The 223,577-nt window shown below is 43.0% G+C and overlaps 5 protein-coding genes and 2 long non-coding RNA genes across 14 annotated transcripts; 3 read left to right on the top strand and 4 right to left on the bottom strand.

Annotated features, from left to right (window-relative positions):
* Positions 1 to 38,971: 38,971 nt before the first annotated feature.
* LOC124056918 lies at positions 38,972 to 60,798 on the bottom strand. Its single transcript, XR_006843033.1, has 3 exons — positions 60,649 to 60,798; positions 59,220 to 59,307; positions 38,972 to 39,448 (listed from the first exon to the last, which is right to left on the bottom strand). It is a non-coding gene; the product is annotated as an uncharacterized LOC124056918 (long non-coding RNA).
* Positions 60,799 to 77,072: 16,274 nt separating this feature from the next.
* On the top strand, positions 77,073 to 109,110 carry klhdc8a (kelch domain containing 8A). Its single transcript, XM_046384861.1, has 9 exons — positions 77,073 to 77,626; positions 79,221 to 79,282; positions 94,534 to 94,953; positions 95,453 to 95,663; positions 98,869 to 99,033; positions 99,190 to 99,408; positions 106,279 to 106,380; positions 106,685 to 106,833; positions 108,976 to 109,110. Exons 3-9 carry the CDS (start codon positions 94,789 to 94,791, stop codon positions 109,027 to 109,029), a joined length of 1,065 nt encoding a protein of 354 aa, XP_046240817.1. The 5' UTR covers positions 77,073 to 77,626; positions 79,221 to 79,282; positions 94,534 to 94,788; the 3' UTR covers positions 109,030 to 109,110.
* On the bottom strand, positions 104,323 to 109,053 carry LOC124056917. 2 transcript variants are annotated; one of them, XR_006843032.1, is made up of 5 exons: positions 108,919 to 109,053; positions 106,664 to 106,809; positions 106,234 to 106,376; positions 105,270 to 105,428; positions 104,323 to 105,081 (listed from the first exon to the last, which is right to left on the bottom strand). It is a non-coding gene; the product is annotated as an uncharacterized LOC124056917 (long non-coding RNA). The 2 variants fall into 2 exon arrangements; XR_006843031.1 differs by having other exon boundaries at positions 104,323 to 105,428.
* Positions 109,111 to 119,779: 10,669 nt separating the features above from the next.
* Positions 119,780 to 143,599, top strand: slc41a1 (solute carrier family 41 member 1). 2 transcript variants are annotated; one of them, XM_046384860.1, is made up of 11 exons: positions 119,780 to 120,017; positions 121,586 to 122,705; positions 128,771 to 128,878; positions 133,384 to 133,455; positions 134,691 to 134,835; positions 135,372 to 135,518; positions 137,143 to 137,290; positions 137,471 to 137,550; positions 137,709 to 137,843; positions 138,046 to 138,222; positions 138,268 to 138,853. In XM_046384860.1, exons 2-11 carry the CDS (start codon positions 122,220 to 122,222, stop codon positions 138,318 to 138,320), a joined length of 1,551 nt encoding a protein of 516 aa, XP_046240816.1. In that variant the 5' UTR covers positions 119,780 to 120,017; positions 121,586 to 122,219; the 3' UTR covers positions 138,321 to 138,853. The 2 variants fall into 2 exon arrangements, with proteins under 2 accessions (XP_046240816.1, XP_046240815.1); XM_046384859.1 differs by lacking the exon at positions 138,268 to 138,853 and adding an exon at positions 139,341 to 143,599 and having other exon boundaries at positions 119,789 to 120,017; positions 138,046 to 138,194.
* Positions 143,600 to 144,082: 483 nt separating this feature from the next.
* si:ch211-112f3.4 (EF-hand and coiled-coil domain-containing protein 1) lies at positions 144,083 to 150,466 on the bottom strand. Of its 2 annotated transcripts, none has more exons than XM_046384858.1 (9): positions 149,145 to 150,466; positions 147,615 to 148,059; positions 147,385 to 147,519; positions 146,397 to 146,476; positions 145,992 to 146,127; positions 145,763 to 145,901; positions 144,948 to 145,064; positions 144,473 to 144,542; positions 144,083 to 144,376 (listed from the first exon to the last, which is right to left on the bottom strand). In XM_046384858.1, exons 1-9 carry the CDS (start codon positions 149,746 to 149,748, stop codon positions 144,207 to 144,209), a joined length of 1,896 nt encoding a protein of 631 aa, XP_046240814.1. In that variant the 5' UTR covers positions 149,749 to 150,466; the 3' UTR covers positions 144,083 to 144,206. The 2 variants fall into 2 exon arrangements, with proteins under 2 accessions (XP_046240814.1, XP_046240813.1); XM_046384857.1 differs by having other exon boundaries at positions 144,948 to 145,088; positions 149,145 to 150,463.
* A 7,166-nt stretch (positions 150,467 to 157,632) lies between these two features.
* On the top strand, positions 157,633 to 172,190 carry etnk2 (ethanolamine kinase 2). Its single transcript, XM_046384856.1, has 9 exons — positions 157,633 to 158,366; positions 161,599 to 161,736; positions 161,881 to 162,002; positions 162,603 to 162,743; positions 165,239 to 165,381; positions 165,671 to 165,754; positions 166,209 to 166,369; positions 166,466 to 166,539; positions 167,405 to 172,190. Exons 1-9 carry the CDS (start codon positions 158,220 to 158,222, stop codon positions 167,475 to 167,477), a joined length of 1,083 nt encoding a protein of 360 aa, XP_046240812.1. The 5' UTR covers positions 157,633 to 158,219; the 3' UTR covers positions 167,478 to 172,190.
* Positions 172,191 to 175,597: 3,407 nt separating this feature from the next.
* LOC124056909 (transcription factor SOX-13-like) lies at positions 175,598 to 213,045 on the bottom strand. 5 transcript variants are annotated; one of them, XM_046384853.1, is made up of 14 exons: positions 212,432 to 213,045; positions 190,957 to 191,167; positions 190,736 to 190,838; positions 188,977 to 189,063; positions 187,739 to 187,911; positions 187,340 to 187,408; positions 187,109 to 187,220; positions 185,367 to 185,437; positions 184,615 to 184,780; positions 183,032 to 183,144; positions 181,316 to 181,481; positions 180,672 to 180,842; positions 177,417 to 177,633; positions 175,598 to 176,822 (listed from the first exon to the last, which is right to left on the bottom strand). In XM_046384853.1, exons 2-14 carry the CDS (start codon positions 191,164 to 191,166, stop codon positions 176,534 to 176,536), a joined length of 1,947 nt encoding a protein of 648 aa, XP_046240809.1. In that variant the 5' UTR covers position 191,167; positions 212,432 to 213,045; the 3' UTR covers positions 175,598 to 176,533. The 5 variants fall into 5 exon arrangements, with proteins under 5 accessions (XP_046240809.1, XP_046240807.1, XP_046240811.1 ...); XM_046384851.1 differs by having other exon boundaries at positions 187,109 to 187,223; positions 212,432 to 213,044; XM_046384855.1 differs by having other exon boundaries at positions 181,376 to 181,481; positions 212,432 to 213,038.
* Between the last annotated feature and the right edge of the window lie 10,532 nt (positions 213,046 to 223,577).

The following is a 223,577-nucleotide window of genomic DNA, read 5'->3' as shown; positions in this document are numbered from 1 at the left end:
AAGAAACTGTTGCCTCAGTTGAAACTGACCTTTGATAGCTTTGGGATCCATTTAAAATTCTAATTAGCTCATTAATTCGTAGCTACAAGCCATGTCCAAAAACCAATTTGGAAAACTTGTTTGATCTGAGTAAAAATCTCAATCTAAACTAGGCAGTAATGTTTATGACGGGCAGTTTATCTGTGCTCCACTGCTACAGGGTCAGGCGGGTCTTTGATGGAGGCCAAGTGGAAGCCGCCGAGTCTTTCAGCAGCACAAATGACACACACAGTGCTTTAACATACACATCATCTAAACTGAAACAGGAATAGCTAAAGAGAAGGATTTGCAGATTTATGGTTGGCTAGCAGACATGCTGGTCTTGATCACAGTGGATTTTCACTTTTGCTGCAGTGTTCTTGAGTGGGGCTAAAATGTGACATAAAAAAGAAAAATGTCTGAGCAGTATGCATTTGGTGGTCACAAAAAAAGTCTATTATAAAGACAAACACCACGTTTGCATGAGAAAAGCAAACGCCAAGAGGCACAGCAGACGCTTGTCTATCAAGGAAATAATTTGACATTTTGGGAAATACATTTTCTCTCTGAGAGTTAGGTAAAAGTGTCCATACCAGAGTCAGTAGCAGCTTGCTTAGCTTAAGATGGAACAAAAAGGGGTGAACAAGTAGGTATGCAGGATTTAAGAGGCTCTGCTGGCTGAGATGGAATATAATTTTTATAATAATTATGCTTTCATTAGTGTCATCACCATGTGTAATAAAGAATCATTGTGTTTTCACCACCTCAGAATGCACTGCCATGTTTCTACAGTAGCCCAGAGAGAACAAACCAAATGCTGGATCTAGATAGAGACTTTTCACAGCCACACGAGGTGTGTTCAGCTGCTTGCTAGATGCCACTGAACCCTAAACTCTTGGACCTTTGGGTCTGAAACTCTGGAGAACCCAGTAAACAGCATTTACGGTACATCTTAGACTCATCTTAATAAGTCCTGAGTTCACAAATTCAATGCTGTACTGGTTAACAACAGCTCAAATCTCAGTATGTGTGCATGAGATGGAAAATAGCTGCCATGTCCTGACAGCTTTTATACTCACGGTCAGCCAAAACAAATGTGACACCGTACTCACACCACTGGGTGGCAGCCAGGATCCATCTATGCCAGCTGAGACCACTACATGACACTACATTCATTTAGCTGACACTTTTACCCAAAGCGATATACAATAAGTGCATTCAACCATGTGGACGCAAACCAAAAGCCACAAGAGTCATGGAAGCACATCAGCTTCATCAAATATGCTGCGACGCTTGAAATGCTGCATTTAGAAACAAAAGGAGATAGAGAGTTTTTTCCCTGTATTGATTTTATATGGAGCTGCAGTTCAACAGTTTGAACACTGAAGTGTGAGAAGAAAACAGATTGTGAAAACCTCATGCTGGCACCTCACTGTCTTGTTTGTTGAGAACGGGAGGTCTGAGAATTTCTTGGCATTTCTTCTGTGCCTCTCCAAAGCCAGTCAGGCTTTTAGAAGCAGAATAAGAAATGCAGAAGAAGCTGTTAAATGGAATCAGCAGAAGACTGTGGGTAGACTGGACAGCTCTACTGTACATGTACGTGTTGGACTGTTGAGACAGAGTAAGAAGTGCAATAGATTTCAATCCATTTGGATTAGGCCTTGGTTGGACTGTAATTAGCGCTGACATCATTCATTACATTTAGACTCCTGCAGCCAGCTCAAAGGGCTGCGGCTAAAGGAAGTCAAACCTGGCTCGACTTTCGCTTTAACACAATGCGACATCCTCTTGCAAGGTGCTGTGTCGATAGATCACCTTATAATGGATCCAACTTTGCACTGATCATACTGAATTGCTGGTCATTGAATAAATGTATCAATCCACGTCTATGGATCGTTGCACACCTGCCAAGCAGCCTACTGTTAATGCATGTTTTATCAATTGTCTCACAAAGCTGTCTGTGTCTCCTGCATACAGCCTGAATTGTCAAACAAAACCAGCACAGAGGATACTATAGCGAGGTAATCACTGTTTCTTCAGTGACTGATGGGAGTAGCGGAAGTCAGCAGTCAGCAAATCAACAGCATTTTTTTTTTGACTCAATCAAACATTAGATTGAGTAACTTTAGTAAAATGCTTGATTTCTAGGTGAGCAGAGGAAAGATAAGAGAGCTCATGTTGTTGTCTCAATTGTGTGGTGATCAGGCATTCTTATCAGCCCTGCAAGCTTCCTCATCCAAGCCGACACCTGCAGCCCAAGCACTCTGTGGTTCTCTGAAGAATAAAGTAACTGTTGGGCTGGGAACATCAAATAGCGACTCTTGCGTACAGCGCATATGAGGGAATCCATTTCTTCAAAATCCCCGCAGTCCTCCTCTAGACTCTGAATTTACTCCTCACGTCTTCCTCTTCAACTTCATCCAAGACAGACAACAAAGAGAAGCAATATATAGAATCTCTTCCTTATCTTTGCCCTCCGCTTCTGTTGTAGCATCTATCATCGACAATCACTCCAGGAACTAAAAAATATCTTGAATTTTCAGGTCTGACATTGAAACACGGAAATGTGCAGCGTCTGTGATGAAGACTTTCTACTTTTATTATATGCATATGATATATTAAAGTTGGCCAGAGCCACATCGTGTGGAAGGGGCACCAAAAAGATCCAAATGTGAACTTTAAAAACAAATTCAAACACGATCACGATTGCTTTGAACCAGCAGCTCTTGTAACAAAAAGCTGAAGCCGATTCAGCTGAAGGACAAAAGCAACCTGACGTCATGATGCGGTGGCCAATTAAACGAGCCAACTATCAGACTGTCTGGTCAACAGCGTCGTTGTTCAACACTAAATTTATTTATTATTAGCGTAAGATACGACCAGCACGTGTCAGGTGAAACAGACACTGTAATATCAGCCTCAGTTATGCACATGCTTTTCCACCAGCAGAGGAGCAGAAATTTTCTCAAGAGCTGGAAATCAGGTGCTTACCAGGCCGAGTTCACGGACCAAGAGATGATACTCACACTGCTGAGTGCCTCACAGCAGTGTGAGTATCATCACTCACATCACCACACGACCCTGTGCTAATCGTCCCCATGTCTGATTTGGTCTGAATGAGCCCTTCGCCACCGTAGAAATTGTGAGCTTAGATGAAAATTTGGATTTTTCCTGGTTATAATTAGAAGTTGGACCGGAGATTCTAGCAACACTCGTTCAGGCTTCCCTTTGAGTTGGAGTGCGTGTGTGAATAAAGTGGTGGTGTTCAACAGAAAAATACAGCAGCTTTGTGGTCATCGATTCGATCAATGCTGCACAGCCACAGAGAAAAACATGAGCACTTATTTCCATGAATATGGAGCAGATTGTTACTTTCGCTTGTCTTTACAGTTCGGCAGTCTTGGGAATTTAAAACTTTGATTTTATAACCCGCCCCCTCACCTCACAGTCTCTGACAAATGGGCGTACACACACGCACGCACGCACACACACAGTAAGACACACATGCGAGGAGCCCAGAGGGAAACAACAGGATGCTGCAGAACTCTGCATGTGCAACTGGAGCAGACACAGTTCACCCGACAGGATTTTCTCCAAATCCTTCAATTGAATTTCTCCCTCCTGCGAGGAGAAGATGCAGCTCCCTTTCCAGCCCAATATCCCAGAGCAAACACTTGTGTCAGCTGTTTCTGTTTGCCAATACATTACCACTATAAATATTTTAAAGGAAAAATGGGGTTTTCTTTTCAGTATCACTCATCACTTTGAGGAGGTGTTCAGAATGAATTCAAACACACTTCCTTTAGAGTATACGGATTGTTGTGATAAAGATATCTTTGTGAGATTATTCAATATTAAATGAGCGGGTGAATTATCGATCCAGAAATCACCCTCTCTATTCATTTTGTCTTATTCAAAAAGGCTTTGGAATATCACTATCAACTAGCCACAGATGGATGAAACAATAGGCTATTAATGGAATAATACATTTATCCACAACTGCACTTCACCTCTTGAAGACTTGTAGTTAATGCAGATGTTTACTTTAAGCATCTTCCAGAAGCCTCATTAAAAGCTGCCTTAAAGGGTAACTTCTGGATTTTTCAACCTGGACACTATTTTCCCACATTTGTACGTGTGACGAGTGACAAATTGAGACAACAGGTCGTGTAACTGCTCGGGTATTGAGTGGTTGTGCTTCAGCCGGCAGCCATGAAGCAGGCAGCAATGTAACTGTTTGGGGCAAATGCACTCTGGCAAAGTGCACCCATGCTAAGATTGTTATGATCAGAGAGACAAAGACGAATAAAAGTTTTGTTTTTTTGTTTTTTTGCTTTACCTTTCATTTGATCATCTCTCTCTCTTCTCTTCTCTCAAGGACAAGTTTTGCTCTGTCAGGTACATGAAAGTGCCTCAAGGAACAAGTTGTTTCAAAATGGAGGACCAAAATACAGACGGGAGACGAGGGGTAAAAAGAACAAAGGAAACTTTAACAAACTTATTCAAAAGGCAGGACAACATATATAACTAAAAGCATCAGGAAATCCAGGTAAAAAAAAAAAAGTCCAAGCAAAGAATAATACAAAAGAAAGCAAGGGAGAAACAACAGGAACAATCCAGAGGACAAATGAAGCAGGACCACAGGGAGTAACACTGAGACACTGGAGACACGCGGGATAAAGACGTCAGGTAACACAGATGAAGAGACACAGTGGAAGGACACAGCACAGCTAATGTAGACAAAGGAAAGGACACAGATGAACACAATCAGGGTGCGGCAGGCAACGAGGATTGGAGGGGAAACATACAAAAACAAGAGATGTAAAAATGACGATGAAACAAGAGGAGAAATGGTGACACAGCGGTGTACACAAAGTATCATCCCTGGACTGGACTCGTTATGTCGACATGCACTGAGGTGAAGAAGGTCCAACCCTTAGCACAGCACCCATGGGGACACTGCTGGTGTCCCGACCTTTGTGGCCTTGCAGCAGCTTCACCCTCCGCTGCCTGTTGAAATTTCATCATTAATTTTAAAGTAATAAAAAATACGAGTTTATTATTATTATTATTATTCAATTTGGCTCTCCTGTTTCTGTGCTTAACAACACACATAACTAATGAATGGACTAATTAACCTGCCAATAAAACGATCAAAGGGCCACAGTCGGTCTACGTGTCGCCAGTTTGAGAGTTTTGTGCTGAGCTTTGCTTTCTGTACTCCAACACAATAAACTTTTCATGGCAATCCTCTCCTAAACTCTCACTAGCATCACCAGCAGTGTCTTTCAAGCCTTCGCCCTTCAGACAAAAGGCAAAGAAAATAAAGTTTCATCCCTCTGTCTTCTCACTCATAATAACAATCTCACCCTGTCAGTGGTTAAAAACAAGCATTTTCAAAGAACAGCGTTGCAGCCTGTTTAGCAGCTGCCAGCTCACTCAATACTGGACCAATTTCAAAAATTATTGTCTCCAGTTGTCACCTACGAAAACATGGGAAAACATGGCCCAGGTTGAAAAATGCCCAAGTTACCCTTTAAAGCTTGCTTTTGTTTGGTTCTCATCTTGTCGGAGTAAAAATAAACTCACAGTAAACCCGCATTCTCGATTCTCACAAGTTTTTGTCTTTGTACAGTACTTCACATGCAGGGCCAGTGGGTAGAAATGATACAGTCACTGCAGCGGGGTTCACTTGCAGGACGGTAGCTTCCGCATGTGGAAGTGATAGCACACATAATGGTCTGTTTTGAATTGCCTGGGTGCTGCTCAGGAGAAAGAAGCGTGTTGTTATCTGTGATTCAACAGTAATGCTTACTTTCTGTGCCCTTCCATTGTACTTGATGTATCAGCCGTGTTACTGATGAGCAGAGCGTTGCAGCTGTTAAGACTGGTGTGCGCCGCGCACGTCCCTGCATTTCACTCGGCCGTGTTGACTTGACCTGATATAAATTGAGTGAACACAATTGATTTTGTGCATCTGCCTTTCAGCGGGGGGAGGTGGGGGAGGGGGGGGGGGTTGGTGAAAAGAGGAAGAGACAGCGGCACCTCTGTGCAGCAAAGAGGAGGAAAAAGAAATGTGTGTGACAGCGATAGAGACAGACAGATGGTGTTGCTACACAGGAGCCTGCCCTAATGTAGTTTAGTTCAGCCCTTATCTCCGCTAGCAGCATTTTGGCACAATTTAAACAGATAGAGGGAATAGTAAACACAGCTAAGCTTTAAAAGATTTACTATAAATTTCACAACACATTAGCGTCATTGACTTTGCCAAACAAACAGTGCCAAATTGAATATTTTTCTGAGATCTTATCACTTTTTTTTTAGCAATGGTAAATTAATCTGGGTATGACTGCAGTGCAACATTCAGTTTAAATCATTAGCCTTCTAACCATGCTGGCTGGAAAAGGTGGCTTTTCGAATGGCAATGTGAGTCAGATGGTTGGTCCACCAGTTCGGTCTAGACAGGAATATTTCTGATTGCTATTACTGAATGAATTGCCATGGAGTTTTGCACAGACACTGATGCTCCCCTACAGGGTGAAGTCTGAGAATCTTCACTGCATCATCATCAGGTTAGAATTTCAGCTTTTATCCAGTATTTTGGTTCATAACCATCAAAAACTAATGACATTCTCTTCACCTTCAGCTGTGCTTTGTATTTATTGCTAATTTGCAAATGTATGCATCCCAAGACAGCACGAGCAACTCTTGATGAGGGTTGGGAAAAGATCATGTTCTGTTTTAAAATATCTGGTTTTATCGTCACAGACACGGCTGGAAAATCTCCCAGTTTGTCACTCAAAATATCCACTTTTGGTGCCACAAAAACCGAATGTCTCAGCGGTTGCTAAAATGGCCCAGTTTGTTGGCTGGTTTAAATGGTCTGAGACAGTGATGTCTTACTTGGCAGTCTTCTCGTCACATCGCCGCCTTTCATGTGATATGTATGAAACATACAAAACACAATCAGGGCACAAACACATCTGTGGTTTGCATAAACATACAGTGTCAACATTTTACTCTGCTGACTGGCCACCAAAATGACAAACGGAAGGTTTTTCTGGACTGCCGCTGCAACAGAAAAGACGTCCTTTACAAATCTGAAAAATAATCCATTTTACAGTTTTATAATGTGACACTGCAGTGATTAAGGTTTGGTTACATGTGGGCACAAAAACTAGACAGTAACATGGGAACAGTAATAAAGAGTTGGATTCAGATGTGGGCTGATGCTGGCAGTTTTTCTTGGGAGGACAGTTTCCCCCCTGGGTTACACCGAATACACAATACAGGCAGAAGGAGTAGTTAAACTAGTCATTCAGGTATATCTCAAACAACCAACAGTCAAATTTGTTGTTCTGAATGAACACTAGGACCTATGAGGCTGGTGTAGATCCAAAGAGTTTTTCTTTCTCAGTTTTGTTTTGAGGGGTTGGGGATGTCTGCCAACTTCCCCGGGCAACCAACACACACATCTGCATTGGTGCCATGCCATTGTTCGGGCTGTGGAACAAATGGGCTTTCAGTCCAATGGGACATTTTTGGACTATTGGGGTTTCAGAATAATGGGCCGTGAGAGTGTTAAGAGCGAACCAAAACAGTAACGTTGCAGTTGGACAGCAAAACAATGATCTGAAACTCACCGCAGAGCTCCATAAAGCCGAGAGGAGCTGCGGATTCAGGAGATAATTCTCCATTGCTGCGGCCACATTTCCATTAGATATATCATTATTATTCTTATTCTTATTATAGAAATATTAATTCTTGTCACCTTAACAGCATTAAGGTATTTAACACTCTGCACATCTATAAATAATGAACCACACAAACAATTCAGCAGATCAGTCCAAAGGCAAACAATACCATTTGTGAAACGTATATGGCTGCTGGAGCTACTGATGCTGTTTCAGCTGACCTCGAAAGAGGATGAGGACTGTGTACAGTCAACATGACAACATGTCATTACCTTCCCCCTCTTTCACAGTTAACCTTTCCTGTATTTCTCCCCAGTCGGATTTATACACGCTCAGCACGTCAATTCAGCCTGCGATACAAAATGTCAAAACATATTGAACAAAATTCTGATGAAGCGAGGTCATCTTTTAACACCCACATTAAAGGGGATCATTTCCTGCAAGAAAATCGAGTGCTGCTGTAACGTCTATACAGATTGCTCCCGAATGTTTCTGGAGGCATAGTTTGCTATCAACAGCAGATATTTATAGCTGTCCGCCAACTCAATTTCCTTGCCTTCGATTACAGGGGGCGGTAATACTCGAAAACTTATTGCCTTGTCCTTAGTTTTTAAAATGTTCAAGTCAAAGAAGAATTCATCACAGCAAGACACAAAGTCATCACTAACACGGTTGCATCCACCCATCCACCCCTCCAGCTGCAAACGGCCCTAAGGAGGAACCCCACAGTCCACAAAATGACTTACACACATTTCAGTTTGTCATTTCAAGTCGTCAAATATGGCAACACACTTTTCTAATCCTTATATTTTATGGTCTTATTGACACTAAATTGCTCCGCGTGGTGTTGTTACCTCACAGGGCTTCAGTAACACCATCTGAGTCGATTCTAACATAGCACAGTATAACAGCAGAACTAATTATCAGACCGCAGCTTTATGATTTAGTCACAGTAAGTTAGTTACAATTTAGTGTCTAAACTTTCCACCCTGTTACACAAGCCGGTGTATTAATGCTCCTACGACATTAGAAGCTATTATATTAAGCTGCGCAAGTTCACACCAAACCCAACGACACCCTCTTTAAAGAAATCACAGGAAATCTACAGTGTTTTGACAGACAGTAGGAATGTGAGCACTGGGCTTGATAAAGGCAGTAATATTTAACAGTTTAAACAGGAGTTTTAGTTAATGAAATGCCATTTGAGGTAAGCATTCAGACCTCAGATGGCCCACACAGAGCCCTGCTGTAACGCCTCAACCCTCCTCAAACACCCCCCCAGCACAAAACCGGTTAAAGCTGGTTTTGGAAAGCTGGAATTTCAGCTTAATACCGAGGTAGTAATGAGTTTAGGTGCATGGTTAGATTCCAGTGACAGCTCATAACAACAACATGTTTGTTTCTTTGCAGCTCATCTGACAGCTTGGCTGGCACTCCAGCTCCTGCTGTCTCTCTGAGGGGAGGACGGGACAAAAATGATTATTCCTCATGGCACTGAGTAATTGGTTATATTCAGTGTTTCTTCGTACGCAAGAGGTTTCACATTTTATTTCAGTTTATGCATTGCACTTTAATAATGCTCGTGACACCTCACACAGTTTGACTGTTTATTAGATTTGCATCTCATGTTTGACAGGAGTTGATTTTGTGACAATACGTCAGTGCAGATAGACAGACTGCAGGATCTGACAGACTGCAGGATCTGACAACATGGGGGGAAAAAAGCTGAGCGACAAATCTATAACATCAATAACTAATTATGTAGTAATAAAGAGTTTTAATTTCAAAGAACAACAAAAATAAGAGAAGCATCAATCCTTTCATTTAGCTCAACTATTCCTTTAATCCAAACCACACTGCTTTCCTAACCTTACTGTTAACTGTGTACTGTCTGTTTTGGACTTAAGCCTAACCAAACTTGAACTGGGCCGGTTGGTGTCGGATCAGAAAAGGCTTTAACCGTAGCTGATTTATGATGAGTTTGGAGGAAATCCTGTCGATGGGAGTGTCAGATGTGTCAGCAGTTCCAAATGATGTTATTTTGGTTTTCATCAGGAGAACAAATTTCCAGTACATATTTGGCTGAGTGCATCTTTCCCAAAAAAAGATAATGACCAAAAAAAAAGAAAAAAAAAAAAGATAAAAGTAGTATCTCGGGATTGCCTCATTATTACCTCAGCACAATGTAAAAATGGGTGTATGTCACGCACCATTGGTTATTATTCTCCTATCATTTGCATCCGAGCTGATCACTTCGGACCAAAGTCTCATCCACTGGGTACAATAGTTTGAGGTGCCTCATAAGGCTGATGGGTTGGCTGGATGCACTGGTCTCCAGCAGAATCCATTAGGGTAACTGTGCCATTTAACAACATCCCTAAAAGCACCTAAAATAACAACATGATGCTCGCACTGCAGCAGGCCAGAGATGATACATTTCGTAATACCAGGCGGACAGATGAGATGCTAAATGGTCAGGAATTATTGTAAATGAACTACAAAACCGAATTTACATGTGAATTAGACTGGCTGGAGGCTATTAACATGTGGGTGATTCACACACACACGGGGACCGTTCGGGTCTTATCATTTTAGACGAGAAAACAAGTTCATAATTTAATTTCTGCTCATTGGATCTGATAGAGGACGTGTTTACTGTGGGACGTAAACACACTTCAAACACATGACACATCTTCTCTCACCTGAGGCACAAAGCCGCAATCATTATCAGGCGCTGCTCTCTGACAAGGACACTGTTTGAGTTCAACCGTGTCACGGACAACATGGAGCCTGTCTGATTATGATTAGGAAAGTAATCAGAGATAATTGCAGTTCTGTCAAACTATTCCTGCTGCACATCTCTCCTGGTCATGACTTTCAGGTAGAAAATTAATCGCAAAACATAAACCATGTATCCATTCAACCCGAGTTGTCTTATTAAACAGAGGCGATAATGACAGGAACTCAGCTGTGGTTTCTCCGAATGAATTACCAACATAAATCATGAAATGTGTTTATCATAAATTACATATATTTGATTTTTTTTTTTTGCTATGTTTTTCAGTGGGGTCTTTGATTGGCAGCCTGGCAGGCAGGCAGGCAGGCATACTGGGTGTTCATAAGATTGCTTTGTTGTATCAGACATCAGTGATTGCATACGTTGTTTCTGTGGATGTTGTTTTGAAGTTTAGTGTATAAGCATTACTGAATGAAGTGAAGTGAAGTGGCTGTAGGTAAACCCTGTTTGTGCAGAGTGAAATGAAAGGAGTTTTGTAGAAAAAAAAGACTTAATTGGATAAAGCACGCGAAAAATATTGAAATGTCCCTTTTCCTCTCTCATTCATTTACACATCTGACCCTGGTGTTGAACTTGGCTACTTGATTCCATTTGGTGAGATTAAGCTGCAGCAGAGCATATTGTTGTTGTCGTGTGAAAACATGCCCCTCTTCACACTGAGAAATTTCCCTCACCTTTTGCTCAGTTCAAAATTGTTCTGTAATAACATGCATTTTCATCAAGCTGACAAAAGCGTTAATGTTTTGAACACTATCTATACTGACTGTAAAAATCATAATTTGGAAAATGGAGGGAGGTCAGACCACCAGTGGCTTATGTGACTCTACAGTTGAAATTACTTGTCACCTGTTAGCAACATATCTCTGCACAGTGGTGGTGCTGGTGTACATTTTTATCTCACTCTATTTCCAGTAAAAACTGTGTGGTCTGTCAGGGCTGCAGACACGTCTGTAGAATTCAATATGTTTTGCGACAGATGGAGAGTTCGAGTTGCTTGACTTTTTTCTGGACAGATGGATTAATCACTGCCTATAGAGAGAGTTTTACCGGTTACATAGCGACAGTGTCAAGTGTTCCCTCACATACAGGAAAATATAAACATATTTTTTCTAGTGTTTAGTTTTCTTCTTTGCTAACTTGACACATTACAGAGACCTGACATCTAGCTACTGTGATGTGTTTCCAGTTATTAAAAGGAAAAGTAATTAATACAAATTGCACAATAACAATATTTATTTTACTTATTTACTTTACTTATTTTTGTACAAGACAACCAATCGGTTTGGTTTGATGCCCATACTGGTGGGGCCACATGGTCAAACAGGACTACAGCTTACAGCCAAGCTAGCAGCTCTGTGAGGCTGAGTTGAGCTCAGTGCTAGCATCAGCATGGTAACATACTCACAACGCCAATGCTAACATGCTGATGTTTAGCAGGTGAGGTTTACAGTTTATAAATTAATAAATTCCACAATCCCCAGTTCGATTTGTCGTGTTGCAAAAACTGATGATGACTGATGGGAATGTCATTAACATCCAAAATACTGGACAAATTCTGACTTGATGATGGCACTAGAGGAAAAACTGAGCTAAAGATCACCAAAGTGATAGCAATTACTCCTGAAGGGAACCTGGATGTCTGGATCAAATCTCAAGATATTTAATGTAAAACCACTATAGATGGTTGTATTGAGTTGTTGGGATTCAGTCAGAACCAGTCATGGATAACTTTCCAATAAGCGGAGACATGCAAAAGAAAAGAGGTTTCTCTCTGTCGTTTATTTAATTTTCATCCTTTTTCCTGTTTGCAGTTTAATTTTGCCATCTCTGAAAGTCAATGTTTGAGTGTCTTTGTCTTGCCTGAAAATGACACCAGTATCATTATTTCAAGATGGCTGACTCTGTCACTGTTATTCAGAATGGTCGCTCCACTGAGTTAAATTTCCCTGTTAAATAAAGCTATGATTTCATCCTTTGTTATGTTTTCATATGACAAGGTAACAGCACTGCAGCAAGGCTGGGAGTCCTGTTGGTCAAAGCACTGACAAACTAAGCAGCTTCGAGCAAAGTCCCAGGTGTCCACCCATACGCATCGGCCAAACACATGTATTTTCATTATTAACTCTCAGTTTTGTTTCAGTCCTCCTGACATACCTTTAATGTAATTCACAAACACACACTGTTCCCTATTATTGATTTTGAAGGCCACTGAACAACCACCGGCACCCGGAGGGGACTGGAGGTCATTAGGGATTATGTTGAACATTTGAACACATCACAGCTGCCTCTCAAACAGAGAGACTCTGGGTCTCATGCATTGCCTCATTAAGGCCTTCAAGAGGCTTCACTGAGACACTGAACTGACTTGTGGATTCATTCAGGAGAGACCAGTTCTCAACATGACTGAGACATCCAAGGGTACTACGAAAGATTGAGACACGCCCACAGGGTTTGACTTTGACAGGAGGGCACATTTCATTCGACTGATCAACCATTTATGAAACGCTTTATTGTTGTTAACCAACACGTTCTCATCCCAGCCCGTCACGTACTGACGCTCAACCTTGACCTCCACCTCTCCTGGGAGTTTCTCACGTTGATGACTTAGCATTGGAGGTACACACACACTTTACCGCTACAGCACCGCAGTATCCCCACAAACATTTTATTAGTGTCTCATGGCTGTCTTGTCTTGAGTTTATAGATCAGAATAGTAGGGATAGTATAGTAGGAGTATAGTAGCAGGATAGTAATTCTTGAAAGACTTTCTGTTTTCATTTGCTTCAGTGTAAATGATTTTCAACATTTGAAAGGTTTGCTCAGTTGGAAGGCAACGTAGTGACAAACACAACAGATGCAAAGGCCCAACAGAACATCGACTGGCTCGGCAAATCAACAACTTCTTACTGAGCAGATTCATTTTAGCACAATGGAATGTTTCAATCATTCCCGCCTTGCACAGAGTTGCTCCACTTTTTACTGAACAACAGCAGGGCCTTTGATTAAACACTGTAACTCAACAGACAACAAAAACTTGTGTAGAACAAAAGAGTTTGAGTTGTTAATTTGCATATAATTACTTCTGAAATGTTGAATCACTGAAAATCAATCAATCCAGAATCAGAAATGATATGCATCCCTACATGCTGCAGGAAGATATGAGGATGGAATGAAAGGGAGGAGGTGTGTTTGTTTGCTTGTGTGTGGGCGCACTCGTTTAAAAGCTCCCGGTTGGGCAGTGACGTGCTGGCTGGTAAGCATCGGCCTCCTGGCAGCAGCCTGCCAACATGCCTCTGTGGCAAAAAAAAACCAGCAGCAATGAAAACAAAAAGGTCCTTGGTGGAAGATAAACAGTCTGGCTGGTAAGCACTCCACAGTTCAACAGTAAAATCAGAAGAATGTTCAAAGTTAACATGTGTTTGCTTTGTTGTGTGAGTTGTTAGGACTCGACCAGATTGAAAGTCAAGAGGATGCGTGATAACGATATGACTTATGTTTTGTTTTACTGACTAGCCTGGTTGAAAGCTCCTGTTCCACCTCTGAGCTCACCCAACCAAACATCAGTTAGTCTGTCTGTCTGTCGGTTTGTCAGTCCACCATTTTGGCCCAGATTGAAATGTCTCAACAACAGCTGGATTGCCATGAAATTTTATACACTCGTTCATGATCCCCAGAGAATGAATCCTTGTGATTTTGGTGATCCTCTGAACGTTTTCCTGTGAATTTATCCAATGAGTTCATTTAACCTCCACATGATGTATTGCCACAAATTTCCCTAAATGATGATGATTGACTGGATTGATTGATCCCCTGCTTTTTCCTCTCACGCTATCATCAGGTCATAAATACAATTCATCCACTACTGTATGAACTGGAAATCTAAGAACTTTCCCATCAGCCTCAGGGTGTTGTGTTTGGCGATAAAACATCGACATGCTAACATTGTTATTGTGCGAATGTTGCCATTCCAACATTAGCATGTAGCCTAAAGCGCTGCTGTACCTCAACGCAGCCTCACGGTTGCCACGGCTGCACTACGCTCACGTTTACCTCGAAACGAACACGAACAGGCTGTTAAACAGTAATCACAGTCGCTTGTGTTTTTATATGCACAGGAAACTCAACACTATCAACAACATCAAATATCTTTTGTTAGATTTTATTTGGAACTATTTGTTTATCTGTCTTCTGCTCCACTGTAATTTTAACTGAGAGAATCCCCCTGAAATCCTCTCTTGGCAGACATGTGAGTAGCTGTGCTCCAGAACAGACAGACTGTACACTTGTTTAGTCGTCACAAACAACCCGGTGGCACCTTTTTTAGTCACTCGATTTGGACAAAAACAATACTTGAATTCTTAAGCTCCATTACACAGACTTCAGAGAACGTGTCACGGCACAACCATTAATAGAGATGTTCCAGACCATGTGCGTTTCAGAGCTGAAGTTTCTTTATGTCAGCGTGCATGTGTCCGTGGGATGATGATTGATGATTACGATGATAAAAGTAGTAATCACCCTGCCAGGGAACTGAAGGCACAGTGGCTGCTGTTTTTAAAATGTGGTACGTTCTTGTGTGTGTGGGTTCGCAAACAGATGACGTGTGTGTGTGTGTGTGTTTCTCATCAACACCCCCTCGCCCCAACTGTCTATCCATCAAGATGTTCTATGGCATCAGTGTGATTGTGTGTGCGTGTGGCCTTTGGGCCGCAGCGTGTTGCCTGTTACTACAGCAGAGCGAGTGTGTGAGAGGCTTGCGTACATGAGCTACCAAGCATGTGTGACATCTTAAATTAGACAACATTCCTGGCCGCAAAACCACTCAGCCCTGCCAAACACAACGCAGACAGCACCATTCATGTGTGGCAGACTATGATGACAAGACACACACACACACACATACAGACACACACTCGCACAGACATGGTGACTCATACATCTTAATTAGAAGCCATGCGGCAGCGTGTTAGCATTAGCGAGGAGAGGCGAGCCTGTCACTGCAGGCAAACGAGAGGGGGAACAGATACGTGCGCGGGTACACACATTTATGCATATGAAGCAAATGCATGACCTAAAGTCCAATTAATTCAATACCTGAGGAAGGCTCAGACATTTGTGTGTGTGTGTGTGTGTGTGCCCAGGAGGACGCACATGCTGTACTAAACTCTCTCATAAACACACCAGTATAAACTTTTGGAAAAAGCTAAACAGGAGTATGAAATAAAAGTGGGGAGAACCTGGGCTGTGTATGTGTATGTGTGTGTGTGTGTGTGTGTGTGTGTGTGTGGTTGTGTGAGGGGCCTCCGTGCTGTAAAGCCAGCGCTCATAACACAATGTGAAAACCCTACCAAAACCCTGTTGTTTGGTATGATAGTGTCACTGGTCAGTGGCATTTGGCGAAGTTCAGGAAACACACACATGCACATGCACACGCGCGCACACACACACACACACAAATGGTGGCATTTGTTCAGAGTCGTGCGGGGGTTTTGGGAAGGGGTGTTCACTGACGTTCCTGTTGCTACGGGGACAAAGTGACCTTAAACAGCCCGTAGTGAGAGAGGTACGGGGGAGTTTCCGGTGACTGATCATCTTACCTTAACGTCAAATGCAGACACAGGAGTACACACACACACACACACACACACACACACACACACACACACCAATGCTATTATTGATTAGCGAAAGTGTTAAACATCTGGTCCGTTTCCAGATTTCCAATATTCATCCTTGCCTTCATCCTCCTCCTAAATCCTGTTCTGCCCTTTTCTTCTCACACCTTTTCTGTCTTCTTCAACCTCCATCAATCTGTTGCTCATCCTCCTTCCACAGCATCGTCCATTTCTCATCCTGTCTTTCATCCCTCCTCCATGTTTCCTTATTTCCTTCCCTCCCTCAGTGTTTTTTCTTCTCACCACATAACCCTATCCCTTTTTCTCTCTCTTCATCTCCAGTGCTTCTTTCCCTCCATCCCTTCTTTGCACTCCATTCAGTCCATTTGTAAGCTGCCACTAGTCTTTGTTCCATAAATATGGCAGCGATTTTCATGCAAACAATACACATCTGTTGCCCCTAAACCCTGTGACATTGTAAACTTAGTTTGACCCCACAGCTGTCTGTCTCATCTTAAGATCTGATCTACAATTTTCCAGTGTGGGCCTAAAAGCTCTGCTCACAGTTTGTGAGGTTATAGTTGCTTCTAAATTATGATCTTATCGCCAAGTATCTGGGGTAATTTAATAGAGATGTTGAGCTTCATGCTTTTGGTGCCTTGGACTTGTCCTTACTTTGGCTCACCTGTTGATGAAGAGACTCTTGGGAATCACCGCCTTGTCTTTCAGTACAGGCTTACTGTGAGATTTAGGACTGATTTTAAGTTCAGTGCTAAGAGCTCTTGAAGACTTTCACTGTCTCCCAGTCATGAACAGATAATGCAATTAGATTACGGCTTGTTTTTGTTTTTGATTCTTTTTTATCAATTGCTTTCTCATTTTTGCATTGTATGCACATCAGACTAACTTCACATTTATTGTCTTTTCTTTTGATACCCAACTTCGGGTTTTTAATCGTGCAGTGTGGCCCAGTGAGCTCTCGCTTCACCTCTGAAACCTGTGATTTTGTGTATTTGTAGAGCAGCCGAAGCCATGAGGATAGGAGGAGTAATGGCTGTACAAAACAATAAAGGGTCTGGAAGACTGCCGAGAACCTCCGGTATAAATCATGCTACGGTGTTACAGAGTTTTCTCTGGAATAAACAGATGCTGATGCAAATAAAGATAGCGTAACACACCTACTGTTTACACTGTTGAAATGTTGATCCACTGGGCCATACAGCAGTCTGAGATACTCAGACAGGAGTCTCCTGCGTCTTCTGAAAACACTTTATACAAGTTTATACTACAATATTTTTCAGGCTGCCTTGTCCATGTGTCCATCTCCTCTTACTATCTCCACCAGCCCCTCTCTATCGACCATCCCTCCATCATTCTCTCCATATTCATCTCCTGTCTCTTCTTCGTTATTCCATCTCTTCTGTCGTTTCGTCACCCAGAGTTGACAGAGTTTCGTCACTTTTTCTTTTTTAGACCTATCCATTCATCCATTTTCTATACCGCTTATCCATCAGGGTCACGGGGGAACTGGAGCCTATCCCAGCTGACTATGGGGAGAGGCGGGGTACACCATGGACTGATCGCCAGTCAATCGCAGGGTCAACACGCAAAGACAAACACACTCTCACACTCACACCTAGGGGCAATGTAGAGGAACCGATCAACCTAATGTGCATGTTTTTGGTATTGTGGGAGGAGGCCGGAGTACCCGGAGAAAACCCACGCAGGCACAGGGAGAACATGCAAACTCCACATAGAAGGGCCCAGACCGGGATTCGAACCTGGAACCCTCTATGAGGCGACAGCGCTAACCACTGCACCACCGTGCCGCCTATTTAGACCTATCATCTCTGAATATTTTACCTCATCTCCGTCCCTTTCTGTCCTTCATCCTCCCTTTGCTCATCCTTTATCTGTCCCACCTTCTTCCTGAACTTTAACACCCCACCCACACCCACACACCACCCTGGCTATTCTTCCAACACCCACATTACTTCTCCACTCCCGCACCTCTCCTCCATCCCACCCCCTCTCTCTCCACGCTCCCGTTTCGTCCGCTGATGAGCCGAGATGCAGCCCCACTCATCAGATTGCCTGTCTCTTCTCCCTGCTTTCTTTAACACTTGTAGAAATGACCTGACACATCCAATCCCAGGTTATTACCCAGATGTGCCAACTCTCTCTCTCTCTGTCCGTCTCTTACACACACTTAAACATTTAGACCAAGAAAAAGCACATTCGCAGTGGCTGCTACACACACACACACACACACCCCTATTACAGGAGCCCAAATGAAAATGAATTATGCATCCTGCCAGGCCACTCGTAACAAGTACATGATACATCGCCCGTTTCCACACAATTGGGCACACAGAAACACATGCAAAATGGGGAAAGTGGTTGTGCTCAGAGACACACACTCATACACACACACACAGAAACACACAAAGAGGTGAAAAACAAAAGCAAGGATGTATTATTGATGCTAATCTCAAACGAGTACAAGCGCATCGTTCACAAACACACATGCTGCATCATGTTAAGCACACGAAACTCTTCACAGCTGAATGATGACACTGTCAGTCTCTCTCTCTCTCTCTCTCTCTCACACACACACACACAAGGCCATCATTGTTTTCAGAGCTCATGTTTACCACAATTTTGAATGAGGTGCCACCCACAACCAACTCCTCCTCCTCTTCCTCCTCCTCCTCTTCCTCCTCCTCCTCCCTCTGAGTCCATACCAAGGTCGTTGGCCTCCCTCCTGGCTTTAGCATTCTCCTCGTATCCCCCATAATCCTCACTCTTTAAGCCTGAGGTACAAATACATTCTATTCAACCCGCACCAAAGGGTCCACTAATACCCACCAGAGTGTGTATTTTGTGTATGTGTGTGCCAACGTGCTGCTGAGTAACGTGTGCTTATATACACCTCTGTGTGCGTGTGTGTGTTTGTGTGTGTGTGCGCACACCGACGTCTGTGCAGGGCTTTGTATTTAACACCCATCGGTGCTTAGTATTCTCTCCGCCACGCGTCCTTGCATCCCCATGCTTATTCTTTCGTGCTCTGTTCTCCCCTTTCAGATGAGAATACCAACGGCTGATGGAAAGAGGAGAGGAACAAGTGTTGGAAAGAGAACAGGGGAGACAGAAGGAGACAAGGAAGCGAGCAACAAAATGCAGGTGGATAAAGTTTATACAGCATGACTGATGTAACCTTGGCACTGTTGTGTGCATTTGTTAATAGACAGTTAAAGTGGATGCAGCTGTTTGTGAGCTGAAAAGGACATTGATAAGTTGGCCAGTGGATGCGGGTACCCAGTAAAGATTGTGTCTCGTCTAGTTTTCACATAAACCGATACGAAGTCTGGCTTACACCACAGCAAAGCAACACAAGTTCTACAAGGCGTAGTTCTGTCGCATGCTTGTGCTTTTAGCCTACAGTATGCTTGGTAATCACCAACGATTAGTTTTATCCCAACAGTGAGGAAATGGCAGCTTGTAGCACCACGAACAGCAGTTTACTCCAAACGAAATCTAATTTGGCGTGTTCTCAGGCTGCTGCTGAAATGTGTCCCCGCCAGATGGTGAGGCTTGCAAGTCATGGTGGGAGCAGACAGACAATGTCCTCAAAGCAAAAACAAAAAAAAGTACAGAAAGGAGTTTGACTAAAATCAATAAAGGTAATTCAAAATATGTGCAGCTCACAATAAATCATAGAACACTGCTGACATGCGTGTGAAGGTGTTCTGGTGCACAGCAAACAAGGCTGTGCGACAAATATGTCTGCTCACCATCCAGTGAGCTGAGATGAACTGGAACTGTTTCACAGCATCTAAGACTTTAAAGAAGATCAGATCGCATCGATGTGGAGCATTTCCACTCTAGATGGTGTCTAGAAGCTGGTGAAGTAGATCACTAGAACATCTCATGTTTTTTTGATGGTGGGGGACAAGTTGTGCCAGGCCTTGTCAGCAGCTGCAAAGGACAATTATACTTTTTTTTTTTCCTCAAATATAAAAGCAGGTTAAAAACGAAGGTCAGAGGAGGCCGGTGGTCTACAGGGTGAACATTTGTTGCTGCTGTAATGTGCGGTCCTGAGGTGCGTGGTCGTAGTTCTGTTTGTATTATTTTACAATTATCCATTCATCCATTTTCTATACCGCTTATCCGTCAGGGTCGCGGGGGAGCTGGAGCCTATCCCAGCTGACTACGGGCGAAAGGCGGGGTTCACCCTGGACTGGTCGCCAGTCAATCGCAGGGCCGACACACAAAGACAAACAACCACACACTCTCACACTTAGGGGCAATGTAGAGTAGCCAATCAACCTAATGTGCATGTTTTTGGTATTGTGGGAGGAAGCCGGAGTACCCGAAGAAAACCCACGCAGGCACAGGGAGAACATGCAAACTCCACATAGAAGAGCCCAGACCGGGATTCGAACCTGAAACCCTCTTGCTATGAGGGATGATGACAGTGCTAACCACTGCACCACCGTGCCGCCCTCTTTTACAATTAATGTGGTAATATTTCATTGTTTACACATGGTTTCTGTTTTAACCCTTAAATAAAAGGAACGCATCAGGTACGTGTGCAAAGAGCAAAAGAGAACCCAGAAGTGACTTATAACCACAATAATCATAAAGGAAAAGGGAACATAACACATCAACTGTGTGGATTACAGGAGCTTGTTAGTCCTATGTGTGCTGTGAGAAGGTGCATCTGCTTGTTTTTATGTGCGTGGATGTAAGGGCCCTTAGTGGATCTGTGCCCTGGGCCCATAGTCATGATAATCCACCTGTGATTTAAATTCAAGACCTTTATTTGTCCCCGAGGGGCATTTGGTTCCCCTGCAGAATACCGGCAATAAAGACAACACAACCCGGGGCGAGACACACAAGATAAAAAACACACATATTTAAGCACACATGATAAAAAAATAATAAAGGCAGACATAAAAGGTGAACACATGAAGTAAAAAAAGGTTACAGTATTATTGGAATAAAAAAACAATACGGGAGAAACGGGCAGGGTTGGAAATGTGCTGATGCTAGCTGTGTCTTACTTTAAAGTGTAGATCCACTTCGAAATAATTCTGCCAATGGGGGTCTCTTAATCAAAACACTGGAAACAAAAGACATAGTTTGATGATGCAGTGAACTCGCATGGGATCAGGGGAGTCGTCTTTGGTGTTAAACGCCACCATCTGATGTGATTCAGGAAGAAATGTTCACTGACGAGTAAATGTGTTATTCATGTTCACTGACTTCCTTCCCGTCTCTGACTCACAGCGACACCCAACCAAATAAAATGCACCGTTACCATGAACAAAACCATGTATTTCTCTGGGTTTGATCATTGTTGAAAACATTTGGGATAATCTAAGTGCAATCTATTTTTCTCTGGACATTTCAGTGCTGAAGAGTAGCACAGTATATCATTCGAGCTGGATGTGAGCTCATTTTAAAGACAAACATATTGTGAAGGGATCAGTGGAGCAGACAAAAAGTTAGAAAATTAAGGAAGTTTCACTAGTGTGAACATTTGTTGTTTATTAGTCACACATCCGAGGCTTCTGAGAAAAGGGATTTTACTTTTTAGAACTAATGCATCTAAAAGTGACAGAAGAAAATCCCAAACCAACTTTCCCAACAGCCTTAAAACCTTATAGGCCCTATTTTAATCATGACACAAGAGTGATGACCGGTTCAAAGCAGGAGGACTGGATGAAGTGGTGCACAGATTGGAGGGTGTGGTGTATAATAAAAACACCCTCAGCCAGTCACATCACTGTTGTGAAACAGCTGAGCCAATCACGGCTGCAACTTGATGACAACAGCTCAGCAAATGGAGAAACTGCTCCTCCAGGACATCGTGTTGTTGTCTGGACGGTGCAGAGCGGCAGGGTGTGAGCACACAGAGCCACAAATCTGCAGCCAGAGGCAGATGGTGTGTGTGGGCTTTAAATAACAAGCAAAGACTTTGGAGAAGCAGTTTTCTTTTTTATGAGTGCATCGATCTGATGCTATTTCAGTTTTAATTCTATAAATGGTCACATGTTAAATTTTGAAATGCGACACAGCGTTTTACACTGTAAGGCATTTCAAGAACAAAACAAAAATTGAAAAGAAAGTTGGAGAGGAGACTCTGATTGCACAGGATTGATGAGTTGCTGCAATCCCACGTCTCCCGCAGTTCTAACGAACCCATCTAATGTGTGTGGTTATTTTGTAGCAGCACGCTTTCATTTGCATGTGATTTAATGGCGCTAAACACAGTGGACGTTTGTGGGTAGTGACACAGCATTTCCACAGAGGCTCAGAGGCAGAAGATTTACCAGCATACCATCAACACTGTCCTGCTGCCTTCAGAGGTCAGCAGGAATTTAAGGAGCTGAAGCAGAAACCTTTAAAACAGTATAAATTGTGAACAGCTGATACATGCATTTATCTATAACACCCATAATACATGTGGTGGCTGAAGCATGTTTAATTAAATTAGTTAATTCACATGGGAAGGATTATTTTGTTATTTGCTCAAAGTATTTAGTTTTTTAAAAAAATTAAAATCAACAAAGTTTACAGATGAACAGACACGTTTCTGACACGTCTCGTCTAACTACAAGGCCTAAGACACAATTTCCACCAAACTAATTAAAAAAGTTTGCGCTGCCTCATTATAATGAACCTCCCACAGGTTTGTTCTCCTCCTCACACTTGTGTACCTCTGCTCTGCACCAAATACCACACAGATGGGCAAAGCCAATCTACCAAATTGTCTGAGTGCTGCCGTCATTGGTCGTTATAAACAGGGCCCAAAGTCTCTTTAATACCAGCTTTTCTTTCTTTTTCTCAGGCTCCTAATTTATACTCATACAATTCATTGCAAAGCTGCTGCTTTACGGTTAATGCATGGCTGACTATTGGTCCCTATTGGTCCCTCGATTACAATGCTGTGTTTCTTCTCATATTTGTACACATTAAATCACGGAAAAGTGGCGGTAAATGGATATAAATGTGAAATACGAAAAAAAGATGTCTTGTGAACATCTCTATGTTGCTCTTTTGGCTGTACAGGTTCCATACAATGCTGAAATACTTTGTATTTCACTACTGTATTTCACATAAAAAAAGCAAAGATCAGAGAGCCCTGAAAGTATCACGTGATAAACCCTGGCATTTAGAGGTTTAAGTGTGATTCCTTTGGGCTGGTGCATAAACAACCAGACCCAGAAAAGAAGGTGTCTCGGTCAGCTTCCGAGCAGGCGCTAGCAGAGTTAGTTTGTGATAGCAACTGTGAACGTTTCATCATCAGTCATCAGCTAAGATGTGTGTTGGGCTCGTGTCTTACTTTGTCTGTGTTTTAGCTGCTCCTCGCTACACGCCCGAAATGAAACAACAGTAACTGTAATCCTGCAGTGTTATGGTTAGAGGAGCCTCTTTCACCTGTATGTCACTATTTCTGACATACAAAAACTGACTAACCACTCAGTGTCACTTGTCACTCCATATAATTTTATGCTTACAGCTATTGGCTTAAAAAAGTCAGAATGAGCACAAAACTGACCATAGCAATGGGCACCCTGTCAACTGATCTTTGATTGAGGGCCCAGGCCCTCAGGCTGGTCTGCCACTGATCTGGTGGGTCCACACTGGATTACGATGATTAACGCCATCAAGTCTCCAAACAAGCTCACACATTTAATTCTCATTCTCCACACTTGAACACAGACCAGGAACGATGCACAGTTGGCCTAATTCACCCATGGCACAAGGCAGCCTCGTACAGCATCCACAGCCACTGCGTCCACTCTGCACACAGAAATGTGTGTGTGGAAGTGTAGAAGTCATCTCATTACATACTGCAGGACAGAAACCTGAGTGGTTCAGGGAACCATGAGCAGATCGGGAGCCCTGCAGAGTACCCGGGATTAGAGATATTTATAGTTTCAGGACCCAGAGTGAGCTGTGCTAACATGGTCCAGATTGTCTTGCGGCACCTCTGGAGTTTGGTTGCCAATGTACCAAACACTCCCTAAAAGTACATCAAAGTGTTAAACTCATTTGTTTAAACATATTGCGATAACAGTTCACACTGATCCCCAACTGCAGTATTTACCACTACCAGATGTGAATGTTGGTGTAGTGTGTGTGTGTGTGTGTGTGTATGTGGAGGTGGTTACAGCCTTTATGAAGCATGTTATGAGCCACGTAAGTGGTTGGACGGATGGCTCGGAGTTGATTGATGCTGGCTGGAGCGTCTCTAATGCTGTCTGGCTTGTAGCATACAGAATGTGACATTGGTTCGGTCTGAAGAATATTGATCTAGAATGGTTCTTGCAGAGCGTAGATATGGAGGGCTGTATTGATGTTCACCATGGTTCTCATTTCAAGCTCATCACACCCCGCCTCTGTGTGTGTGTGTGTGTGTGTGTGTGTGTGTGTGTGTGTGTGTGCAGGGCTGCAGCAGTGCCGGAGGCTACTCAAGTGTGAAATCGTGTGACGGTTTCTCCATTGCGCTTCATTTAGCCACACATCGCCCATCTCTCATTCCTGACAAGTTGCTTAACTGCTCCAAAATGCAAGCGCCTCAGGGTGGGGTGGCGATGTAGCCCTGTCAGTGTACAATGAGGTGTGTGTGTGTGCGTGTGTTTGTGGGGGCTAAAGTGAGAGTCTAATAAAGCCAGCAGCTGCCATGGAAACCAGGGCAGAGGCTAACTCATCCTCTGTGTCTAGGGACCCGTCAGGGCCTTGGCCATGGTTCGAACGCATGCGTGCACACAGACACGCGCATACATAGCCGTTGACCAAAAGCATGGCAAATGACTCTTAGAGGGAGGCCTCTCATACACTCTTACACACAAACAGCAGACGAAGGGCCGTGAAATAATCTGTGGCACCACAAGGAACAGGGAATCAAGATGCTTGTTCAATAGCCACTGTGACGCTGTTTGCTCTCTCACACACACACACACACACACACACACACACAGTGTGCTGGAGTCAGGATAGCTTAAGACGCTCAATATCCAGCTGTAATCCTCTCCCCTCCCTTATCATTGTGTGAATGTGTGTGTGTGTAAAATAAGTTGATAAGAGTGGCAGCGTGCTCAGGTTGACACCATGACAGTAGCATTCTCCATTTGACAGGTTTATTGCATTTCTAATCTCTGTTTACATAAACCGTCAACATCACTCTCTCTCTCTCTCTGTCACACACACACACACCCTTATATACACATATATATGCATATAGTGTATGCATACACACACACACACACACACACACACCTCATCATCCCTCCCCTTCCAGTCGCTCAGACAATGAAAAGGGCAGGGGAAGCCAATCAAAATGATCTCTAATAAGAATATTACCCATCAGGCTGTGGGGCGGGGGCGGCTGGGTTGGACAGCTTGCCAAGCTTCATCTGACATTTATAAAATGAATAGCAGGCCGTACACTGAGGAAATAGCGGGCGTCTACGCATTATGTGATGCAGGTTCTCCCCCCTCCGGTCTCGCACTTGACGAATCTCATATCGGAGCCACGGACTGACACGCCAGCAGAGAATTAGACGATTGCAATTGAAATGTGTGTGATTGAAAGGATGATGTTGGCAGGGGCGACGCTGATCGCCACTCCGGGTGTCACTAGGGTGTCTCGAAACGAGGAAAGATGACAACATTTAGGGTGGGTGGCTGACTTGTTTCCTTGACTGGGCTTCGGATTCAGTTACGGCGGACGAGATGAGTCTTAAATGACCCCAGTGGGGTTATCGACTCGACGCGTCGGCAGAGTAAACAGACAAGATAAGGACAAGACAAATAGTGAGTTGAGAGGATGAAAAAATGCAGCTCTAAGATTACAGGCTAGTGATGAAACATGTTGCTACTTGTTCTCTTATCTCACACATAACACAATAAACACATTCGAATTGTTTTTTAGGACCCTTTAACTCCTTCCACCGTCGTCCATGGACAGAAACTGAAAGCTTTACTCGTGTTTGCACTGGAACAAGTGAAGCCTATTTGTATAGCTCTTACTAACTGGTAGAATCTCAGGGGGGCTTTGTAACGCCTACATGATGAAACAGTAAATGAAAATGGCACCCCACAGCCCTAAACACACAATTAGAACAAGGGAAACCACCCACCAAAGCCTTATTAAGAAAAGAAGAAGAAGAAACTTCAGGGCAGGATTTCACAGGGAGTCTGCCATCTGAATAGTACAAAGCGTAAGAGTGCAGAGAGTGGGCAAACATAGATTAGTGGTGAAATGAAACAGTCACAGAATAAATGTCAGTTCAGTCTTGATCATCACCATGGACAGCAACCAGTACAAGATGTGCCTGTTATTTTCTACTACTCTATAGGAGAGTGAGGCAGAAACATAATATCAGCTATGGCTTCAAGTAAAAAAGATCTCTCTTACCGTCTAAGAAGTTCATAATAATGTTCCCAGAGGCAGTATGTTTGAAGGGATATCACCTAACACCAGCAGTGACACAACAGGGCTGTAAGTCTCGCATGTCCTCCTTCTTTATGACTGAGCGACATTTTTTTTGTTCATAAAAGGTGCCCACAAATGGTGTGGAACAAACAACCACTCGTAACACTTTGGCAGCACTGACTGTGCTGATGAACAAATCTTATGAATGTGCACCTACACATGAACAGGTGGCACTCGTATGAGCAAACCTTACTGGGGAGGGGGGAGGGTGGTAAAATGTGAGAAGACTTTGAAGGTCCAGTGTGGAGGATTTAGTAGCTTCTAGCAGTGTGGCTGTAGACTGCAACCGACTGAACACCTGTTTGTCCATTCTGGGCTACTGTAGAAACATGGTGCACTCTGTGGAAGAGGACCCACTTCCGCTTTATTCCATATTCCATTTGTGACAACAGAATCTCCTCCTCAGATGGCCGAAGGAGGACGTGAAAACCGTGTCACGACAGTTTAGGTTAAAAACTTACGTAGTAAACCAAACATAAAGAAGCTAATAATGTGAGTCGAAGGACTGAAGCTGGTTAACTTAATCCAGGAATACATCACTTCCCGCCATGTCAGGCAGTGGAGGTGTAGGGGGACAAGTTCAGGAAGGGCAGCTCAGCTGAACAGGAAGCGGAGCACATTAAGAAATGGAAGCGGCCTGGCGTTTCTACACAGAGAGCAGACCCATCTCATCTGGGCAGGATGAGCCATGAGGCCTCATGACGTGACTGACAACAGGCATTTGCCTTTAACGGGTCTGACACATGTGACAGGAGAGGTGAGCTTTTTTTGATCCTGCACTTCCCTGAGATTACTGGACAAACCGTCAGTGTGGACGGGACTGGGATGTTGTTCACCTTGGATTGTATGTTGATGATGTTTCAGTAAATACTGGATACTGTAGCTCGCTGCACAACTCTTCTATTCATCATAGGCAGAGCCGCTGCTCCAGCAAACTAAATTAAAGCACTCATTATTATTTGCCAGGCTGTCTCCCCCCTTGGGAAACAGATATGACACTGGAACCACTGCCATCTTTACATTTGCACCTGTATGGACATTTTGTGGCTCCAAACAATCCTGCTGGCGTTGAGTTGCTTGGAGTGGAGCAGCTGTGGTTGTTTTTATTCACATCAGATGGCACAATTCTGGTACTTGTTTTATGAAACTGCACCTGTTGTCACAAGACAAAGAACGTTTTTTTGTGCTTTTAGTTGGCTGAGGCACACGCAGAGACGTCATGTGGACATTTTTTTGTATGTTAAGTTTTGCCTCCGTGCAGCTAAAACAAGTTTAACTGCTGCTTTATTTTAATATTTGAGTTATCTTAAATTGAACAATTAGTTCAGAGTCGTCTTCTTCTCTGAAGTCTTTTTTATGTGAAACCAACTGTTAACTGAACTCATGATCAATAATCTTAAGATATTAAGCTGCTTCAGTAGCTACAACTTTAATCAGGTGAACAAACATTAAAACACTTTTGATTTCCTTTTATATTTCTCAGTTTTTTTGTTTGTACTTAGAGGTGCTGTTGCTCCTTTGGGTGCTCCGCTATATAGACAAAAGTATTGGAACAGCTGACCATCACACCAACAGAGACTTTAATGACGTCTCATTCTAAACACACAGACAGCTTTGCAGCTCTAACAGCTTCCACTCTTCTGTGAAGGCTTTCCACAACATGTTGGAGTGTTTCTGTGGGAATTTGTGCCCATTCATGCAGTAGAGCATTTGTGAGGTCACACACTGATGTTGGACCAAAAGGCCTGGCTCACAATCTCCGTTCCAGTTCATCCCAAAGGTGTTGGATGGGGTTGAGGTCAGGGCTCTGTGTGGGCCAGTCAAGTTCTTCCACACCAAACTCATCCAACCATGTCTTTATGGAGCTTTGCTTTGTGCACTGGGGCACAGTCATGCTGGAATAGAAAAGGGCCTTCAACAAACTGTTGCCACAAAGTTGGAAGCATAGCATTGTCCAAAATGTCTTGGTGTGCTGAAGCGTTAAGATTTCCCTTCACTGGAAGTCAGGGAACAAACCCATGAAAAACAGTCTCATAAAGATGTGTCTGGATACTTTTGTCTATATAGCGTACTTTGTTCCTGCACTGGCACAGAAACAAAATGTGACACTGTGTTTTTTTTTTAAATGATATCTACATCTTATCTACATTGTATTAAAGCCACACAGAAAGTTTCCGTTATATGTTTTCTCCACATTATAACAATAAGCTCCTGAAAAGTAATATACAATACAATAATATAAGACAACACCTCCGTAATGATTTTTTTTGTCTTCATGAGTAAAATAAAGCGGACTGGGAGACAGTTGTAGAAGCTGAAACCTGACTTGGATTTGACTTTAATGACTCCTGACTGAAGGCTTGGAGTGTTGAAGCACTTCAAAATGAACTCATTTTCATTTCCTTCATTACATGTTCAGATTAAGTGAGGCCTCTGTGTGGGTAAAAGCAATTAGTGCAGCAGCACAGAACTCATGTCACGGTAAGTATGAACAACTTATCAGCTGCAATATTAAAACAAATAACAGTTTAGTTAGATTATAGCCTCAGTTTGCATTTGCCTACTGATCCAATTACTGCCATTAAATGTACAACAATAATACAAACCTTGAACTACTGAAACAGTATTATTTTTTCATTATATTCGTATACACTGAAGGTGTACTGGGATTGAGATTCACAAGTGACATTTTTAAATACAGGCCATCCCCAAAAAAGGTTGGCATTTAAAAGCTTTACATTTATTGTTTGACGTCAAGGGGCCTTAGTAATTATGTTGGGAGCTAACGAGGAAATCTGAGACGTGGTGACAAAAGTTTGTGTATGGAGGAGGTTGGTGTGGAAAGATGGGACACCACTGTTCAAATTATGTGTGAAAACAAAAACTAATGTTTAGAAATTTGAACTTTTGTACATAAGTTAACTTTGGTAATATTCGTGACTTACATCACATACATAACGTAACTTTTCTTACGCAGATAACATCCTTAATTTCACTCAAACAAAGTAGTTTTGGTGCCTAAACTTAACAGACCATCGACAATGTTTGACAACGAGTGTCCGGTCATATGAGTCATGTTGGGAGTCACTGGCAAGCGATCTACTCCCTCGTTGGGTATGGGGACGTGCTGTTTCAATAAGCTGACGGAGAAACATACAGCTGTGGACTCCGGATGCCACTACCGGATGTCACTGGGAGTCCAGTCTTTCTTTATCCACCTGAGCAGTAAAGGGAAACACTACGTCCAGTGTGGACACCCAGAAAGCTTCATCGAGACAAGGTGAACAGGTGAAGGTGATCACACAGAGGAACTCCAAGATTTCATTGTTGACGATATTGTAACAGTAGCTGCAGACATAAATGGAGTCAAAGTTTGCTGTTTGTCTCCCTCTGAACGCTACATTAATTTAGTGTCATGAAAGTTTCACTATGACTCATCCTGACCTTTCATAATGTCATTTTATGCAACTTCGATTTAGCGCCCACAGAATGCATCCTTCTCTTTTTGTGCTCTTTGGTGAAGGTCAGCGTGACCTTGACCTCCACCCCTCTTGAGACTTTCTTTCTTTACAAATTGCGTTGCGTTTTGCAGTTACTCTGATCATCTGATATTGACATGTCTGAGCTGGAGGTGCATTAAAGTCTGGCATGTCTCATCCAGACGCTGAAGGTACCCTTCTGCCAAAATGGCGGTATTTGACGCCCTTTGTGAGTGAAAGCAGGCTCGCATAGCATAAACTAGACGTTACTGGACAGAACGGTTAATGATACGAGGATGTCAGAAGGTTGTCACACTCACACACTCATGCATTCTGTTTTACATCTGCCCCTTCTTCAGCGATTGTGTTTTTGGGAAAGTGTGCGTCACATGATGAATGTGCACGTTGCAATACACAGTGCAGCCACTAAAGTGAGCACTTCACAGCCCGGGTCCATTGCTCGCCAAGGTCCAGACATATCCTCCCTCTGGAGTCTGGCCTTCATGTCAATGTCACAATGCCCGTTTAACTTGTGTTGAGCTAATGAAAACAGACAGTATTTCAGAAAAGTTTTGTTTTTTCTTTTCTTTTGAAAGAGTGTCAATCTGAATTTACAAGAATGAAGTCAATGTTGATGTTGCTCCTTGTTTCTGTTTAGGAAAACTCAATGACTCATGTTGGATCTATGAAAAAAGAACAGATTTGTCTAAATTCTGTTGCAGGCACCTTCTTAACTTCCTGAGAGGGAAGTTCTCAGGGAACCACTGAATCCTCGTCATACTTTTCTTTTTCTTTTCAAGCCAAAAAAGAAAAGAAAGTAAGAAAAAAAGTCCTAACGGCAGTTTGAATCCCAAAATAGAAACGGTGTGTGCGGTGTGCACCGTTTCAGCTACTTTACCACAAGCATGAGCTCACATGCTCGTACTCGTGCGTACAAACACACACACACACACTCACACGGAACAAAAGACGAAGAGGAGACACCTGCTCGCCTGATACACCCTCCTCCTCCTACTACTCCTCCTCCACCTCCTCCTCCTCCTCCTCCACCTCCTCTTCATCCTCTCTCCCTCTCTTCCATTAGGATTCAGTTCAGGGCTCGGCTTCGTCTCCGTGAGTAGGTTAGCCATGCGTGTCATGGTGAAATGCAGTGAATGATAATGAACTAACGTGTGTGTGTGTGTGTGTGGGTAAAAGGGAGGAGGTGGCGTGCTTGCTGAATCACACCCTCTATCCATCCCTCCATCCACCTATCTATCCATCCGTCTATTCCTCCTCCACCTCTTCCTCGTTGGTGGCGTGTCGGCTCGAAGGACGGCCCCCGTGCTCTGACACACTCACACACACACACGCAGACACACACCTCCGCGATGTGTCACTACTAATTCCACCTGCCTCTTCCCGTCATTCCCCGCTCGCTGTTCTATCTACCTACACTTGCTCTTTTCCCTCCCTGTCTTTTTTTTTTCATTCTCTCCACCCCTCCTTGTCCTCAACCTCCCCCTACGCTGTGTGTCACCGCTGCCGGGAAGAAAGAAAAATGGTCCGGCCGACGAAAGTGAGAAATCACAGAAAAGAGTCAAAGAGGAGCAGATAGTGAAAGCTGGAGTGTGTTTGGAGAGCAGCGATGCCTCCATCCACCATGAGCCGGACTCTTCTTTGATGGAATATCCTGGACGGCGGAGGGCAGAACGAGGGAGAAGAAGAAGAAGCAGAAGCAGAAGGAGGAGAAGAAAAAGTAGAGGAGAAGGACAGCTGGAAGAAGAACAGAAGGACTCAGAAGGCAGGACAGCCAGCGCTCGCCTCAGGAGGGTATGAAGACACAAAACAATGAGAACAAAAATCATATATGACACGCTTCTGCTGATCATTTCTCTAACAACTTCAGCTCCTCTGTCCCTTTTGGTATTTTTCATTTTGATTTCGATCTCCATCTCTCTCTCTCTTACAGTCTTACACTCTCCGGCTCGCTCGCTCTCTCTGTTGTGTCCTAAGGCTGTGTTTTGACTAATTGTGAAACTATTCTCCGGACTCGAGCCGAGAAGAGACTTTCTCTTCCCTCCATTTCTTTTTCATTCTAATTAACTCCCCCCTGTGCGGACCCTCAAAGAGCCCCTCTCTCTAACTCTGTCTCTCTCCACCTCGCTCTGTTTTTCCCCCCTCTCTCCATCTGTCTGCCTTTGAGAAGCAAATAATTGGATGTGGAGATTGGCTTTTCTGTGGCTGAGCCGGAGGATTGAGGCTGCACGGCGCTTCACACACGCACAAATACACACACAGACACACACGCACCTGGAGCTCAGGGTGTGTGTGTGTGTGTGTGTGAATGTGAGTGCTGGTGTAAGCTGGACACCAAGAAAAGAATCGAGTCATTTTGGTCTGGTTTTATTCTACACAAATTTCATGTAAAGACAAAAACCAGCAATGTGTTTCCAGCTGCTGGTTTAATTTTTAACAAAAGATAAATTATTTCCTTAACAGCTGGACACGTTACTCAAACAGGATTAAATCGGGGATTTACTGGGGACTATTTTCAGCTGCGAATGAATACACACAATACTCCAGTGAATTTTTACAGGATTTACAGGTGAAAGATTGACTCAGAACGAACTGTGAAGGAACACTGGAGTCATTGGTACTTAAATACTCCATCACTGCTGTATTATTTTTGGGATGTTTGAAAAAAAAATATTGTTGGTTTTAATCGAGTTTCATTTTTGATTCTAGCGCAGTGACCTGCTTCTTCTCTTTCTTGCGTCAATTTACGGACACAAACTTGTGGAAAATTCCTCGTTAATGCCTGACTTTTCACAGTGCAAAGCCGAGTGAAAAGAAACCCAAAGAAAGACACAGAGAAAGAGAGAGAGAGGGAGAGAGAGAGGGAGGGAGGGAGAGAGAGAGGGAGAGAGGGAGAGGGAGAGAGAGAGAGAGAGGGAGGGAGGGAGGGAGAGAGAGAGAGAATTTGGGAGCTTGAGAGGCTGAGAGACCTTTGAAGAGATTAGTGGCAGAGGTATTTCCCTGGAGAGAGAGGGAGAGAGACAGAGATGAAGAGGACGAAGAGGAGGCTCGAGGAGCTTCTGAGACAAGACGACATGAATTGTGTTGTAATGCTGCTGGTGAGCTGGCTGACTGAGTGGAGGACGGACACACACACACACACACACACACACACACACACACACACACACACACACACCGCCACTCACGAGAAATGTAAAGTTGCCCTCACTACACTTTCTGCTCTGGGTTGAGGCAGGGCGCCAAGTCTCAAGTGACGAACAGGAGACCCTCCAGAGCCTTTACACGCACACACACACACACACCTTAACACATTTTACACACTCAAGACACACACATTTGCACAAAACCACAAATGGAACAAGAGGGACTCTGCTTCAGTGGGACCCTTTTCACATTCTTTTTTCAGCCAGGTCTTTTTTTCTTCTGCTGTATACCATTATTCACCCTCTCTCTCCCTCTTTTTTTTCTCTCCCTCTCCTCTTCACCTTCCTGCCCAACCACACATCTCCCTCCTCCCTCTTTCTCTCTCTCTCTCTCCTCCTCTTCATTCTCCTCCTCCTCCTACTACTGCTGCTGCTGCTTAGCTCCATCCAGTCCGGTCTCATTGTCCTCGCACACACACCTCGCCGCCGAGTGTGTGAGCGTGTGCGCGCGCTCGTGTGTGTGTGTATGTGTCTCTGCGAGGACGGGGGTGCAGCCGGTCCTTTCCACACCACAGCGCGGCGGAGCGCCAGGTTCCACTCTGAGGTGAGTGAACGTCCACGTCCTTATCCGATAAACACACTTTTCTGTCTCTCTTTCACACATTTCCAACACTCTTTAAAGTGTGGGTTTGCTGTCAGACTTCACGTGTGGAGAAAGTGAGGATGGTGTAAAGCGAACGTGTGTGTGTGTCTGTGCGTGTGTGTTGTTTGCGTTAACAGGGGTGAAAGGTGCAGGAGGTGACATTTGAATGGCTGGAGGAATAGTTACAATATAATAGTTATGGAACTGAGATTGTGGCTCAGTCTTGTCCAGACTGCTGGTGTGATTGTGTGTGTGTGTGTGTGTGTGTGTGTGTGTTGATCCTGTGTATGTGTGCTTGTAGCCAGAGGGTGAGCTTGGCTAAGTCTGTACGTGCTCTGCTTATGAATTACTGACCACTGCTTGAGTCTTACTCCCTGCTAGTTCACACCGAGCGTGCAAACATTCGCTCTTTTAGTTCTTTTTCCCTCTCCGTTTCTTTTTCTATATCTTCCTCTTTTCTCATTCTGTCTGATCTGACTTCAGTGACTTAATTGGCATGTCTTCGCATTGGGAAACACACTGCCAAAGCTGTGCATGAAATGCAAATTCTCAAACAACCAGGCAACAGTTTATACGTTCAAATTATCTTCTGCTTCTCTCTCGGTCGCTCGCTCTCTCTCTCCCTCCTTCTCTCTCTCTCTCTCTCTCTCTCTCTCTCTCTCTCTCACACACACACACACACACACACACACACATATATATATATATATATACACACACATTCCATGGCAGATTTAAATATTTCCCGGCGGGGTTGGAGGGTGAACAGAAATAGATCAAATTCTAAATCAGGACGGAGAGCTCGACTCAGGCTGCCTTGACACCCTCCCTCCCTCCCTCCCTCCCTCCCTCCAGTTGCAGCCAGCAGATACAGCTACAGCAACACTTACGCTCAATAAATAAATAAATAAATATGTCAGTGATTAGCTTCAGATTTGCCACTTTGCAGCTAATAAAGAGTGAATATGTTGCGGCAGTATGAAACAGAAATACTGAAACGTTGCCAAATCCCACACACTTTGGCCTTGATGCTGGACATAGTAGGAGAGGACAAAGCAGCTTTCTGGAATTGGATATTTTTGTTGATTTGCTTTGTGCCACCTACAATAGTAAAAATAAACATAGGGGATATTAAAGCGCCTGATTTGCTTCAAAGAAACTTGACTTTCGAAAGATTTCCAGGGAGTTTAAGCTGCATGGATCTGCCTGTTCCGGCTCTTGGCTGCTACAGTAGCTGGCTGCGTTGGAGAAAAGCAGCTGGATTAAGCCTCTAAGTCTGGAGTTAAGATACAGATCTGCAGTCGATGAGTTCCATAGCTGCCTGTCTATCTGCCCACCTGTCTGTCTGCCTGCCGTGTCTGTATGTCAGCGCTGACTCCAGAGCAGTGATAGGATAGGTCACAGCCCACCAGTTCCCTCCACCTGTCCCAGAGAGAGAGAGAGAGAGAGACGGGAAGATGCGGAAGGGGTAAAGGACGAGGAGGAGGAGGAGGCGGAGGAGAGAGAACAGCAGGCTGAAGGAGTGTGTGAGTGTGTGTGTGTGTGTGTGTGTTCACATGTCAAAGTGTGAGTTTGTGGCGGCAGTGTGAGAGATAAAGCAGGATGGGGTTGGATGGGTGGGGGGTGGGATAAGATGTGCTGAAGGCTCGATAAGCAGCACCTGGCTTGAGAGAGAAAATAAAAGATAAGAATGCACAAAGGTGGATGTGAGTGAGTGTGTGTGTGTGCATGTGTTGTCGCAGAAGTGGGTGAAGCCTCCAGTATCTACCTACAGCCAGGACGGACGTCACACGGAGACCCACTCACCCCCCTCCCCTCCCCTCCCGTCACTAACTGCCCTCTTCCTCTCGCCTCTTTTTTATTTGACAATGAGCCGACAGCAAAGAACAAAAGAAGACATAATACATGCAAACCCTCCTCTCTCTGCAGTCAGGAAGGAGAGGAGGAGGAGGAGGAGGAGGAGGAAGAGATGGGAAACAGAGAGGGATGAGTAAGGCATAACATGTTAGCCGACTGCGGTTATCAAAATGTTTAAATATATATATATATCTATAAACTAATAAAGCTGCAGTGTGACAAAAGTCACACTGGTGTACTTTAGAAAAGACAGACAAATAAGTGGGTAAAGTTTGGGATGCAACACGACTGCAATCATCTACATTTTACACTCAGATGAAGATAAGCTGAGAAAAGAAAGGAGTTGAGTCTGTGCTCAACTGAACACTTAAAACCTCTCAAGCTCACATTTTCTGACAAACAACCTCTCGTTGTCGCTCAAATAATGACTTTCGTCTCTCGTAAGGAAAAACGTTCCTAAAGTGCCAAGAAAACTTCCAAGTGAGGAGGTTGGATGTTGGTTTGTTTTAACCATGACCAAGATCTAAACACAGCCTTAAAGTAAATTAGAGTTAACTCGTTTTGTAAATGTTATTTAAAAACTAAAACTGTAGAGTTCCTGCTAGTTGAATGCGCCAAAAAAGAAGCAGAAGGGAGAGTAATTATGTTTACATAAAGTCTTAAATGGGTAATTCATGGATGGTAAGCTTGTACAGCATCTGCAGGAACGCCTGGGTTGTCCCTTTGGCTTGGCTCACTTGTTCAGCCTACTGATAATTAAGGGTTGCTGTGTATAATACGCATTACAGACCCTCGCATGCACACATGCAGTGATCACACTCAGTATGTGCAATGATTTTAGCTGGAGTAATTAAAGCAGTGTTAGCTGTGAGTGAATAAAGCATCAATCCCTTTTCCCTTCATGTGAACTCTCCTCCTCCGTCCTCTCCGCTGTTTGTTTTATTTTTTTTCCTCCCTGTTCCATTCTCCTTTTCACCCTTTCATTATTTTAAATCATTCTCCTCTCATTCTTCTTCATCTCCTCTTTTTCTCGTGTTCTGCTGTTCCTTCTCATCCTCCTCCCTCTATTATCCTGATTCTTTCCTCTTCCTCTCTTTCCCTGCTTCTGTCCTTTCTCCCCCTCTCCTTCCTCCTGCCCCTGTTTTGCCTCCTTTATCATTGTCTCAATGCTCTTACTCTTCACGTCCTCCTCCTCCTCCCCTCTCACTTCATCCTCTCCTCCTCCTATTCTCTCTTCTCTCCATCATTCCCCAGAGGTGAGCCAGTGTGTGCAAGCTGTTGCAGCAAGGGCAGCGCTGGCGTAGATGGAGCTAGTCTAGCAGGGGTGAGACACACACTCTTTCTAGTACGTGCGCGTGCACACACACACACACACACACACAAACACACACGCTTTGTAGACGCTGCAGGTGCTGCATCAAGATAAATGAGCCGTCATTAGCCAATCAGGTCAGACGGTGGGAGGGCGATGGAATACCAAAGAGCGAGATCGGCTATTGGAGGTCAAGCCTCTGACAGGGGAGATGTGTATATTTATGTGTTTTTCTGTGCAGAGAGATTGAGAAAGAGGATTCCCTGATTAGATGTGAGCTCTTGTAAAGTTTTCTCCTCCTCCTCCTCCCCCTCCTCGCTGCATGAACTTCCTCTTCCCTTCCTTCCGCTGTTGCTGTTTTTTTTTTTCCCACCAGTGCCCCTCTGGGAAGCGGAGGAGCGCTGAAGATTGTTGTGCTGCTGTTTGATGGCCTAATTGGTATCTTCGTCCCGTTGTTTGTCTCTTCATCAGTGACCCGTCAGAGCGAAGGAGACAGAGGTTTAGGAGAAATTAAAAGCATTTCAGAAGTCTAGTTTCCAGTGTGGAATTTTTTGCAGGAGGACAAGGTTTTGGCTTTTCTTTCCCAAAGCACTTCTCCAGGGAAAAAGCTATGAAACCAATTAGAGAGAAAGTTAGACTGGCATATATTCTCATTACAGCCCCATAATCAATCAATGTGTGTGTGTGTGTGAGAAAGAGTATGTTTGCCCTCTTAACATTTACACTATGGCTAATGCAAATGGATTTAAGCGTAAGGTGCTCATATTCTCACAGCCAAGGTGCTGCTGGGAAGGAGGAAGGTAAATGATTAACCCCATGGAAAAAAACTATAATCTCTTTCATTCTCTCCCTCTCTCTATGAATGTGTGTGTGTGAGTGTGTGTGTGTGTGTGTGTGTGTGTGGGTGTGCGCGTCCGTCAGGGGCTTTCAGGATGGCCGCTGGCTTTCTTTGATCACTAATCCTTTTTCTGGCCTGACTTTCTGTCCCTCGTTCGTTTTTTCCTCTTCCCATCTCTGCGCTCTCCTCTCATCTCCTCTCCCGCGCTCGCCTCGCACGGCCCGTTGCCATGTCTGCATTGTGAGTAGCTTACAGGGGAATAACTAGGGCAGGGTGCTCTCTCTCTCTCTCTCTCTCTCTCTCTCTCTCTCTCTCTCTACTGTTTTTCTTTTTCCTTTTTTTGCTTGAGAGCTTACAAGTCTATTTTAATACAACACTCGTGGGTTATTGGTCGCTGTAATCGTTCCCTCGTTCTCTTTTGGGTGCTAATGTAGTCGAGTGGTTGAGTTGAGAAGTGTTAAAGCTTAAGTGAAGAGTTCATGCTTTTCCTGAAGCTCTATGACTACCTCACACATGTACAGAGAAGTCAGAAAAGTGAGCGAGATGAGAGTAAAAATAATGAAAAAGACAAGTTCCCGGTGAGTCTGAGCTGTCACTTAAACATACAAACACAGCACACACAGCTAACACTGAGAGCCAGCTGCTATAAATCTAATGTCGTCTGAACTTTTGGGGAAAAAAAACATCTTCTGACACAACTTCTGACACTGTAGTGATTCGTGGAAAGAATAGTCGAAGGCTTAACCCTTTCACAGACAAGCAAAGACAATCATACCCAGCGTACATGCACGGTGTTGGTGCATACTTTGCTAGCTATCTGGCTACACCTGTACAGTAAATACAGCGACTGCTTGGGGTGCAGGTACAAATAGTCGGCAGAAACACACCAGCAGAAAAACTGGTGGGTTTTACGTAAGGTAAAAACATGCTTCACGTTCAGACTGAACATACCGATAGCAGAAACGCTAAATTGCACTTGAAGCTAACATGAGACAGAATCAAGTTATCCAAATCAAAGAGCTGTTTTTCAACATTAGTCTCTTTTGTACAAATTCCTCCATTTATGTTTTCGTGGACTGTGTTTTTGCTAAGCTACAATGGAGGATTTACAGGAAATTAAGCGACTAACAGGGTGAAGATTAACTTCAGCTTGACTTCCAAAACAAAAGAAGGACTACAGATTTTGTCTGCATTCTGAGAAGAACCAGCATTACGATTCATTTCAGTGACCAACCAGTCTTTAAACCAGGAGCTTGTCCAGGCTGTTTTGACTAGAGCGAAGGCCGTCCCAAAAAAGAATTACTTTACCATTTCTCATGTCCTTTATTTACCAACACAACAGTATCTCACAGTCTCTGTCTCCTTCTCCCTCTTCCTCCCTCTCTCTCTCTCCGTTGCTCCAAGATCACTGTGACCTTTCTGTCCTCTTTTCTCTTGCTTTCTCCCTCGTTCGCCATTTGTTGTTTTCTTCTCTCAGTTTCAGGTCATCTTTCCAACCAGCTGAGGCGAGAAATCTCTCAGCTGCAGGACACACACAGAAACACACTCTCTCTCACACACAGCTCACAGTGCCTGGAAGGCTCCTGCCAATTGCCTTACAACGTTATTATTCACCACATTCATAACTTCACAGAGGAGCTCAACGGTTGGCCAGACAGTTAAGGTGCTAGCGAGATCTTGTAATCCCCTTGCTCTCTGCCCAGGCCTCGTTAAGCCTTATTCCCCACTGGGAACCTGGAGGTTATAATTAACGCACCTCTGGTAGACCTCGGGAGCTCCTTGCTGGCTCTCTGTAGTTCTGTTCTCGCTCCGTATGTGAGCAAAAGAGAAGCTTTTTGAAGCCAACTTTCTTAGTGTAGGTCAGATGCTGCGGCTGCATCCAAATACCACCGTTACTGTACCTTTGTTCTTCATGAAAAACATTAGTAGAGCAGACGTCACCTGAACAGATCCACAGTAAGCTTGAAACAAAGCAGAAGAATGAGAGAAAAAGAAGAACGGAAAAGTTTAACTAACCTCCTCATCTTTGAACACCTGTTCAATAACTACATTCAGAGGGCAGGACGTTCTGATTGTTGGTTGTGGAACATTTGAAAACAGTTTTACATCTGAAAGGTCTTGCATGTCCGAGGGCCTATAGGGGGCAGCTGATCGGGCCATGAACGCTCCTTGTACGCATCCACGACAAATCGACAAAGCTGAAGTATGGTACGACTCTTACTTTGTCATTTTACAGTAAATGCATTTTATAAAACATTAAGAAATCATAACATCACAGTTGCAGCAGTATTTTAGTCTAATTCTGAGTCACACTCAAGGTCAGACTTTTCACAAGTAAAGTGAATCACCCTTGCATCAGATATGTTTCACTTTCTCATCTGGTCGATTCTCGATCTTATTTCACTTCGCAAAGTTTCAAGCGAATCCCACTTTTATTCAGAGACATTAAAGTCAAAAGTCAAGATAAGTAGTCATAAGTCAAACTAATTATCAGACTCTACGCCTTAATAAGTACGTTATGTATCCCGTGTGACGAAATGAACATGTCAGTGTTGAGTAACGAGCCACTCTGGAAGGAGCGCGGATGTATCTAGGCGCAGGTGGAGTGGTGGTGTGAGACTGTGTGTGTGTGTGTGTGTGTGTGTGAGACTGTGTGTGTGTGTGTTGAGGGGACGAGCACAAAGCACTGGCCTGTAGAGAAGAGAGAAAGCTACTGTGTGTTACTGAGTCAATAGGCTCTTTGTTCTCTGGGACTGGGAGACACTTAGCCATGAGGACAGACTGAGACTCCAACACACCACAGTGTACCTGAACCTGCATGCGTGCGCACACACACACACACACACACACACACACACACACACACACACGCACTATTCAAATACCTGGGCCTGACAGGACGTCATTCAGTCTCTGTCCGCTGCTCCTGCTTTACCTTTTGTACCACCTTATCAGTTTGACTGACTTTGTCCTCTTCGCGCTTGACTTCTCTCTCTCTCTCTCTTTCTATATATAAATCCATCTTTTCCTCCCTCTTCATCACGTCTTTGTATTGGAACAACAGAAACCGTCCCTGTTTTTTTTGTTTTTTCTCAGCCCTCTCGGTTATCTAGACTCAGGGGTTGGTAGGTGGGAGTTTTTACCTGAGACCAGAACAGAGGGCATTTTGTGTTGGACGAGGGAGCGGTGGGACAGCGAGAAAGAGAGTTGGGAGGGTGGGAAGACCGGGGAGGTGGAGGTGGGGGGACAAGAATGCAACAGATACAGGCGAAAGCTTTGTGCAGGTACCAGAACGAAGTGCAGGAATCCAGGACACACACTGGTTTTAGTGTCCATGTGATGCTAAGGAAAGACTGTAACTCGGGCTTAAAGCCGGAAGATGAAGGAGAAAAGTGGAGACAAAAAAAAACAAAACAAAAAGGAAAAGGACGACCTGAGTGTTTGACTCGATCAGAAAAAGGGGGGCAGGGAAATGTTTGTATGTGGCAACACAGCGACGGAGTGAAGGGAACTCACTGAAGTGCAGGATTGCTGCCGATACAACAAACAGGAGATGTAAGTAGAATGAAATCTGTGGGCGTTTTTCTCATTGTTAAGATTGTTTCCTGCATTTGAAGTTCATTTTCTGTGAATTTTGTGTGCTGCAATGTGCCTTTTGAGTCTACTCTCTGCATATAATGATCTGGGAAAAAAAAAAAAAAAAAAAAAACCTGAACGTGAAAGCAAGTGCTTTGGGATTCAGAGCGTTCGAGGCCACTGCAGAGTAACACGTCTGGTTTATGTGCCAGTTTAGTGCTTGTTGTTGTTTGATGGGAAACATTTTGGACAGGAGGTTTCTCGGTGGTTACTTATACTCCATGAGTAGAAGTCAGGAACATGTTGTGTTTCTGCTTTGTGTGTGTGGGTGTGTGTGTGTCCGAAGGCAGGCACAGTATAAATAATGGATAAACGTCTAATAAGCTTTCTGTGTAACGTCTCTCGACTGTTGACTATTGGGATCAACATTAGGATTCTGTCACTCAAATGCACAGCTCTCGGCTTATCTATTGCTCTGTGAACACACACACACACACACACAAGTTTGAGAACACACACAAATACGGGCGTCCTCATACGTTTCGGCACACTCACACAAACACTGATCGCCTTATCTCGTCGTCCAAACAAGAAGATAACAAATAAACCACATTGTCTGTTTCCACAGAGGATCTCGATAAGACACAAATCAGCTTACTCACACACACACACACGGGCAAAAGCACACATGCATAAACATATGCAAGCGCATACAAGGAAGCGGCGTGAGTTTTCACATGGATGAGGTTAAACAGGATGACTGACATTAATCCCACCTGCTTCGAACGCTCTCCCTCAGAGTGTCCTCTTGCTTTATTCTCAAACCCTCCCTCTTTATCTCTCATTTCTTCTTATCTGTGCATGTCTTTCCAGCCCTCTGACTTTCCCATTCCCATGCCTGTTGCTCAAGCGGTCTCTCAAAAAGTAGTGATTCCCCTCCAGATTGTGAAGTAGCTCTTTGTTCACCACATGCAGAGAAAATATACGGAAATTATGTGGTTTTTAGCAATCGTACGGGTGCGTATGTGTGTTTTTGCCTTTTATATAAATAGGAATAGTTCAACATTTCAGAAATGATTCCCTTTCCTACCGACAGTCAGACCAAAAGACAGATATGTCTGTAGGAAAAATATGAAGTCAGCAGCAAGCTAGCCAAGCTCTGTTCAAAGATAAATAAATAAATAAAAATATTAACATCTCTCAAATTAACACATTTTATCTGTAATTCTGTGACACAGAGTCTTTAAGCACATTTCCCAAAATGTTCACCTTGGGCTTTGAGCCAAGACCTGGCAGACATGAGGCATCAGGAACAAAAATGAGCACTGGGCGGAAAAATTGATCACGCGTCATTTTAGAGGACAAACGACTTCATCACAGCTCCTTAGCTATGTATGTCAGGCAAACCGTGAAGGAAGCCTCTATGGTCCATAAAGTGCCAATGTGTCATCTGCCTTGTCCCTCAGTCAGGTCAAAGCCGGATTGTGAATAATCTTGAATAATCTGACATGAACGACGAAAACATTTTGTGGAGTTAGAGTTGTAGAGAGTTTCAATTTCAATTTCAATTCTAAATACAATTTTGATATTAGCCTTAAAAGTCCAATCAAGTGCAAATGCGATACATTAATAGGGTTGATGTATGGCCGGTTTTATCCTCTCACATACAGTTCTTATGTATTGGTGTTAACGTATTGACAGTATAGAAACTACTTGCTTCATTTAATGACTGTACACTCCCACGCACACATATATATTATAGCCCCAATGTAGCAGTGGAAACTCTCACCGAAGCCCATTACATTGCATTAACGGCAGGGGTTACAGCCTGACAACCAGAGTATTTAATAATCCATATTCATTGCTAATTTTCTTTTTCCTTGGCCGCGATCACCAAACAGAAATATAATCCTAGCTTGGATCGCACTGTGGTTGGTCCATCTTCAGAGCCACGCTGTACTCAGGCCTGTGGCTCTTCATTTATGTGTGTATTTGTGGATGCACGTGGGCTGCTTTGCCTACCTCTCCCCCTCTCTGTTAATGTTGACTCATCCATTTTCAGCCAGTTAATAATTCAGATGGTCTGCAGGCTGTGTTTTCATCTGTCTCATCTCTGTGAACGAAACCCGAGTAATCATTACACACTGCCACAACAAGACATGGACTCCAAGCATGGCTGGGGATGGAGAGCGAGCAGGTGGGGGCAGTTGGGCTGGGGTGAGGAGGAGGAAAGCGGGTGAGCATGAGCGAGCTGGGAGAGATCGAAGGACAGGAGGGGAGGAATTGGAGGATACACAGGAGACAAGAAGGATACACAGTGAAGAGAGGTGTCTCAGCACTGTTGTAAATCCTCTGCAGGGCCTTGTAAGCTGTCAGACAAGCTGAGGGTGTTAAAGGCATGAAGTGAAAGCACTGCACACACACACACACACAGTCACGGACACACACACATGAATCTCTGCGAGGAGAGAAAAGTTTACTCCTGCTACTGGCGTGACTGGCTCGCTGCTGTGTTTTATGGCTTTCTATTCCTATGTGATTTTCTCTAGCATGTCACATAGGGTCTAAAGCCATTGGGTACAGAGTGGGAGATCTGCAGACGAGGATTAGATGGATATATGGAATGACAGAGGAGGGATAAAAGAAGAGCACATGGAGGTTTACTAGCATACATGTGTGCGCACACACACACACACACACACACACACACACACATACATTGCATGGCCTGAGGCATTTTTGTCTCTCCTTGCAGGCAGCTCAGTCTGGCTCAGCTAATTGCCCCCATATGAGACAGGCTGAAGTGTGCATCAATCCCTAAAGCCACACACACACACACACACACACACACACACACACTTTGTTTTGTTCAGTGCCTGTTTTTGTCACCCACTCTCTCCCACTTGCATTGCGCACACACACACACACACACACACACACACACACACACACACACACACACACACACACACACACACACACACACACACACACACTCCAGCCGGGCCTGCTGGTGCTGCTGACTCAGGTTGGTATTTAATGAAGCTCTCAGTTTCACCTCGCGTCTCCTAATCTCAGTGCTCCTTTGTGATTGGCTGCTAGCTCGCTAGTGAAAAATGTTAACGTTGGGAATTTAGTGAGCATTAAGACTACTTGTGTGTGTGTGTGTGTGTGTGTGTGTGTGTGTGTGTCTGAGTGAGAGAGAGAGAGAGAGGGAAAATAATGTAAGCACAAACATGTATGTGAAGGAAAGTGTGAGAACGATAACAGTCGAGTTTTTCTTCTCGCTGAGTGACGGGGCTCAATAGACCACCATGCCAATCTTTACTGCAGTCTGTGTGTGTGTTGACTGACCTATTGACTGAACCTCAGCAACTTTTACTGCATTGAGTTTCTTGCTGAGAGCACAGCAAAAATGTGAAACAAACATCACCTTGAGCGTTATATCGACAGCCTTCTGCTGTACATGAACTGGACTACAGAGGTTTCCTGCTGTAGACCTGTGGTTGATATAGATGATGGTAAATCTCAGACGATTAACATCTGAAGCCTGGTGGTTTCATGTATGACAATACGGTCCTGAACATGTAGCCTTCAGGGTTGACAATGGCGATAACGCAGTGCTTTTACCCCATGTGGGTCCTCCAGGTCATGTTCACCTAGTGGTTCCTTTGAATTTCCATCACACCTGGACGAGACACTCCGACCTCACCTGCAGAGCTCCACAGGAGTAATAGTAAAGGTCTAGCATTTCAAAAGGAAAAGTCACATTATTTCTGACTGATGGAGCAATTCATGGCTTGTACATGAAGCTCTGAACTTTGATAAAAACTCAAGAGGTACAAGCTTGTATATAAAAGCATGATGAGAGAAGTCAAAGGAGCCAAGGAGCATTTCAACTGCAGTATGGTTGGCAAAAAAAATCATGGTTACTGCAAATAAACTATGGTTAAGCTAAAGATAGATTTAGGTAACTAAACTTTTTAGAAACTTAAAAACTGATGCCTAATGTCCCACAGTATTAAATGATCAGTGAGACTGTGTTTCAACAATGATGAACATTAATTAAAAGAAAAGCAATTTGCAATTTACAAAAACACTTTTAAACCTCCACATTTTTCATTAAACAGATCAGAAACACCACTGAGACTCACCCATCACGGCTAGCTGCTCAGATAGCTGTGCAATGCCAGCTAACAAGCAAGATAACTAGCTTCACAGTCAAGTACAACCAAAGATGAGTGCTCATCCCAGAGAGAAAAACCGAGAAAAATACAAATCAGTTCTAAAATCTAGAAAAAGAACCTGTACAAGCTAACTGGTTGTACAGCTTCAGCTAGCAGACTTCTTCAAAGTAGCTGTTCACAATCTGATTCGTGAAATCCTCACTTATGTGTACAGTCAGGTAAAATTTTCATTTTCTGTGTTCAAAAGTAGCCACCATAATAATCAGATTAGTTCTAGACATTGATGCTGGGAGGCGCTTTAGCTGAAAGCGTCCACCACACAGGATGAAATGGCAGCTACTTGTTCACTTGATAATATTTTTTGCTTTAAGTGAATCCTGCAGGCAAACTGTAAGTCAATCAAATTAAGCCAGACAAAAAAAAAAATATCATCATAGAGTTAAAAGTTCTAATCAGAAAACTCACTTTGCCTCAATATGCATAAAAGATTGAAATCCCCTCTCTTCTCTGATGCCAGATATCCATGAGCGTTCAAAAGACTTCCTGGGAGAAAATTCCTCACAAGCAGCGTGATCTCTTGGCAGATTGTCAGATGACAGTGAAACGTTTTAATGGCTCCGCTCTTCTCCCCCCTGTCTCCCCTCCCTCTCCCTCTGCAGGTTTACGTGGATGCGGTGCATCAGGTAGGCCATGCCCTTCACCTGTGCCTGCTTCTGTGGCCTGAACGGCTTCTGCCGCCGACGGAGGAAGAAGAAAAAGGAGCAAGTGGAGGAAGAGGAGGGTGAGGAGGTAGAACAATGGAGGGATCAGGAGACAGAGGTGTGAAAGCGGCGCTGTCAGCTGCGATCTCCTCACCTTCGCCGGGGTTTTATCCTTTAACAGCCTGAAATGTACAGCCTGGGTTACTGCAGCTCAGTACTGTCTGATGTGTGGGAATGCTATAACAGAGATGGTAAAAGGCCTCACCAAACACAGGCTTTTACTGAACATTCAGAATTGATTTGGCACTTTTTGAACCACTATCTTTAGGTTCCACTTACAGTATTTTCTACTTCTTAAATCGCCTAAACTGAAAAACAACATCAACAACAAATACGTCTTGAGCCATATTCCTTGAGATCAGTCAGACTGATGAAAATAGAGGCCTGTGAACCCTGAGCTCATCCCCATTACCCATCCCTGCAGCACTCTAATTTTCCCTTGGCAGCTGACTGAGAACTTTGCTTTTGCTGATGTGATTCCAAAAAACATTTCGTATCTGTTTGATTCATGTCTTGCCATAGCCGGTGTACTATATAAGGTGTGAAGAGACGTTGGGCCCTAGAAATCCATTATTTCTCTCAGTCACACCTCTCAGCGATGCCCGATCTCTCCCTGCTCCTCCTTAATCGCAGCTCCGCAGAGGCCGAATTGGAACCAAAGCTCTACGGAGCTCTGCACCTCCTCACCTATCTGCTTATGTCAGATCAACTTAGTGAAAACTTCAGCCAACTGAGAAAGTGTACAGTAATTTCCAAAGTCACCCATGGAGGGCTGGAGCTCATCTCAGTTTTCACGCTGAGCTGGGCCCAATCTAAAGCCGAGCAGCTGTCCAATCAGCAGCTTAGCTGGAGTGTGAAGATAGGAGTCAAGGGTCAGAATGAGCAACAGGGTTTGTGAGAAGTCCCTTCTCTGGTGCCGTAGCATCATTAATAGGCAGCCAAGTAATTACAAACGCGCAGAACACACACACACACACACACTGATGCAAACTCATCAATTAATGTCCTCCGGTGGGAGTGGAGTGTCTGTCCGTAAATGCCACCGAGGTGCGCTTCCAGCTGTCACCTGTGTGAGTGTATGACTCTGAAAGCATGTGTCTGAGTGCTTGTGTTTCTTCTTGGCTGCAACAATAGACTTTCAAACCTGAAACAAGTGGTTAAGATTGCTATTCAGCTGCTGTAGAACTGCCTTTTCAGAATGCACAAAGACAAAGACACACACACACACAGGTCTCATTAGCGTGTGTGATTATGCATGGCACGTCCAGTCAGGCAGTGGAGATGTAATTAACCTTTTCCAGCAGGAAACAGATGCCTGGATGTCACACACACAAACACACACAATGACATACGCACACAGACACACACACGTCTGCTGTCAGGGAAACAAAGCCAACGTCACGGTGTCACGGAAACAAAGCCCCAAAAGCGCCGCCTGGCACTCTGTGATAATCCCCTCACGCATATTTACATTCAGGGCTTAGAATGCGCCTCGGTGCCGCCATCTCCGCCCCCCCACCCCCTCCTCGCCGTGCTCCGCTCCCGCCTCCCGCCTCCGCCCGTGATGCATCCTCTCGCTCTTCTACCTTTTGGCCTTCCACCTGATTCACCCTTTTCCTTCCACTATCTCTTCGCTTCTTTTACATCTCATCCAAAACTTGCTTCTTCGCCGGATTCATCTGTTTATTATCAGTGGATAGTACATGGCCTTGCATGGCAGCTCCCATAGATTAGCCCCCACTCTCTCTCTCTCTCTCTCTCTCCTTCTCCGATTGTGAATATCAGGGATTTCTTCAGGCGGGCAAAAAGCTGCTTTACGACAGATTAATGGACAGCCCTGATTGTGTCTGTCGGTGTGTGTCTGTGCCTGCGTGGAATAGATTGTCTGTTTACTCATTCTCCCACTACAAGCGGTGAAATGAGACAAAGCTAAAGCCATTTCACAGTGTAGAGCACCTATTATGATTCACTGCGTTACGATGCAGGCCTAATGAGAAAGAAAGAGAGTGAGAAGAGGGGTTGGTGGAGGATAAGAGAGGAAGAGAGAAAAAGACGGTAATGAGAGTGAGAGTTGGATATGGAAGAAGGGGGCTAATGCTAGACAGAGCAGTCATGCTAATTGGCTACAGTGGATAACTTTCTGAGGCGGGGGATGAGTGTGTGTGTGTGTGTGTGTGTGTGTGTGTGTGTGTGTGTGTGTGTGTGTGTGGTGGTTGGGGGGGCAGAGAAAAGAACAGCCTGATCTGTCGGCGTTACACTCGTTTAACGCTCCCTCTATTTCACCTCTTTAATGAGAGGAATATTCGCTCCAGTAATTGCGAAAGACTTGAAATTGGTAACGATTTGTTGCTCACACACACACACACTTTGAGGTGGCAACTGAGGTGGGGTGCAGGGTGGGGGTGGAGGGGCTGCAGGAGAGGTGGGTGTGTGTTTTCCCACAAGCACCACAACCCAGTCCTTTATGGATCATGGCAATTTTCAGGGATTGTAACTCAAGGACAAACAGCTAAAAATAGAGGGGTGGTGCACGACTCCTGCAATGGCGGGGAGGGGATGTGGGAGGAGGTGTGTGTGTGTGGGTGGGAGTGTGGGTGGGTGGGGACAGTGAAAACGAGTCCTGTCGCATTAGATTTGGGTCAGAAACGAGGGAAGAGCCGGCGAAGCGGAGAGTGTTACAGACGGCGGGGAGATTCATCACTCGCTGCTCCCTGCACCTCTCGCCCATCTCCTTCAACATCTCACCGCCCTCCCCCCTTTTCTCCGGAAAAGATGGTAAACCACTGGAGAAGACAAAAGAGAAGGCAGAAAAAAGAGGGAGAAGCGAGTGTATAATATGGGAGAAGCACAGACCAAACTGCGGCGAGGTTAGATAATATTATATTAATATATGCCATTCTATTCAAGGCTCTTGCTGTATAATTTGTGCATATATAAATTCTTACTATAAAAGATCCCAGAAGGAAAAAAAATTCAAACGGTAGAGCCTTGGGACCGTTCCCGGTGTAAAAGAAATAGTGTGACATTTTCACAAAGACGTTGTTTTGCTTTCTTGTTGAGTCGATGAGCAGAGCGATAGAACTGTCCCACCTTCCTGTCTGAAAACCTCTGGCTTAGCACTAAGACTGGAAGCAGAGCATATTTCCCAAAATTATTTCTTGGATGAAGTTTTGCTTCACCCACTATATTATATAAAAGGGCTGAACTCCATAACCCTGTCAAAAAAAGGGCCTTGCTCGAGGAATTGAAACGTCTCACAATTTAGGTCTCTTGAGGAGTGAATCTCAGCTCGGGCAGATGGAAAGTCCTTTCAGACACCAATTTTTTCTGTTGACACTGCCACCAAGTGACCCTTTCTACAAATAAGAAGGAAAAAAAGCTATTAAGTAAGCTTTGAGTCAAAAAAAACATTGTTGGCCCAAGATTGGGTAATCAAACCTGGAGGTTGATATGTGTATTTCAGGGTCCTCCAGTTCAGGTCGTTTTACGCTGGTGCAGCCAAACTTAGAAAACAAAACAAAACAAAAAAAGTTAAATCAGCTCAGACAGCAGCGGCAAATAAGCAGACACACAAGTCTGCTTGCCCCTGCCTTCTACCTCAGCAGCTGGGATGCCATCAAGTTTCCACTGGAATCAACAGAGGTAATGGACTTAACTGCTTGCCATCTGAGAGCACGTATACAAGCAGTTAAACTCATGACTATGTCAGTACCTTTCTTAGGGGAATGGGAACCTTTACCCTGAAAGTGTTACTGCTGTACCATACAAGTCTTTTTTCCCCTCCAGCATCTCCTCCCATGCATCCGCCTGTCCTCCCTCCATTACTTTCTCTTTCCCTGAGCTCCGTTTTCCTAATGAAGAGGGAACTGATGGTCCCACCGTGGCTAATTGGGAGGACTGAGATGCTGAGCGGTGATAGACTGCTGATAGAGTCATGAGGGAAGCGACAACGCCGACCGCTTAGAGCTCCCACCAGCACTGGGAGAAGGAATGGGGAAAAGGGATGCAGGAAGAAGAGATAAAAAAAAAAACTAGCAGCGGAGGAGAGAGATATATAGCGTAATTGAGACTGTAATGGGTTTTGTCAGGAGCACCTGTCAGGGTCAAGTTAAAACAGTTTTGGTGAGAGAGCAGCAGAGGGATGAGAGGATGGGAGAGAAGAGAAGGGGCCAATTGGAGTCAGCATCCCGGTGAGGAGAGGCCCTCGTCCATGCCAACCTCACCCGATTGCCAATTTGTGCCAGTCTGCCGACATCAAACGCCAATACGAGCCGCAAGAAGACACACAAACGCAACTGATTGGAGAGTGCTAACCAGCTAAAAGCGCCCATACACATTCAATCACACACATGCACAAACTCATGCTGACAACCCACCTATGCTGGCTGATTGGACAGGTCTAGGCGGGTAACAAAGCGTCCACGGTGCAGGCCACAGCCGTGTGATTGTCGAGCCGTTAAATACCTAATTCTCCTTCACGTCTGGGTAAAAATAAGGTGCAGCGCTGATTAGACTGCAGCCTGCTGAGCCATCCTCAGGTCTCCGCCATGTTCATTACCAACCTTCACCCCCCTCAAATTTTTATCTCCATTCGTTTTCTCCCATCAACCCCAGATAGATACTCTGTTTGTGATGGAAAAACTGTTCTGACACCCTCGAGAGTTGGGGTCGATGCCTGAGGACTGATGAAATTAAGGCAATAAATTTATTTATAAATCTCTGTCAGAGCTGCACTGAGAAATTCTGTTAAGGCGGTGAGGTGATGAAGAGGTTCAGCTGTCATTGTGGGCACAAAGTTCTCACTCAGTGCTGTTTGGGATATTACGATTTTCTTTTTTTCAACTTCATAAAAAGAAAAAAAAAAAAAAAAATGTCTGCTGCCATCAAACATTTTGATGCCAGAATTTAATTTAGGCGAACAATAAAAACATTCAACATTTTCACCTTGGCTGATAGGAAAGATGTATTTTTACATGGTACATATTTTTACAAATATATCAGATGAGATATAAAAATTTGTTTGTTTTCATCTAGATGAGCAGAAGGACAATCAGCTGGATTTACTAGCGATATTAAACCATAATTCATGCTTATATTCACGCTCCACAGCGTGGCAGCTCCCATCGGGGACACTGAGGACATTCCCTTTGTATTAGGGAGTTTTATGATCGCTGGGGAAGATGACATTCCACACTTGTGGATATTTTACAGGCTGAATCAATACCTTAAAATATTACTGACCTGATTTTTTATTCTTATTCCAGTGCCGGAGCCATTTAGAAACCCACTGGATCATCTGCACCGTCCTTAAACTGAAAATATGGCTTTTGAGTGATTTAGTATTGGACTTCCATGAAGTTGGGACCTACAGTTCCTATAATGCAGCATTAGACAGCATTTTACTGTAGACAGTCCCTGACTCCAAACTATCTACTTCTTTCAAAACTCACACTTCCTGTTTGTAATGCAGTATTTTTGTGAAAAATAAAAATTTACAGCAAAAGCTCAAGCTGAGATACCAACCCCCACCCACCCGCCAACACCAACAGACCTTATAAAGACATTGCACAGCTGTTGTAGTGAAATCAATGAAGTGGCCCCTAAAATCCAAACAATTAAAAACATTTTGTGACTTTATTTTTTGTGTCGGATGACTTCTTTCTTTGGGACGGTGTCGGAGAAGTTTTGCTCGACAGTCTTCACTGTCAGAAAGTAACAGGGTTAATAAGAACTTTTTTAAAAAACAGCTGCAGAGTCAACAGCAACTCTGCCAGCAAAACAGTCAGGTCTGTTCTGAATGCAGAAAATCTCCCAGGGTCTTCTGTATTAGTGGGTTAACTTTTCCTGTAACTCTTAAAAACCTCTACAACACACACACACCCTCTGCTTCTCATATATTTAACTTAAAGTCTTGAAACAGAAAGGAACGATTACTGAGCTGCGTTTGCAACTGAACAGAGAAAAACTTTCCCAAACATGTCAGGTGTTGCACGTCACTGATGCCAGATCACCATCATCAGTGTGAGCGAAATCACCTTCTCTCAGCCCTTTCTCTTCATCCATCCACACACACACACACACACACACACGCACACACACACACTTCCACTGGAGCTGCTCGATAACAGAGCAGGTATTGAGCAGTGGCTGTGCTCTAAATGAGAGTTTGATTTCTCAGGGGGTGTTAGCCCTGTAACTATGGTGTTGAGTCACCATCAGAGACCTCTTCGCCAAATGCCCATTGATGAGGTGTGTGTGTGTGTGTGTGTGTGTGTGTGAGAGAGAGCCACGGACACGCGCTTTAAACACCTTTTGATTTAGTTGTGCTGAAGAACAATACTTTTCATTAGAGGCCGATAGCATTCATTAAAAGCAATTCAGCAGGGCCGCTAATGAGCTGATCTGCTCTACAACATGTCACTCTCTTTGATAAACAATGAAGCGTGGCCTCACATGAACACACACACAAAGAACAACACTTTGTCCCGGCTGCATCTTGAGTCAATTCTCCAAGCTTGTTTATCAGGACTCCAAATAAGTGAAAACCAGCTGGCTGAGGAAGCTCTGGCAGTGAGCCTCTCTGCTCAAACTGCAAACACCCTATGTGTCGTTTGAGCCTATTCATAACATTTGCTAAGCCGCTGATATTGTCTAAACCAATACAGAACCTGTGCCTTCATTCCAGTGTGCGGCCAAAGCCATTGAGCACATAGCAAACTGCTCTGCGCTCTCCAGATTCTGTCCATTAAAGCTGCTTCACACCAAGCATCCAGACTTTGAGAGTGTTTGACAGGATTTGTGTTTGTTGTTTTGTAGCATTTGCAAATTCTTTCACTTCCCCTGTTAGCCTCCTGCGTTTGCTGCCACCCAACAACACACACACACACACACACACACACACACAGCAGCCTGTTTGTTGGCACCTCAGTGCATGTACTGCTATCTCCTTTTCGGTTTAGTCCTTATATTATTCATATCGCTGGCGAGGCAGAGATGGAGAGAGAAAAACGGAGGAGGAGAAGGAGGGCCCTTTTGACAGAGTAGCATTGATGAACAGCTCGACATAGTGAGATACATAAACATGAGGTCAGAGAGTATCGCAGCGGGAGACGGGGAAGGAGAAAGGGGTAGAGAGAGTGTGTGAGAGTGAGAGCAGGGGAAAGACAGATAGGCTGCATCAGAAAGGTTGTCTCTCATTGACAAGCTCTCACTCTGTTCAGGAAGCCACCAATCAATGCCTTTGGCACGGCAGGGCATACACTCACACGCACACATCAACCTGCGAGTTATTCTGTGTGTGTGTGTGTGTGTGTGTGTGTGAGTGTGTGAGAGAGAGAGAGAGAGAGAGAGACAGAGAGAGAGATGGAGGAGAGGATGTGCTAGTGGTCTGTGTGCTGCAGAAGAGTGTGTGTTTGAAATGCAGAGCACGTCAGGAGTCCTAGGGAGCTCCTTTTGCAGCAAAGCCTCATTAAAGAGACACTTGCCTTAAAGCAAGGATATACTGCCAGACCCCACACACACACACACACACACACACACGCACACACGACACCGACACTAGAGATTCACTGAGGCTAACAGAACGTGATGCACACACAGAAGCGGCTTTGGACAAATCGAATAGAAATCTCTGTGAAGAAATAAGTGTGGAGCGAGTGCAGGAATAAATGTGGTGTAGTGAATGTCCTCTGCTCCAACCCCCCCATTTCCTCTCCTTGTTCTCCATATGAATAAAGTTTAATTTATCCACCAGCTGCCCCCCCCCACACTAATATTATATTCATGTATATTTGATTGTGTCAACTCTATGGAGATTGGCTATGCTGTATCTTGTGTGCCTTTTAAAAATGCATCTATGAATAAATAATATCTGTATCCGCTGATTGAAAAAGCCATATTGCCAGAAAGCCATGATGAAATGATAATGTAATATCTATCCCTGTGTTGAATAAAGCAAAGCACCCTTCTTTCTTTCTTTTTTTTTTTTTTTTTTTTAAATTCTCTCAACAAATGAAACCTAAATCTCTGCAACTGCACCTTACACTGCCTGATGACATTCTCTTGTACGGTTTGCACTGCTGCTCTGAGTGTGTTTTAATAAAGAGAAAGCCTCTTTCTATACATCCGAGTGCCGTGTGGTTGTTTGGAGATATTAATAAAGAGGAGCAAGCCGTTCCCCCAAGTGGCTCCCCTGCTAATTGACAGTGATAGCAGAGACTTGTCTCCTGGGCTGATGTTGGGAGCCTAATAAAGATGCATTACTACGAGGATGTGAGAATGATGCAGATCGTGTGTGTCGCCCACCCACCCCCCATCTCATCTTCTCCTCCTCCTCCTCCTCCTCCTCTCCCTACGCAAGCTGATTAAACTGATAAACTGCGCCAAAAAGAGGGAGAGAAAGGGAATGTAAATAATGAAAGAGAAGCGAGGAAAAGGAAAGGAAGAGCCAGAAGGGGAGGTGAGCGGGAAAACGACACAGCGTGGAGGTAAAGAAATCCCATTAGAAACAGCATAATTTCACAAGTTATTAATTGGCATGACATTTGAAGTTAAAAGCTCTGGCCTTCCTGTGACCCTGTGGTGTCACACTGTAAATAAAACACACACACACACACACACACGCACGCATACACTTGACGGGCAACCGCTGCCACTCGGCTTTGATACATTCTCATTAGCATAGCAACAGCGAGCTGACCATCCACAAGGGATACAGTAACCCAGGCAACTGGAGCTGGTCAGTCCAACCACGGGAACCAGAGGCACCCCACCCCCACCCCCAGTCTCCATCCTAATCTACTGACACTCTCACATGTCTGAAGAAACACACTGCAAACATTTACAGCCAGGGGTGGAAGCAGCGATTTGCAACAGTTACCGTAAGTGAGCAGTGAGCAGTGAGTCTTTATGCACAGCTCTAGTCATTTCGCTTAAATCCTGTTCTAGTTTGCTGAATTTTGAATAGCCTCTAATGTCTGCAGGCTGTCCACAAGAAAACAGAAAGTTATAAATTTACATGTGATTAGAGGAGGAAAATCCAAATAAAGGGGATAACTTTATTTCTTTATGCGCATTATTTTGTTATAAATACAGGCTGGGTATTGAACATCAATCAATACTTCAGAAAAGTGTAGAAAAGTTGGCACTGAATGCATTAAACAAAATGACCCGTGTTTACACAACCCTGCCAACAGACAACTTCATCAGCATTGGACACTTTTATATTCAATAAGCGTTTGTGTGTGTGTGTGTGTGTGTGTGTGTGTGTGTGTGTGTGTGCTGAAAGGTTGAAATTTTTGCTTCTGCAATCGAAGCATTTTGCAAGTCCAGTATGGCTAAGGTTATGTACAAAATACTTAAAGCACAAACAAAGTACTATTATTGGTGCCGCTGCATCAAAGACAGTCAGCTTTCTTGTATCCTCAGTGTCAAAACTACCAACAACGAAGCGCGAGTCATTTCATTCATTTAGCCCATAAAGGTGAAAGTAGACTGAAAGAAAATATTCCTGTAACTCGTGAAATTTTCCTCTCTTCCTTTTTTTTTTTTCTATGACCATCAGTAAATAATGTGCACCAGATTCTGTTCTGGTGTTTCTGAGCAACTTTCCCTCTCAATCTGCTTTGGATGAGCCGCTAACTGCTTTTCCTAAACAGATTTTTGCACCATTTTTGACTCTGTTCCTATTTTTATCCTCTTCTCAGGGGACATTTCATCCAAACAGCTCTTCAAATTGAATAGGACATTGTAGCCTAATAATCTCTCCACCACTGTTTATACCCATACACCTCAAATATAGACTCTGGCACTGGCAGATGGAACAGTGTCAATCTCTCTCCATCATTTGGCATGGAAACCTTGCAGAGTTTTTGAAATGCATATGGTGAATCCTGCACAGATGGATACCTCGCACTGGCAATTTTATTCCACCTGACAGTGTTTCCCACCTGCTTCTCACACACACACACACACACACACACTAGAGCAGTGGAGGCGGTAGTGCTGTAGTTAATTAGAATTTAACGCATCAAACTGCGTTTTTCCAGCATGTTGGTGTGTGTGTGGGGGTTAATTGAGTGGGTAGAATGACTAGCTGCATAGCTGTTTGTGTTAACTCAATACAGAAACATCGGCCATGTATGGCAGCTTCTAATAATAGAGACACGGACAGATTGGAAAATCCTCTGCACAAGCAGAATAAAAGTGCTTTAACTACATCTCTGGGTAAGCGAAGAGGCAGCGAGGGAGGAGGAGGAGGAAAAGTTGAGAAAAAGGAGGAAGAGGGACAAGAAGAGAGGGTTTGTGTTTTTACTCTCTGTTAGCTCTTTGTGGCTGTGAAAAGTGGTGCTGTTCAGTTGTGGATGGTGTTGCAGGGATGTAGCAGGCGTTTCAGTGCAGCGCTTGCCTCCGTGTTCTTTGTGTGCAGCATTGTGCAGACTCTCGGCAGGCCTCCCAAAGACACAACTCTTTAATGAGCATATCGATCAGTGTTTCTCACACCTTCATTTCCCCCACAGAGAGAAAGACAGGCAGGAAGGAGAAGAAAAGGAAAGGGAGGGGAAAAAAACGCTATGAAGAGTCGAAAGCTTTATAAAAGCTTTAGACTCACAAAGTGGGGCTTTTTTTCCGAAAAACCGCAGGGGAGTCGGCTTTGTGCCTGTAAAATTCAATTTACCTTTTCACAGATGGGCTATACTGCGGCTGGTATTGAGGTGTACAACTCATAAGCCGCACTGACTGTGTGTGCATGTGTGAGTCTCTACTCGTGCATGCACATCTGTGAATATGCATGCTTGTGTGCGCGTCCGTGCGTGTGTGTACTCAGGTGCTCATTTTGCCTGTGTGTGTATATGTGTATGTGTGCGTGTGCGCGTGTGTGTGTGTGTGTGTGAGCACAGTGTAACGCAGCAGTGTAAGCCACCCTGGTGTGAACCTGGGTTTTCTCTCAGAGCTCCGTCTCGCTCCAGTCGCTTCTCTGCATCACATTACTTCTCCACCTCCACCCACCCGGCACCACAGAGAGAGAAGAAAAACATCAAAGACAGCCAATGAGACCGTTGTAGCAACTTAAATCACTGAGATGTGACTTCTTTGTTGACTTGAAGGACAACAGTCAATACTGTGGGGTTTTCAAGGAGATGGGGCTGTTAACTCCACAAAAATCTGGGTCTCCTGAGTGCAGTCCTGCACTTTAGCAAACACCATGCTGAGTGATAATAATATGCTGTGTCAGCAGAACATCAGTCTCCCCACACACACACACACACACACACACACACACTTTGTATGCCACTGCAGTTCTTTCAAGTGACAGTCTGCAGCAACATTTCCTCACAAAATCAATCCGTCTTCACACCTGACAGGGTGGTGGGTTTAGGGGGAAGCAGCTGAAAACGCATGTGAACTACATCCTTGTTTCTGCTGGTACTCTGATGTAAATAAGTCCCTGGCATCAAGAAAGGGGACAGTTTCTGAGGGAACACAGACCAAGCAACCTGGTTGTAGCTTTGAATTTGGTGCCTTAAATGTAGAAAGGTGTTTGTGTGCAAGTGCAATCCGATACAATAACAGATGATGAAAAAATTATAAAAAGGTACACACACACACACACACACACACACACACACACGGGATGAAAAATCTCAGAAATTTTTGGGGTTAAAAAAAGCATTGTTTTGATCTGACAATTAGGATCAACACCCTGCAAATTTAAATCGCTTCCTTGTAAATGTTTTTGCTAAAGATTTTGTATACTTTTACCCTGTGCATTACAGTTAGATTACACGGTTTTGTCGGTATTATTTATATAGTATTTCCTGAGTATCTGTGGTACAACAATTTGAAAATAAACATTTGAAAATAAAAACGTGCTCACGTTTTTATATATCATAGAATATCATATTGCTTAGAAGTCTGTGTTAAATTCAGATATTTTCAGACCAGTTTTGAAAGCTAGTTTTGCTCAGTTTGCTCAGGTTGCACCAAAACAAAGTCACGGTTAGCGACAGCAGCTAATATCCGTGCTTACTCTCCGCTCACTCCGGGACAAACTTTTGAAATTCCTTACGTTAAACAAACATTTATTTGCAAGACTTTGGGTGGCTTAATTGCCCTGAAGTATGTTGTTTTGCCAGAAGTGAGTTTCACAATTGCCAGCACAGGCCTAAAGCATGCCAGCGCTGGTTATTATACATCATTCAATTCATTATTGACCTCCACAAAGTGAATTTATCTTCACATAGAACAGTTTTATTTGGTAGCTACCAACAAAGCTGCATTGACAGCCATATGACTGAAGCTTCAGCACATCATCTGTAAAATTCATGGGGCTGTCCGTGGTTCTGAAACGCACTATATGGACAGAAGTATTGGGACCTCTTTAATTCAGGTGGGAGAGGGGGCTGTTTTTCAGGGGTTGGGTGTGGCCAATGACTCTCAGTGAAAGGAATTTTGGACAATGTAATGCTTTCTACCTCACAGCAACAGCAACATGACTGCGCCCAAACACGAAAAAGCAAGATCCACAAAGACATAGCCAGACGAGTCCAGTGTGGAAGAAACCAATAGCTCCCCACAGAGCCCTGACCTCAACCCCACTGAGCACCCCCAGGACGAACCAGAACGGAGACCACAAGCAAGCTATCACTAAATACATCTGCTATATGATGTTTGTCTGTCATCTAGGCTCTAAAAATCAAATGGAAACAACCGACATAAACTATGTTTTAGCAGTTCATTCACAAGAAATGAATTGTATTTGTTACATACAGGAAATGACACGTAGTGCACATCACCGGAGCCAGTAGGCCTGTCGTCACCCTCAGTTTGGCCTTAGACGGAACCTCCACAGCAAAACCTGTGGAGGGAAAAAAAAAATGAATCAAATATGAAGCTTTGCAAAAACTGTAGAACAAAGAAGACACTACTGAACAGCCAGTAAGCATCAAACAATCCAACCGAGAAAGCGCACAGTCACTTTTAGAATGAGAGGTGTGCTGTGCGTCTCATCCTCCAGCCTCACTGACCTCATGTTCTCGTGTCTCCCACAGACTCCATCACTCCCTCATCTCAAGAGAGAAAGCTCTTACTGTCTGCTGGCCAGCCTACACCAGACTTCACTCTAACTAAATTAAACACAGCAAAGCTTAACCACACACTTAGTCATAGATGCAGAATGTAACCAATGCAGGGTAACAGTTTGGTTTTGGTTCAGGAGGAACGCGCCATGAAACCATCTCATTCCAGCCCTGTGACTTCATAATCTCCTTGACCCTTTTTGTCAAAGACTGGAGTGACTAAACATTCTGGGCAGAGGAAGTGATAAACGAACACTGATGCAGCTCTGTGTATAATGATACACTATATAGACAAAATATTGGGATGGGGCTGTTTCTCAGGGTTTGGACTCGGCCCTGGACTTCCAGTGAAGGGAAATCTTAATGCTTCAGCACACCAAGACATTTTGGACAATGCTATGCTTCCAACTCTGTGGCAACAGTTTGTTGAAGGCCCTTTTCTATTCCAGCATGACTGTGCCCCAGTGCACAAAGCAAAGCTCCATAAAGACATGGTTGGATGAGTTTGGTGTGGAAGAACTTGACTGGCCCACACAGAGTCCTGACCTCAACCCCATCCAAAACCTTTGGGATGAACTGGAACGGAGATTGTGAGCCAGGCCTTTTAGTCCAACCCTGCCCAACCTCACAAATGCTCTGCTGCATGAATGGGCAAAAATTCCAACAGAAACACTCCAACATGTTGTGGAAAGCCTTCACAGAAGAGTGGAAGCTGCTAGAGCTGCAAAGCTGTCTGTGTGTTTAGAATGAGACGTCATTAAAGTCCCTGTTGGTGTAAAAGTCAGGTGTCCCCATACTTTAGTCCATAGTATATAAGTACAGTATTAGATTCCAACATTGTGAACACAAATGCAGGCAGTGATGCCAACTAGCAGACATGTGCACAGTGACAAAAACACATGCCTTTACATGATGCATTTTTATCAAAATCAAAGATTGATAATTTTCCCCTTTGTTCTATTTTCACATCATCTCCAATCAACGACACTGGTGGAGCTGGTTTTAATCCAAACTCAATCCATATCAAAATCTTTTGCTTCTGGTATAAAGCCAGGACAGTATGAAAGACAGTGACACGAGGTTAAGTTGAACAACGATAATAACAAAAATAAAAAACTTACTCAAAATGGAGCAGGAGCAAACAAAAAGCAGCTAGGAATCCAAACAAGTCCAAACAAGGAATAATCCACAGACAAAGCAAACACAGGAAATGCAGAGACAGCAAGGAAGGACACAGACACAAACTGACCACACGTCCCAAGGAGAGCACAGGTATATATAGACAAAGGGGACGAGACACAATCAGGGCAGGGCAAGCAATCAAAAAAGGAGGGAAAACAGACAAAGACAGGAAATGAAAAGTTGAACAGGACACAAGGGGAGAAAAAAACTACAAAATAAAACAGGAAACTAAACAAACAGACGCTTCATCATAGAAAGTGGACACACAACCAGGAAGTCCAGGGTGAGATGATATCACAGGATGGATTCCATTTTATTCAGGCTGTTTTTCAGCTGAGGTTGAAAATCAGTAAGCAATGACAAACACTATTTAGTTAACTCTAACCGTCAGAGGACGACATACCAAACGGCTTGTCCGTCTCAGGTGTAAATAAAGTGCCAAAATTTCGATGATATTCCTGTGCACAAATCTTTTTTTTGTATTTTTGCAAAACTTTCCACATTCACAAACTCAGATATGTGCATGCAAGTTTGTTTTGTTTTTCACATGCACACAAAACATGATCTACAGCTGCAGGCTGTGAAATTCATCTGACAAGCTCACAGTATTAATAAAGCTTATTTGGCTCCATTTTATCCAGAAGGGGTGAAGAAAATGAGGAGGATGAAGGTGACAGAGAGAGGAAACAGATGTAGAGAAGGAGAGAAAACGTGACTGGGATTGCTCTGTCAGGTTTTATTATCCTGAAGAAACCTTTTGTATGTTTATGGTTTATGTTTGTGCATTTGTGCACATATGAGTCCTTGTGTGTGTGTGTGTGTGTGTGTGTGTGTGCTCCTCATGCAACGTTTTTAATGAAGGGGGAAAAAACTCTCTCCTCAGCATCCCAAAGTGTCTGCAAACTCAAATATGAAAAGTTCAAAAAGAGAAAATTGCACTCTGCCTGCTTCTCCGGCAGTAAAGACACACAGCAGCTCGGCGGCAGCCACAGAAGCTTCTCTGACATTTCAGAAGCAGAAATCAGAGAGAAGAAGGAGCTCAGTCGTGTAACAGAGCAAACGTCAGAGTTGAAAAGGAGTTACAAGAGCAGTGGGGAATCTGTTCCCTCTGTCTCTGTCAGTCTGCGTCTCTCCTTGGGTCTACCCGGCTGTCTTCTCCTCACACGTTGTGTCTACACCTGCAGTGCCCACAGACGCTTGAGTTTTGAAGCCTAACCGTATTTTTTTATTATTGTTACCACAATGGCAACTGCCTTTGTAGTTTCCTGCACATACATACAAATACACACTAAGATATTAGGGGTTAAAAAAAAAAAAACAACAACAACTCAGTGGAGAGTGTATTTTCAAAAAACAGTGTGTGTGTGTGTGTGTGTGTGTGTGTGTGTGTTGTAGGGATAACAGTCAGACAGGCTTTCTTTCCAGTCTTTTTTCTGTCTATTGGGGTTTTGGAATAATGGTGTCTGCGCCCTCCTGTCTGGCCTTCATGACCTTCTGAAAATTGTCTGGCCGTCGGTCACCGTGTGCCGATCTGTGCCGCTGTTCTCTGCCTCTTTCCTTTGTTTCTTTCTCCGCCCGGCCTGCACGTCTGTGCTCTCTCGTCACATTTGGTCAGCAGCAATTTAATCAACATTTGTGATGTGTAATAAATAACAAACGCAAGCATCTCGTTTTGAAGTTTCTGATCCGCACGCTCTGCTCGAATGTGAGCGAGCAAGCAAGATGGCTGACTCGTTAGCTACTACCATCAACAGCTCCTCCTCCTCGTGATTAATGCCGAATGTTATTCACAGTGTGGTGCATGAACCCACTGAAGGAGCTTGTTCGTTGTAAGTGCATGTGTTTTTGATGAATGGTGAACTGAATGTGTCATTTTGCAACTAATGACCATTTCACGCCACTCTGCGTTAAATGGAAAAGGCAGCTTTACCCACAAGGCATCACCGGATTACCAGGATCACACAGACACAATCACACTTTTTTCAGTCTCTTTATATTTTACTTTATATTTATTAAATGATCTCACCTAACAGTTCTGCCCTCCCTTTCCCACTGCAGCTTTGCTTTTCTACTTCCACAGACAAATTGATTCTTGGAAGTACGTGTGTTTGCAGCCGCAGCTCCTTGTTCAAACACATTTAACCCGTATTTGTTAAACAAAACATGCTTTTATTTCTCCGTAACTATTACACTGCTTTTTAAAAAGCCATTAATGCTTTAAGAAGCAGATTTGTCAATTTAAGTGAGACCGAAAGAACATTTGTTAACATATGGCCTTGTTGCCCTGCCATGTGGCCTTTGTGCTATCAGTAAAATATCCCTGCTGCAGTGGGTTTTAGATGATGCAGGTCACAGCTAAAAAGTATAATGGAATACATTAGAAGAGAGCTTTGGTGAACCTGAACAAGCCAGCCGGTGCACGGCCTGGCTGCTAAAACTTCATGAGCTGCAATTTTTGTAAGTTGCTGCTGTTGCTTCAACTCAAGGAACAGATTTTGTTTTTCTGTAAAGGACAAAGTAGGAAACGCTTTATGAACAGCTGTGCCTTGGAAATGGAGCAACACTGATGAAAAAGTAATTTTCTGAACAGCCTTAACTATTTCAAGGGTTGTCTTGGCAACAAAATACTTGGTTTAAGTTAGGGAAGTTTTAGGTGACAAATTTAGTGGCCAAAACCCAAATCTTCTGTGGTTTTTTGTTTTGTTTTGGGTTTTGTTTTTTTAAAATGTATCCTTGCACTGCAGAATAATGTACTCTACCATTTGGTATTTCCAAATTTCCCCGAGAGGGCAAATAATTTGATAGCCCATGTGTTTATTTTTGACCGAAATGCACATGAATCTGCCACAGGTTGTGTTTATGACTTGCAAACTGGGATGCTGGTGCAAACAAGGGGCACATTAAAGCAGCAAAACCCGTCCAGTAAATCACTCTCAGGCAACCTGAGATTTGTAAATGAGGACCACATAGAGGATAATTAAGTAAATATTGGAGGTATGGACCCACAGTGCAGCCATTTAGCTTCAAGGTGTTGGCACAAGGCATTTGGAGTATTTTTATTCACTCTTTGCCTTGAATGGGACTCCAAACTAATGGATTTGACCACCTCTGCTGTGTTGAAAGAAATGATGCCGCCAACACACAAATTTCATCTGTGTTTCATGTTAAAGATGATATCTTTATATTCATTTACCTCATCAGGAAAAAAACAGCCTCTTGGAAATCTGCTGAAATGGTGTAAATAACATCTTTCCTGACAAGCGCCCTCCTGCAGTGTTCATCATGAATAATGACTGTCCTCTGTCAGGCTGAAAAGGGCGACACTGCGGTCTGCGGTTTACATCACGTCTGTGACCACAAGTCAAAGTTGGTTTCTTTGAATTAGGGAGCAAATCTTTCCCTCACCTTAAATCTGTGTTAACTGATCTTTATGGAACAGTGAAAACAACCTCTCAACACAACAATATTGTCACACTGTGAGCCCATTAAAAAAAGCTGATAAGGTTAACTCTTTTGCAGTCTATTAGTAAAACATCCAGCAGATGTGATGTGGAGCAACATTAGCAGGAGGTTTTTCACTGAAAAACACTTGCTTTATCTAAAATCACGCATAAACTCTGAATAGCTGTGACTCGCCGTGACTAGCACTCACACGCTCGCAACCTCACAAACATGTGACCTTAACAGTTTCCAGCCTCATAGGTAGACTTGTGACAGACACAGAGATGTGGAGCAATGAAACTAAAAATCTGACACTCCTCTTGTTTACCATGTTATTATAAACCTCCAGATGCATCATAAATGGATCCTAACTGTTTATTCTTGTTCTTCCTCAGTGAAGGAAGGAGCTACAGCAGGTCCTTCATTCCTACTGCTGTTAGACTTTTCATAATTCAACGGTCCTCTTTCCCTCCCTTATGAGGACTTGTATATAGCTGTATACTGTGTTTACTGTACTTGTAAATTGTTAATTTAATAATTGCACACTTTTAGCTTTTTGCACTCGTTTTCTGTTCTTGTGAGCTGCCATGACAAAGTGAATTTCCCCACCGTGGGATCAATAGAGTTCATCTTATCATATCTTATCTTATGTGTGAACTGGAGTACAAGTGGTCTAGCAGACGATCCTCCGAGTGAGTGGAACCTTTCACACGTCCCTGTTTCCACCCAGCATCATCATCCTCAGACAAATGACGGATTTTGAAGACACCAGCGTTTGTCAACTTTTCAGCATCGATCAGCCCGCTGCACTGTGAAGCTCATGTGTGGCATAAGATGGCTCCGAGTGCAAAGTGTTACAAAAAAAACAATAAATAAACAAAAATCTTGATCCTGGTTAGCAGCGTGTCAAACCCTGTTCCTGCAACATGATTGGCTGTTCATCTTCTTCTTCTGCTTAATGGAGTGTAGCAACTTGCATTTAAGGTGCATTAGCAGCCCAGTCTTCCAGTGTAGGCTTTATGGGTGTTTACTACATCAAAAAACAATTATGTCCAACATTTATCAGCATTTTCTTTAAGTTTGTTTAATTTTCTATAATTATTTCAGCCTCCTATAGGATGAAAACTGCGGCTGCCAAAGGATGGGAACCTGTATAGCTGCTGGTCGCTGCTAAAAACACAGATGAGAGCAGTGAGACTGAGCGAAAAGGCTGCAGGCTGTAAAACCAAAACAATGAAGCTCCATGAAGCTGGTGCATTGCTAGGAGTGGCCGCTTTCACGTTACACATCTTCATTTCATCCATTGCTAATACAAAAATATTGATCATTGATATTGATCAAGTACGTTGTCTTCATCCTGCCGATAGATGTGACAGGTGAGCAAGACCTCCAGAGTCATTTGTATTACAGCAACATATTTTGTCATTTAGATAGCATGGCGTGTTGCTTATTTGGTTTTCATGATGATAGAGGTACAAAAACATACAGAGCAAAAGAAAATAAATTTAGAAAAAGGAGAGCTGCAGGATTTTGTTCAGACTTTCAGTCCAGTCACCTGTTCTGCAGGCATACTGGGAGTCTACGCACCTCCAGTCGGTGTTACTGATGGAGCAGGGACACCCAATGGTGGCTTGCAGTACTGCACCTGCCTCAGACACAGGCGTCTCAGTGATGCATTTGGGCTGATTTACATCTTCTGTGGCTCAGGTTGGATAAATACAACCAGTCTTGATGTAATCGACATGCTTTTATCAAACTTCTGATCGCTACTCTCTCTCTCTCACTCTGTGTGTGTGTGTGTGTGTGTGTGTGTCCATCTCTGTGTTTGAATGGCTGTCAAAGCCTGAGCCTCTTTGACTCAGAAGTCCGAGTCCAGCCCAGGCTGTCTCTGTTCTCTACAGGCTGTGTCAGCCGCTTGGGATTTTGGGCAGACAGTGTCGTTACGTAGATATCCAGACATCAGGAATGAGGGTGTTTCCCCTGGGAGATAAGGGAGCTTGATGGGTGACTGCATCGCAGCATGGCAGGGGCCGGTTTCCAGCCGTGGATAAGACGTTCTTCATTTATAAAGCTGAAGGTCAGAAAGTAAAGTTGTCTGGACTCACGCAGGGGGATTCAATCAGAACGTGACTGACATGCACAGATTTCAAGCTGTTTGTGCTTACTTTGTTTGGGTCTTTTAAATTTTTTTCCCATGTACTCTATGTGCACATTAAACAATATTATACATGGTAAGGTGACTTATTGATTGCAAACTACATTTCTTATTTACAAAAGCAGCATTTGTGGATTAACAACATGTCGGTCTGTTGTGGTTTTATGTGAAATATCTCAACATGATTCTTCATCTTTTCTATGGGAATGAATGTCGTGTCATAAAGCTTTGGAAGCTTGAAATCTAATTTTAAAATATGAATTTGCAATGGGGAAACAAATTATTTTGAAGGCTTGTATGTTTTTAATGGATGAAACATATTTGAAATAGATTTGTTTTGTATTTAAGTTGTCCTTTTCTGACACATTTTGTCATAATTTTTGTCCTGTGTGTTAGTTTGTTTTCCATTTTTGGAAGCTTTTAAATGATGATCTGAAAACTGGTAGAAATGTGTTGGTAAAACAGTTTTGAAACATTAAAAGTTGACTTTCAAATTACTACTTGCACTAATTATGCAAATCATATTAATCAAAACAGTCTAAACACACTGCTATGTTTCCATGAAGTCACGTGACTTATTTTAAGTCATATGCATAAAAAACATAAGCAAAGCAGTATATCATACTGTACAATGTATAAATATACATAGGTGCAGAAATTTGTCCCTGATAGCTTCATCTAAACACCAAATCCTCAGTAAGTCCTCAGCCTGGGGACAAGGCTGATCTCTGCATTTCGTATTCGCCGTTTTTCACAGCGCTGTGCCTGCTAGGTTTATTGGAATGTTTCACCACTCGTCACACTGTGGATTCACACTTCCAAGGACATAAAAAGACAGAGTTGGTAATGATACATCCCTTGTCTCACAGCAAGCAGACAGAAAGGAGATTTCACTGTCTTTCCTATTCTGATGCAACGTCTTATTCATTTCAAGCCTATTGCAGCCTTTGGAGCGTCTCCCTTCTTTTCTTTTTATTTCATACGCTCGACGGAAATTAACATCTGTCACGGACTGGGACAGGAATGGATTTTGTTTTTAGCAGCTGACTGTCTCATGTATAGGTGTGTTGTGACGTAGCACATCTTAAAGGCATTAAAATGGCAAAGCTCCTTATGGAAGTTGGTGTTACCGATAGAAAGAATTCCCTGGTGTTGCCCTCGTGTTTGATTCTGCTCTTGTATTTTTTTACTCTTTCATCCTCCTCTCTCTTGTACGTGGCGTGTACCCTCATCTCTGTTTGTTCTGATAACGAGCATGGAAGCACAAGCGGCCTGCCCATAGAGAGAGCGACAGACAGACAGACAGACAGACAGACGGACAGACACAGAGCAGGGAGAGCGAGTCGAGGAGCAGGGAGAGAACACTCACTGTTTTCATAGGAGACTCCTTGTGTTCCACTTTTGCCGTAATGGCCTATTTGTGTACGCAATTCTCGCTCCAGCACCTCGCCTGTGATGCCTGGTTTATTTTAAACAATGCAGGGTATGTTTCCCCAGATGTCATGCGTGCGTGTGTTTTAATGTGTGCGCCTGCATGTGTGTGTGTGTGTGTGTGTGTGTGTTTTTCCTACTATGTGAGAAGCCGACTCCTGCGCCTCATCTGTCAGCTCAGCGGGGTTGCTATGGGAACGACAGAGGACCAATAGAAATAATGAAGATGCTCTGAATTGTTGCGTGGTGACCTTGAAAAAGCAGGAGTAGCCTCGTCTGCAGGTGAGACGCACCAGGTGCAATGTTGTCCACTGTGTACACGGTCATAGGCTGTAGATGGTGGAAAGTTGCTTCTCGCCGCCTGCCAACCCATAATGCACTGCGAGTGTCTCTCTTGCCAGTCAAGTGACAGAGCTTAGGATTTCTCCCGAGATGAGTCGCGTCTTCTTTGTTGGGAGATGTTCAGTCATCTTCCAGGCCCCGTTTTACACACAGGAGTGCCACAGATCACTAGAGTGCTGGTATTAACGCTCAGCTTTTAATCAGAGGCTGATGGAGTGGCATGGAAGCCAGGTGGAGGCTCTTTCTGGGAAATAAGTGCCATTAACTGATCAAGTAAAGCAGCCGAAATTCACAACACCAGCAGCTGTGCTCCCTAATGGAGAGAAACTGCTAATAACTCCACGTCTGTGAGTGCTGTTGTGTAAAATGTGTGAAAAAGAGCTACAGCGATTAATGAGTTTCCGTCTGTGTGTGCGTGTGTTCAGGTTCGTGTTCATTTGTCTGTGTGTGTGCGTGTGTGTGTGTGTGCTCACAGAGGAAATGATCTACTTTGAGAGATTCCTGTTTGTTAATGTCAAACAACCACCATTTAACACTGATCCCAACTCCTCATTGTCTTGTTCAGATTGACCTCTGTGACCCCCCCCATGCTTTCATGTTGATGTGTGTGTGTGTGTGTGTGTGTGCATGCGCCTGCCACCTTCACACTAATCAACCACAGCACCGTTATTGATTGCGCTGCACTATGCTCACCTTTCCACTTGTTTACTTGTTTTAGTGATTAGCCTGGCCCCCAGCAAGCTGGAGCTCATCATGACTGCTTTCCAGTGGAAACGGGGGCAAGAGCTCCCGGATGGAGAGTCAGCAGAGAGGAGATGAAAAGAGAGGTGACGAGGGGATGAGGGAACAAGGAGGTGAGGAAATGAGATGCGAGAAGGAGGTGTGAAATCCTATGATGGGTTCTGCTCAGCATCCTGAGGATTACAGCGACATCCACATCCAGCAGTGCAGCAGAAGGGAGCGTTCCTGAAGTGCACACCAGCGCTTTTCAAAATGAAAAATGGAAAGTAAACAGATGCTGACTTTTTTAGAGATGATTGTGGCGCATGTAAGCATACAAAGGTTTGGTGGAATTTATGTCTTTGCTTGATGGATAAAAGACAGAATGTAATGGGAGAAATGGTACAAAAATGTTAGAAAATAATGTAATCAGTATTGGTTTCTGATGACATTTAAAATCCACTTGTACACAAGCAGAAAATGTCCAATTAAAGGATTGAAAGCTTAGTAACTTTGGATTTCTGTGGATGTAGATGCCTGCCGCACTCTGCCCCGTTGCTTGCTGAGGAGTAGTGGTCATATGGCCCAAACAGAGCGTTTTCAGGTGCTGCTCAAAAGCTAACAGGCAGATTAAAAAAAAAAAAAGAAAGTAAGATATGTAAACAGAATAATGCAGAGTAACTTTATGGTATCTCTCCTGTGTTATTTTGCAAATGCAAAAAATAGACAGCGTCAGCTTTTGTTTAAGAAAATGAACATTTTGACATTGTGTCTCCTGCTGTGGAGAACATTGTGTCAGTCGGTGCTGAGGAGGCCTGGAGATGGTATGCATTTTAGAGCTGTGCTGATATTCATCTATAATTTTATCTCCCTACATTATGGTCTAATTGTTTTAAAGCCCTTTCAATACCATCTGGTGGGTAATTTCGGTGAATACAAGTCATCGATGACCTTGGTTTGATCTTGTAATGAAATATTTAGAAGACAGAGAACATTCAGCTCACTTCTCTTAAATCCTTTTACTAGAACAACGTGTTTTTTAATAATCTCCACGTTTTTAAAATATGAAGAGCTCAGCTTCCAAAACGCTCTCTCTCATAGCCGTTTGCTTTGTGTTTAGCTCTTCACATGTGATTCATCGCTTCTTGTAGGCAGACAACAGATCAAACCCAACATCAGAAATTTGAATTGGACAAGCAGAGTGAATTTATAGAATCCCGTTCGGTAGTAATGGGACACTCCTCTCTGTTGTAGCACCTGTTTGAGAGGCCAGAGTTTTACATAACGATCTCGCCTCATCCAGCTTTAACAGAGACTGTGCTTTGCAGTGCCATAGTGAAACAACAGAGTCCGACTAGTACATTAATAGAACAATACTGAGAATAATCTATTGGTATTTCTGGTGTCGAACAGCAAGGGTAACAACATTTAACGGACTGGTTGACTAATCAACCACATCACTTATTAAACAGTGCATGTTAGAGTGGCACTGCAATTTAAAAAAGGAAGTAAATAATTAACTTCTTGTAAATTCCGATAAGACAGTGTTCTTCAGGACACTGCATAGCTCGGTCGGCTTTTAGCAAACAGGTCAGTAGACAACAACAGATGGTGACCAATCAGCAACACTACTTCAAGCTGTTTGAGTGTGGAGTGTACTTACAGATGGCTTCAGGGTTGATTGGGATGCATGATGTGGCACCTTGGTCATTTCAATGTAGTCATGATTATTTTTACATGCTGTGAGCATGCATGTACTCAACAAGGTCGCCTCTGATTGACACTCAGGGACAAACCCAAAGAGGTCGGTGCTGTACATGACCAGCTGCATGAATTACACCAGCTAAAGATCAGGTGAAGTCAGGCTTGCTCTTCAGCAAAACAGGCAGTGATGCACTGCTGAGATTCTCTATAATTCTAAGTTGTACTACTTTACAACGGTACAACAATTTACAGTTGAAGGTAAAGCCAGAGCTTATCATTGCATTGACATGTTACCATCCCAAGTTACAGCATTTTAGCAGGTAAAAAGCAAATCCTTTTCCTGAGATCTTGGGTGATAGCAGAGTGGTGAGATTACATCTTGTAGATTTACAGTGGTTTACCTCCTCTTGGCACCATAAAACCACAAATCACAAGTAAATAATAGGTACAGGTTTGATGGAGGATCACTAAGAAATGATGTTGTATTATTTAAACCTGCCGTCTTGTGGCAGAGCGAGTAATTATAAGTAATTATGATGCCATATAGACTCCGACATGCTCCTGTTTGCTGCTTTGGTTGAGCACAGTACACAGTACAAGAACCGTGCAAAAGTGTTTCAGCTTCAAATGAAGTGTTTTTCAGACAGCTAAGCAGCATCTGCCTCACACCTTCATGTCATAACATTTTTCCTTCTCTGTTCTGTAACATGCAAATTCAACATTAATGCCCTCTTTCACGCAACCTTTTGCAGAAGTGAGAAGATTATCAAGGTTTCCACCCTTTCAAACTCATTTTCATTCAGCTTGTTCAAAATTGTGCATTCTTATCCTCATGTGAACAATTATCCATCACACCTCTCTTTCTATGACCACAGGCTTCTCACCTTATCTATGAGCGTGGCCATTAGGAACAACTCGGCTAAACAACTGGGCATAGGAATTAGTTTGTTTAGGCATGACTTTGACTTTGGCCTTCACATCACTCCATGACTTGGTCACATAGAATTCCTAATGTAAACCTCAGAGAGAGGGATATAAAAGCTGTGTTTTAACCTGTTATTTATAGGCTCTCACAGGTCTTCATAGTCTAGCCAGGATGAGAACTTGGGCAGAACCAGCGGCAAAACCTTCATTTAAATCTAGCATTTAAATCCAGCATTCCAGAAATGGCACGACAAACATGGCCCTGCTGCTCTCTGCTTTGCTGTATGAGCTGTGTGCTGTGAAAATGCTGGATTAAACTTTGCTTTTGCTTTGGGCAAAGATCATCCCAGGCAGACTATACAACCTCACCAAAATACCACAGACGATGCACACTGCTGTTGGATAGCAGGTGAACAAACAAGGCTTGTACGTCTGCCCCAGGGTTTGTGCTGAGAAGTCTATGTGACCGAGCTGTGGAGTAATGTGCAGAGCACCAAGGTCACAAATGGTCTTATGGCCAGCACTTACAGTCATGGGGAGTGGCTGTAGCAGGACCAGCAAGGGGCGTGGAAGCATCAGTGTATTTTCAGATGGTAGAAGTGAAATATATTGCACCACAGCTGTTGACTTTGTGAGGACAGTCTCTTTTAAATTCTTTGTTTAGCCCAGCGGTGCCCAAACCTTTTCCCTTGGAGACCCAATTCTTGAAACTTAACGGTGGGCCATGGGCCATAGGAAACAACGGTTGCATTGTTAAAATGCAAAATGGTACTACGATCCCAAGTTCCCTTAATTCTTAATTGACTGACTTCCTGATTCTACTGAACTCACTCTGCTTACAACTGAAATCAGCCTAATAATTAGGAATCCGACATATTTAAGAAGTATTTTTAGATCACAAAAAAGAACAACATTAATAGTATAATATTTATACTGCAATCTTTAATAATTAATTTTATTTATTTGTTTTTGCCAGAAACATCTGGAGGCCAAATGGAACATCATGACTCCACTTTGGGTAGCCCTGGTTTAGATGTTACGTGATTTTCAAAAACATGATGACACAAGAAACTGAAGTGTAATTATCTATAAAACTGACCCATTATATACTCAAGCTACAGATTAAATGATATAGTTGTTATAGTTATAGTGGAGCCTAACAACGTGCTTATAGCTCACAATGTCTCATCAAAATCACTACGTATGACACCCGAAAGAGGTGCAAACATTGGTTCCTGTTTAATGGAGGACATCAGATCCCAGCCTGCCGTGTCTGTCAGTCCTCAGAGGGAATGTCAGAGCAGTCTCCACTGTCATATTACTTTCTCAAGTAAGATTGGAACAAAAGCTGTTTGACTCAAACTTGAAGGTCATAACTGAGGAATTTATTCATCGTTTCATCTCTGCCTGGGACAGAACAATTACTCCTGTATATTCTAATCTCGCTATGCATCCATGTACACTTCTGGCAAGCTTCAAAGGGTTCCTTTGAAAAACAACCCTCCCTCGCCCCCACCTCCACAACAAATTACCATACAAAAGTCTCCCAGCACACGACGCTACACTACACTGAATCTCTTCACAGACGAGGCTCCGCTGGATGATTGAAGTCGAGCTCTCCTGAATTTCTTCGGCTCGCCTCCGTGATCAAAGTGGATGAAGGCAGGCGGTTAGCAAGACGGGCCCAGAAGTGAAGCTCTGCCTGGGGCTCACTCTGTTCAGTGCATGGGAAAAGACTTCTCTGCCTTGTACCCTTCCCTCTGTAGAATATGCATTGTCTGGAGCTCACACATGGCATGCCTCCGCTCTCTCCAGCTTCACTTTCGCTGTTTGCTGAGCTGAGTAGAGCTGAACTTTTATTGCCGTTTTAATTTTGCCCACACCGACCGATTATATAGTGCATGCTTCTATAATAAATATCTGAAGTGACTACATAAGAGTTTAAAGAAGTGTTTAAAATGCAGAAAGTGTACACAGTAGTACACAGCACAGCACACAGTAGTCCCTCCTGACTTATGTAACTGTAAATGGTTGTTTACATTTTATAGCTTTATAACTATATTAATATCATGCAACTTTGTAAAACGTGGTTTTATGTTCTTACTTAAAGTCACGTGTGACCTTTACTAACCGCATTAATTTTTTTCTATTCTGCGGTGGTGCGAGTTGCACCACACTGGCAAAAGTATGTGGACACCTGAACATGCCAGTTCCAGGAGTCCAGGGCTCCTCCACAACAAGCTGTCAACCATTTCTTCAGTGCATGAGCACAATGTCATGTTGAACCAGGCAGGCCCAAACAGAAACTGCTATCACAAAACTGGAAAAGCACTATTTCCTGCTAAGATTTCCTTTAAACCTGCAGTGCCAAACTACAGTCTCCCCCTTCTGGCAGTGAGAGTAATTACATAAACACTGTTGACGAACTTATGACTCCACCACACTTCTGTTTGCTGTAGTCTACTGGGTTTGCCAAAGTTGCTCTCCTCTTCAGCTCTGGCAAAACCCATCTTTGATGAATGAAGTAAAATGCATCACTATCAGCACACCAGAGTCCAGAGAGGCTTAATCAGCAATTGTGTGAACTTGTTTGCCAACAACTGGAATGTAACAGATGTTGATTTATGTAAAAGTCTCCCACTGCGGGTCAAAAGGAATAATTAACTAATTCACTTTCATGTTGAGTTATATGAGAAGATCAGCACTGCTCTCATGTCATGGGTCATGTAGGGTCATGTAGCTCTCCTGACTCTCTCCAATGTAAGTACACCAGTTTTAGGGACGTTATATGACGTAATGTTAAGTGCCATTGAGGAAAGTAATGAGCCAGAATGTCTGACTTTCAGATATTTTGTGAGAGACCTAACCATCTGGGGTTTTGCATAACAACAAGATTCACAAGTTTTCATTTTTACTGGTGACTGTGCCCTGTTTAAGCCTGTTCGGAAAGACTAATGGATTTTTTATAGTGAACAGCTTCCTCTGTGTGCTTTGGAGCCTATAAATATGTGTTGGAGGTGCACAGTATATGGACTGTATGTTCACATGCTGATCTGATTGCATTATTTATACAAGAGGGTTGGTTATATGAGCTGGTCACACTCCTAAGCACTGAGCTGGTATACAAAATACTGTGCTGCAAAGTCACTTCCTTTGATTGCATTCCCAACATATGCCATTATTACAAGCAACCACCAGCCAAAAACACTAGTCATAAGGTCAGGTTTGATCTAGTAAAAGAGAGACCTGAAGATGGAAGTGTTGCTGCTGTTTCAGTACTTTAGTGTTCTGCTGACTGTCTCAGTGTCTGCTGAAGTGACAGCACTGGAGCCAGTGATCTGCTAGGGACAGATGGATCATTTGACAGGTAAGCTGACCAGTAGAGAATGTTGTCGGAAAACCGTGAATATTCCTCTAAGGTTTAGCAGCAGGTTTGCATGGTGTCCCTTGGTCCAATTACTACCCCTGTAGACCTGGTATGAAACAAACCCTGCAGTAACAGTTCCTGGCAAAGCTCGTCCACCTGTACCAGATACTATAAGCTGCAAGTTTTGCCAAGTAAAAAGTGCTGGCTGTAGACAGTTTCAGTCTCAGTTGAATTATAGATGTAGCAGTGGATTCCTTTTTCTCCAGACCAGAGTTCTGCTCCAGTGAAAACATCAGTGATAGAGAGTGACATGTCGACAAGCCAATTATGTGACTGGCCAGCTGTCATCGGCAACAATATCTCTACAGTCATCTCTGTCTCAGATTCTGAGACTTCAGAGGCCCTGAAAATCCAGTGACAGGAGGCCACACAGATTCAAGACTCTTAGAAAATAATAACGCAGTTGAAAAGGCATATTCAATGAGCCGCAAAGTACAGATGTGCATCAAGAGCAGCGGCACAACTGTGTGTGTTTCTGTGTGTGTCCAGAGCTGAAAGAGAGAGAATGATGGTGCTGTAATCAGGCTAGGTCCCAGGAGGGCAGACAGCAGTGCTGACAGCGAGTTGGTACCCATCTTCAGAGCGGGATTTCTGGGCCACAGTCCCTCTGTCTGGCTTTTAAAAATAGCGGGGGGGGGGGGGGGGGGGGGACAAGAGATGTGGAAGCACAGAGAGGAGGCAAAAAGAAAAAGAATGACCCAAACAGAGAAAATAAGAGGGGCTTGATTTTCTGGAGGCAATGACAGTAACACAAAAGCTGGACTGACTATCAGACCATGTCACACAGCCTAATTGACAAGGTGGAGATTCTGAACTTGGAATGATGCTGTATGGGGATGATTGTGGCTGTTACTTCTCTTCTGAAAGGCGGAAACGGTCGTAGGTCCTCAAGATCACAAGTTCATCACTGCAGTATAGCAAGGCTGGTTTTCTTGTGACAACAAATTTATCGTTATTTTTAGAAAATAAAACTCATTTTCTTAAGATATGAAGATAACGAACCCAGTATCATGAGAAAACAAAAGGTATTATAAATAATTATAAGTAATAAGATGAAACAATCTTATTACTTATAATCGTCGGTTCATCAGAGATCAGGTGAAACACATGTAGACAGTGTCCTGACAGTCTTTAACAATTACAGAAGCTGCTTTCAGTAACAATTAAGTTTCCATTAAAAATTCCACTCATTAATGAGACTGCAGCAAATAAGCAGCAAAATTAAAAGTTGCACTTGTCAAGTATACTTAACAGGATGAGGAAACTCTCCAGTGGATACAGAATTACCATTATTGATCAAACCTTTCAGCATGCCACATGATTTTGCCTAAATAATCCAAAATATTAACTAGATTAACTGCACCGATCCCCCAGAAGCAGAAATGATACGTGCGTCTCTCCATTAAAAGAGATACTGTGAGCATTCACTAAATTCAATGATTACTTAAATCCTGACATGCTAACAGGATCTGTGAGGATTTAGTGTTTATTAATATTCTGTGTTCTTCTATACATCCAAGAGGTTACACACATTCCAGGTTCATACTGCTAAATTGCTTGGTTCAAAGCAGCTGTCCTCCTGATAAATCCAGGGAGGAACTAATTCTGCTGCCATCACTTCAGCCTTATCATAGCAGTCAATGAAACCTCACAACCTGGATCATAAAGCAGTTCAGTACAACCACTGGGACCAAGCAAAGTAGGTCTCTGGCTCGATGCTGTCCGTGGTGCTGAACTGGACAACAGAGAGCCTCCATTCGTTCCAACAACAGCACTGTGGCTGCACTGGGTAAGTGGACGTTTTAGGCAAAGGCGCTTCCTGGTGGAGGGGGCACCAAAGTGACAGAATTGTTAAATACTGTAATTTTAGACGACAAGTCCACTTTAAAGACTTTACAACGCTAACGTCCACCACACTGTCAGACAATACCAGCTACCACTGGACTACAGGCCTGATGCTGTGAGGGGGTCCGCACTCTCTCAGGGGACACGTGAGGACTGATTCGCGTTGCTCGTGGTCCTTTAGTCCCGCTTTGACTTGCCAAAATGTCTGCTGTGAAAAAAAGACCATCAACAGACAACACAGAGGAGAAGTTAAATCATTAAATGATCATAATAAATAAAATATTGTAGTCTAGTGAACAGATGGAGCCCTTCTGTGTATCAGTGTGGGCCTAATGTCTAAGGCATCAAGTTGGGTGGCTGTGTGGTCTGAATAGTGGACAACTTGCTGCTTTGTCACCAGGACAGAAGTTAATAAAAACGATCTCATTCTCGACTCCATATAACCCCATGGATTCCTGTAATATATCAAATATTTATAGGCCTGCTGTAACCTGAAATCAACTTAAAGTCCTAAACACCCACTTCACGACATATCTCTCTCAGTTCAAACAGAATAGTGTCAGTGGGCTCCCCTTTACCAAATATAGGTTATCACAACACACAGACGCTCTCTCCCTCTCTCTCCGGATTGTACCATCGCAGGGATGAATTTTAACTTGTGCGATGAAAGCCGGAGATGAATACTTCATCTCTGACCCACATAATGGCGATATATCAGGCTCGGTAAGCGGAGCTCGGTCGTGTTACAGTCCGCTCCTCCGCTGTTCGCTCCCGGCGTGGCGGGAGCTGTTAGCGGCGCGCCTTCGCCTCGCCTCCCATCTTGCCTGGATCCGACTTCTGTCTCCATCTGGCTTCCAGGAAGGAAGACGAGAGGAAGGAGAAGGAGAAGCGGCACACACCGGGAGAGAGGGCGACGGAAACGGAAAAAGTGAGTAGTTCGAGAGGAGGGGAATTAATGGAAATGTAATGGCTCTTCCTGAGAGGCGCTTGAAGGGGCTTACGTGACTCGTGGCTCAGTTGGAAAGTGATGCTAGTACTTTAGCTAGCAGTATTTCGTTACTCGTTACATTTGGCTTCAGGAAACCTCGGGAAAGTTACTGCTGTCTGCTGTAAATGTACTGTAAAGCTACGTGGGTCGATGAGTTTAATGTAGGCAGACATTAAAACTATTTTTAAAGGAGGTTACACTTTAGTTTGCCTCGTTGCTGGATGTGGTTTTTTATGCAAATGTTGCCCCTGTAATTAGCTTGGTGTGCGTGTGACACTGATAATTAAAAGCCTCCATTACGAATAGATTCAACAATAACATGCAGTTGTCTTGATGGTATCATAGTGAGAGAGCACAGAGCCACGTTAATTTAAAAAAAACCATTGAGAGTGATGGGGTAAACACGAAGAATATTAGTGACCACAAAGTACCACTGAGTACCACAGAGCAGTAATGTAGTAGTAATAACACCGGGGCCTGTAGGTCAGTGCAGCTTGTCATTTTATTGGGAAGGTACATTAAGATAAAACTAAACACAGTCATGCAATAATTTGATAAATCTGTTTTAAGAGGCATTTCATGAAATTTGTCTTTTCTTATTGATATAAATTGAGTGGGCAAAATGTCAAACACTATTAGGATAACGTCATACAATCCCAACAGCAAATATCAGCCTCTATAAAGTTGAATCACTGCCTCTCTAACAATAAAAACTGAATATTATAACCTTCATTTAGTTGGGATTTATTGCAGGGCCGTTGTGTTAGACTGCATTAGATTGCATTAGTTGTCTGCCTCATAAACTGGCAACTGAGTTGACGTGCCTGTTTGGATATTGTTCAGTTGTTTACATCATTTGTCATAGTTCAATAGGTTCTTAAACTCCTTCCCCAGCCCATGAAATGATGATTGATGATGATGGATCTATTGTTACAGTCCTCATGACAACGAAGACAGTGAATATAAAGACCATCCAGGCTTTATCTGAAAGGTCACTTACTCAATATTCACCACACTCGTCTGTCTTCAGTCCAGGCACAGATGTACGGGGGGAAGAATGACATTTCTTTCTCTTCCTTTCTCCCTGAGGGAAACTGTCACTCTCCTCAACTTTCACACTTTTATCCAAAGTTGGAAATTCTCAGCTTGACTTACGATAGCATAACAGCATAAGGCAGACCTCTGTAGTCCAGTGCTGCCCGTCGGAAACGTCAGAGGAGACACACGGATCCCATCTTTGCTCAGTGTGAAATACTGTTTCAACTGTATGTATGAAAGATATTTGGTAACATTAGCTAATAGCAAATCTTCCTCTAATTCAATTTGAATTTGGTTAATTATTATTTTTTTTATGGTGGAATTGCAATTGAATTTCTAAAGCTCAAAATTAGGCATTAGTAATATTCTCTATGTATCTTACATGATGACATGCTCAATACATGTTTAATACTATGTTGATCAAAATGTCATGTATTTAACCTTTAAATCAGAAACTGTAAAATCTGCCTGCGGTGTCATCTTCTTGACTTCACAGGTAACTGAATTGTAGTGCTGAGAAAACATTCAAGGTTTCCTTCCTGGGATTCCAACCTGAAGGTACAGTAGCACTGTTGATTTTCTAGTTGAAGAGGCTCAAATCCTCCCTTCCCCCCCAACACACACACACACACACTCCTCGTCTTCACTTCCTGTCCTCATCCTTCCTTGTTTCAGCAAGCATTGATTAGTTCCGTACACACTCATAAATACATTTTGAGTCAATTACCGTGCATAGTATACAGCAGGTACCTTTAATCGACGCGGTTTGGTGCTGGCTTCAGTGATGTAAGTCTGCTTATTGGCTCTTAAGACAGACGGGATGGAGCTCCATCCTGTCACAGTTAGATGGATGTTAAAAACTGGTGCAACGTAGGGCTGTCACCAGTGTTCTGTTGGGATGATGGGCCATCTCCTCCTGACAAAGTGAGTGACATTTGGAAATTTTGAAATGGCAGCAGTGCACCAAAGTCTCAATGTGATTGACGAGTGGTGGCACAGATATTTCTTTTTAGTAGAAAAACTTGAAATGACATTCATTAATTGTGTACTTACTGAGCAAGGAGCACACCTTACATTAGTATAAAGTGAATGCTTTATATAATTGGCATATACTGAACTACACTGTGTAGAAAAGTATCCAGACACTCCTCTTAATGCTTCAGCATACCAAGACATTTTGGACAATGCTGTGCTTCCAACTTTGTGGCAACAGTTTGTTGAAGGCCCTTTTCTATTCCAGCATGACTGTGCCCCAGTGCACAAAGCAAAGCTCCATAAAGACATGGTTAGATGAGTTTGGTGTGGAAGAACTTGACTGGCCCACACAGAGTCCTGACCTCAACCCCATCCAACACCTTTGGGATGAACTGGAACGGAGACTGTGAGCCAGACCTTTTGGTCCAACCTCAGTGTCTGACCTCAAAAATGCTCTGCTGCATGAATGGGTGAAAATTCCCACAGAAACGCTCTAACATGTTGTGGAAAGCCTTCACAGAAAAGTGTAAGCTGTTGTATTTGCAAAACTGCCTGTGTGTTTAGAATGCGATGTCATTAAAATCCCCATTGGTGTGGTGGTCCGGTGTCCCAATACTTTTGTCTACATAGAGTCAGTATATTATTACTGTTCTAAGTGATAATAGGGTCTATGCGCTGTGGCATTCATAAGAGATATTGGTAAATTAGTCAGTAGCTTGAAAACAACATAAGGCTTATAACGGCTATGAGACTAAATATTCTTAAAGTATGTGTGATAATGTAATTTTAAATGTATTTATTCTTGGTTGGTCCTATGCAGATGATAATCAACGTGCACCTCAACTTGAGCTCAGTAGTTTTGAATGAGTTAGTACCAAACAACTGTAGACCCACCGTGATGCCATCCAGTGGTTTGTGGACAAGCGTTTTGAAAACACAAGTTTGGTTTCACGGCGGTCACGATCTTGTTTGATTTTCTGGAGCAGGAAGTGACCATATTTGGGTGAAAGGGTAGAACTGAGGAGGATATGATTGGATCTGAGAACACGAGGACACGCTGTGGTAGCCACTCTTCACTGAGTAGGTAGCCACGCCTGAAAGCTGTTCTGCTTTACCGTCTGTTGTACTCTAAATGGGCCCATAATTTATATCATGCTGTATTGAAGAAGACTTGAAACAAATGATTTACACCATAAAGTCATTTGGAAACTGTTTGGAAGTGAGAAGTGGGGCTCATTTTCCAATAAGCTTACATAGAATACTTCTCTTTGCAATGACTGGACTCGCCTCCTGCTGGACATTAGACAGAATTCTGAAACTCTTTTCAGACCCAGAAGCTCCCTCCATATTTTATACAGTGAGTGGTACAAATGTTTTGAAATTATGATACCGATATGTGTTATTTCTTTATAGCAGAAACTACTTCCTACTGAGAGCTAAAGTGAATGGTGAGACTCTGTGCAGCTAAAGAGCTCTGCCTGTGTTATGAATCCTTGCTTGCTCAGCATGTTCAAAAATAGGCTTGGCCAGATCAACAAAAACAATAACAAACTTTAATTACTTCAGGTCAGTCGGCTTAGTATGGATAGTCCTTTTACACAACACATTGCATGCTAAAAGTTTAAGTGTGCTGTACTGGAGCTAGTGATCTACGGGGAGATATAATGCTAGTGTTTATGTTCATACCAGACTGAAGGCGAGCAGCCTGGTTACTGTGTATGTGTAGAACAGGTAGATAAAAGCCAGCAGTATACACTGTCCAGACCCCCTGCTGTCTTATGATCCACACACAGAGGAAGTAAACACACACTTTATGTTTTTTTATAGCCACAGAACTTACTATATTAGGAAAAAACATCCTCTCCATGCACAAAACACTCACACTCTGAAAGTCAACCACTTAACTCTTAACATGGTGAAAGTACAGCTAACACACACGCACACACACACACACACACACGAAAGCATAGTGCAGTGAAAGAACCGTTTGGGAGTTAATACCATTTCTGCTGACAGTAGATAGGTCTTACCATTCTCTCTTTCTATCACATAGTAATTACTTATAAGGCCACAGGGATTATGATGTCCCCAACTCCCCTCTGTAATAGAGCTTGTGCTCCATATAACCCGTTAGCATTGCTACCCAGTCTCTATCACCCCTCTCATTAAGTTGTCCCTCCTTCTCATTATCTCCTCTATGTAATATCCTCCATCCATTAATGTAGCCCACTTCACCCACTCCTTTCTCTGCGCTCTCCTCCATCTTTCCTGCCTTCCCTCACACTTCTTCCTCCTCTGCTCTTTTCTCCACTCAAGCCCTCACAGCACTGCCACACTGGATCAGCTCACTCTTAATTTGACTCCTACACAGCAGTCAGTGAAAGGGAGCAGAACCACCATGCCCTGAATATGTTGCTTCAGGGACACAATACAGTACGGTGGAAATTGAATATGCATTGTCCTTATGTAACCAAGCATGTTCTTTGTTGCAGGCACGTCATGTCAGTGTATACGTCAAGCTTGGTTTTCTCAGCTCTGTGAATGTTTTCCTTTTCCTAAGTGCCTGTATCTATTTCCGTCCCGTCTCCATGGCTCCTGGCACAGCAACATGCAAAACGCAGCCATGTCTTCTGATTAGCTTCTCTGCAGCTTCAGTGGCTTCCAACTGTCGCATGAAAAAACTCATTAATATGTTTGTGCAAGAGCAAGAGTGTGTTGTGTAAGTGTATGTTTGTGTAGGAATATGCTACACTGTGAAGCACTGTGAAGCAGCAAGTATTGTGGTCATGTGAACAGGTGGTATGGGGAGTTGGTAAACCTTGCCGCTGAGGACATCCAGGGACTCAGTAACCTTTGACCGTGTCTCATGATGCTGTGAGCAGTTAGCAGTCACTTGTTCATGGACAGCTGATGTTTGTTTCTGGTGTTCATTCAGTTTCATGTCCAGGGTTTCTGTTGTATCACCAGTGTAGTGATCCTCTCTGGTGTTTGCACATGATGTGATGTTTATAGTGAGATTCAGCTCATTAGTTAGCTGTTCAGTCACAGCGTTAGTGTTTCAGATTACTCTCCCTTTTCTCACGGTGTTGTTTTGAGATGCAGCAGGCAGCTGTTTTCAGAGAAGAAGCTCTAAAAAACCCCACTATATGCTACCTGCTTGGCACCAAACAGCTGGCAGACATATAGAGACTTGCTGTTGAAACACAGTGGAGCATTTAGCAGCTGAAGAGCCAAATACCATCTTTCAGGAGTTGGTAGAGATCAAAAGCAGAGCTAAAAGAGTGATTAGTGGACTCAACATTTGCAAGATATGATCTTTTTCCTGTTCAGAGAACCAAATATTGACAGATACAGCAGCTGACGTGTATGATTCTAGCATTGTCCAGGTTTCTTATCACCTGCCTGTTCATGTGACTTCTGTGATTTTTCATCATCTCAGCCACTACGCACCAATAAATACTGTTCAGAAACCCGGATGAGGTGTTTACATGCTGTAGTATCCCGGATTCTATCAGAGCGCTCCAGGTAGAACATCCATGTTATCCACGTGCAGCCCTTGACCAGTGTACTCCAAAAACCAGATCTTAACAGGATACTAACACACATGCAGACACGCTGAGAGAGAAGAAAATTTTGATTTCAAAGTTGTATACATGTGATCTTTGCTTTAATGGCGTTTGATGACTTTATTTTCAATATATAAAAGGTTATACAGGATCTCTTTTCTGGCCAATGTGCTCAGTAAGTTTACTGTTAAACACATGTTTACAGGTAAACTTAATGTAATGGTGGCTTGTTTGCTTCCACTGTGATTTGCCTAAAGTCTGTGTAGCCTCCTGCTATCTGAGATACATAATACTTCCTGTTTTACATCACTCACAGCATGATGGGAGCCACAGCAAAAATTATCCCAAATGAAAAAAAATGAAAAGCAAAACAAGTGCCAGCACAGTATATTTGACATTACTGAAACACAAAATGTCCCCATCAACAGTTCTTATATCCGAGGAACACTTCTTCAAACAAAATTAAACCTGTGTCAAAATGAAAATAATAATATATGATTTGCCTAGCTAGAGACAGACCTGTGCTTTAAACCTGGAAATGGAGGGAGTGAAAACTGAGCAAAACACTCAAGGATTTTAAGGTTTAGCTTGGATGTGACACTTTTGGCAGGTGTGAAAGTGTAAAAAGTGAAAGCTTCCTACAGCCGTAAATTCACTTGGATTACACTTTTCTTTGTGTAACCTGATGGATGGTCAGAGCATTCATATACTGGGCAGATGAAGTGGCATGAAAACCAGAGGAGGAGGAGGAGGAGGAGGAAGAAACAGGTGCTCTATTCTCTCCTCTTAGACATGACGGCACACTTGAGTTTCTACGGCGACAGCATGCTCAATTTTACAGCATCTGTCAGCTCAGTGTTGACACACACACACACACACACACAAATAAAAAGCACAGCCAAGCCAGGCAGGAAACAGAGTGAGTTGTTTGCCGTTTAAAGGCAGATAAGAGAAACGCCAACTGCTCTACAACAGGCTCGGCCAACAATCAGCCACAACTGATTTAGTCTCAGCTCTCTCATTATAGGACCTGGAGCCTGTGCTGCCAGATTCAGCCTGCTAATTCACTTCATCAGTACAAATACAGACACTGGAACAGCTGGGCTGTAGCATTTTGCCATTTCAATCTTGTGTAAAATATGTAAATGACAGCATTCACAGCAAGGTGGCCAGACACGGAAGCAGAGCTAAGAGAAGCTGTGGTGACAGCAGCAGGTTTGTTTTCCTGCTTTAGGTTGTGGCTACATTATTACTATGCTGTATTGTTACTTCCTGCCCTAGCATCTCAGCCTGTTGAGGAAGATTTATTACAGATAGCACACAGTATGTTTATGTGTGCACAGTACTGATAAGATTAGCACAGAGAGCAGCCATTGGCTCCATTTGCTCTCTGGTGGCTGAGGGAAACCATCCGTCCCTCTGGCCTATTGATCCAGAGGTCAGCTCAGGCTCAGACTAGAGTCTTGGTTGAGTGATTCTCTGCAGCCCACAAACCTTCAGACTTTAGCTTCCTGCCCTGCTCTCTTAAGGCTGCACTTTCACTCAGCTCAGACTCAGAGGAGAGTCTTGGTTGAGTGAATCTCTGCAGCCCACAAACCTTCAGACTTTAGCTTTCTGCCTCTCTCTATTAAGGCAGCACATTCACCTAATCCTGTCCGGGCCATTAGATCAGTTGGAGCTGGGCAGCCAGGTAACACAGAGCTCTGTCTTATCTTGGAGGTGACCGGCGGCGGGATGTCTGCAGCTGCTGCTGGAAACAAGGCTGTGATTCAGTTGGCAGAGAGGAGCCGAGCTGTGGATCTGTCAGAAGAAGCTGAATGTGTTCGTGCAGGAATGTGCTGTACGTTCTCATGGGGAAGGAGAGCTCCCTGAGGTATTGCAGCTTAGAGGCCATGTAAATGTCCCGTTCAGTATACTGTGCTGGTTTGAAGCAAAGCAGAGAAGATGAGGCCTACTGTCGCGCAATCATGTTTTACTTTGGTTCCATCGTCAGCGTCCAGCTCTCTTTGCTGTTGAGTTTCTCCTCTGCACTTCCAAGACATCACCTGACAATGCGATGTCTTGAATGTTTCCTTTGCATTATCTTCACGTCAGTCTTGAGCTTCTCTTTTTCTTTGTGTTGTCTTTTCATGCATGGTAGCTCTCAAAGCCAGAAAAAGAAGTTTCTTTGGGGAAGCCTGAACTGAAACCAGATGTTTGGAATAATACTTAAGGTTTTTTTTTTTAAAAATAATTCTGTCTGAAGTGTTGGACTTGAACGACATGCGATGCCCGCTGGCTTCATCTGTCTGTTGTGCGTGTAAATGTTCCGTATTTATTCAGACATGACACATTTACAGAAAGGGTTGATGTTGGTGAGATATTTGGCAACTTGTGTGTGAGAGGGTGCAGAGAGACAGAACGTTGGTGTAAAAGCAGTGGAAAATAATTTTACAAAGGAGCACGAGTGTTTTCTGTTCACCCATCGACTGCCTCAGTGATCATTTTGTTCACTTGTGTTTCTGCTGAAGCCTTAAGTGGGTGTAAGGGACACTCCTGGTTTTCACAACAAACACACTAATAAATTTTATCAGGTTTGTCACTTATTAGTGAATTCTGCCTACTGAGTGATGTCAGACAGTGAACACACATGGAATAACAAGACGTGAAGTTACCATTTGCTCATATTCTGCATGTGAATGTTTTGCTGAATATTCATTCATACATTTACTCATCTAGCTTGATAAAAGACGGAATATGTAAGGTGGGAGAATGCTGGGCCATTATATACAAGAGTGACACTTTAAAGAAGAAATTGTTAGAAGGATAATTCATTTGGCATTTGGGGAGTAAGATATTTTATTTAGCTGCTGCATTCCTTTAGGTCAAACTGAAAGTCTGAAAGTTCAGCTTGTGCTGTGTTGAAAGGGAGAGGGAAATGTTTCTAACTCCAACTTGGAAACTTTGCTATCGTGACTTTCACTGTATGTATAAATGACCTTTACATAAAAATGTGCACATCCGAAAGCAGCTTTAATACATTAATACTGACTGCTTGGGTAGCTATTGTCATTGTCAGAGAAAATTTTCTCTGTGTCAGAGGTATGGTGGGAGGTATGGTCTCCACTATATTTAATTATTTATCAATATTTAGTATTTATTATTATTATTTCCATCATGAACTCTCAGTCAAGACCAATAAAGCTGCTCTTTCAGTACAAAGCTCTGTCTGTATTGCACTATCTGGTAGTACCTGATGCTCACATACATGTAATGTACCCTTATGTATGAGCATATGATCCAAGTCTTTGAATTTCTGATGTCATCCCACACTTCTCAGCTCACTTACATTTCCATTAGCTGTAACTGTCTGGTCTTTATTTTCTGTCCTCCCCGGAGTCTGCACTGACACTTTGTTCTACATTAGGAGAGCAGCACACTTATGAATCCACAGAACTGGTTTGAATAAATAAACTGGCTTGAATGTAAGGTCACGGGTTAAAGTCACAGGTTTAACTCCTGTAACTGGTCTGAAATCGTGTGTGAAGAACCAGTAAATACGCTGCAGGCACACAGCAGCTGACACAAAGAGGTCATATTATGAAGAGAAGTACTAGATTTTTCTGGGTGAATAAATGTTAATGTGAGTTATAAAACAGGAAGGTAAAGGTCAACAAGAATGCTGTGCTTTCAAGTTTCCTCGTGAGTCATTAATAACACCAAGCGGATCATGTTAGGAGAGTGGTTTAACACGCACACAAAGGCCAACCATTTACTGCAGACTGCCGTCAGAAACTGAGTTAGCTGATAATTAACCTGGTTGTCTTGGCTTTGACATTCAACAAGCTACGTATTCTACCTGTTCCTGTGCTTCAGCGTCAGCATGTCTCACCTTGCTGTGTAGTTTGAGAAAATTGCAGCAGGCTTTGACATTTCATTTTTAATCCTGCAACAACCAGCGTCTGACAAAGTTCTTGATTGCAGAATAACTGAAAACTGAAAACCAAGAAAGATTTTCAGAAAGTAGTTAGTGTATCTTACAAAGCTCTCCAGCTCTAAGACACTATGTACCGACAGAAAATGTGAATGTGGGAAGACCACATATAAATATTTCGATTCAAACTATGTTCAAATGTTTATAAAAAGCAACTTTATTTGTTATCAAGAAGTGAGGATACAAAAGCACACGTTTTCTCCCTGAGGTCTGATAGTGGAGGTGCAGCTGCTCCGCTTGCTCCTTCGCATTCATCAGGTACCATGAGCTGCCATTTTAGCCCGTGTGTGTGTGTATGTGTGTGTGCGAGTGTGCGTGTGTGTGTTCACCAGCGTCACATGTGTGTCTCTTATCCCCACTGTGCTATCTTTACACACCGGATCTATTTTTGACCGAACAGCTTGTGTTTCCGAAGTGTGAAATTCACTTGTGAATGTATATTTGCAGCATGTCTTTACTGGCAATTGACAACATCAACTTTTAATGATGGGCTTGATTTGCGGCAGACTTTGTCTTCACACATGCACAACAAAACTAAGTGGTCGAGAGAAGGAGAAACAGCCAAACTTCATTGATACGAAGGTGTTATTTTAGAGCTCTTTGTCCTCGCACTGAACCAAAGTCTGTTTTTATGAACTGATTTGACTTTGTGAAGAAAGTTATGATTGAGTGATCTTTCACTGAGCTCAGGTGTAATGAGTGCACATAAATTAGGTCAAAAAGTTTTTTGGAATTGAACCCCTGAAGCTGGTCTGTTGGAAACAGAGAACACGGCTCAGCATGGTGGTTTATAGTGCTCTAGTTTCTGAAGTAAAGCACAACGAAACAAATGGATGCCAAGAGTTATACAGGGCAAGCTAGCGAGGATAGCCAGTGACTCACATTACAGCAGTACAACAAACAGACTTAACATCAACTAGATACTGCAACGTCCTGATGTACTAAAGTAAAGTTTATGTTCTAGATGAAATTTATAGCAGCAATATTACAATTTACATGGTCACCGACTTTTGCACTGATAGCAGAAACAACACAAATGGTGAATTTCAAAAAGCGTTTTCAAAATAAAGGTCACGACACAGCATAAAGAAAAATGTTTCAGTGGAGGAACAGACAACAGGGAAAAAATCAGTCAAGAAACCTAGACAGTATGAAGTCATGATACACTATATAGTCAAAAGTATCAGGACGCGCCTCTTTATCATTGAATTCAGATGTGGTATGGGACTGTTTCTTAGGGTTGGGCTCGGCCCCTGACTTCCAGTGAAGGGAAGTCTTAATGCTTCACCATACCAAGACATTTTGGACAATGCTATGCTTCCAACGACTGGCCCACACAGAGCCCTGACCTCAACCCCATCCAACACCTTTGGGATGAACTGGAACGGAGATTGTGAGCCAGGCCTTTTGGTCCAACATCAGTGTGTGACCTCACAAATGCTCTACTGCTACTACTACTACTGGTGTCTGAATACTTTTGTCTACATAGTGTATTGACTGCATGGGTTGGTTTACTTGTTTCTTTACCAGGGCACCAAAGGGGAACTGTTCACCAGGTTTCTAGATCCACAAAACCAGTCACGTATCACCCTTATTGTTCATCACTGTATCTGAGCTGCGCTCACTGCGGAATCTCAACGGGCTGAACCTCAGTTGCATCACTGAACAGTGGGATGTAACAAAACACATTTATTTATATAAGAACATCTTAGATTATTTATTCAGAGGCCTGTAGTAGCAAACAAGAACTGCTGTGTTTTCACTTTCCCCGCGTCTATCTGGAGATTCTCTCATTCCTAAAGTTTAATGGATCTGTAGCTGGCCTGTGGTGAACTTTACCAGATAAAGCTTGTTTGAGCCAAAACAGTACTGATTGTATCTGAACCAAGGAGGTGGAACTGCTATTGGAGCTCTGGGGGACAAATTCAGCATTGTTAAAACCAGGCCAGTGTGAAAAGCTGTTAGTCTGATAAAACTCAGACACCTTCTTCGGCATTTTTATACACTTCCACACAAACACATCCAGATAAGTGCACACACATTTCCACGCAGGCATGCACTCACTAGCAAATTTTGGCAACTTTGTCAGTGCATCGAGGTCAGGTACAGACTGCAGCACAGATGCGCTATTTGAATACTGCAGACTAATTAAATACGAGTCAATAAATGATCCCTTGCTGGACTGCCTGCGCCCACAGAGAGAGAGAGAGGGCGCAGAGAGGATCAGCCGTAGACCAGAATAAAGCACACCAGGCGTTTTATCTGACCTCTAAATAATGAAAAATAGGTTACTGCACTAAAAACAACCTGGTGTAGGAGGTGCCTTTTCCCAAATCACAGCCCAACCTGTAAGACACACTTGAAAGGAGGATTAAAGGAGGCTTAAAGGGGGGGGGGGGGGGGGGGTGTTGTCTTTTTTAAAAATTCAAATCATACAGCAGGTGAAAGATGAGCTGCTGTATGTGAAGCTTTAATGTGGTGTTCAAAGTGGTAACCGGGATTACGGTCCTTTTCATCCTCAAATTTCAAACGGGGGTGTTGTGATGTCCACCAGGACACTTTATTTTTACACACTGGAGAGATTGTTTTGGATTTTGTATCTGATTTCTGTGACAAACAATAATTTATTTAAATAGTCCACGTTTAATTTGTACTGTATTAGTAATTTTGTGTTTCACCTTCACAAAGTTAGGGGGCCAAAAATGGGACATATAACAAAAAAAAGGATCCTACAGTTCCCATGATGCATTTCAGTAGTGTCTTTTCACCACTGATGTCTTTCAGACTCATTCCCAGTTTCCAATTCTGACGCCAGCTTCATGTTATGTATCTGTAGTCACTGAGCTTGTTGATCACACCTGCACGCTGTGTACCGAGCACCGCGAGCGTCCACCGATGATTGCGCCTCCTCACAGTTTGACAAAATGATAGACCCCAGACTGTGTTCAGACTGCATGCGCATCATGTCTTCCAGTTTCAGCGTACAGGACTGCCTTTCCGCGGTGCTGTGTGTGTTCACATCAGATATGTTCTTTCAGGCATCTTTTAAGTGCCTTCCACGTTGGTTGCTGTGGTAACGACCTAGATGTTTGTATGTATGCTAACCGGAGATGTGATTTTTCCAACGCAGAGTGAAAACAACACACCGTCATCTAGAGGGCCGTGTTACCTGTCAGCAATATGTTGCAGGGGTCCTGCCCTGAACACCTGAATAGTTCTCTGACTACACCACTACTACAGTTTTTTGTACAACCCACTTTAATCAGCACCATGACAAGATCATACTAGGTGGACAGCAGCAGGCTGTGGCGTACAGACTGGCAGGATTGGCGGTGGCAGGCAGAGCTTTGATGTTGCTGGACGGCAGCCACAGCAGCAACCACTCGCTGTCTGAAAGCACTTGGAATCACTTTGTATCAGCTGCTTCATTCATGCTTCACAATACCTGTATCAGGAACCGCCCATTATTACAGCAGTATGTACTGATTTGGCCTAAATGTACTTCGCAAGCAAGCAAAATCTGAAAGCCAAAAATACCCAGATGTCGTACTGATTCAGAAGGAATCTCAAGCAATTGCACAGCACTGGAATGGTCATGACAACTGGCAAAGAACAGAATGTTTTTCAGCAATTTTTGCATTTTTTGGTGTGGCCAAACACTACAAACTACAGACTTTACGTTGTTTTTAATTTTCGTGCTGCTTTAGTTCTGTCATTACATCTCTGATGGTTTTTACCGCAATTAGGCAGCTATTGACGAGGGGTGATGTCATGACCAAACCAGCATGGGCATTAAAAAAATAATCATCAGGCAGCAAGTTTAATGAAAAGCCACTCTGTTTCAAACATTACACTTCCAAAACAAATATCAGGTGAACTTGCTCTAGCTCACGTTACATGTGCAGTGAAGCTGTTGTGTTTTACACAATATGCAGACACGGATGTGAGGGTATGGTGGACAAAAGACTTCAATAAATAAAGGGAACAGAAGCAAACAAAAAGCAGCTGGGAATCCAGGCAAAACCAGTCCAAACAAAGAAAAATCCAGAGACAAAGCAAAAACATGGAATGCATCAACACAATGGAAGGACACAAACTGACCACACACTCCAAGGAGAGCACAGGTGTTTATATAGACAACGAGGACGAGACACATGTGAAAACAATCAGGGCGGGACAAGCAATCAAAAAAGGAGGGAAAACAGACAAAGACAGGAAATGAAAAGTTGAACAGGACACAAGGGGAGGAAAAAAACTACAGAATAAAACCGGAAACTAAATAAAGAGACACTTCATCCTTTCAATCTTGGTGAAAATCCAAGTCCACATTTAAAATGTCTTGTTTATAAGAGCAGGAGAAGATGCTAAACACTTAAGTTTGTTTACTCCTGCCTTCCAAAAGCTTAACACTTTCACACTGTGTACTGCTATGAATATGTCAAAAAATGTACAAAAGTGATGCAGCAGAACCAAAGATATTGTCTTTTTTTAAACTTATTTATTCCTGGCATTTTTCTTCCTTCTACATGGCATCACTTGAGGCAGTTTGTCAGACTTCATACAACCCCCCCTGGAGCCACAAAAGACTTGCACTTTGTACTCCCCTGCACCTGTAAACGGACTTTGATGTATAATATACTTGGCGGGATTCCCCTTTAACTCCAGTTGTGCATCACAAAACTAGACTTGGTTCTGATTGGCTGTCACTGCTTACCAGTTACTGAACCACATCCAATCCAGTGATTTTGTAAGCAGATTTACCTCCTCATTCTTTCAATTGAACTTTCAATTAAAATTTTCATCTATTTGGAAAATGTTTTTCATTATAAATTTGAAGAAACATCATGAAAAATTAATGAAATGAGACTATAAATGTGAGAGTTTATTCAGTCTCATTCCCTAATCTGAGTCTTTCCTCGGAAAGAGTAATGCTGGATTTCTTCCTGCCAGGTCTGATTAATAAGGGATTAACTCACATGGTTGTGCAGTTGGATCCAGTTTAGTCATCTCAAATATTCCAATTTGTTGTATCAAATGTTATTACTGGCTGGATTTGTGCCTTGGCTTCAGGTTAGCTTTTGCAATCTCGCTATTTGCATATTGATGTCTATTGAAGTCCACGGGCAGAGCAACCAATAGCCCGCGTTCAGACATTCATCCTCCACTACGATCTGTTTATCCTAAGTAATGTTTATTGTCATTCAGACTTGGGTGGAAAGTTGATAAGACATGATATGAAATTAACATGCACTTTTCTATGCTTCATTTAATAAATAAAGCTTTACATTTAGAGACAGTCTCTGCACTGAGGGAGGGTAAATATGCTACCTAATTAAAAGTTTCAAGTTGGAGGCACGCTGATTGTAAATGACTTCAGATGATGCTGGTGGGCTTACTGTTGATCTCAAGCTGTTCAAGCAGTTAATTAAAAAAAAAAAAAGACGATGTGGGGAACCAAATCGGTTACAGATTGCAATTAATGCACTCTTTGAGCCGGGCCGGGAGAGAACTACCCTGCCTCGTTAGCAAGTGCACGCCTGCCAGGGTCAGCCTATAGGAAGGCAGCCGCTTTTATTTGTTTTCCATCCTTTTTCATAAGCCGTTATTAACAGCAAACCAAGCGATAAGCAATCGTGTGCAAAAGAAATGAAAAGAAAAAAAAAACAAAAGCGGCACCCCACGGGAAAAAAAAAAAAAACCTAACTGTTGCTATGGCGACCTGTCCACACACAGCAAAATGGGGGAGATTTTATTTTGAAGGATAGTCCTCTCATTATCTTCTCCTTGTGTCCTTCGTTCCTCCGTCTGTGAGGTGATCAAAGGTATGGCAGGTAGATAAAGTGTGGCAGTAAAACAGAAGGAGACAGAGAGGCAGAAAAGGGGAAAAGGTGGAGGCTTTGCAGGAGAAACTGCTGGCAAACTGCGTTAAATCATGGTTGGGTAATTGAACATTAGTTACCTTTTCACTTAAACCTCCTCCTTGTGACCTCCTCAAAACACATCTGACTTTGACAGTCAGGACTGATGTTATTCCTCCCTGTTTGACATTTAAGGTTGTGATACAGGGTGCATTTAAGGTGATGTGGTCAGAATTAGATTTCGTGGGTTTATTCTGGATGCTTCCTCCCACGTAGATGACAGACTTCCTCCCTTGTTCCTCGCTGTAAACCATACGTAGGCAGGAGATGTGGGTTATACACATGAAACGAAAAGCTCCCGAGGGATGATACAGGAAGCGCCCGGCATTGCAACGACGAGGAAGGAAACTTAAACACGACAGAAGCGCCGTCGGTTCTGTTCCACTAGACGACAGCTGCTTCTCATCTGAGCACAGCGTGGAAGAGGAGGATGTTTGGGTTCGCACTTACACACAGGCAAAGTGATGTAGTGTTAAAGAGAAAGGTGGGGAAACTAGAACCAAGAGACAAGAGACTTTCAGAGATGAGAAGCATGGCACTTTGTCCCGCTGTGCTTGTGCATTATGAGAAAAGGCAGTATGTTCACTAAGCAGACAGCATTTTTTCTTTAAATCAGAACATGAGACCTTGCAGCTATAGGGCTGGATGATTCAATTCAGCAAGACACGTCTGTTTAAACAAACCTGGCCAAACAAACAATCTTTTGGTTACATAACAAGTGAATTCTCGCATGGAGTTGGTGTTTGTTGTCTAACATAGGAGGTTGGAAATGTCAGCTACTCGTTGTGTCACGTGTTGGACTTTAACTACGATGATGAAAGAGATTTTCCTCCTTGAATTTATGAATCATTACACCGTCGATTGAATGACACCTTTGTGTGAGTTTAGCTGGGTGTATTTCTTCAGATAGACTTCTCCTCTTTTTTTTTTAACAAGCAGCCAATTGATACTTTTGTGATTTGAGTTTAATTAAGACTGTATTGCTAAACCAGTGGGTAGCATCTCTTCTGCAAAATCACTTTAAGTGTGCACGTATTCCCATTCCTGCAGGCTCGTTGTTGCAAAAGAAATATTCACAGCCTTCACAGGGTTTGTCGCTGTGGCCTGAAGGACGTTTATCACGCATTGCAATGTTCCGAAATCGATTCAGACTCGGGACTTTCATTGCGCGTCTTCCTCTTTGCTTTCTCTCTTCGTCTTTCTTGTCAGTCTACAATTACTGTTCTTTATGCCTCCGCGGATGCATTATGTTTTCAGGTTTATCGTCCATCTGTGGCAAACTCACAAATGCGCACTGCTCTTCACTGAACAATACACTCATACTGTTCTGCTGTATGCTGGACTGCCTGATCCATTTTCATTTTATTCCTTCTGCAGGGCCCTGCTAGAGGCGGCGGAGAATCCCCAGGAGAGGCGAGTTCAGCCTGGCCTTTAACGGATCTGTCACTCCCACCGCTCAACTTCGCTTCACCTCTCCAATAACTAACCTCCCCCTCATCCTGGGGCCTTGGCTCCAGTCTCCCGGCTTTCCCACACCTCCACCTTCTCAGCTCCTCCTGATCAATCCTCCATTAAATCTTTCCTTACTCTGGCCCTCCTACCCCTCCGTCATCCCGTCAGCCTCGGTGAGCTATGGCGGTACCTTCAGCCCATGAGTTTCACTGGCAGAGTCTGGCACCGCTGCCCAGCGGCCGTGTCTACCACAGTCTGTCTGAGGTGGGGGGGCAGATGTACATGCTGGGAGGCTGCGACGCTGCAGGGAGGCCCTGCCCCGCCCTGGAGCTCTACTCTCCTGAGGTACCAAACAGATGCAGTGTGGACGCTTTCTGATGTTACATTGATGTTACATTTTTCTACCAAATACAACTAGAGAATTTTTATTTGATATACTTTCACACAGTCACACATACACTCATTTGATTTGTACCCATGAAATGTGAGATGTGTCCAATATACTGAATACAGCGAAAGGAGGAAATGAAGCTGAAATATTAGGTACATCATTTCTTGGCAAATCAACAGCAAAACTCTATCTGTAAAGGAGCTGCATGTTCCACTATTTAAATGTATTCCTGTTGAAACAGTGGCACAGATTCATGGGATATAAACTAGCTGTATATGTATGTAAATACCGGTGTGAGTCTGGTAATATAACTTGAACAATTTACATCTTTAGCAAAGATGAACTTCTTTGAATGAATCATGAAACGTAATCAGATATTTTGACAGCTGACCTGCTTCATCAGTTTGTGTGTAATGGCTTTGCCTGAATGCTGCTGCCTGGCCGTGTTTGCAGGGCGACCGGTGGATAAGCTTGCCCCCCATGCCCACCCCTCGTGCTGGTGCAGCTGTTGCAGTGCTGGGAAAACAAATCCTGGTGGTGGGAGGGGTTGGTGAGGACCAGAGCCCCTTGAAGGTGGTGGAGATGTATAACACAGAGGAAGGGAAGTGGAGGAAGAGGAGCGCATTGCGGGAGGCCCTGATGGGGGTATCCATCACTGTGAAAGGTACAAACTATATCATAAGAAGTTGTAACAAAAGTGTTAATACTGCAAAAAAAACTGCCCAAAACTTAGGTTTTATAAGTCCTAACTGCTCACGAATACTTATATAACATATAAGTCTCAAGTTTCACAATAGTCTGTTATGGTGGTATGTGCAAATCTGGCCAAAAATGTGTGGCTGGTTAAAAATAATTAGCTGTGTGGGCTGACTCACCTAAAAGCTTAACAGTATTTCTCATAAACATAAGAACTGTAAAATTACAGTTCACCACAGGAAAAAAATGTTCACAGAAAAAAATCATTTATCTACAGCCACAGACAGAAACCACAGGAGAAAGACTTGCTCAGTCATCCTCGTATAAGGAAATGTGTTCACTACGCAGAACGGTTAGTTACTTATTTAATCAGTCTCAATTTCACATGCCTAATCGTGAAATTTGTTATCGATCATGACAAAAGAGTTCATGAATGTGATTCCCAGCCAGAAGCACTTGCATCCCAAGGGATACTTCTGCCATTGCCAGAGGTGGCGTGGACAAATTGTAGAGTCGCTTAACTAAAAAGTAAATTCAAAATAAATGATTTGATTGAAACAAAATACACCCACGCATTGAGTCGACTATTACAAATAATTAAGGTACTTGGGTGAGTCTTAAATGTGCAAATAAAAGCGTGTAAAAACTGATTAGCAAGAGAACAGAGGCGGTGAAACACTTAGCTCAAAGTGATTGGTAAATAGTTGAAATAATTGGCTAAAAGTAACAAATAAACAGTTGAGAGAGACCACTAAAGGTGATGGATGAGTGGTTTCCCACTTTTGCCACTCAGTGTTTGTAGCACAAATGCAAACTTGATCAAACCAAACATTGACAGCTCAGTTGTATTAAAAAAATATCATAACATCCACTAGTTTATTCACTGTTGTATGATTAACATGTCTTCACTTAATAAATATTAAAATATATACATGATATATATTTTGATCAGTAAGTACGTATGAGTGAAGCGTAGAGGAGAAGTCCACAATGAACTTCATGTTTGAACACCTCGTGACATAACATTAAGTTGTCACATTTAAGTCAACCTTTAGTTAAAATGTTTTAATTCAGTTTGGCTAATACAGGCATTGGATATCAGTATCAGTAGTAACCAGACTGGAGTGCAGTCAGTGTTGTCCAGAGGCTCTTAGATTTCTTTTTAAACATGCGACACTGAGACACTTTGATCCGGCTGTTGTGTAGGCTGCACTTACGAATATCACCATTAAAATCACACTAGTGCTGAAACAGTTAGTCAGTTTATATGCCTGCGTGTCTTTAGAGACAAAAAATCATTCACAACAAACTGATTTGTAATCAACAGCTTGATTAGATAGTAATTACAATACATGCCGTGTTCAGGGCTTGCCATTAAGCTTTTTCTGTGGTAGTGAAAATGTTGACAGCATGTTGATGTTAGCTAACTCATTAACTCAGCACAGGTTAGCGTGGAGGCCAGGCTCACTCATTGAGTATTTTGTGGCCACAAACTGAAAACGTTTAGTGAAACAAACTTATTTCCTGTTAGGTGAAGCCAGCGTAGCTTGACAGCAAATTTGAGGCGTGTTGTCATGGGCAGCCGGCCAGTAACACTGACTTAACGTTAGCAGATGAACATGCCGAGTTCACATGAGGGCTCCTCTCAGGTTGGTTGTAATTGCCTCTTTATTTGTGGCCACAGTGCGTCTGTACGTCTCCCTTTTCTATTGGGTCATCCTTTATGCTGAATTACGAATAAAGTGCATCCATAGATCTATTCTTTTTAAGAAAAAACTAAACACTTTTTGCGTCAAAGGCATGATGTTGTTGTCATTAGCTGGCTGTTGGTTTGGGATGACACATCAACGACATTGTTTATTTGTTCATATAGACACAAAGCTGAGGGGATTTTTTGCATGATCTGAATGAATCTGAATGTCTCATAGCCCACAACTGTCTCTTCAACTCGTCTCTTTAATGACATCAGCGTGTTTTTTGTCACGGTTTTTGTTATTGAAGTCTTATTTTTAGCTCATCAACGTTGCTTCTTAGTCACGGAAAAAAGGTTGTCGACGATTATTTGTCACCACAGTTTTTGTTAACGTAATTAACACCAGTGAATAACTCTTTAAATAAAACTTGAATAAACTTTGATTTTTAACAAAAAAGATTTGGTTAAGTTTTCCCTTGTTTTGGCTCTGACACATTTTGGAACGAATCCAGCTTTCTATATAAATAAGCAGGCTGAGGCTGAGGCTGAAGATGAGCTTGTGTTCAGGCCAGCGGTGCATCCGTCAGTGTCTGCTGGTACACAGAGAAATGCTGTAAACACACACACTTATTGGCGGTGTATGGACTCCATCGTGCTGGCCTCTCCATCTCCCTGTCTTCAATCCTCAGCCCTTTGCTTACAGTTTCATCCCCAAACTCATCCCTAGCAGCTGAAAAAGAGACAAATAGTCTGACAAAATGATCGATAGGGCCAAATTAAAACAAATATTGCATTTTTAAATGAATAGCCAGTCACCGAATTGGCTAAATGATGCCATTTTTATTGATGTGTAAAATCATTACTTTCCAGATATTAGATAATGAACTTCAGGTAATGAGCTTTTCTCTTCCCTGAAATTAATATAAAGTGCTGGGGAAACTTTTTTTACCGTTTGTTATTGATGTGAGGCACTGAAGTAAGAATTTGAAGATGAAAACCTGAACAACGAATAAAGAAAAGCATTAAAAAAAATACAGCAGCTCCTTTTCTCTTCATTCTGACAGTTAAGGCTGCGTTTTCCCTTGTGTCAACACTCACCCACTTCCATTCTTATGCTAGCTGTGTCATGCCAAAGTGCCAGACGTGGATTCTTGGATTTCTATTCTGCTGCTGTACTCCCTGTCCTTTCCATATCTGTCACAGTCTCCTGCCTCGTCACAAACTTCTCATCCAACTCTCTAGCTTTGCAGATTTTTAGCACTGTATGAAGCAAAGTGGCAATGACTCGTTTCCATCAACTGGGATTGATCATTCATAAGCCGATTGTTGTTGAACAATTACTGCTTTACTAGTTTTAGCCACATTTTTGAGACGATTGTGATGTACAGATGTTTCTCAGACTGTTAAATCCATAAAATCAAATGATGAAAAATATTGCCTCAAGTGGAAACTGTGTGTGTGTGTGTGTGTGTGTGTGTAGATGGCCGGGCTCTGGCAGTCGGGGGAATGGGTGCTGACCTGCTCCCTCGTAGCATCCTGCAGCAGTACGACCTTCGAAAGGACTTGTGGGCGCTACTTCCTCCCATGCCGACCCCACGCTATGATGCCAACACACATCTCCTGGCCAACAAGCTCTACGTGGCAGGTACAAATGGACCAGTGCCTGTGTTGTTACGCTATATTAGTTTTGCTTTGTGTGGTGTTCAAAAACAGAAAACTTTATCACGACTATAGTCCACACTATATGTTTATGTACGATTATAATTGTTAGGCTCAGGATTATTTTCATACAATCTTTTAGGCGGTCGTCAGTGTAAGCGACCAGTGAAGGCCTTCGAGGTGTATGACGCAGAGACACGTTCTTGGACCACGCTACCCATGATGCCTTGTAAACGTTCGTATGGGGGCGTGATATGGGACACAAACGGGAGGCTGTGTCTGCTCGGTGGACTGAGGCAAGGAGGAGGACACCAGAGCTCCAAGTTTACCAAGAATGTCAACATTTTTGACACCAGCCAAGGTATGGAAGCACATTTTCCCTTAGTTATACTTATTTATCTGGGCTGAAAACTCTCATGGTCATGTACTTGGAGTTAAAGTTTTAACCTTGTCACTCCTCGTCTGTTGAGTTAAAACACATGCCTACACACAATGCCCGCTGTGTGTCAAAACGTTGTACAAACCCTCTGAGCTTAAGTTTCCAAAGATGCCAAATATGTCAGGATTAATTGCACTGAAATGTGCGTGAAACAGTCCAGCTGGATACTGCAGATACAGAAAATGCCATCTTGACTTTGAATACTTATTATGACACTTATCACGAGCAGGATGCAACCTCAGTGAAGATATAGAATGAGGGCAAAATATTAAGAGGGGTTCAGGACTTAGAAGTAACGTATACATAGTACATAATATAAATGCAGCTATTTATCCAAAGAAGGAGAATGCATGGCAAGACAATAGCTCTCATTCTCCTGCAGTGATTTTGGTACTTTTAACTCTTCATTGTGAGTCCGATGATGGTACTAAGCTACTGGGATGCTCTTTTTAGCAGACAAATTAATAGTTAGCTAGTAAAACGAGTCTCCCAGCTTCCAGTCTTTATGCTAAGCTTGACAAAACACCTCCTGACTTCAGCTCCCTATGATGTGAGATATGTGTCTCCAACTTATGCATAATAACTGTATAATAAGATATGTTGACCCGACATATCTGACATGTCTGCTGTGCTTTTCTAGAATCTTTGATTAAAAAGAATCTTTAATTCTGGACAAACTCAAGATGCCTGAGGCAGGACTTTTCTACCTGGAAATTGTTGTAAACAAACATTGTGATTGGTTCTGTTCCTTTCACAAATTAAACAGAATGAAATACCTGTCTGTCACATCCGAAAATGAAAAGTAATTATGTTAGAATTTGTTGTTTGGTATTTTATTTGTTGGTATGAGCAAATGTTCTCCTTTTTCTCTCACAGCATCCATCTTCATTCTGACTTAACTGTCATACGGAAGCATCCATTATCATCAGCCTCACCATTCCTCATCCCTCTCTTAATTCTGGGCACACTCTGTGTCCCATAACACAGCAAAATGACTTACGCCTCTATCCAGCAAAAACACCCGAGAGTAACAGGTGAGCAAATTGAAGAGGGACCGGAAGGAGAAATGGGAGTCCAAAAATCGATAAGTCATTTTCGACAGCTGGCTATATAGTCACACATCGGGACTGGTGGAATGAAAGCCAAATAAAGCAGAACACGGGAGTGATAATGTTAATGTATGATAATTGGGAGAAAGTTTGCCTTCTGTGTGAGCGATAGGGGAAGAAAGAATGAAAGAAAACACCATCCACGCACGCAAACACACGTGCTCGTGTGCATATGCTGATGCATATCCGCACGCTCATGCACACTCGTACTGGAAAGGCAGCCATAGAACGTTTTTCCAATCTAATTTTGTTGGAGATGAGATGGGAGATGAGCTGCGAAGGGAGGGCTGGAGATGAGGAGTGCTTTAAATTACAAGATCCAGAAACAGATTGCTTTATTATCCATCTGCAGCAATACGTATCTCTCCACGCACACACACACACGCGCGCGCGCGGTCACGCAATCTGCTGTCACACTGTGATATTCTATTACTGTTCTGTTCCATATCGCCAATATTAAGACACACGCCTGTTAGGTGCAAGCTGCAACAAGTACGACCGATAACACAAAGAGTGCAGTTGCGAAAGAAAATTAACACAGAGAATGAATAACCAAAAAGGGTCGGATCACCCAAATTACTACAGAAATATGTTCTCAGTTTCCTCTATTAGTATCCAGCCTTGCAGATAGTTCGGGGGTATCAGCGTCTGAAATTTCTGCCACGATACAATCAATGCTGTGAGCACCACAAACAGAATTCCATTCATCTTTGTTGTATTGTGGTGGAGGCAGAAGTCTTAGAGTATCTCAAAACTGGGATAAATAAATCCAGAACTATTTGCATCCTGTTTCCATCACAGTAACTTTTCCTGGAGTCTTACAGGGAACTGTTTTATATATGCATTATCATTTAACAAATCTGGTTCTGAATTCAGTTCCCGTACCAAAGTCTGCGTTTCAGATACTTTCTAATGTTTATCAGCAGAGAGAGACAGCATGTGACAGCGAAGGAGAGTATGAGCAAAGGATAAACATTGTGGTCTTGATCTTAGGAAAGTAAGATAAACAAACTTAATTTTCTATTTGATTCAGATTTGTTACATGCTAACTTAGTACTAACTGGCTGATGTTTCCTGAAAGAATATTTTTAGAGGAATATTGTCATGAAAAACTGATAATGGTCGTATAATAAAGTGATAAGAAATGGTAGGTAAGTCACTGCATTATTAACTCAGTATTCAGTTTTAGTTCTTTGATGAAGACCTGATGCCGCATGATAAATAACGTTGTATTTCCATCTTTACTACAAAGAGCCTTGCTGCCTTATCTTTAACTAATAATGAACTCTAGTGTCTTTGCACGGGTATATTAACTGCAAATAAAATCAGAAATGGAATTATTTTTCTTTTTAACTGTATCAGTAGCACCTCCAGTCCTCTGAGGCTGCAGAGAGACCCGACAACATCCACCCATGATAAGACAGGGGCAAAAATGACAAAAACAGGGGCAAAAACGTCCACAGATCTCCTGCGGCTGCTCATAAAGGTTCATTGCCGAGCGTTCTGTAATAACTGAAGGCAGCACAGATGCGTGTGTATTTTTATCAACTCTGTAGTCTCTCATCTGGAATGTGGAAATTACCTCCTTGACTACTAAGGCAGAAATGGTATCCATGTGTGAAAATTTAATCTCAATGCATTTGTTTTTTTAATCTGTTGTTCGACTAATTTGCTCTAACTTGATTGCTTTTCAAATGCTGTGAAATCTGAAACAGGAATATGCAAAGGACTCGTTTACTTCCTCATTTAGTCGCTGGATTTTCCAGCCATTTGGTTCCTTAGTACCTGAAATTGGACTTTGGGTGAAAAAGAAAAAAAACCTTTTCGTGATTTGGATGAACTGACCCTTTAAAGTATCTAATTCCATTGCTTTTCTGTGGCGATACTCAGCTAGAATCATGAATTGTTCTGCTTTTACTACATCCAACAAAGTAGCGCTTTCATCGGAAGCCTCTGTGAAGCATGCAGAGCTGAGACTGCAGTGACAAAAAGCACAACAGATGAAGTCCCTCTGTGGCCAACTAGTAACTAATGTATTCCATGTTGTCTGTATCTGATTTATGTCCTGCTCTGAGTGGTCAAAACAGCACAGACGACTACAGATGGAACGAAGCAGAGATGACAATAGAGCAAACGTGATCTTGTGTTGGATATGACTGTGGGCCAATATGTAATTATTAAAAATGCCACAACATAATGGTGAGACTCTGTCCAAAAGGATCATCTATGTGGTCAGCAGAGATTTCACACATGACAGACAGACAGAATCCATCAAAGGAACGAGAACCAATCACCATCCTTTTCTAGTTTTAATCAGGATGGAGAATTACAGAGGAGAGCTGTAGACGAAATTACTCCCACACAGACTACAAAGCCCAGTCTTCAGAGAATTGCCTCATCTCCCTCGTTCTATTGTCACTCTCTCTCTCTTTCTATCTGTCTGTATTCTCTCTCTCTCTCTCTCTGTATTTTCTCTCCGTCTCTTTATTCTCTTCTGCCGTCTCCCTCCAGAGTAGAATAATGCATGCCACTGTTCTCCATGTATCCTACAACGAAAATCTTGGCGCAAAGACTTGTGTAATCCCTCCAAAGCAAATAGGAATAAAGTCTGCAGTTGAAACTCCGTCTGAGAGAATTGGATGATAATTCTGTGGTGTGATGTGTAGATGCAGCTGCAATTTACAGAGGAAGATCCAGCCTGTGACACTATAAGCACTGTTTAAAAAAAACAATCAGAAGTGTTATAACATGCATTTTTCATCCATTTTTCATCCACGCACACACACACACGCACACACACCACCCATCGCTTGATAAATGGAAAAAGTAGTTGACATCACAGTATATTTCCAGCAGAGCTTCCTCTGGAAAAAAAAATGGTACCAGTCCACATGTCCTGGAAGATTGTTCCAGACAAATGGGAGAAACTTATTTGTGTTTAAAAATGATTCACAGACACCTTTGATGATGAGCAAAAGTGAATTTTGTACTCTCGTAAGTTTCACTGCAGGATCATTTGTGTTTATTCAGCTGAAACAGCCAGAACACCTTACCGTACATTAGCCGTAAGCTAGCGATCAACGTAGACTCTGAGGGTGTGTGTGTGTGTGTGTGTGTGTGTGGATGAACTCACCAGAGATGTGCTTGTTTCCCTCCAGTCTCTTCTTTGTCCCCTTTTCTCTCTGTGGGTTCATGAAGTAAAGTGCACTTCCCCTCCGGTCAGCAGTCAGAGAGGACGGAGGGAGAGACTCATTACAGCAGCTTATTACACTGTGGCTCGCTGCTGCAGACAGGCTGAGATATGAGAGTGAAGGTAAACCCACTTTTTAATGCCAAAAGTTCAAAAAATGTCATTCTGAACTCCTGCTTGTAAAGGGCTGCAGACCCAACCTGGAGCCCCACCGACAGGCGGATGTCCCTCGGGGTTCAGCTATTTGAAAGTTTCCAAATTTTACTAGATGCGATAGATAAAATTCTGATCACACAAAGAGTCTGTTTGGGGTTGTTCGTGATTGTCAACACTTTGCTCATTTGTTCTACTTCTAATGTACTGCTTGAACTGGTTTAGCAAGTCACCAGTTTTAAAGTAGCCAGAAAGAAGCTAAAAAGGAGTCGGCACACACACTTTCTGTTGGATTTATGGATAGCAGGTGCACTCTGACTCAGGGGTGTTAGCTCAGAGTTTTAAGGCAGTCTTGAAAGTGTAGTGAAGTGGAACCAGAAATTACAATTTTTGACCAGTTGGGTATTGTTTCAAACTTACTTTTGATTCCTTACTTCTTACTTTGAGGAGTATGAATATGTTTTAACACACAGCCCTTCACAAAAAAAATCAAGCATAACTGATGAAATTTATTCAGCATCTTGGGTTTGTGTTGCATAGCAGAGTGAAATATCTGACAGGAGGATTTTCCTCCGAGAGAACGGAGCAGAGTGGACAACCAGCTGCGATCTCCATCCTGTCCTCTTCTGTAATTTAACCAGGCCAGAGAGGAAAACACGGCTCTTCATTACGCTCTGCTGCAGCATGCAGGAAGCTTTGCCATCTGGATGCTTGTCTCTCTTTCATTCTCCCTGCCTCTGTTTGTTTGTTTCTCCCCACTTTGTTGTCTCTGCCTCTTGTTTAAGGAGAAAGATTGAAATTGAAAGAGAAGAGAGAGGGCGGAATAGCAGCGCGATAGGAAAGGGGGTGATAATGAAAAGAGAGTAAGGAGACAATGAGAGAGAAAATGAGGAAAAGAAGGCAGACAGAAGAAAGTACATTTGAAAATAAGTGTGAGGAAAGATAAAAGACAGATAAATCCAGAGAAAAACAGACTATAGTTAAAGATAAAGAGCAAGGCATTTTTTGGACTTTTTTGTCTTCCTTTCTGCTTCTCTGTCCTCCTCCTCCCTCGCTCCCTAATGAAGTTATCTTTCCTCCTCTGTCACCATTCTCTTCAGTCTGAGTTTCCTTCAGATAAACAAGCCATGGCAGCAGTAAAACCTACAAGCAAAAAAAAGAAAGAAAACTTCTGTAGAACCTGTCGGGCAAAAAGAAAGATTATTTCGATGGCTACGTTTTTATTTCCGTCACTTTCAAATACACGTTTTTATGATGTGGACTGTGTCAGCTTTGAATGTGAAGGAAATGTCACCTCTGCTCAGGTCACGTGTCTTCATTGTCAGCCTTACATGTCACGTTGCTGGGGAGATTCAGTTAAAACTGTCATGTCCTCCACACTTGCAGATGGACTTGTTCGCTCTTAGTGTGCACTGGGGTTCAGCTCCCAGCAGGGGGGTTTCCATCCTGGCAGTGCTGTTGGTGGGAGGATGTTGAGGGATCCTGTATGGCTGAGAGAGTGTTGAGATCTGAGGCTGTGAGAACAACTGTGTGTGTGTGTGTGTGTGTGTGTGTGTGTGTGTGTTGGTGTAATTCAGACCCGAAACAGCCTAAAACGGCTCCCTGTGCTGTTTTAACACAGGAGGTCCATTTGAAGTAATAGATTAATGCCATTAAAGGCTTATCAAACACCATTTTATTTTTTTTTATTTAATTTGTTTATATATATATATATATATATATATTATTTTGTGCGTGTGTGGGTTAGCGCATTCAGTTTATTGATTCATGTCGGGATGTTAAGAGATTTTCTGCAAATATAGCAACACGTGATCGTCAGAGGTCAGAAAGGCCATCATGCAGATCACTTCTGACTCTTTTGTTTACTTGCTACAGTACATTGGAAGCAATTCCAAAGCAATGGATGTCATATTTTCATTAAAGGTTTGTGAAATAATGTGCAAAAAGGCTGACAGCATCCCCACTTCCTCTTTGTCCAGCAGTAGCCTGACCCTAACTCCAACCTTCCTGTCCTCTCTCTTTCTCCGCTCGCAGTCTGTGTGTTTAACCCAGCAAGGACACCCTTGGTGTGTGTGTGTGTGTGTGTGTGTGAGTGTGTGTGAGTGTGTGTGCGTGCGTGCTTGCGAGCGTGCCCTACATGTCCCGGCTGAAGCTGGCTTGCGGGTGACCTGTTTGTGCAGGGCACAGACTGAAAACAAGCTCTGCAGCATCCCATCCAGCCAGCGAAGGCTGTAATGCGACTGACCCTCACACAGTGTGTGAGGTCAATGTAGACGTGTGAGCACACACACTCACCTGTTGGCTTCAGCTGTCGTTTCTTCTTCTTCTTCTTCTGTATAGGAACCTGGTTGAAGTCGGAGGAGACGGTGGCGATGAAAACAAAGAGAGCTGACTTTGCTGCTGCCTTCCTGCGTGGCCGGATGGTAGTAGCTGGAGGACTTGGTAAGAACAATAACACAGTAAACTAAAGTTGCTGCTTTCGTACCGCAATTTATATGGATTGAATTTTGCTACATAGTTCATGTCAGAAGAGTCGGATGGCTTAAAGCCTTAACGTGACTTAATGTATCTGACATCAAACTCAGGCTCATGATCAAAAGATGAAGAAAACCTGTTGCATGTTTTGTTTTATATATGGAATTCGTACTTGAGAAATACCGTGTATGCCAGTCAGTGCACAGGAGTGAAACATGGTGGACTGTCCACGGCCTTTGATATGTCTTACATCTCTGCGTGCGTCCTCCAGGTCATGAGCCCTCAGCCCTGGACACAGTGGAGGCCTTTCATCCTCAGAGAAAGAAGTGGGAGAGGTTGGCTCCCATGACCTTCCCCCGATGCTCCACTTCCTCCATCGTCATCAGGGACCGCCTCCTGGTGGTGGGAGGAGTCAACCAGGTACACTTAATGGGAAATTCTACCATAAATGTTCCACATTTGCACACTTAAATTCGGGACCTCGACAGCTGAAGGAGCAAGACATCTATCAGCAAGGCGTTCATCTACATCACAGTGACAGATGTTTTCATCTCGCTGTTAAAAGTATCAGGTGGTGTCCCACAGTTTGCCTGTTTGTTTATTTATGCCCTTGCCTGAGTGTGAGGTGCCCTCCACAGCTGTGACTGTGATTTTGTCTCGAGTGAGGAGCTGGGATTGCGTTTGGAGAAAAGAAAAAGGCCCTTGTGTGTGCGCCTGCCCACTCACTCTGTTCATTGGGATTCACACAGATCTGTCCCCGCCTTAAACACCGCGCGATGGTGTGGGACAAAACTGATCAACACTTTCATCTTCTGTAATAACAACCACAGTTACAAAAGAAATCTGTAATATTTACCAACTCAAGGTCGGTTTATTTCTCACACTGAAACACACGGTTGCACAACAAAATGCAAGCTGTATTCCGTGTCCTAACATGAAGAGGCCAGTATTGCATCACATCTGGACCTGAACTGGACCTGCTTGGTCCACAGTGAAGCAGCTAAATCAGAACCAGAATCACAATCTGTTACACCATGTAAACAAATGAAACAGCTTTCAGTGCTCAAGATTAGACTGGAGAATGAAGTCACTGCGATTCATTCGTTCATTCACGAATCAACCATTCATCATCCACGATATGAAGAAACTTAGACTGACTGACTGCATTCTGTGTTTTGGACCTTTTAACTTAAAACTTGTGCTGGCATGAGATCACTTACGTGTGATCTGAAAACTCATCAGGAGATTGATCATTTGCCAAGAAACTGCAGATGCTCAAACGTTCATGAATCATTCAAGAGCAATTAAAGGCGATTCAGTGACAAACTTTCAAAAACTAACATGTGGTGCTTTACACGTCCAAGCTGCATTCTCATTTGGTCATTTAAAGCCCCTGAAAACTTCACATCTTGAATTTATCTCTTTAATAAGCTAAATGCAAAATAAAAGAAAAAAAACAACAGCATGGCAACACCACATAACCTTCATCACATTTAGATTGAGTTCATCCAATATTGCCGGATCCCGATTGGTGCACAGTAGTTTGTGACATCATCGCTTGCAAACCGAGCCCAGTGAGGAGTGAGAAGACAGCAGGCAAAACACGTAAATGAGGAACAACTGAACAATTCTTTATTCACGCAGAATTAGACTCCATTTGTGGTGACGGCTGCCCAGGAGGTCAGGTGTGTGCAGGTAGACGGAGGAGTCCATCTTGTTCTGTCCGCTAACCCTGGCCACCTTGCTATAGTCTGACATTACTATCTAGACTGCTTACGTGCTTGCCAATAACTTACCTGAGATGAGCTGGGTCTCCCAGACACCCACAGCGTTGTGTTAATATAGAAAAAGAATTAAGAATAAAGACTAACTGATCCAAGTTTAATGCGTCAGTTAACTCCGGACTGATTCTGTTTAGGAATTCGTCCAGCCGTCTTTTGTTCGGGGAAAAGCCAACAACAATCCTTCCTCTCAGTGGTTGTGTCTCAGAGGAGGAGTTATTCGCAGTGTGTGTGTTGTCAGTGTGTTTGACGAAGGGGACATTTTGCCAATTTTAAAAAATGATAATAATAAACAAGAAGAAAGTTAATATGTGGCCATTAATGTTGATAATGTGGCAGGATACCGTAAACAGATCTGTGTGGGAAACGCTAACTTTGACAGAACTGACCTCCTGACTGATGCATGAATGTGTCACATACGCACAGAAAACAGCAGTCAGATTAATCAAATATAAAGCTGCAGTGCTGAACTTTGCTCGCCTGTAGGTGGCAACAAAATGAACAAAAAGAGAATGACTCAACAGCTGCACCTCGTGGACAATCTGCAGTCTGATAAAAATCACTGAGCCTTTTCTAAAAAGCTGCTTCATATCTAATAACAGACTTTGCATCCTCTAAATCAGGACACATAACATGATTATATCAAGGAACAGAAACACTCTGTCTAAATGATTTTATTTTTCAGTTAAACAGTTGGTATAAATTTCATGGAAATACTTCTGACCTTTAGCCACAAATACTTTCTTTATTTTTCCGTCTTCCTCTCTGTCTGTCTCTGCAGGTTCCCAGCTCGGCTCACGAGATCCTGTACGTAAAAGAGGAAGAGTATCTGTAGCCTGAAGTAAGAGCAGCACACCAGTGGTTCCACTTCCTCCCTCCCCTGTGCGACCCTCCTGGATCAGACTGTGGTGCAATATGCAGAGAGCTGGAGTCTGAGGGGAAGTCCCCGACTTTGTGATGTGATGTACCAGATAACACTGCCCCCTGCTGGGCTTTGACGACACCGAGACCCACTTGTAAGCACACACATGCACAATGGAGGAGCTGGCTCTTTCTCTGCGCCCACTTGTGTTTCTCGACAACTTCAGTATGTGACACTTCTGCGTTGTACGTTGTAGTGCATACATGGAGAAGAACTTTTGTAGGTTGTGTGTCTAGCGATGTAGACAGGACACATACAGGTGACTTATTTGATGCATTTCATGTTTGGTTTTATGTCTTTCTTCCTGTGTTGTGGTTGTTTGCAGCTTGCTAAGATGCAAGCACTTGTAGATCAAATGTAAATCAGATTTTAGTTTAACTTGAGTGCAATATTTGTGTGTTGTGTAATATCATCTAGCAAAAAAAAACAAGCAATCACTGGAAGGTGGGTAATGTTTGGTCAGCTGTACTGTAACTAAATTTGCACTAAAGCAATTAACAGAGTGAAAATCCAATTCTCCATCAATAATTTCTCGTGTAATGTAATGTAGTAATTACACTGAGAACGTTGTACCATCACTCTTCTCTGCTGTAACAGTGCACATTCGTGGGTATGACCGTAGATATGATTTAATGCTTATATGAAACGAAACTGTATTAAATGACAATATGGTGTTTGTTCAAGCAATTATCAGACTGCCGCTGTAGACAAAGAAATGGATCCAGTCTGACTCTGAGCGATTATTAACACATTATATTCACGCAGCAATACGAGCCCTCTTTTCGTCTGCGTTTCATTTGTGCAGTGTGTGCTGTGCCCTGTTGGTCCTCACTTAATCACACCTCACTCGCGTTGTGATGTCACAGGTGTGTTTTTTGAGTTTTTAATCTCCTGACTGCTGTTATGTTTTGCTGTCAAAGCCTCTGCTCAGCTCAGGCGTTTTGTGCAGCCGGCAGCTAAACTGTGAAATCCTGAAATTTCTCTTCTGAAGGTTTTATTTCATGCTGCAACATGATCAATCCCACGCTCATATTGAGGATGTGAGCAGTCTTTTTCGGTGGAATAAATTGGGTTTGTTGTTTGTTATGCACTTTTCTCCCACTAGATGGCAGTGATTCCACACCACAGCTTGCGAGGCCTTCACTGACTCATTACACAATCATAAATTCTGCACAGTGAGGTAGTATAAACTGACAGTATTTTATTACATATGCAGGCATGTCTGTCAATGATAAATAAGCCCTATTAAGATATTTATTGACACGGTTTCTTATGAGGGAAGTTAACTGACATTTGCCGCTGGAGTTTTATGTGTCATGTTGGGAAACAGGAAAGTGATGTCTAAGTTCAAACTCTGACGTTCAGAGAAAATGTGTTTCCTACCCACCCGCCGAGCAGCTTAATTATTTGCAAACTGGAAATCTGTCAGTAGGACAAAGATTTTATTTCCGAATTTGATATGTGGAATCTATTCCAGCGGTAGATATCTGGGAAATGCTTACAAACTCCAAGTTAATTGGCACTAAAAGGTCCTTCGCCATGAGAAGTGATTGATACGCCAGCGTTTTTATGCAACGTAATATAACATTAAGCGCTGCACTCACAGTGTTACAGCAAGCTTTGGAAATGCTAGGAAACGTTCGTCAGGTAATGCTTGTTCACTGCTTACTCTACAGCTCTGCTGATTTCTTGAGTGAGGCTTTCTCTGCAGTGCCCACTAAGGATCGAACGTTGCTTCATAAATGACTCATGCCCACACACACACTCACACACTCATTTTAGACATCGTCCAGTCTAAAATGGGTTGATTGCATTCAAGAGAGGCTGACTGCGTGTTTGTGACTGCGCTCTGAGGCCGCTATATTGCTCTCTGTGTTTTTTCCACATTAACTCGGTCAAAGTAATTGCCCTGGCAAAGCAGCAGAGAGACACAGTGGGGGGTTGGGGTGGGGGTGGGAGGGCAGTTATTAGCATGAACCAGTAACCCTCACTTAACCACTGAGATGATATGAGAGGAAACAGCACAGAACATGACTTTCATTATTGGACTACACAAAAAAATAAATTAATCTTTTATGTCTTTGTCTCCCCTGCAAAAAAAAAAAATGGCAGCTAAAAGTCAAGCTTATGGTCATATTTTTGTACCTGCTGTCACACTGCTGTCCTGTTTTCACCTGATACACAGACTGATGTTATTGGGTCACTCACAAGTAATTACTCTCACCGTCTATTATCACATAAGCTGTATCCTTTAAGGTGAACGATGTGACCTTAAAGGTTACCAGTCTGATGAATAATATCCAGCCAATGTATCGTATGAAGCCCAATATCGGTCGCGACTGTACATTACAAGGTCTGTCCATGAGACGGTTAGCGTAGCTTAGCAGAAGGACCAGAAACAGCTGGAAACAACTAGCTTGCCCCCCATTTTTGATGAGTCATGTTAGACGCACACAAGGAAACAGAAAGCAGCACAGAGGCCAGTGACAGTGTCAAGATTTTGCACATCTTTTGAGTCAGTCTGTCTTTCAGACTCAGCACGGGATAAATGATGTTGCTTTAAAGGAGTCAGATGGAAATCTGTTTACATGCTAACGTCCTTACCTTCAACAAGTGTCACAGAGGCTGTCTTTCACTGTGCTGAATACGCTAAATACTCGAGACTGCCTCGAGAGTCGGGACGAACGAGTGCCAGTCGTATCTGTTCCTACTGACTAAAGCCAGATGTCACTGGTTGTTTGTGGGTTTTTTGAATTAAGAATTATTTAATTAAGAATTAAGAATTAAGAATCAGTTTATTGGCAGTATATTTATTTTTACATACACACACTGAATTTGTCTTCTGCATTTGACCCATCAGCTGAAAACACATGCAACACCCTGCAAATTACATGCAGCGTGAAAGGCAATACGACTTGTCACCATGAGGTTTACAAGCAACCAGTGAGGTTTTGCCAAGAAATACAATAATATTCCAGCACCTAGAGCTTTTACATTTTGAGTCTTTTACTGATTAATTAGTGCTCTTTAGAGGTCTGGTTTCACCCTGGTTCCAGTCTAAGCTAACCATCTCGTGGAGAGCCTTCATATCTTCTCAAAATATTTAAAGTTCTATTAAAATGTAGTTATTATTGTAGATTATATAAGATAAAAGTTAGGTTGAGTACAAGTGTTTCAAAATTTCACTTAAGTACAATACTTGAGTAAATGTACTTTGTTCCGTTCCACATCTAACTGGCATATGAAGAGTTTGGCAGTATAAAGGATTTCTCCTAACTCTCTGGTTTGACAGACTGTCTCGCAGTTACTGATATTACTGACTCTTACAGTAATCTAATTTGAGTGTCCAAGTATCTGAAGCAATCGGACAAGAGGCTAAAACACGGGTATGGTCCTTTAAGACAAGGCAGGTCCCACCTCGCGCTCGTCTCTGACATAAAACAAAACTATTTTTGCCTCCCGTCTCCAGTTTTCCATCTCCCTCCGATGTGATGATGATGTCTGTTTTCCTTTAATGGGTGAACCATGCGCTGCCTGCGGGAGGTTACTCTTCACACACCCATACACACACCCACACACACGCACACACACCAGTATACATATGAGGAAAAGGCAGTTAATCGGTAAGGCCGTTGGTTATTCTCTAACGCCTTCCAAGTTGAGTTTTCTTCCATTTACAGCAAGTTCTCGATGTTGAAGCGTTTCTGTCTCAATAAGTAACTGTTTCAATCATCACTGCGGTTCTTCCACGTTTTTGTGAATGAATATTTCTGCCTGGAAGACCGGCTGGCTGTAAGTTGTACTTGCTCGTACAGCCATTTGGAAGGTCACACGGTCACATCACAGATCAGGACGTCCACTCTTCATCCCAGACAAGTGCTTTTCATTGTAATAGCAGTACATGGTGGTCAGATTACTATACAAGGTTAAAGTATGTAGTTTTGATTTAAATTTTTTAATTTTGTTTAAACATTTTTTTAATCTATAAGTGACCCTCCTGATGTGGGTAAACCTGTTCAGAGCTGAGGGATGAGACCAGATGAACTTGAGGTCAACTCTACGTGGCTGAATGTGGTAGCTTTAAAGGGTTTATTCCTCCTGTGACCTTCTTGACTCGCAAAATGATTTTTTAAATTGGAAGGTTGTGATTTGAATGGGATCAAAAATTATTGGTCTCTTACCATTAACTATCATGCATGAAGGTCCCTTCAGCTAATTTATTTAATGTATTTAATTAAGCAAATTATTTTATTTTTACTTCTTCTTCTGACTTCTGACTTCTGACTTCTGCTTCCTGTTGACTCTGTGTTTCAAAGCACAACAAGAAAGACCGAAAAGCTAACTGATACGATGGTGACGTAGTGACTGGATGTTGCTAGTGACAGCACTCTCACCGGGGGATGTAGTGACTCTCTGGAGAACGATAAGAAGGAGAACACTCAAACTGAGACTTGTCGCAGTTTCCTGTTTCTCCTCAGTGTGTGGAGGAGAGAGGCATGGAGGGGATGAGAGAGAGAGAGAGAGAGTGGGGGAGTGTGTTCGGTGGACAGCCATTCATCCTGAGCTGAGGGAAGGTTTCCAGCTCTCTCTCTCCGCCCCCCCCCCATGACATTCTTCTGGGCTCAAAGAAGCCTGGGACAGAAGTGGCCCAAAACTGGCACAGACCGCCTCGACGTTGCCAGGGACAGCCACTCTGCCGAGGCGTTGCTGGGGCCCAGCGCTGTTTTGTCTTCCGTTCTCACCTCACTTCCTGGTTTGGATCATTAACCACCAGAAGGACCCCATACTACACTGTACATCCACACGTAAGCAGACCTCAGGACAGGCTTACATATCTTCATTCATGAGTTAGTTATTTCTGACTGCACTCAGGGTTTTTTTTCTTTTCTCACTCTCACTCTCTCTCTCTCTCTCTCTCTCTCTCTCTCTCTCTCTCTCTCTCTCTCTCTCTCGTTCTAAAGCAAACATCCATGCAGTCTTGTCATCAGGTGGGTTTCTTAACCTAAAGGAAAGATTATTCATGTTATTCATATTGCCAAATGCGTGGGTTCATGTTGTTTCATGTCCTGCCTCTACAGATTAGGGTGTAAGTCATTCACCCATACCCACACACACACGCACACACACACACATGCACACACACACACACACACACACACACACACCCTAGGGAGCAAATGATCATTTCTGTCCAGTTTTATTATATCTGCGGAAGAAGACGATGAGAAACTTTCTTTTGCAGCAGTCTGACAAACACAGATTGATGTTAAATCTGTGACGCAGTGCTGGGATAAGTTATGCTGACTGTTATGACAGTCATGGTGACTGGTCAGGATGTGTGGCCATTCAAAATGTGTGTTAACACAATATTTAATCTAAAAAACAAAGTGGAGAGTCGTTTGTCATATTCAGTGCAGTTCTTTATGATAAGGGATTATGATTGAGTCACAAGCTGATCATTCAAAATCCATTGCATTTAAAAACCATCACATTTAAGTGAAAAATTCATGTCATAATGTTCATAACCGGCATACAGTGGTGAGCATCAGAGCTGAAAATGTCTCATCACAGAAACATCGAGCCACTGCTGGTTGTAAGACAGTTAATGCTGTAGGTGTTGTCCCAAAGTTTGTCTTGACGTGGGTGTGGTGGTGTCAGACCATAACAGGTTTTGTGAACTCATCAGGGCTGTGACTTACCGATGGGACCTTCCCGGTAAAAATCTGCAAAATGCCCCAAATTTCACCTTTCATCCGGGAAATCTAAAATCACACTAATCCCAATTAAAATACAACTTATTACAGATTACATCCTGTGTTCTTTTGCCACCCTTCAGACTGAGTTACTGGTCTGTAGGTGGCAGTTGTCCAAATGGTGTCCCAGGAAATATCTGAAAAACACTGAACTGCCCAGTTTTCATGCTTTGAACTGGAAATGAGCACTGTCTAAGGATTATTTAGCCGTTTTGGAAACTATTAAACCTCTAAGTTCACAGCCAGAGCCACAACAAAATGTCCACAGCATGAATCCATGGGTGCACGCAGGAGACTGAAAACTCTTATTAGATTACAGCGAAGCAGATTTTACATTCACCCAGCCTTACTTAGCTTATAGACACAAAACTAAGGGACATCTCAATTCCTTGAAATGCTGTATCATGTGTAGAGTGAATCCTCTTAGCCCCCGAATCCTCTTATGGGCAACCCGTGAGTTTCCACTCTCCCGGCCTGCGTTCCTGCAGGACACAGTCGATGTGCAACACCAAGCAACTGTAGCATCTGGAATCGCATCTACCGAAGTAGATCACACACAAATAAATGACATATACTATGGGAAATGCACCACAGGCAGACTTTTAATTAAGAAATATCCATAACATGTGTCTTTGAAATTTCAGCCACACCTATGTTTTTCCTGCTATGACAGGTCAACATGTCTGCTGTGAAAAAGGCCTGTGATATATTCTGAGGTGTCCCGATGTACTTTAGAAAATAATGGGCTGTTGCCTCCATTATAGACAGAGACATAGAATAGACAAGCTGTGTGAAGATGTGTTTTGTTTGCCACCTAACGAGTGTAACTCCAATATTTATTTGTTTCTAGCTGGTTTCCACTAACTGACTTCTGGGAAAAATACCCGACGCTTTACCTGCTAAATGCTCCACTGGCTAGTCACTTGTCCAATCTAAGCCCAAAGGTAGTCAAAAGAGGAACAAAACTGAGGAGAGCTGCAGAACTGGGTGATAAGTGTGGTTTCATTGTTACAGTATATGAATTAGTGCCGTTTTAAAAGATTTCATGCTGCACATATTGTATAGAGGTGAATGTAAGACCGCATCTGTGTTAGCTGCATATCCATTCAGCAACACTGCGCTGCTGGTGTTTGAAGACAAAGCTGCACTTGAATCATTACCAGTGAATGTATGTACGCTGTTGGTTAAATAGTACATTATGGCTGATATGCTGCCAAAAGCATATCCTGTCCAATCAATGAATGACAGACTTGTTCAGCTCAGATGTGTTCATTCATGTTTGTTCAATGATTGTGTGTGAGAAACAGACGGATTCAGACAGACAGAGAGACAGACAGACAGAGAGACACAGACAGATAAAGACATCTCTGCGTAGGTCTTTCATCCTCACCACTGGTATTAAACGCTGATCTTCACCTGGATGTTTGATTAGTGTGTCTTTAACCTGGTTTTTAAACCTTTAAAACACATTTACAATTCACCTAAATAATGCAAATATTTTGCTACTGATGATCAAATATTAATATTAAAATCTACAGCAGAACTTCAAACACCTTTTGAACGCTGACAGTTTAAACATTGTGCATTGGTTTGCGTTCGCTCGAATGACAGTTGAATTACAGCAGACTGTAAACGGGACGACAGTTTTGCCAGCAGCCATGAGAACTTTAGCTATTGGTGGAAAAACATACATTTAAAGTAAGAGGGCCCCTCGCGTCTTGTCTCACCTCTTGGGTTCCCAAAGAAAAAAAAAGTTGCTACTTCAACATCTTTGACCAGTTCAGAAAACAAAACTTAAGATTAATGTATTTTATGAACAGACAGAATGAAACTGTAAAGTGCAGTGTTGTTGATTTGTGTGTCAGTTGGAAGTCTTTGCTAGTTAAACCCACAAAAACCTCCTCAAATCTAGGACACGATCTCAAGCAGAGCTGTTCTGGTTTGCAGTCATCCTGGCTGATCAGACGGAAACCGAAAACCCTGCTTCTCAGAACACAAGTGAAGGCGTCTCAAAGAGATGAATTCCCTGTCAGACTGTCACGCTAACGTGTGGGAGTTAAATACCAAAAATTAAATATTCACTGATAAAAAAAGAAGTGGGGCATAAAAAATAAATGAATAACAAGCAGTTAGTTCAGCTGAAGGTGATAATTTATCACGTCCCAAGATTCAGTACAAAATTTGAATGATGGAGAGTTCAGCTTTTTGCTGAGACTTAGATGCCAGCCTGTTAGCTTAGCATAAAGATGGGAAAAAGCTAAGCTGGTTGTGTCCAAAGGCAACAAAATCTACATATGCACATGTTTACCATAAAGACGTAAGAGCTGGCTCTGATCGGCAAACTTTGCAAGAAGGCCAACACGCATGAGCAACACCTGCTCACTCACTGCATTAGCAGGATGCATCTCTCACTGTCTGAAAGTCCCTGAGTAAAACGCTGCACTCCACCCTTCGCCAGTAACACATCCTCTTCCAGACTTCTTACTCTCACTCCTGTTGTGCAGTGTGTGAATCAGAGGAACACGCAAAATCCTAAAAGCTTAATTGCAGTGTGAGAAATGTGGCCACACAGTGCCAGCAAGTCACAACTTCCTGTTCACCTACGAGTCTGGGCAAAAGCACCAGACGAAACTGCCCACAGACTGCAGTGTGCTGTGCTGTGACTGACTCTCATTCCCCTGTCATTACGGGACGTACACGCTGAGCCACCACGGCTTTGCCAGCACGCGGGATGGGTATGTGGATGGATCGTAGCCTCAGCTCTCCGAGTGATGCTGGGGCTGCTGATCCTGAGCCGGGCGGCTGTATAGCAACAGACAAACAGCACAACAAAGCTGCAGGTCCTCTGGGGACGTCGTTAGAACTGATGTTCTCCCAGGAACGTCATCAGGAGGCTGAGGCAGCGAACAGTTTGGCTTGTAAGATAACACAGAAAACACACACATGCTCAGCAGTCCCGTGACGCAAAACTGCCCCAGGACTCCTACAGTACATTATGTTATGCAAATATTACAGCTAATCAAGGAGCACACTGCCAGAGAAGTGACTTTAAGGCACCGCAGGAGATGGACAACAGCAGTTAACCTGTACAATGATAAATACCAACAGGTTGGAACAGCAAGACAACAAGTGTTGCACGATAAGAGAAATAAACATAGCCAAGGTCAAGATGTAGGGGCGAGGTGAAAGTAACGGGCGTTATAAGCTGCTGTGATTAATATCAATATATTTACAGCACGAAATGAGAGTAATGTCAGTAGCATCTTTCAGCCCAGTGTTTTTGTTTTATTGATCCCCAGCTTCATTTTTACGGTCCATTTTCACTGCTCTCCAAGGATAAAAGGTGGTGTTGCGTGCTGCAGCCTGGTCTCAGCAAATGGCGTGCACATAACACAACTGTTCTTCTCTTAAGTCATTTTATGTGTTATCGCAATGCATTTTTTCTTTGCTTTTCACATGTCACTTAACAACAACCACATGAAGCTTTTGTTATATCATTTTGGTATAAAGAGCAAGAAATTCCACACATGCATGAGGCTGGAGTGTGCGGTGGAGAGGTCAAACAAACCTGAGTTTGTGCCCCATGTGAAACGTAAACGCTGACTTATTTTAAGTTATGTTCCTAAGTTAACTTATGTAACGTGTTTAACTTACAGCATGCATGTAACATGAGTTACATCACTCATGTCAAAGATGATCCCTTTTCCAATGATGTCCTTGAAAGTGATTTTTTTATTCACCGTGTCTTGAGATCACCTTGTGTGCTGTTTTTTTTTTTTTTTTTTTTGGTACTAATCTGTGGTTAGCATTAGCTAATTAATGTATTTCTTCTCAAAAGAAAGATTCAATTTGTCAGGCTTCAAGATGTACAACTCAAGTGTGTAAATGGGAATTTGATAAATGATAAATAAAAGAACTCTTTAAGGTGTGTTTATAGCTTGCAATGCTGTCCCAGATTGGCTAAAAAGTCAACTAATGCAGGTTTAAATTTCTACTCCATGTTTACATAAACACTTTTGACTTGGTTTCTAATTTTTGCTTCAATTGTAACTTAAATTGTTCTGGTACCAACTGACAGTTCATATAGGCAAGTGATTATAATGTAATGATAATATATAGCTGGGGGACTCATCTCTCTCAGCAGTCAAACATGCCCCCGCATGTATATTTAAATAAAAAATTTGAAATAAAAAAATTGCTGTGATATGAGACCATCCGGACCATCACCAATCACTGATTACTGTCATGACATGAGACTTGCCCCCCACCCCCCACCCCATAGTTACGGCCTTGCTGTAAACCCACAGAGACACAAAAGAGTCCTCAGAGGATTAGAGGAATTAAAATAACATGAAAACAACAAAAAAAAGTAAAATTGTTTTGTATGTGTTTATCTCTTTAATGATTGAATATATTTTTATAGCTAAATTCCATTCAGAATCCCCGTTTCTCTCTTGTGTTTTTAGGACACTTTCAGGTAATCACAAATGTAAGTCATGTAACTCGTGTAAGACTTTATTTGTTCTCCATGTTGGTGGATCAGTGACTAAAACCCACCCCATCTCAGTTAGACTGTACTGGTCTGCGTGTGTACCCATTCATTCAGGAATCGGAGGCTATTGTTAAATAAAAACTTCTATCTCTGGCCCCGGGTAGTAAATTAGTAGGCTTGTGGAAGAGACTGGCACCACACGGGCACAGATTTCCACACACGTGGGGATAGAGGGCAGGACGTGCCTGTGCTGACTGGAGGGGAGGGGGGGTGGGGGGGGTCTGTATCGTTAGCTCGGAGTGTGGAGGGAGGGCCCGCCTTGTGGCTTCCTGGCCCCACGCACCGGACGGGTGTATTATAGATGTGCGTCCAAGCAGCCGGGCGGCGGGGGCCACTGGACGGGTGCAATGTGACGGGGTCGGGAGAGACTGGGACACAGCCTTAACCGCGCGGGGAGGGAGGGTTTAACCATTAACCGCCATTAACCATTAAGGCAGCTGTGCAGAGCCGGTACCGTACATAAGGCGTGCGCACCGGCTTCCACGCCTCAGCCTGAGCGCGTTACCAAGAGGTGGACGATACATCCAGCCAGCCGCTGTTACTGATCATCACTCCGGGTTGTGCGCTTCTCCTCTCCGGACCGCTGACACTTAAAGGTAACCACCGCCGTGCAGCTTTTTTATTGTGACTACCTGCTGGATTTTAGCTGCTGTTTCATAAGAGAGCCGGCTGTGAGAGTCATGTAACAGCCTTTTTTATCCAACGGAATGTGGCACTTGGCGACTCAAACTGCAGAGCCCCTGCTTCTGCTCTAGGTGTGTATGTGAGGCGATGGTGAGGAATGGAAAATTGTGGTGCATTTGCTTTCATTTTCAGAAGTTAAAATACTCGTGGTGATAGTGGCGGCGGTGGCGTGAACCCCAGCCGGGTGTTGGAACAGAAAGCCCCCCTGCCCTTGTTTAAATGAGCAGTAGAATAGAAAAGGAGGGCTAGTCTATTCAGTCCTGACCAGGGGAGCACTAATTTACGCCTTTGCCATGTTGGGTTCGGGTGGTATTGGTCCTGACTACTAAGCAGAGGATTGTTTCAGCGGGGAAAGCCAAAGTCTGTGTGCGGATGTCGCAAACATGCGAGGCGGAGGAGAGCTGCGTCAAAGCAGCAACAATTAGACAGCAAGCGCGTAGATTGGCCTGCAAAATAAAAGCACGCTGCTATTTAGTCGTGTAACAAACGTGGGCTCGTGCTGTGTGTTGTCAGGTAAGGTGCATGGAGAATTTAACACAGTATGACTGAACTGAGTTTAAATTTGATCGTGTAGCTGAGTCATTGCTCCCTTCATTACCAAAATGTGTTAGTATAAGATCAGGAGGTTTTGGTGGTGAACTGCTGTGTTTATTCAAATAGCTCATGAATGAAAACAAGGAGAGACATCTGCTGGACTCACCGCAAATCTTTCCGGGACCGTAAAATGATATTTTCCCACACCTGCTTCATTTGACAGTTCTGCTGATTAATTCCAATGCTGGTTAAAACGGAAAGAACCGTTTGGGTTTTATCCTTGTCACTTTGTATTTGAGAGTAAAGTTTTCCTCCACACGGAAGACGACGCGTGCTGTGCCGTCGCGTTAGTGCGGAGGGCGTTTACTTTGAAAGGCGTGACAGGGACGTTGTCTTCGCTTCGGGGTCGCTTTGACGCGTGTGATACTGCGTTTCCAGAGGATGTACGCAGCACCTAGAATATTTTTAGCCGCAGGGAGGAAATTTGGCGCTGGATGAAACGGTTTTTAAACTCACTGTTCGTCTCTCCTCACTTCTATCATTATGTCAGTGGAGATTTAAGTGTTTTTGCTTTGCTGTAATAGTCTTTTATGACTTTACGCAAAAAAATCAAGTATTTTCTGCAAAAGATGGAAGCTTGAACTTTGTCATAATTTTTAGCCCTGAAACGCTGCTGCCTGCTTGTTAGTTAGAGCTGAATGAAATGTAACTAATTTAGTTGTTTTCGTACTATTTCTTAGTAGCCTGGGTCCAGATTTTCCAATCCACCCACTCAGTTGACACTTCTGTCTGATATCAGAAGTTTTTACGTATGGATGCTATAATCAGAATTGCACTGTCAGGAAACTGTGTTGGTCTACTAGCGACTCATATTTGGAAATAAACCCTGCATGGGGCTGGAGTTTGTTTATTTTTATTAATAATCAATCACTTTTCTTTTTCCCAGGTGACTTTCCACACTGATGGGAGGGTACTTCTCTGCAGCTGGTAATTCAATCCTCATACTGCAGACCTTTAAATATCTCCCTTGAAAACCAGCCAGCAGCCACGTGGTGTAAGGTGAGACATTTCCAACCCAGCACACCAACCAGTGAGCCTGACCAGTCCGTGCTGCGATCTGCCCACTTCAGACCTCTGATTTTATTTTCTCTTTAGCTCACACAGAACTTTGAAGTGACTGCAGGGGATTTCTGTGGTGAGTCCCCAAGCCTCTTGTTTTCTCTTCTCTTCTGTTTTGAACCAGCATGCTTTCTTCTTTTTTTTGCTGGCCTACCCTGAGCACCTTGCAGTGAATGGAGAACATACTGGTTCTGCTCCCGAAGCACCGACAGGAACACGGGCTCTGCAGACACACGGCTGCATGTGCCTTGCTGCAAGTTCTTTCCTACAGAGCAGTTTTCTCCTGGTCTTTAATACCGACCCCCACTCCCTGCAAGCCTCTTTAATGGGATAAATCAATTGGACTGATCAGGTTCAAAACCAGATCAGGTGGCCCGTTCCATTCTTACTTCCCCAAAACTGTTAGGCCAAGGCAACCTGACCTTTTCTTGTCAAGCCCATTGTCTTCCAAAGGCTTCCGCATGGTACTTTGGTCGAAAGAACAAGATAAAGTCCCCGACATCGACATGTCCTCCGGGGCCATTGAGATGAAGAAAGAGGGAGGCCCACTGACTCCGGACTTCCTCAACTCCAACTGCTCCGTCCACCCAGTGATCCTCACCAAGGGCCCCGAGGAGGTGAGCCCGGGGACAGGGGGTGAGTTTGAGCTCACAGAGGTGACATCTTTCACGGAGAGGCCCAGTGAGACCGGGGAGGATGAAGAGAGGTCGGAGATTGTGGTGGCAATGGACTGCCGGGCCAATGCCAAAGGTCAGCGGGAGGAGGACGCTCTCCTGGAAAACGCAAGCCAGAGCAACGAGAGCGACGACACCAGCACCGACCAGAGCCCAGAACCACCTGCTCCCCTTAAAGAGACCTCCTTCTCCATTGGCCTGCAGGTGGTGTTTCCCTTCCTGCTGGCCGGGTTCGGGACAGTGGCGGCAGGAATGGTGCTAGACATTGTCCAGGTGAGTGACACAGTGCATGTATTTGTGAAACGTGTGGTTATTTGCACGTGTTCAACGCACCAAATGGGGTTTTGCTCCTGTAAAAGCCTAAAGAACATGTGTTTAAACACTATTAGAAAGTTTAATGTTTTGCATACTTTGGAAGACAGTGGCATATGGGCAACAAACCAAATCTGGAGAACAGTTTCGCAGACTACACATTAAAGCATTTTGTTACAATCCCTTGTGTGAAGTGTGAAACAGGAACTCATTTGAACACCCGTTACATTTCACGTAATGTTTCTGAACCAGTGCTCCAGACAGCCTGTGTGTTTGGAGTCACACTGTGGGATGGGCTTTCCCTTGGAGCATTTGAATGAACTGGCTTAGCATGCTCTGTTAGCCTTGGCATGTGTCATTGTACTGCTGGCCTGCCTGATAGCATGCCTTGGAGGATGGGCGTACGGGGCAGTGGTGACACTCCATGGGGGTGATTACATAACTTTTTACTCCTCTAAGGCCTGCAGCTTGTCCCCAGGGCTTGCACATACTGGTAAACCCTGTGCCTTCTAATGACTTGTCCATACCATTCTACTTGAAATCTGGCATACTTCTCCAGTAGATACTAGAATAGAAGGTGTTTATTTTAGTACAGTGTGTAGCCAGTGAAGCGCTGGTTCAACCCTGCCTCCTGAAAAAGAAAAAAGATGTAACTCCATTTATAATTACTCTTCTTCCTTGTTTTCTTGTGGACTCAGTGGAGTTGCTGTCTATATGTGCAGTGCAGAAATGCAGGCCAAAGTCATGACCTGCTGACAGGTCATATACTCCTTTAAAGTCAGCTTGTGATGCAGCTAAAGCTGGGGCTGTCATGCTGCCAGGAGAGCAGTCCGAGCACATTGTGTACACGCATACTGATGCCAACATGGTGCACTTCAGGAGCTCGACACGGAGGGGGGGTGGTGGTGGTAGAAGAGGCAGGGGAGTGAGTACACTTTCTCCGAGCACCTGAAATGGCAGCGCACTTCAGTCAGGCTAGAGTCGGACTGAAAACAAAAAACACAGACGGTGCGAAAGCCTCCATTACCGTGTGGTTAGGTATCCTCTCTAAACCAGGAATGCAGAAGTCTGAGGTCAAAAAGTTTTCATGCTGCCTCAACTTAGGCACCATGCTGCTGTGGTTTCTCCAGTTTCCAAAACACTCAGCGCACCATTCCTTTAGAGGTGAGGCTGGGAGAGAGGACACATAGAAGGAGAAGGTACAGGGCCTTAGCTCTCCCTTCTAGTCAGTTTCCTGTGTCTGCGTCAAACCTCGAAAAAATGCTTACAGTGAAATGTGAGGTGATGCTTGACTGTCACTGTTAAACAACTGTACCAGTGAGTTTGACTGAGCACCTAGCAGGTTGTCTCACAGCCTAATTCCCCGTCCATGACACCGTGAAATGCTAGCTCAGCTAATCCCTCCTGTCCTTGTAGCAAGGTAATTGTCTGACTCTTTCTCAGTCTCTCTCCAGTCTGGGCAGCCTGCAACAACCCTTTCTGAAATTAAGCTTGAAAACTGTAACGTGCGGGTGCTTTTAGTTGATCTGACTAAAAATGTTTCTCAAATATTATTCGGTTTCAATTCAATGTTACCAGCCCCCACATTGGAGAAACCACTCAGAGTGAGCTAAATTTTAATCAGCATTTAGGTTGTGTTCTTATTTAAACCAGTGCTAGGTGATATAGGATATTTTTCTTTCTTCCTGGTCATTTGTAAGTTGTGGAATGTAAAGAAGTAAAGCTGACTTTGGAAATGACACACTTAAAGTTGTGGAGTAGACTAAACTAAATAAGATGAAATGCGTCTGACTGGCCTGAGTTTAGAAGTTGCGGCTTGACATGGCTTTTTGCGACACTCTCTATAAGGCTTCTTTGAAATGTGACCTCTTTAATGTTGCTTACTTTGACTATGTACAGCACACACGCACACACATACGCAGAGCTTATGGCCTCATTCCCACTCGAGGTTGGCCCAGAAAGGACTGTTCAGGCTGGTATAGAGCCGTGAGACGTCTGCATAGTTTTGCTTAGTGACTTGGCAGCAAAGTGACCTGAAACCGTCAGTCTCTCAGAGCCAAGGCCAGAAGCATAGGGCTCTGAGGGTGAACAGCTCACTTGAACTAAAGGTTACACATGGTTTGTAAAGGTCATTTGGCGGTAATGTGTCAAAGACAAAATGGATAATTTGCGATGAGTGACACAGTTTCATATTCTAAAACCCGCACTTTCTTCCTCTGGGCAGTCGAACTACAAGCCCAGAATTCAGGAAAAAACCTGTTAGTGCAGTAAATTGCCATTCTCGTCTCTGTGTGTGTATGTCTGCCTCAGCGTCTAGCCATCTGTCCTGTCCTGTGGTGTCTGGAGACGTATGCAGCAAAATAAAGCAAAGAAGTGGGACAGCCTCAAAAACAAACAGTCTAAAAATACAGGCACCAGTAAACAGGAAATGGTAGTCAACACAATGGTTTGACACTGGCCAAGCTCTCGCTGCCCACCAGACACCATTTTGGTCCAACCACATCCACTTGCCTGGTTTTCAGTCTGTGAAACCCTCAAACTGAATCATCATTCCAGCAGCTGGCTTCCAAACCCCGGTCACTGGACAAAGTTGATGCTCAAATGTGTGCGTCATTAAAATTCCATTCCTTCCAGGATTGGTTTGAATGAAGATAACAAAAAATAAAAATAAATATTACATAAGGTCCCAAACCAAGTGTAAACTTTCAATGGTGCCCCACTGTTTGCACTTCCTATACTGCAGTGATCGACTGCTTGTTTTGAGACAAGACAAAGCCAAAGATGTTTAGTCCTGAAAATCATTAACAACATACCTTTTCACAGCTATAGACACCTGACAAAGTCCCTGGCTGGTGCTTGGTTAGGATCTGAGTGATAGAGATTGAAGGGATTAGTAGGTTAAAATGCTTGTGTGTTTCCCTGGTTAATCTGTCACTGTGTCCAGGATCCTCAGGAATCCTTGTTCTGGGTTGCTTATTTGCACTCCCTTCGGTCAGATAGTTCAGGCTTTATCCACTTTCATCTGGTCTTTGGACACCAAGAGTCTATGTCTTTCATGACAACAATGTGTCTGAAAACCCTTTAGCATCTGTGGCACACAACGAAACAACCCAATGTATACTTAATGTAAACGATAGCAGATCCTCATCTTCCAGGTTTAACTCCAGTATGCCTAATGATTTTGGCCACAGATGTGTTAATTTTACCTTGGTGTCATCTGTTTGCACATGCGGCTGGACACAAACCGTACCGTCGATGCTTCAGTACAGACAATGTGATAATGCCAGAGTGTCATTGACACTGCATGCCATCAGGTTCAACTTCCCACTCAGTACAGCAAGTACAGTGATCACAAATAAAATGGGGCCATGTTACTCAACTGGGCAACTTGACCCTTTTGGGGCTTACATACCAGAGCTCCTATAGGTCTGTACACAGAGGTACTGGGGTTGTCCAGTAGAGTTCCTAGAACCAAGGAGGTGGCCATGAGGAGGGAGGGCTTGTTTGGCTCAGAGCCAGTGTTCCATGGAGACAACAACATATATCACCACAGGGGAGGCAAAGAGGGAGATAGTTGAGTTAGACAGAAGTAGAGAGAGAGAGAGAGAGAGAGGGAAAAAGCTTGAAAACATGCGGCTGTGAAAGAAGAGAGGAGTGCTCACAGAGGTGCTCACAAGGCTGCTGGGTTGGCAGAAGGCAGTGAGCCAAGCTAAGGGACTGGCTGTTGGAAAGGAGCTCTGTTTGGCTCGATGACAGCAAGGGGACAGACAGAAGGAGTTTAACCCACAGTGGAGTTTTGGTGCCACGCCTTCTGATTCAAGAAAAACCGAACTGTACAACAACCCTTATCAGCTGTGTACATCTGGGTGCACAGTGCGAGCAAAATAGTGAAGCAGAAATGCAAGCTTGTTAGTGTGAGAAATGGGGGGCCAACAGCGCTTGTACGTAGCTCCAATGTCAGCTACTCCTCTGTTTTCCACCCTTGTCTATTTTCTCCTTTCCTCCTTTCTTTCCTGTGTCAGGCTCAGTGAATATCGATTCTGCTCTCGGGCAGACTGGACTGTAATTGCTGGAGGGCCTTTGGGGCTGGCTCCAAAGATAAGCACTTTTACTGGAGATAGATCGATGCCTCAGCCTCAGCGATAGCTTTGTTTCTGGCCACAGTGTACCACATAAACCTGCTATGACTGCATGAACTCTAATGGAGGCACAGAGAAGCACTTCACCACAGTGACAAGCTCAGGGACTCTCAGGGAACCTGCCTCTCAAGGGCTGGCCGGCAGCCAGGGAGGAGGTTATCGAGGGTCGGGCCTAATAACACCAACTATAAATTTCTCTACTAGGAACTTGATGCACAGCTCAGCAGACACGTTCTCTTGCACGTGCTGAACATGATTTGTAATTCTCTCAAGCAAGCCCACCACCTGCCTGAGTCTTCGTTTAGATTTAGCTGGCCTAGCACTTTGCTGACTTCGTTTCACACCGTGTCTTTGGTCCGGGTGATACTGTGTACAACAAAAAGTAGCTTTTTTTGTGCTAAGCTAGGCACCGAGCAGCACGCAGGACACACAGCAAAATTCAATGTTAATTTTCCAGTGTTGAGCAAAAGTGTTAAAATATAGAGTTAAAATCACAACGCTGGGAGTTAGTTAATGGAATCAATTGTGTAAGAGAGTTAGTATCATTGGGTGGTGTTATGGACTCAACTCATACAGTGTTATAACACCATGCCTCTCCTAACGCATCCTCATGGATTTTGCTAAGAAGAAGAGACGCCAACAAAAATAACCCCAAAACACTTCCTAGTCTTAGTTAAAGTTAATTTTTAACTCTAGATAGAGTTTTTTGTAACATAGGATGTGACTTATTATTAACACCTCAGGAAGTGTTAAATTAACTCTGCAAAGATTGGGACAAAATAAACACCAGAATAATGTTAGAACTGACTGTTCTCAGAGTTTAATTAAACTATAAAACTCGCTGTGTGTCAATTACTGTTGAAACACTCTGAGGCTTCAAATGACTTAGTAATATTGTCATGCTTTATTGCCACCACGGTACATGGTTTAATACTGGGTAAAATGTTATCGTGATGCCATCTTGCTAATTCGTTTGAGTTAATTCATTTACCTTTATATTGTGTTCATATTAGCCGAAACCAGTTTTGTAGAGGGGTTGTCACAAAAGCTACGGGAGGAGCAGTTAACTTAACGTTTTTCACAGCCATCAATCAGACATTCTTTATGTTGTTATTTTCTTATGGCTGACTGGACAAAATATGCAGTTCTGTCCCAACTCACCCATTTTTTTCTTTGCTGTTGTTACATGAGTGTAGCAAGGCAGCGAGCTGGCCAGGCAGGAAGATGATGTTCCCATTCTTAAAGCTTTGTTTGATTGTCTCTGAAACAGTCACTCGGTGTCTTGGCACAACACACTACTGGTACAACACTTGTCCTTTGAGTCACTGAACAAATCAAATGTGCTGGCAGCAAAAAACATAGGGTTTAGACACTAAACCCACACTAAAATAATACATGAAATAAATTTGACTTGCTTAAGTAATAGCAAAATGATTCCGGCCCTGCCCCAACCGGTAATTTGTAATGTACCATTGTGATAATAGTGAGATATGAGGGACACTCAGTTCTTTTTGGGTTTGAGCTGCAGTAGATGAAGAGTAAAGGTGAAAGAGGGGAATCACAGGGGAAGACTGGGAGTGAAAAGAGGAAGATAATAAATCATTTCAGCATGAAGTCCCAGTGACCTTGTTCTTGTAAAGGAGAGCAGAGAGCTCATATGATACAGAGTGTAAAGGGTCTGTACGGACAGACTCTCTGATCCATCATGGGGGATCTGGTTTCACCTCTGAATCAATGCTAAAGAACAAGGTCACAGAGACCTTCTACTCCCAACTATATGTAGGTGACATTGTACCATGCCCCTGTAGTTCTGACTTGTCCAGTTTCAGTACAGCAGTGTGTTTATGTTGATGTTGTGTTACTGATATTACATGGTGGTTGTTGCAGCACTGGACGGTGTTTACGGAGGTGTCGGAGGTGTTCATCCTGGTTCCAGCGCTGCTGGGGCTCAAAGGCAACCTGGAGATGACGCTGGCCTCTAGACTTTCCACAGCGGTAAGAAATTTGTTTGTTTGTGTGCATCTGTGTGTTGATGGTATTCATTTTATTCCAGATACTTTCTAGCAATTCGGAAGCACCATATTCACAGTATGCCCTATCAGAGGTGCCATCAGTTGCATCCCATTATTCTATTATAAAAATCATCTTGTCTGTAAAGTAGTCATGTCTTGAGATTTTTGGAGATAATTGTCTGACGCTACAGAGTTGTCTTATGTTAACTTGGAGAATTGTCTCAGTTCATTATGGTTGTGTAAAGTGTTTCCCTCTCAAGATTTACCCAATCTGCCTCATTGTCTGGCATCCCCCGTCAGACTCATGAAAGCTGATTGTTCTGGGAGTCAAAGGTCATATTGCCAAACTCTACCTGGATTTCGGACCAACTGATAGCAACATTCCTGTCTCATTCTTTGTTTTTATCATTTTCACTGACCCTGCCCAGCTTGTTTACCTGAACACACAGCAGGGTTTGCTGTTTATACATGAACTAAATGCATAAAACTTTTCAAACATCCACTGAGTTGCACAATATAATTTTAACAAAATGTATGCTACGCATATTAATTTGAATTATTGACAGTTAACTTTAGTTGCAACTAGTTTTAACTATTAACTAAAGCTGTCAGATAAATATAGTGAAGTGAAAAGTACAATATTTCCTTGTGAACTGTAGGGACATGGAAGCAGAAAGCAGCATGAAAAGGAAATACTCAATTGAAGTACGTTACTTGAGCAAAAGTACTTTCAATAACTGAGTTTCAGGTCTTATAATGGCTTTTGTGTTAAAATTGGCATATGGTACGTAATTATAGCTTGCTACGCTGCTGTCTATCCACATGCACACTTTAGACGGCTAAAATTTGTTTTGCTCATGACTTCAGCGTTGATGCTAAAGGTACATCTATTGTGTGTGGCTTATAGCTGCAATAAGCTCTTGGCTATAATGCCACTCTCTAAGCTAACATTGTTCATTGTATAGCCTGAGGGGTCAGTGCTACAGTATGGAGGCACAGAGAATTAGACCAGTATTTCTCTTAAGCACACCAATCTTCACATTCTTTCCACTGGACTGTGGGAAACATGACGGAGCTGATTAGCATAGTTAGCAGCAGCCCACCCAGCATGGGGAGCTCAGCTCAGTCACACTGCAAAAATAATCTATTTTAACACAACGTTTAGAATTCAAATACTTTTCAAGTCTTGAAAAGACAGAGAATGTAAGTAACTGTAACTGTAAGTTCACGTTTTCCTAGATTTATTTTGTAACATTTCTGCAGTAGGCTTACACGACAAGCTACAACAAAATCCACATTAGCCACCAATTTAAAACTCCTTACAGTATCAACTAGACTATAGTAAGTTGTACAGTTATTATGACCAACATGCGATTATTTGTTCATGAATACAAGCCAACATGGCCTGCCAGTAATACGTAGCTTTAACATGCACTTTATTGTCACCTAGACGACAATGTATGTAGCTCAGATTCAGCTTGTTTTTCACAATATAAGGCAAATCCTTGCTGTTGATGGATCAGTTTTATTTAATCATGTTGTGTCCATATTAATCCAGAGCGTAGGTGTGATTACTGTGTGGTAACATATCTCATATAAATTATGAAACCAGTTTATTTTACGTGGGATTTTTATCACAGTCTTTGTTTGAAGGAAATTCAATTTTAAGATTTATAAGCAGAATGACTTTTAATATTTTTATAATATTTTCTACACTGGTCTCATTTGTCAGTCTGCATAGTTTTTAGTTCAGCATAAAAGGATTCTTACATTCATCATCACAAAGTAGGCCAGAGTCCGGAGCTTGTCCTGAGACATTACTGTTAGGTCTTTGCTGGCTGGCCCCAGCAGGAGCACGTTTCTTTCCACGCCGCCGCTAATTATGAGCAGATTAAGACCACTGTAAGTTTCCTAATGCGCTTATTACTGAAAAAATAATGTAATCCCTCGTACTGGCTGGCTGTTGGAGTTTTCAGTTCACATGACCATTTTCCTTTTTGATTTTTTCTTTCCTTTGGTCTTTTTAACCTCTTTGTCTTTCAACGTTTCTCTAAAATGCAGCTTGTTCTTCTACTTTCTCATCATTGTGTGTCCAACTAAGCAGCTGTTGTCTCGGCTCTGTCTCATCCCATCTCATGTTATTGAGCCTAATTGATTGTAGATCTTTGGATGATGATATTTTGTGGATTACTGGCATTTGGCAGCACCTGCGTTGCAACTGTTTCCGAGTTGCAAAAGAATACGACACTAATAATCAGAGATTACAACCACTACGAAATTAAGTATTAGATGTTTCAACACACAGTCCATTCACAGACTGGGTTTGAGCCTTGTAATAACAGATTTTCACTGTAGTTGAAGTGTAAATGGTATTTGACTGAAAAACGTAGTGGTGCTTCTGAAACGCAGGGTATTTTAGCCTCTCATGCATGTTATGTCATCTATGAATCACTTCCACAGGATTCACCAAGCTCCATCTCCGTGATGATCCAAACACCACTAATCCAGCCACCCACACACACACACACACACACACACACACTAAGCTGAAGATTTGGCATCATCATCATCTCACATCATCACATGACACCAGACTATGTTTCTGCAAATATCTGAGCTTCATCTGTGTGCTGAATCGATTTGCATATTGTTGTTCTAAAAGGAAGTTTTGAGAGTTGCAAAAGCTTTTTCGGATCAAAGTTCTGTCTTAGTATGGGTCTCTTTTCATGTGGAGCTCATTGAATGTTTATTTCCATAATACTTCCAGTGCTATGCACAGATGTTTGGCTTTCTCTTATGTTTTTGTCTCAAAAGGTAACCTATACTATGCAGGATTTTCCTTAAAAAGCACATGAATAGAATCATCAAAATCAATCATCCCTTATTAACCCACTAGAAGTGTGTGACAGGTTTTATGGATTCCAAGCTTATCAAATAGTTGTATACATTTAATAATAATAATTTGATTTAATTATTATTTGTATTTATTTGTTTTGAGAGACAGAATACTCAAAGACAGTATAAAAACAGAGCCAGTTAGTCAGGCCAAACAGAAGCAACACCAGACTGAAGAAGGGTTAAAATGAAATTGAAACAAGGTGACAAAATGCAAAACACAAAACATCAATTTTGTAAACAAATCTAGAAAAAAAATAAAAAAATGTAAAAACCTAAACCTACCAAATAAACCTTGTGAGTAGGGTTTGTGAACGAAAGCATGGCTGGACACATCGATGCACAGGCTCACGCATGGTGGCAAGGAGTATGTGTGTGTGTGTGTATGTGTGTGTGTGTGTGTATGTACGTGTGTGTGTGCGTGGGGGGTGTAATCTAGCTCATACACAAGTTATAATGACGTATGGTCCTGCAAACATAATCGTCATGTCAGTCAGGCTTGCGAGTTTTCCCTGTCATGCTGCCAGATATCTTCGTCAGGAGGGGATGTTGCTAGATTGTGAGACATTTGAGAGAGGAAGAAGAAAAAAACCACACACACACACACACAGAAATAAACTAAAAGTGATAAAAGCCAGTCACTGAGACCGTCTGCACATGGGGGGATGGGGCGTAAATCCGCGGCCCTATAAAGAAAACGTTTGGTGTTCATTTGCTGTAATTTTGCCATTAAAGCTGCTTGAAACAAGCAGATCCGTTTTTGATTTTTATTTATAACTGAACACATAGGATTTATTGACTCAATACCACAATACATCGATTCTAAACAAGATCTTTGTACATCCGTTGGCATACACTGCGAGAATAATTACAGCTGATTATAACAGATGACTATGAGTAATAATAAGTTAGCCAGATATATTGTGAAGAGAAGAGGAAGCTCAGATCACAAAGTGTCCGTCACATTTTACAGAATGACTTCTTGTGACTTAGCTACTGTAATTAATTACGCACAGACAGTTTTAGCGACTTTTGGGATGCAGTTAAGTGGCTTAAATAATCAGGCTAAAGTGCTGTTTAGAGCCTGTTTAGAGCCTCATGCAAACTCCACTTCTTCCTTGTTTGTCTCACTTCTTAAACTGCTTTACTAAACCCAAACATGCAGCGGATGCTATCGGACACGCACTGTTATGTGTTTTGATGTGTCCAGATGTTTCCCTTCCTTCTGCATATGTAAACGTTAGAGGAGAAAAAAAGAAGAGGAGATCCTCTGTTTGAGCCCTGTGGATGAGCATTAGGATCATCGCTCTGGACACACAGTAGGCCACTGTAGCCACAGCCACTTGACACTTGAGACCATCATTGTGTGTGTGTGTGTGTGTGTGTGTGAACGAGGGGAGATGAGATAAGTGGAGTCGGCCGCAGGGTGGGGGATCAGATGAGAGTGTCTTTGTCTTGAGAACTGACGTCTGATTGTTCCAATGGGACCAAGAGGCAACAGCATGTACACTCGCTGTGCACCCCCACACACAGACACACATACACATGATAATGTGTTGACCTTGTGTGCTCTTCTCTCTCTCTCTCTTTCAGGCTAATATTGGTCAGATGGACACAGCCAAGGACATGTGGAAGATGATCATGGGGAACTTGGCCCTCATCCAGGTAAATGGAACACGTCTGTAGAGGACCATAAAGTGAGCAAACCAGATTACAGCGAGGAATCAGTTTAAGACAGGAAATCAGATAATGAATTTGTGTGCCGTTCAGGTTAATGGTCAGATTACTCTGAAACTCAGTTTCCATGTGGTGAAGCAGTAATCAGTTTCATCCTCTACATATCCTTTATCCAGGAGACAGACATCTTTTGTTTTTATTTCCAGTTTAAAGTGTGACTGTGCATTGACTGACTGATGCACAGCTACTAGCCGTGATGTTTACTTTCATTCAGCCACACTTTAAAAACCAGATTACAGTTTCACATGCCCAGGCATTCACATCTCTGTAACAGAAACTTTCCCAAATTTCTCTTTGTCCCTTCAATGAATCCCAGTTTCTGATTTACAGGACCTTCCAGGAACAATCTGGTTTCATAAGTGCACTGTGTGTACAGTAAATACAGCAACTGACCATGACAGGGCACACCATGAACACTTGCGTACTGTACGACGGAAACACGATGACACATGATGACACAAGGCATAAGTTTCCCTAACAGGTGCAGCAGTACCACTTAGGGAGCCACAGAGGTGTCAGCCAAGCATAGCAGGTGGGACTGGGAGTAGCACTGGCAGGGAGCTGCCAGAGATTGCATTAATGACAACATTCCACAAGTGGGAAATTACCTGCATGTAGAGACTGTACATAAACAAGTGCATATTGTTTATGTATATACAAACAAACAACCCCTCTTTCCATCTCTCACTGGCCTGTATATGTTTTCATATATTTTTTATAGATCTATTTTAAACATAAAACAATATCTTATTTCCCAAATCGAGCTTTTCATTTGTCTTCATTTGTCCTGTGAGTCAGTCACCTCTCCTGACGCTCTGCTGTTTGAACTGGCCTTGTGGTTATGTAATATGAAGTGAGTCCATAGTTCCAAGAACTCTTTAAAACCAGTGCTGGCCAGGTGCTGTTGCAACCTCCTGTACAGGGCCACGGTAGACTCCCACCGGATCATAAAGGTACTCCAGTTTGTATTAGAGATTCATCACTGACTCACTTTGGTATTTGGATCGGTTGTCGCACTGTGACGCTTTTTTCATGCCTGTAAGCTTCAGGGGTGTGCAGATTCTGACAGCTGCTTCGACGTAACAAGACCTACATCTGGAGGTCACATGTTAACTGCAATCGCTTCATGAATCATTTTAATGTGTGTGTGCGTGTGTGTTCAGGTCCAGGCCACAGTGGTAGGGTTCCTGGCCTCCATAGCAGCTGTGATCTTCGGCTGGATCCCAGAGGGACACTTCAGGCTGGGCCACGCCGTGCTGCTGTGCGCCTCCAGCGTGGCTACGGCCTTCATCGCCTCGCTGCTGCTAGGTATGAGCAGGATGTGAGGGAGGCAGTGATGCCATGTCTTTTCCAGTGACATTATCCAGCTGCACTGTCAGGTTGTGCTCAGAGCTAAATGCTAACATCAGAATGCTAATGTGAGGGTAATGTTTCTCCAGTCTAACATCAGGGTTTACTGTGTTAGCATTCTGGTTAGCACAAAACACAAAGCAGAACTGAGAACAAGTGAGCACATCGCCAAAAACATGAGAATTCATCCTCTGTGGTTTCATCATTTATTGTGTTTTAATTTTCTGTAATTGTTTTTAAATTTTTACAAATTTTTCTGAAACTACTTCAAATCAGAAAAGAAGATGGAAAGAATCTCAATCCATTTTCCAAGAAAACACTCAGGCTGCGCCCTTAAAGTCAACATGCTGTAGGCCTACTATCAATGTTTTTGCTTCCCACACTTGTTTGAAGTTAACAGCCAATAAGAGCGGAACATAAAGACGCTCAGCTGCATGTGACGGTGGCCACAGATGTCTTCCATGTTGTGACTTCCCTTGTTTAAAACCTGACAGGGCTCATCATGATTGGTGTGATCATCGCATCCAGGAAAGTCGGCATCAACCCTGACAACGTGGCCACGCCGATTGCTGCTAGCCTGGGAGACCTGATCACCCTGTCCCTGCTGGCAGGCGTCTCTACGGGACTGTACAAGGAACTGGGTAATAACCACACACACACACACACACACACACACACACACACACACACATGCTCACCGGTCGCAGATTAAATGTCATATGTTAAAGGTGCCTCTTGGTGCTTACATCAGTGCAAGATATCCCAGTTAATGTGATGCCTTTGGCCTTCACAGATCACTCAACATTTTGCGAAGGGAGGACATTTTTGTAGTTTTGTAGTGTTGTTTTCACTCGTTAGCTAATTGCATCCAGGTCAGTCATTACCGAGCTAGAACAGCAGGAAAAATAAAAACACATTTCTCCAATAAGCTGGTAGCAGTAGGTCCCAAACGAGTCCAAGAGTCCAACATGTTCTCATCCCAGGTGGTCAAATACAGTTTGTCTGCACAGCTCCACTCAAACCTGATCTCCACCCCTCTTGGGATTTTATCTCTCTGTAAACTACATCACGTTGTGTGGTTGCCTGTGTAGCAGTTGTTTGCATTGCACTTGCGTTAAAGCCTGGTGCGTCTTATGCAGATACACGAGGTTACGTTCTGTGTCTGGATGATGAGACACTGAGGGATGTGCTAACACGCTGTTCTTTGACGCCCTGGTAATGAGACTGGGCTCGAGAGACAGAATCATTTCCACAGAGGTACTATTAAAATGGTGGCATCATCAGGGTTGCTAAACAACTTCAAAAGCCTCTAATACCTAAACATGTGTGACATGTGACTCTGGCTATGCGTCTGGCTGCGAGCACGAATTGCGGATGAAAGCCGCCCACGCCTAATCTCGCTGCTTTGTAGGGTGAGAAACCCCACAGCTATTTGACTCTATAGTTAGCTCTGTGATCGTGTCTTCACCGCTGACAAACCGACTGCATAAACAGTCAAACATTGACACACGCAGGACGATTAACCCGCCCTCACCAGAGTGTGGAGTAATATAAGAACTCCTCCCGTCGTCTGAGAGTCTTTACACTTTAAACGGCTATATTGAGCTTGTTTTCTGGGTTATTTTGGCTCAAACACACAAAAACACAGCTGGTGTCTGGGCCTTGTGTGTGTAGGTGTTCTGTCTATATAAATGTTGTTTTTGTGGTGGATGTGTCCTGTAGTGTCAGTTTAGTAGCAACACTGCCTCCTAGTGACAACACCTGAGACTTATTTTCATTTTAAATATGCTTGTAGTCCTCACAGGCTCAGTGTATGTAATGTAATGTATGCCATTTGGAGCACAGTTACAGAAACTATGACTTTGTTCTTTCTTTGAAGGTTCCATTTCTATTAAGTCTGAGGTGCTTTTAATGACAGTTGTAACATTTATTAGGTTAATTGGTGGGACATTCATATTTTTTCTCTGCACTAGTGAGAACAAATATGAATGGGTGCTCAAAGTAAACCTGATTGGATTTGACAGGAACTGTTTGGCTCTGCAACAATAATCCTTGAAATGGCCTTTTCTGTTCTCACACCATGTTTCCACTTAGAGCTAGTGATTATTCTTTACACACATTTCGGGTAACACTACACTGTAGTATTATTAACGATATAACAAGACAGTAAGACCCTGCCTAAAGAATTCATCTGCAGATTTCTTTGTCAAACGTCCATCAGCGCGTCCTCGGTGTGTAAACTCACCTTCTCTTCTCACCGTGCAGAGTTCAATGACTACGCCAACCCGTTGGTGTGTGCGGTGTTCGTGGCGTTGTGCCCCATATGGGTGCTGATAGCCAGGAAGATCCCCTCCACCAGAGAGCTCCTCTACTCCGGCTGGGAGCCAGTCATCATCGCCATGGCCATCAGCAGGTACAGCACACACTGAGCGACTCAAGGATTTCATCTATTGACACAATTATTTTTGAGTTATTAGCTTTTGCATTTATGTTAATAGATTTCTTTTTCCACTCTCATTTTCTCTGTAATGATGACAAGTTGTGCAGTGACAAACAACATTAGTTCAGTTAACCCCTCTCGTCTGTCGTTTAGTGTTGGTGGCTTGATCCTCGACAAGACTGTCACTAACCCGAACTTCGCCGGCATGGCTGTCTTCACCCCGGTCATCAACGGTGAGGAGACATAAAACCTAAGACACAGATGAGTGAATGAGGAGCAGATAAATGAAAGTCACTTCAGTTCACGCACGTATTGACATCTGTTTTTTATCTGAGCTTCATCACTTTAATACTGAGCTTTGTTTTGTTCTGTTTGTGTGTGCTTGTATCAGGAGTGGGAGGTAACCTGGTCGCGGTTCAGGCCAGCCGAATCTCCACCTATCTGCACATGAACGGTCTACCCATGGGGGACCCCAACCCCACCCCCAGGAAGTGCCCCACGCCCTGCACCTCCTTCTTCGGCTCCTGTAGGTTGACGGGCGGCCGTGGAAAGTTCCACTGTTTCTCTCTTGGTTTTATCTCATGAAAACAGATCTTTCCGTGACGGCTTGTCATCGGGATTTGTTAGAGGTTCACCCTCGTCCTGCGTTTTGACTTTTAGTTCCAGTGTCCGTCCTAAAAGAGCGCAGCCTTTGACTGGTTTGAAAGCAGCTTCTCTTTCTCTCCCAGCTGTGAACTCTCGCTCGGCCCGTGTGCTCTTCCTCCTGGTTGCCCCGGGTCACCTCGTCTTCCTCTACACCATCAACTCCCTGAGGGGCGGGCACACCACCCTGACGCCCATCTTCATTACCTTTTACCTTGCTGCTGCACTACTACAGGTACTCTCAAGCACACACACACAAAACAGTGTTTGTACTTTACCTGCAGCTGAGCAGCACCAAATACCTGGAGAAGTAAAACTGGATACAGTGCATGTACAGTATCCACATGCAATTGTTTCATAACTTGCAGATTAAATGAGGCACACGCGTCTCCAAACAGCCTGAGTCAAACCAATTCAAGAGCACATTTTCTGTGCTGCCGTTGGAGCTGTGGTGAACAGTAAACTAAACCTAAACTCAACTGCTGAGAGGCAAATAGCTCTTCAGCAATAATGATGAAATACTTTATAATTAACAATTACAAATTAGTGGTGATTATGAATTAATAACAATAGTGAACATTTTCTCTAATACATGCAAGTATATTGTTGCACTAGGGAGCTAACTATTTTAATTTTGCCTGTTCATATTCATTATCAATAGTAATTTATTCATAAAGTCTTTTTCAAGTTTTTGCAAGTGAAGTTTATGACAGATTACAAAGCAGAAAGCATATGAAAACAAGAAAACTGATAAAACGTTAATACTGGAGTCATCCAGGGTGCACATGTAAAAAGAAAAAACATTTTGTGATGATCAGATGCTTTATGAATATGTACTATTCAAAATGTCCTGCTACCAAACACCTCATAAACATCCAGTAGATGACACAAAATAAAAACCGTGTGATCTTGTGTCATAGGCTGCAGTGAATGTTCACTGGATTCTCTAAAATACTGACCCACAATCTGCAGCCATGTTTGTGTAATGTGCACTGGATTCACCAACCAAAAAAAAAAAAAAACTACTTACAACCGTGATGACCTTACAACCCAAAAAAGTTGTGATGCTGCCTAAAAGCTAAATAGAACAGAACGTGATAATTTGAAAATGTTTTTGCCTTATGCTCAGTGTCTAAGCACTGCTGAGACATCTCACAGATCTTGTAGGTTTTATGGGAATTGGCTGAATATCCATTCACTGATGTCGCTGCAAGATTGCGAATTCTAGTCAGAATCGTAGGATTGATGCCCTCCACCAGGCAGTAAACCACTGAACTACGTTCAGAAGCAGGTTAGCCCAGTAGTCAGTCTTCCTGTAGTCGCTTTTTGAGAAGAAAGTGTCTGCAAATAAAAACAAAAGCCTCTGCTTCGTCTTCCTCAGGTGATGATCCTGCTCTACATGGCAGACTGGATGGTTCACTGGATGTGGGGCCGAGGCATGGACCCCGACAACTTCTCCATCCCATACCTGACCGCTCTGGGTGACCTGCTGGGGACCGGCTTCCTCGCCCTCTGCTTCCACATGCGCTTTTTCATCGGAGATAAAGACACTGACTTGGGCAACTGAATGCTTGAATTGGCACACACATTCACAGACAAACACACCAAACACGAAAAAACAAATCACATTCTGTACGCTTGCACCAACGGACTGAACATTATCACCGTATGCCTGAACATAAAGTGGACGTCGTCTACAATAAAAGGGCTAATCTCCTGTAGGGCTCCGACAGATGGCGTCGTGCACTTGTAGAGCAGTTACGTTTCATCTTCAGGACATCAGGACACTGACGCACCACAGCAGGAACGCAAGAATCCGGACAGTATCTGCGTTTCACCTTTAGAAACCACTGAATCACACATATCTGCACCTCCTCTGCACCATGATTGTTGGCAAATAATGACATGGTATGATATGAATGATATGAATCGATATCATGCGCAGGACCAGTCCTCATTATTTTCAATGGGGACGTTGGCCCTCCGGTTTGTAAGGATCAAATTCAAACACTTGAAACCAAGACAACAACAACCAACGGCAAAAAACCAACAGCAAAAGATAAAAGTATGTATGTACTACTATTTGCACATATATATATATATATATGTGCGTGTTATGTATATATATATATATGTTCAAACAAGCTGAGAATGCTTAATCACCAAGTGCTACGTCATGAACACAATGAATCTTATGTCAAATACAAATTTAAAGTGTGTCATTTCTGATTTAGTGCAGAGGGCCAGCTGTTCTCTCTGTTTTGGCCTTGGGAACATAGTGGGGGAGTTTTGGACGACAAACATAACAAACCAGATCCCTTTTGGTGTTGCTCTCATCGATGGATGGCTTAATTTGAACAGAATTTCAACAGGAGCAGGACTGTAATTCCTCTGCTTACTTCCCCTCAGTTCTGTGTTCGAGATTTCGTCACATCAGCTCTGAGGTCAGACCACAGTCCAGCAAACACTTCAGTCAGCCACTACCGGAGCGGATCTTCCCTTTTATTTTCTTGGCGTCTAATTAACGTCTGTTTAAATTTTTCATTTAGTGGGAATTGTGTGTTCATTCACACAATATTAGCCCATCTTATTCCATGGAGTTTACACTACTTTCTGGGCCAAATCTACTTAAAAACTGCCATCGTGCGATACCCTGAGGGAAATTCTTCTTTGTTTGAGTAAATACGCAGAAACAGTGGGAAACAGTATGTGGGACAATGGCAGCACAGATGTCAGTTAAGAATGTGTCCAAGCACCTGACTCACAAAAACACACACTTCACTGTTTGCTGCAGCTCACAGTGGGGGGAGTTTAGAGAGGTCTGATTTTACAGCGAGCCTTTCCAGGTGAGAATCGCACCAGCCCCCCCCCTCACCCACCCATCTGAAACCATCTGCCAACTCTCTACTGGAGCAGGCTAGTTGTTGTTGTTGCTGTGTTACCTGAGTCAGACTTACAGTAAGTGACAAGAGGCTCAACATGCTGCAGTGCACTGGGGACAACCTGCAGCGCTCATCCGACTGAACGGCGTTGTGGCACAGAGTGTGAAAGTGCGTTAAGTTGCTTTAGCCAGGATGTGCTCGGTTTCAGCTGGCGCAGTCTGACGTCAGATAAAGGTACTGATTACTGGTGTTTTGTAAGGATGTTTGATATCTGTAGCTCTTTCATTTGACAATTTTAACTGTTGGAGTCCTACATCAATTAAAGACAGACTAATGAAGTCATGTCACATCGGCTGCAGGAAGTCGTGGCAAACTTTTCCAGTATTTAACTGTAGGTATTTGGTTTTTATTTATTCTCCAGAAGATTAACTTAGTTCTTAGAGCTGATCAGGGGTCCAGTCTCAAAACAGAGACAGTCTCGGTCATACCAGCGTATAGAACATTTAATTTAAATCTAAACACTTCATTTGTGCCGCCTCTGTCAGCGTATGAACAGCTTACAGAAAAGGAACGATTTGCAGACAGTTGAAGTTGATGGCAGAAATCCATCTTTTAAATGAGCTGTATTGCCTTTAGTTCTCAAAGCTAGCAAGCTGGCTGTCAGGTAGGAAGTGTTGTTAGTTTGGAGAACTTGAATCCCCCTCCAGTAACTCTTTACTGAGTGAAATGATGTACAATCTTGAGAAACAAAATGCAGAGGGGAGCAGAAAGGCACAGTACCTCGAAGGTTGTTGTGAATGGGCACTGAGGAAGATGTCAGTATAGTTATTTTTTCCAGTTTCTGTGGAGATGTTTAGAGTTAAATTCTGGCACAACATGTTTTATTCCCCACTTGTCACACATTAAGGTGATAGAATAACTAATAATAATCTCTCTGGGAGGGGAGACCTTTTGAAAATGTTAAATCAAAGGGCAAAATTGTACTCACGTGTCAGTTTTCAACTTTAGTGTGTACACACACACACACACATACACAAGCTGTCTGCCAGACTTTGAGAATCAGCTGACCTGAGCTGACTCTTATTTTGAAGGCTCACAGGTGAGGAGGAGGAGGAGAATGCAAAAGGAAGCCACTAGCCATTTGAACAGACTGTACCAAGTACAGACGTTGGCCCAGAAGTAAAGCCCAGCGTCTTAGGAGAAACTTTCATGTGATACTCGACTTATCCCACGTTTATCACACTTCTGTGCTGTTTCCAAGGGGCCAGCAGAATGCATGTGCAGGGCACATAGTGTGAATGTGCAAAACTTGATTATTTTATCTTTTTCTTCCTGACTGAATGTGTTGATTAAAATTGTGATTTTTTTCTATTCCTTTCTGTAATCTTTTTAACTCTTCAAGAATATTGTTTTGTGTCATGAACTTTCATCAAACAAACAAACAAACAAACAACCACTGTAAAGATGAAGAAACTTCTCCACGCCACACAGTACTGTAATATGCAAAACAGACAGCAGGTGGCACCGCAGGGATTGTGTTAACTGTTCACCGTCTCAGTTCATCTCTCTGTGTCCTCTGGATTTAAACCCACACGTTTATCCGCAGTGATTTATTGTGTCTTCTTTTCTACAGTGTTTGACTTGTTGTAAAAGTTGCATCCTTCCATCTGTTCACTTTCAGACTGTATCCTCCACTCTCTTTACTGAGCAGGTTCCGGCGTTCTGCCTCTGTGTCAATGGAAAGTTGTGAATACTTCTATAAGGGGGCAAGTAATGCTTTGTCTATTTATTTTTAGAAACACACAAAGCAAATTGTACATATGATATTTATTCTATATATAAGGTTGTTTATTTTGTCATTTCATTTTGGCTCCGTTTCGTTGTCACCATGTTGATGTCATTTCTTCCTCTTTTATGCTTTTTTTTTTTCTTTGCAAAAGGCCAGTAGAGCTTTTTGGTGCATGCCGCGATAGTGGAGCGGCGAGCAGTGCCTAATGCCCGTCTTTACACACCTCACACATATGCGCACACACCCTGTCTCACGCAGGGAGAGCATACTTATAAGACATAGAATGGCCTTAACCTGTCAGAGCCAAGCTCAAGTCAGAGTAACCAATCAGGAGCAAGGTTTGCCACAGAGTAGCGTCTCTTTAATTAGCTTTGATTAATAAAAGATCTACAGTAAGTTGATTGTAATGTGTAATATGATAATGACTTTATATGATGCAGCAGTGCAGAGGGGGGCTGGTGGCATCGGTCACAAGCTTTTGGTCACATGATTGTGCAAAAATTAGGACTTGGAGGTGGGAAAACCTCAAGGCCGGTTGTATCGGGCATCTGAAAAGTCTGGAGTCAAGTAAGAGCTGAATCTGAACCAGGAAAGCAGAAAAAAACAACGTGACAAAATGCACAATGTTACTTGATTCCAGTGTGTAAAACAGCCGGCCTTCAAAACCCTTCACCAGTCTGCTGCCTTGTTAACCTCAGTGCTTCAAAGCGTTGAGCTCCTGGACTCACAGGAAACCACACTGATCCTCAGGCTGCCAGCGTCCACATCAAGATCAAGCCTTTGACTCAAACTTCCGCCTGTCCCAGTCAGCCCCGCCACCTCTGAGAAACTGATGCAAAAACATGCAGTCTTACAAGGGACTGAGATCTTTTGAATTTCTGTTAGTCCCTCCGTGAGTCTGGAGGAAGGTTTTCTCCCTGCAGGACTTTGTAAATTGCTGGAAATAAAGGACTATATTATTTCATACCATTCCTCATCTATGTGATGGTTTCTGTTTTTCAGCTTTTAACTGTAAATGTGTCAGTGAGCTAACAGGATCAGGCCGGTCTGCTCATCTGTTCTCGGTTTGTGTTGTTGTCTCTTAGCTGTAGCCTGGCCCCAGTTTCCACTCATCCCTTTTTAATCAGAACATTTTATAACAGCAAAATGAATGAAACCTTAAACTTTACTTTGCGTCTACAGCTGAGCATTCCTCACAGCTACACGTTTTCAGCCCTTGGCATAAGGTTAATAATATGTTAAAAGTTCTGCAGTGCGCTTGACACATTACTGAATCACGGCATTTCATTTCATTCTTTAAAATTAAAATTAATTGCAATGATAAGACAGTAAGTTGATCTGCAAACATGAGACGCTGCTGAGTCTGTTGCAGCCTTTGTGACTTCTGACCTTGACCCTCAACAGTGACGCTGAACACAAGATTCAGAGCTCTCTGACCTGATGAACGAAGGGTTTGGATTAACAATATTTAATTAGCGAAAATTAAATAGATACAAAATTCATGACAACGAGATTAAACAAATGAATAAAATTAAACTTTAAATACACTGAATCAGTTACCGCAGTAATAGCTTATTTAACAGGAGATGAGCAGAGGGTTGACGCTGCTGGTTTGACACCCTGAGGATGGAACCAGGAGTTTCTCTCTGCTCTCTCCGGCTTCATCTGCCCCTGCGTCTCCGAGCAGGTCCCTGGAGGACAGCCGGACGCACAGGGCGTCCGCCACCTGCAGGACCTGGGACGGACCTGGATGGGGTAATTGCAAAAGAGAATTTCAGCCATGAGCAACACTAACAAATGAACGAAATACGCAGACAAGTGGAAGACGCAGAACAGACCCACCATCTCCACTCCTGCTGCATACATCCAGAGTCTCCATCACAATCTTCCCCAGGGCCCTGCGGGACACGTTCTACAACGAGACGGATGTTTTACTCTTACTTTATGATGTTTCTTTTTCGTTAAAAACAAGCCAAAAAAGCAAAACAGCAATAACAAGAATCCCACAAATACAATGAATAATGATTGAATGAAACATTACATTAATAAACTGTAAAATGTGCTTCAAATAATCATTTGTAAGGTAATTTAAGGAACCATTAGCCTTAAACCTCAGCTCTTAATTAGACTATTAAATGTTATGACTTTCAAAAGTATTTAGAAGTCCATTCATTCCACAGATGCTGCTTAAAAATGCAACCACTGCCTCTTACACCTAAATACTGAGTAATAAACAAGTGTAACTGCAATACCACAAACACTAGATGGCAGTGAAGAGTGTGTTTGACTGCAGTGAGTGTGTGTCTTGTGTGTGAACCTTGTTGCGTAGCTGCAGCAGCAACGTAAGGGCGTCTGTGAGTTTGTCCTCCAGCAAAGACAGACGTGTCTTCTCTTTCTCCTCCTGTTTTGTCTTGTCCTCCTCTTCCACGGGCCTCTGGCAAACAGGAGAAGGGACAAACTAAAGTGAAAGACAGAAAGAAAGAAAAGTTTTCAGATGAGTCAACAGTAACAAGATTTCAAGATATTTTTATTGTAAAGTTGTGTTTCTGGAGCTTCTGTGGAACACTGGACGGCTTTACATGCAGGGAGTAAGCTGAAGGTATTTGCATGTTAACACATGCACTCTATAGACAAAAGTATCCAGACACATCTTTTAATGGGGCTGCTTTTCAGGGTGTTGGGCTCGGCCCCTGACTTCCAGTGAAGGAAATTCTTACTGCCTCAGCATAGCAAGATATTTTGGACAATGCTATGCTTCCAGCTTTGCAGTAACAGTTTGGGATGAACTGGAACTTTTGAGATTGTGAGCCAGGCCTTTTGGTCCAACATCAGTGTCTGACCTCATAAATGCTCTACTGCATGAATGAGTGAAAGCTCCCGCAGAAACACTCGGAAATCTTGTGGAAAGTCTTCACAGAACAGTGGAAGCTGAGACCTGAGAAGCTGTCCCAATACTTTTGTCCATATAGTATTTATGACGTAATAGTCTGACCCTTCCTTGTTTGACTTAATCACGTGAGCAAATAGTACAATTCCAGTATGTTTTCTGTTGACAAGAAAAATGTCTGCAATGGAGTTTAAAATGAGCAGAAGGAGGAAGGCCCTCATTATCATCATCTGTTTCTCTCCTACCTTTTCTTGGTCAGACCCTCTGCTTCCCTCTGACTGGTCCTGGTTTTGTCCCTTCCAGCTGCAGCACCCCCTGCTGATGAGGTTTTTATCATGCATGTGAGTCTGAGAGGGAAGCTGCTGGACCACATGGTCCTGACACCTGAAGAAAGACAAAGAGTGACATATCTGACCTTTGCAGCAGGCAAACGTGCACATGATGACAGTGTATGTGTGTTGGACATAAGCTAACCCTTTGCCACAGCCATGCAGTCGGCTGATGTGCTTCTTCACCTCCAGCAGGCTGTGCTGTCCTTCCTCTCTTATGCCCCTGTCCTCCTCCTCTTCATCAGAGGCAGCCCTGCCCTCCACTGCTCTCTGCAGACACTCTGCAAACAGGAGTCCGTGGTTAAGACTTTACACGAGCACACCAGTGTGGATTGGTATTTTGTTTTTATTCACTGGTTACTGAGCAATGTTCTGTGTGCCTTACAGACATATTGGCTCGACAGAGAAGGAAGATTTGTTTCACTTGTATGTTCCTGTTACGGCAAGTTAACTCTGTTGCAAAGCTGGAGCAAAGGTTGATGCAAAGTGTTGTTCACCACTGGAGGGAAAACTGATTGCACAGCAATTCATGAATTATCCAGTCACTCACCTGTCTTGCTGCAAGAGTCTTCTGCTTCAGTTGGGTAAATTTGGTGATGGGCGGGGTCAGGTATGCAGGTGCAGCGGGATCTGAGGGAGGCAAAGGTAGAAAACATCCAGTAACTTGAATATGCTGCCATCCAGTAGTCCCGTAACTGGGAAATTACAGTAATACAGCAGCAAACAGGATATAGAGGGCGCAAAGCATGCAAGGATAAGGGAAGGATGTGCATTCAGAAAGAATAAATACACAGGAAACAAGTACCTGCAGCTGTACACAATACAGAAAAGAAAAAGATTATTTACACTAGAGTCCCTCAAGTTATGATTAGTGGATGGATTAATTATTGCACAGATCTGTTTTATGACCCTATGAGATCCTCATAATTGGATGCTGAGTTCAATATTAAATTGAGGGAAATATCTGACTGTTTATCTGCTAAGTGGTCCAGTAGATTCAACTGCTAGTTGCTCACTTTGTCTGCTCCACATTTGGTGTTGTGTTGGAAGGATGCAGTGATTTCAGTACGTTTCAAACCGTAAGAACAGTGAGACTGCACCAAAACAGTAAAGTTGTGGGCTGTGAAACCAAAACAGTGAGCTGAAAGAGCTCGTAACATGCTGTAGATATAAGGTGACCCAAAGAGGTTCTAATCCTTTCACATAATGCATTATCATTTGACTCATTTCTGATATGAACAGCCATCAGAGCAGGTCTGATCTTCAATGCAGATAAAATGAATCTGAAGACATCCTGGTCACTGTGGAGGTTCAGAGAGAGAGTCTTTGTTAAACACTTATGCAGTGGTGTTTGTTGAACACCAACTCATCTACTTTATCCAGGACTCTGGTTCAGACTGAGTGTAACTTGAGCTGTTGGCTTTACTGCACTGAATTTCAAATCAACAGAGCACGGAGGCAAATGATGTGTAAATGGATGCACAAACGTGCCTGAGCACTTTCCTTCGCTCACTTGTGACCACACACACTGTTTATACCTGTACTGGTGTAGTTCAGTCTCCAGCTGGGTGATCCTGGACTGCAGCTGCGGCACAGACTGAGCCTGCTCCTGGATCATCCGAACTCTCTCAAGTCCCAAGCTCAGAGCCTCCCTGGCCTCCTCCGCCCGCCTCCTGTTGGAGATCATCCAAGATCATTGAACCGTGTTTCTAAAATCTAACCATTCTTTCATTTAGCCATCAATCAGTTCACTTTTGAAAACTCCAACCTGATGTGAGCGTTCTCCTTCCTCAGCGCAGACTCTACCCCCTGGAGCTTGCGCACTTCCTGGTATGCCCACCGCAGCTCCTCCTCCAGACGTTGGTTGAATCTGATGGCCTCCTCCAGCTGTCCATCACGTGAGGAGCGGATCAGCTTCAGCTCCCTCAGAAGGGGGTCTCTTATGTCCCGTTTCCTTGTCACCCTCCTCGCACTATCTCCTCCAGCGACACTGCAATGTCCTTTAATTCTGTGGGTTGGGACGAGTTTTCCGTCTATGAGGGTGATGGAAGACGTGGGTTGGGTTGAAACTGTGGAGCTGATCCCCGACGAGGAAGGGAGGCTGCGATTCTTCTCCCGTCTGAGCGCCACCTCGAGGGCAAGGCAGCGAGCATCGCTCCCCTGCAGCGCTGAGCGGAGGTCCTCCACCAGCTCCCTCAGAGCTGCTACCTCATCTGGAGAAGAAGAAGAGAGGCGGAGGAGAAACAGTTGAACTTATGTTGGAAGTGAAACTCAATCACTGCCCATTTCAGTAAATTATGACACGTTTTTTTTCTCAGTTAACCCTCAGTCCAAGTCACCACAGCAGTATCAGAGTTATAAAGTATTGCAGCTCAAAGGCAAATCATTTCTCTGTCCTCTGATACTGATGTCCTCAGCCTCAGCACCACTTCAGTACTTCAGAAATATGGCATGTATTTGACAACTGTAGTTACTTTACAAATTAAGAACTGGCAGAAGATGAGTACATAAAATCTGTGCAGCCTACAGTTAGAAATTAAACTACCTGTCAGTATATAACATAGTTAAAAGTATGATTATGGTTCAAGTTATAGTTCCCCAGGTTGGGAACAAACGGTCTAAACCCTAAATGAAGTACTATAAACTAGCTCTAGTGCATCGGTATCATCTCCATCACATTATTTATATATATGATAAGAATCATATCAGTCACATGGGGCATTTTTCTGTAGAATGAGTACTTTTACTCTCATACCTCTAGTACATTTGGCTGATAATATGTCTTTACTTTTGTTTCAATAGTATTTTGAATCCGGGATTTAGTGTATTTGTACATTGCTGTATGAGTAGATTTGCTTGAGTAAAAGGTCTGAGTACTTCTTCCACCGCTGAAGAAGAACAATGAAAGATTAGGGGCAATGAAAGATTGAGAAAACAGGTAGTGCAAAAGGTGATTATGAAATGTGATTATGATTGTGAAAGGAGACTATACGTTCCTAAAGATAAAACACTGAAAAAGGTTAAAGTTAGTCAGTGGTGCTTGACTTCCTCCTTCCCCAGCACCTCTCTTACTTCACTATCTGAGGACATTTATTACTGCTCTGTATTCAGCAAATAATGAGTAGATCTGGCAGCCAAAACACATATTATCACTGCGTACAGTTATATACAGTCAGAAGGTAACAATAGCCATCCATATTATAATTTCCTGTAATAAGCTTGGAATACTCTGCAAGCCCTCAACGATCACAGGATGCATCTGAAAAACACATGGAACAGAGACATTCCGGTACAGTACCTGAGTCGCGATCTTCTTGGGCTCGAACATTAACCGATCTGTGAACTGGTCCATTCTGATCTCTCGTCAGATCAAAACTCACACATTTTCTCCGCCTGACACGCGGCCACCGCAGCCTGATCTGTCGCTCCACGAGCTCCGTGTCCTCGGTGACGGGCAGGCGCCAGGCGCACTCCCCGGTGCCTCTACGCGCACTGCGCACACGGAAATACCCGCAGAGGCGCGAGTGGAAGTCTTTAAAGGACAGCTGGCAGGGCAGCCCGGAACATACATCCCTAAACTCCTCGTCGTCCTCCTCTTTCTTTCCATCTCCGCTTCTCCCTTTCATCACCTTCTTTCCTTTTTCTGCCCCGGTGAGTCCCAGCACGGCGCACAGAGCGCTGAAATCCTCCGCAGACATCGTGTCGTTGCGGTTGGAGTAGACCAGGTGGTGGAAGACCTCCTGTAAGTACTGGTCTATTCCAGTGGCCAGGACGACGATTTCGTTATCCACGCCGGGATCGGGACAGTGGTGGTGGGCCAGGGCGCTCCGGAGCCACTCGCTTTTACGCGCTGCTCTCGGCGAGCACTGGGCGCGCGGCTGGGCCAATGAGGTGCGCTCCATGACTGTACATAAACGAGGTTTATTCTCTGAATGTTACAAAATGAAAATAAGATTATCAAATTGGTATGGGTTCCGTGTGAAACCAAAATTCGACTAACACTTATTATGTATAACGCTGCGTAATTCCCTGGAAACCTCAGATTCCTTCGTGGCGCATCAGATCAAGATCTGATCCCCTCCGGTGAGGAAAAACCGTCCCACTGCACCGACTCCACCCTTTTCAGCGTGCACACACTGAGACACAATGTGTGTCTGTGACTGTGCCAGTAAGGTGCTTTTCGGCCGCTGTCAGTTAAGTGGGCTGGAAAATTAGTCCTTCGTAATCTTCGTTACAAAAGATGATCGCATTTCAAATATCGCCAAGGGACGTTTTTGAGATATTTGCAGAGTCTTGGTGCATTTTGCGGCACTTGTCATCGAGTGACATAACAAACCACAACAATCCAGAGTGAGCTGTACTGGGTTTCAGGTTGCACCTTTTGCGATTCTGACTCACCGCTTGTGTTTGAAGCAACAAGAAAGAAGTGAGTCCTAATAGGATGAGCGCAGTCGTCCTCCGTTCACCCTAACATCACACACACATACCTTCTCTTTGAGGTCAAAAGTGAGTTTGTTCCCTGGAAACGGCTACTCCCAGCGGAAATACCTTTCCCCACCCCGACCACTTGTCACACACCTGACAGCCAAAACAAAGACGGCGTCTTGGTTACACTCACCAAGACATGACGAGACATATCACACACGTTACACACGAACTGTCCTTCACTGCTCCCTTAACTAAAGCAGCACACACTGAAAACAATTCAGGACATCTGTCAACTGACAGAGAGTTAGACAACCATTTAACCATCGCTGCTTTCACCTTTTAAATTGTGAGAATCTGCTGCTTTTCATTAGACTGTCAGTTCAGTAGGGATTTTGGGGTACCTCTGGTACAAACGTGGAATCTGACCAAAAGAGATCTGCACTGAATGTAACTGTAGTCAAAACCCAGCAAGCACAAAAGGATTGGCACAATCATGTGTTCAGAAATGCTCTTTTAATTCCATTGTCTGCACTGGTATGCTGAAGAAGGCGGAGCTGAAATATTGATTTTACTCCGCAGCTGAACATGCAAACTTAAAAGAGCATAACTGGACGGGCGAGCTCTTTGTATTAGCTGACCCATAATACTGAGATATGTAAATGCACATGTACAAGAAGTAACTGAAGGATTAGCTATGAAAACACTCAGTTTCAGCTCCACACTATAACATCACTGCATGCAGGGGTGTAGTCACCGCTGAATGTCATGTCAGCCATCTGCTCTCCCAGCAGCACTTCTACAAGCTCACAGACTGACAAATTATATTTAATTTGCTCTGTCCATAAAAATGAGTATTTTTTTGTCATGTGCACTGACTTCCTGGAGTTGTGTCAACACCATGAGGTCAGCCAGCAGAGGGCCTGTTGTTTGTAGCTCTACAGGCCCGTCTTATCGTTCAGACACAAGTGGTATCAATGTTGTCATCTAAGCGAAAGAGAAAGTGCAGGCGTTCTTCCCAAAATGTCCAAGTAATTCTGTAAGAAAAAAAATCAAAAAGGATTTGATTTCTTCTTTTTCAACTGTTTTTTTTTTTTTTTTTATGGTAAACCAAACATTTCTCAGGACGTTGAGGAATTAGGAATCATGATGGCCGCATTCCTCCACATGACACCAACCAAGTTTTTAAGTAAAAAATAAGAAATATACACGGAGAAATGTAAGAATAGAATAATAAGAATATTAATAACTGAAAATACATCACCACCACTGGGATTTAAGACAATACTTTCTCACTGTGACGTCGTGGCTACCATATGAGTCATCTGAGATATTGTTTAGTCTTTACTTTGCTTCCCAGCACTGAATATGGTTGAAGTGCAGCACTGGCTGTGACTCACCTGAGGCTTTTACCTTTGAAAAGGTATGTGAATGGACTTTTTCGGTGAGCGCAACTGAAGGTTATAAAAATTGTGGAGCACATGTATGCTTTCAGTCACACACCAACTGTCCTGAAGACATACAAAGACACGTCTCCCCTGTGGCTGGACGTGTGGAGGCAGGCAGAGCTTAGTGGCAGCAGTCACTTCGGGTCCTCTGGCTGCATTTTGGAAACTACGTTTTTCCTCCCAGGCTGCCGAGGAACAATCTGTGATAACACAGTCAAGGTCAAGGTATGCACTACAGCCACAGCACTGCATTCATGTTATTTTTATTTAGCACATCAGTGTAGTGGTAAATAAAACCGCTGTGTATTCCTCAGTGTGCATCATAAGAAAACATTTGCCACATTTGTTAAAAATCATCTACAGTTAGTAGACTTATATGTTATATAAGTAGTATTATATATATATATATATATATATATATATATATACATATATATGTATATGATGTTCTCATGCATATAGATTTCAGAAAACTCTATTCTGCAAAGAAAAGTATAACTTTGGGTAATGTACTGTGCTGCATTACAAACCCACACACACATATACATTGCCCACCCACATGGAATAAGTACAAGCCCTTTGGTGCTCTTATTACAGTTAAACTGTCAGCTTTCACAGGAGCAGTCGAACCGGCAGCCGCACGTCTATTCCCAGCAGCAGCAAAAACACAGTTGTGGAGATAAATCATCACTTTAGACTTTTCATAAAGATCATTTAAGTTGCAGTATGTGAGACCCTCCCTCTGTCCTAACTGGTATTTCTTTGGAATTAAAGCTCATGTTCACCCATCAAGATGCATCACACAGCTTACAGAGATCACATAATAGGTGTTTTGGTGAGGATAAATGCTCACTTTATCTGTTCTTCCTATGTATGCATGTGTGTGTGTGTGTGTGTGTGTGTGTGTGTGTGTGTGTTTGTGTGGGGTAACTAGCAGTTAATGTGTGGCTCAGCACTACTTGAGCCTGCTGTCATGCCGCCTCCCTCAGTCCTCCAGCTGCTGCCTGTCCTGGTTGAAAAGACCTGATCTAAAAATGAAAGGATGGAAAGCAAGAAGAGAAGGCTGTAAATAAAGAGGGGTGGGGGTCTGGAGCTGTGTGTGTGTGTGTGTGTGCTCATGCATGCCTAGTTGTCCTGTTGTTCACCTTTGAGAGGAGGAGTGGTGCAGTATCAGCACTGACAGGAGTTGGGTTAAGGCTTTGTGCTGACTGCCATATGCTCCTCAGAGGGTCAACAAAAAAGACAACCACAGCCACACACTGCACCTCTTTGTAGCGGTGCCACTGACCGATATGCTGCGTCAGTCCACCGGGAGCCCGTCCTGGTCAAGCCCTGCAGGGACGCGATGGTCTCTAAACACCAGGTCACACAAGTTAACCTGTCTGCGTGCTTGGTTGTCGCCTCACGTCTTCATCTGCTGCATCTGTGATTGTTTACTGTCACAGGCTGCATGTTTCAGTTTTGAGCCACATGTCAGGGCCAGTGCGAGGCTTGCACATGTTCTCCTGTATATCTGTGTAGTATCATACACTATATAGACAAAAGTATTTGGACTTGACCATTACACTAACAGGGACTTTAATGACATCGCATTCTAAATACATAGACATTAATATGGAGTTGGTCCCCCATTTGCAGCTCTAACAGCTTCCACTCTTCTGTGAAGGCTTTCCACAACATGTTGGAGTGTTTCTGTGGGAATTTGTGCCCATTCATGCAGTAGAGCATTTGTGAGGTCACACACTGATGTTGGACCAAAAGGCCTGGCTCACAGTCTCTGTTCCAGTTCATCCCAAAGGTGTTGGATGGGGTTGAGGTCAGGACTCTGTGTGGGCCAGTCAAGTTCTTCCACATCAAACTCATCCAGCCATGTCTTTATGGAGCTTTGCTTTGTGCACTGGGGCACAGTCATGCTGGAATAGAAAAGGGCCTTCAACAAACTGTTGCCACAAAGTTGGAAGCATAGCATTTTCCAAAATGTCTTGGTATGCTGAAGCATTAAGATTTCCCTTCACTGGAAGTCAGGGGCCGAAACAGACACATACCACACCTGAACTTAATAATAAAGAGGTTTGTCCCAATGCTTTTGTCCATAAAGCATATGAGGCTGTGCAGTGACATTGAGCTGCAGATACTGTGTTGATGCCTAGAGCTTGATTAGTCTATTCGGATTTATCACTATGAGCGATCCTATTTACCTACAAGCGATCATTGTATCCATTATGTAAATACTGTTTCTAGCCACTTTAAATAACACAGTCTCAAAAAATGCAAGATAACCTAATTTGGCTAAACTACATTTCCTTAGAAATTTTAATTTGGGTTCAAAAGTTTAAGGCTAGACGACAGGCCTCCAGATCCCACTGGATCCAGATCCTCCTGATCTGCATGTTCAGTGTATTTTTGGAGTATTTTTGTGTTCCTGAGCATGTAATCCAGTTTTATGTTGTGACAGAACAAACAAGCTTTTGTCAGCAGTGCACTGAGTGCTTTGGTGACCTCACTACTTTGTGTGCTCAGGTGTGACTAAACTATCTGGAGTGGGACAATCACTGACCTAAATCTCTGACAAAACTCCAACTCTGAAACTACAAGGAGACTTTAAATAAGGCAGCCAACACAGGGGGAGCTGTTTTCAGAAAGCCGAGAGAGAAGAGGCAAGAAAGGGGAGAAGAATTAATGAAACGGTGTAATAGAAAAACACTGGAGGGCAGAGGCCTGTGAGTTTACACCATAACAAGTTTGGAGTAAACGTTGCAGACAACAGTGTGGGTTAAAAGTGAATTAAAAAGTGTTAAATAGTAGAGCAGATTTGAGTCTTTGATCAGTAGTGCTTAGTTACGCTGTTTTTAACACATCGGTGGGCTCACCACAATATCAGTCAGACAGTCAGGACATTACAGCAGGTAGTCTATCAGAGTCCTCATTCCAGCAACCTCTAAACTGTCCAGATGGTCAGACGTCTTTGAATGACCTTCCGTTCACTTATATTGTTGTAGATCATAAACCGGGTTCATTGTTCACCTCAGAGAACATCTGTCAACCTTGGAACCAATTCATGTCCTATGTGGGTTTGTGTAGGTCTAAATGTTATGAAGGTGTGTGTGTGTGTGTGTGAAAGTAAACACTCCCCACACAGAACGGTCCCTCTTCCCTAACACCCCGATTCATTCTAATCATGCAATCTGTGATAGATGAGGAGTGTGTCAACATGAGCCTTGACATGAGAAATTAGGTTAGACAAGACATACCCTCAGAGTTCATTCTTTCAATGGAGATGTGATTTATGATCTGTGTGTGTGTGTGTGTGTGTCACATCGTAAACAGCACTGCACAGTGTGACAATGTAAACATTTCCTCATTCCTGAGATATGGAAGGAGCAGTGGTCCACCTTTGAGCTGTCGCACCTGTGAACAAGGTCGTGGCTGAGATACATGCACGCACATTCACATTCGCCGACTCGCTGACACATCCACACCTACTGTACACACGCACACACACACACGCACACACACACGCACACACACACATGCACACAATCTGCATTCCTGAGAGCCAGTGAAGAGTCTGGATTAAGCGAGCAGATGAGGCATGTGGCTACAGGTAGAGCTCGGCTCTGAGCCGCAACATTCACACATCAGTGTTTGAGCATGAGTGCACCCACTGTGTCACGCCCCACTGTGTCACGCCCCACTGTGTCACATCCCACTGTGTCCTGTGAAGCTAAAAGTAGCCCGTAGTCTTTTGTAAGAATGCACAATGTTTAGTTGCCCACAGTTTTTGCATATTATGCTGCATTACTTGCTGTTTCATCTTCTTGTGGTTCCTGACACCCACAACACACACGTCAGTGCACACACTGACACAAACACACAACACATACACATGTTCACTCCTCTCCTTTTATTTAAAGCCTAACTATAAGGGACATACAGGAAGCTGTATGAAGTACGACAGAGCAAGATAACATAACTTAATATATAAGCTGCAAACACACACAACAAATAGATCAGACAGACAAATGTGATGCACGTAGCACAGATAACAGAGGCCATGGATCTGGTTCTGTGGGGACACAAAACGTGATGAACCCGACTGGGACATGCTTGTTGCTGCAATGGTTTGTGACTCATATAGTTTTCTGAAGTCATCTAATCGAGAGTGGTGTTAGAAAATGAGTTAAACATGTGTTTAACATTGTGATGGCTGATGGTTCAGATATTATTGCAGATACTAAACCTTTGCCTTTTGCTTATTACTAACCTGCCATTTCAAATATTCTGATGAAAAACACACAACGATGGCTGTGTTGTGAGTATTTGCGGCACATATGCTGTCTGCGTGTTTGTGTTTTGTCTATTTTCATGTGTTTTCCTGCAGTTGTAATGCACAGAATATTTCAGTTGGTAAAAACACATTTGAAAATTACGTTATTATATCGTCAATAAAAATGCCCACACCTCAAACAGACAGAAACATCCAGACATAGCAAAGTACTAATAAGGAAATATAACAGAGTCTATACTTTCATATACGCATGTCTACTCTCGCAACCAGAGAGCCAAGGAAGGTAAATGAACACTGCACTAATGGTCGGTATTGCGTGAATGCATAAGGACTCTTATGGGAGGATTAAACAAATTTTTCATCTGCATAGGCACAACCATGGCCGCCTGCTCCCAAACAGTAAACACCACAAGCGAAAATCCCCCAGACTTCCTGCAGACTTGTTTATGTGGTCTGGATTAGTGCGCACACACAAACACCACTGATGTGGACTGGTCGCCTCTTGCAATATACTCTAGACAAGATGCTTGAGCGGATTTAATGTGGCTGGACATCCGGCTGGTTGTTTATCTCATTTTTCACTGGCCGCTCGGTTCGAGAGCAGAGTCATGATGAGCATGGAAGCAACAGGATGACTTCAGACAACCACAGCGCTGACTGACAGCTCATTAGCTTGGAGTCCCAAATTCTTAGAAAGATCTTTTTTCTGCACAAAATTACATCCGGTGACTTTCCAGTCTGTCAAAATGTCTAATGCAAACTCATAAAAAATCAGACAGTGACACAGTATGTGTGCAGTGTGTTCAGAGCTATGCTGTTATGTTAAGCACTAACACACTCATGAGAAGTTATATGGGAATGTGTGAGTGGCTTTTTGATCAGACCATCTCTGCTACACACCAACTGACTGCCAGCAAAAGTGTCCAAAGAGGGCGACAGGTGAGACGTAACCTGAGACAGACAGACCGCCCCTGACAGACATGAAAACGTTTGAAAACTCCTCTCAGTCAGCAGCTACAAACAGCAGATATGACTTGTTGGTGATCCTTTAATTTAAAGTATCCTCTCCCCGTTCCTGAAACTTAGCAAAGACGTTTTTGTTGTTATGCTGCCACCATCTGGCTGAGGGTTGGTACTGCAATAGTGACAATATTGTGGCTTTAATTCGTCGCATTCATCTGGCTGGCTGGATGTTGTCCTTGCTGATGAAGATTTCCATAAGTATTTAGCTGCAATATTTAAACTATCATGCATCTTCATGGGCCAGTCTTGCAACTGACACTTTGACTTACACGTATGCATATAAAGCAGAGTTACATACACTGACCTATACTCTATTGTATATAGCTTTATTAAATCAGTTTAATCTGCACTTTTCTGTGTATACTCTCTGCACACATTGCACATAGCTTTTATTTTTATTTATTGTGTAGTTGTTTTTCTTTCTACTGTATTTTTGTTAAGTTTTTTTTATCCTCAGGAATTTCCCAGGAATGAACACATTTGATCTTATCTTTTCTTAGTAAGTCATAACTGTGCTGTACATCTCGTTTCCTCCCCAGCAGCTGTAAGGCACAGACTGGGCGTTGATCTCGTCCTCGAGGCTCACGTGACACCCTGCGGTTCTTCACATTAAATGAGAACAAAACTCCAAAAAAAAGACAGGAAGTAAACTTGTTCAGTAAATTACCGATTCGGTGAGTTTGCTACCGATACATTTGGCACATTTATTCTGATGTAGGTCACTTGTTTAACGCTCGGTCTTCTTTAAAAGAGATTTCCCAACCTGCATACTTTCTATGAAGTGCGTGTCAAGCGCCTTCTTCTTATTCGGCTGAACTCGGCCTCCATTCGGACACACTCGGAGTCAATGGGCGTGCTCGGTTGCGGTGCGTCTCTACCGGCGGTACAATCGGATGATCCCGGGCGGGCGGAGCCAAGTAGGAGGAAATGGTACAGTTGGCTGGTTGGCTGACGGCTCCCAAGAAAACCGGCGACGAGCATCCAGAGCCGGCAGTTTGACCGCACATCATCACTGCTTTCAGCTCTTCATTGCTTCAACTGCAATCGAGCAAGATAAATATCTCAAGCATAACACGAAAACACACCAGCGTTACGCGACTTATAAACCAAGCAACATTTGTATGCTGCAGTTTCGAGAAATATCTGAGAAGGGCTCTGAGATTAGCGTTACAAGTGAAGCGGCTGCAGAATGGAGACGCAGATACATGTGCCAGTTGGGTCGCCAGTAATTAGAAAAATTCCCATTTTCGTGGACGAACACAACGTGACGGAGGGGGCGATGAAGCTCATTAAAGAGCTGAGGCCGGCGTGGGACGCGAGCCATGTCAAGACGAAGGTAACGTTAGCCGCTAAGCTAACTGATCAGAGTATGCTAGGCTAGGTTAAGACAGCCATGTAGCATCACCAAGCATTACGAGCCAGGAGGAGGGCCGTGGAAACGTTAAGGTTACCTACTGGCTACGGTCATTTCTCTGAGCAAGTGACACACCTTTAGCCACTCGCTCTTCGCAGTCTAGGAATGAATAAGCCTTATGTTTAATGTGTATGTAGTCTTGATAGGAAAATGGAATAATAACAACGTTAATTAAGTTAGTCAGACGCTGTCAGACTCAAACGAAGCTAGCAAACTAAGGCCAGTAAATTAGTTACCTCAAAAGCTACTAGGGTAATATTCCTGTCACAAACAGATATGTGCAAAATACACATCATGTAGCCACACGTACAGCTACACGTCATCTCAGTCAGTGACGTGATGGCCAGTTTGATTGAGAAATGTGGTGATTGATAATTGCTCAAGGAAGCAGAGACACCTCATGAAGACTGTTTTATACTTTACTGATCAGTTACTGTTACTCAGCCTTGCCTCTTTGTTATGTCTCTTTTGTTTTCTTACCTTGTTTTGAATCTGGTGTGACTGATGTTTTGAATATGGTGTGACTGAATGTTAATGGTAGTAGGAACATCAGCTGTTGGGGTGGGGTCTGAGCACTGGATCGGCGCTGCTGCTTGGAGATCTTTCCGCTAGGGCATTTTTGATTTTTACTGACATGTGAAGGGGCATTGAAGTGAGTTCAAGCACTTTGCCCATATGTAGAACATTTCACTTGCTACACAATTCAAGGCTGACCACTCCTCTGCAGCTCAGCTGACAGAGAGAGGGGCAGACGGAGCGATAGCCCCACTGGTTGAGTGAGGTGTAACGTGAATGATGTGGAAATCACAGAGACAACATCTTACTTTCCGATTGTTTCATGGCAGTTCCATACAAAAGCAGATATGAATACACCCATGGATTTTGTGTGAACACAGTTGAAGTGCGTTTGTCATCCTTTCACCTGTGTGCCTCTGTGCAGCTTGTCTACCTGTAGCTCACACAGACCTGCATCTCTTGATGACAGTCAGAAACACAACTTTGTTGCTACCTTTAAACGGAGCCCCTGCTTTATGTGGTCTGCAGTCTGTTCACTTGAGCAAAGTCGGTTTAGGGCTTGACACTACTTGTTCTTTTTCGCTGTAACTAACTGGGAAACTGTAATGTTCCCATATGGTAGAGCAGCAACACTAAGCCAACTAGCATGACACAGAACAGCTGATACAGACCAACTGGAGCACAGGCAAAATGGTCTAGGTAAAACTTGTGTTTTTCTTTTTTGCATGTGCAAACACATGTACATAAATAGACTCTTTTTCACAGTGACTGTTTGGGTCACAGGGCATACTGAATCAGGGATGTCGCTTACTGAACTGAACATCCTCTACCAAATGGTTAGAGACCAATGCAACTACCCTTACGCATTTAGTGTGTTGTTGAGTGATCCATTTTAGAGACTCACCTTGTAAAGAAAGTAAGATGCATAATTGATTCCCCCTAAAAGGATCAAGTGACTGATGTGTCATCGGCAGTCCAAAGTCTTTGAAGTAGCTCTGACAGTGGACACGATAACACCAATTACTATTCTTACTCTCCACTGGCTCACTGAACACAGCTAATGCAACCAGGTGTTTGCATTTTACTGGCAAATCTTTCTAGATCTGATACCCCACCTATGCACAAATCTGCGGCCAAGTCCCTGACCGAGTGTTTACCTCAGTCTCCGCAGGCTAGACCAGCAGGGCTTTTCTCAGTAACCTCCACCCAAACACTGGTTGGGATCTCACGGAGTGGTACAGCAGCCCGACTGGCCAAGTGTACTCACGAAGTAGGTCATATCAGAAATGGAGTTAGGAGAGTGTCAGATTAATGTTTTTTTTTGTTTGTTTTTTTTTTAAAAGAAAAAACTTAAATTATTATTTGGTTCAGTCGCAGTGGGGTGTTCTCAAGCAGCAGGACCATTGTTTTGATGAACGATAACTGTGGGGAAGAGCAGCAGGGCAGCGTTGTTGACAGAAACACCTGATTAGCCCTGCCACCTGGACAGGAAGACTTTTACTGTAAATACACACTGTTCATTTCCAAACATCCCACACACCCGCTGAGTTCCTGCAAACAACAGAGTGAGCCAACAGCGAGAGCAACAGTCTCCGCTTACAACTTTCTCACGCTGAAGACTGCATTTATTCGTCTCTGCCAAAGAAAGGCCACCTCAGAGGTTGTCCAGTCAGACCACGGAACGTGCGCTCACTTGTGGAAAAAGCAAAAGTCAGGCAGTATATGGATGTTTACCTCTGTCTGGGTCCAAGCTTATCGCTGTCTGTCGATGTATTGATCGCTGGTCTTAGTGGTGTATTGTGTGGCGGGTGGAAGGGATCAGTCATGTGGTAGCAAAGGCGTGTATGCTTGTGTACGTACGGTCATAACAGGGATGCCTGCATGCCCATCTTTGTGGTCAACCATGTGTGGAATGCCAGATATGTATGAGTGAGCGTCTGGGACGGGGCAGATGTGTGTATGTTGTTATTGTGTTTGCTGCAGTGGGATGGACCAGCCCACCGGTTTCCAGTGGAGTGATGTTGGCCCACTCAGATATTTAAGGCCCATCCTCAGACACAGAAGGCCTTTTGCTCGCTCTGCACTTTAGAAGAGGTGTTTGACTAAATTTGTTGACTCATTAATGCAGCACCAACACCATCCTGCTGAAAAATCATCATACCTCATGCGAGAAACCCCAGTACAAACAGAGTTGCTTTTAAGTGCAAAATACTACTACTTCTCTCAAGTTTTGATGTGTGACAATTTTATCTGACAGTAAACACAGTGAGCAGCATCCTGCCATCTTGATCTGACCCCCGTAAACACAACTGAATGACTCTTAACATCTGCACAGTTTCCACTTTCACCTTTAGCCAGTTGCTCAGTATTGACCAGCTCTAACCATTTTTGGAGTGTGTCGTACCTTTAGTTTGGAAATATGACTGTACAGTACACGCACCTACTATAACAAGACTACACCATTAGAGCATCTATATATAGTTTATTCTTCATAGTAGTTTTTATGTAATTTAATATGTCAAGTAAGTTTTACAATAAAATCAAATTTGAAATTTTGTTATTCTGGTGCTGTATAGTCGGAAGTTGGGGGTATTCGTCTGTATTTCAGGTTGTATGATTTCTTTTCCTCCTCTTCCAGCTCTTCACTGATGGAACTACCAACAAGCTAGTGGGCTGCTACGTGGAGGACAGTCCGGATGATGTGGTCCTGGTCCGAGTATATGGGAACAAGACAGAGCTGATTGTGGACAGAGACAATGAGCTCAAAAGCTTTCAGGTAGTGTGAAAGCAAATGGCTCAAATGGGTTGTGCTCTCCTGTGAACGTTCAGGAAGTAAATTCCCAGTTAATCGATAAGTGCTTTAGAGTAGTTTCTCCCATCTAATTCCTATGAATTCTATACTATTGTGTCTTTCCTTTAGGTATTGCATGCCAATGGTTGCGCTCCTCGTCTCTATTGCACATTTCAGAATGGCATCTGTTATGAGTTCATGCAGGGGGACGCTCTTGGGACGCAGGACGTCAGAGATCCTTCCTTACTCAGGTAAGGACCCGGTAGAGTCATGGAACCACTAAGGATATGTACAGACTCGGCCCAGAGGTGGATGTATTCTAGGACTGTGCAAGGCAGCATTGAACTGTTGTGCCCAGAATCCTCTCAGGTTTCTACATTGTACAAATTCAGACAAACTACTTTACAATGCAGAGATGCCTGGACAACACACAGGAAAGAGGCAAATTAAGAGAACACACGAGTCACATGCAAATGATAGACAGCAGATGGTTTATACTGCAGAAACAAGTGAAAGACTCCAAAGAGTTTTTTCTACAGCATTTTTTTTGAAATGGGCCATAACCAGTCAATATTACACCTTATTCTTGTAGCACACATTGTCCTTGGTGGCTATTATATACTTTGTAACCTACGTCAGCTCAGTGTGGTCACATGATGTATTCAGTTGTTTTCATTGGACTCTTTCCATGACCTCTGCGAGAGACACTTGTCCTAATCTAACCTTGAAAGTAAACGTATCTTAATCCTATAGCAAGGTTGTCTGTCACAAGACTGATGGGTTTCAGTGTGTTCAGCAACATGCCTTCTGGTAACGTTCTGTTTTTTTTGTTTGTACGTGTCTCCTCTCAGACTGATAGCCAGGGAGATGGCTCGTATCCATGCCATCCACGCCCACAATGGTTGCATCCCCAAACCTAACCTCTGGATCAAGATGCGAAAATACTTTTCGCTTGTGGCCACAGAGTTCACAGACCAAGCGTCTAACACCAGGTGAGAGTCGGCTTCTCAGTGGTCCTTGAGCTGAAATTTTATTATTCTTGTCCGCAAGGGTTTGTGTGGTGTAAGTTTCGTCCACAGGCTGCGTACCTCCAACTTTTGTGACCGCCCAGACTTGTCTGCACGTACACTGTGCTGCAACAAGCTACAGAATATGTCTGCATATATGGTGAATGTGTCCCCCCAGCAGACTTTAGAGAGTAGAATAAACAGAAGAACTTTGCTTCTGTGTTGTACACAGAGCTGTCTGTGCATGTGTCCGTTTGGGAGCGTGTTCAGGCCTTTACTAGGTAGTCCTGCTCGTGCCTCAGCGCACACACACAATGATGATGATGCAAATTGCTCGTGGAGCCCAGCCTCATTTGCCTATAACACTAGTTATGAGGACAGGGTCAACTTTCTCCAAGCCTGATGCCATTAGAGAACACTCAGTGAAGTAATTTTATCAAACATTTTGTACCAGGATGAAGCAAATTACCTTGTTTAATGTTTAATCTTACTGTTCCTTTAGACAAGAGCTGAGTTGTACTTTTGGCTGTTTGTTAGAGTGGACAGAAATTTGACTGTGAGGTGGCAGTTACAGATACAGCCAGACACTGAGAATGTAAAATCTTTCAGCTCACCCCTCATGTTTTAATACATTTGAGGATTTTTCTGTTCCTGGTGTCAAAAAACTGAATGTGTGTTATAAAATCATTATTTTATAATCACAACATAATCAAAAATCTGAATAAATCCACCTGACTGGGCAGCTTATTGCTTTGCAAAAGCTCCTGCTTCCCTGTAAACACCATCGTTTCAGGATTATCACACTCCGATGAATATGGTACATATTTACCCTGGCAAACATTAATTAACATTGTCATTATGAGCACGTTAGGATTTAACTTAAAGCTCTGCTGTGCTTAAAGACTGCCTCACAGAGCTGCTAGCATAGCTGTAGGCTCAGAGTTGAATATGTTATGTAGTTAGGGCTAAACACTCGAGATGTTGCAAGCCAACTGATGCCTTGTTGAAACAGTTTGGTTCATTATGGACGAAAGAAACATTTTATCTGTAGGGGCAATAACATGAAATACTTGTGTGAGTGTTTATGACTATCAACTCAGACAACTTTTGACTGGACTGACATACACACATCAGGCTGGATCATTTGATGATGAGAAATGCACTTCATGGAACGACATTTACATATATGGGAAAGGGGAAGGAAAAAACCAGAGGATGTGTCAGTTTGCATCTTGATTGGACCTGCGGAGCCCTCATAGGTAGACCGTTTCATAACATGGCCAGCTGCCCAGTCCCAGCTGATATCTTTGTTCTGATGTCTGTTAGATGAAGTCCTGCGTGTGGCTTATATAACTAACAATAATAGCTGACTGGATTAGGGAGTCTGAGGCATGCAGTGGGCCAGCAGATGTTTGCTTAGCACAGAGTATCAGGTCACTTTACTGTCCTCCTTAGTTACGCAGTCAGCAAGAATGTCCTGGTCCTGGACAGGAGACACTTGTTGCTCTGTGGTGGTCTGAAGCAGGCTGTATCGAATCTGCCCAGATGTTGGCAGGCATTTTCAAAGAATTAGCTGCCAGAGATCTGTGTGATGTATAATATTCATCATAATAGCATCCAGATCCATCTGGGCCACCCCCCCAGGACTCAGCAGTGTGAAATGTTTGGCTGTTTGCACCAGTCAAAGGTTGAACAGTCATGACTGTGGTCATGTGGGTGAAGGAGAGGCAGCAAGCCAGGTAGAAATTTCCAGGGAGAGAGTGTGTGTGTGTGTGCGCCTCCCTCCCAGCTCTCGCTCATCTCCTGCTATCAGCCTGACTGTGGATTAAGTCCCATAAGCCCATTACAGCTAGCACAGGGGTCTCTGCTCAGCACACCAGTCTGGTTGGCTGAGACGCTAACTCAGTTACTTAACCCTTTCTTCGCTAGCCAATAATACCAGTTTGAGACCAACACATGCTGATGATCCGACGTGGTCAGTGAATGTCCTGTGACCGGGCCTGAGTGCAGGCTGTCAGTGTTCAGTGGGCATGTGTTACGTGCACAGAAATGGAAAATGACATACATTTAAATAAGCAGGGGTCTCAAAACTTGTTTCATAAAAAGTGTAGCCACAGTGGTTCAGGTACACCCTGCAGCATCATGAGTGTCCACTGAGAGCTTGTTTCTCTGTTACTGTACTCCCTGCAGCCAGCAGGCAACAGTCCCACTGGGCCCATGTGCTGTCTGTGCATGTTGGCCTCACTTGTTTTCACCTCACATACTGTATGTTCCCACTTTGTGGTGATATCAAAACAAGTAAAAACTGTTGGTTTTGGTTAATTAGAATCAGTAAAACTGTTTTTTTTCCCTTTTTGTTACCATGCTTGCGTGTCTGTTTTTCACACACTGCATAGCTGTCACAGCAGTTCAAGAGAAGAAACTGAAATGTGCATGTAAAAGCTCAACTTTCCTCATCTGTCTCGGTTCTCCCTGTCCAGAATCCAGCAGGAGGTTCCCAGCAAGGCGGCTCTGGAGCAGGAGATGGTGTGGATGAAAGAGCATCTCTCCACACTGGGCTCCCCTGTGGTGCTCTGCCACAACGACCTGCTCTGCAAGAACATCATCCACAACAGCAAAGAGGGTAAGCAGCTTTTGTCGCCCACAGTCTGACTGATCGTTCTCCCATGGCGAGTGTGGCCACTGGGATCAGGTATAAACGCTGTGCCACAGGCCTTCACCTGAGCCCCTCCAGTCTATTAAGTCTGCAGTTTGGTGTTTGGAGTTTTTTGTTAACGATGTTTAAAGCTGCAAAAGGCTGCATAAGCTGCACACCGCAAAGACTTTGATGCCTTCTTCTCAGTGACTGAAGGAGAGCTGTTTACCAGCAGGTACACTTCACTTTGTCCTACTGTCCTCTTGTTGTCTCTCAGGTCATGTTCGCTTCATAGACTATGAATACTCCAGCTACAACTACCAGGCCTTCGACATCGGCAACCACTTCAATGAATTTGCAGGTTTGTAGCACCACAGTGTGATCCGTCTTTTAGCGTTCATGTTGTGTCTACGCCTGTCATGATAATTTCATTATTGACTTTATCGTATTGCTCCATATTTTTTACATGTGTGATTGTACATGAGTCACCAACATTTTAGCCAACACAAACTATTTATGTATATACTTAGCTGTTTATCATATTTATGTTTAATGAGAGATGAGAACAGCAGTTTTAGTCATTGGGAGAGTTAAAGTTTTTATGTTTGCGAATACTTAAACTCCACTCCATTACAATATTTCCTTCTTTTGTATACTGATTTGGACATTGATCGCCATGGCAACGGTAGAAGCTTTGAAGCTTCAGAGTTATTTTTGGGACAATATCGGCCAACACAAATGTTTATTGTGAAAGTCGTAGTTCTATGCATACAGTACGGCCTGTGATACCACTGTGTGTCCATGTGTATGATCAGGAATGGCAGAGCTGGACTATGGGCTGTACCCCAGTCGGGAGATGCAGATGGACTGGCTGAAAGTGTACCTGCAGGCCTACAAGCTCTTCACTAAGAAAACCGAGGAGGTCAGCCCACGAGAGCTGGAGACGCTCTATGTACAGGTCAACAAGTTTGCTCTGGTGAGGAGGAATATATTTACATGCGCACACTCTTACTGTCTCTCATGCACTCACAGCCAGCTGTGTCTCACATTAATTTGATTTGTCTCTCTCAAGGCTTCTCACTTCTTTTGGGGCTTCTGGGCGCTCATCCAGGCCAAATACTCCTCCATCGACTTTGACTTCCTTGGGTAAGATGTGTGAAAAATTCAGAGCTGCATGGGGGACAGCCCGCCACACGCACACACAGAGTGTGTTAGACTGTGTGTCTCAAGAGAATCTGTCAGCATGGGTTAAATGAAAGCCAGAAACCAAAAACCCAGAAGCCATCTTGTCTTATTTTCTCTGTGAGCATCCATACCACTTAACACTTTCTGCTCACACACCTGTAACACACACTGATAGGTCTGCCTCCTGTAGTCCACAGAAAGGAAGTAGACTTAAGGAGGTTTATGGGTGGCAACCTAATCTGTCCTGCCTCAGTCATAGACAGGCAGTGCTAGAGTGGGCAGAGTGAATTATTTTGCATATTAAACTGTCAAAAAGAGCCTGTCTGCTGATTAGACTACTGCTGCTGCAAAGAAAGTCGAACTGGAAACTGAAATTTGTGTTTGCTCAAAAATGAGCCTATATAATCTTGGTAAGAAATTTAACAGGCATGAAAATCTTTTGAGAATTCTACAATTCACTTTGGCCTCCCGGTCTTTTGAAATGAAACTGTTGGCAGAGTTATATTTTTCGTGGCGGACAGTTTTGTAAAATGCTGCAGTGTGTGTTGGTCAGTCGACTCATTTGCTAACCAACGTGAGCTCAGCCTCTGAGCGATGGCATACCAAATGTTCATGAAACCACCCTGGTCTTACAAAGCTAATTGTGAAATTATTAAGCCCCAAATGGACCCTGAAGACAGCTAACATAACTAAAAGTAAGAATAGACCTTATATCACGATTTGTAGGATGTACATTTTCCCCCCTGGTACACAAAAACTAAGGAGAATTCAAAATCGAGTTCGTCATTGTGCGACATCACCACCATTTTGCCCTTCTGTCTTGCAGGTACGCTGTGCTGCGGTTCAACCAGTACTTCAAGACCAAACCTGCGGTGATGGCCCTGCAGATCCCAGAATAAAGGGAGACGGGAAGACAGAATGCGGGGAGAAGACCGGAGGAAAGGAGGGAACAGCTGGGACTTCCTGTAGGGCGGGAAATCTTCTCTGTGAGTCAGCTGTTGATGGACCACCCACTCGATCTACCTGACATCCTTCTCTACAACAAGCGCAATTACTCTCTCATTCCTCCAGCCTCCCTCCGTGTCTGTCACAACTGTAGCTCAAGAATTTTACAGCTTCCACGAGTTCCGTGTGTATGTGTGGGATTGTGCTCTTGTGTATGTTCTTAATTTATCTTGAAACCCGACATCCTGCTCTCCCTTTTAGTCGCAGCTGAACCAGGCGCGGTGAGCACAGCAGTCAGGAGTTTCAGATAGAGATCGCTGACTTAGAACTTGCTTTATTGGCTGCCACACTGGCATCAAAATGTTCCACAACGCTGGTAATGAAGGTGAAAACAGGGACGAGGCTGTTAAGGAGGGTTTGATGCTGACGTTAACAGATAGCCGGTCCTGTTCTCTGTGTGCTTTATCTATGCCTCAATGCCATGGCCTCATTATAGTTAGGAAGTGACAAGAGAGGCATTTCACCTTGGATTCCGCAGATTTTCCATGTGGTGTGTACGTGAGATGATTCCTTCTTCTGTGTGCGCACATTTTAACTCTTTAAGCTCATGTCTATGAGATTTTCCATCTTGTAGCTGCTGTAATTCAGCACTGTACTGTCCACAGGATCACCTGTGCATCAAACAACCATTTCTTTCCCCTGATCTTTTTCTGTTGTTGCAGTTGATTCTCCTTTTAGTGATTTCAAGCAAACTACTGCTGCTAGATGTGTAACAGACTTTCGGACACAGACGTGGAAATGGAGAAGCTTTTCCTTGACTGGCTGTAGGTTGAATCACTGTTGTGTTATAGCAATCTGTGATAGAGAGTAGCTAAATGTGCATTTATTTATTTATGTGAAGACATTGTGGTATATTTAACATCTCAGGTGAAACAACTCTCGGTTGTTAGTGTTGCTTTAAGTAAGTGTTGCTTTGTGTTAAATTGGAAAGTGATCCTGAAGGAGAGGAGATGGATGCTGGCTAAAAGAGGGGGACCTGAGTAAATGTAATTCCAAACTCTGAGTGCATTTCTGTCCTCAACCCTTTTTTCCACCTTCTTGACTTTTATGGTTACAGCGAATCGCTCGGTTAAACTTTCCATTTAAACTTTCCGGACCTCTTGGAAAATTGCAACCTCGGTCATCCCCACTGCCAACACCTCCTCCCCTCTTTTATGCCCTCCTGTGTTTTGCTCCCTCTTCACGTTACCATCTTTGATTTCCTCCCTCCACCTCGGTTTTGTTTCATATCTCTTTTTTCAAGTTAAGTCAGTGGCAACTGTTGTGCAGGCCACGTTAACCTCAGCGACTGCTCTCAGCCCCGCACTGTAATCCTTTTCTATTCACACCCCAGATTTGGAGCCAGTTTGTGTTACGTAATCTGACATTGCATAAGGTATATTTGGGGGTCAAACCAAGTCTAGCTTCCAAAAGAGGCAGGAATGGGTTATCTGTGACACTGTCATGAGATCAGCCATTACTTAGATGGAAAAAATATGGCAACTGCAGGCAGACACAAGGTACCTGTGCAAGTCAGTTGCTATTACAGTTTGTCTTAGAGGACACTTAGGCTTGGGTAGTGTATTTAGACTGAGGCAAAAAGTTTAAACAGATTCACCTTTTGGAGAAATGCGTGTAAGCTGGCATTCGGACTGGCTTGTCAACTGTTATTGTTCAAGCTGTTTGCACTAAATGTACTGTAATACTTACAGCAGACATTTTTTTATGTTTTATGATTAGCACTGGTTGACATGACCTGTTTGTTGTCAGGGTGAAACCGATACTGTTATGTAGGCCAAAAAAAAGACCTGTGCGCAAACATTCAGAGGGCCACCAAATTACTAGCTTCTGTTATGTTGTTGGTTGCCTCAAACCACAGTGTGCTGCCAGGAGACTGCACCTGCAGGGGAGGAGAAACACTCTGCAAACACGTGGAGAAAGCCTCTCTGGAAACCAGGCACTATCCAGGGAGAGTTCACGGACCAAACAACGATGGCTATCTCAGTTGTGTCCTCCCACGCAGCCAAACAACCCTGCGCTAATCGCTGCAATGCCTGGTTTGGTTTGGATACAATGAGAAATGAATGAGACCTTACTCATTCATTTCTCATTGAATAGTTTTCTCATTGTTCATTGAATCAACTTTGATTTAATCAGACCTTGACAGGTTCTTTCCTGTGATTCATTCGGACTTGAATTCTGCTTACATATTAAAGGTCTGCAATAGTTTTTTTATTTGGCTTTTTGCAAACTTCAGATAGTTTGACACCTCACCTCTGGTCATGATGAACTTCAGCTCACGATTCACTCCTCCATTTTCATGAATGAATCTGAGCTCCAGATATGATATCTGCTGAAGCTGTTTAATGCATGATTGGCTCCAGAAAAGGGTTGTGTCCTGTCCTGTCTCTTACACACACACACACACACTCTCTCTCTCTCTCTCTCTCTCTCTCTCTCTCTCTCTCTCTCTCTCTCTCTCTCTCTCCAAGATATTCAGCCCCTCATATGCCCAGCAGGGGGAGACACTGAGCTCTGACCTTTGTCCTCCACTGCGGGTCTCATGTAACTGACAGGCTTAATAATTTACCAAGTGAGCAGCAGCCTCTCAGAACAGCAGGACAGACCGAGACTAACTGATGTTAATGGTTTCCAGTCAGGTTAGTTAACCCGAGGAACGACACAAGTGCTTTCAGAGGGGTCACGTTTATATTTTAAACGTGTGGGTGGTTCTTCTCCATAGGAGTGATGATCGGAGCCTTCTGAAGGTGAACTAAAACTCAGGGGCTTTGTGAAGCTAAATGGATCTAAGAGTTGCTTGGTGAAAGAGCACTCATACGATGGCACGTGTTTGAGAGACGTTATCTTGAAAAAGCGCAAATCGCCCATGTCAGTAGTGCATTTTTAATTTGTGAATAATCAAGAGGCCGTTATTTTAGGAAACTAATAGTGGAGTAATCTGCTTAGTAGATTTGCAGACAAAGACCAAATTAGTGAGCTTGCTGCTTCAACGCACAATCCTAATACCCCGCTAGGAATTCAGCCTGGATGAAAAGGGCGTTTGCACTCCATGAGCAGTGAATGAATTTCTCCATTCACTTAATAGAGGATACTGAGCCCGAGTGGACCTCGTCTGGTGACACAGTTTGGGATTTTGGAAGTTTCCCCTGACATTTAAATAACTGCAGCTGTGACTAAGTTGAAGGCTAACACTAAATTTAGGGTTGTGCTGAAACACATTCCACTCAGATTTGAAGTTGCCCTAAAAAAGCTGCGTGAATATTGTATCAGCTGTTTGGGTCAGTGGTCACCTTACCCACTGTGTTGTATGCCATCAGAAAGCGTGGCAGCAAAACCAATAACAACCAACTGTAACTGTCAAAATAACTGGCAGGTCTTTACAGACTTCATTCCAGGCTGAAAAGCAATGTTTTTAATGCCTTTATTTGGATTTGAGACCCACTAGAGGTCAACAACAACAAGATTTTGTGTAGGTTATACATTCACAAACTTGCACTGGAAAACAACGAAATCTTTTCATTATTATTAGTGTTGATTATTAGTGTTATTAGTATTGATTTAAAGATTTTAACTCAAGGTTCACTTACTGTTTTGTTTTGGTTTTTTTTCCAAGAGCTTTTAAAAGCTGATCAGTAGATGCGTTTTGCTCAATTGCCACAATCTGTTGACACACTGAAAAAAAGATAAAAAACAGCTTAGGGTTGTTATTTCTAAAAAAATCTACATTGGCTACAGCAGGCATTAAAGTACCCACAGGAAATGTTTAATGATACCTATCATAGAGCTCTTCTCCTCCATGTCTTATTTGTAAATTATTTAGTTTACAAAAAAGCTAGCTAAAATTAGCTAAAGATTATTTGCACTGTTGACTGCAAGGAAGCAAGGAAGTATAAATGCTAACAATCTAGTTTTCATCCTTTGAGTCATTCAGATTTCTCATTAACATGACTAGAATGATGACTTTGTTGGAAACTTTCTCTTTCATTACACGCTGGTTGAGGTGAAATCACACCAGACGAAGTTCACTGTGTGTGTTCGTGGTGACCACGAGTATCCCCGACAGGACGTTTGAATTTCCTCTTCCATGCTGGCTGTCAACGATTTCATTCTTTATGTTTTTAACAGGGTTTAGTTTTAAACAGGGTTTATTTATTGAGTGAATCTAACATTGCATTTCACGCCTTTTTTGTTGTTGTTGTTGTTGTCTAATCAGACCAAAATGGTTGGTTTCAGAAGGTTTGCATTGCAGTTCATTTGAGATTTACTATTTTTGTGTGTGAATGTACTAGTTTGATTTTAAGAAACACTGTACAGATAACAGATTGTTTTTTTTCCTTTGTATGCTGATATTTACTTTTTATAAATGCTTTGAGCGCTGTGTAAAGGGACCCAGCATTTGGCATGCAGTTGTGACTTTTGTAAATGTACTAATGCACTGCTACAGGCGATGCTGTGTCAGCGTGTGCGGTCAGCAGAGATGGAGGATGTAAATACTGTAAGAAATACTGTGAAAAAGCTTACTGTACAGTGATCCTTCACACGTCTGTAGAAGAATTATTTAACAGCTGTCAGTAAATATTTCCATTAAAATGTCTAAAAGGACAAAATGTCTGCATTCTTTTGATTTGTCCAATCTCAAAAGTTGTGGGGATCCGTGAAGCTCCGCCATCTTTTGACACTCCAGTTTCCTCTTGTTTGTTTCGGTGTGCCAGCTGACCCGGTGCTTCTGCCATAACGGGAGGAAGGAAGGAGAAAACTTAGCTGTGGGACATCCTGCCAAAACGCACACACACACACACACACACACACAGGGGCTGAAACAGACGATGATGATGGCTCGTAGACGTGGAGCTTTTTATGTCTCCAGTCTACATCATCACTGATTTATATTTAACTTCATTCAAAACTGAGCTGTAAAAAGATTACAGTATATTATAACCCCTCTGTCTCTTCATCCGGTTGAGTGTGGAGAGACTGTGTGCTTGGTGCTAACTGTTAACATGCTGAAACTGGTGGGAGTTTCATTAGTCTTGCAGGCATTTGCTCGGCACTGAAGTGATGTGTGCCAAATATGACTGGCGATCCATCCAATACATTTCACTCAGCGTCAGTGGCCCTAGAGATAGAACATGTCAGGGAGGAGCTCACTTCACACTTTAACACTGAGGCATGTTAAAAGCCACCAGGTCGCAGTAATGAAAGACCACAGAAATGTCCAGCTCATCTGTCAACATCTATTTGTGGTCTCTTCAATTTGTTTAAGTGTTTTTTTAAAACTATTATCTCAGGAGAGGCTCCTTAAACTTGCATATGGCAGTACATAATAATTTATCACAGCTGCAAAAGCACAGGTGTGACACATGGTGTGTCACTAAAACTGGACCGTCCTCTGGGAGTGCAGATGTAATTAATTAGTGTTATTCGTTCCAGCTGTGCTTGACTATTTAAGATATCCTTCAGACTCTACTGTTAAGAGTAAACGGAAGTGCTCACAGTCTGATGAAGGCTTTCCATTGTGTTCAGCCTGTTTACATGAGATGCTAATTTTAACAGAAGATACATAATGGGGAAAATACAACATGGGAGAATACCCTGCCATGCTGATATAATTGGTAAATGCGGGGATGAGCTGAGAAGATCTGAGGTGGTGTGTTGCCCTGGGAACGACCTCTGGGAGGCCTGAATTATGGAGCAAAGTAATTACTGAACCAACCGGGGTCCGTCCCAAACACACATTCACACACACACACACACACACATGCTTGTGAACAAAAATCAAACCCCATTAACACAAGCAATTTATTGTCAGGAAAAAAATCAACAACACAAAACTCTGAAAACATAGAGAAACATACACCTTTAAGTTACACAGGCTCTTATAAACAAAATAAAGTCTCTTTCTATATTTACATCAGCAGGGGTAACGACAGGTGACTCCTCAGCAAGTCTCCACTAAAATAAGAAAAACATTTTCCCCTGATAGCCATCTCTGTGCACACAAGCCATCAACTCTCCACAGCCCTGACCGTGATTGTTTAAAATGAGACCCCACACCAAGGTCTGAAATGAGTCTTTTCCTGCTATTTTGATTTGTCAGCCTTACAGTTAGCTGAAGGTGGATTGACCCCAGTGTTCTGGAGGTACACAAAGTTTTTATTATATTGTCCCACTGGTCAATATGGTCACTGAGTGATAACAACAAAGAAACCAAAACTATCCATGTGGTCAGTAGCGTTAGCCTTGGATTCCTACAGGCTAATAGCAGCATGCTATTAGCTAAATATACTGGGAGGAGGGGATGATGTCTCGCACTATTTTAACAGTAATTTTGTGTCTCATCACCAAATATCACCACCTTCACTTGGAACGGACAAGCTGAGATTGCCAGTTATTAACATTTTTTGTCTTACATTTTGTTTAAGATTATGTATGCTAAACTGTAGCATCATTAGCATGCAGCTCACCATGTTTTATGATTGCATCTGAAGATTTCTTATTTCTTACATGTCATGTGTGCTGTGAAATATTTTGGTACAGAGGTAGTTTGGTCTGGGAGAGGAAGGGGCGTGTATCTCGAGCAACACAGATGCTACTCAATAGAGATAACAGAGAGATTGTATGAATACTACAGGCAGCAGTATGCCCTTATGTTCGTCTTGCTGTTCAGTCATGTTGCAACTTGTCACTTTGATCATAAAGATGACACTACGCTGTAGAGTATACAAGCAACAATATAATATAGAATTGAGTATTTACAGTATGTAGTTGGGAGAATATTACAGAGCCAAGACAACACTGACAGAATGTCAGGACTGAGAGAAAAAGTTGCAATTACAAAATTCAGTGCTTTGAGTTTATCAGTACACAGCACAGTCCGCCTACTGCTATTTCAGAGCCATCGTCGGGCTCAGAGATTCTATCCTGTACAAACTTCAGTCAGATGAAGGATCACTGAGGCAGACTAGACTAACATATCAAACTAAGCAACCCCCTCTGGCTCTGTACTCTCCCTGCTACTATGATAGGAGGGATGGCAAGTTGACAAGGAGGGGGGGTCCATTTTGCTAACAAAGGGGATGGAATCGCCCCTCAGTTTGTTAGCACGCAGCACTATATTCAGCAATTTACTAAAGACCCATGGATGATTTTAGTGTCTGTGTTTTCATGACGTTGACCAGTGGTTCAGTCACCCAAAACGTTTGTACATTTGACAGTTCACCATTAATTGACCATTGGTACACCTCTGAAGCTACCATTAGAGAGCGAGTTTTTAAGTTCATCATATCAATCAACAACATCTTCCGCTCCCATGTGAAAATGTGATCTGGGATTGGTTTGCCTCTCTGCTAAACGTCTGTGGAACAAAGAAACAAAAGGGTGAGATAAGAAGACAACAGTTTAGCCCATTCAGATGGAGCTTCGCCTTAATTAAAATATGAGGCCAACTGATCTGTCACTCCAAAAATGCCATTTAGTTTAGCTTTCAGTCTTCAAATCTGCAAGTGACTGCCAGTGCAGCTTCAGGAAAGTCAAGAAAAAAACGTCAGAGGGTCATTATCTTGGAACAAAGCCACAAGTACTTGTACCAAGAAAATGATGATTCTTCAACAATCTTGACATTTTACAACAGTCAAGGCAAAAAAAAAAAAAAAACAACAATATTTAAGATGTTGCTTGCGGAGATTTTCTGCAGTACTGCAGGAGGCTGCATCTCAAAAAAGCAAAAAAGCAGCAGACATTGGGACACACGTATAGGAGGTGCTCAACACAACAATCAGTTAACACTCAAAGAAGCAAACACAGAGGTATAAAAAGAAACAGGTAAGGCTGAGGTCAACCCACCATGCTATGGAGAGAGAACTGAGACACACATATACAGCATATACAGCACAGTTCAACTGAACAGTGTGATATGGGTGGATGAGGAAGAGGAGGGTTTGCTTGTTGGTTTAATGTATCATCTGGGATGCAGCTTCTTAAAAATAATTTCATTGGTTCTATGATTGAAAACCTTTAGGTGTGATGAGACATGTTCGAGATGTCACTTAAAGACAGGGAGGGTCTAATGAAAGACATTATCAGGTTGCGTTATGGGAGGTGTAAGATCCAGTGTTTTAGGAGCTTGAGCCAGTCTACGGATTTAAAGTCAGAGTATTTCAGACTCTCCTTTTTGGATTTGACTATCATTTCCTGACTATGATTTCTTTTTCGTCTGACTCTACAACCTTTATGGAAGCCCGATACCAAATTGCCCCCCCCCTCACCTCAATTTTTCCTTGAAAATCAAAGGGTGGCAAAGTGTTCAGGTGGCATGCTGTCCAGACAACCTGAGCTATGAGCTGGATGGTAGCTCTGTCTTCATTCAGTAATAACCAGGCTTCACCAGCAGGGGGCAGTACTGACACACTGATAACAAGCAGTTTCACAGGCCTGTTGCTCCTACCAGAAAGAAGTTTCCCAGTTTCTCTGAAGTCCTTCAGCAATCTAACAGGTGAAGACAGGGATTCTATTGAACATTTCTGGTTAAAACTTTCCCCCAGTCAGTCTAATCAATGTGGGGGATTTTGTTTGCCAAAAGTCAACATGGGAGGAAACAAGAAGCGTATGGGATTAAACGATAAAATGTCAACATTATAGCTTCAGTGAAACTTCTGTATTCTAGAACAAAGCAGCTGATGAAATATCTATAAAAGGAAATGAGTAAGATAAGACCTCGCCTCTATGTGAGTGTATGTGGCGTGAAGGGTTTCACTGGAAATGAATTTACATGGGACTTCACTGTCGCTTTAACACATGGGAAATTTCCTCATTCAGGGACAACTCAATCCCTCCTCCCCTGTCCATCCTCCATCCTTCTCTGACTGTCAATCAGCAAAGCACATGTTTACTCCTCAGCTACCCTCTCCTCTCCTCCATTTTCACTTTTTCTTCCCTACCACCCCCCCACCCTTCAGTCCGTCAGGAGCACCAGCTCCCCCTCACTCCTCTCTCCCCCGTCGCTTTCCTCTCCTTCGCTGTAAGGAGGCCGCTCCCTCTCTCGTTCCCTCTCTCTCTCTTTCTCCCTGGGCAGGGAAGTGGGTGGGGCCTGGTCTTCCGCTCGGCGTGATGTGGGCGGCACCTGTGGAAGGTAGTGCTCCAGTAAGGCAGGGTGAAAGGGCATGGCCACCGAGACCGAGCCGGTGCCTCCTGGGTACTGGCCATCAGCACTGGAGTAGTGCATCTGCTGTGATTCCGTTTGACTGTAAAGACAGGAAGTGACAAATGTACAAGAAGTTCATAGAGTGAATTCATATAGGTTGATGCCACAGCATCATTACTTTATGGGAGAGAGTCTTTAACATATTCCAGTAACTCTAAAAAAACATGACTGAATTAAGTGAAATTAGAAATTGGATTTATTGAAAATCTAAGACCATTGTGAGACATTATTACACTGATATTCATATTTTATTTCTGAAAATGGTTAGAAAGAGAACTGATGAGAACATCTGTGAGACAAACAACGCTGAAACAGAAAAACACTCAGACCCAATCACTGAACACTTCCTAAGAACTTCTCCAGCTTAACTAGCTGGAGGAGTTAGAGGGAACAATGGCGAAGGACGCTATTCATCGTCGAGGACAAACTGAAAAACAGTCCTACTTCACTGTTGCTTTGTCTTCACAAATTAAAAAAAGAGCTTTATGAGCTGTAGGCATTGTCTACAACATGTGGAGGTACAGAGCAAACTCTTGTCAATGGAATGAATTGTCAGCACCATCTGCCAGGGACAAACTCTCATTATCTCAAAGCTCTGTGAAGCATGTTGGACTGTGCATGCATCAGTCTCTACCTGTGCGTGTAGGACGCTCTCTGCTCCTGCCGACGGCTCTTCATCATGGCCTTGTACTCGCCAACCCTCAGCCTCCGTCCCTCCACGATGCAGGTCCGTTTGGGTCGGGGTTTGTACTTGTAGTCGGGGTAACGCTCCAGATGCTGCCTGCTCAGCCTCGCCTGCTCTTCATAGTAAGGCTGCTTCTCCTGGTTGGACATGCCTTTCCACCTGGAGCCTAAAGACAGAGACACAAGGCACAAGGAGGATGAGGGGAAGAGGAAATGCATGATGAAGAGGAGTACCTTCATTGTTTTTTTTTTTTCTAAGCAAGTCAGTTTGGGAAGAGAGCATTTTTCCCAGCTCAGAGTTGCAGTATGTGTTTTGGATGTGATTGTGTTAGCTTTAGTTTTAGTAAGTGACAGATTTTGGGAAGTCCTACTGGCTGAGCAAAGCCCTCAACTCAAGTGCATCAGCGTCGCATGTTTTGCCCCTCTTTCCCCTCTTGTTTACTGTCTTTATTCACTGTCCAATAATGCCACAAACAAAGGTCAGGTGTGTACGATCTAGTTTAAGATTGAACACCTCTTATCTCAGCATCCACTAGAGTGGCTGTTGCACAGACTAGAGCCAGTGTTTGGATTGGCCCTTCTGTGTTACTGTAGAAACATGGTGGTGAAACACTGCAGACTCTGTGGAAGAAGACCTGCACCCGATCAGCCACAACATTAAAACCACTGACAGGTGAAGTGACTAACATTAATTATCTGTTTACAATGCAGTGTTCTGCGGGGAAACCTTGGGTTCTGGCAATCATCTGGATGTTCTTTGACACACACCACCCACCTAAACATTGCAGACCAAATACACTCCCCCTCCATGGCAACGGCTCGTCCCGTCAGCAGCAGCCTCCCCCCCCAGCTGGACAATGTACCCCATCACATTTTGAAAACAGCTCAGGAATGTCCTACAATGGCCTGCAGACTCCCCACATCCCAACCTGACTGAGAATCTAGATGCACCGGAATAAGCCGAATCCACCCTCCCATCTGGAGGCCCCACCATCAATGCACAGGACCCAAAGGATCCAAAGGCGTCTGATGCCGGTGGCCACAAAATACCCCCCGAGGTCCTGTGTCCCTTCCCCTGACAGGTCAGAGCTGTTTTGGCAGCACAAAGGGGACCTACAAAATATCACGCAGGTGGTTTTAATGCTGTGGCTGATTGGAGTAAATACTCTTTCTAAGGTAATGAAAATGAAATTATGAACACTATATTCCTTTTTTGCCAATAGAGCCCCTAAATGCTACACACTGAACCTGGATCCCTCGATCTGACTGTAACTGGGCTGGATGTGAGGCCTTTCTCATTACAAAGTATCTATAGTTTGCATTTGTGTTCCTGGGAATTGGAACCATGAGTCCAAACTGTGAAGAACTGGGAGAAAATATGAACTCATTTTGCAACCTGCAACAAGGGGTAGGTCTATGTGCCAGGGCTAAAGCATAGTGCAAAAGTAGCACAAGTAATGAGGAGTCATTAAGTCAGCAAACTCTCTCATTATTGTCAATTACAAAGCAACGTTGAGAAAGCAAAGTCTGCTCACATTTCCTAACATTAGCCCCGATAAGCAAGCTGCTGGTCACAACCAGAGCAAGTGAGGCTGTCACAGCAGGAACCTCTGAGTGGACTGAACTGAGCAAGAATGTGCTTCACTACATTTCAGTTCAACTTTTAATTTGTTAAAGGAACATTGTGTAATTTCCTCTTTCAAAATGTCCATGTTCTTGCTTTAAGTCTGCCTGTGAATGTTCTCATTCATCCAGGTCATGGTTATCTCAAGGAAATTCAATCGAATGCAACTGGACTTAGTTATTTGTTTAGTTATTAGTTAGTTAGTTATTAGTTGAAACAAATAACTAAGTCCATTTGCATTCGATTGAATTTCCTTGAGATATACTTGCTTTAAGTGGTTACAATTTCCCCTTAAAATAGATTATGATGTATTTAAAAATTGACTTTTTTAAACTTTAGTTTTAATGATCACTACATTTTGATAAAATGAGCTTCATTACGGTGTACTCTGCAGTTAAAAGATGTCACTGTGGTACATGAGAATTCAGATTTTACAGATTTATATTTGACCAAAGATGATTTGAATTGCGGCATTCTCGATCTCTCTGGCTGAAGGTGTGGTTAACACATCTGTCGCACATCAACCAGAAAGGTGTGAGTTTAGCTGGTGCAGGAATTGGTGTCAAAAACGACATAAAGATGGGTCTCACAGAGTTCATCGGGAAAAACAACCCGCTGTAGATGAAGATGAGCTATTTATGTTGTAAGTAGTAATAAAATTGGATATTTAAAGTGACAATCAGTAAGATCTCCATTTCGTCCTCGTTGGTGGCACCTACGGAAACAAGCAGCAACTGCAGATGTGTTTTTGGATGTCGTTTCACCAGAGATCCTGTGCGACATCTTTGGATCAGCCGCCCGCTGAATGATGAAAAAGATGTTTCATTTAAAGTTCACTGCTCGTGATTTTTCCCGTGAATGTCACAGACACCCAGTTTGTGAAGCTGCTACTGAAAATGCAAGGGCTTTCATCATCGAGTCACAGTGTTAACATATTCAGCAAAGAATAGCAACTTAACAGAGATCTATTTAAATGAATACAATCCAGACTATTACTTTAAGTGGGAATGGTCTGTTTAACTGTTTAACTGCATGTCTTGTCAGCATGTGTGTATTCACGTCTGCATGTGTTTGCGTGTGTGTGGACACGAATTCCTATAGTTGTATGGACAAAAATCTGTTGTAACAGTCACATTGTGAGGACCCGCCTTACTCACACCTTATTTATGGTAACAAAATGCAAACCCTCACAACATAAATCATTAAATATTAGGATGAAGACTTGCTTTAAGGTTCAGCTGAGCTTAGGGTTAAGCAAGTAATGTTTATTGTTATGGTTAGGTGGTGGTCAAGCCTACAGGAAATTAATGTAAGTCTTTGTAATGTCCCCAAAAGTGATGGTGTGTGTGTGTGTGTGAAAGCCGGTTGCTCACAACAACAAGCTCTCGACAATAGAATGGAATGTAAATGTTTGGTCCAAGGAAGGGGATTCAGGCCAGTGTATGTGTGTGTGGTGTGTGTGTGTGTGTGTGTGTGTGTGGAAGAAGCAGGTGGCTGTTGTTAGTGCCCTCACATGTGCCAGGCAGCGTCTCAGAATAGAGACACTGAGTGAAACCCACCCCTGCCCAGTGCTAGGCTCACCCAGGATCTTGCTGATGGAGGAGTTGTGCATATCGGGGAAGGCCTGCAGGATCCTCCTGCGCTCGTCCTTGGCCCACACCATGAAGGCATTCATGGGTCTCTTGATATGGCCTGAGGAGGGAGGGGGCCGGGCCTCGGCGTAGCTGCCGGGGACTGAGACGGGCAGGGCACCTACAGGAAGGAGGGCTTCAGTCAGAGGACCACACCAAAGTACTGGGTTTGGAATATGTTAGTCATTCCTCCTTAGATATGTGCCTCTTTGTATTTCTTGTCATTAAGCTTTTGCGTTCAAATTGGTGAATACCTTTAAACTGTTACTCCACCTGCTTGATAACCTTTACTCAAGAAAAGGTCTCTCTTCACTAGAATTGATTCATTTTCTCCACCCATATTCTTCACCATTCTGTACCAGAAACTTTCGTTCCATTTCTCATTAAAACCACCACACTTCAGGAAGAAGATGTATTTTGATACGGCTGAATCAGGAGGCGGCAGAAGTTATTTTTGGATATCTAAATGTCAATCTGATATTCTGAGGAGGCAATAATAAAATGTTTTCTGATGATATATAATATGGTATACTGCCACTGAAATAGAAAATACACACACACCAGTCATGGTAACATGCAACACGTGTTTCCTACATGCTTTCATCAGTGAAGACAGGCCGTCACTATTAAACAGGCTCCTCCTGGGATGCCTACCCTCAGAGTCACTGCTGAGGTGGTCCTCAGCGGACGGCAGGCCGTGTCTGTCTTCACCCCGCTCAGAGTGAGAAATTCTCTCGCTGCGAGGAGACTCTTTATTCTCCTGCAGACACAGAAAAGGCAAAGACACATGAAGTCAGACGCGCAGTTAAGTCACACATATTCACACTCGAGCACAAAGGGAAGATTTGAATTTTGATGGCAGTAAAATGATGACCCCGACGTTGGAGGCACGCAAGTGTTACACAGAGCGCTATTTAAGGTAAAGAAACTGCACGCTGACCATATCAGCTGCTGTTTAAATGCAGGGCTGTAAATGCAAAGAAAGGAAATTACAACGCAGCGGAGGATGAAGAATGGTGTTTATTGTTGGAGGGAGGAAAGGTGAAGGAGAAGAGGCAGAGTTGGGAATGTAACAGCTCCATCACACCATCGACCATATGGAGCATCCATTCCCGAGCTGTAAAACATTATTTATCCCCATGCAGTGGAGTGTAATACCAAAATAGGTCAGTGATCAGTACTGGTGTTAAAGCAGCAGCAGAGGTGAGATGGAGAGGGATAATGGAGGAGGAGGAGGAGGAGGAGGAGGAGAGCCACAGAGTACAGTATTACTGTAGACAAAGAGAGAGGGCAGGTGGCTCAGTCAAGGCCACATTGAGACCTTTGTGGTATTGTGAGGCTGCAACAGCTGCTGCTCCAGGACAAGGCTGAGACCAAACCTTCAGCCACCTCAAACAATCAAAAACCAAGACAGTTTTTACAAGAACCAAAACAAAATAAATTAGCAAGCAGGTTCGATATGCAAGATGAGACTTATGAATACAAAGTTCCTATTTTGTTTCACATGTCTAAAGAAGCTGCGTGTGATTAAAAGAACAACATTTTGTACTTTTTCGCCGTGGCACACGCTGGAAAGAAAATGCGAGCAAGAGACATGGATCCATACTGTGTTTAGTTCACAGCATTTTGCAGGAGGCAACACCTCAAGTGCTGCAACAATGTGCTCCTGTGTCTGCAGCCAGGATATTCTTCAGTGAGTTAAATCCTCACTAGGACCACAACTCCCTGTAACCCTAAACCTGACTCTGACCGGGCCCAGTCAGAGAAAGAGACAGACTGATGTCCCCTTTGTTCTGCTGAGGAGTCCAGCTGTTGTCACATTGAATCATGTGAAAACGCAGTTTGGCACGTCAGCTAAATGTGGATGTAAGAGTTTCACACATAAAATACGTAATTATTATTTGTCTATCTGTTAAGTACCCCCCCAGATTGGCTGATAAATGAGGATTAACTTTAAAGCAGCTATAATCATTATTTTTACGAGAACAATGTTTCATGACAATGTGAAAACAGTGTAGCAGTGTGGAGTCGCTGTTTCGGCTCTCGTCCATGGGAATGAGACTCAACAATCATCTCTCCCGCCTCTCAACTCAGACTTGTGTCGTGTTGAAAGTGTCATGGAAATGGTGTCGCCACACCTGGCAAGATTTCCTTTGTGACTCTTACGTAAAAGGGTCTCAGATGACATTTCTGTGTAAATTTGGCATCATATTTACCTAACGAGGAGCCTGTCAGGGACTCTAAACAGAAACCATGTGACTCTGAGTGTGCGTGTGTGTGTGGATTGTGTAGCTTTGTACATTTGCTCACCATCTTTCCACAACCATCCCTCTCCCTCTCTCGCCCTGCGGTGCTGTGGCTCCTCAGGAGCAGCTGGGCGTCATGGATGGCCTGGGTGACCACATCGCCGTCTCCAAGGAAACCTGATGACAGAAACCAAGAGGCGGCGAGGAGGAGAACAAAAATGAGGAACAAGGCGATGATGAAGAAAAAGAAAACGAGACAAAGCCCCTCCAGAAACACATCACAGATATTATCAACACTCTTCCCTCGCCTATAGAAGATGATCAGTTTTATATTTGCTTGTATTTGCTTTCACATGCAGAATATACCTTGCGTTTTTATTTAGCTAAAATCTTTGTTTTAAGTCATTACTTTTTCATTATGAAGAGTGACTTAGAAAAACAATGAAAGAATTGAGATCCATGACAAAAATAAACCGAGCAGTCTTTAGAGTAACAGAAACGGGTCCAAAGAGCTTCTGGCTGTTTCCTGAGTGTATCTAAAGTGATAACCAACAGCTCCTGTTTTGAATGTTAATGGAGTGAAGCCTCTCAGCTTGTTCGGGCAGTCAACTGCATACTCATGTGACATGCCTCACCCTCCCCACTGGTCACTGACCACACCCTCCCAGTTTGGTGGTCTATTTCAGCTGCAAAAATTCCCATCTCGCCCTCTGCCTGTCAGTGTCACTGCTGCCCTGCATCACTACTGCTGTCTGTTATCTGAGCTTCCACCACCACCCCAGCACCCACCTGCAGACTCCGGTGAGGGGGTTCAAAATGTTTTCTCATCTCTCCCCAGTATCTCATGTAAGCGTATGATGAGGTCAGAGTCTAGACGCCAAACTCAACATGTTCTGCTGCTATAATAAACATTTGAATCGTGAGTTGTCTGTCTGACTGAACTATTGTACATGCTTGTTGCTAAGGGCTCACTGCTGTTGCGTGTCTGTGGGTGTTACTACGTCTTCTTCTTTGGACTTTGAGTTTCTGCATCAAGCACTCTCTTACTTTTTCTGATTTAGCTTTGCTGTATCCCAGTCACAGCATAAAAGGCATTTTTGTTAACACGTTAGGCTTACATCAGAACGTATGCATCCTATTCAGCATGCAGAACGCATTTCCTTCCTAGTGTAACATTTTGAGAGACAATTTTTGGAAGTAGTTGGAAACAAGCAGTCGTCTTCTATGACTCTGTTGGCACGTTTCTACAGTTACTGCCGTTACTGCCACCATTGATAAGTGAAATGTCCAGTTGAATATTAAACTCTGTGTACCACGACACCTGGGGACGTACGCCAAGGGAGAACATCGCTCTGCAATGCTACTAATGGTAAGAAATTCCACAGGTACCTTTTAAAAAAAATAATTTTAGAACCACAAAGAAGAAGAAGAAGAAGAAGAAGAAGAAGAAGAAGAAGAAGAGAAAGAAGAAGAAGAAGAGGAAGAAGGCTCTTTGCAGCTCAAAAAGAGTTTAAACTCTGTTAATGTGACACATCAGAAACACAGGGAGTGCCTAAAACCACAGTTTTGACTCAAGCGCCAATGTTTGCTTTTCCCCCTTTTGGGAAAATATTCACACTTTCTATCACAGCAGTCAGCTTAACTCACTGAGGGCCGATCGTGGTGGGCTGTGGGCCATTTCTCTATGGAGCTCTCTGGGCCTGTAGGCCCCCTGCAGCACCAGCGATCCCAGCTCCAGGCTCTGCGGGCTGGGTGTTTTCCCCAGCTCCAGCCCCTTCGGCTTGGAGGTCAGGTTCAAGGGCTGACTGACTTCCTAAACACACAGTGAGAGCAGATGAGTAGGGGTGGGGCCACTTACACTCACTCAGGCTTAACCGCAAAAGGCGAGGGCGTGCATGCATTCGGGTTATGCACAGCAGATTTGGCATGTCCAAGCCTATCTGTCACACCTTTGTAGCGTCTCATGTCTTTTGTCTTTTTGTTCACCACATTCTCTCCTTTCCTTTTGTTTATTTAAGCCCTGTTGATCTATCTTTGCTTGAGAACCAGCCGTGCAAATACACATACACACAGGCAGGAACACACACATACACAAAACCTTTGAAAAGAAGGTGTATTCACAAAGCTTTTTTCAGCCTCCCAAGTAGCAGAAAAGTACATCATCTGTTTAATCGGCAGGGTGACACTTTAATGTTCGTTAAACCACACACACATGAAGTACACGTACACACACTGTACAGTTAACAAACGGCCATAATCCACTGTTTTGGACATCTAATCTCTGTAATGTAGGTGTTTGCATTGAGATGTTTATAGTTGAAAGACATAAAGGAAATGAGTTTGTTACACTGACATCAACATTGAAACGGCTGAGACACAATACCGTCGTGACAAAGTACCTGTCGGAAGGAACCACTGCTCCTCTTGAGAGGGGTGGGGTGAGAATTCTGCAGCAGCTGGAAGTCCACAGCTGTGGAAGCATGAAAAACAATATCAGTGGCTGAAGCTCAGACTTGACACACACCTACTGAAACACACTCGAATACCAGCATGGCTTCTCTGCACACCAGTGATAACAGAGAGAGCGAGACTCAGAGGCACACATTTACTTTGTACAGTTTATGCACAGTTTAGCGTGAGTGTTTTAAGTTGTTTTCGTAGCCATGATGAGGTTAGCACTTCTGAAACGTCTGAAATGCCTTAGATACACAGTCATATAAATTAGACATAATTTAAAAAATTTCAAGAACTATTTTAAAACATTCCCTTTCCAAAGCGTGTTTGTTGTTGTTGTTTTGCTTAAAGGGAGATCATTTTTATACAATAATCATAAACAATCATATAAAAATAATCAATTATCAATTAAATCAATTAAATATCTGACAAATCAAGATTTTTCCACACTAATGCAAAAGAACCTCTTAACCTAACATTAGCATTAGAGCTGCCATACATCACCTCAAGTAACCGATTGGTCGATTGAACTGTTTTGACAACCGATCGATTCTTTCAGACATTTTTTTAAAGAAAAATGTCAAACGTGCTGCTGGATTTGTTGCCTTTCTTTGTCATTTGTGGTTTTAAATGAAGAGTTTTTGAGTTTTGGGCTGTTTGTTGGACAAAAGCAATTTGGGCTTTAGAGAATTAGGATGAGAATATTTTTTTTTCTTTGTACAGGCTAAATGATTTATGATCAGCAGCTCAATAATAAAAAACTACCAAAATTAAATGAAACGGCACAGCTCTCCTCGCTCAGTCCACATCGTCAAAGAAAAGATGACTTCAAATTTCTGGTTACAGCTGACCTCTTCTTCACAAGCTAACAGTCTTTCTACATTGTTTTTTTCCCTCACATTCATCTGTCAAAACATTCAGAAGCACTCACACAGATACACATGCGTTTCTTGAAATGAAGAAAGCAAGTGAATGGTTATCCTTAAAGTCCGCCTACAAAGTTTTAAAGACTGGCCTTGTGTTTTTTAGGTTTGAAAAGATAGAGAGGACAAGGTCACCCACGAGCACAGCTTTTAAGACTTGTGAAAGCAAGACTGAACAAAGCTGTGCCTTTCTAAGCGGTGCCCTCTATAGCCTGCTAACTGTACAAGCATAAGTGTGTGAAAGGTACGATCAGCCATATTGTTCAGCTTAAGTCCACATTGTATGTCATTCCATTTTCTATAAAGCAGGCCTTGACTTGAAGTGCATAAGAGGATGTTTCTGCATGGAAACTCGTGGCAACCGCACTGACGGCCGCAACTTTTCAGCACAAAGTTTCTTGCCCTATAAAGCACACCGTCACTGTCACTTATTCTTCTGCTGGAATGAATAGACTATGAATTAACTGACAAAAATCCCAGAGAGAAACCTCTAACTATCAAAAGATTACTTCTGAAGAGCGATTTAACAGAATACAAAACATTACTTGAGCTGATCTCAGTTACTTTTAGCTGCATACAGATTGTGCATATTTGACTTATATTTTCTACATGGTTTCCCATCATTTAAGGTTTGACTCTTTTAATAAGTAATAAATGTAAATTTAAATTTCCATTAATTATTTTAATGGTTTAATGGGAGCCAGTATGTCCGAATCCCAAACTCCTCCCAAAGCTGAAACCTCTCTGCTAGCTTGATGACTGACCTGGCTTGCAGGGGATTGGTTGCAGTGGCAAAGTCATCTGGGGTTCAGAGGTGACCGGGAGGTGCTGGGTGTTGGGGTGGAAAGCCGGGATCATCACGTAGGGCATATTCACCTGCTGGGACGAGGCAGGACAAACACACCTGACATAAAGACTCTTACCTCATTTGTCTGAAACACAGATTTCTGTTCTACACTGACAACTTTTTATTTGTGGTCTTGAGAGGAGCTGACCTGGATCTGCTGCTGAAGCACGTTGATCTTGTGCTGCTGCTGGATCAGCTGCTGCTGCTGCTTGGCGATCTGAGACATAACACAAGTTCATTCTCATGTTTATAGAGTTGCGAGTGCACACACCAAAGGCAACCACGATCTGGACCTTTTCGGGTGCTTTCAATTTCGACGTTCGAATTTAACTTGTCTGCATTGCTCTTCATATGTAGTCAGAACTCAAACATGAAGACACGGAAGGTTTAGATTCTGGGATTGCTCTGGGATTGCTAGCTTTCACATAATTTTCAACAGACAGCACAGACACAGAAATTTGTTTTGATTATGCCTGTAGGTTTTGATAAGATGGAGGGCAGATGCGTGGATCCTGGTGTTCAGTTACTGGACACCTCTGAACCATACCTGTTCCTGCTGTTGTCGAGCCAGCTCCATCTGCTGCTGCTGTTTCTCCAGCAACAAAGAGGCCATGTTCTTCTGCTCAGAGTGGGCTCCCAGCAGCTGGTCCTTCAGTCCTTTTAGCTGGTTGATCATCATCAGCAACTCGAGCTCCTTCTCTGCCAGAGACTCTGGGGTACCTGGAGGGCATCAAAGGGTCATCTTTCTCTCAAAACATCTTGAGCACTTTTCCACAACAAACTGTATGATCGTGATCAGTGTTGGGTGGTAAGGGGCCTCTGCATATTTATACAATTTGTAAGCAAATTTAAAGTGGCTATAGTGAATGTGAATGTCATAGGGATGAACTTACAGAGAATTATCACCTGACTCTGCATCTCCACTACATATGAGACCTAAGTGTGGCTACGATGGTAGACAATGACAGTGGGGGCTAGGTCCCTCTGAGGATTAGTTTGTGAACATCTGTCACCTGGTGGTAATATACACTATGTGGACAAAAGTATTGGGACAACTGACTATTACACCAACAGGGACAAGATTTTAGAGTGTTTCTGTGGGTTTTGCCCATTCAAGCAGTAGAGCATTTGTGAGGTCAGGCACTGATGTTGGACCAAAAGGCCTGGCTCACAATCTCCGTTCCAGTTCATCCCAAAGGTGTTGGATGGGGTTGAGGTCAGGACTCTATGTGGGCCAGTCAAGTTCTTCCACACCAAACTCATCCAACCATGTCTTTATGGAGCTTTGCTTTGTGCACTGGGGCACAGTCATGCTGGAACAGAAAAGGGCCTTCAACAAACTGTTGCCACAAAGTTGGAAGCATAGCATTGTCCAAAATGTCTTGGTATGCTGAAGCATTAAGATTTCCCTTCACTGGAAGTCAGGGGCCAAGTCCAACCCCTGAAAAACAGCCCCACCCCACACCTGAATTCAATAATAAAGGGGTGTGTCCCAATACTTTTGTCCTTTTAGATATCATAATAAACGCTATGTGAAACTAACAGTTAAATAGTAAGATTATCTAACCAGCAGTGCATCACATTACTGCAAGCAGTCAGGATCTGCTTTTGGAATGTGTAAGAAGTGTTATATAACATTTTCAGTGAACAAAGAAGACAAAGAAGATGGGAAATGAAAAAGATGAGGCAGATATTTGCACAGTCTAATAATAATCTGTTGGAAATAGTGGTGTGTAATGTGCTATATGAATGGTATAAAGCTGTTGGTCAGGTCTGAAAGCTGACCTTTCAGTTGTCCTGCCCCCATTGAGCTTTTGTCCAGAGGTTTCTCCTTCCAGTCAGCATTCAGCAGCTTCTCAACGGCAGGCATTACTGTTAACAGAACACAACAGGTACTCAGTAGAACCACAGCGGGCTGCACTAGACAGCGTGAAAAAATACTTTCTGTCAAATAAAATCTATCTGACACCAAACTACTTTCTCAGCCTCTCCTCTGCCTTCCTAATGGCATTGATTGAAGAAGACATTTGAGGTGCAAGGGCAGAGGTTGTTTATGCGTCTGGGAGAAGTTTTGAGTGTTTGAGAGGATCAATATTTGGACAGAGAACAATCCAAGGTCAGCTAGTGGAGAGAACTTCAGAAAATTTTAAGGCAAAGAGTGCAGGCTGGTGAAAAACTTGAGGGCAGAGAGAGTCTCGAGAGTGGCAGGGAGAGCAGCGTTTTACTCTGCATGTAAGGGATTGAACAAAATCAGACAAAAAAAAAAAAGCAAAGCCCCCTGATCGCCCCGAACCCATTCAGGAACCAAAACAACACTCTCGCTTCGCTAAACAAACCGTCACTTCTACGCATCGATTTTCAGCAGACTACATTGTTTAATGTTGAAAAGCAGCAGAATGCAGTGCACTTAAACACATAAGATATGGAGTCGTCTGAGCCTGGTCAGTGGAAGAATTGTATGGCCGTGAGTGTATGTGAGTAAGAGAGAAAAGACTCCCGTAGAAGGTAACAAAACAGGTGCAGAAAGGAGGCAGACTGTGCAGGTGCACTGACACCAGCGATTCAGATCCGGCACTGAGATGAACGGCGATTGTTTCTTGGGGTGAATTCAGAGCAGAACCAAATACTTTTTACTTTACAGACTCTAATGCTACTGAGCGATGAAGGTACAGCCCGCTCTAATGCACTGAAAAGTGCGTCAACTGCAGTTGTCAGTCATTTGATATAATGTCAAGATTTTGGTGTCCCCCAGTGGAAGAGACCTCACTGATCCGGTGCTTGTCACAGTGCTAACATCCATTCATCCATTTTCTATACCGCTTATCCGTCAGGGTCGTGGGGGAGCTGGAGCCTATCCCAGCTGACTACGGGCGAGAGGCGGGGTACACCCTGGACTGGTTGCCAGTCAATCGCAGGGCCAACACACAAAACCAGACAACCACACACTCTCACACTCACACCTAGGGACAATGTAGAGTAGCCAATTAACCTAATGGGCATGCTTTTGAGATTGTAGGAGGAAGCCAGAGTACCCGGAGAAAACCCACGCAGGCACAAGGAGAACATGCAAACTCCACACAGAAGGGCCCAGACCGGGATTCGGACCTGGAACCTTCTTGCTATAAGGCAACAGTGCTAACCACTGCACCACCGTGCCACCCACAAAGTTTGGCATCCACTGCAAGATGCCAAACTTTGTCATCCTTAGGGTCAAGATACTAGTGTTTAAAAATGAGACCCACATCGTAAGTATGAATTATAAATTAATTGGCTAGATGAAAAAAAGCTTTTCACTCTGACATGAAAAGAGTGCGATGAAACAGAATTATCACTCTGCACAGCCACGGTTCTTCTTCTAAATAACAGGAGCTATGCTTTCAACTTCACAAAGAGGAGATATTTTTCAGTTTTATACTACGCCAAAGTGCAAGTCATCAAATGATCAATACTAGAACAGTTTCTTTTGTCACTCTGAGTATGATTACTTGGCAGCACTATCAGCACTAGTCCTGACACGGGCCGCGTTGAAAGAGCTGAGACAGACCTTCCTTGAACTTGGATTGTCCCTCCAGTCTATCGTGTGTCCTGGCCTCCTTCAGTCCCATGGGGCTTTGCCTGTGAGGCAGCTCCTTACCCGGAGAGCCATCCTGTCAGGACACAGAAAGAGACCATCAACCGACAAAGCAACCGACATATCAGTCGGTGGCATGTCCTACATTTTCTAAAATGCCTATCGATGATCTTCTCACTCTACCATAACCTTACCAAAGGGGAGCAGGAGAGCGGTGGGGTCAACTGGCGGGCTTCCAGTGGATGGTTTCCTGACCAGTCGCGTGAGGGAGACGTCTTAAAAGGTTCAGTGCTGGTGATGACTGCACCTCCTCTGCATGAGTCCTCCTGCTCTACTTTGACACCAACCATGCTGACATCCCCGCCAGAGAGGAGGTGCAGCGCCGGAGGGCTGGGCTCAACCATTCTGTTGAAAGACAAACAAAACACATGTAACAAGGTGTCTTATGGGTGTGGTGAGATTTAGGTTTGCCAAGCCAATTTTCATTTGGTGCTATAATGATAATAGTTCCAAAGATAACAACAGAACTTTTTAAGTCACATGTGAAATTTACACCAGATAAGTATGAGTCTAATGAGAGATGAGGGTGGAGGAGGTGGAGCGGAGACATCTGTCACCGTCCCTGCTTCCAAAGTCTCCAAAGTCAACTTTACGAGCGATGATCGTCACAGTCTCGTGGGGTCCACATTAATGCACACCAGGGCAGAAATGCTCATTTGCTGGGATGCTTTCCCTCTTGCACATACTGTTCTGTGTGCTTGCATCAGATGTACACACTTGGTTTTTATGGTTACGGTTTTAGAATATGTATAAAAGAGTAGAAATTAGAAATAAGATAAGATTTCCTTTAGTGTCCCACAATGGGGAAATTCACATTGTTACAGCAGCAAAGTGGATAGTGAATATAAACATGGGGGGAGTTGGGGGGGTCTTTGGCGTCTGCTGTGTGTGTCCTCAAGGTTCTGTTTCATGACAACAATTGAGAATCGCTGTTTTAGGTCACTGCAAAAGTTAAGGTCAAGAGTTAGATGGCAGTTGTGCTACCAGCACACAAAGTGTGCCTGTGTGTGTGTGTGTGTGTGTGTGTGTGTATGTGTGACAGTGAATAATAGAAGGTACTGGGGAGGGAGACAGACAAAGCCTCAGTGAGGGACAAAAAGAGAGAAAGAAAGAGAGGACAGGTTGAGTGAGAGAGGTTTGAACCACAGTGAACTTGAACATATCAAATCAGGCTTGTGTGTGTGTGTGTGTGTGTGTGTTATTTCCCAACTCTGAAGCAGGAGGAAAGAAAAACACAGCAGACAGCAGAACAAAACAAACAGAACACACAAGGGCAAAAAGTGCACATATATATTAAGAGGCAGAAAAAAAAGCCATTGTAGGAGCCAGGGAACAAAGGAAGCCGAGACAATGGGGGAGAGGCTGACAAAAGCCGCCGGCCGCAGGAAACAGGCCGGATAACAATGCCAGCGGAATGTGCCGACCAACTCGGGAACACAGCAAAAAAATGCGGAGCGCCACCGTTCTGCGGAAAGCATAATAATGATTAGAGCCCCCCTCCACCTCACCCGGCTCTCCCAGCCTGCAAACTGTGATTGTGAACAAAGCCACCTGTCTGCCAGGGTCCAAGGCCCCAAACCTCAGTGATGTATATGCATGTGTGTGTGTGTGTTTACAGTTGCAACAATAAATGAAAGTCACAAGCTCACATCGCAAAGTGAGGCTAAAACATGTGAAGGCCACCTCATCTTCCACAAACTGAAGTGCAATGAATTTGACCTCTGCTGCCGTGTGGTCAGTGGTGGAAATCGGCTCCTCGCAGGAAGTGACGAACCAATGCATCGAACAGAGCTCTGGCAGAGGAATTGGGACTGAACCACCCGCAAGTCAAACAAATCCGACTGACCGTATTTTTGAGTGACGGCTAAACACAATCAACCTGTTGTTCTCTGACAACCTGCTTAGAATCAACAGTGCAGCCTTTTCTCCCCCTTCATGTTTTTGTAAGAAACCTTTATTTTAACTTTCATGTTTCTCACCAAACATCTTCAATGTATTTTCTTACTCAAATGCAAAACTGATTGTTTACACTGTTGGAAACCTGCACTGTTCACCTCCATCATCTATTAGCTAAGCCTGTTCTTCTTGCCTCTACCTGGCACTACATCTACTAAATCTCATGGAAAATTACAGCCATCAGCTATCAATCAGTGAAATGGCACAAACCTTTTGTTTGCTCACTAGCAGAGCACACAACCCAAACAAAACATGGATCCATTTAGCAAAAGATTGCTCTATAGTACAGATGGGCGTTTCATATACCATAAAAAAGAATAGACTCATTATGTTAAATATTTTGCTGGTGCTGTACTTGATACTTTTACTGCACCCATTTGTACTTGCAAAAGGTGCGGTAGCTCCTGCTAATATAGCTGTTATTATTGGAACTACAGCGACTGCTCTGACCGCTAGGCGACAATCCCGACAATCCAACAAAGCCGAGAACGTTGTGTAAAAAGTCATTAAAAACAGAAAGCAATCATTTGCCAACAAACTGTTTTCAGTGATGACAGTGCAGGATTATCCTTTATACAATCGTGCGTTTCACAAAGTGGCGAACCCATAATGCCATCCTGGCTTGCGAGCGACTGAGGATTTCGAGGATGCTCCTTTCACGCCCAGTCCTGATTCTGTCAGCTGCTACCAGTTAACCCAGCAGATAAAACTATAAAAACATATGATCGTGTTGTCACACTTTAATGATTTGACTACAATGTCTGTGTACGTTAAGACTAACTTGTCAGCCAGCAGAAAATCCTGAGTGACAGTCAGGATGAACCTAACGCACTTGAGTTTACACTCCGTTCTCACTGCCTGTTACTTTCCGCCCCAGCGCTTTCTGGTACAAGAAACCAGGTGTGCACTTTTACCAACAAGGAGTCTGCTTCATGCGTCATGCTGTCTGGCACGACGCTCTCGTAAAACTAGACAACATGCCAAATGCGTAATACTGTTTTTTTTTTTTTTGTTTTTTTTTTTTGCCAAAGCCAAAGCCAAAGCTGTCTGCCAAAGATGTAAACCTGCACAAAATTGTGCGTGAATGTGACTGTATTATACCTGTGTGTGTGTATTCAAATTCTGAATCATAATAAAACCATTTCTCACAGCTGATGGTAACCAAAAAGCCCCGTAGCACATTAACTACAGCTGAAAGCAGGAGGAACAGCGGCATTCATTTGATGCCACCTGTTTGACTACTGTTCACTTTGAATGCGATATCACACTCAATTATTTCTGTGTGTGTGTAAATTTGTGTCTGTGTTGAGGCCAGAATTTTAACATTTTTTTTATTTAATTTCTTAAACTGAAATTTAGTTAACAAAATAAATCTATTTTCATTCATTCAGGACTGAGTTCATTACCTAAATGCTGTTGGAATAAAATATCAGCAACCCACAAGGATCTGTAACAGCCTAATCCTGTCTGATTGCTATTTTCAGGTGTGATGTGGGGTTCGGCCGAGTGTGGGGAGGCAGTGAGGATGGAGGGGAGGGAAACTGTTTTGCCAACACTGCAGCAGCTGCCACTGGTGCCCGTGGCAACACACAGACTTTTGTCCCACGCTGTAAGTTATTCCTGGGTCTCCCCTTTACGTTCCACAGAGGCTCCACTGTGGAGCTGCCACAGGTGGCTTTCACACGCCTATGTGTGTGTGTGAACCACTACAGAGGTATGCACAAAATCTGCCGTTGACAGTGAGGAATGCGTGTCAAGGTGCGTGTGTGTTTTAAAAGCACAAAGGCTTTTTTTCCTTTCTTTAAACAATGCATTTAACACCTTACGACAATGTAAACCAGTCAAGGTTATTTCTATCCTCCATATCATTCTCATCTACTTAAACACACACTTAGCCTATCTGCAGCTGACTGCACCCCTGTGGAAGCTGACCTTGTGTCTGTCTGTCTGTCTGTCTGTCTGTATGTATGTGGTGTGCGCGTTACATGATTTGAATAGTATTGCCTTCCTACGAGGTTATCTGATTGGAGTCTGTTTTCTGACCACCTGCAGTGTTGTTCGGCTTTTATGGGCTCTCACCACATGCTGCTACGAAATTACAATAAAACAGACCTCAGAGCAGCTGTTGAAGTAAACAGAGTAGAACAAAGTGACCAAAGACACTTTACTCACATTAAAAACGTGTTTACCTGAGCAAACCACCGACTGTAGTGTAGTGAGTGGCTAAAACAGGGAATAAGCAAATGAGACTCTTTTTTTTCTTTTGCTTTCAATGCAAATTACTGATGTGCGATCTGTATCATTAGGCTATGAAAATATAATACCTGTTTCTAAGAAATTCAGAAAAGACGAACAAAAGTACACTGAAAACAAATGCAATAATGTCGGTTGTTTTTTATGGAATCTCTGGCTAATCTTGTTGTAAAGTCAGCTGTTGAACTGCACTTGCGCTAACTTTTAACGAATTTTTTTTACATCAACGCCTGAGCTTTAGTGAGCCTTTTAGCCTCTTTTGGCTCATTGTTTTGGTTGTCTGACTCACTCCAACAGCGGTTTCCAGCTGTTGTCAGTTAAAATGCATCCACTGTTCCCGACAGACAACCAGAGTCAGTGACAGGGAAAGTTCAAATAATAAAGATATATCAACACTTGAGCTGCTGTAGCCGGTGAAGGCCAAACTAACTAAAAGGAAAGTGAATGCTAGTCTAATGTTCAGCTGGTGGTGAGAAACATGACTCAGAAGAAATGATGCATAAACAGGCAACTGTTTGCTTACATTTTAGCCTGAACAATTGTGTTTTGTTTCTAGGAAGGTGCTGAAGCCCACATGAAAGAGCTGACTTTTCTCCTAATAGCTGAAAAAAACAAAACAAAAAAACCTGAAGTGATTTTTCTCTACTGGCCCCCAAACTCTGTGCACGGCAAAGATACCACCAGAGTAAGACATAAAGATTTTTGTGTGAGTTGGGTGAACTAAGCCCTCAAAAGAAGCCCATTGTCGTTCACTGTCAGCCTGACCACGGTAATGGCTGTGCTGTTACAGAGCCACACTTGTCCTGTCCCCCCGCTGTGACCTGAATGCTCCTGCTGGAGCAGAGAGGGAGGCGATGGAGGATGACAGTGGATGGAGGGAAACATGCCTCTGCCCTCAGATAAAAACCAACTCCTCTCCTTGAGCGCTGCACAACAGTGAAACCTTACACTTCCCACGACACAGAATCACTTCACACAAAACCTTCAGTTACCCAACAAGTTGTAACACGTCAAACCTAACATTTCCCCCCGGGGGATTGGCAATGCAAATCCTTTCTGTTGTTCTCCCTTGCTTTTCTTCTCTTCCTTTGTGTTCTCATTCTTTCTCTCACTGTTATTCTTCCCCCTCCCTACAGGAGCAGCTTGTTGGGTTTATATCGTCCTTGTCGCTTTCCAACTAGTGCCTGAGGCAGAATAGCAGACAACACACACACACACACACACACAACAGACAGAGAGGGAGTAAGAGAGAGAGAGACAGACAGAGAGACAGACAGACAGAGAGAGGGAGAGACTTCAGCCAGTCTCGGCAGTTGAGAGCAGCAGGATGAAGTCACCAGACATCTAACGAGGTTTAACTTGGTGACAAACAAATGAAGACATTTTCATCGTCAATCCTGAGACTGACAGCTGTAATGGCAGAAGGTTCCCTGCAGGAGCAGATTAAAGACAGAAAATCACAACATATCTTGGTCAGCTGGATCAAGCACCCACAAACAAATAAACAAACAACAAAAAGCTAATGCAATGCACAATCACAACTGCAATCACATGCATATCACACTTTGCAATAAAAATTTCCCAGACTGTTCGGTTGTCAGCCGCATTTTGTGACAGAGGAGCTCTTACAATAACTTTCCAACCTGCTGTGCAGTCCTGTTAAGACAAGTGTGAACCAATGCGTAAACAAATGTTTGCAGAAATGTTTCACGGTTAGCAGTATTTGCTTAGGGATGATAAATGATCCAGCGTTCCATGCCAGCTAGTGCCTGTCTGCCCACAGGGCCCGACTCGGGCTGTTCGTGGCAAGAGCCTCCAACAAACTGAAACATCACAGAAAAACGCCGCACCTTATCTCAAATCTGTTGTAGTTGTTTTTCCCCCTTTAATTCACCCATAACTCATCTGGGTTCTCTTAATCTGCATCTTCAACTCCTTAGACTGAGAATCACTGAGGGATGTCGCTTTGCTTGGATTCAGCACGTCAGAGATAAGTCAGCAATGCAATCTATCATAAAAGCACAGTTAAACTTTGTGCTAAAACATGTCAGTTGAGAGAAGAAAGCGATTCAAAACAGGCAGATTTACAACAAACTGTTTCAGGGTCTAAAATTACATTTAAAAGAACATAAAGCACACGCTCTCAACCCTCCCTTGTGGTTATACTGACCTCGTATGGAGGAGTGGACTTGAGCAGATCCAAAAGTGCTCCCTCGCTGGAACAGAACTGCTCATGTAAGTCATCATCGTAACTGGCTCTCTCTCACCCATAATGCCTGTCTTTTCTACTCTTCAGTTACCTCTGACACCCCCCTCCTGCCCCCGTTTCTCCTCTCAAGAGGGCAAGTACAAAGAGCCTCTTCAAATCCCACCGTACAGGGGCTTCATTTGCATAATTAGCATGCTGTTGCAGGTAACCGTCACTGCATCCCCAATGTGCACGATACTGATCGAACATCAACCCACCAACAGGTGTGATAGTGTTTCTAACAAATCACCTTTATCCTCGGCTATGATTTCCTGGACGTGTGCCTAAGTAAAGCGAGGTCAGAATAATGACGGAGCTGTGGCGTCGAGGCCAGGGGATAAATCAACATGTGGATGACAAAGCAAGTTGGACTAAGACTCCATTGTTACTGATGTCTAACAAAGTATTGAATTGAGACGCAACTTTAATGAAGCAATATCACATGAGAGGGTTTGCTTGGAAATACAGGAAGCTTGACTAATCACTGGAAAAACAATTGGTCACATCAGAAAATCCCCTACGACATCTTGTTTACCACTCCAGCAGGTAAACCCTCAGCGGCAACCCAGCAGCAGAGACGATTTCCAGATCCTGTTGAGTCACCTGAAGCTAATGCTAATGCTTTCTAGCAATGGTGGGATTTCCCAAATTGAATAAACACCTAACTCGACTTGATAACTCAGTCGTGTTTTAACTAAAATTTTTATTGTATTACGTATGTATGTATTTATTTATTATTTAGTGTTGTTTCCGGCATAGCTGATGAAGGATACCAGAGCTTTTAGCAACACCAAGCCTAGGCAAGAGAGTTTCCAAACATTTTCAACAATTCGAGTGTTTATAAAGAGCAACAGTCAAAATCAATTGAAAAGAGACAGATGTCATTTTTTTTTTCTAACTGTATCATCAAGGTGGAGAAATATTTTTAGTGATGAAATGTCTAACTTTAGGGGTAAACATCTAGTTGACCAACCAAACCAATGACTCGTTTGTACTTGAGTCAGACACAGTTGCACTAACACTAACTTCTGTGGTACATTAGAAATACTACGTTTTGTAATATGCTGCAACAAAATGCCTCATCATGTCTAATACTGTTCATCTCATTATGATGTGGCATCGTAGTTACATGCTTTACAGTACAGCAACACTGGAAAATGAGAAACCGCACAAAAAACAAACTTTCTACCTCTCACAAACCGCTGGCTCTTGTGCTTTGCGGCTGTAAAGTTTCAATCACTCTTGTCGCGCCTGCACAGCGGTGAGGGTCAGCATGACTCACATGTCGTCATCAGCTCACGTGTGTGCGTGTAGCATCCACTTTGGGATTTCAAGCTGGCTCTGCTATTGAGTTGTGTGCATTTGAGAAGACGGCTGAGCTGGGTGGTTGTAAAGAGCTGAGCGGGGTCAGTTGTTGGTCCATTGTGATCAGGAGCACTCGGTGGGGAAATTTAGCTAAATTCAAGTGAGACGCAAGATATGGAGACACGCACGGCGCCAGTCAAGACGTGTGCTGACCACACAGCGAAAGCTCAGGACGCATTTTGTCTCATCACACTGAACTAGAAGCAAATGGCGCCTGTGATGTCCTTCCAAGACTATAAAAACAAGACGGAAGAGAAGTTTCCTCTGTCCTGTCTGTGTGTCTGTCAGCCGATAGAGAAGACAAGCCCAGGCTATGGTCCACAGGCTGATGAACTGAGAGGAATAAAAATTAAATAAAGTCAGTCACTTGTCCTACTAGTCAATACGATAATTAGGTGTTGCGGAAAACTTGGCTGAACTTCTGCAAGGTGGTCATTTTGTTCAGAACTTAACAAGTGCAAACACAGAGCAGCTGTTGGTAAGAGACACGCTTCAGTTAAGTCCAATATGAGTCTTTTCAGTCAGTCTTCTTATAGTCGATAAAGAGCCCCCTCCTCGCAAGTGACCCCCGAAGGCACACAATTCAAACTCCTGTACTTGAAACAAACACACCTTTTCATACAGCATTTTTTTCTTGCTTTCCCAACAGTTTACCTCGCTTTTATTTACCACTGCTAGACTGACTTTTAGACAAGTTCAAAAACAGCTTTTCAGTGAGATTTCAAGGCCTTCGGAGAGAACACTTACAGTGAATACAATAAATGAGATCACACTGACATATGAAAGTCTCAAAAAACTGAGTGTGTATGCTTGGGGTCTCGAATTTTTTTATTCGGTTTTTATTGGAGAGGTCGGTAAGATGTCCGCATACACACACACAGCGACACACACACACGCACACACGCGCGCGGATCTCGAACAAAGCTGCCTTGCGTTGCTGACTAGGCCTCATTAGAGAATGAGCTCTCAGGACTGGAGACACAAAAGCCTTGGCCTCTTCTCCTTTCCTTCCCCTCTCTTCCTCTGTTCTCTTGGCCTTTTGATGTCAAGGGTACTGAACCATATAGTGCGTAGTCCAAAGAATAAGCTCATCAAGAATACACACTTAGTTTCCTCATTTTTTTTATCTTGCACCGCGTGTGTGTGTGTGTGTGTGTGTGCTCTGAGAAGCGAACATGGAGAGCTACAAGCCCTGATAAGGTGCTGTTGTTCTGTGGTCGCCGGTCAGTTCATCACACAAAGAGCAGTGTTGGGAACTCCAGCACTGCGATTGAGTGATAGAGACTTCACAAAGACTACATTTTACTCCCCTTTTCCTTTTGGAGTTCAGAGGCTGCCCCATAGAGGCCCACCCACTGCACACACACACACTAACACACACTCGTTTCTATCTCACACTTCCAGGTTCGCTCATATACCTGGGATTGTCATACCGGACCAAGTTAGCGTTTCTGACAAAAAGATTACTTTTGTTGGGGAAAACATGGCAGCTGCAGCGACTTTGTCACACGTCAGGCGTCAGTTCTAATCGGAGTTATGCATTTTGGGAGGAATAAGAGCACACCCACTCATCAGCAAACACACGCCGACCTGCGTTGATACATGACCAACGGCACAACAAGCAAACAAAAAGTGTTTTATGTGTCAGATAGACAAGGAAGAGGATGGCACTGTAATCTAGTTAAATTTAATAAAATTAGACACCCACTTTCACGGGAGAGGAGAGAGACGTCACGGCATTAATGTCACAGCAGAGACGGCAACTTGGAGCTATGGCTTTCTAACAAAGTGACGAATCGCAAATAGCTTGAGAGCAGATGCACTTTTCACTGTAGAATGAGGACAGGAACCGCGGGAACACTTTTCACCGTGTTATACGGAGCAGACAATAGTTTAATTTGCCGATCCCTTGCAGTAAGATGTTTAAAAAGCAAGCTGTCATCTGTTAATCATTAAAGGAAACATGTAATCTTCATGCCATTAAGCGCGTCTGTCTACATTCAGGCTTTGGATGTCAGCGGTTTGGATTTGGATCGGAGAGCTGGACTGATAGTTAAGTTCTCCCAAACTGAAGTCGTTTGCAGCTCCTCGCTGCGGCTGCTGCCTCTTTTTTCTTTCTAACCATCACTTCCTGCAAATCTTCCTGCAGATCTGATAATTAAATTAAACTGATCTGCTAACATTTTAACCAGGTCTTACTGACTGCATGCGAGTCAACCATAACCGCACAGATAGGCTCATTTTCTTAAATAAAACCACTTTAGTCTGTTGTCAGGAGATCAGGCCTGACAATTTTAAGTTCTTCGTAGGCTGCAGCCCTTTTCACTGATACAGCAATGAGTCAGGCTTTGTTTTAAGCTCTCCGCAGGGTTTTTTTTTGGTCTGATCATTTCAGTTTAGACATTTGTTAAATGGCAAACTCGCTCCTGTTTATGCAGGAAAAGCAGGAAATATTCTAACATTACAAGACTGCGATGCAGAAATGATTACTGGTAACAATAAACACAACTTATATTCAGTCAAACAAATAAAAAAAAAAGTGCTACAGATTGACAGCCTAATCAGATGGGTGTTGGCGTCAGTCTGAGTCAGTCGTCACATCTGGACTTGCTCTGAACTGACTGCACTTTCCTCTTGTGTTCTTCTGATTGACAAAGTTGTCAGGCTTGTGGTTTCTGTTTTGTTCATCTCACTGTGCTGTGGGGTTGAATTTCTACAGAACTGATAAATGCAGACAGCAACAGCTTCACGCAGTGTCAGCTTCGCTTTCCCCTTTGACATTAAGGCTTAATTTGTGCCGGATGCTGCCGCAACAGGATCCAGGACCTCCCAGACTGCGACAGGCATCTATTTTGTCGGTCAAAACCTGTAAATAAATTCTGCGTAATATTTTAGGTCATCTGTTCTGTCATTCTTTTATTTCCTTCTAGTTAACGCTAATCACTCCAATCTAATCGCTGTCTTTTGGCACATGATTACTGTCACTAAGCCAGTGGGAAACGTTGAAATGAGCATGGCTGAATTTGTGCTTGTGGGACACTGTCCATAGTACTGAGACAAATGCCAAGGCAGAACGCAGGTAGTCTGACACTGTAGGCTTCTGATGTGTTCTGACCTGCAGGATCAGCAACCACACTGAGACCTCCTGATTTACAAATGAAACTCTGCACGTCGTGATACTATGGAGCAAAAACTCATGTACACATGATCAAAACCCAGAGGAATATTTAGCGCTCTGCTATGGCCTACAGTGAGGCTGTGTATTTGACTGCTCAACATGCATTTGAACATAAAATCCTTTTATGTGTCTTTATATTCAAGGTCAAGGAGATTTTTTTGGCGAACGGCACGCGCAAAACAAAAGGATGGAATATTAAAAGATATATTTATTAAATATTTCTACATGCTCATCCAATACTAGTGGAGAGAGAAATATCCCTGAACGGAAACAAAGACGTTTTAAGTGATACGTGAACGTGTCTGAGGGCTGCGTTCAGTACTCTTCCCAGTGAACAGACTCGAGCCGGCAGCTCAGTTTTAGACAGCAGCGGACAGCAGCTGCTTCAATGCAGTGCTTTCAAGCTCACACTGTTTGTGATTTTTGGTAGAAATAGCGTTTCAGCGTCAGCGAGACAAGAAACAATGGACAAGTTTCCTGGATACGCGTACATGGCCTCAGCTTCTTGGCTATTACTGGATGTGTCAACGTGTTTCGAGCGGGGAGAGCTAAAGGAAAGAGCATCAGACACACAACTGCGTTATCAGACTAAACAAGCCACAAACAAATAAATAATATGACACCACAAAACAGTAAAACCTTTTAGATCAACTTGAGGTCACTTTTTTTTTTCTTTTTATTTCCACTGCACGAAGTTTACTTTGCACATTAGGATTGTTTTCGTTCAAAAAATACGATCACCTTGTAAGACAGAATCCAAACTGCTCAACGGGACACAAATTCAGTTCGACCCCACACTGAGCAAATATGTGAATTACATTAAACGGCAGGTCGATGCTTGAGGAAATGACAATTTCTTTACTTTTGATACTTTTGATTTAGCACATTTAATTAAAGCTAAAAGCAAGACTTCTACAAGTAAGTAACTATTTTATAATACGGTATTGCAGCTGAATAAAAGGATCTGAATCTTGCACCAAATCTGTCCTGTTCTATTGTAAAAAAAACAAAAAAACAAGTTGAGGCACAATAAGCTACTAAAAGGTGATAATTCAGCAGTTCATTACTGTCAGAAGTAATTTCACACCTCATTTCTGCTTTCATGTGACTTTATGTCTTCGATGCATCGACAGCAATTACACTTACTGGTTAAACATGCTTGCTGTGTTTGCATCCTGCTCCAACACACTCCATAAGCCTCCCTCTCCGTCTCTGACCACTCTGTCTCCCTCTGTCTCTCTCTCAGGCTTTCTAAATAAGACGTATAAATAGGCTGATGACACAACTGTGTCCTTCCCAAAGACACCGAGGAGAGAGAAAAGAGAGGAGAACAGGACTCCGGCTTTAGTCACGGCCGCTTTATTCTTCTGCTTTTCAGAGACACAGGTTAAAAGGCAGCCATTTTTCTTTTTTTCATGCCTCCCTCCCTCTCATCCCTCTTTCTCCCCCCCCCCCCTCTCGTTCTCTGAAACAGGTCGTCTATTGTGGCGGCTAGCGAAAGGCTACTGTGGCATTTATCAGAGAGGAGGAGGAGGAGGAGGAGGAGGAGGGAGAAGACAAAACACACTCCCAATAAAGAGATAGAACAAGAGCAAGAGAAGAAAGGATGTGTATGAAGGCCACTTTTTTTTTCCTCTTCCTTCACAAAGCCCCCCCACCCCCACACCCTTTCCACCCCCTGCTCCTTCAGGCTAGCTCAGACAAAGGAGGCCCGACTCTCACAATGTGCTCTCTCCTTTAGCCCGGCACACTTTATATCCTCACTCCATTCACTGCTGCTTCTTGAGAGCACCCACGTGTGCACAACGTGTGTGTGTGTGTGTGCGTGCGTGTTTTATGGAGTTTGTAATGGAGGTGGTGGGGGTCTATGTTTGCTGAGGGTCTTACAGACCAAGGGGCCAGTGCTCTGAGGCGTTACTATGGAAACGCCTTTGAGCAGTATGGAGCACAACAGGTGATTCTGCTGAGGGTCTGTTCATCTCAGCATTGAGAGACCGCAGGAGGTCCTCGCTGTGTGTGCGTGCGTACCAGCGTGTGCGTTTGTGTGCCTCACAAGTATAGCTGCTTATGCTACAAAACAACTTAGTGCCATAGGTCTTAACCAGCTCCAATAAGCTGGAGATCATGTCTGAAGTTGCTGGCTGACCGCCGTAATGAGACACGCTGTCTTGACCGGCCCACAGACCTGACCACACAGCAGATACAGTACATCTGGAGAGTGTCTGAAAATAGGAAAACACAGGGCGAACACTGATGAACACTTAGGGATTGTTTTTTTTAATCCACTGACTCTTTTGTTAGCACCAAATCACAGGTTGAACAATGTCAAGAGCCAGTGAACTCCAACAGAAATGGCAACTCAAGAGGCAAGATGAAAGACGAACGCAGGGCCGCAAACTGGACAAAATAACAGCAATGCACAACCATAAATCCTTACTACTACCACCATATATTCAAAGCAGCCAGAAAGGATATTCTGCAATCATTCACAGTGTCGAATGACAACATGAAAGAGGCCATTCTTAGCGCTGAACAGCAGAATCTGCACCTCGTCTCTACCGGCTCTACTGGTTCACTCTCACTGCACACCGAACCACCGGAAACAGATAAACTGAGCCAATAGATGAGGAAAAAAAAAACTTTCTTTTAGTCTGTTTTAGAAGTCATGCTGGAACATTTTCCTCTGTGCTACAAAATCAACACATTTTTGAAGACAACAAAAGAAAGACAAGCAATTTCCTGTTGCCTTAATCCCCTAGCCGAGCAGGTTAAAGTCCGGGTGAAGACCAGACTGATAGGACAGACAAGGATTAATCATTTTCTTGTGCTGATTTGTCTAACTTTCAAAAGATAAAGCAGGCGATTCGTGATATTTTTCTTCTTGTAAAAACACCAAAAGCATTAACATTTGCTGAAAATTACAGCAAATTACTACATATTGGTGTGTCTTGCCCGGTGAGTTACATAATATACGTAAATATATTTAAATATTTCAATATATTTTTCTTGTTAAACACATACTGAAAAATGTTTTATAATTTGAGGAGAAAGTCTCCTTCAATTGTGTTACGTTTCAGCAATTGGTAAAAGCATAACTTTGTAAGTCCTTGAGGGGAAATTCTTTCAATCCAATGCAATGTCTGTAAGTTTACATCCACGTCCCTCAGACTCTCGTAAGATATGTGGTGAGGACAATGTAGAAATTCAATAAAAAGTAAGTGCACTCAACATCAGCAAAACCATGTGAACGCCTCCACAGAGGTTAAATACCTGGGTCTCCACACCAGCTAGTTGGACTAGTCCCAGCCTAGTCAAGCGAGCATGAACTGATGAAGCCTCTTGGATGAGAGGTGAAACGTCTTCAAAGACAAATAACTAAGTCCAGTTGCGTTCGATTGAATTTGCTTGAGATAACCATGACCTGGATGAATGAGAATATTCACAGGTTCATCAGCAAAACCATTTAGTTTATGCTGGACTAGTGCTCTGTGTCCCTTTCAAACTGGATAAAACACCCACTAACATCTGGATTTTCTTGTCAGTGGGAAAGCGTACAATCGGCATACGTTCCTGCTGTCTGTGGGTGAACACGACACCCAGGTGGACGTTGCTACGGGACGACGCCTGTCGAAGTTAAGGACGCTGCTGCATAAATGTTCTCCAAAACAGTCGGCGCTGAGCTTGAAAGAGAGAACGCGGCACAAAGTGTCAAAAACTAAACACGTTAACTTTGTCTCACTGCTGCTCTCAGAGATGGGAAGGAAACGAGATGGCTCACTCTTTGCCGGCTTCCATCATCAGCTGTCGTCAGTTCAGAAAGTTATTAATTAAGACTTTTAAGCAATTTAAACAAAAAACATCAACAACAAAAAAAAGAAATTTAAACAATTTTCCTCATCACAATTTTCTTTGTGATGAGGTATGAGATTTGCTGCTTTCTACTGTGTCCTTTTTTCTGGTGTGTTTGTTGGATCAAATGTGACACAACAGAAAGTGTTTAAAAGCCTGCTTATATTTTGTCAAACACATTGAATGTGGTCACATGCTCGGCCAACAAATCTGATTCTGACAGAACATCAAGAAGCAATAAATGTCATCAAGTCATTATTTAATCCTTTTAGACAGTAGTGTGAAATTTATTGTGAAATTAGCATATGAACTGAGCATGAAAATCAATTGATCCAAGTGGATGTTTGTGTAAAATGTGAAGAAATTCCCTCCAGACGCTCCTGAGATATCATGTTCATGGCAACGAGATGGAAACACTGACCCAAAGACATAATGCCTGACAAAACTACGGCGGCATAAAAATCTTAACGCTGTAGGATGTCGGGGTTTGTAACTGACACGTATAACGTCAGTGTAGCTCACCTACAGCTTCACTGCAGACACAATACATCACGCAAATTCTGATCGTTTCCCTGTTGACTTTATAGGATCAACCCGGCATTTTTTAAACTTAGGTGCTGAGACTGGATGACCCATGACGGAGACAGAAAGACGTGTTGCTGCGCAGCACGTAAAAGCAATCGCATGACTTTCAACGCGTTACCGTCTTCAGATGCCGTGAGCGAAAGATAAAGCGCAGGAAAAGCTGCTGCTGTAACCTCTGAGGTCTTTCTTCTGGAACGACATGTACAAAGTAAAATGATTTTCAATAGACCCCCGATCGCACTAAGAGAGAGCGCCTGAACGCACCATGATGAGAGTCAAACAACCAACCACCTTATACAAAGCAGGCTCATACTGTCACTTTAGATTTCACAGATTTTTAAAGGAAATGCAAATCATGCCACTGTACTGCTCTTGAGCAAACAAATGGTCTCTGGTTATTTGCAAATAACCACACACATACATGCATGTACAAACACATAAAACAAACAGCTATGGAGTGTGTTTTTTGTGGAAAAAAAAAGGTTCATGCTTCATGGTTCATATGACAACAGCACGTTGTTTGAGTCCTGGGGAAAGTCATGTAAATGAACCAGGAAACTGGTATGTTTTTATTTGTGTGTGCCGAGTTCAGGTATCAATAGAGTGTTTGTAAAAATCTCATGATCGGTGCAGAAATAAACAAATCGGTTGGAAAGAGACAAGCAGCGAGCTGATCGTACCTTTATCTTCAGTCACAGCGAACAAAACAGCATCTGTCTGCACGCTCTTCTCTGATGGCAATGCAAATCTGTTGGCTAATACAGAGAGATGAGCTGAAACATATTAAAAGGAAACCTGAGCCTTTCTGTCGCTGTGGTTGTGTCTCTTACGTTTCATCGATTTCTGTATCGATGTCATAATCATAACTTTACTATGACTCATCTAAGCTCATCGTGATCATAGCAGCAGCAACAACAACAAAGATCTTATGATACTTTTATTCTATTCTCTTTCTCTCTTAAAATTAAGAGGCAAATTTGACAGCATTTTGCAGTCACATATAGAGCATATAAACCTGCTTTTCAAGCCAAGTACTTTCAACAATAGGAGGCCGTTATGTGACGAGCATTATGCTAACCGCGAGACAAAAGAAAGCTGTAGTTCTGGTACTTGGACTGACATCAGAACCCACACACTTCCCAACAAAAGCTTCCCTCCCAACTCTACATTAAATGAAACGCACCTTAGTCCTGTAGAAGCTTGTATTCTTGCATTGTGTGTGCACGCACACACACACACACACACACACATACACACGCAGAAAAGTTCAGAAAATTCAAGCGCTGTATTGTGATAGTTTTTTTCTTCTTTTTTTAGGGATTAGAAAGTTTTCGCAAGTGGCATGAGAAAAGCAAGGCTGCCGTTCAAGGATGCTTCCGTTCTTTCTTCTTCAAAACTGATTTACAGCTGTTGATAAATAGCCTGCCACGGCTGGGAGCGCGGGCTTTACTCCTGCATTATTAGCACGTTATTATGAGCTTATGACAGCAATTCATGGACGAGTGAGTGCACATTCATAGAACAGCTGGCAGGAGGCGAAAGCACTTTGCAACGGCATGTGCAGGACAGAATGAGATCTTAGGAGCAGTTGTTTAAAATCCCTGTTTAATCTTTGGCTTAACAGAGGAGAAACCTACACATGTGAAAACTGCATTGCTGCTTTCACACACACAAACACACACAAAGACAAAAAAAAGACACGAAAGACACGAAAACAGAGACGTAAAAAGCCTACAAGATATTCAACCTTCAACCAACCCGCAGAGAGCAACAAATCTCACTCATGTTACTGAGGTCTGTTAAAGAGTTTGCTGAGTGTAAAGCAGGAATCTTACCTTGAAGATGTGTGCAGATGCTTACAGGGTTTTGTGTGTGTGTGGCTGCTGTTGTCTCTAGGTGTCTCTGAGAGTGGCCCATCACTGGTATAAGAGTTTATCACCTCCCAGCGTGAGCCACTGTGTGCACGCCTGCTTGTGTGTGTGTGTGTGTGTGTGCACACAAGTGTGCGCTTCCTACTTTTTTTTTTTCTTCCTCTACCAAGGTAACAGGTGGAAAGTTTCTTTGAAAAGTCCCATGAAGAATGATGAGAGGTGTGTTAAGATGAGGCAAAGGGAATCAAAGAACCTCTCCACCTTTGTGTTTGCTCCACAAAGAGATGAATTCGAAGAGCTTCTCCTGACACGCTAAACATCTACGCTTATTACTACGTCTTTCTCTCGCCCTGTTTGCATCAAAGATTAAAATAAATGAAGACGAGGTGCATCTTGACACTTTAAGGATGACCGAGAAGTTCTCGCCTCAGGTGGTTCTCATGAAAAGAAGCATGTCTCTGTGATGTACAGAACCGCTAAAGACTTCACGATCAGAACAGGCTGTTGCACAATGCAAGAGAGGACACAGAAGCAGGCATAGAAACTGACTGTGGTATCACGTTCTTGTCAAGGATGTAGCGGAGAATTAACCTGAATAAGCTCCACTTTCCACTTAACAGGTCACAGAAAAGAAGAGAATCAACTTTACCACCCGCAAAACCCGAACAGAAACGTGAATTTATCGGATTTAAATTCATCTGTGACACCACAATAAGCTGTGCCAAACCGCTGTCGCCTCTTCCACGGCATCTCTACAGCGATAAACCATCTCAGCCTTAAAATACAGCTGCAGCTGCCACTTATATTCCTGAATCGTTTCGCCATCAGAGAAGAGTGAAAAATTACAGTTTCCCAGAGCCGAAGCTGAGACATTGATGTTACTGGTTTTGACTGGCCTACAGTCCACAAAGCAAAGACATTCTGTTCATCATGTAAGACAAAGAAGAGCAGAAAACACATTTGTTAAGCTGGAAACAGAAAATTTCTGCCATTTTTGCTTAAAAATGGTTTTACTGATATCATACTAATGCTGCTGGTGTGCAGACAGATTTTTTTGCCCCAGTTACAAATGCACTGTCTACCTAAAAGATTTTTGTGTATTTTATTTATTTATTTATTTGTTAAATTTGGGCTTGCAAAAACTAAATTAGGAGTAAAAAGTCAAAGTAACATCACGAGAATGGAGCCGGATGGAGTTGACTGAAACTGTGAAATTTGGTAAATTATAGTCAGTTTTAAAGGATCTATAAAATATTCTCTTCACAAAATTTGCTTCCAGCTTTTTGGGGTTTTTTTTGGTAACTTTTTTATTGAAGCTTTGTGACTCACACCTGTTGTATTCACAGGGTGTTACTCATGCTCTTTTTGTTGTGTACGAGTAAACGGCATCTAAATGACACCTGGTTAAATAAAAAGAAAAGTAGGATGGATTTAACACTCGCTCGTGGCTCATCCTCACAGTATGCAGATTTCAATTTTGAGTCGACGTCTGCGATTATCGGTAACTGTTGCTGATTATCGACAAATCAATCCCTTGTTTCAGTAGAAAATTTAAAAAAAAAGAAAACTGAAAAGGTTTTAATTCACCGCTTAGTCAGTTTGGACAGGAATCAAAGGACTGGAATTATCTCGCAGAAGATGTTTTTGGTAGCTTGTTAAGTAAGAAGTGAAAAGTGCTGAGTGCTCTGAAGTTACCGTCAGAGACGAGACGTGTGGATGAAACCGTCAGCGTGTTTGTCAGTCAGTCAACCAATCAGTCAGTCAGTCAAATCAATCAGTGCTTAACCAAAGGAGACAATGCAGCCAGAGGTTTTTATTTAAAGAGATCATAAGGCTTCACAGAGCCCAGTATTGTTCTGTGTGATCGGCTGGGCCTCACAGTGCGCTAAAGGGGAGTCTGAGGAGTAACACACACACACACACACACACACACACACACACGTTCTCACTTCAGCTGGGTTACTGAGTTACAAGTCCTGGTTTAGGCCCCTCATGCTTTACCTTCATAACCAGAGACACACTGTCTTAATACAGATTCTGTGTGTACACTGTTGTTTTTGTGACCAAGGGGCATCCTGTGTGGGACATTTACCAGTGTGAAGATAATCGTGTCAGCGCTCTCTGGCACGCAAACTGTAACAGCAAGACTGTTCCCAAATGACTTCAGAACTGGTTTCACATGTCTGTGCTGCAATTCCTTGTTACTATTCAGCCGACATATACAGCAACACAATACATCTGCGATGAGCGGATGTTAGCTGATATACAAATAAGTCCTAAAAATAAATACCTGACGATCAGAGAATAAACAGAATGCAGTTTAAGCACTTGACTTACTGCGGTTCTGAAGGCATTTCCAGAATGACTCCTCTAATCAACACGATGCAAAAATATTCCTATCCATCCAGCCAGAAATTACATACTCCTGTGTTCAGGCAAAATAATAGTGCATTCTTTTCTTTGCCATAGTTATCTGCAGCTTGATATGACCATGACTGAGCCGACTGACCGACAAAGAGAGCGAGAGAGAGAGTCACCTTGTGTCCTACATGAACCCATTCACCTGTGAATACAAAGCTCCAGGGTGGGGGGTGGGGGAGCAGAGGTGAAGGGTGAAATGCCAAACCACTCCTAGGTATTAAGCTGTGTGTGTGTCAGAGAGAAGGGGAGGTGTATAGTACACACTGCACGGCTGACAGACATCTGCACTGTTCCCCACTGCGGAGATGAAAGGGCATGATGGGAGCGCGTGCATGCAAGTTGCAGGATATGGAGATGCAGCATTACAGTCGTTCCAAAAGAAAGAAAGAAAGAAAGAAGGAAAGACAGATGTGGTGGCGGCAGCATGGGGTGTGAAGACGGGAGCGAAGCGAGGAGTGAATGAGGAAAGAAAAGAGATTGACGGAAAGAAAGGTCAGGGACTCCCCACTGACGCACAGCTTTGTATGCAGGCAGCCACTGTAAAGACGAGCGAACAGCCAGTTTGCACAGCTACCCTTGTTAGGACAGTGCACAGACTTCCACTGATTGTAGACAGTCTCACCACAAGTTTAACTTCACCTCAACAGACCCCCCCTCAACCAGGACCTCAGACATCATGTTTTGCCTCATTAGTACCAGGATTTGGTTCCCATGAGGACTGCTGGTCTCACTACGGTCTGTGTTTTTAACCATAAAACACCTCAGGCACATACGCACACACACAGACACACACTTGGACAAATCTACAACTTCACTGTTCACCCCTTCACCCCTTGCGGCAGAATGCCGACAAGCTTTTACACGGTGACACTGAGAAGTCACCTCTGAACCGGTCCCAGACTTGCTGTATGTCCATCTGCTGCACACTGACTGTCTCCTAAGCAAGCTCAGCCTCACTACTGATCCGCATGATTTCACATGCCGGGGAGCCCTGAACACTTTGGACGCCGCTGACATCTCATGCTTCAAGTACTACATGAGGACAAAAGGACTGATTCTGTACAGCAAGAGCCACTATTCCACGTCTCACATTAAGTACGTTTCTAAACTGACAACAGCTGACAAACTGTGACTGAACTTCTGCCTGGATGTCATTGTTTATCTTTAGGCCTTCACGTCATTCTGAAACTTGATGAAGTTCTAATTATTCCACTGCTATCCCAAACTTCAGCAATATCAGCAGAAAGAAGAGGGTGATGAAGGCCTCGGCAAAATGTTGACACCTGTACCTATTCTCGGCAAACCTGCTGATATCTGCTCATTTGCATCTGCCAACAGGCCTGACATCATCAACATCATCGTGGTTGTCCTCCTCATCATCATCATCCATCACCTCCTCCCTCCCATTAAATAACTGTGTGAGCTGCCAGCCCTGCAGTGCAGCCTTGTCGCCTCTCATTCCTGGCACATTTAGAGGAAAAACTAAAGATGCCAAGGATGAGAGCGAAAGAGTGCATGGAGTCGCTGGTGGGGGACGGTGGAGATGACTTGGTTCAAGTCAGAAGAGAGTGGATGATGTTGGAGGAAAACAAATTAAAAAAATGGAAGTTTCTGGAAGTTGTAAATTCGTTTTGGGCTGGAAGTTTACAATAATGTCTCTCATAGGCTCGTAAGTTTAATAACATTCAGCAAGCAAACAGCCTACAGATCCACACCTGAAATGTAAGAGTCGTTTGGAAGTTTTGAAAGCAAATGTAGCGTGACACAAAGACTTTCAGTGAGCTCTCATTCGCACTTAACATCTGAAGGATTAGTTCACGTCAAAGCTGAGTTTTTTGTTTGTTTATTTTTTTTTCTTTTTTACATTTCGAGTCTTCACTCACCAGTCCCGGTGCGCCCTGGGCTCTCCACGAGAGAAATAAAACTTCCGTCCTCCCCCTCTTTCTCTCCCGCTTTAAATCCTCACCGCATTCAATGCACGGCGGTTTGGGGCTGCTCGGTACGTGCGCGGACTTCTGTGCTCCGGTCCTTCACAGTGTAGAGCGCCGGTTGTTGTTGTTGCTGTTGTTGTTGATGGTTGGTGTTGGTGGTGTGGGGGGTGGATGTTGGTAAGATGACGGCTGGGAGCACAGAGACAGACAGAGAGAGAGAGAGAGAGAGAGCGACAGAGGCGGAATACTGCTGCGGTGCGTAAATGTTTTGGAGACGGAGAGCGCAGCCCTGCTCTCACTCACTCACTCCCGGTGACTTTCTGGTGTGGGTTTCCAGCACTCACCGTCCGCAGCGCCCTGCCGCTCACCTCCCACTTAAAGGGAGAGGGACCATTTCCAGGTGGAGACAGGGAGAATAAAAAACAGAGACGATCATCTGTCACTGGCTCCTTATCTCGACAGCACACAAATCGAGCTCCAGTTCACTGCAGTCTCCCACCAACTAGGGCTGCGGCTAAGCGTTATTTTCATGATCGATTAATAATCGATAATCATAATCGTCACAAAAATGTAACACAATTTCCCAGAATTCAAACTGACGACTTTTAATTGCCTTCTTTAAAATTCAACCAACTCTCTACATGACAAAGAAAAGCAACAAAACCTCACATTTAAGAGGCTGAAACCAGAAAATTTTGCTATTACGCAACTAATCGGTTATCAGAATAAATGGCAACTGGTTTTCTTTTGACAGAATAATTGATTAATTGACTAGTGTTGGACAACTTCTTGTGTAACTTGGACTGAGTTATTACTTCCATTTTCCAGTATGCTATTGATATTTTATTTCAGTTAATTGATAAGTTGTCTGGTTTAAAATTTAGGGACTGTACAAAAATTAATTGAAAGGGGAGGGGTGGTCACGAGAGGGTCAGTTATTGTAAATATAATGGGATTTTTATTCTGAAGAATAAAATAATAAAAATTCTGAAGAAAGGAAACACAAGGTTCAGCAGTCCTCTCCATCCAAACAAGTCTTATTTTGTCAGAGCCATTTTTTTTCAAAGTATTCAGGCAACAATAATAGAAAACAAAATAAATATACAAATCACACAACAAATCATCAAAATGCAGGGGTTGCAATTAGCTGTTTGATATATTTGCCTAATAGATTAATACAACTAAGAATTGTTTATCAAAATGATAAACTAATGATAAACTGATCAGTTTGCCTCATCTTTTGTAACTGGTTAACCTCTTAATGTTTCTGTTCACGCAAATGACAAAAAAGTTTTCTGCTTTACCCGCAGTAGTTTCTATTCTCTGCAGACACTTTTGGTTTTATTTGTCATAGTTTTGAGACATTCACCACAGAAACAACTGTCGATGATCAGAATTTCATTTGTGCTGCTTAAAGCAACAAAATGAATTACATTTGACAATCACAACAGCAATGTGTATCTGCAGGAAAAATGTCCCATAATCCACAAACCTCAAATTGTTGTGTGACCTTGCTAACAACAAAATACCAATTCTATTTTTCAAAAAAGATTTAGAGTAATCACTTTTTTCAAAGAATAAGATGTTTTGAGTTTTTCAAATATCATTATTGCTTTGACATCCCAATCAAAGTTCTATTTCATCTCCATTTTTGGTGTTGCAGCAACTCTCAGCAGTGACTAATCCAAAACTTCAGCAAATAAAAGTACTATATGTAACTATGTTTGTGTATAATTTAGGTGAAATTGCCCTTTAAACACTTGATCTCTCCTTTCCTGTGAATTTATGGGAAAAAAAAAACATTTTTACATACCATTGCATTAAGTACGCTAATTATTCTGTATGCTTACAGTGAATGACCTATTCAAACTCAAAACTATGTCTTAGCATATTTCTTTCATTTCTTATTTTATTTAGCAAACCTTTGAAAACCTAACCTCATGACAAAATGACTCAAAACACTTAAAGGTCGCAAGAAATGTGATCGGTGTGTTGGGTTTTGTGTTCAAACGGGTCACTGAGCGATCAGTCTTAAGATTCAGTTTCCTGCCTGGGTGACTAATAAATACTCAGCAAAGGTTCCATGGAATGTCAGTGGAATATTAGAGCAACTCTGTAGTTTGTAATCTGATGTGTGTGTGTGACTGTGACTCTGCACTATGCATTGTTTCTATTGGTCAATGCAAACTTGTAGGAAGAAAAGTGAAATGTTGGGTACAGACTGGAAACAAGTTTACGCTTTAGTTGTTTGAGGGCAAATGTGTTTGTAGCTGTTGCAAACAGCCACGCTCATGGAGTGAAGAGCCAGCCATCGCTGACAGGGGTGAGATGCGAGATGGTGCTAAATATAGGCAGATAGATAACACATTTTGAGCCAGCCTCTCCTGAACTGGAAGGTTTTCATAGTGTGGCACTCAGTTGTTCACACAAAAAGTGACAGAAACAGTAAACTCAAACCCTCCATGCACCTGGCCATGCAGTAGTGGGCATGAATGTCAGTTTGTCTCTCTTGGTAAACTAAAGCTCTTTTTTACACAGAGATCGCACAATACCATCGCCAGCGAGACTATCTTTTACAGTATACTTCTGTTTTTTTACACTGAAGAAAACAATGGCAGGAAAATGCTGCCCCAGTGTGTGATTTTTACAGAGAATTTCAAAGAGACGCAACACGTAACGCAGCAGTGTCTGCGTCTAGCATGACTTTTTCACATGCAGCACTTTATAAACAACGGAATAACATGGAATTTCATCACTTACCATCTCTGTTATATGGCGATCAACCTTGTCTACAAATTGCTTTATTTTCCCAGTTTGCAGACATTTTCGGTTGCGGCTCTTCTTATTTTGCTTAGTTGCTAAATGCTTATAGCTGTTTTTGAAATCTCCCAGTTGTTGGTGTTGAGCAATTCTGATAGAATATCGCACCAAACAGGAAATGCATCCTCGAAGAATGGAGGACAAAGATTTAGATTCATGATAACCAATCCTCCGTTAACTCATGAAAAGCGTGTCTGATACAGGGTTTCTCGGACTAGTGCTCCACTAGTGTTTCACCTGGCAGGAGGCAAATGGACGGTCTTGACTCACGATGGAAGGCTCAAGCAGCAGGAGTCCCTACATAACAGCCTTCCATTTTTGGGAACATCGACATCTCGACGACTTGGAAAACATGCAACACAAGAACATCCACGTCCAGTGCAGTTTGTGCAAGACCTCGACTTTGAACGTGAAGAAACACTGACTCAAAAACAACGGCGTCCCACGTGATGTAGATACGCACAGTACACCTGTACTTTGTGCCAGTGCTGTTTTGATTTGACCTTTTGATTTGTCTTGAAGTGTTTGAAGCTACATCCATTGTTTCAGTATAAGGTACAATATTTTAAAATTTGATGTAATTCTAAAGCAATTTAGAAGTATCAGACTACATATTTTGTAATCCAATGGACTATGTTACTAATTACACAAACTATCATCTAGTTTGGACTTCAGTGACACCAGTACACCATGAGGGCACTAATAAAGATGCACTGTCTCCCACAAATGACGTGTATACACATCATTTGAACAGTACATATTACATTTTATTCCAGAATGGACAATCTGGCAATGCAATCTCCTCCATTATTTGAATTGTTATTGTTAGGTTGGGGAAAGATTATGCTATTTGTCTAAATACTGAACAGCTTCAGTGGTGCTGACTTACTCTGCATTAAAGAAGACAATGATCTTTCCCTAAAATTAAACAAAGTGGTTTTGTTGCCTAAGCCTGACCAGAGTGAAGTCACAGTCCTGCATTTTTTCATGTCCGCTGTCCACCTCGACTGCCTCCCTGTGATTCGAGTGCAGTACATAAACGTAGTGTTTCATTCACGCAGAGAAAAGTCGTCTCTGAATATAATGCAGGCAGAGATTGTGTTTGTCACCACAATAATGAAAACAATTTGGTAAAATACAATGTAATTTGTAGGAGACATGGCTGACTAAAGATGTTTTCCAGGAGGTATCAGGTTTCAAGAAAGATCAAGTACCAATTTCATGGTATCTTTGAATCTTGCTTTTGTCCTCTTCCTCCTCCTCCTCCTCCTCCTCCTCCTCATGTAATGATCGTTATAGGAAACAACACAATGGTGCCTACAGTATTACTGCAACCATCAGTGGCTGAAGTGATGCAACATTTTAACAAACATGGCCACTTACCCTGCTTGGTTCCGTCTCCTGTGATCATTTGCTTTGTGTTTCCAAATACACTATACAGACAAAGGTATCTTTTTATTATTAAATTCAGGTGTGGTATGGGGCTGTTTTTCAAGGGTTGGGCTCGACCCCCTTACTACCAGCACACGAAGACTTTTTGGACAGTTTTGGACAGGGAAGGCCTCCCCTCCACCCCAGCAGGACTGTACCCCAGTGCACAAAGCAAGATCCACACAACTGAATGAGTCTGGTGCGGAAGAACCCGACTGACCCTCACAGAACCCTGACCTCAACCCCCTCGACCAACCCGGGGACGAGCCAATGCCAGAGCCCACAAACACTCCGCTGCATGAATGGACAAAAACCTGGACAGAAACGCTCCAAAATCCTATAGAAAGCATTCTTTCTAGGAAAGCATTCTCAGAAGAGCAGAGGCTGTCACACCCACAAAGGGCCAAATATCCATGCACTTAGAATGCAGTGTCAGATGTCGAATACCTTTGGAGTTACTGGCATTGATGATTTCTGTTTCCGCTGTCAGATGATACGTTTAACGTTTAACTGCTTGTTCATCAGATTTTTTTCCACATAAGGACAGTCCTCTCACAACAGAAACAGAAAAAGTGTCATATGTCAGTGTCAACGCCTACTTTCTGAATAGTTTCTTAACATTACTGCAAAGAGGAAGTGCTGCACCTTGTCCATGATTTTGAAAAGTCACTGATACACCAGCATGTTTTCAGTGTAGGAAAATGGTGGCGTGGTGCTGACAACAACAAGCAGTGACAAAAGAAAAAGATTTTTAAATGTATCTGCATTAGTGTGAACCTGCAAGGAAAGCTTGTCTTGTTTACATCAGTGTGAATAACGCTGGCAAATAAGTAAACTGAGCTCACAGAATATCAGAAGAAGAAGCTCGTATCAAGAAAGAAAGAAAGAATCGCTGAGGTCACGGGAGTGCACACGGTGAGGAGAAGATAAAAGGAGGTGCGGCTCCATGGGGACAAGGAGAGATAGATAGAGAGAGAGAGAGAGAGAGAGAGAGAGAGAAAGAGAGAGAGAGAGAGAGAAAACGGTGTACAGAGAGCTTGGTTGTGCATTGGTGGAGCTGATGTGCCATTTCTAATCCCTCCTGTTCATGGCTTTGTGCCGTGGCCCAGCAGGAAGTGGGAGCTGGGCAGACAACAATTAACAAAAGAGCTGTGAAGAATACAATTAGCCATCAATGGCCAACCACAGGCCTTTGTGCCTGTCGCCATGGAGACGGCACAACACCACTATACCAAGATTACAAAACCCTTTTCTACACTTCTCCTTTCTTCTCTCCATCTCCCCTTTTCTCTTTTTCCCTTCCCTTTTCCCCTCACTTTTCTCTTTTCTTCCACTTTCAAAGTAATGTCCCTTTTTTCTCTTCAGTTCATCCTTTCAGTGTTTTTCTCTCTGACACACACACACACACACACACACACACACACACACACACACACACATCTGAGCACTTCATGCTTTTCTGTGCAGCTACATGCTGTCTCTGTGTTGTGATGTTTTGCTCTTCTTAAATGCCTCCTGACTGCCAGCCTGGAGGTTCGAGCACTGAAAGAACCTCTACCGATAAGATAAAGTGACCCCTCAGCATCAGCTAGGAGTTCTGGGTAATTTTGTTCAGGCAGTCCCACACAGTGAGGTTACAATCAACTCTATCCGACAGCTGTTATTCTACCTGACTGAAGAGCTGCAGTTAGGCTACACCTGCAGCCCTGAGAGGTCAGAACCTCCAGCACACAAGTCCATAAAAACTGCTGGATGTCCATTTGTCCTTCTGTCATTTTGGTGAGTGTCTCCACGTCGATGGAAAATATTTTCTGTTTTATATGGACAAACTTGTTTTTAATCTATTAGGTATCCACAACTAAAAGTAATGCAGTCAGAACAACACACTATTATTTACACAAGATTAAGAGAAGTAAGCGTGTCACCTAAGATCTTTTATTAACTTTATTTTTAGCATTCATCACTAAATGAGTGCATGTGTGAACTGACTGTATGAGGAGCTTTCAAAACTCATAGCATGGATTTGCTGTTTTGCAAATTGAAATGTGGTCTTGTTGTTTCTGTCACCTCTCCTCAAAACTGGACCTTTTGTCTCCAACAGCACATCCAGACAACAGAGACAAAGTGTGTCAAAATATGGAAGAGGAGGGAGGAGGACATGCAGCTGTGAGACACAGCAGTGCGCCAGAGGAGGTATTTAAAGGAAAGAACAAATGAAATCAGGGCAGCAATTGTAGATGCAAAACTGTCATGTAATCAATGAGCTGCAGGTAAGATATGGACTAGAGAGCACTTTATGCTGTCCTTCTCAACACTTTCCTCAACCACTTATGTTGTTGAAGGCCAAGCTGGTTTTCAGCTTCCTTCGGGCTGTGAGCGACGTCTCATTCCCTCAGCGAAGTAAAAATATTTTAAATATTTCCTTTTATTTTCGCCTGTTTTTCCTTCAGTGAGGAATTTTTGTTGCTGTTGTTGTTGTATTTTGCTTTTCACGCACAGTTATGTGATTTTGTTAATGTTATGCAGAGTTTCGGAACACAATGACATTGCAAGCAGGCATTTACTATTTTACAAACTGAATCACGGTGATGCTGTTTGTGTCACCTATTCTAAAAAGCAGGCGCCATTGTTTCTGACAATGCATCCAAACAACGGAGGGAAACTCTATTTACTGAATGCTAAATGACAACAAGCGGCAACCCAATGTTATGAATGTTATTTTTACCATATTGTATATATAGTATATTATGTTTCAGTCACATTGGCTTAAGTTCCATTTGCCATTTCTGTGGAAGAAGAAGAAGAATTAATGAATTAATGACATGTAGTAAAACACAAGCTTATTATGGTAATGTGGGAGGCTGATTGTCTGATTTTGTCTCATTTGATATGTTTGTTCATTTTACACAACAGTCTACCGATGACAGAATTTAAGATGAATGTAATTTCTGTGTTAAATGATTCCTTTGTTAATTTCATCCGTTTTAGCTTACTTTAGCCTTGTTTTACGCTTGTTATCTGATCTGTATTATTTTAAGTGTTGAAAGATTTTCTTTTTTTTATCGTTTTGTCTGCCATGTTGTTTTCCTTGCATCCCCAGATGTAAAGACTGTACTTTCTGTTCACCCAAACAGTGTTTTAAAGTTGCAGTAAAAACAAGAATTTCCCTCCAGGGATTAATAAAGGAATTCTGATTCTGATTCTGATTCTGATATTATTTAATAATAAATTTGGTTGAAATAACTAATTGTGATCATTGCATGTCACAAATTCAAAAAAGTGTGTTTGTAAGTGCTCATACTTTTGTATTTAGTTGTTATTGTTGTTTGGTTTTTTTTGTTTTGTTTTATTTTTTCAAAAAAATCAAACAACCAATCAGGATTAGCTAGCATGTGTTAATCTGCGCCAGGTGGCCAGTGTCCATAGCACAGCTGTGTGAATGCAGCTGCTCCAGATGTTGGACCCCCCCACTGGCACCTGGATGTTGTGGATGTTGTGGCAAAGAAATGATGAAGATTTAACTTAATAAACTTGGAACTTTGTTAGGAGAGTTAGCGGCACTTTGAAATTAACTGTCTTCATTGGAACAAAGTTTATATTGTCAGTATGTGATCTCATATCTCAAATACTACGACCAGAGGACTCCTGTGAGAAGGTTTGTAGAAGTTTTGGTTTGTGCAATTTGTATATGTTCTGTATTATAATGAGAATTTATATTGTGTTTGTGCGCAGATATTGCTGTGGTGTTTGCTGTGTTCATGTTAAAAAGTGTCTCGGCTGCTTTTATTCTGAAGACAGTTTAACGCTGGAAAAAACAAAGACAATAATAAAATTGCACACGCCACACAATGCCATATTAATATTCACAAAACCGCCAGCATTCATAAAAACGGGTCCGTCTGGTGTACATGACAACAGCATTTCATATTGTGCTTCATGTATTTGTTACAATCAGCGTGTGGTCTTCTGTCAGAAAAGACATATTTTGACATGTGACACGTCCACATGTTGGACAGACTGAAACACTGTGCTCTCATGGCACCACACACCACAGTGCGAATTCATTACCAGGTTTATTGTGTACTTGTGCCTGTTTGTTATTTTGGTGACAGACAGTGAAGTTAACTGTGCCAGTGTGGGGGCAGAGGTGCAGTTCCAGCAACAATCAAGCTGTGAAGTGCAATTTTCATGTCAATTATTACCAAGATTTGCATTTGCTCACACTAGGGCAGAGCGCAGGGTGCAAAGCAGTCAAACGTGCATGAATAGTTGCTATTCAGAGCTGAACTTTTGGAACATAAGTTGGCCTACTGATCTCTCAAGCAAGAGAATAAAATGAGCAGCATTTTGCATTTCAACTACACACACACACTCACACACACTCGTGCCTGTGGGGTGAAATATTGTAGTCCAACGCAGAGCTTTTGCACCATGATGTGATGGACGTGTGGAGGTGAGGTCTGTGTCCTACACTGGGAAAGGGATCTCATAAGGCTGGACATAATAAACAAAGTTGTTCTACAGCGTCAGTGGTTGTAGAGTCTATACATTCTTTTTCTATTGTAGTTCTCATGGTTCTCAAGACATGTATTGGCCGGTGTCCCTAAATTTTTGTTTTCTATATTCACATGAATGAGCTATGCAGAATATTAACACACATAAAAACTTCTCAGTATAACAGAGTATGCACGACATCACCCCTAACCTCAAACTGAAAACATACAGTTCATCACAGCATCACGGCAGTTTGTCAGGTAGCCACGAAATATCATTTGTGCACATGGACTCATCCACATTGTGCTTTTTGTGTCATCTGTATGAAAGGCAGAACATTCACACCCTGAGATGTACTGGGACAAAAATGACCTTTCTGGACCTTTAGCTTGGGATAAATTTGTCTTCCTGTTCAGAGTCATAACTCAGTCAAATTCACGGCACGCATACAGATTCAGTGTGACTTAGAGGTTTTTGAGATTTTTCAGCTCTGAATTAATTTGGTGATAGTTTTCTGTAGATTCATAAACAAACAGGAACTGCTAATATTTGCCTAATAGATGCCAGTTTGCCAAAATCTGAACAAATAAAAGGCTGCAGTTGGCTCATGTTGCGGCTAACTGACTCTGTGGCAACATTAAACTTCCTGTTTACATCCCTCAAAACCCCCAAATTATTGAAACAGTAGTTCCAAAATTTAGGGCATGTTTACATAGAAGCAAAAACATTAGTCTCAACTTTGCCTGAGGGGGAACTCGAGTTCGTTTACACTGCACAGGAATAATTCCTAACTAATTCATAACAACCAGTTGTGTTATTTAAGACCAAATACAGACGATGGGAGCTCAGCACCTCTCGTTCTTGTTCAAACTTGTTCATGCTGCAGAAAGCACAGCTGATGGTGCCTCCAGAGCCTCACAAATATGTGATTTTATCCAAACAAACCACACAGAAAACATAGTGCCTAAGCTGTGTTTTATTCTCCGTCCTGCTTTCAGGTTGTGTACCTTCATCTGTCCTGATGAAGCCCGCCAAGCCTTGCTGAGCAGCGCCAGCTTGCTGTCTTTGTTCTGCCAGGCTCGGCTACACGGTGGAGGAATGAAGTACATTTACTCAAGTTTGAGTAAAAATTTGAAGCACAGCTTTATACTTCTGCTCCACTATATCTCAAAGGCAAATATTCTACTTAAAAAAATAAATAAATAAAACATCACATATACATAATAAAGCACCAGCAGGGAACATTTTACTGCACTGAGTACTTTTACTTTTCGCACTATAAGTAAATTTTGCATCTCATACTTACATGCCTTTACTAAAATGACCTTTTGAATGAGGTATTCTTGCTTTTAGTAATGGTTTACCTAAGCAAAGGATGGGAATATTTCTACCACCACTGGGACTGTACTACAGCTGTAGGTTCCTGTGTGGCTTTGTATCTCCGTACTCTGTGCTGTACAGCCTCAGTGTGTATTTGTAACCTTTCGGCACCAGAGTTTCCATAGTTGTGTGCCAGGTTGTTAAGAAGATGAAACTTTAATGATTCCCGTGAGGATACTGAACCATTGAAATAAGAATACAGCAGACTATAAATAGAGCATAAAAATAGGTATGATTGTTGTGACCAGGGTTTAGTAGAAATGTATCAGTGAAAATTACTTTACAGTAGGAGTTGGAGGCTTACAGGCAGTGAAGCACATGGAAAGCTTTGGCCATCTCTACAGAAAACTTTGATTTTAACTCAGACGTTACAATGTGATGATGATGACTAATGATCCTCAGATTCTCACTGCGTCTCATTCTTTGGTTTTCAGAATTTTTCTAACCACATTGTCAAGAACATAATCATCAAAGCTGTGCTAATCAGTCAGTTTTTACATGAATAGCAGATCAAATGACTGTGTAATGTTAAAAGCAGCGCTTGTAGCTGCAGGTGGCTGTTTTCCTCATTGGTCTGTCGTGGTCTTTTCATGAGATTTGTTGCCAATAACAAAATTTATTTCACCGGACTAAACCAACAAGGTTTTCAATGTCACTCAATACAAGAAAGTATTTCAGTCAGCAGGATCAAGTTTGTGCATGTTCGTGTTCCATCCGTCTGCATGAGGCTCTTGTTACTGTTTAATTTTTTCACAGTTTGCTTGGTTTAATATTTAACAGCACCAGCGGATTCATACCACTCGATCACACACTGAACATGTAAATGGGTGACATACACATCACAAATGACACCTAGACGTGTGCAATTTTCAGATATTTCACATTTGAATTCACACGTCATAACAACAAAATTCGCATGGTACATTTTCATGCAAAATGTCATATTTTACATGTGATGACATGATGAATGCAA

The sequence above is a fragment of the Scatophagus argus genome, chromosome 3, assembly GCF_020382885.2.
Source record: "Scatophagus argus isolate fScaArg1 chromosome 3, fScaArg1.pri, whole genome shotgun sequence".
Classification (NCBI taxonomy): domain Eukaryota; kingdom Metazoa; phylum Chordata; class Actinopteri; family Scatophagidae; genus Scatophagus; species Scatophagus argus.
Note: the sequence above shows the minus strand (reverse complement) of the source record. Positions and strands in the feature narration are given on the sequence as shown.

Excerpts from the sequence above, each read along its gene's own strand:
- slc41a1 (XM_046384859.1), top strand. The coding sequence starts at position 122,220 with ATGGTACTTTGGTCGAAAGAACAAGATAAAGTCCCCGACATCGACATG. Across the intron at positions 135,519-137,142 it reads GGGACTGTACAAGGAACTGG|AGTTCAATGACTACGCCAAC; the intron begins GTAATAACCACA and ends CTCACCGTGCAG. Across the intron at positions 137,551-137,708 it reads CTTCACCCCGGTCATCAACG|GAGTGGGAGGTAACCTGGTC; the intron begins GTGAGGAGACAT and ends TGCTTGTATCAG.
- klhdc8a (XM_046384861.1), top strand. The coding sequence starts at position 94,789 with ATGGCGGTACCTTCAGCCCATGAGTTTCACTGGCAGAGTCTGGCACCG. Across the intron at positions 99,409-106,278 it reads CATTTTTGACACCAGCCAAG|GAACCTGGTTGAAGTCGGAG; the intron begins GTATGGAAGCAC and ends TCTTCTGTATAG. Across the intron at positions 106,834-108,975 it reads TGGTGGGAGGAGTCAACCAG|GTTCCCAGCTCGGCTCACGA; the intron begins GTACACTTAATG and ends CTGTCTCTGCAG.
- etnk2 (XM_046384856.1), top strand. The coding sequence starts at position 158,220 with ATGGAGACGCAGATACATGTGCCAGTTGGGTCGCCAGTAATTAGAAAA. Across the intron at positions 158,367-161,598 it reads CGAGCCATGTCAAGACGAAG|CTCTTCACTGATGGAACTAC; the intron begins GTAACGTTAGCC and ends CTCCTCTTCCAG. Across the intron at positions 165,755-166,208 it reads CCACTTCAATGAATTTGCAG|GAATGGCAGAGCTGGACTAT; the intron begins GTTTGTAGCACC and ends GTGTATGATCAG.
- LOC124056909 (XM_046384851.1), bottom strand. The coding sequence starts at position 191,166 with ATGGTTGAGCCCAGCCCTCCGGCGCTGCACCTCCTCTCTGGCGGGGAT. Across the intron at positions 189,064-190,735 it reads ACAATCCAAGTTCAAGGAAG|TAATGCCTGCCGTTGAGAAG; the intron begins GTCTGTCTCAGC and ends TTCTGTTAACAG. Across the intron at positions 176,823-177,416 it reads AGAGCGTCCTACACGCACAG|TCAAACGGAATCACAGCAGA; the intron begins GTAGAGACTGAT and ends CTGTCTTTACAG.
- si:ch211-112f3.4 (XM_046384857.1), bottom strand. The coding sequence starts at position 149,748 with ATGGAGCGCACCTCATTGGCCCAGCCGCGCGCCCAGTGCTCGCCGAGA. Across the intron at positions 147,520-147,614 it reads AAGGAGAACGCTCACATCAG|GAGGCGGGCGGAGGAGGCCA; the intron begins GTTGGAGTTTTC and ends GATCTCCAACAG. Across the intron at positions 145,089-145,762 it reads GAGGGTCTGACCAAGAAAAG|TTTGTCCCTTCTCCTGTTTG; the intron begins GTAGGAGAGAAA and ends CTTTCACTTTAG.